Source organism: Callithrix jacchus, chromosome 4 (assembly GCF_049354715.1).
Source record: "Callithrix jacchus isolate 240 chromosome 4, calJac240_pri, whole genome shotgun sequence".
Taxonomy (NCBI): Eukaryota; Metazoa; Chordata; class Mammalia; order Primates; family Cebidae; genus Callithrix; species Callithrix jacchus.
The window spans coordinates 167,114,814-167,403,171 of record NC_133505.1 but is presented as its reverse complement, the minus strand read 5'-3'; the positions used below and the strand labels follow the sequence as shown (position 1 = coordinate 167,403,171).

The window sequence follows — 288,358 nt, the reverse complement described above, 5'->3', positions numbered from 1 at the left end:
ATCGCGGACACATTTCTTCAGTTATCTAATATGCTGTTTCCATTTCGTCTCCCACTGACTCTTCAGCTGTGATGCTATGGTCTGAATGTGTCTCTCAAAATTCATATGTTACAAACTCTTTTTTTTTTTTGAAACCGTGTCTCACTCTGCGGCCCAGGCTGCAGTGCAGCGGTGCAATGTCGATTCACTGCAGCCTCAACCTCCCGGTTTCGGGTGATCTTCCCACCTCCGCCTCCCAGGTAGCTGGGACTACAACTGTGTGCTACCACACTCGGCTAATTTTCGTATTTTTGGTAGAGACAGGGTTTCGCCATGTTGCCCAGGCTGGTTGGTCTCAAGTTCCTGAGCTCAAGGGACCCACCACTTTGGCTTCCCAAAGTACTGGAATTACAGACTGAGCCACTGCGCCTGACCCAACATGATGCAAACTTAGTGCCCCGTGCAGCAGTGTTGGGACATGGCGCCTTTTGGGAATTTAGGCCGATTAATGCTGTTTTAAAGGGAGCTTGGGGGAGTGGGTTCGGGCTCTTTCAATCTCCTGCTGTGTAAAGACACAATGTTCATCCTCTCCTACTCTCCACCTTCTGCCACGTGAGGACACTGGATCAGGGGCTTTGAAGCTTCCAGGACTGTGAGAAGATACAATTCTGTCCTGTTTGGGTTACCCAGGCTGTAATCAGGGTAATCCATAAAGGGCTGTGACACTTTTTACAGCAGTGCAAACGAGCTGAGACATATGGCGTGGCTCTGTTCCCACCCATCTACTGACTTGCATCGCCAAACTCAGTGAGCATTTTTTAGTCCTTAGCTTTCTAAAAGGACATCTTCATAGAGTGGGGCCTGGAGCTCAGACAGTGCTGGTGATTGGGGTTGAGGCTTAGACACTGTTTTAAAATTGGGAGGAGGCTCCTAACCATCCTGCCACAACCACTGATTCACCCAGAGGTCAGTGCAGTCTGCCTGGGAGAAAAATACTTAGATGTCAGCATTCTACTGACTACTGAGGTTCAGAGATATAAAATCTTGTACAAATGGGGTGGCTCTGGGCCAAGATCAATTTGTTAGATACAGCCAGGCTTCCTGAGAGAATGTTCCATTAAGGGAAAAAAGGAGGTGGGCTGGCCTTGAACAGGCAGTTCTCTCCCTTGGGGTCTCTCATGAGGTTACAGTCAGATGGTGGTACAGCCACAGAAGCGGCTCCGTACCACATGGCTGGCTGTGCCGAGCACTCAGAGGTCTCCCCCAGCACCATGATATCAGGTTGGAGAGACTACTGGTTTGAGATAGAAGGTGGTACGAATGCCAAAAGTCCATGCCAACCCTCCAGCCACAGTGCCAAAAGCACATCCTTCAGCATGCTTTATGGAAGAAGGATTGCATGTTTATGGTAATTAAATATTGTAAAACTTTTGGTTCTCAAAAATCTGTGTGTGGTTACACCCCTGACTGAGCACGATGGTGGTGGGGACGGGGTGATATCCTTTGAATCAGCAGAAGCCTAACTTTCTGCTTGCAATGACAGCCAGAGCTTATTCCCCAGGTACCATCTGCCATAAATATACAAGTCCCTTTACCTAACAAAGTCACAGTGATATTGGGGGCGTGCCACCACTGACCCCACTGGCCAGTGGGAGGAGACTAACCATGTGCTCAAAGCTGTTGGGGCAACAAAGTCCAAGGATTTAACCTGAGTTAAGATGGCAGAGGGAAGGATTTTAGGGGGAAACTTTCGGCAAGCTCTGGAAGAAGATGAATTATAGATCATGAGTAATAGAAAGCGACACACAGGAAGCTAGTAATGCTCAGGCTCAGGGCCCCTTCCTTGCGTGAGTCCCATGGCAGATTGTATTTTTCAAGATGGCAGCCACAAGACCCCAGCCACATGGACTCTTCTTACAGGGTGAGGCCCTTATGACTCCCATGGAAATGTGGGGTCTATGTGTTCTTCCCTAGAATCTGGGCAGGCTTGTGATTTTGATGTGGATAATGCTTGAGAATTTCAAGGTTAGATTGTAAAGGAGAACTAGCTTCAGCCCAATTCTCTTGGAAGCCAGCTGCCATGCTTCTAGGAAGCCCAGACACATGGAGAAGCTCTGGGTGTTTTGGCCAATAGTCCCAGATGAGGTTCCAGCAATAGCTGGGTTCACCCATGAGATGTGAGAGAGGAAGGCTTTGAGATGGTTTCAGCCCTAGCCGCCATCTGACTGTAAACTCATGAGAGATTCCAAGGAAGAGAATCCCCTGGCCAAGCCCAGCAGACCTCCAGAATTGTGAGAGACAATAAAGCAATTCTTATTTTAAGCCACTATGTTTTGGGGTGATTCATCCCATACAATATCTGACTTCAACAGGACAGCAATAAACAACTTCAACCGGCCCCGTCTGAGGCTCTCAAGGGGCCCTGGCAGTGTGTTCATTTGGTCATTTACTTTGGTTAAGTTTGTAAAAGTCAGCCATTTCGGCTGTCATTGGCTAAAATTTTGATCTCTTTCTACCCTGACTTGTTCTTCACCTCTTCGTGTTGGGTGGTAGAGTGGATGTGGGCATTTTTGGGGTCCAGCCAAAGAAGAATTGAGTTGCGTCATAGAGTTTGGGTTCCACGGGATTTATTTCTGTGGTATGGGGCCTGTTGAAGTTGTCTCTTGCTGTCCGTTCCTGTGTAAAATGGCTTTCAGAATAGTCTTACCTCCCTTGTGCTGACTTAAGTGGTGGTGTAATGTAAATATGCAAGACCATAGATTGCATCGTGATTGTGTCATATGACGTGGATTTGCATGAACCGGGATGGAGTTGGAGGCCATTATCCTTAGGAAAGTAATGCAGGATAGTCCCAGATGATAGTCCCAAATATCGCATGTTCTCACTTGTAAGTGGGAGCTATGATGACAACACAGGGACACATAGAAGGGAACAACACATACTGGGGCTTATTGGACGGTAGAGGGTGACAGAAGGGCGGGCATCAGGAAAAATAACTAATCGGTACTAGGCTTAATACCTGCGTGATGAAATAATGTACACAACAAACCCACATGACACAAGTTTACATATGTAACAAACTTTCACTTCTACCCCTGAACTTAAAATAAAAGTTAAATAATAGAAATAGAAATGTACAGAGCTAGTAAAAAGTCTAGCTCCTCCCATCTGGGAATTATTCCACATCCTACAGCTCCTACACAAAAATAGTTTGATGGAGGCTTTCCTAAGTTTGCCAAGAATCCTGAAAACTTATCTTTCATTATCAATGATGAGTTATGAATTTGAAGGAAAAATTTAAATCTATCAATAATAAAATACTAGAGGCAAAATGGATGATTCTTCTTCTTTCATAGAATATGATATTACAACGTTATTGAAGAGGCAATCAAAGAATACATGGCAAAAAGTAATGGGAAGAGTGTTATAGAGATCGGTCAGGAATTTGTTTAATTAAAATTGCTATTTTACTGAGTTTTATGTGCGTTTAGTGGTAGCAGTAGCCAGAGCAGACTTTGCTGGGAGCTTGGGCCATTGAGATCGGTATTATTAAAGTTACGTTGGCCACATTTGCTCTTACCTGCTGGCACACACAGGGTCCATCTCACTTGATTTCTCACAAGTCTTTGGTACCCATGACCACACCCACCTTTTTACAGTTTTCACTTTCCCTGGCTTCTCTGGACCCACACTGTCAACTTTCTCCTCTGGCTCACTGTGCTCAGTCATCTCTACAGAATTCTCTTCTGGGTCTCTGTGTTGCTAACAGCTTCTTTTCCTCTCTCTGGACAAGCTCATCCACCAGCTTGCTTCCGTCCCACCTACCTGTTGACAACTGCTGATTCCACATCTCCAGTTCAGACCTCTTTCCTAAGCTCTACACCAGGAATTGGCAAACTTTTTCTGTAAAGCAAAAGACAGCAAATATTTTATCAGCTTGCTTGTCATTGTACCATCTCTGTGACATCTGCTCAACTCTGCTAAGGCAGTGCAAATGTAGCCACCGACAATAGTAAAAGAATGGGTGTGTCTGCGTTCCGATAAAACTTGACTTATAAAAATAGGGGCTGCCCCATGGGCTGTAGTTTGCCAACCCCTGCTCTAGATCAGAATATCCAACTCCCTTATGGAAATTTCCACTTGGGATTTCACAACTTCCCAAACATAACATTGTCCCCAGATAAATTCATCTTCTTCACTCCTGTGTGTTCCTTCTTAATGGATGATACCACTAGTCACCAGGTGTCCAAGCCAGAAAATCAGGCAGCACCCTTGATTTCATTCCCCACATTCAGTCAGTCACAAAATCATGTCAGTTCTACTTTCTCAACATTCCCCTAATTCATTCCCTTTTCTCTTTCTCCACTGCCTTCTTTTAGTCCCTCTTGTCTCTCGCCTCCTACCTTGTGCTTCTTATAATCTCCTTCCTCACTGTGCTGCAATCAGAGGGAATCAGGCCACCCCTGGATTTTGAAAGCTTTCAAGACAGTAGTCTCTGCCTTTGGTTGAAGTGTAAACTTCTTGAAACAGAGTGAGAAGCCTGCACAATTGGACCGTTTCCCCATGTTAGCCAAATTCCTCTCATCTGCCTGCACCTCCTGCCTCTGAGACCCTGCACATATATTTCTTCTGCTTAGGGAATGTGTAGCTGGTTATCAGCAACTCTCTGAGGCCAGTATCCCATGGGCAGTAAGAAGCATTTACTGAGACAGTTGTGGATAAAGAGAGGCAGATTTATTAAAGAAAGTATGAAAATTTGTTGCAAGGGAGCAATGGGCAGGCCAGCAGGAGGGGAGCTGCCTGCCAGGAGACAAAGGCTTGCTAGGGGTTTTATAGGATGGTGCTTGTGCTGTGTGCTGAAGAGGGTTTTGTGTAGTATTGATAATGCCAAGGTTGCAGTGGGCTAACCTGCACTTTTCTATCAGCCAAGGGTCTGGTGATAGATGGGCACAGGAAGACTGTGGATTATTTGTGCAGGAGGGCTATGGTCCTGGACCCTGAAGAAAGACAGGCTTCAAGCTTATCTCCTTGGTCTCTCTGTTTTCTCTCAGTCCCACCAGCCTGACTCCTTTTGCCTAATTAGGACTTTAGAGAATTTTTCTTTTTTCTCATCTCTCTGGCTGTCTTCTAAGTCTCTACTTGGAGGATACCTCCTCTGGGAAGTGCCTCCTCAACCCTCAAGGCTGTCCCTTTGTGCACCACTATAGCAAATGGGACCTGGGCCACTTCACTTTTACAGTTCCAGGTTACAGACCTGCATTGCTCCAACCCCATGAGACCGAAGCCTCCCTGAGGGCAGCGATGGCCTCTTATTTACTCGTGATTTCCCAGCACCTAGCACAGCACTAACCACTGTGCCCACAGAAAGACCATCTGAAGGACGAGAGCTTAGAGCAAAAGTGGTTTCCACTGACATTCCTTCTCTCCTCCCCAACTTTGGATTGAGGAGCCAGGAGCTAGTCATGCTGCAGGAGGAGAGGACGAAGGAGAAGTCATTGCTCAGGGCCTCTGTTTTGCTGGTGTGTGGAGATGGTGGGTCTCCCTTGAACACCTGGAAGGCAGGAGCAAGTATGGACTCCTCCCGCCTCTGGGTTCTGGACCCACATGGGGGGTTGCTGCTCTCTGGCACCCATCAGTCCTTAACCGACTGACCTCCAGCCAGAGAGGTAGTGAGGTGGTGGAGAGGCCTCTCTGTCCCACCCACGAGTCCCGGGAGCTTACGAGAATCAGCCAAAGGCTGAGTTCTGCACCCTGAGTTAGGAACTCTGTAACTTCAGAATCTCCTTGAACTTTGAGAATTCTCTTAACTAGTATGAGAGCAGTTACATCATCCTAGGTCCTCCAAAAATAGATCTCTCCAAATATAGACACATATATATGCAAATATATACATGTATGTATATATATATATATCCAAATATATAATTTTTGTTTTGAAATTATTATAAACACAAGGAATTATAAATAGGTGCTGAGAGGTTCCCTGTACCTGTGGCCCCACCTCCCCCAGGCAATATCTTACGTAACTATAACTCATGATTAAAACCAGGAAGTTGCCATTGGCACAATGTCAGAAACTAGTCCATAGACCTTGCTCAGATTTCACCAGGTTTTTTGTGCACTCATTGGCTTCTCTGAAAAGATTTACATGTTTTCTGCATGACTGGTCTCCCCACATACTGTGAGATGAGTTTTTTTTCTGACTGAGCTTAGAGACCAGTGAATGTGTGAGATGGGAAGGATGATTCGGTGCGTCTCTGTTTTATCCACGTTGAGTCTGGACCTCAGGGCAGAAGGACCCCGGTCTCTCCTCTGGGGAGTGCTGGTGTCGCCTCAGTGCAGGCTGCTAAGTTATCCAGGACTGATAACTTAGCAGGTTATCAGTCTTCTTTTCTGCTTACATTTACCTTAAGCATGTAACACGTCTGATGAGGAGATGGCCAATGAAGATTGATTTGTTAAAAGCTGAATAGACATCTAGACTTTTTCAAGTATAGCTCATTTAAGAAAGTATCACCTCACTGAGCCTCAAATGAGCCAGGGCTCACTTAGAAAGTGTCTACTAGTGCGAAGCAAAGTGCCTCACACCTGGAATCCTAGCATTTTGGGAGGCTGAGGTGGGAGAATACCTTGAGCCCAGGAGTTCAAGATCAGCCTGGGTAACATGGTAAAATCCCATCTCTACAGAACACACACACACACACACACACCCCTGGCTGTGGTGGCATTCGCCTGTGGTCCCAGCTACTCTGGAGTCTGAGGTGGGAGGGAGAATCGCTTAAGTCTGGGAGGCGTACGACTGCAGTGAGCTATGTTTGCGCCACTGCACTATAGCCCGAGTGACAAAGCCAGCCCCTGTTTCCAATAAACAAACAAACAAACAAATAAATTAATTAATAAAAATAAAAAGAAAGGTCCCCGAGTGGGTTACATTTTAACCACTGTGCTACCTGAGATGATAGCCAGCTATCTCCTTACCAGCGTGAGGGCTGATAAGCATCTCATTGCATGGTCCCAGGGACTGATGAACGAAGGCTAACGTGAAAAAAAGCAGCTAAAGAAACAAGAGCCACCTCCAGGTTAATTACTACAAGTCTCCTCACTGATATGCCCTAATACACTAAAACAGCAGTAAAAACAATCTGCACATCGGCATCAAAGAAACAGATATACTTGCTAAGGACCCTTACCATGACAGAGGGATGATTTGTATGAGTCCTTAGTGGATTAATTAAGTTCTTGCTATTTCCATTTGGAAATGACACTGTCCTCTTGGGGCTATGCAGAGATGTTCATGGTGACGAAACGAGCTGTCCTGGAACGGCACTTCCCAGGTGGCAGACCCTGGGCTCGAGGAAGGTGGAACGTGGGTGTGGCAAGCAGCTGCAGGTGCAAATGTCAGGTCAGCAATGCATTCCAGCTTGTGTGGACGTGCGTCACCTAGGAAGTTGTGACCTCACTGCAGTTTCCGCTTCAGGTGAGACAGAAGGGCAAACTTCCTGGTGAGGTTGACCTTTCCTTGTATTTATGACTTTCTTTCTTTTTTTTTTTTTTTTTTGAGACAGAGTCTTGCTCTGTCACCCAGGCTGGAGTGCAGTGGCATGATCTTGGCTTACTGCAATCTCCATCTCCTGGGTTCAAGACCCTTCTGAGTATCTGGGATTACAGGTGTGTGCCATCATACCTGGCTAATTTTAGTGTTTTTAGTAGAGATGGGGTTTCGTCATGTTGGCCAGGCTGGGCTCGAACTCCTGACCTCAGGTGATCTGCCTGTCTCAGCCTCCCAAAGTGCTAGGATTGCAGGTGTGAGCCACCACCCCCAGCAGTGTTTATAACTTCCTTTGTACATACTTGCAAGGCAAGAAGAGACATCCATTCCTTCATAAAAGGCCTGAGTGGATCTTGATTGCAGGTCTCATGCTGGGCAGAGCTAAGGAAATTGGATTTGTCTCCAATCTCATTTGAATATTCTTATTCCTGTTATAAGTGCAGCAGCAGAATCTCCACAAATCTGGTGTGCAAAACTTTCTGGTAGCTCCTTTAGCATAGAGAGGCTGGGGAAGGGTAGAGACCGATTTGTAGTTTTTAGATGTGTAGTTGATCCTTGAGTAACACAGGTCTGAAGTGTTTTGGAGTTTTGCAACAATTTGAAAAATACTTAAACCAAGTAGCTAGAAATATCGAAAAAATTAGGAAAATGTTAATAATGTCATGAATGCATAAAATGTGTGTAGCTACCTAGTCTGTTTTATCATTTACCACCATATAATATACATGAAACTATTACACAAAGTTAAAAGTCACCAGAATGTATGCACACACTCACAGGCCATATGTGGTGCTAATCTCAGTCAAGAGAAGTGAAATAAACATAAAGATGCAGTATTAAATTGAAACTGCCTTGGCCGGGAGTGGTGGCTCGTGCCAGTAATCCCAGCACTCTGGAAGGCTGAGGCGAGTGGATCACTTGATCAGGTGTTCAAGACCAGCCTGACTAACACGGTGAAACCCTGTTATCTCTACTAAATTTACAAAAATTTGCCAGGCATGGTGGTAAGTGCCTGTAATTCCAGCTACTCCAGAGGTTGAGGCGGGAGAATTGGTTGAACGCAGGAGGCGGATGCTGCAGTGAGCTGAGATTGCGCTACTGCACTCCAGCGTAGGTGACAGAGCGCGACTGTTTCAAAAAAAAAATCGTAACTGCATAAACCTAACCGTAGTGCATATTGCATGTAATAATTTCATAGCTTCCTCCTGTTGCCATTCCAGTGAGCTCTGGTATCATGAGTATCTGCTTAAAACATTGCGTGAAACTCCTCATCCCGCCATGAGCAGCTCATCCCCAGTGAACTGCACATCACAGTAAAAAGTGCCCTCTCCCTGTTCTCATGTACTTTTCCTGCTGTTTCATGCAGTACTGTAAACCCTGAATAACACTGTGGGATCCATATGAAGTGGCACTGGTGATGCTGAAGTGCTCCCAAGAAGCAGAGAAAAGTCATGACATGACAAGAAAAAGTTGAATTGCTTGATACATACGTAATACAGGTCTGCAGCTGGGGTGGCTGCCATGTCAGACAGATGATTCATCTTGTAAACAGGCAGTGTAACTTACTGTATGAATAAATACAGAACAGTGCTGTAGATGTATTTTATCTTCCTTATGATTTTCTTACAAACATTTCCTTTTCTCTAGCTTACTTTATTGTAAGCCTATGGTATGTAATACATATAACATACAACATACGTGTTATTAACTGTTGCTGGTCAACAGCAGGCTCTTAGTAGTTAAGTTTTTGAGAGTCAGAGTCATACCTGGATTTTCTACTGTGTATGGTCAATGTCCCACGCCCCCAAGTTGTTCAAGGGTCAGCGGTAATCCTAAAAGAATCTGATACAATATTGTACACAGTAAGTGGTCAATAAATAATGAATTGAGCTAAATAAGAACACATAAATCTCAGAATATGTGCAATCTGATCATAGTTCACAGAGATCTTTCTATATATATATATAAATACATATATCTATACATATATACGTATATACATATATTTCTTTTCTCAGTTCATGCCATTCACTCAGGTGGAAAGCGCCTTATTTTGAATTAGTTGTCTTTAGAGCAAAAGACTCCTATGCCCAATCTGGAATAGCTCATTGCTTCGTGCCTACCCTGGACATGAAGGGCCGTGCCACAGCGGAAGTCTCTATGCACCCACCCTGCCTATACCTGAGCAACATATTCCTCTTTCCTTCTCTTCTACAGGCTCCAGAGTGCAGTGACACCAGCACAGAGCTCAGCTCAACGTCCCTCTGTGCTTTCACGATGCCGATGGATTATGAAGGTAGGGAAGAATGTATAGCCAGGAGGCCATGAGGAGGGGAACCAATTTATAAAGTCACATTTGTAGAATTGAGGTGGGTGGATCACGAGGTCAGGAGATCAAGACCATCCTGGCTAACACGGTGAAACCCTGTCTCTACTAAAAATACAAAAGATTAGCGGGGTGGTATGTGCCTGTAGTCCCAGCTACTCAGGAGTCTGAGGCAGCAGGATCGCTTGAACCAGGGAGGTAGAGGTTGCAGTGAGCTGAGATCATGCCACTGCACTCCAGCCTGGGTGACAGAGTGAGACTCCATCTCAACAAACAAAACAAAAAAACAAAAAAACCCCAAAACTGAAAATTCTTTAATACAAAAAAAACCTGACCCTTTTTTCTTAGCCATCAGAGAGATGATGCCATTACACTAATGGAGCCACTGGAACACTCCACGGTATCCTTGCCAGAAAATGAAAGTGAAAAGGGCCAATAAAATCTTCGTTTTCTCAAGACAAAGTGTTTTAACCTTATAGATTCTCTCTGAAGGGATCTCAAGGGTCCTCAGGGTTCTCCAGAACACACTTTGAGAACTGCAGTCTGAAATCACTGATTTTTACATGTCTGTTTTCTCCTGAGCATCTAGCATTAGAGAAAACCCTAAAAAACATTCATTGTATCCCACAAGTTTGGATAAACTGTGTTCTTTTCTTATTCAGTTCACAACTTTTCTGAATTCCTTGGTGATTTCTTCTGTGTCTCAAGAAATATTTTGAAATGCGCCTTTTCACATCCAGATCTCTGAGAAGTTTGCGAACTTTCCCTTATTTGTCCATTACTTCATTCTGTTGTGTTCAGAAAACACACCCTTTAATTCATTTAAATCTGTGGAGACTTGCTGAAAGGCCACGTGTAGGGTATACCTCGGTGAATGCTCCATGCACACTTGAAGGTGTAGTCTGCAGTTGGTACAGCATTTTGCAGGGGCGGGGGAAATAGATATTTTGTCTGATTTTTTGCATATTTGTTCTAGTCTTTTGTGTTTGGGCAAGATTTATAACCATAGTGAGAGAGAAGCGAGGAAACCTCCAACTCCACTTATTGGCTTATCTATTTCTCTGAGTTCTGTCAGTCCTTGCTTCATGTATCAGAAGGGCTTTTATTAGGATACAACATATTTAGCCTTGTTACATCGTTATGGATGAACACTTCTCACTCATGAAATGTCCTTCTGATCTTGGTCTTACTCTTGTCCTGAAATCTCCTTTGTCTAATCCTTTCCTCTGCTTCACGTGTTCCAGGAACAGCATTGCCATACTTCGGTTTTCCATCCAGTTTTTCCATTTAAAGGGCACTGATTGCAAAATAACCACATTGGGCTTTGCTTTTGAGTCAACTAAACCATCTTTGCCTTTCATGTGCAGGGTGTCATGCTGGTCCATGGAATTAACTTCAGAGGGGCTCAGTTTCAGTTGGCCAGGATGCTATGCCTTTTCTGCCTGGACCTCATCTTCTTTATTCTGTGCCCTTCCTTTCCTTCCTTCTTTAGGATAAGTGGAATATTCTAATTATTATGTATCCCTCTATGTTTTAATGCTGGGGGTGGCTCTAGGACTCACAGTATCCCTCTTGAACCTATCACATTCAACCATGCATAAATATCACCTAACATCACGAATAATATCACAAACGTACACCTGTATACTCCCATGGGTTCCCTACATTATTGATGCTACTGTTTTCTAACTTTTACCTTTCCATATGTTAAAAAATACATTGCTAGCATTTTGCTTCAAGAAGTCAATCTGTTAAAGATATTAATAAGTTAAATAAATAAAATCTTATACATTGAACTTGACATTTGTGATTTGCAGTCTTCTTTATTACATGGTATGGATTAAAGGTTTTAGCTGGTATTTTCCTTCTACCTAAATAGCATTCTTTAACACCTTTCTTTCTTTCCTTCCTTCCTTCCTTCCTTCCTTCCTTCCTTCCTTCCTTCCTTCCTTCCTTCCTTCCTTCCTTCCTTCTTTCTCTTTCTTTCTTTCTTTCTTTCTTTCTTTCTTTCTTTCTTTCTTTCTTTCTTTCTTTCTTTCTTTCTTTCTTTCTTTCTCTCTCTTTCTTTTCTTTCTTTCTTTCTTTTTTGGAGACAGAGTCTTGCTCTGCCACCCAGGCTGGAGTGCAGTGGCGCAATCTCGGCTCACCGCAGTATCTGCCTCCAGGATTCCAGTGATTCTCCTGCCTCAGCCTCCCGGGTAGCTGGAATTACAGGCATGTGCCACCACGCACAGCTAATTTTTTGTATTTTTAGTAGAGATGGGTTTTACCTGTTGACCAGGCTTGTCTCGAACTCCTGAGACCACCTCGGCCACTGTGCCAGACTTTAACACCCTTTTTTTTTTTTTTTTTGAGAAGGAGTCTCACTGTTGCTCATGCTGGAGTGCAGTGGTGTGATCTTGGCTCACTGCAGCCTCCACCTTTTGGGTTCATGTGCTTCTCCTGCCTCAACCTCCTGAGTAGCTGGGATCACAGGCATGTGCCACCACACCCAGCTAATTTTTTTGTATTTTTAGTAGAGAGGGGGTTTCTCCCTGTTGGCCGGGCTGGTCTTGAACTCCTGACCTCAGGGGATCCGCCTGCCTCAGTCTCCCAAAGTGCTAGGATTACAGGTGTGAGCCACCATGCCCAGCCCTTAACACCTTTTCTAATGGGAATCTGTCAATCAGACATGTTTTTAGATTTTTGGATTTTTGTGTGTTTCTTTTGGGGCTATACAGAATATTAATTTGTATAAATACATTTTCAAGGGATTTTTTTACTGGACATAGTGTTCTAGGTTGATCTTCTGTTTCTCTTTTGTCACTTTAAAGATGTCATTCCATGGTTTCTGACTTGCATTGTTGCTGATGAGATGGCATCAGCCTTTTTTTGTCACTGTTCCTCTACATTAAAGGATCTTTCCTTCCTCTGGCTTCTAGAAACGATGTTTTTCTTAGCTTTGAACTGGGACAATTTAACTATGATGTACCTCAGTGGAGCACAGAGTTTTGCTCTTTGGAATTCTGTATCTGAATTGTTGAGATTCGTGACTCTGTGAGTTTCTCGTTTTCTGGATATTTGGAAAGTTGTCAGCTATCTTGGCTTCAAGTATAACTTCTGCCACAATATCTCTTTCCTGTCCTTCTGTGACGTGCTTAACATGTATATGAAATGTTTGGATGTTTTCATAGATGTTGTTGAGGCTCTGTTGAATAGTTGGTTCAGTCTGTGTGTGTGTGTGTGTCTTTCCTGTGGTTTGTCTAGCTTCTACTGAATTATTTTCTAGTTCACTTTTCCTACTGTAATGTCTAAAGTGATGATAAGGCCATCCAGTGAATTCTTCATTAGAGATATGCCTTTTCTCAGTTCTTTAATTTCTACTTGGCTCTTTGATTATTTTTCTTTCTCTTGATATTCTGCAACTGTTTCTCTCATGGTCAGGTTTTCCTTAAATCCCTGAACACAGTTCCCATAGTTACATTTTAAATATTCTTGTCAATGCCATCATTTCTACCACTGCTGTGTCTGTTTGTGTTGAGTGAATTTTCTCCCAGTTATGGGTCACACTAAATACTTCTTGTGTGTCTAGTAAATCTTTCATTGAGGTCACACATTGTAGAAGAAGCCACATAACTGAGCAATTTGATTTTGTTCCTTAACTCTAAGTAGGGTTGGGTTTTCCTCTGGAAGGTAGTTCATTCACTTGGAGATCATTTGGATCCTTTTAGACTTGCCTAGAGAAAGGTTTGCTTGAGTGTTTCTAGAGTTGCCTTTATTCTAGGAATACAATGATCCAACTCCCAAAATATGGCTTTCTTTGGTTTCTACTGAATGCCCAAGATGTTCAGGGAGGTGTCTTTCCTCAGAGTGGTCAGAACTCAAACATCCCCCAGCGCTGTGTGAGCTCTGGCGTCTCCGTGGAGCTCACTGTTTCCCTGCAGTTGTTCAAACATCCCCCAGCGCTGTGTGAGCTCTGGCATCTCCGTTGAGCTCACTGTTACCCTGCAGTTGTTCAAACATCCCCCAGCGCTGTGTGAGCTCTGGCGTCTCTGTCGAGCTCACTGTTTCCCTGCAGTTGTTCAAACATCCCCCAGCGCTGTGTGAGCTCTGGCGTCTCCGTCGAGCTCACTGTTTCCCTGCAGTTGTTCTTTCTCCATAGCTTTTCTTTATCCTTTCTTTGCGGAACCTCTCCCTGTGCATACGCAGCTTTGCATTCAGCCAAAGCCTTGAGGAGACTTCTGTGCATATTCCTGGAGTTCCTTTCCTCCACAAACCCCTTCTCATTCTTAGCCAGCCTAGAACACCTCAGCTGCCGGAGGCATCCCAGACTCCAGTCTCTCGCCTCAGTTCAGTGAGACTGCCGTGGTGGGGTTGGCTCCATCTCCTTGCCCTTCAGTCTAACAAGGGTCTCCAGGAAGGAAGCTAGGCTAATGATGGGGTTGGCCTCCTTTGATTCCCTTTCTCCACTCTCTCAGGCCTATTATGTCTGTTGTCCAACCTATGAAAACACTTTTCCCATGTATTTGATCTGGGAAAAGTGTTTTTACAGGTTGGACAACACCTGTCCTTCATGGCAGAAAGGTCGGCGTGGTCAGTTCCGGGTTTCTGTCCATCTTCCTGCAAGTGTAACTCTTCAGAGTCTCTCTACTTCTGGACTCTCAGCTGCTTACCTATTTTTGTTCCTCATGCGCTGGCCGCACATAGCTCTTCAGACACCTGTGCTCAGGACCCAGTGTGTTTGCACAGGTTAGAGGAGAAAGTGATTGGAAGATCTAGATGCTGACATAGATATTCTTTGCTCGGGACCCAAGATGAGAATAGCAAACATAACCTTCACTTCAGGGTTTGGAGATTAGAATGGCAGAATTCCCGGGTTGAATGATCACGTTGGTCTTTAGTGGGAACTGTGGAATGGTATTGTTTCTAAGCATGTGGTCATGTGTTCTTCTGAGCTTTCTGTTCATGGGACCTCACCAGCCTCCTGCTTCTGTAAACTATTAGGAAAGAGAGCCAGCCCGAGATTTCTCTTCTCTCAGACCCTGTCCCCAAAGCAAGAAGCCTGAGACATTCTGCCAAACCTTCCAGGACAGAGAGAAATTTGGCCCTAAAATGTTAGCTGGAAGCATGGCTCTTCCAAGAGAAATTTAAGTGGGCTGCTGTTTCTCTTAGGGTAAAAGTAAAGTTATAACCATTTGGGTAGCCTTCTGTGGTCCTCTGATGCTGGTGTGGTGTCAGAGAGGACCAGGACTGACGTGTCGTTCCTGTGACACTGGTGGAGAATGAGCCTCGATAACTCTGTTCATCACCGTGGTAACCGTCCTGGACTCCGGGTTTTGCTCCGTCGGTGCTGAAATTCAGAGAGAAGAAATCAAGCTGAGTGATTTCTAGAACAGAGAAGCATGGGAAGAAATCTGTGACAGAAATAGGAGTCGTCTCTGAGAATGCCAACTGTGCTCTTTTCTATATTAGCAGGCAGAGGGACATGCCAACAAAAAAAACCAATCGATTCCTAGTGTTCTAGAACCTTAAGGAGTTCTTAGAGAGATTTTCTTTAAAACCCGGGCACCACAGCTCAGATGAGGTGCCTGTCAGTCGCAGTGGCTCTCATGCACATGCTCTTTTGCATAGACCTCTTCTGGGTGTTCATGAGAACAAGGCAGGAGGCCAGTGTGTCATGCATCCGGCTATACAAGCCTGCAGGTGGTGACTGGCTGTCTTGAGGGGCAGACAGATAACCTTTGCAAATTGTTCTATATCACTGCTCCTACAAGACCAAATTCCTTCAGCTTCTGCGGGATAGGTCAGAAAATGGTCCTGCCTCTAGGACTGCAGGCAACCATGCTTTGTGTCTCAAGAATGGATAGAGACCCAAATCTTATTCTCTTGGTGGAGAGACGGGGCTTTCGGCATTTTCTAGTGCTTCAGCATTTTGCACTGCAATAAAGCAGAAATCTATTAAACCCACCTCAGATACAAGTTGCATGAGAAGGAGAGGCAAGAACACCGAGAAATCACTCCCTTCAATGCCTAGTTGCACACAGCTTGCCTAAGGCTGAAGGTGTTCCAGGAGCTAGTGCATTTGCCTTCATCCACTGAAAGCTGAGCCGTCAGTAACAAGAAACAGCAGAGTGTCTTTTGCTCCACAGCTTGGGGGCGGCAGGGGCAAGAACCTTGTCAGTGGCAATGGGAGTTGACCTTTCGATTGTCTTTTGGGCTCCACTCCAGAGAAATTTAGAGCTACTGCCAATTGGCACAATCAGCCCAGAGTGCAGTGGCTGTGTTGTGGGCCCAAGCCAGAGGGCCCTGCCTGGGGAGGAGCGGGGCCTCAGGGTGCTTGCAGGGAAGATACACTGGCCTCTTTTCCATAGGGTGGCTGGGGCATGCCGGGACATGAGTAAAGCACTCAGGATCTTTTTTCTTTCCCCACTCCAAAGGTAGCAAGGGCAGTACCCCTGCAGTGGCAGATGGTCTCAGTCGCCTCTGGGAGTGCCACCCCACAGAAACACAGAGCCGCTGCCAGTGGGAAAGTTCAGCTGAGGGTAAGGTGCCTGCACTGTGCACCCAAGCCAGGAGCGTTGCCTGGTAAGAGTAGCAGGTGGGAGCTCACAGGGAGGAGAGACTGGAATCCTTTCCGTGTGACCCCTGCAGTGTGCTGGAGGTGTCAGGAAAGTGCCCAGGTCCGCTTGTTCCTTCTCCAGCTCCAGGGAAGTAAGGGCAGTACAGCAGCAGCTGCAATGGCACAGGGCTGTGGGCTGTCTCTGGGATTTCCTCCCCAGAGAAGCACAGAGCCAACACTGACTGACGTGTTCAGGCAGGGCCAGGGTGGCTGTGTTCTTTCCAGCGAGGAGGGGCAGGGACCAGTGTCTAAAACAGTGTGACCACTTTTTCATAAGGCAGCTACACTGTGCTGGAGGTCCGTGAGAATCCCGAGGCTCTCCGCTCCCTCCTGAGCCCACACGTTAATCCCAAGAATTAGAGATAAACAGTGGTAAGGAAGAAAGTATGATGGGCACAGCTAATGAAACCCAGGAAGATAAGTCAAATTCAAAGTCATATTTAAAGAGGTTTGCAGTGACACTAAAAGCAATATTGGAAGCCATTATCAAGAATACAAGAACTAGGGTGTTTGAATATTTGGAGAGCTAAATTGTTAGTATGAATTGTCTTAATACCTAGCCACCAACACAGCATAAGGTACGGTTTTTAAACTGTCATACATCCCTTTAAATCTTCATACACTTAATGGAACTTTTGCATATCTAAAAAGACATGTAATTTCCATTGAAATCCAGGCCACCTCTTATTTTAAACAATGAGACTGTTGATCCACATTTTAAAAGAAACTGTAGAAAAGGAACTGTAACTTTTGTACATTAACAAAAAAAAATTCAGAGTCTAAGGAAAATATAGACCGTGTCCCAAAAAACATGAAAAATTTAAGAGTAAAACTAAGAATTTTTTACAAAAATGTAGCTGGGCACGGTGGTGCACAACTGTAGTCCCAACTACTTGGGAAGCTGAGGCACTAGAATTGCTTGAACCCAGGAGGCGGAGGCTGCAGTGAGTTGAGATTGCGCCACTGAAGTCCAGGCTGGATGACAGAGCGAGACTCTTTCTCATAAACATAAAAAATAAAAAAGGATATTTGTTTCTATTCAGCTCACTGAGGATTACAAAGCCACATTATTTCTGTTTTGAAGGCTTCAGTCCAGAAGTTAAAGACCTGGACCGTGGCCACCCTGCAGAATCAATAAGAAGCCAAGATCATAAGGATTGCTAAGACTTCCCATCCTTTCCTTAAATAAAAATAATATTTCAAAAGTCCTATTTTCAGGGTCTATGGGTAGATGTGATTTTGTAAATCCAATCCCTTCATTTTTTTGAACAACTACAAAAAATGAAACCCAAGAGGTGAAATAATATACTCAAGTTGATATGGCTAATTAGTAATCACGTCCTGTCCCAACCCAGAATTCAATGTTACTATGCCACAATGCCTTCCTTCTGTGGTCTCATAAATTAAAGACGTAAAGGAGGAGGAGGGGGAGTGAGAGGAGCAGGAGGAGAGGAGAGGAAGGAAGAAGAAGAAGATGTCCACACCTTTCTTTTGAAATGAACTGACATGTCTCATCCTAACGATGGTGGAGTTTTCAGCCATTATCGCACATTGTTGCTCTTTACTGTGATAGTGAAATGACCTGCAGAAGAAATCAGGAAACCCAAGAAGTATTTTTCTTTATTTAAAGAAAACAAATGTTTCTTAGTAAGTGAGACACGCTAAAGATCATTGGATCTCTTGATGGACCAGGGAGCTCAGAAGTGCTGCCTGTCAGCTATTTGGGCATGGCATCGATGAAGTACTGAACCAAAGACACCCACGTGGCAGTAACTCTCGTTCTCTCACGCCCCTACCCTCCCTCCCTCATCATTTTCTCTTTCTGTTTCAACTGCTTTACTTCTTCCTCACTGGTTTTCTTAATTTTTGTTTTTGGGTTGGAAAGAAGGAATTCTGGTTGCTTTGAACCTATTCCCCAAGATGGTCCGACTCCATGACCTCCCTCAAGCTTCCGGACAGGCAGCTCTGTTCTCATCCCTGCTGTAGGAGGAGGGGCCTGAGGACTCGCAGAGGTTGCATGGCTAACCAGGGGTGCAGCTTATAGACATAGCGCTTTCAGGTCTTAGACGACAAACTTAAGGTAGGTGGTAGTGTTAACATCTGCACATCCTATACTAAGCCATGTCAAAACTGAGACACCTGGTTAGACCCGAATAAGCAGGTGAGGAGCACTGGGGAGGGGTGAGAGAGGAAACTAGACTGGGCCAGTGAAACTATTTTATTATCTCCAAAATTTATTCATTTCTAGTGGACTCACATGTTTTCTGTAATTACAAATTATGAAATTTCAGTCCTTCCAGCTGGGCGTGGTGGCTTATGCCTGTAATCCCAGCTGGGAGGCTGAGGTGGATGAATCACTTGAGGCCAGGAGTTCGATATCAGGCTGCCCAACATGTCAAAATTCTGTCTCTACTAAAAGTACAGATTTAGCCAGGGACGGTGTCTTATGCCTGTAATTCCAGCTACTCAGGAGGATGAGGCATGAGAATTGCTTGAACCTGGGAGGCAGAGGTTGTAGTGAGCTGAGATAGTGCCACTGGACTCCAGCCTGGAAAACAGCAAGACTCTGTCTCAAAAAAGAAAAAAAAAAAAATACAAAATAAAGTAAAATAAAATATCAATCCTTTCCATTCCAGTAGGTATAGCTTAAATAAATGAATATATTTTAGAATAAAACAGTATTGCTCTTTCCCCAAATGAATTTATGGTGCATTATTACATTTTCATTCTCATGAAGTAAAGCAAGAGTGGTAGAATTAAGTGGAAAGAGTCTATCTATGGTGCAGTCACATCAGTGATTGTGTCGAGATGATTAGGAGGCTCCTCCCAGGTTTAAAACAGTATCCAAGCCCCAACTGTAAATGAATCGAGGAGACTCCCCAACTCTGAGCTCCAGTCCCTGCTCTACCAAAATGTCCTTTCACAAAGATGAAGACTGAAAAATGCTCACTGAATTTATCAAAGAAGAAGTCACTACAGGGGTGGGAAGAGAAGCCACACCATCTGGCTCAGGCTGTGGTGCTGTAACAAAATGTCACAGTTTGGGTAATCTATAAAGGACAAAAATGTGTGTCTTGCAGTTCTGGCAGATGTGAGGCCCCCAGTCAAGGTGCCGGCATCCGATGGCTCCTTATTACTGTGTCCTCATGTGGCAGAGGCCATGATGAAATTCCCATGATGGGATTTATGACTCGATGAAAAGAAGAGAGACATCTCTGCGTGCGCGCATGCACACACACACACACACACACACCCCATCCCTTTCCCTCCTGGAAGAAGCAGAGGAGATGACATGTGAGGGTGCAGTGAGGAGTCAGGCCGTCTAAAAGCCAAAAAGAGAGAGATTTTACCAAACACAGCATCTGCCAACACCTTGATCTTGAACTTCCAGCCTCCAGACCTGAAAGAAATAAATGTGTATGTCTAAATTCCTCAGTGTGTGGTATTTTGTGATGACAGCCTGAGCTGACTAACACACTGGTTAGACCCAAATAAGCAGGTGAGGAGCCCTGGGGGAGGGGTGAGATAGGAAACTAGACTGGGCCAGATGACTGGAGGAGGGGAGACTGCCTTGCTCAATGTTGTGGATTTTAACCCAAAGGCCATGAGGAACCATGAAGGCAGGGTGTGCCACAAACTTGGGGAGCCCCAAGCCCCTTGGAAAAGAAAAGAATGTCATTTGTGGAGAAAAAGAGGCCCCCCCCCCGACTTTTCAAAGGTAATTTGAACTTCACAAAACATTGGTTTTCTTGTTCTTAGTGTTAGACCCAGTAAGGGAAGGTGGTTCCCTGAATTTGTAAAAGCCCTTTTCTGAATCCAAGAGTACCTAAGTCCCTTAAGAGTGGCCAGAGATGAATGAATCCACCGAGCTGACATTCTAGTTCAGTAAGTTGTAGGGACCTTGTTTTGAAAGAATCCGCAGGCAAGGGAGCAACAACCCACAACTAATCTCAAACCTGTGGCGTTCTCCAGTGCAGTCCCTTCCAGAACCTTCCCTGTCTGCGACCAGTGATGAACTATTCCATATATTGTTTACTTTCGTTTGACCTACTTTGAAAACCAAGTTCCAACATATAAATAACTGTGGGAGCTCAGGTCACTGCATTTGGTTCCTCTGGGCAGCCTTTCTACCTACCAGGCCACAGTCAGTAGTAATCACCATTGAATATGCTTGAGGCAGTTCTTCCAATATTACTTTGCATCGAAGACTGCTCGAGAACTGCTCTAAGTGGAAGGACTGATGTTGGCAACCAGGGTTCCACCAGGGGCTGCAGACAGCCCTTTACCTTCAGGTGGGAAGGTGCCACTGAGTTCAGACTCTCTGGCAATCCCTAGCAATCAACTTCTGATTAGCAGGTAAGTGGAAAGGTGGAATTAGACAAAGACATTATTACCTTAGAGGACAATTAGCCATTGGTGGCTAATCTCAGCATACCCTTTTTACAATTTTTATTTTACTACTAGCAATGATTTATTGTGGTTTTGTTGATCTGTGCCAGGCACAAACAGCACTGTGAATCACACCATGCTATGATCACTGTATTTTCTGTTATTATCATTACCATTTTACAGAGCAGAACGTTGAAACTCGCTTGCCCATAGTTCTATCAGTGGAAATTGGGAGAGCCAGGTTCTAATGCAAATATCTGGAGCTCAAGTGATTACTTTTAACCACTGCACTGCAATTTACTACTGGGAGGAAGGAATAATAATAATAATAATGGCTATACTTGATTGATTAATGGCTATACACTAGGCACTGTACTAAGCTCCTTTTAGAAGTTTTATTTATCATTGACCATGAAATCAGGGTGATTAGAATAGCCCTCACTTTAGACATTTATCCTTTCTTTGTAGTGCAAGGTTTCAAAACCCTGTCCTCTAGTTATGTTGAAATGTACAACGCACACTTATGAGCTATATCACTCTAGTGTGTAATAGAACACCAGGACTTATCCTTTCAATCTAATCGGATCTTTGTGCCCATCGATGAGCCTCTCTCCATTCTCCTCCCCACTACCCTCCCCACCCTCTGGAGACCACTATTTTACTCCCTAATTCTGTAAGATTAAGATAAAAGAAATTTATTGACAAATAATTGCATATGTTCACGGAGTACATAGAGATATTTCAATACACATAATGCATAGAGTTCAAAGAGGGGTAGTTAGCATAGCCATGAATCATCTCAAAGTTTATCACTCATTAGCGTTGGAAGCATTCGATATGCTCTTTCTAGTTACGTAAAAGCTGACAATATATTCTCGTTAGCCATATTCATCCTGCAGTGGCACAGAACGCTAGAGCATATTCGTGCTGTCGAGCTGTAATTTGTAGCCTTTAACAAATCTCTCCCTATTCCCCTTTGGCCATCCTTCCAGGACTCTACGGTCCTGTTTTACTTTTCACTTCTTTGACATAAACATTTTTAGCTGCCACATATTGTTACCGGTGGCAAATCCCATGGGTCTGCGGCAACCTCAATTCTTGCCTCCTCAGAAGAATGAATTTGACTGAAGGGCATGAGGTAGAAGGTGAGATTGAGGCAAGTTTTAAAAGCCAGAGTGAAAGTTTATCAAAAAGCTTTAGAGCAGGAGTGAAAGGAAAGAAAGCACACCTGGAATAAAGCCAAGAGGGTGGCTTGAAAGGCAAGTGTGCGCCTTGACCTTCGGACTTGGGGGTTTTGTGCATTGGCATGCTTCCAGGGTCGTGTCCCTTCTCCCCACTCGCCCAGCTCCTGAGATCTTACTAGGAAGCTGCTGTTGACCAGCTTCAGGTGTTCTCTATCTAGTGGGAGCCTGCTGTACACTGATGCCAGCTGTGACCAATTATTACTTTAGAGAGACAGTTAATAACCACCTGACCATCACCTCCTGGTTGGCAGCACTCCTGGTGTATGTTTGGGGGTGGAGGTGGGGGGAAGCCCTCTTCTGCCTGCTCATACCTTACTGGCCACCTATGGTAACATTATGAGAGAGAACACTCAGTGTTTATGTTTCTGTTCCCGGCTTACTTAACATACTGTCCTCTAGTTTCATCCATGTTGCTGTAAACAACAGAATTCCATTATTTTTTATGGCTGAATAGTATTCCATGGTGTGTATATACTACATTTTCTTCATCCATTCATGTGTGGTCAGACAACTAGGTTGATTCCTACATCTTGGCTATTGTGGATAGAGTTGCAATAAACCTGGGGCTGTAGATGACTCTTCCATATAATGATTTCCATTCCATTGGATAAACGCCCAGTAGTGAGATTGCTGGACCATGGGATACTTCTGTTTGTAGTTTTTGAAGGAACCTCCATACTGTTCTTCAGACTTACTGTAGTAGTTTAAATTCCCACCAGTTGTTTATAAAAGTTCGTTCTTGTTTCTCTGCATCCTCACCAGCATGTCATTTGTGTCTTTTTGACCATCCTAATGGGGAGACACAGTAGCTCATCGTGGCTTAGATCTGCATTTCCCTGAGGATTAGTGATGTTGAGCACATTTTCATTCATTTGTTGGACATGTGTAATGTCTTCTTTTGATCATTCAGATTATTTGCTCATGTTTTAATTGGATTTTTTTTTTTTTGCTGTTTTGTTTGATTTCCTTGTATATTCTGGACGCTAGTTCCTTCTCCAGTGAATATTTACACATAAACTAGGCACCGCGCAAGGTTCATTACACAGGTTATTTCATTGACTACTCACACCAACCCTATGAGGGAGGTGCTATTACTACCACTCTCGTCTAATAGAGTTCAGCAGAGGTTCATAGCTTCCCCAACGTCACGGAGCTAGTGTAGCGGATGGAGCCGGATTGGATGCCAGAGCCAGGCCCTCCAGCCCCACGCCTCGCTGCTGCAGGATCCCGCTCGTCTGCAGTCACGGCCACAGGCATCAGTGGTAGTGCCCAGAATAAGCATTTATGGAGCACCTACTGTATTCACAGAACTCTGATCGGTCTGAAGCAAACAAAGCCAAGAGATGGTAGAAACTGGGGAGTTCAAAGCAGAGTGCAGGGCCTGAAGTCACTTCCTGGGCCAGGTTAAAGTGAAGGAAACATTCCTATTTTGATCCCTTTCATTATTTATCGTTCATACCCATAAACACTTTTAAGGGGATTCGTTTTAGATGCAAAGTGAACAACAAATCATTTCTTCCAACATTTTCTTCTCCTGAAAAGGCTCTTTGAAAGCCCTGTTTTGCAGAGACTTGCTCCTTCTGCGTGATGGGTAAATCGTAGGACCTGGTGGATTATGCTACATGCTTAATGTGGAAAGGTTGCTTCATCCCAGACTCTGGAGTTTCCAGAGACATTGTCCTCAAACTTCTGCTTGGGCACTTCCCGCGCCTGCAGGCAACAGCTCTGACGCACTTAGGACTTAAATACAACCCACAGAAGTGCTGGCTTGGCTGGGAAAACTTTTGCTAAACAGAAGAGCAACATTTTTTTCTTTTCTTTTCTGGACTTTGCAAACAGCATTGATTCTCAGCCTTGCCTTCCAAACGTTCCAGCTGGAACATTGCTGGGCAGCGTGGACACAGACGCGAACGTCATCCAGGCCGGCAGGGGGCGGCAGACCCCACACTTCGCCGCGCGCCCCGGCCTCCCTGGGAAGGAGAGTCCAGCTGCCAATGCCTGTCGCAGGTTTGGTCCCAAGCGACTTCAGCCAGCAGACGGTTCCAGTTCTGAGGCTGCAAAATTCGGGTTGGAAGGAGTGGGGCGTAAGGCTGAGAGTGGCGCGAGCAATCCAGGGGCGCCAGGGTGGGAGCCGCAGCGGGCCCGTGGCCGCCCAGAGGACACTGATGCTTCTGGAGCGCGCGAGGGGCCCCGCGGGACCCGACCAAGGCCGCCTGCGCTCCGCAGAGGGGCGGGCACGGGGTGGGGCACGGGATGGGGCACGGGGTGGGGCGCAGGGTGGGGCATGGGGCAGGGGCGTGGACGGGGCGCGGGTGGGCGGCCCCCCTCCCGCAGGCCCAGGGTGGCAGGGCCAAGGCGGCTGGGAAAGGCAGGACGGCTCCCCTGCGCTGCCAGCTGGGCTTTTCTTCCATGTGGGTCCAGGGCGGGAGCCCGCTCCGTCCACCCGCTGGTTCCCGGGCTGAGCCCTGGTAGGTGGGTCGGAGACCCTGAGAGAATTGGAGATTGAAGGCGTTTCTGTTTCCAAGCGCAAGCACCAAGCACGTGGAGCCCCGATGCTCCAGCCCCGGGACTCTGGATTGGAAACTGGAACGGGGAGGAGAGGTTTGCAGGAGGCCGCCCTCCGCCTTCCTCTGCTCTAACACCTGCTGGATTCAGGGAGTCCTGGTACCTGTATTTTTTTTTTTACCGGAAAAAATTCTAACGGCAGAAAAGCCAATGTGATGGGTTATGCCTCCTTAACATGCCCCATTTAACTTGGTTAGCTTCCTTCCACAGACTGACCTTTTTCCTGCAATCAGTGTGATCCTGCGTCAGCTATGCAAAAGCAATTTTTGTTTACTGAATCTGGTTGAAAAGGCAAGAAGTTGCTTCTCATAGGGCACGTTCATCCCCGGTGGAAAGCGATGTGTATGCCCTGAAACACGGACAGCCACATGCCATGCTTGGTTCTTGTGTTTGTTTGTTTGTTTTTTGTTTTTGAGACGGGATCTCGCTCTGTTGCCCAGGCTGGAGTGCAGTGGCGAAATCTTGGCTCACTGCAAGCTCTGCCTCCCGGGTTCAAGCAGTTCTGCCTCAGCCTCCTGAGTAGCTAGGATTACAGCCACCTGCCACCACACCTGGCTACGTTTTGTATTGTTAGTAGAGACAGAGTTTCACCATGTTGGTCAAGGCTGGTCTTGAACTCCTGACCTCGTGATCTACCTGCCTTGGCTTCTCAAAGTTCTGGGATTACAGGCAAGAGCCACTGCGCCTGGCGGATGCTTGGTTTCGTGTAGAACTAACATGAGATGATCTTTTCACTGATTTTTGGAATTGTGGAGCATTCACTTAGGAAAATAACTACGGGTATCAGTGGCTGACCAATATGGGCATTTACTTTGACTGCACAGCAACAGTGCTCCTAGTATTTTTGAGACACGGATTTTATTTGGTGCCTCTTTACAGTATGATCAATTACCTGCTTACTTCATAAGTTATATGGAGTGGCAGAGATGCTTCCTATTTTTTCTTTAGATGTGTTTTCTCTGATTTAAAGAAGTAATAGAGGAGAAATCTTTTTGCGACGTTTAGCTTTTATCCTCCACTATTCTGAAGTTCAAGTTTCAATAATTAATATAAATACAGTTAAATTAATACTTTAAAGGTAGCCGATATGCTTAATAACTGGAAAATATTTCAATTTAAAAAAACCATTCCATCTAGTGTTTTAACCTGTATACTACATATGCATATGTTTTAGAAGTGTGTATATCTAGTCATGTGTATATGAAAAAGTTACTATGTACCGTACTGTTTATACTTTTATTGTCCACCACTAAGACTGTTGTTGACTTTTAAAAGTAGATTATATAGACCTGTGAAACAAGCAACAACAATGAAAACACTGCATTTTTTTTGTGGTTCTATAAACACAGAAGAAAAGTGGAGGTCAGGGTCCACGCTGCTGGTCAGGCATTAAATTGGCATTATCGGCAATCACTGTAGTCTCTGTGAGCGCTGATGAATCTGAATTCCCCGCTTCTCATGCCTTGGGAATTGCTTTTTTGACTAGATTACTGGTTTGAGGTTGGTGCTGTTGTCTTTCCTCGAAGAGGAGAAAATCAGTGCACAGAATTTGATTTAGGTAAGTGGACATTTAGTGCAGTCACAGCAGTGTGCCACACAAAGAAGGAGATCAACAGATGCAGCCATAAGGGTCCCTCGCTGGGCCAGTCGTCACCTACTCCCTGCCATATCTGCACTCTTTCTCTTCTCAGACCACGCAGCTCCCAGAGCTTCAGATCTCTCCATATCCTTCATTAACACCCTTTGAAAGTGGGAGAAGCCCGTGTTCTCCAGGTTGTGGCCAGGAGAGCTGAGACAGAGCCCTGGGGTCCTTTCTTACCATCCCTCGATTGGGGTGTCCTGGTTCTGTTAATTCTATAAGTAGTCATTTTTTAAAAATACTGTTCGTTTTACTCCAGTAGCTCAGCTGTCCTGTGTGAGGTCCATACCCTCAACTCTGTAGTTGATTACATAGTTTATTATTATGCCAATTTAAGAAATGTTAAATATGTAAAAAAGTACAAAGTGAACAAACACTGAAGCAACCTACCAACTTTCCCACAACCTGCAGTTAACAACTGTGAACATTCTGTCATTTTAACTTTTCCCCAGTCCCTGGAGCTTCCGGGTCTCACCCTCTCTTCTCTAACCCAGTCTCCCTCAGCCACACTCACGATGAAGTGTGTGCCCTTCCTGCCTGTTTTGGAACATTTGAAAATTCTTACAGTTTTCTAAAATAAACTTTATATATGTGCATAGTTTAAAGAGTCAGAAAGTTCTGTAAAAAAGCCTGCATTTCCTTCTCTCTTGAGCCAAACACTTTCAGCTCTTTAAACTGATCTTACTGGCATTTACCTCCAACTTTTTTTTTTTGAGACGGAGTTTCGCTCTTGTTACCCAGGCTGGAGTGCAATGGCGTGATCTCGGCTCACCGCAACCTCCGCCTCCTGGGTTCAGGCAATTCTCCTGCCTCAGCCTCCTGAGTAGCTGGGATTACAGGCACGTGCCACCATGCCCAGCTAATTTTTTGTATTTTAAGTAGAGACGGGGTTTCACCATGTTGACCAGGATGGTCTCAATCTCTTGACCTCGTGATCCACCCGCGTCGGCCTCCCAAAGTGCTGGGATTACAGGCTTGAGCCACCGCGCCCGGCCTTACCTTCAGCTTTTTGAATAACTTTCTAACCCTGGTACTTCTTTTTTATTTTTAATCATTACCTATTGATATGGCTTGGATCTGTGTCCACGTCCAAATCTCATGTCAAATTGTCATCCATAGTGTGGAGGTGGGGTCTTTGGGAGGTGACTGGCCCATAGGGTAGTCACTCATGGGTGGTTTAGCACCATCTCCTCGCGCTGTTCTCCTGATAGTGAGTTCTCAGGAGATCTGGTTGTTTAAGTGTGTGCGGCACCTCACCCACCCTTGCTTCTGTTCCCGCCATCTGAGGCTTATTCCCTGCTTTGTCTTCTGCTGTGATTGGAGTCTTCCTGAGGCCTCCCCGGAAGTAGAAGCCTATGCTTCCTGTACAGCCTGCAGAACTGTTGAGCCAATTAAACCAGTTTTCTTTAGAAATTACCCAGTGTCAGGTATTTCTTTATAGCAATGTGAGAATGGACTGACACACCTATGGCCTTCCCTCCTAGAAGATTAGGATTTAACTCTGTTAAATGCACCATCAACATCATACCGTACCCTACACACATGCCACATACACACACATCTCATATGCACACACTATGCACACACACACCACATACACAACACACCACACACAATACACACACATCTCATATGCACACACTATGCACACACACACCACATACACCACACACCACACACAATACACACATACCATACGATATACTAGACACAACACAGATGCACACACACACCATGTGGACCTTACACACCACACACACCATATGCAACAGATATGTACACATCCCATATAGATACTATACATACACACACCACGTACCCCACACACCTCATGTACCACACACCTACAACAACATACACACCATATACACCACATACCACGTACACACCACACAGTACACAACACACTGCACACACCTCACACATGCTAGACACACACCATATGCACACACACCACAAACACCATACACACTACAGATTCACATACCCAGTGGAAAGGGATGTTTATGCCCTGAAACATGGACAGCCACATATTTTTTAATACACACACATCCTTTTGCCATATGTACCTAACATAATTATGTAATTCTATTGTAATTTTGATAAATATTCAGTGTTCATATTTCTTCATGACTATGAAAATGCTATTTATAACTGAGTCATGTAGTATACTTTTATATTTCTCCCTAGAAATCATTACTTTCTTTTCTGTAAGCTTTTATGTCTGTTTTCTAATTCTGAGTTTTATAAACCCTTTCAATGTGTCCCCAAACCCATTAGGCTGTCTAGCGATTTTCTTTGAGAGAGCTCCTGGGGGCCATTGGCCCTGCCCTGGCCCGGCCTGGGTGCACAGGCGGCCTGCTGTCCAGCTGTTGTGGGATCTCCATGGACGGTCATCCAGAAGACGCCATTGCCTCTCTGATATTTGATCCCCTGTTTCTTGAGTCCCACATCTTCCTTTTTCAAAAAATTACTTCCTCATTTTGCCAGAGCAAATCTCTGTATCTGATACTAGATTTCATCTAGTATCATCTTTAGAAAGGATACATGGAAGATATTTTTTTTTTTTTTTTTTTTTTTTTTTGAGACGGAGTTTCGCTCTTGTTACCCAGGCTGGAGTGCAATGGCGCAATCTCGGCTCACCGCAACCTCCGCCCCCTGGGTTCAGGCAATTCTGCTGCCTCAGCCTCCTGAGTAGCTGGGATTACAGGCACGCACCACCATGCCCAGCTAATTTTTTGTAATTTTTAGTAGAGACGGGGTTTCACCATGTTGACCAGGATGGTCTCGATCTGTTGACCTCGTGATCCACCCGCCTCGGCCTCCCAAAGTGCTGGGATTACAGGCTTGAGCCACCGCGCCCGGCCCCTGGAAGATATTTTTTAATTGAGAAATTCTCATAAGAAAATGAACCATCTGAAAGTGAACAATTCGTTTTATGTAGTACATGGCACCACTACGTCTATCCAGTTCCAAAACATTTTCATGAGCCCAAAATACAATGCAGTACCCAGTAAGCTGTTACTTTCTGTGACCCCATCGCAGCCCTTGCTTTCAAGGTTCAGCCGTGTAGCAGGTACCAGTAGTTCGTTCCTTTTTATGGCATATAAACCACAATTTGTTTATCCCCTCACCTATTGATCGACATTTGGGTTGTTTCTACCTTGTGGCTTTTGTAATAGTGCTGCTATGAACCTTCTCATGCAAAGTATTTGGGTACTCGTTTTCAATGTTTTTGTGTGTATGCTTAAGAATAGAATGGTTAGATCCTATGGTATTTCCATGTTTAACATTTTAAGGAACTGCCAAATTGTTTTCCATAGTGGCTGGACCATGTTACATTCCCACCAGCAATGCACAGGATTCTAATTTCTCTACATCCTCACCACCACCTGTTATTCTGTATTTTTAAAATTGTAGACATCCTTATGCATATGGAGTCTTATCTCATTATGATTTCATTGGCATTTTCTGTGACTAATGATGTTAACCATCATCTCATGTGCTTGTTGGCTATTTGTACATCTTTTTTGGAAAAATGTTTATTTACATTCTTGTTTTTCTTTTTGTTGTTGAACTGTAAGAGGTTTTTTGTTTTTGTTTTTTCTCATTGCTTGTTTGCCTGAAGAATACTGTGCTGGCAGCAAGCTTCACTTTTTTTTCTAAACAAGAAGTGGGTTGAGAGATGGCAGTCTCACCCTGTCATCTAGGATGGAGTGCAGTGGGGCAGTCATACCTCATTGCAGCCTTGAACTCCTGGGTTCAAGTGATCCTCCCACTTTGAGGTTCCAAAGAGCTAGGATTCACAGGTGTGAGCTACTGCTCTCAGCCTGGAGATCTTAATATATTCTGGATACCAGCCCTTGTCTATAGGTTTCCTTCATTTATAGGTTGTTTTTCACTTTGTTGATAGTGTCCTTTGGCACATAATAGCTTTTCATTTTTTTCATTACTTTTTGATTATGTTTTCCAGTTTTACTGAGGTACACTTGACAAAAATTTTATATATTTAAGATGCACAGTGAAATGTTTTAATATAAATGTACATTGTGAAATTATTACCATAATCAAGCTAATGAAAATATTCATTACCTCACGTAATACTTTTGTGTACATAAGAACACTTAAGAGCAACTCTTTTAGCAGATTTCAAGTATGCAATACAGTATTATTAACTGTAGTCATCATTGTGTACATTAGATTTCCAGAAGCTATTTATCTTACAAAACTGTACATTTGTATTTTTTGACGGACATCTCTCTGTTTCCCCCTTCCCAAGCCCTGGCAATCACTATCCTACTCTGTAGGAGTTCAACTTTCTTAGATTCCACAGGTAAGTGAGATCACACAGTATTTTCCTTCCTGTGTCTGGCTTGTTTCACTGATAATATCCTCCAGGTTCATCCATGTCAATGCAAAGGCAGGATTTCCTTCTTTATTAAGGCTGAATAATATTCCATTGTGTGTATGTATATCTGTGTGTTACACACACACACACACACACACACACACACATTTTTAGCATCCATTTATCCTTTCATTTATTTATTTGTGTATGTTGAACTATTCTTGTATTCCTGGGACAAATTGCACTCAGTCATGATGAATGATCCTTTTAATGTGCTGTTGGATTGAGTTTTCTAGTATTTTGTTGAGGATTTTTCCACATATGTTCATTAGGGATATTGCCTGTAATTTCCTTTTCTTACACTATTCTGTGTTTGGTATCAGCATAACGCTATCCTCATAAAATGAATTCGAAAGCATTCTGTTTTGTTTAGTTTTTTGGAAGGTTTGAGGAGAATTGCTGTTAGTCCTTTTAATATCTGGTGTGATTTAGCAGGGCAGCCATTAAGTCCTGGGCTTTTTGTTGATTAAAGACTTGTTATTGTTGATTCAATCTTATACTTATTATTGCTCTGTTATTTTGTATGTCTTCCTGGGTCACTCTTGGGAGATACTTTGTTTCTAGGAATTGTAATGTCTCATCTTTCTGATTTTATTTGAGTCTTGTTTTTCTTAATCTAGTTAAAAGTTGGTCAGTTTTGTTTATCTTTTTAAGAACCAACTATTTTATTTCTTTTTTCCATCATTTTTCTAGTCTCTACTTCACTATTTCTGCTGTGATCTTTATTATTTCTTTCCTTCTACTAACTGTTGAGTTAATTGTTTTTCTTCTTTGTCTAGTTTTTTGAGGTGTAATGTTAGATTGATAATTTGAGATCTTTCTTCTTTTTTGATGTGTTTATTGCTAAAAGCTTCCCTATTAGAACCACGTTTGCTGCATAGTGTAAGTTATTGGTATCTTAGTGTGCCCATTTTCATTTGTCTTGAGTTTTAAACATTTATCTTTATTTATTTATTTATTTTCACAGTACCACGAGTTGTATTTTATTACACAGTAGCCAGAGGAAAATTATTTGCAAACAATAACTGCTGTAGAGCTATACTCTCTAGTTAAATATTTTTTCATTTCAAGAATTATTCCTTAACAAATGTAACATTTAACATTACAAAAAAGAAAACAGACATATTTACAAAGAGCAAAGGCAGTAATATTGTTTCTCTAGCTATAAATAAAAAAATTAAAATACATAAAAATAAGTTTTTTAGATTCATATAACCTTCTTCATACACTACATAAATACATTCAGTAACTCCTGAGCTGCTTACTGTGTAGCTACTACTGTGAAATAACTACATTTATCTTTTAATATCTTCTTTGACTCATTGATTGTTCAGGAGCATGTTGGTTAATTTCTGTGTATTGGTGGATTTTCCAATATTCTCCTGTCATTAATTTCTAGTTTCATACACTTATGATCTGAAAAGAATACCTGGTATGATTCCAGTCTTCTTAAATTCGTTGACTTGTTTTGTGACCTAACCTATGATCTATTGTGGGAAAGTTCTGTGTGCACTTGAGAATAATGCGTATTCTGCTGCTGTGGGACAGAATGTTCTGTGTATTCTTGTTAGGTCCATTTGACCTAAAGTGCAGTTTATGTCTCATGTTTCCATACTGGTTCTCCGGATGATCTGCCCATGGCTGCCAGTGGACTATTCAAGTCTGCTACTATGATTATATTACAGTCGAGCTCTCCTTTGAGATCTATTAATATTTTTTTAGTTGTTATATGTAGGTACTCAAATTTTGGGTATATATATTAATAAGTATTTATAATTGTTATCACAAATTGATCTCTTTATCATTATATTATAATCTTCTTTGTCTCTTTTTACAGTTTTTGACTTAAAGTCTGTTTTACCTTATGTAGATTGAGGTTCCTTTATCCAAAATTCCTGAAACCAGAAGTGTTTTCAATTTTTAATTTTTTGGAATATTCGCATTATAGTATGTTTTGGTTTTTTAGAATTTAGAATTTTTTATTTTGATTCCAAAATAAAATAAAATATTTTATTTTTTATACATTAAAAAAATTCATATTCTTTGCATTATGATATGCTTTGACTCTGTATCCCCACTTAAATCTCATCTTGAATTGTAATCCCCATAATTGCCACATGTCATGAGAGGGACCCAGCAGGAGTGACTGGATCATGGGGGCAGTTTCCCCCATGCTGTTCTCAAGATAACGAGTGAGTTCTCACGAAATTTGATGGTTATATACGTATTTGACAGTTCCTCCTTCACACACTCACACGGCCTTCTGCTGCTTTGTTAAGAAGGTGCCTGCTTCCCCTTTACCTTCCTCCATGGTTGCAAGTTTCCTGAGGCCTCCTATTTGTGCTTCCTGTTAAGCCTGTGTAACTGAGTCGATTAAACCTCGCCCTTCATAATTACCCAGTCTCCAGTGGTATTCTTTATAATAGTGTGAGAATGGACTAATACACATTGTATTACTTTTTTAGCATCCCTAAGCACCAAAATCCAAAATGCCCCAATGAGCAATTCCTTTGAACATGTCTGTATTTAAAATTTTATTAATTTTGAAGTATTTCAGATTTCAGATTTTTGGATTAGGGATATTCAGTCTGTATAACTACATCTGCTCTCTTTTGGTTTCCATTTGCATGGAATTTTTTTTCCATCCCTTTACTTTCAGTTTATTTGTGTTCTTATAGGTGAAATGAGTGTCATGTAGGCAGCATATGGTTGGATCTTATTTTTTAATTTATTCAGCCACTGTATGTCTTTTTATTGAAGAATTTAATCCATTTTCCTTCAAGATAATTATTGTTAGGTAAGGTTCTAATATTACCATTTTGTTAATTGCTTTCTGGCTGTTTTGTAGATGGACGCTTTGTTCCTTTCTTCCTCTCTTGCTGTATTTCTTTGTGATTAAGCAATTTTTTCTAGTAGGATGCTTTGATTCCTTTTTATTTTTTTGTATATCTACTTTAGGTTTTTGCTTTTGAAGGTGAAGTTCCGTGATGCTTACAAAAAAAATCTTATAGTTATATCAGGCTATTTTGTGCTGATAATAACATAACTTTGATTGCATAAAATCTCTGCACTTTTATTCCACATCTCCCTGCATTTAATTTTAATGTCACAATGTATATCTTCTGATAGAATATATCCCTTAACAAATTATTGTAGCTATTATTTTAAATAGTTTTGTCTTTTAAACTTCATGCTAAAGATATAAGAGATTCATACTTTTATACTACAGATATATGTGGCCATCATTAAAGTATTTGAATATGCTGAATTTGACTGTGTACTTACTTTAACCAGTGAGTTTTATGTTTTTGTGTTACTAGTTAGCATTGTTTTATCTTGCAGACTCTGTTTAGCATTTCTTATAAGACAGATCTGGGGTTAATGAATTTCCTTAGCTTTTGTTTGTTTGGTAAGGACTTGATATCTCCATTTCTGAAGCACAGCTTTGGTGAATGCAGTATTCTTGGTTTGTAGTTTCTTTCTTCAGCACTTTGAATATATTAGCCTACTCTTTCCTGGCCTGCGTGTGGAACCTGTTGAGAACTTTGCTGCTAGCCTTACTGAAACTCCCTTATATGGGATTTGCTTCTTTTCTCTTTCTACTTTTAGGATCTTCTCTTTGTCTTTGAGTCTGACTTTGTTTTGATGTAGTTATGTTTGAACTGAATTTAGTTAGAGACTTTTGAGCATCTTGGACCTGAATGTTGATATCTTTCCCTAGATTTAGAAAGCTTTCTGTTATTTTCAAAGTAAATTTTCTACCCATTTCTTTCCTCCTTTGTGGATATTTGCTCTTTTCATGCTGCCTTATAATTCCTATAAGCATTTTTTTTACTCCTTTGATTTTATATTCACAAATAACCTGTCTTGAAGTTCACAGATTATTTCTTCTACATGATCAGTTCTGCTTTTGATGCTGTCTATTGCATTTTTTTAACCTCATTATTTTTCCAGTTTCAGAAATTTTGTTTGACTTTAAAACCGTTTTAATCTCTCCATTACATTTCTCATTTTGGTCTTTTATTGTTTTTCTGATTTTATTGAATTCCTTGTATTTTCTTGAAGTTTAGCAAGCTTCCATCAAATAATTATTCTGATATCTTTGTCAGGCTGTTAATGTGTCTTTATTTCTATGGGGCCAGCTACTGGGATAATATTGTGTCTTTTGATGGTGTTTTATTTTCCCTCCTTGTTTTTTCATAGTATTTTGTTGTCTTACATTAATGTCTGTACATTTAAAGTAGGAACTGACTTTAATCTCAACAATCATCAGTTTCTCATTCGGTATTACTTGTGCTCCTGAGATTGTGTCTGCTGCATCTTTATGGTGGAAGCACCATTGATGGGGCTTCTGCATCTCTTCCTAGTGGCTCAGTCAGGGATGTTGTGTCATTAGCCTGAAGTGCCCACAGTGCGAGCATTTACACCATGTACACTGGCAGATACTACCTGTCAGTGCTTGATTGTCCAAAGTCAGTGTTAGGCATTTATCAGCACACCACTAGGATATAAAGAAGTGGAGAAAATAAGAGAGGGTGGCATTTCAAGATCTTTGCCTCTAAAGAACAGAAAAGTAAAGAATGGTAATGGAAGGATGAAGTAAGACTGAGAGAAGTCTGGTCAAACAGGAAAGATCTGAATGTGTTTGAAAGCTTCTCCCAAAAGACTGAAGATATGGGAGAAAGGGTTGATCACTATAGTGAGACACCCAAAGAGACAGGCCTAGATGAGTGCTGGTCCTGGGGTACACACGAGGACATTTCTTCCAGTGTAAGGTAACAGGAGGAATGGGAAGGAGAGGAGTAGGTGAGTGACAGTGTTAGTGAGCAGGCACAGAAGGAACTCCTCCAGCGCTTCTATTTCCCTGTGATGCAGGAGGGGAGGCCTTGGGTGTTGGACCCTGAGAAGGCAGTTGGTCAATCACTGTGAGATGCGTGAATAAACCCACGGCTGCCAGGTGTACAGGGGCCATAGCTCAGGATTTGAGGGAGGGAGAGAACATTTGAAATTCTGGCAAAGGAGAGCTGAGGCACTGATCTGGGATGCAGAGGTTGCTGTGACTGAGAGCTACTCCAGTGAGCAATATGGGGGCTTCACAGTGAGCAGTTCCATGGGAGAGGGCCCAGCTATGTCTTCCTGGAGAGGGTAACACCTTTCCCTTAGTCCATAGGTATCCTGACATCCATCTGTGGTAGCTTCATGATGCTTTTACCTGAAACCAAGGGTATTGCCTTGCCAGACACAGTGGATGATGTAGAAAACTTGTCAGCCATTGTCCAAAATTCAATGCACCCTAAATAAAAGCATTTTAAACCATTGAGGAAAGGAAGATATTGAGAAAATTGAATATGCATAGGGAGAAATAACAATAAATCCTCATCTTACATCATAAGCAAAAAATTCAAAGTAGACATAAAAGGTTAAGTTAATGTAAAAAACTCCACCAAAGCTAGATAAGAATATGCACTATTTTTAAAATGTGGTTGTGAAGAGGGAAGCATTTCCATGTAAAGTGCTAAGACTCAGAAGTGATCTAAAGGGAGAAACTGATGATGTGGGAAGGTGGAAATTGCTGGGATGTGCAGCAGCAGGGGATTAAGTGTGGCTTACTCTACAGAGTGAGGAGGAGTCAGTTCTGTTTAGACGGAATGGCACAGGCAGATTTTCAAGACTGATTACAAAGTGAAACGTTGCTGAACGGCATGTTATAGTATTTATAAAAAACTAAAACCAAAGGCAGTCCCTTTCTGAAGCTGGATAGGAAGACAGATGACACACAGATGAAAGACAGGCAGATAACAGGTAGATGGATGATAGACAGATAGATAGACAGACAGACAGATGGTAGATAATGGATAGATTGATGAATAGATAATAGATGATAGATAGGTAATAGAGATAAGTAGACAGAGGAAACAGAGAGAGATTGAGTTTTAGAGGCAGGTGTTTAAATAGTGTACAAGGAAAGCTAATATCCAGCCAACATATGAACATGAAGAGTTAGTTATATCAATAAAAATTCACATTACTCAAGTTCTTTCTAATTTTCTATTTGAGAATTTTCACTAAAAAGATAGAGAATATGAATGTGAGAATGTATAGTAAAAGATGTAAAATAATAAGCTATGTCCTCTGGGGACACAAATGGGCTGGGAAGAGGGGTAGGGTAGAGAGGGCCATCGCTTTCCTGTCAGAAACTTCTCTACTGTTTGATTTTTTTAAAAATTAGAATATGTAGTCTTGTGTTGTTTGTGTAATCTTTAAACATGATTTAACAGCTAACTTAAAAAAGAAAAAGCAGTCTTCGTAATGAACTGGAAAATAAGGATGTGGAACTCTAAATTTTTTGAATATTTCAAAATTACTGAGGAAAATGTTTCTTCCCTTTGATTCTACTCCATTGACTGCTGCCTGTTTACACAGTGAGAGTGATGCATTCATTCTTGACCCAATCAGAGGTCAGATTTATAAACTCACCAGGAAAAAAATGGAGGAAGAGGGAGTCCTTTGAGACCAGGGCTCTTCTGCCACTTCAGCTGCATTAAAGTTAAACAACTGGGAGAGACTGGTTTTGGTTGGTGAAGGGCAGTGGGGTGGTGCAGGATTGTCCCAATGGAGAGCAAGGAAAATCAATATCCAATTAATATCTAAACATGAGGAATTATACCAATAAATATTTAAGATACACAGATTCTAATTTTTTCTGTTTATAATTTTTTATAATGAAAAGTTGGATGGATTAATTTAATTATACCTAGTCCCCACACTTGAATAAAATCAAGTGGAAGTATGGTTTACAGTACTACAAGTTAAGCACATTGATTGTGATCCATGATTATTTACCCAAAAAAAACGACTGCATGCTAAGTTACTGAAACCTGTTAGTGGATTCCCTTCTAAAACTGCACTGCTTTTTCCTAGCATTTCTGCTGGTTTTTGTTCATGTTGGCAGCTCATTTCTGAACATATGTTAATTCAATAGAAATTCATACAGAACTGAAATGCTATAATGCGAACTAACCTCTGTCTAGGGCCTGAAAGCAAGTCGAAAAATGAGCCTGAAGTGATTTTTGTTACCTTTGAGTTGGGATTTCATCAGAAGTTAGGTGTGTGTATTTGATCAAAACCAGATATGCCATTAAATCTAACAGAAGACCGTCCTCTAACTAGTTGCATAATCTTTCATAAGGACTTTCTCCTTTCTCCTTTGTTTTTTTCAGTCCACATTCCTATAAATGTGGCAGGAATAAGAAAACTCCAGTTCCCAGCTGTCACCTTTGAGGCCCCTGCCAAAGATGGAGGGCAGGAGCTGATCCTCCTTGCAAAGCTGTACCTTGCAGAGGTGCACGTGTGCATTTCAGCTATGCTATGCCACACTATTGTAATACTGAATAAAGACTTCAATCTGTCCAAAGTATTTTTATATAATATTGGATGCTTCTGGCTGCATCATATGTAGCTGGCTTAAAAAAAGAGCCTGTCAGGTGCACAGCTCTTCCTGTTTTTCTTCTTGTGTTGGAGCAGTGGTCTCTGACTCATTAGGATAAAGAGAGATGAGAGAAGCCCCCCACCTGATTCTCCTAACAGTTCCATCAAGAATGCAGGGTTTGCAAACCAAGGATTTGGGAAATTTGCACAGAAATGTTCATCAAATCTGATCAATTAAGGGACTAAGCCCATAATTGAAAATTCTGAAGATTTCAGGGAGGATGAAAATTTGGGAATCCTGTTAATGTGGAGACTGAATCACAGGCACCTGGGCCACTGGGTGTGACATTCATGTTCTCTGCTCACCTTGGTTTCTGCACGCCTTTGCAGTGTGAACAGGTCAGTAGTCTCTCCCGTCCACCTTCTCTGTAGCATCTGGTGTTCCAGGCATGGTTTAGGCCCCGTTCCAGCAATAAGAAACAATCTGCTCTGTAATCTGAGGACTTGGCTCTGTTATTTATAAAATAACGTTGTGGTCCTGAGATTATTCAGGACATTTTTGACCCTACTTTAGCGAACACCTAGAGCCACAGATTCTCTTCTTTACTGAACAAATCCCATGGATTATGATTTCTGGGTCTTAGGATTTTAAAAGTAAAGGGATATTTTTCATGTATTTTTAAGTTCGGTTCTCATGGTGCCTGTGGTCAGAAGTTTCCACTGAGTCTTGGCTCTTCGACTTGTCGTGGAGAAAAGCTTACATTTTAATTTAAAAGAAAGGTCAATTATATCCATGCTTAACAGGATTAGCAGAAGCTTTATAAATGACTTTATGGAGACTTACAAGGGATTTGATTTTTCTTTTTTGTTATCCAGGCTTTTGAATTATGGAACTTGTATGTTCTGCTTTGTGTGGTATATTCATTTATCTTTTCAGATGCAGTCTATATTTTATGCTGAATTTTTAAAATAAAATACTTTATGTGGCCAGACAAAATTGGTACCAAAAGGAAACCTCAACAATGAAGAACAACATTTCTGCAGGGAGAACAGGTGACAATATACATGAAGTGTGTGCAAATTGTCAAACAAGCATCTTCATCCTTAGTGCACATCATAAATGAATAAGAATAATGCATTTCTCATTGAATAAACACGGCTCTTTGAGGATTGGAGTCTACATTCACCCTTGGCTCACAGTCACTTGCAGTTTTGCTCTTTTCTGTATTTCTTTGTGGCAAAATGGCTGTTGCACTGTTAAATTGTATTTTGAAAGGATATTTTTGTTTGATGACAAAATTTTAAATTGTAAAAAATGTACATTTGTCCTTTCTCTTCCTTCTAAACATGTCACTGCCACAGGTCATTCTCCTGTGACAGTGAGCGGCAGACTGGTTAAAAACCGGGCAGGAAATGAGCGATGGGAAATAAGGGGTCCACCTTCAGTATTAGCTTGCTGTCCATTCACATGCTCCTGGCACCCGTCCTAGACTCACACGTGCTCCAGAATAACATTCAGACTCTCAGCTGCTCTTGTGTTATACACTCATGGCCCAGTTCACTCCCTGATATACCCCTCTCTGCTCTGGGTCCCCTCTGGGCTCAAGTCGACAGTCAGCAACAGATTTCATTCCCAATGACAGAACCGGCTCTCAGGGCTCTCCGTACATGTTGCAGCTTTGAAAACGTTCGTCTCAGTGTTAGGAATAAAGACAGTGGAAATGTGCGTCAAGCCCTCGTTAGCCGATGAGGCAAATGCGTGGACGACTTCCAAGGAATACTCGGCTCTCCCCTCTGTGACCTCAGCCTTCTCCGTCCTTTGCCCGGCTGTTTCTTATCAAACACAGTCAACCCCCTCAGTCTGCCCATTTAAAATTGGTGGGGTGAACCAAGAACGTGAAAATGTTGAAGACAAAAGCCAAAATGTACTCAAATCAACGTTAAGTACAGAGTTTATTTTTAGCAAATGTCATAGCTATGTCATCTTATTACAGAAACCAGCAGTCAGACAATGATACAAAAAGTGCTGAGGTCTGGCGTAGCTGGTAGCTGGGGACAGTGTCTTCATTTGGTTACTGTCAGTTATTTCCAGCATGCTGAATCCCTGCCCACGTTCCAGCCTCTAGGTGAGTCGATGCTTCACTCTGTCTCCCGTCCAGTTAATTATTTCTCATCACTCCTTCAATCCAAGTAACATACCTTGAAACACGAACATAGACGCCAGGCTTATTGGGGCGTGCACAGCCAAGACCCCAAGAAGTGACTCCTTGTAAAATGTATTTGTCCTTCTCGAAGCAAACCAGAGGCCCTCCACTGTCACCCTATACAGAGGGAGAGAAAAATCCATGTGAGGGCAATGCTGCCAGCCTTTTAATAGGGGATACCACCCTTCTCTTATCCATACGTACATTTTCCCAGTAATTGAAATCAGAAAGGCACTTATGAGCATATTACTTGAGCATCTGCAGTGCTTAAGTACTTGGCAAAGTGTATTCAGCAAAACCACACCACTTAGTTTTTCCTGGGGAAAAACAAATCCCTGTGAATCCTGTGCGATCCCTTCCTATGTTGGGGTTTCCTTTAGACTGGGCTAGCCTGGGCATCCTTGTAAAGTGTGTGCAGTTGGTCTCTGTCCTGTGCCCTCTACCTCCTTCCCTGCTGGAAAAGTCACCACTTTAGTCCCTAGCCACTAGCACACCCCAGGAGGGCGAATGGCTTGAGGTAGTTACAGACCTTATAACTCCCTTGCTACCCATCTGGAACCCGAGCCCCAAGACCTCCCCTTAGATGATCTGAATATGTGTTCAGGCACAGATCTAGGGAGTTTCTGAGCAACACTTAGACTGGGGTCTTTAGTTGACAAATCCTTCTTGAATTTGCCACCTGGGGACTGAAGCCTAGGGGGCTGAGACTGAGACAGGAGGACACAAGACTAAGCTTGGTCTCTTGATCTTTTCGTACCTGGCAACTGTCAGTGCCTCCTGCCAGATGCCCAGCACAGAGCTCGGTGGATTTGACTCTTCCATTCAGAAGCTCGTAGCGATTGCACACTTTATTCTCAATCACGGGGAGCTGGGCTTCCTTGAGAACGCCAACCCCAAAGGTACCTGTGTTTAAAAAGATGAAAGAAATGGTTACCGCTCCCAAAACATGATCAGGAGGAAGTTCCAGAAGATCAGAGCGGCAGTGCTGGGCCTCCTGTCTGTCCAGGAAGCTGCGGAACACAAGGCAGCTCCCAGTGCCGTGGGACCCTCTGACCCTGCAGAGTGTAAACGTCATACACGTCTCTATGTTCCCGAGGCCTGGATTTAACAATCTGGGCTGTGTCATGGTGCTTTGGGGTTGGTTGTTTACTTTTTGCTTTTAAAATTATAAATAATAATGTTTACAATGTAGAGTCTGGAGAATGTAGTTGCTATTGTTGTATATACTATTTTTTCAGACTTTTTATATGCTTCTTTTACTTATTACATAATATTGCAAAATTTCATCTCGATTTTTTTCCCAATGTTGCATCATGAGTTTTTTTTTATAATGCTACAATCTTCATAACTAACATGTTAATGGGGAGCTACTGCTGAATGGTCATGAGGTTTCCTTTGGGGATTAGGAGAATGTTCTGGAAATACGGTGATGGTTGCACAACGTTGTGAATGTACTAAATGCCACTCAGTGGAACCTTCCAAAATGGTTAAAATAGTAAACCTCATGTTTTGTATATTTTATTGCAATAAAAAAGAATAGTCATCATTTACCAAGAATTAACCTTTACGGGCGCAAACTTATAATGTGGTGCATCTCACTTAATCCTCACAACAGTCCTATGAAACAGGGGCTTTTGTCATTCCTTTTCTACAGTTAAGGAAACTGAGGCTCAAAGACGTTGTGTAGTTGAGCTTGAGCCTGGGTCTGCAGAGTCACTGCCCAAATGCTCCCTCCTCGTGCATGTTGGCCCTACTCTTGCTTCCATGGTTCCACATCTTTGTTCATAAAGCTCACTCTTATTCCTTAATATTTTCTGAGCCTAAGTTCCCATAAATCATACAGGCATATTTCTGTCTTACAGTAACACTGCCAAATTATTCTTTAAAAGGGTGTGACAATGTACCATAATCACTAGAAAATAATCGCTTCACCTCACTTGTATGAGTGTTTAAGTTTTAAAATATTAGCTGATCTAATAGGTTGAATTGTCCCGATTCATTTTCCAATTTACACTTCTTTGACAATTAGGGAGAGTGAACATTCTCCTAGTTGTATTTCTGCCTTTGTGAAAACGTGCTTTATTTTCTTTGCCAAATCGAAAAAGAACGTCGGCAAATTTGCCAGGGGAAATGCTGTTTTTCTAGATGGACACACCTAGGGATGTCTCAGTGTTCTCACAAATCATCCAGTTTTCCAGTTTTGCAAGCCCAGTTTTCATTAGAATCTTGCAAAAATCTTTGCTTTGTGAGCTTTCATTAGAATCGAAATTCTAATGAAATCTAATGAATTGAAATCCCTCCCTCTGTATAGGGATTAGAATTAGATGGCACAGGCAAGAACTGAGGCACTCTCTATTACGTCCCCCAAAGCTTTGACTACACTTAGATCATCGTCTTGGGTTCAGAAAACTGACACTGAATCTGGAGTTTACGTGAGCAGGGTAGAAGAGGCTTGTCCCAGCGCCTTGCTCCAGAGCCCAGCTCCGCCCTACCTGCAGGAAGGAAGCTCCTCTTGACTACCAAGCATCAGGCAGTGGGTGCATCCCCTGGACTGTGTAGATGTGTGAGGGAGCACCCTTCTCAAAATATTTTGCTGAAAATTAAGTTAGGTGTCACTGCTCTGGGATCTGCTCTCTGAGCAAGGCATACATCCTGATAAGGGGAAAACCCACCATGAATTGTTGGGAAATTGATGCAGTCTGTGAGTAGGTGCTGCCTTCCAGTGGTAGATGTAGAGATGTCACCTCTGAGGGCAGGAAGCCCTGTGGATTGAAGGCCTCCCCGATGGGGCCTTGGGGAGATGGCAGCAGGGAAAGTTCAGTGGCAGGATCTGCCCACTAATTGTGGATGACAGCTGACCTGGAAAAACCCCTTGGCCTCAACACCTCCAAACTCTGCATTTGGAATATCCAAGTCAGGGAACATCTGGAAATGTGAAGGGGAGAGCAGGAGAATTTCAACCTCCTTCTGAGAAGCTGAGAACACCCATTGATCCAGTGTCATTATTGACATGTAGAAAACTGATGAACAGGCTTGAATTATGTTTTGTGACTCATCCTGATGATTGGTGGTGGGACAGAAGAAACAGTGGGCTCTGGGCTCAAGGCCCAGCTACAAACTGGTTATGTGATGTCTATTGATAATGATAGTGATGGTGGTAGTGGTGGAATGGTGGTGATGATGACGGTTGTGATGAGGGTGGTGGTAATGATAATTGTGCTGGTAGTGAAATGATGGTGACGGTTGTGGTGGGTAGTAATGATGATCATGGAATGGTGGTGATGATAGTGATAGTGATGGTAATGATTATGCTAATGGTGGTGGTAATCGTAGTGCTATTCTGTTGATAGTAGTGGTGATGGTGATGATGGTGGTGATGGTGATAGTGGAGATGATTGTGTGGTGATGATAATGGTGATGGTGGTGGAATGCTGGTGATGACAGTGATAGTGATGGTAATGATTATGCTAATGGTGGTGGTAATCGTAGTGCTATTCTGTTGATAGTAGTGGTGATGGTGATGATGGTGGTGATGATTGTGTGGTGATGATAATGGTGATGGTGGTGGAATGCTGGTGATGACAGTGATTGGTGGTGATGGTGATGGTGATGGCAGTAATGATGATGGTGGTGGAATGGTGATGACAGTGATGGTGGTGGTAGTGATAGTAATGATGATGGTGGTGGTGATGATAGTGATGATGGCGATGATGTTGAGGGTGATAATGCTGATGGTGGTGGTAATGATAATTGTGATGGTAGTGGTGATAATGTTGGTAGGGATGATGATGGTAGTTGTGGTTGCAATGTGGATGGTGATGATGATGATGTATAATCTTAATCCTCACAATGACCTTATATGTTGGTACAGATTAGAAAGCTGAGGCTAAACGAGATTAAATAACTGTCCAATGTCACATGGAAGATGGGAGAGCAAGAACTCACACCCAGATCCTTACGATTTTAGCTTCGTGCTTTCATCAGTTGAGGAATTAGAGAGGATATGTTTGCTTTCTGGCTGCCCAGCAGCCTGACACTCTACATCCTATAACTCTGTTGAGGGAACTACCCTTTGCTCCCTTCTTGATATAAGCACAGTCCTGCATCCACCTCCAGCATGGAGCAGCTGATGCAGGTTGGAGTTAATCAGTGATGGGTTTAGGGGCAGGCTGGTGACTCAAGTTTGACCTCTCAGAGCTGGAAGGCTGTTGTTGTGTAATGGGGAGAATGGCCTGCCTTATTTCTTTCCTGGCAGAGCCAGAGCTGCCACAGCCACAGCAGTCATGAGAATGTCACCTTTGTGCCCAAGAATAATGCCTACTCCATGGTTGGACAGGGCCTGGGGCCATGATGTGAGCCTGCAGAATTTTTAGCTCACTAAGAATTTCCCATTTTGCTTGATCCAACTTAAGTTGGATTTCTGTCACTTGCAAGAGAGATTCATGTTAGATACAACTCTATTTCTTCTTATTGTTAGGGTCTGCCATGATGGAGTTCTTAGCATATGCTCGCACTTGATTCACTTTCTTATTGTTTCTCCTCCAGCAGCCCTGCAGCCCACATTTCAGCTGATGAAACAATCAATGAGACTTCATGACATTTTTTTTTAAATTGACATGGAGTCTTGCTCTGTCGCCCAGGCTGGAGTGCAGTGGCACGATCTCAGCTCACTGCAACCTCTGCCTCCCGGGTTCAAGTGATTCTCCTGCTTCAGCCTCCTGAGTAATTGGCATTACAGGGGTGCACCACCACGCCTAGCTAATTTTTTGTATTTTTAGTAGAGACAGGGTCTCACCATGTTGGTCAGGCTGGTGTCGAATTCCTGACCTTGTGATCTGCCTGCTTCAGCCTCCCAAAGTGCTGGGATTATAGGTGTGAGCCACTGCACCCTGCCAGAGAGTTCATGACTTTTCTATGTCCTGATAGCCAGTAAGTGGGAGCCAGGTTTAGACAGTTCAGGTTTGTCTGTACCATCCCACACCTTCTCTGAGCCTCAGGTTTCTCATTTGTAAACTAGGAACAATAATATCTAATTCATAGAGGTTTGCAGCATTTAAACTTAAAAAAATGCAAAACACTGGGAGCAGCCTGGCCCACCTATAGGTGTTCTTCATTTGCCAAGGTTCCTTTTACTTGGCCTTAATGCTCCCAGACTCAGCAGTGCAGAAAGAGGGATCAAGAAATCATGGAGGTAAAGTTTTTAAATAGTAGGAAAAGCACAGAAAAAGGAAAGCCAACTTTGAAATCATCTAGACCATTTGTTTTTAACCTTTTTGTTAAACAAACAAAAAAACCCACCTTTTTTTCAAATGAAAGCTTATGCAAAGGCTGATGCAAAAAACACCACTTGAAAATGCTGGGTTTTTCAATGAGGGGTTAGAGCTGAGTGGTACAAAGAGGTAACATGCCTAGTCCATGTCTGCCTGTCTAGTGGCAGAGTCAGAACACATATCCAGGGCTTCAGACTCCTAATGCCCTCACCAGCACCTCTGAGAAAGTGGAGCAGGGATCTTAAGACAGTCTTAGTCTTTCAATGGCCAAAGGGGCTAGGCTGATGGATATAATTGTCAGGGCATAATGCAAAGAGAAGAAGGAATCCCTAAAATATATTACAGGTACTGATACCACATCCTGCACAAATGTTCCCTCTCTTGCTCTCAGCTGTCAATCAATGCTAAATACAATCCTAGACTTGGGGCCATGGGATGTGTCTGCCTCTCCCCCAGCTATAGGTCCCCTGTTTAACACCCTCCTACACACATTAGACATGTGGGTATTTGGGAAGAAGACTAGTTTAATTATAACTTTTGTTGTTATTGTTTTACATTATGTTAAAGCCAGTCTGGCTAATTTCACATGAAAAATAATCTAACACTCTTGAGGGCTGGGTGAAAACCTCACTTATCCGGAGCAAGAATATGAATGCTGAAATTACGGATTAAGAGACTCAAAGACATTTACTGTTTTTTTTTTTTTTTGCATGTTTTAGGTGTAAGGGAAATATATAAATAAAAAATGGATTATACCCCAAAGCTTCAACCACCAAAAATACCTTGCTAACATACCCCACTATGAAACCAAAGACAAGAAATCAGCTACAAATAAAGATCCTGCACAAGACCCTGTAGGAGGGTGTAAAAACATCCAAAGAACAAGTCTATTGGCTGTATTCAACCTATACTGCAGTTAAAGGAATATCCACACACAGAGATAAGAAAGAATCAACACAAGAACCCCAATTACTCAAATGGCCAGAGTGTCATATGTTCTCCAAACAACCCTACCAGTTTTCTAACAGGGGTTCTTAACAAGGCTGAGCTGGCTGAAATGACAGAACTGGAATTCAGACTATGGATAGGAATGAAGATCATCAAGATTCAGAAGAATGGCAAAATCCAATCCAAGGAAATTAAGGATCACAATAAAATGATATAGAAGCTGAAAGACAAAATCACTGGTATAATAAAGAACCTAATATATCTGACAGAGCTGAGAGTTGAGAAACAACCTATAAGAATTTCACAAAGCAATCCAAGTATTAATAGCAGAATAGACCAAGTTGAGGAAAGAATCTCAGAAATGGAACACTGGCTTTCTGAAATAAGACAGTTGGAAAAAATAAAAAAAAGAACAAAGTAGAATGAACAAAACCTCCAAGAAATATAGGATTATGTAAAAAGGCCAAATCTACAAATCACTGGAATCTCTGATAGGGATGGGAAGAAAGTAAACAATTTAGAAAACATTTTAGGATATTGTCCATGAAAACTTCTTCAACCTTGCTAGAGAGGCCAATAGTCAAATTTAGAAAATATAGAGAACCCCTGCAAGATTCTACACAAGAAGATCATCTCCAAGACACATAATTATCAGATTTTCTGAGATAAAAATGAAAGACAGAATCTTAAAAGCACCAAGAGAGAAAGGACAGGTCATCTACAAAGGGAACTCCATCAAGCTAACAGGATACCTCTCAGCTGAACTTCTACAAGCTAGATGAGATTGGGGCCTATATTCAATATTCTTGAAAAATGTCCAACCAATATAAATTTCATATCCAGCTAAACTAAGCTTCCTAAACAAAAGAGAAATAAGATCTTTTTCAGATAAACAAACATTGAGTGAGTTGGTTAGCACCAAACCTCCCTTACAAGAAATCTTGGAAGGAACACTAACTATAGAAAGGAAAGATGGCTACCAGCCAATACAAAAATACACTTAAATACACAAACCAGTGACAGTATAAAACCACTGCACAAGCAGGCCAGCATAACAACACAATGACAGCATCAAATTCACACATACCAATAGTAACCTTGAATGTAAATGGGCTAAATGCCCAACTTAAGAGGCACAGAGTGACAAGCTGATTAAAAAGCAAGACACAAAGGTATGCTGCCTGCAAGAGACCCATCTCACATGTAATGACACCCATAGGCTCAGAATAAAGGGACTGAGGAGAATCTACCAAGCAAATGGAAATCAGAAGAACAAAGCAGGGGTTGCAATCCTAATTTCAGACAAAGCAGACTTTAAACCAACAAAGACCAAAAAAGACACAGAAGGGCATTACATAATGGTAAAGGGTTCAATTCAACAAGGAGACCTAACTATCCTACATATATATATATGTGCCCTACACAGGAGCACCCAGCTTCATAAAGAAAGTTCTTAGAGACCTACAGAGAGACTTAGATGCCTACACAGTAATAGTGGGAGACTTCAGTATTCCACTGACAGTATTAGATCATTGAGGCACAAAATTAACAAAGATATTCAGGACCTGAGCTGAACATTGGACCAAATGGATCCGATAGACCTCTGTAGAACTCTCTTTCCCAAAACAACAGAATATACATTATTCTCATCACCACATGGCAATACTCTAAAAATCAACCACATAATTGGACATAAAACAATCTTCAGCAAATGCAAAAGAACAAACATCATGCCAAACACTCTTTCAGACCACAGCACAATGAAACAGAAGTCAAGATTAAGAAGATTACTCAAAACCATACAATTACATGGAATCAAACAATATGCTCCTGAATGACTTTTGGGTAAATAATGAAATTATGGCAGAAATCAGGAAGTTCTTTGAACCAATGAGGAGGAAGATATGGCCTACCTGAATCTCTTGGGCACAGCTAAGGTCGTGTTAAGAGAGAAATTCATAGCACTTAATGCTGACATCAAAAAGAAAGATCTCAAATTAAGAACCTAATATCACAATGGAGAGAATTAGAGAAACAAGAGCAAATCAGTCCCAGAGCTAGCAGATGGCAAGAAATAACCAAAATTAGAGCTGAACTGAAGAAAGTCAAGCCATGAAAATTCGCTGGAAAGATCAACAAATCCAGGTGTTGGTTTGAAAACAGTAATAAGATAGGTAGGGTGCTAGCTGGGATAATAAAGAAAAAAGAGAGAAGACCAAAATAAACACAATTAGAAATGACAAAGGAGATGTTAGCACTGACCCCACAAAAAATAAAAATAACTACCAGAAACTACTACAAACAGCTCTATGCACTCAAACTAGAAAACCTAGAAGAGATGAGTAAATTCCTGGACACATACACCCTCCCAAGACTGAACCAGGAAGAAATTGATTCCTTGAACAGACATGAGCTCCAAAATTGAATCAGTAATAAGTAGCCTACTAACCAACAACAAACAATCTGGGACCAGATAGATTCACAGCTGAATTCTACCAGATGTACAAAGAGGAGTTATGACCATTCCTACTGAAACTATTCAAAAAATTTGAGGAAGAGCATCTCTTTTTCCAATTCATTCTATGAGACCAGCATCATCCTGATACCAAAACCTAGCAGAGAGAGAACAATAAAAACATCAGGCCAATATCCCTGATGAACATTTATGCAAAAATCCGCAGCAAAATACGTGCGAACCAAATCCAGCAGCACATTAAAAAGCTAATTCATTATGATCAAGTAGGCTTCATCCCCAGGATGTAAGCCTGGTTCAACATATGTAAATCAATAAATGTGATTCATCACATAAATAGAACTAAAGACAAAACCCACGTGTTTATCTCAATAGATACAGAAAAGGCTTTTGATAAAATTTACCACCCTTCATGTTGAAAACTCTCAATAAACTAGGTACTGAAGGAATATATCTCAAAATAATAAGAGATATCTATGGCAGGCCCACAGCCAACATCATACTGAATGGGCAAAAGCTGGAAGAATTACCCTTGAAAACCAGCTCAAGATAAGGACACCCTGTCTCACCACTCCTATTCAATATAGTATTAAAAGCCCTGGTCAGAGCAATCAGGCAAGAGAAAGAAATAAAGGGCATCCAAACAAGAAGAGAGGAAATCAAACTATCCCTGTTTGCAGATGACATGCTTGTAATCTAGAAAACCCCATAGTCCAAGCCCAAAATCTCCTTCAGCTGATAATTTCAGCAAAGTTTCAGGATACAAAATCAATGTACAAAAATCATCAGCATCCCTATACACCAACAACAGCCAAGCTGAGAGGCAAATTAGGAACACATTCCATTCACAAAAGCCACAAAAAGAATAAAATACACAAGAATACAGCTATTCAGGGAGGTGAACGATCTCTACAATGAGAATTACAAAACACTGCTCAAAGAAATCAGTGATGACACAAATGAATGGAAAAACATCGCATGCTCATGGATTGGAAGAATTAATATCATTAAAATGGTCATACTGCCCAAAGTAATTTACAGATTCATTGCTATTCCTATCAAAATGCCAATGACATTCTTCACAGCACTATTAAAAAACTATTTTAAAGTTTATATAGAACCAAAAAGGAGCCAGAATAGCCAAGGTAATCCTAAACAAAAAGAACAAAGCTGGAGACATCACATTACCTGGCTTCAAACTACATTTCAGGGCTACAGTAACTAAAACAGCATGGTACTGGTAAGAAAAAGAGACACATAGACCAATGAAACAGAATAGAGAGCCCAGAAATAAGGCCACGCACCTATGGACATCTGATTTTTGACAAAGCTGACAAAAACAAGCAATGGGAGTAGAACTCCCTATTCAATAAATGATGCTGGGGTAACTGACTAGCCATATGCAGAAGATGGAAACTGGTCCCCTTTTCTTACACCATACACAAAAATCAACTTGAGATGGATTGAAGACCTAAATGTAAAACCCAAAAGTATAAAAATCCTGGAAGACAACCTAGGTAATATCATCCTGGATATAGGAATGGGCAAAGATTTCATAAAAATACCAAAAGCAATTTCAACAAAGGCAAAAATTGACAAATGGGATCTAATTAAACTTAAGAGCTTCTGGATGGAAAAAGAAGCTATCAAGAGAGTAAATGGAAAACCTACAGAATAGGAGAAAATATTTGCAAACTATGCACCTGAAAAAGGTCTAATATCCAGCATCTATGAGGAACTTAAACAAATTAATGAGAAGAAACATAATCCCATTAAAAAGTGAATAAGGGACACCAACAAACACTTTTTCTAAAGAAGACATATGTTCGGCCAACAAGCATATGAAAAGAAGCTCAATATCACTGATCATTAGAGAAATGCAAATCAAAACCACAATGAAAAACCATCTCATACCAGCCAGAATGGCTGTTTCTAAAAAGTCAAAAAATAACAGATGCTGGCAAGGTTGCAGAGAAATGAGAACAGTTACACACTGTTGGTGGGACTGTAAATTAGTTCAACCACTGTGGAAAGCAGTATGGTGATTCTCAAACAGCTAAAAAACTGTCCTCCCAAGCCTAAACCAGGAGGAAGCTGAAACTATGAATAGACCAATAACAAGGTCTGAAGTCGAGGCAGCAATTAAGAGCCTACCACACAAAAAAAGCCGAGGTGCAGATGGGTTCACAGCCGAATTCTACCAGACACACAAAGAGGAGCTGGTACCATTCCTTCTGAAACTCTTCCAAATAATCCAAAAAGAGGGAATCCTTCCCAATCATTTTATGAGACCAACATCATTCTGATACCAAAACCCGGCAGAGACCCAACAAGAAAAGAAAACTTCAGGCCAATATCCATGATGAACATAGATGCAAAAATCTTCAATAAAATAGTGTTAAGCTGATTGCAACAGCAAATCAAAAAACTTATCCATCATGTTCAAGTAGGATTCATCCCGGGGATGCAAGGCTGGTTCAACATACACAAGTCTATAAACGTAATTCACCACATAAACAGAACCAAAAACGAAAACCACATGATTATCTCAATTGACGCAGAGAAGGCATTCGACAAAATTCAACAGCCCTTTATGCTAAAAACCCTCAATAAACTTGGTATCGATGGAACGTATCTCAAAGTAATAAAAGCTATTTACGACAAACCAACAGCCAATATCATACTGAATGGGCAAAAACTGGAAGCATTCCCTTTGAAATCCGGCACTAGACGAGGATGCCCTCTCTCACCACTCCTATTCAATATAGTACTGGAAGTTCTAGCCAGAGCAATCAGGCAAGAAAAAGAAATAAAGTATATTCAAATAGGAAAGGTGGAAGCCAAATTGTCTCTATTTGCAGACATGATAGTATACCTAGAAGACCCCATCACCTCAGCACAAAAACTCCTGAAACTGATAAACAACTTCAGCAAAGTCTCAGGATATAAAATCAATTTATAAAAATCACAAGCATTCGTCTACACCAATAACAGACTTAAAGAAAGTCAAATCAAGAACGAACTGCCATTCACAATTGCTACAAAGAGAATGAAATACCTAGGAATGCAACTCACAAGGAACGTAAGGGACCTCTTCAAGGAAAACTACAAACCACTGCTCAAAGAAATCAGAGAGGACACAAACAGATGGAGAAACATTCCATGTTCATGGTTAGGAAGAATTAATATGGTGAAAATGGCTATACTGTCCAAAGTAATTTACAGAATCAACGCTATCCCCATCAAGCTACCATTGACTTTCTTCACAGAACTGGAAAAAACCACCATGAACTTCATATGGAACCAAAAGAGAGCCCGCATAGCCAAGCCAATTCTAAGCAAAAAGAACACAGCGGGGGGCATCACACTACCGTATTTCAAACTATACTACAAGGCTACAGTAATCAAAACAGCATGGTACTGGTACCAAAACAGAGATATAGACCAATGGAACAAAACAGAGGCATCGGAGGCAACACAACATATCTACAACCATACAATCTTGGATAAACCTGACAAAAACAAGCAATGGGGAAAGGATTCCCTGTTTAACAAATGGTGTTGGGAAAACTGGCTAGCCATGTGCAGAAAGCAGAAACTGGACCCCTTCCTGACACCTTACACTAAAATTAACTCCAGATGGATTAAAGACTTAAACATAAGACCTGGCACCATAAAAACCCTAGAAGGAAATCTAGGCAAAACCATCCAGGACATAGGAGTAGGCAAGGACTTCATGAACAAAACACCAAAAGCATTGGCAACAAAAGCCAAAATAGACAAATGGGACCTAATCAAACTCCACAGCTTCTGCACGGCAAAAGAAACAGTCACTAGAGTGAATCAGCAACCAACAGAATGGGAAAAAATTTTTGCAGTTTACCCATCTGACAAAGGGCTGATATCCAGAATTTACAAAGAACTCAAACAGATTTACAGGAAAAAAAACAAACAAGCCCATTCAAAAATGGGCAAAGGATATGAACAGACACTTTACAAAAGAAGACATATATGAGGCCAACAATCATATGAAAAAATGCTCACCATCACTGATCATTAGAGAGATGCAAATCAAAACCACATTGAGATACCATCTCACGCCAGTTAGAATGGCAATCATTAAAAAATCTGGAGACAACAGTTGCTGGAGAGGAGGTGGAGAAAAGGAACACTTTTACACTGGTGGTGGGAGTGTAAATTAGTTCAACCATTGTGGAAGACAGTGTGGCGATTCCTCAAGGCCTTAGAAATAGAAATTCCATTTGACCCAGCAATCCCATTACTGGGTATATATCCAAAGGACTATAAATAGTTCTACTATAAGGACACATGCACACGAATGTTCATTGCAGCACTGTTTACAATAGCAAAGACCTGGAATCAACCCAAATGTCCATTGATGATAGACTGGATTGGGAAAATGTGGCACATATACACCATGGAATATTATGTAGCAATCAGAAATGATGAGTTCGTGTCGTTTGTAGGGACATGGATGAATCTGGAGAACATCATTCTCAGCAAACTGGCACAAGAACAGAAAATGAAATACTGCATATTCTCACTCATAGGACGGTGATGAAAAATGAGAACACTTGGACACAGGGAGGGGAGTACTAAACACTGGGGTCTATTGGGGGGAAAAGGGGAGGGCCAGTCGTGGGGGGGAGCTGGGGAGGGATAGCCTGGGGAAAAATGACAAATGTGGGTGAAGGGGAGAAAGGAAACAAAACACACTGCCATGTGTGTACCTATGCAACTGTCTGGCACGTTCTGCACATGTACCCCAAAACCTAAAATGCAATAAAAAAAAATAATCTGTATGAAAAACTACTGTTTGCCTATACAATAAACTTGCACATGTGCCCCTGAATCTAAAATAAAAGTTAAAAAAGTATTTAAAATAAAAACGTTCTGAAAACAAAAAGAGAGAGACTCAAAGATGTAGTTTTCCTTCCTTTGATCATGTGCCTTGAAAATTGATTAAGACATAGACAGATGCCCAGACAAAAATCAGGATGCGGTGGACCACGTTCACAGACAGGAATTTGTACAACTTTCTCCAAAATGCTCATTTTGTCACATGGACTGTGGGTCAAAACCAATTTGTTATGTGGGTGATGGAATTTATCTCACCTTTGGTATCTCCCCAGCCAGTGATGAAACATTCGGTCCGGTCGGCGACCACATAATTTGGGGATGGCAGACAGGCTGGGATTACTTTGTCAGTGATGATGGCAGGACTGAAAGAAAAGCATCAGCAGCTGTTTGACTGTTTTGCTGGGAGCTGCAGCACCCACAACCAGCCATCCCTGCCTTGAGGCCCCAGAGCCCTCTGAGCTGGCACTGCCTTGGTTCACTGACCCAGAACAACCCAGAATATAGTGTTTCACCTTCACATTTGTCTGAGGTTGTCTATCAACTACACAGATACAAGGTTTCATTTGAAAGGCATCAGTTGCTTACAAGAAACTGCTGGTGGCCTTCACCATTGAAAGTAGGGATGACAAAGGCGCCCTTCTCATGTATATTCTGTGCACGACTGGAATCTCAGGCTGACTGAGTCCTTTCATATTAATTGAATAGTCTATAGATCAGCGCACAGAATGTCTGACTGAGATGCCACCAAGAGGCTGTAAAATTGCAAATGCGTTGTGTGTCCAGAGCAAGGTGCTCCATCCTGCGATCCTCCTCAGTGAACGTTACTACACCATAGTTGTAAGAATCCAGTAAAATGTTAGACATGAAAGAGGGTTGGAATAAGCCCCTTGCATGAACAAAATGGTATTGTTTTCAAAGAACATTCATATACTTCAGAGTTCCAGGGACTCTCAAACATTAGAACTCTGCTTTTAGACCTGATTCTACTTTAGTAAGTGCAAGGAGATAAAGGACTGGAAATGTGAAACGTCCTATTCTGATCAAGAATCATCATTGTCACCAACTTTGAAGCAGCCATACTTCCTGCTTCTCGCACCAGAAGTTCCAGCCTGTGGTGCAGACATCCTCACTCTACAGGTTCCCTTGTGGAGCACTAAATGCCCTGGACTCTAGGGGTGTGGGGATGTGGGTGGGAACTCTAAATCTATCAGCCTACCAGAGAACACCTCCAGAACCCAACATTTCCAAATTACTTGTTCAAGCCATCAGAACACCCCAGCTCTCTGAGGACTGTGAGGAGTGGAAACCTTGTATTTGCACATCCGCTGGGATGGTGGGAGGACACTGGGGAGCACAAGGGAGATCAGCTACTATTTATAGAGGCTGAGGAGCAAGAAATACTGGGCATTGGGTACTGGGCTTAGTACCTAGGTGACAAAATAATCTGTTTGAAAAACCACTGTTTACCTATACAATAAACTTACACATGTACCCCTGAATCTAAAATAAAAGTTAAAAAATTAATTAAAATAAAATAAAGGCCCTTCTCTCTTTCCTAGAGTGTCAGAGCATGCCAGGGTGTCACCCCTGGGTTCACAGACCCAGAGAAGCTGCCTCAGGCTGTGGCCAGGTCCAGAAGAGCAGGTCATGCCCACCTGTGTCTGCACCGACATCCTGCCTTCCAGAGTCACCAGCATGGTGAACACCCTGCCTGCCTTGTCACCTGTCCCAAACCTACCTCTCCTACAAATAGCTGTTTCTTAGCTTACTCAAGTAGCATCTGGCTCCAAACAGCACTAACTTTAAGTGACATAAGCAAATGTATCACTTTGTTAGGCTTAATGAAACAACATTGTCGGGAAAGAGAAAATCAAAGAAAACAATAATAGTAATATAATTTGCATTTGTATTTGTGATTTTTTTGACATTGTGGTCTTTTTATACATTATATATATATACACATTATATATGTATATATATATACAGTATATATATATAATGTATATATATATACAGTATATATATATATACATACACACACACACACACACATATTGCCCAGGCTAGAGTGCAGTGACATGATGATAGCTCACTGCAGCCTCAAACTCCAGGACTCAAGTGATCCTCCTGCCTCAGCCTCCCAGGTAACTGGGATTATAGCTATCCATACCAGACCCAGCTCGATGTTGTGGTTTTTCAAGTGCTTTGAAATGAATACACAATCTCACTTGATTCTCTCCATCATATTATTATGGAAGGAGAATTGTCAGCCTGGGATAACTGAATCTTTCTCTGACCATGAATGCATATGAACTGGCAAACATTAAGTGAGTTTTAGGGGTAACAGAGTACTTTATATTTCAACTCTTTTTCCACATGAGGAAACTGAGTCCTGCTGCCTTTCTCAAGAGCACAGCTAGCATGTGGCAGGGCTGGGGTTGAAGATTGTTGCTGTCTCCAAAGCCCTTGAGCCTTTCTTGTCACAGACAGCCCCTCCCCATGCCACGCAGTGGCCATGGCTCATAAAATCCGGACAAGTATCTTCACCAGCCACAGGTGAGTGAGTACCTGCTTAGCTTCAGCAAGGCAATATCTGCTGGTTTGGGCCCCGAGAACATCTTAGACACTTCTATTTCCTGAACATGAGATTCAAGATTCACTTCTCGGTGTGCACCCAGGATGACCTTGTAGGAGGAAGGCCTTGAGGACCTAGAAAAGAGGAGCGTGTCAAGAGCAAAATATGGTCCAGCCCCTGCAGGTACCGTCTGTGCCATGAACTTAGCACTATCTCCCTGACACCCTCGGCCACCCAGGATCAGTGACTTCTGAGTGGCAAGAAGTAAAATTCATGATTTGCCTGAAACAGGCAGTTAAGGAATGTTCTCAGGCTGTTTGGGCAGAGACTGATGCCTGTGGTAGGGAACGGCTCTGTCCTGCGGTGTAGTCAGGCCCACAAAATCATCTGCACTGAGTCTTTCCTCTGCACTTTCTAGAAACACTTCCCTTCTCTCTTACCCAATTGTCCTGGCAATTCTGCCTCAAGCTTGTGCACACGCATTCCCTAGTCCCTAGTGTCACTGCCAGCAAAGGAAGGGAGGAAGAGAGAGAGAGAGGAAAGGAGGGAGGGAGGAAAAGAGGGAGGGAAAAAGCATTTAAGACAAGACCTCATGTCAGTTGTCCCCTAAACATACCTCTCCAAGCAGTGGGCAGCAGTCAACACCCACTCTGGGGATATCAAGGTGCCTCCACAGAAGTGTGTTCCAAACCTAGAAAGAGGATTTTGTTCAGATTTTAGTTAAATTGATGCCTGGTTCTGCTCCATTGTACAGAAAGACACGTTCACACAAGTTTGATCATGTTCGTATTCCCAGACACCAGGATGGTAGTGACTTTGACCTGTGCTCCAGGAATGAGACTTTTCAGAAGGGCCCATCTAGGCCACTTTTTCCGATGCCTGAGGCAGGCACAGGCAAAGCATGTCCACAGGTTAGCAAAGGTAAGCGATTCCAGAATGAAGGTCTAAAGCCATGGCTTCACCACGCAGCCTGGGACTCCAACAGAAGCCACCAGCCCAACACCTTCCCCTGAGGTCTCTTTCATTTTTATGACAAGATCTGTGCAAGGTCTGAAGAATCACTCAAGGAGCTAGATGTGATCTTGAATAACAGTAACTCACGGGAGTCTTCTGATGTTTCCTGAGAAACTTTACTTTTGGGGGATGTTTCCTGGATCACTTACTTTCTAGGACTGCATAGGCAGTCAATGGCTCAAAATAATGGTGTGAGCCACTCGTAGCCAGATTGTAATGAAGAGGAGTACAGACAGGAAGTGCATGATGGCAGCATGCGGATAAGTCAGTGAGGACGTAGACCACCACACAGTTTAGGAAAGAATGAATCTGAAATATGTGAAAGGCGAAAGCTTTGTAGAGCAAGGAGTTTCTAAACGGTAACAAGAAAAATCAACAGAGACAGCACAGTGAAATGCAATGGGATCGAGTTTATCGATGGCATTTCATAAACGTACAGAAGGAAGTCTCTTTAGGGGAGAACAGCAATTGAGCACAGGCACCCCGGCATAGAAAAGAGATGAGGAAGCAAAACAGGCAGGTGGATGGGCCTGTTTCCTATGGGAGCTTCCTGAGAGATCCCCAAGAAAACTGAACTTATGAAAGGCATATTACACTGAAACCACACCCAAAATATTCAGGTTCTGTGGGATCGAACTGATCACTTTTAATTTATGGGGATCACGACCTATAATTTTTTTAGTTTGTGTATGGATGAGTAGCCTCTGCATTGAATTCAGTGATCCACAAAAGTGTTAAAAGAAAAAGAATCAGTGTCTGTGATAGACTGTAGGTAATTTTGTCCTTGCTCTCCCAATCCACAAAGTGTCACAGATCTAAAAACTTCTCTCTCTTTTCATGTGACAATGAGACAATAGATATCCACAGAAACCCTCAGAGCATTTTTAGTATTTCCCAGCAATATCGGAACGTGGTGTAAATCACTGTGCCTGCCTACAGATTTTGATGGAGCTGCCCAGATCAAGAAAAAGATTCTAATTTTGGCCATTTTCACAGTAGAGAGCCTATAAAAATATATACATATATTAATTTTTGTAGCTTTTTTCCTCCTTCAGAAAACTTAGAGGCAGGTACTGATGCCTCAGCTGTGTGCATTCTGTGTAATGTAGAAGGGTTTGCAGGGCTTACGTGGAAGGACAGTATAGATGGTTTCTGGGCCTGTTCTTACCTTGTTCGAAGACTGACTTGCCAGGGCCAGGAATGTGGGTGGGCCACACACCCCCCTACAATCCTTCCAGGACATTTCTTGGGCTCCACCTGAGGCTTCCCACAATCAAACGAAGCGGACACTGTGGCACAAGGTGGGAAAGAAATCCCATTTGAGTCAAGGTCACAATTTTGTGGTGTAATTCAAGGCAAATTCCAAGCACTGAGTTTTTGACATCTCAAAGGCCAAACTAAATAGTAAAATCGTAAGCATATTTTGGAACATTTTCTCTAAGTTTCAAAAGTGGTAGTAGACAACCCAGAACCCTTTTTTCAAGGAAATATAACCACTTTGTAATTATTTTGTTAGAGAAGTGATCAAACAAATTGGTATAGTTTGGCATTAGAATGACATTTTTTTCTGAAGGGACCTTGATTGGCACAAGTGGTGATTTGTCATTGTTATTCTGACTCCATGCAGTATGTTTAGAACATGATGTCATCCTTCCCATCACATCATCATCACCATCGCCATCTAAACCGTGTAAAGTTGACTGAAAACTGTAATTGTCATCCCTGCTGAAAGGTATGAAGGTTTCTTTCTCCATGTGAGTCTCTGTGTGTGCACGTGTGTGGGTGTGTGTATGTGATTGTATGTAATGAGGATAACTGTCCTATGTTGAAATGTTGCCTTCTCTCAGCCAGCTTCAGGACAGCTCCTCTGGGGAGCCTCCCATGACTAACCTGCTGCCGTGGGGGTGACTCACACACGTGCCTTTATTCTTCTTTTACCTCCTCCCTGCTTCTCTCTGCAGCCAGCCCACAAGGTCTCTGGAGGTAGGGACAGTGTCCCATCTTTGGTATTACCCACCAGTGCCTACATTAGTGCAAGGGCTGCAGAGGGTGCTCAAAAATACTTCTCTGTTGTCTCCAGCCCTTCAAGGTCTACCGAGGCGGGTGGATCACGAGGTCAAGAGATTGACACCATCCTGGTCAACATGGTGAAATCCTGTCTCTACTAACAATACAAAAAAATTAGCTGGGCATGGTGGCGTGTGCCTGTAATCCCAGCTACTCAGGAGGCTGAGGCAGGAGAATTGCCTGAACCCAGGAGGCAGAGGTTGCGGTGAGCCGAGATCGTGCCATTGCACTCCAGCCTGGGTAACAAGAGCAAAACTCCGTCTCAAAAAACAATAATATAAACATTAATATAGTTAATAATTATTCATATAATTATTAATAACAACTGCAAGAGGAAATTCCTTCCCAGCCAACCAGAGATTCTATGCTCTGGTGAATCTGGAACCTGGGTTTTCTAAATAACTTTCCATTTGCCATGGGCTGTTCTGAGAATCTTTGGAAGTCTTTTTTAAAAAAGAAGCATGGCATAGAATGAAATCTTCGTCTCTAGGGCTGAGCTCAATTTCTGCTAGTATGCCTTACATACAGTAGACATGCATCACTGTGCTAAGAGAGTTATGTACCCTGCTCCCGCTATTCAAAACAAAACTGAACGTGTCTATTTATTTTTACTTATTATTATTATTTCTGTGGTGGAAGTTGGTGGAAAGGAAATAGTTATTAAAATCACTCACCACCAGAGGCTCTAGCTTTCTCAAGCAGGAGTCAAACCTGAATATCCCACCAACCACATCCTTCTGCAAGAAATAGTCCTCAGCTTTTCCAAGTGTCTGATGGAAACACTTCTCACCGAGTTTGAAATTAACCTCACTTGTCTCACCTCAAGGCAAGGTGGGGAACCTCACAGTGCACTGGGAAAACTCTTGTTCCCATTTTCCCTTCTTTCTCCAATCTCTAAGGACCTGATTCTCATACATCCTCAATGTGGGTGAGGGCACCAGAATTGCACCTGGGAAGCTACTGCACTTCCCTTCCATGGGAGTCAAAGGTGCAAAAGTCCCAGGTATGCTAGTGGGTCTGAGGCAGGAGAGTCAGTCTGGGCTCGACTTCAAAGCAGCCTGTCAAGGATAGAGAGCCCCAGCAGTGAGAGGCAGTGGCATGTACCAGACAGGGCCAGAAGTGGAGAACTGGCACTGACCCCATCAAGGGACTTTGAAGTAGAGGGGCCATCAAGATGCTTCTGCAGAACAGACAAAAGCACCCACTAGAGGAAAAAGTCAGCTATCAACTCACACTGAATCCAGAGGCCACAATGCCGCATTACAATAATACTGGCCAAGTAGAATCTTTCCTATCATCCTAATCCCTCCTTCCTCCCTCTTGTTCTCTCCAGGAGTGGCCCAAATGCAAAGCTGGGCAGTGTGGCTCCCATAATCTTCATCACTGTCCTGTACCACCTCCCCATCACTGCCCTGTACTACCTCCCCAGGCAATCTCGGGATGGTGGTCTTCAGTGGACTAGGAGGCCAGGCTTCTTCCCCCAGCTCAAGGTCCCTCCACATGGCAGACCAAAGCACAAGCAGTCAAATTATGCAAAGGAAAAGTCCAGGGTGGTTTTCTGTAACTAGGACTGAAAAATTGATTGGTCACAGTGGAATGTTAAATACGGGACAATTCCAAGTAGCTTCCTTTTTTTTCAGGAATACCCATGGATTTGTTATTCCAATTGTTTAAGAAAGAATGTCAAGTCCCTTTCCCTGGATCCAAGCCTCATATTCCCAACAAAAGTCTCAGAGCAACAAGCAGTCTCGAAGCTACGTCCCTAATGCGACTTGTGAGTAGCAAACTTACGAGAAAGGCCATCTGGCCTACAGCACTGCACTACCCTTCACTGAATTCCTAGACTGGCCATCAATAGGTTTACAATGTGCATTACACGCTTAGCTGTTTCCTGCTCTTTCTATTTTCTTTCTTGCTTCTTAGCTGCGGAAGGGGAAAGCTTTTCATCTGAATGACTCTACATTTGTTTTTCATGCATCCCACGCTAGTCATGGCAGCATGCAGCGGGACCATCCTGGGGCTGACTAGATAACCTCTAGGCTTGCTCTTTGGGAATTTTACATTCCTTTTATTTATGCGTGTGCGGGGTGATGGGTGTGTTCCCTAACAAATGTGGCCAATAGTAGAGCAGGTTCAAGATGCCCGTGACGAAGAGCGGGGTCTGGTGGAGGGGCCAGCCATCTCCTCCCCAGAAGCACTGTGCTAAGAAGCCCTTTTCTTTTTTTATTGCAAATCCATATTAAGGAAGTTTCCTTACCAAAAAGAAGGCAACCTACCACACTGAGGAATATCACAGTAGTCGAATAATTTTCTTGGATTTGTTGTGTAGCACCAGGGACCACCGACATCACCATCAGGGTTACGGCAGTACTGAAAACAAGGAGGCGTGTAAGCTCCAGCTTATGTGGAGCAGGAGAGGGGGAAGGTGTTCTGAGGCTCATGAATTTCACATCTAATGTCTATCCTTAGAAGACATAAGGGAGCCCTTCCTTCTCCCTCCCTGCCTCCCTCCCTCCCTGCCTCCCTCCCTCCCTGCCTCCCTGCCTCCCTGCCTCCCTCCCTCCCTCTCTCCTTCCTTCCTTCTTTCTTTTCTTTTTGAGATGGAATCTCACTCTTGTCACCTAGGCTGGAGTGCAGTGGCAAGATCTCAGCTCACTGCAACCTCCACCTGCTGGATTCAAGAGATTCTCCTGCTTCAGCCTCCCAAGTAGCTGGGACTACAGGCATGAACCACAATGCCTGGCTAATTTTTTGTATTTTTAGTAGAGATGAGGTTTCACCATTTTGGCCAGGCTAGTCTCAAATTCCTGACCTCGGGTGATCTGCTCATCTCAGCCTCCCAAAGTGTAGGGATTACAGGCGTGAGCCACCATGACCAGTCTCCTCTTTTCTTTTCTTTTTTCTTGCTAATTTTTATTATATTTTTTGGCAAAGTTATTTTTGAATGCCCTAAAGCTGTCAGTCCTTTGCCCCTGTTCAAAAGGAGCTATGAGGCCGTACCCCTAAACAGTGAGTGATGACCCTGAGGGGTCTTTAGAGAATGAGTCTCCCTTTCAGGAGCGTGAGCCGCTGGAGGTCTTAGAGCCTCAGCACCAAAGGACAGTGGGACATCATTGATGTGCCTTGTCCCTGGAGGGCTCAGTGCACTCCTACCCGATGAAGCCTGTTTGCTGTTGATTCAGAAACGTTTATTTCCATGCACTGTGCACCCTCCACGGGGCAAGACACAGAAAGGCAGGATCATCCTTCTCTTCATGTGATGCTGTCATAGAATAAGAAATGTGTATTTGGTCTCCGCCCTTCAGTTCCTGACACAGAGCTCCTAAATCCCTTAGGGGTTCCTGAGTGATGGAAGCATCTTTTGTTTGAATGAAGCAATTCTTGGTGAGTTTCTGGATAGTCTCAGGATGTGGCTGGTTGCCAAGGGAACCAACCATGTGATTTGAGAGTTGCGACTGTTCAGCCCCACCCTCCAACCTCCAGGGAGAAAAGAGGAGCTGAAGGTGAGCCGATCACCAATGACCAATGATGTATTCAACTGTGCCTCTGTAATGAAGCCTCCATAAAAACCCAACAAGACTGCACTTGGAGAGCTTCTGGGCTGCTGAACACTTGGGGTCTGGGAGTCGGTGCACTGGAGAGGGCGTGGAAGCTCTGAGCCCCTTCCCACGTGCCTTGCCCTGTGCATCTCTTCTGTCTGGCTATTCACGGGGATCATTTGTAATGTCTTTTATAATAAATGGGTAAATAAAAGCAATGTGTTCCCCTGAGTTCTGTGAGCCACTCCAGCATATTAATGAAACCCAGCGAGGGTATGCAGAAAAACAGATTTTTATCCAGTCAGGCAGAAGTACAGGCCACAGCCCGGAACTTGGGATTGGCATCTGGAGTGGGACGGTCTTGTGGAACTGAGCCTTAAGTTGTGGGATCGGACCTTGTCTCCAGATAGAGTGTCAGGATTGGGTTACATTGTAGGACACCTGGCTGGTATCTGCTGGAGACTCACTTGGGGTGTGAGGAGAAATCCCCCCACGTCTGGTGTCAGAAGTGTTATGTTGTGTGGTGTGAGAGTGGGAGAACACAGACATTTTGCTTTTTCCTTGATCTCAGTCTTCCCTACACAGAGGCCATCTCACAGTATGCATGAGACTAGGGGAAGTCCCACCGTGCCCTGATGGCCCATCCCACGTGCCTTGCCCTGTGCCTTTTCTTTTCTAGAAAAATCGGACTTAAACATCATGAAGGGCATCTTTGATCACTGGAATCTCGCATACAAACACTAGAAACTAGAAACAGTGCCCAATAATGGAAACTTTAAAGAAATGTCGCTAAAGGGAAGAGGCCTGAGAACCCTCACACGTGTGGGTGCTTGTACTTTTCATACTAAGGCCAATTATATTCTAGCTTAGCCCCCTGAAGCCTTTCCAAAATTTTCTTCTGCCCCTCTCCCTACTAGCAAAAAAGAGCAGTCCAAAAAGATTTTCTGTAATACAGAACCAATTCTGTTTGCAAAGATTGGTGAACAAAAGGCAAAAGAGTCCAAATCAAAGTGGCTTACGTTTTTTTCCAGACCTGCCCGTGGATTTGTTTCTGGAGTGAAAATGCTGTGTTTATGGGGCTCCTGGGCAGCCCATTCTTGGCATGGAGTTCCAGTAACAGTGGTCGCCTTCTTGCCCCGGTATCCTTTCCCATTCCCAAGTATACACTCTTTAGGGGAAAAAATGGATGATTATGAACAGCTGCATAGACCCAGGATGATATGGAATCAGTGCAGTCATGTCAGGTTTCTCTAAGATGACAGAGTCAGGGGCCACATTCCTCAGAAACTGCAATGCTGAAGACTGCAATGAACACTGCCTACTTTAAGAAATTACTGGAGATGTTAGACTTACAGCAGATCTCTCAGCAGAAACCCTACAAGCCAGAAGAGAGTGGGGACCAATATTCAACATACTTAAAGAACAGAACTTTCAGCCCAGAATTTCATATCCTGCCAAACTAAGCTTCACAATTGAAGGAAAAATAAAATCTTTTATGAACAAGCAAGTACTCAGAGATTTTATTATCACCAGGCCTGCTTTACAAAAACTTCTGAAAGAAGCATTATACATAGAAAGGAACAACCAGTATGAGCCTTTCTAAAAATATACCAAAAAGTAAAGAGCATCAACATAAAGAAGAATTTACATCAACAAATGGATAAAATAGCCCGTTAATATCAAATGGCAGTAACCCTAAATTTAAATCGACTAAATCTCCCCATCAAAAGATATAGCCAAAATCTAACGGTATATCCAAAGATACACAAAGACTCAAAACAAAGGGTTGGAGAAAAATTTACCAACTAAATGGAGAGCAAAAATAAATAAATAAACAAAAAGCAGGAGTTGCAATTCTCACATTGGATAAAATAGATTTCAAAGCAACAAAGATACAGTGGTAAAAGGATCAATGCAACAATAAGAGATCTTAATACCCAGATACATAAGACCCATAATGAGATTTAGACTCAACGAGACAGAAAATTAATAAGGATATCCAGGACTTGAACTCAGACCCAGAACAAGTAAACTCAATAAATATTTATAAAGCTCTCCATTTTAAATACACAAAATATACATTGTCCACTTTAAATACACAAAATATTGATCAGCCATTATTAATACCCATTTTTAGAATGAAGCAATATTCCTGTTCTCTCTCCCTCTTTTTCTTCCTCTTTCTTCCTCTCCTTCTCTCTTTTTTTTCTAAAAAAAAAAATTTAAAAAAAAGGAATGGAAAAGAAATATGAACATGACCCCTTTTCTGTGTTGAAAATGCCACCTCAAAACATGCATACATCTATTGCAGCATCAGAATTTGGGTTCTGTATAGACAGATAATAACTAAAAAAAAAAAAAAAAAAGAAAAGAAAATGAGTCATTTGGAGGTCAAAAGCAGAAAGAAAGGCCAATACTCTGGGAGTCAGGGCATCTGGCCTAAGTCTTGTTCTTCTGCAAATCATCCTTATGAATTTTAGAAAGTTGCTTCACCTCTCTGGGCCTGAAGCTATGTCTACTTGTATGTTCTACTCCCTACCAGCCCTTGGATGAAATGGCATCTCCAGGTAGGAGGAGGTAGCAGAGCCAGTTCTTATTTAGAGCAGCCAGTTCTTTTTTAAAGCAAAAATGTCAGAGTAGTTTATAAGGCTCTAGCCAGGTTTGGGGTTTTGTTTCTGCCACTAAGGATAACACAGTACAAACAAATTCCCAGTGTACAACTTGTTCCTATCATAGTGCCCTTCTGTGCTATATATTTCTAACTTCATTCGACAACTAAAAAAAAAAAAAAAAGAAACAAGAAAAAAGAAATTACTGGAGATGCTTATTGGCTTGGAAAGAGTCATACATTTGGCAGCATGTTAGAATAGGAATTTGGACTGGGATGCTGAGATAACCCATTTTAGAACAAGGTGAGTGGTTAAGCTGAGCACCCTGGAGGGTTTGCGCCTGTCCTAAAGACATGCCCACTCACATTGTGCCAAAAGTCATACCTCTGACTCTCCGAGAGAGTGAGTGCACTGAGGCTTCCTTCCACATGGCAGACCCTGAAAAAGCATTTAATTTCCTGTGCAGCATGGAAGGCTTCTGCATCTGTGAGATTTCCCATGACTTTTCATCCCAGCGTCCAAGTATGTAGGTGTCTGGCCACAGATTTCTTACCTGGTTCGGAAGGAGTCTCTACATTTGGAACTTGGGCGACAGACGGAGGTGCCACGACACTCCCTTCTGTGTCTGAGCATTTTTTCAGGTTGCAATACTCCCACCTGACCGTGGGGTCTGTGGTAAAACACCAAGGGCTTTTATCAGCATCTGGATTCCTGCAGTAGTTCATTGTCAGGTTACTGTGAATTCCAAAACAATACAGGTCACAAGACTTGGGAGAATATTCAGGGGCACCCAGCACCCTCTTCAGCTTGTTTTAACAAAGTGTTAACAAGTGGCTTTGAAATATTACTATTATAGGTACAATAATGCTGTCACAAGCACAAATGGTCCTCAACTTTAAAGAACTGTGTACATTTCACAGACAGATTTTTTTTAAAAAAAAATCAAAAGTGGGATATGCTCCATATAAAAACTCAGATCATACGTAAATGTGTAAGTGAAAGGATCAGAATATCCTCCTTCCACCTTCTGCCAAATACGTTTCTCAGGAATAATGGGTACAGATTTTAAGTGTATATTTTCCATTTTTATGCCCATAAAATATATCTCTAACTGTCTAGCTTTCTGTATTTCTCTCTATAGGACTATATTGTAACATGTGCATTAGAACTGAAATATATTTCTCCAAGGAGGAAATGACATCCAAGATGACATCATTCCTAGGCCAGTCACCTTACTCTAAGTACTCATAGTATACCTAAAGGGCTCTACTTTTACTATGAAAAACAACCATGAAAATAGTGTTACTGTCAATACCATGTCAGGTGTGTCAAGTGGGTTCGTTTCTGCAAGAATTATCAAAGCTGCCCTGAAAAACTAGCTCCCAGGCAGGATGCCGATTCTCTAGGATGGGTTCATGGGCGGGACCGCCTCTTGTGCTTGCAGTCCATCCTCTGCTTGCTGCAGCCACTCCGGGACTGAGGGACTGGGGGATAAGATGAAAGAATAGTGGGACTCGAGGCATGAAGAGAGCCGGCTGGATGCACTATGGGATCTGAAAAGGTTGGGCAGCTACAGAGGAGCCAGAAAACAGTGGAGTAAGAGGCAAAGCAGGTGAGGACCCTGGGCTGGGGGCATCTTGGAGAATGCACTTCCCCTCATGGCTCCTCCAAAGAGTGTTGCTCCAACCTCTCAGAATCCTCACATTTATGACCCGTGGCTGCCTGTGAAAACAGGAAATGTATTACGGACCACAGGAATGCAACACTGCCTCTCTAGAGACTCTACATATGTGACCTAGTCTCGAGCCCAGACGCCCCTTTTGAGGAAGCTCATTGTCCAAGCAGCTGGATGTATTAAAAGGCTGAGTATTTGAAACAAACTTCCAGTCTTTTCAGTCGAGGTATACGTTCACATAGAGTGAAATGCACAAATCTTAAATGTCGTTTGGTGAATTTTGATGCTCACCCATACTTGTGTAACCCACACTCCCATATGATACAGAACACTTCCACTACTCTAGAAACTGCTCTTTCAATTCCTGCTACCCTCTTCCCTCTACCAGAGGGAAACACTATTGATTTCCTTCACCAAAAGTTAGTTTTGCCTCTCCTCAAACCTGATGTAAATGAAGTCATGCAGAATATACACTTTTGTGTCTGCCTTGTTTCTTTGATATAATATTTTTGAGTTTCATCCATCCTATTTGAGAGGGTCAGTTGCTTCTTCATTTCAATTGCTTAATACTATTCCATTATACGAATAGATCACAAATTATCAATATGTTTTCTCACTGATTGACATTGTAGTTGTTTAAAGTTTGGGGTTATAATAACTAGAGCTACTGTGAATATTCTTGTAGATTTCTTTGTGGACTTCTGTTTTCATTTCCATGGGGTAAATATTCAGGAATAGAATTGCAGTTTTGTGGGGTAGACACATATTTATTTAACTTGATGAAAAACCAGCAGACTGATTTCCAAAGTGGTTGTACCATTTTGTACTTTAAGCAGCATATGAGAGAACTGCACATCCTCGTTCCACATCAGTGACACCACTTATTGTTGTGTCTTCTTAATGATACCCAAGTCCATTTAGTGTTGGTGACATCTTGTGATGGTTATAATTCTTATTTCTTTAATGGCTAAGATGTTGAGCATTTTTTCAGGTGCTTGTTGTCCCTCTGTCCATCGTTCCCCGAGAAATTCCCTATTCAGTTCTGTTGCCCATTTTATTTAGGTTGTCCTCTGATTAGTGAGGGGGAGAAATGTTTATACTGTAGATATAAGCTGTTTGTCAGATATATGGATTGACAGTATTTTTCTTCTAGTCTGTTACTCACCTATTGATTTCTTAACAATGACTTTTGAGGAACATAATTTTCATTTTATGAAATCCCAAATTCTAATTTATTTTCTTTTAGAGCTAGTGTTTTCTGGGTCCTGCCTGAAAAAATTTTTGCCTTTCTCAAGTTTGTGAAATATTATATATTTTCCTGGAATTGTTATATTTCAGCTTAAGTTTTAGCTCTTACATTTAGATCTAGGAGCTGTTGCACATTCATTTGGGATGGAAAGTAGAAGCCAAAATTTGTTTTTATTTTTGTTTTTTAGATGGGTATCCAATTGTTTCACAATTATTTTGGAAAAAATGTTTTTCCCTATTGAATTACCTTGTCACCTACATAGAAACTAAATTGACCACATATATGTGGATCTGTTGCTGGACCATCCATTTCTATACCTGTATACATTTTTTTCCAATACCACATATCTTGATTACTATACCTTTATAAGTCTTTACCTCTAAGTAAGTTAAGTCCTCCAACTTTTTTCTTCTCTTTAAATATTGTCCTGGTGATTCTAGCATATACATTTTGTCACATTTTTCAAAGAAAGACTGCTGGAATTCTACTTGGGTATGGGCTGAATCCCAAGATCAGTTTAGTAGAAATGATACTGACTCTTAAAATATAAGCATGATATACATTTATTTAGATCTTTTATTTTCTTCCTTCACAAAGGTTTTTAGTATGCAGTATATATTCTTGTGCATATTGGGTTAAATGTATCACTAAATATTTTATGGTTTGCATACCATTGTCAGTGATATTGCTCTGACATTTTTATTTTCCAATCGATCATTGCTAGTGTATAGAAATACAACTACTTTTCATATATTGACCATATATGGTATATACTTAAATGTTCTTCAATCTTGCAAAATTTAATTATTAGTCTTTAGGACTCTCTGCATCCATTAATTAAGCTCTCTGTGAATACAGGCAGTTTTACATCTCTGTTTATAAACTTTAGGCTCTTTCTTCCTTTTCTTCCTTTTTTCTCTCTTTTTGTTTTTACTTTCAGGTCTTATGGCAATGGCTGTGACCAATGTAGTAAAATGTTGACTAGATGTACTGAGAGCAAACATATTTTTCTTATTTCCAATTTTAGAGAGAAAACATTAATCTTTCAGTATTAAGTTGATGTTATCTGGAGGTCTTTTGTAGATGTCCTTGATCAAGTTTAAAGAAGTTCCAGAGTATTCATAGTTTTCTGAGACATTTTATCATGGATGAATGTTTAATTTTGTCACATTTTCTTCTGCATCTATTGACATAATCACATGATTTATCACTTTTATTCTGTTAACATATTGGATTATATGAATTGTTTTGTAAATGTTAAGCCAACCTTGCATTCTTGAAGAGAAGCTTCAGTTGTTTGGGATGGTCATCATTTTAATGATTAAAATGTTGTTACATCTTTTTATGTTTGTGTTCACAACACATAATGTGCTACAGTTTCTCACAATATCCTTGTCTATTTTCTACAGCCGGGTGTTTTTTTTTTTCCTCACAAATTGAGTTGACAAGTGTTCCCTTCTCCTCTATTTTCTGTAACAGATCATGAAGAATTAGATTTATTTTTTAAATAATAAAATTCTAACTGATGCCAACGGGGCTTAGAGTTTTCTCTGTGAGAAGTTTATTGATTTATTAATATATTAACATATTAAAGATTAGATACACATGTTGTCTTTAGAGATATCAGATTGGTTAGAAATTCAGTTTATTCAGTGTCCAATTTGCTTATTTTTTTTCCTAAGGAATTAGTCCTTATTATCTAGGTTATTGAATTTGTTGACATAAGTTGCTCTTGATATTTGTTTATTAGCTTCAATCTGTAAAGGATCCTATAGCAATGACTCCTCCCCTCTTTTACTCCTGATGTTGATGGTTGTGCTCCCCCCTTTGTCATCAGTTTAGGCAGAGCTTTATCAATCATGTGGATCTTTCAAAAGAACCAACTTTCTGTTTCACTGATTTACTCAATTGTTTATCTCTATTCTTACACACTGGATTTCACTGATTTTCATTCTTTCTTTCCTTCCATTTACCCTGGGTCTTATTTGCTTCTCCTTTTCTAGATTTTTAAGTTATCTTAGATCAACAGTTCTCGAAGTTTTTGGTCTTAGAACCCCTTTAACTCTGAAAAATTATTGGGGATCCTAAAAATCTTTCATTTTGTAATCTATGCTATGAATATTTATTGCATCCCAAACTGAGAATGTTTTTAAACATAAGAGACAATCACACATTTTATTAGCCACCAGAGAGATGGTGTGATCAAGCATTACGTAGCCTCTGGGAAACTCCACTGTATGCTTGTCAGAACATAAAAGTGGAATGGCAAATAAAATCTTTTTTTAAATTAAAAATGTTTTAACCTCATAGGCTATCTCTGAGGGGATCTCAAGAGACCTCAGGTTTCTCCAGACCATATTTTGAGAAATATTGTCTTAAGTCATTGATTTTTAAATGTTTCTGTTTTCTGCTAAAAGCATTAAAAATTATAAAACCCTAAAAACATTTGCTGCATCATGCAAGGTCTGATCTATTGTATTTTTACTATTATTCAGTTCATAACTTTGCTAAAAATTTTGGTGACTTATGAAGTATTTGGAAAATGTTTCATTTTTAGATATTTGATAACGTTTCATTTTCAGATATTTGATAACTTCCCCAATGTTTTGTTATTTATATCTCATTTAATTCTGTTTTGCTCAGAAAACAGATTCTGTATCATTTTAATTCTTTTAAATCTATTGAGACTTGCTGTAGGGCCACACATGTGGTGTGGTGAATGCTCCATACATACTTGAATGTGTATTCTGCAGTTTGGCATAGTGTTAAATAGGTTGACACTTTCCTTTAAAATGTATATATTTCTAAATTTTTGCGTATTTTTTCTATTGTATTTTGTTTGCGAAGATGTATAACCATTCAGAGAGAGATATTAGGATATCTCCAACTCTAATTTTGGTCTTATCTGTTTGTCTCTTTAGTTCTGTCAGTTTTGGCTTCATATACCAGAAGGGCTCTTATGAGGGTGCAACCCATTTAGCATTGTTAAGTCTTGATGAATAAACCCTTTTTACTTAAGAAATAACGTTTTCATTTTGATATATTTCTTGTAGATTGCTTTAGGATTCACATTACCACTTCAGCTTTCTTCTGATCCTTGTTTTCATGGTATATCATTTTCCACACTTGATTTTTGAACTAGCTCTTTACAGTTAAAGAGCATGTATGGTAAAAAAACAAAACAAAACATAATTGGACTTTGAGTTTTATTCAGCTTAACAATCTCTGCCTTTTATTTACAATGTTTAATCCTTTTACATTTAATATACTTAGGAGTGGTTCCGTTTAAGTCTACCATAATGCTATGTATTTTCTCTCTTTGCCATATCGTCTTCATTTTTTTCTTCCTTTCTTTCCTTCTTTTGGATAAATGGAATATCCCTATTATTATCTATTCCTCTAAGTTTAAATTTTTTCAGTTTCTCTAGGATTTACAATAACCCTCTTTAACTTACCACCTTCAACCATGTGTTTATATTATATAACTTCATGGATAATGTCAGAAACTTACAGCAGTATACTTCCATTTATCTCCTACATTATTTATGTGACTGTTTTCACATTTTTACTTTTACATATGTTAAATTAACAATACATTGCTATCATTTTTCTTCAAGTAGTCAATTATTATCTTTTTATTTTTTTTTGATATGGAGTCTTGCTCTGTTGCCCAGGCTAGACTGCAATGACACCGTCTTGGCTCACTGTAACCTCTGCTTCCTGGGTTCAAGTGATTCTCCTGCTTCAGTCTCCTGGTAGCTGGGATTACAGGTGCATGCCATCGCCACCATGCCTGGCTAATTTTTGTATTTTTAGTAGAGACGGGGTTTCACCATGTTGGGCAGGCTAGTTTTGAACTCCTGACCTCGTGATCCACCCACCTCGGCCTCCCATCAATTATCTTTTAAAGAAATTATATCATTAAATATAAGTCTTTTACATGTGCCATTTCCAGAGTTCTTCATTACTTAGTATAAAGTTCCCATCTGACACTATTTTTCTTCTACCAAAATAGATTTCTAGTACATCTTTTATTAGAAGCCTAATAATAAAATATTCTCTTAGTATTTTGTTTATTTTGTGTGTGTGTGGGGCAGAATATGTATTTATATAACTTTCATTTTCAAGGGATATTTTTGCTGAATATGACAGTCTATGTTAATTTAAAAAATTTAAAAAATCACTTTAAAGGTGTTATTTCATGGTTTCTGAACAGCATAATTTCTAACGAGAAGGTGTCTCAGTCATTTTTGCCACTGTTCTTATGTGTGAACATGTATTTTCTTCTTCTGGCTTCTAATACGATTTTTCTTGTTGCTTCAAGTATTTTTTCTGTGCCAATATCTCTTTCCTTTCTTGTGACTTGCTTTACACATATATGAAATCTTTTGATATCTTCATAGATGTTCTTGAGGCTCTGTTTCTTTATTTTCTCAGTCTTTGTATGTGTGTGCTGCACTTTGTATCACTTCTATGGAATTGTTTTCTAGTTGATTTTTTCTTCTGTAATGTCTAACCTGATGGTAAGGTTATCCAGTACATTTTTTATTAAACATATACATTTTTTTAGTTATTTAATTTCCATTTGGCTATTTTATAATCTTCTCTCTTGATATTATCCATTTGTTTCTTTCATTTTCATGTTTTCTTTAAATCCTTGAACACAATTATGATAAGTATATTTCAAATATTCTTGCCAGTTTAATCATTCTTGGGTCCATTTGTATTGAGTGCTTTTTATCCTGGTTATGGATCACACTAAATGGTTTTTGTATGTCTAGTAAAGTGATAAATTTAGGTCACACATTGTGGATGCCACATAACTGAGCAACTTGATTTTGTTGTTTACCTTTAAAGAGGGTTGAATTTTCCTCTGGCAGGCAGTTAATTTACTTGGAGGTCATGTTGATTTTTTTAGACTTGCTTTTCAGTTTTACTATGCTGTTTCTGGAGTGGCCTTTATTATAGGAATACATTAATCCTACTCCCAAAGTATGGCTTTATGTGGCGACTACTGAATGCCTGAGATGTTCAGCGAGGTCTTTCCTCTGGCTGGTCAGAGCTCAAATATCCCCCAGTGCTAGGTGAGCTCTGGCATCTCCATTGAGCTCACTGTTCCCCTGCAGTTGTTCATTCCCCAGTAGCTGTTCTTTATCCTACTTTTTCTCTGGGAACGCTCCCTGTGCATATGCAGCTTTCTATTTAGCCAGACTTGAGGACTTTCTATGCACATTCCTGGAGCTCCCTTCCTCCACAAATCCTTTCACATTACTGCCTAGCCTAGAAAATCTCTGCTGTTTTAGCAATCCCAAACTCCAATCTCTTTCCTCGGTTCAGCAAGACAGCTGTGGTCAGTTGGGCTCCATCTCCTTGTTCTTCAACCCAAGAAGGGTCTCCGGGAACAAAGCCAGGGTAATTATGGAGTTGATCTCATTTGATTCCCTTTCTAAATTATCTCAGTGATCTATTCTCCAATATGTGAAAACTTTTTTTCCCATATATTGTATACTCATTTATGGAAGAAAGGCTGTCCTTGTCAGACCTGGTTTTTCGTTCATCTAATGACCCTTTTCGCTTTTCAGCATGTGTGTATTTCCTGACTCTCATTTGCCTTCCTGCTTTTGTTCTTCATGTTTCAGCAACCCATATCCTTTCAGACCACTGGTGCTCAGGACCCACTGTATTTATACAGGTCAGAATATATATATTTATGATATATATTCTAATATATACATGTGTATATTTATATATACACACAACACATATAAAGTATATATACTTTACTTGTGACCCAAGACAAAAATAGCAAATTCAACCTTCATTTCAGGGGCTGGAAGTTAAAATGATATCTTTCTATGGTAGAAAGATTGCACTGATGTTTAGGATGTTGTGGAATGGTACTGTTTCTGAGCATTTGCTCATATGTACTCCTGCACTTTCAATTAATATGACATCACCATTTCCATATATCCTCCTGCTTCCATAAAACTACACAGGAAAAATAGCCAGCTTAAAATTTCTCTTCTCACAGACCCTTTCTTCAAAAGCAAGATTCTTGAGACATTTTTCTACACATTTTGGGGCTAAGAGAAATTTGGCCCTAGGAAGTTAGCTTGAAGCATGGCTCTTTTAGCAGAAATTTTGGTTGGCTGATGCCCCTCTTACACTAAAAAGCAAAGACATACGCATTTGGGTAGTTTTCTGGGGTCTTCTGATGCCGGTGCGGTGTCATAGATGACCAAGATTGACACTTCTTTCCTGTGACAGTGGTGGAGGATGTGCCTCGGTAATTCTGCCCATCACCATGGTAGCAATCCTGGACCACAGGTGTTAGCTCAGGTGGCGCTGAAATTAAAATAAAAGAAATCAAGCTGAACGATTACTGGAAAAAAGAAACATGAAGCAATTTATGGCAAAAACAGTACAGTATCCTCTGAGAATTATGACTGTTTTCTATGTTAGCAGACAGATGAACATGAAAAACAACACATTGAGAACATTAATAAGTTCTTAGTAGTATTTTATTTAAAACTGGTGGGGGCTGGGGGAAGAAAAGATAGAGTACTTACAATCGGAAATTGCATATATGTGCAAGCTCTTTTTTATGGATCTCTACTGAGTGCTCATGAGAACATGGGGGCAGATGAGAGGAAGATGCATTCGGCAGTGCAGGCTGCAGGTGGTGATTGGCTGTCAGTCGGGGGCAGACATGAAACCTTTGCACATTTCCCTAAATCCTTCCTCAAACAAAACCAAAGGCCAAAGCTTCTGAGTGATAGGGCAAGTGATGCTCCAGAAGCTTTGTCGTTGCCTGCAGTCCCAGAAGATTTCTAGGTCTGCAGGCAAAGATCCACTGCTTCTGAGTGGTAGAGGCAAAAATCATATTCCCTTGGAGACGTTACAGGGAACTATCTTGTGCCCCACATCCTGCATTGCAATAAAGCGGAAGTCTACTATTCTTTCTCTCCAAACCCACCACAGGTACAAGTCCCATCAGAAGGAGATGCAGGAACACTGAAAAATCACTACTTTCAAAGCTTAGCTGTGCAGAACTGGCCTAAGGGGGAGGTAGACCAGGGAGATGAGTATTCTCTTACGCTCAACAAAAAGTGAGCATTCAGTAACAAGAAACAGCGAGTATCAATGGTGTTAGATTATGTGTATGAGGATATCGCCTCTGTACTGCAGGCATGCAGTGACTGTTGAAACCTGAGAATGAACACTGAGAAACGCTGAGAAACCTGTTCAGCACCCCTGGTCCCACTCTAAGCAAAAGACAGCAGCAGGGCATCACTGGAGGAATTTAAATCTGTAGCGCACTAAGGGTAAAACTAACAATCCCAAATCCCAAATTCAGTTAAACTAATAACTACATTGACCCAATTATCCACAACATATATTCGCAAGAGAAGGGTGTCTGTTTCAAAGTATAAATAATATTTACTGTAACCTCTACTGTTCTTCCGTTTATAATGTCCAATGTTTGATTAAAGAATTACAAGACACACCAAAAACCCAAGGGGAAAAAAAAGCCGCTGTTGACTAATAAAGCAATCCAGAGAGCCAGACTCAGAGAAGATGCATCTGGAAACGATCAGATTGGGATTGTGTGATACCTAAGTTAATATGTTAAAAGGATCTTGTGGTAAAGGTGGATAATATGCATGAATAGGTGAAGAATTTCAGCAAAGAGATGGAACTATAGAAAAGAGTAAAATAAAAATGCTAAAAAATTCATAATATCAGAGACCCTTCTTGGGTTGAAGAATTCTCTCAATGGGCTGAGGAGACGGCTAGACACAACTGATGAAATAATCCAGAAACTTAGAAATGGGTTACTAGAACTTATCCAATCCAACACACAAAGAAAGAAAAGAGTTACTGAAAAAAAAAAGAACAAGCTTACAAGAATTATGAAAAAACATGAATGTTCTAACATGTGGGTACTTAAGGAAAATACAGAGAGGGAAACCTGAAAACAAACAAACATTTGAACAGATAAAAGCTATGAATTTTACAAGGACAATGAAAATCAACAATCTAGGCTGGGCACAATTGCTCACACTTTGGGAGGCTGAGGCAATGGATCGTCTGAGGTCAGAAGTTCGAGATCAGCCTGGTCAACATGGCGAAACACTATCTCTACCAAAAATACAAAAATTAGCTGGGCCTGGTGGCACACCCTTGTGGTCCCAGCTACTTGGGAGACTGAAGCAGGAGAATCCCTTGAACCTGGGAGGCAGAGGTTGCAGTGAGCTGAGATTGTACCACTGCACTCCAGCCTGGATAACAGAGCAAGAGGCTGACTCAAAAAAAAAAAAAAAAAAAAAAATCAACAATCTACAAATCCAGGAGCTCAGAATACCTCAAATAGATGAAACACAAAAAATTAATAGTAAACACATCATAGTCAAACTGTTGAAAAACAAAGATGAGAAAATCTTAAAGGCAATCAAGAGAAAAATGACCTATTGAAAACACAGGAACAAAAATCAGAATTCTAGTCAGAAACTGATTGAAACAGAAGATGATTGAACATCATCATTAAAGTGCTGATGGAATGAAACTCTCCTTCCAGTATCTTTATTCAGCAAAATCACTGTTAAAAACTGAAGCCAAAATACTTTTTCAGACACTCAAAATCTGAAAGACTTCAGCAGCAGCAGACCCGTGCTGCAAAAAATGCTAAAGGCTGTTTTTCACAGAAAGAATCTGACACCAGATGGAAATGGAGATCCACCCCAAAAGACGAGGAGCACCAGAAGTAGTGAAATAAAGAGAGAAGGAAAATATTTAAAACAGTTTTATGTAAAATCACTTTAAAACACGACTGACTATTCAGGGGAAAAGTAGTGTCAATGTGTTGTGAGATCTATGGCATGGTAGACGTAAGCTTCTCTTACAAGGAGTAATAGTATAGCATTTTGGGAGGGCAGAAGCAGAAGTGAAATGATGTAAGGTTTTTATACGTCAAGTAGAATTAGATCACTTGAAGGTGAAATGTGAAAAGTAAAAAATGTATATTCTAAACGTTGTGGAAAATACTAAAACCATTAAAAATTAATTGAATAAGTAAGTAGTGGAGCTAATCTAAATGAAGGCAGAAAAAGATGAAAAAAGAAACAAAGTTTAAATGTGACAAAGAGAAATAACTAACTTGATGGTAGATGTAAATTCAACCCTATTAACAATTGCGCTAATGCAAATGGTCTGAACATCTCAATTTAAAAGCTGAGAAAAACATAGATCATACAAATACTAGTGAAAAATAGAGCGGTGAGACTGTATTTCTATCACCACAAATAGACTTCAGAACTTGCGAAGAAGGAATATTCCCAGAGATTAGAAGAAACATTACATAATGATAAAGGGATCCTTTCACCAAGAAGATACAACAATCTAAATATATCTGTGCCTAACGACAGAGCTTCAAAATACACAAAACAGAGTTACGATCTAAAAGTGAAATAGACTAATCTACAGTTAAAGTTGGACACATCACCATTCTTCCTCAGAAGTCAATAAGGGAGGAGACCGACAATCAGTAAGCATACCGAAGAGCACCACCAACCAACCTCACCTCAATGACCTTGAGGAACACCCCACCCAACAACTGCAGAAGACACATTCTTTTCAAGAGCACAGAAACATTCACCAAAATGATTATATCCTGAACCATAAAACAAACCTCAGCAAATCTAAAATAACTGAAATCATACAGGGCATACTCTGACCACAACAACATTAAACTGACAAAGATACTGTCTCTTGTGATGATGCCACTGGTGTACAAAAAGAAGGAGAGCACTTGGGCCCTCAGTAAGCTCCTGTACCCTTGCTTACCTGAGGCATCCAGCTGTTCTGTAGACACTGGGGAGGACTCACAGGACGGTATGTTACAGTACTCCCACCGCTCTTGGCTGTTCGTTGTATAGCACCATGGGGCCTTTTCTCCATCGGGGTTGCGGCAGTAGTTTTCATCCAAATTTCTGAAAAAGAGTGATTTTGAGTTTAGCTTTCCAAAAAGAAAAAAAGTCTGGGGAACCACACTTTGAGAACAACTGTTACAGGAAAAACGTGCTAAAGTTCATCTCTTTCACTTATGATTAGACCAGTTTTTCTTCCAGGATACTTTACCCTGGCTTCCTACAGTAACTAAAACTAAGGCAAAGTCAAGGGGATTTCATATTCCCCATAGCAGCAGAATGAGACTCGAGGGGCTTACTTGCAGGGAAAGTTTTCTGGTGTCTTGTTGTGCTTGTGAGGGGTCTGTGCACTCCAGCGCTGACAGGTATGTCCCGACACAGTAACAGCCACATTCCCACGATAGTTTTCACCTGTTCCCTTCAGACATTGGTAGGTAGGACCAGACAATGGTGGAGGTGTTGCTTGAATGGAAAAAATAAATTACAATGAATAATTTTAAAATAGAGAATGCACAGATGGATGTTAAGGGGGATGGCTGCAGGGGGCTCTGGTCTATCTTGCCTTCTGCTCAGCTGCTTTTGGAATTTGGCACTTGAAAATTGTTTCATGTTTTCAGAAGAAATCAACTTAGTAGCATGTATGCCTGTGAGACCTTTCATAAGAACTCTTCCAGGGAAAGACCCTTGGGTAGATGCTTCTTTCTATGTTCTCTTTGCTCAGTTCATCATACCTGGTAAGTATCAATATATGTTACCTCCCACCCCAAATGTTCACACATGCCAATGGTCCACTCTCTTTCCTGAAGAATAAATCATTCACTGAGTAGACCTAAGTGGATGACACCCAACATTCCATAAAGTCAAACCACAGGGAAAGAGTCCAAGGGAAGAAGTCAAAAAACATCTCCAATGAAAAGTGTGGGCACCCAGAAATCAAGACGTTCTTGAGGAAAAAAAGAAGATGACAAAAAGAGAAACTGAAAAAAAGAGAGAAATTGATATCCATAAAAAGGGAGAATGCCTGAGGAACTTCCACTCCCGAAGAACATGTGTCAGAGGAAAGGAGGGGAGGCCAACCCTCACTGAATCCTTTGAGACTTTTCACGCCTGTCTTTGTCTTAGTGTGTAATCCTTTCTTTCAAATTCTCAGAGAGGAAAATAGGATAAAACTGTTGTCTCCACATCATTGTTACCAGGTCTGCCATTTCATCTTCTCCTCCTGAACTCTTTCCCACCCCCACCCTCTCACCCTCTGCTCCCCAAGCTGGAAAAGCTGGGCATCCGCAGATCTGAACATGGTAAACAAAGACACTCTTTATTTACAAAGCAACTATTAGAAAGAACTCTGGTTGAAAATGAAATCCATTTGCCAGAGAGCATGGGTCTGATTTCCCTAGAGCATGGAGAAAAGTAGAATAGGACAAACAATACCCAAAGCCCACATTTCACTGAACTCCTAAGGGCAAAAGTTTCTGTTGAAAAGAAAGAAAAACATAACAAATGGACGCTCTGATCAATTACCTACAGTAATTAATAACCATAACTGTTTTAAACTAGCAATAAAATAAAGACAAATAACATCCCCTAAGACTTGTAGGTCACTTTTTCAGGGGCTGCACTCAGGCACTGACACATGTTTTCTTTTGAGTTCAAGAAGAGGGCAAGTCAGAATCCTGGAATCTGGGTGTGCTTCGTACTCACTGCAGCGGGGGATGTCGCAGAGTTCCCAGCGTTTGTTGGGGTTGGTGGTGAAACACCAAGGCCGGGGCTCCCCATCGGGGTTACGACAGTAATTTTTCTTCAAGTTCTTGCTTGGAAATCTGAATGGACAAGAAAGATTTCAGTAGCACTGAACATTTACGTTCATGGATGAGACTCTTTTTCAAGTGAGTAAACATGGAGCACCTGCTGTGTGCTAGGCACTGTCGGGCATGGAGGAGGTAATTGGATGAAGGCTGTATTCAGAGATGGCAACTAGGAAACAAGGTTGGCTCAGTATTCCAAGGACTTTCTTTTCTTGCTTTGTTTTTAGGGTCCCACTTATTGCCCAGGCTTGTCTTGAACTCCTTGAACTCACTCAAGCAATCCTCTTGCTTCAGCCCCTCATGTAACTAGGGCTTACAGGCTTGTGCCACCACACCCAGCTGCCAGGCACTGTTTTTCTGACATTTTAAATGTGTAAAAATCACTCAACAGAATCAGTACCTTATCATTTTGGCCATCTGGAAAAATTGATATAAGCCAATTCCAGTTATTCAACCACAAATAATAGCAATCTTTAAAATGCAAAGCACTTCTGCCTAAAGTACTCATCTAGTACCCAATGGAGCCAAGAACTGGGCATCTTCATAGCTTAAAGGAACAGTCCTTCTGGTCTACCAGGCTCTGCTCCCACCAGCCTTGAAGCTTAGAGAAACATGGAAGAGAAGCTGTACTCCTACAAGGGACTCACCATGCAGTATGTGCTGGATCCTTCCTCAGTGGGCCCCAGTGGCTAGGGCTGTTGGATGCACTCCGCATCTGGTGGCCCTCTGCATTTATTCATTCCCCTCTCTGAGACTGTAAATGTTTACCAGGATGGAAAGAAGAGCCAGCAGTGGCTTAAGCAATCCTCTTCTCCTTCCGGTTTCTTGGAAGTGACTTTACTCAGCTTTGGACCCTTAGGCCTTTACTGTATTTCCACTTTGAAGAAAAATGGAAGCTGCTGTGTTTTAAGCTAGCTGTTCTGAATGGGAAGGGAAAGTGGAATCTGTGTCCCAGCCTCACTTCTGCATTCTTTTTTTTTTTTTTTTTTTTTTTTTGAGATGGAGTTTCGCTCTTGTTACCCAGGCTGGAGTGCAATGGCGCGATCTCGGCTCACTGCAACCTCTGCCTCCTGGGTTCAGGCAATTCTCCTGCCTCAGCCTCCCGAGTAGCTGGGATTACAGGCGCGCGCCACCATGCCCGGCTAATTTTTTGTATTTTTAGTAGAGATGGGGTTTCACCATGTTGACCAGGATGGTCTCGATCTCTTAACCTCGTGATCCACCCGCCTCGGCCTCCCAAAGTGCTGGGATTACAGGCGTGAGCCACCGCGCCCGGCCACTCCTGCATTCTTAAAAGCCCTGGTATGGTCCTGTAGTCATCACAGAATGAAGAGGAAGACCAGAAGTGCCTATAGAATCGGAGGTGTTTTCCAGCACAATTAATGTGAAAAAGAATGCTACAAAACCTTATTCTAACTCCAAATGGAATAAATATTTAAATGTAAGCCCTAACACCATAAAAACCCTAGAACAAAACCTAGGCAATACCATTCAGGACATAGGAATAGGCAAGGACTTCATGACTAAAACACCAAAAGCAATGGCAACAAAAGCCAAAATAGACAAATGGAATCTAATTAAACTTAAGAACTTCCTCACAGCGAAAGAAACAATCATTAGAGTGAACTGGCAACCAACAGAATTGGAAAAAATTTTTGCAATCTACCCATCTGACAAAGCGTTAATATCCAGAATATACAAAAACTAAAATGAATTTACAAGAAAACAAAACCTATTCGAAAGTGGGCAAAGGATATGAACAGACATTTTTCAAAAGAAGATATTTATGAGGCCAACGAACCTGAAAAAATGCTCATCATCACTGGTCATTAGATAAATGCAAATCAAAACCACATTGAGACACCATCTCATGACAGTTAGAATGGTGATAACTGATATTGTGAAAATGGCCAGACTGTCCAAAGTAGTTTATAGACTCAATGCTATCCCTATCAAGCTACCTATGACCCTCTTCACAGAACTGGAAAAAACCACCTTAAACTTCATATGGATTCAAAAGAGAGCCAGCATAACCAAGTCAATTCTAAGCCAAAAGACCAAGACTGGAGGCATCACGCTACCTGACTTCAAACTATACTACAAGCCTGCAGTAATCAAAACAGCATGGTATTGGTACCAAAATAGAGATATAGACCAATGGAACAGAAAAGAGGCCTTGGAGGCAATGCCACTAAACTACAGCCATCTGATCTTTGACAAATCTGACAAAAACAAGCAATGGGGAAAGGATTCTCTGTTTAATAAATGGTGTTGGCAAAACTGGCTAGCTAGCTATGTGCAGAAAGCAGAAACTGGACCCCTTCCTGACACCTTACACTAAACTTAACTCTAGATGGATTAAAGACTTAAACATAAGACCTAACACCATAAAAACTCTAGAAGAAAACCTAGGCAATACCATTCAGGACATAGGAATAGGCAAGGACTTCACGACTAAAACACCAAAAGCATTGGCAACAAAAGCCAAAATAGACAAATGGGATCTAATTAAACTCCAGAGCTTCTGTACAGCAAAAGAAACAATCATTAGAGTGAACTGGTAACCAATAGAATGGGAAAGAATTTTTGCAATCTACCCATCTGACAAAGGGCTAATATCCAGGATCTATGAAGAACTGAAACAGATTTACAACAAGAAAAAAACAAACAAACCCATTCAAAAATGGGTTTCAAAAGAAGACATTTACACAGCCAACAAACATGAAAAAAATGCTCATCATCACTTGTCATTAGAGAAGTGCAAATCAAAACCACATTGAGATACCATCTCATGCCAGTTAGAATGGTGATCATTAAAAAATCTGGAGACAACAGATGCTGGAGAGGATGTGGAGAAATAGGAACACTTTTACACTGTTGGTGGGAGGGTAAATTAGTTCAACCATTGTGGAAGATAGTGTGGCAATTCCTCAAAGACTTAGAAATAGAAATTCCATCTGACCCAGCAATCCCATTACTGAGTATATATCCAAAGGATTAGAAATCATTCTATTATAAAGACACATGCACACGAATGTTCATTGCGGCACTGTTTACAATAGCAAAGACCTGGAACCAACTATCAACGATAGACTGGGCAAGGAAAATGTGGCACATATACACCATGGAATACTATGCATCTATAAAAAATGATGAGTTTGTGTCCTTTGTAGGGACGTGGATGAATCTGGAAACCATCATTCTCAGCAAACTGACATAAGAACAGAAAATCAAACACCACATGTTCTCTCTCATACAGGGGTATTGAACAATGAGAACATATGGACACAGGAAGGGGAGCATCACACACTGGGGTCTGTTAAGGGGGAATAAGAGAGGGACAGTGGCGGGTAGGGAGGTTGGGGAGGGATAACATGGGGAGAAATGCCAGATATAGGTGACGGGGGGATGGAGGCAACAAACTACATTGCCATGTATGTATCTATGCAACAATCCTGCATGTTCTTCACATGTTCCCCAGAACCTAAAGTGCGGTTTTATATATATATATATATATATATATGTATATGTGCAGTATTATATATATATATGTATAAAGTGTAATTATATATATGTGTGTAAAAAAATCTGGAACCATCATGACTTTCTAGAGCAAGAACCTTATTCTCATTTTATATTCATGATCCCCTTAGAGAATCTGATGGAAGTTATGAATCCTCATTCCAGAAAAATGTACTGATGTAAATACACATAAAACATCAGGGATTCACAAATCCATGATGTTTGCTCATAGGTCAAAAGTTAGGAGGCTTGAATCTCATTGGTACAAAGGGAAAGGAAAGAGAGTGAAGTGAAAAGAAAACTATTTGGAAAATACACCAGCAATGTGTGTGTGTATTTCTCAAGACAGATGTTAATGTATTCACACCCACATTAGTGTTTGAATGTGTAGGCCCATCAGCTGAGGATCTGGTTATTAAGCAAATCGGATTCAGAGGGTGTGACATTTTGTATTTCTAACAAACTCTCAGAAAACATCTCTGCTGCTGGCCCACGGACCACGTTTTGAGCAGAAAGAATGCGTATTCACTTGCAATATTGTGGGAGGACGTTAGCTTTGAAATTAAAAACATCTTGAGGAATGCTAAAATATCTAAATAACAGCAAATGTCCGATAGAGCTGCAGAGCCTTAAACATGGAGTGTTTTTTTCCAGTGAGACTTACTTGGAGGGAATGTATCCATGGGCATGTGGGGTCTGAGAGTCCCAGGCCTGGCATTCCAGTCCAGACATGGTCTTGGAAATTTTTCCATCATAATTTTCTCCACTGCAATGCATACATTCATCTGGACAGGTTGGGAAGGAAGGACAGAGAAGAAGAAAAAAACTGAAATGGACGAAGCAAAACAGAGAGTTAAAACCAGAATCCCTCTCCCTTAAGTGCAACTTGGCCCCATTCAGCTGTAATTCACAACAGGCACTTGGCCATAAAATTGGCAATAAGGACTCAGGATTTTCTAACACAATCCAAATGTCATTTTCCTTTTAAATGGTAACATTCACAAATTTTAGTCAATATCCAGTCAATTATTTTAGTCATGACCAAATTCAGAATTTCCCTGATGCCATGTCCTTAAATCAGGATGTGCAGGCCGGCAGGGAGGCAGGGGTGCATCTATTCTCGGAAGTCTGTAAGTTCTCCCTTAGGACTTTTCAATATTCGCCATCTTCATTACAATAATGATCTTTAAAACTTTGTGTGAAATTATTCTGATCATTCCACTGACTGCACCGTCTCAGGGTTTTAGTCTTGAGTTTTCGTCTGTGCTCATGGTCTCATGGAGAACAATATTCACCTGAAGTGACAGCACTTCCCTTTTTATATAGTCGAGAAGCATGACGGGCTCTCTTTTTTGCAAAATTATTCACAAACTTAAACTTTGATTCAGAATTATTGAAGTCACACGGTAATGCAGAGTAATATGTGACTTACATTCTTTTGGGGTACTAAGGAAAACGGGCAGACTAAATATAAAAGTGGGGCATTGGTGGCACTTAAGGGCAAATACGTATAACATGGTATACGAATAAAGGATCCCCATGATTCTAATAGGTGGACGTGAAGGGAGAACTGAATGATCACGCAGTACCATATCCACACTGTCACACGAGTCTCACCTTTATTCATTCCCTTTTGCACCAACAAATGTAGCCAGAAATACAAAATGATGACAGTTTTTTCAGTACAATGTTTTTTTATTTTTTAGCATTGACCTTTGAGGTGCACTATTAAATTGGTCAGTCCATTAAAACAATGATTTGCTGATTTAAAAATTGCTTTCTTGCTTAGCTTCAGCGAAACAGCAAAGTCTACATTAAATGTATATTGTTTATTTGATTTTTATTGATTTTGTTGTTTTATTTTAACTACTTAATTGCAAATCTGTCTTGGGTTTTACACTGTGTAAAAGTTTACTCATAAGAAATTTGTATTTAGAGTTTAGATGTAGTTTTATGTCTACACATGTTGATGTAATATTTTAATAAAATAATTCAGGTCAGCTGGGTGCAGTGGTTCATGCCTTTGATGCCAGCACTTTGGGAGGCCAAAGTGGGCAAATCACCTGAGGTCAGGAGTTTGAGACCAGCCTGACCAACATGGAGAAACCCCGTCTCTACTAAAAGTACAAAATTAGCTGGGAGTGGTGGTGCATGCCTGTAACCCTAGCTATTCAGGAGGCTGAGGCAGGAGAATCACTTGAACCCATAAGGCAGAGGTTGCAGTAAGCCGAGATCATGCCATTGCACTCCAGCCTGGGCAACAAGAGCAAAACTTCATCTCAAAAACAAACAAACAAAAAATTTAGGTCAATTCTGTGGGTCTGAGCAAAGTTTTGCTCCTTTCTGAGAGGCGAATACATTACTCAATTATTAGTAATCTCCCTGTAGGAAGGGGCTTTACACAAATTATTTTATAGGTGAAGGGCAGAAATGAAAGCGCTTTCTAGAGCCCCTCCTGACCTTCACACTCGGGAATGTCGCAGTAGTCGTATCTCTGTTCTGAATCAGTGGTGTAGCACCAGGGCCCCTTCTCATCGTTGTCTGGGTTCCTGCAGTAGTTCTCCTCCAGTCCCTCTGAGGGGTGTGTATCAGGTGAGTATCTGGAGAGGATGGGAAAGAAGCACTTAGACTATATTCTAAAAATCAGTATGCTACCAGCAAGGCAGCAGGAGATGCTCTCGTTTCCCATCAGAGATTGAAGTTGTCATGCGAATGCATTTCAGCAGGGTGCTGCAGCATTTGTGTGGCCAGATTTTTAATTTCTCTATTGATTGGCTGCTTCTGGCACAGAAGGTAATATTACCATTGCTGCTATATTGACAGCCGAGTCTTAGACGGAGAGCCAAAGTATTTTTATTCACAGTCAAGAGAAATATAAAGGCCTCAAAAGCCTGCCAAGGTCCTAATTCATTCCAGACACCTTCTTCTGTCAGTTACCGTTTCTCTGTAAAAATCCCTGTAGTTAATAACATTCTGTCCATGTGAACTATGTGCCAGGAATTCAACTAAAATCTTTCTATGCATTTTCTTTTTTAGTCCCAATAAAAAACCCCTGCGAGGAAAGTGTTATTATCCTATTTTACAGATGAGAAGACTGAGTGGCAACATAAAACGAAACAAAACTCGCTTAAGTGTGAATAACTACTAAGAAGCAGATCAGGAATTCCAAGTTGATTTGACTGATTCCAAAGTCCTCTTTTTTTCTGAAATGCAGCCTGAATTAATGGGGGCGGAGGAGGGAGTTAAGCTCCTTTTCAATTCTAGAGATGAGTTGCTGTATAGAGACAACCATTTAGATGAAAATCACAAGACTTAAAGTCTAGAAAGGCAGGTTTTATTTCTGGTTCTTCTGTGAACCTGTTTGGGGTAATCCCCACCCTCTCAGGACCTCAGTTCCCTCATAAAGATGAACCTAGACCACCTGTAAAAATGGCCCAGTGTGTCTCCATGGCACCTGACTGTCTCTGAGTTCGCCATTTGGTTGAATCAGTTTTCATTATCTCACAGGGAATATTCAATCTGCTCATTTCACAGGGATGTAGCCAAGTCAATTTGTTGAGTGTTGGGGGAATGGATAAAGGTGAGCACTGTTTGATGAGCATCACTACTGAGAACTTAATGCCATCTAACACCAAACTGGGAAAAGTACAAAAAAGACACTAAAATAAATAACAGGCAAGTTGCGAGATTTGGGTTTCATGTATCTCCATTTTCATTTTTGTATTTTATTTACTTTTTTGCTCCACAATTTGAGTCGAACATGTGATAAGAGCTCTAATTTGGTATGTCCCAAACATAGTTATCTTTGTGTTTTTCTCAGATTTGGCCTCAAATTCATGGTTTCATTGATTTTTTTTTTTTAACTAGACATGTTTCTATGTTCTAGGTCTTCAAGATACCTCCATACCCAAGAAAAAATAGAAAGCAACCATATTCTACTATGGTGCTATAAATAATTGAACATTAACATCAAAAAGGTTCTGTTTATGCACATATTCTGGTTTGAATGAAAAATAATGAAATCGTCCTACATACAGTTGGCCTTCTGTATCCATGGGTTCCACATCCACAAATTCAACCAACTGTGGATGGAAACGACTTGAAAAAGATGATAGAGAATAACAATATGAAAATAAAACATAATACAAATAAAAATATGGTATAACAATGATTACGTAGCATTTACATTATATGAGAGAATGTATGTAGGTTATATGCAAACACTATACCATTTTATGTGTGGGACTTGGGAAGCATGGATTTTGGTAGCCACGGGGTCCTGGCACCAGTCCCCCACAGACACAGCAGGACAACTGTACAATAGGTGAACACAAAGATGAAAGGGAAAGTCTTACTTAGGTTTGTGGGGAAAAGTAGAACTCCATTTTTGACAGGTGACGCCGTTTTTTGTTTTGGACGTTGTCCCTCTGTAGTTCCTTCCATTCCCAGTCTTGCACTCTGAAAGATACACTGAAGGGAAAGCCACACAGTGGTCAAAGTCTTTCACACCAAGAAACCACAGAAGGTCTGCACAGCACAGTCACATTGAGAGAAAGACCTTGTGCACCAGACCCCGCTTCTGCTTTCTAAAAGATCATCTTTTGCATCTGAAAGAGGGCTGCAATAAACTGAGCCATTCTGTACTTTGCTTCATGTATTCAAATGCTACTTATGAGCCCTCTGTGTATCAAGCCCCACCAGGGTGCTGGGGGGCCCATGGGGCACAGTGCAGCCAGAGGCTTGGCTGCCATGCAGCTCACATTCTAGTGGAATCAGGCAGTGGGGTCACAGGAAATCTTCAAGGAAGCACAGTATGGAGTGAGATCACTTCATAATGGTACACGTTACAGAGAAAACACATAGCATGATGAGACAGAGTGAGAGAATGGGGAAAGGGATTTTTGGATGGGGAGACAACAGGCTTTTCAAAGGCTGAAAGAGATCTAACCCACTTCTATTTCTTCAGGCTCCCAGTGATACGCAAAAGTGCCAAACAGGGCTATAAAACCATGGTTTACTGTAAATGTTGGCAGTAAAAGTTCTCAACCAGCCTCCACTCAACCAAAAGGGCCCTCTACTGCCTTTAAAACAGTCTGATGCTCACCTGGGTCCACATGCAGCTGCAGGTGCTTTGCTGGTGTGTCCCCCCCACCCAGCGTCTGTTCCCCCCATGTGGGTTGTGTGTTTACCACGAGTCATTTCTTTGCATTTTCCAGCTTTCTTACAGTTATATTTAATTAAAGATGATCGAAACTGAGAAATGAATGTGGAAAGAAACAAAGCTCTTTTTTGTTTTGTTTTTAACTAAATTGAATGTTTTTAAGGAGTTGAAACATGAATCATTTAAAAAATTGCTATCAAATCCATGGAGGGCAATCCACTCATATAGTTGACTATAAAGTTTGAGGAGGAAATCATAAGAATCTAAAGGTATTGCACATTCAGCTTGATTAGTAAATGTCGAGATACGGTCCATTTCAAAGATAAGGAAAGTGATAATTGTAGACGTTGCACTAAAGCATAGTTTATGCAGGAAATGCACTAGAGACCTCCTACTGGTGACCCCATATTCAAAGAAAAAAAAGCCTCTGTTTACATAAAAAGGTGTCATGTACGCTTGTGTTTTCAATGAAAATATAAAATGTTTGCGGTATACTAATCATTTATGTTTACCCACTTTAGTCCTTTTTGAATTCATTGATCAATCACATGGGAAAGTAGTCCTAACATACCTACAGGAAACGAATGCTTTTAACCCAATACTATGCATTATGATTGCAAGTACGTCTTCTTTGGGAGCCCAGTACTATGTACTATGATTAAAGGTACGTCGTCATTGGGACATAGTATTACAGTAGACATAAGACACACATCAAAAGTGTAAACTCAAAGTGCTTTGTGAAAGGGAGGTCTAGAGGTCAGGGAAGATTTGCAAAGGAGGCGGTGATTGAGCTGAGACCTAGGAGATAAGAAGGAGCTGGCACAGCAGGACAAAGTTGAAGACGTCCCAGGCAGGAGGGCATGTGCTTGGAGTGGTGAAGGAACAGAGGTAAGGCCAGTGTAGAAAAGTTGAGCAAGCCAAGCAAACAGCAGCCCGGGGTTACTTACATAATTCTGGGCCCTAGCACATTTGGGAAGTATTTGGGTCTTATTTTAAGGGCACTAGGAAGGGCTTCAAGCAGGGAAGGTACATTTCTTACAGATCATGTGTACAGCTACAAGTAGCCCCAACCAGTGGTGACAGGGTCTTGGACCGGGTGATGGCAGTGTGGCTGGTGGTAAGTGGTGGAAGTAAATGTGATCTAACACTGACTATTCCCAGCAAAACCCTGGCAGGTAAGTTAGAGTGGGTCAATATCCCACAGCAAAGAAACAAAGACCAAAAAATGGCTGACTTTTGACTTTTCTCTTCTCTTCTGTTTGTATGTACCCACCAGAGTTTATATAACCTTTTGCTCCCTTCTGTCACCTTGAAAACAAGCCGACTAAGCTTTCAAACTTCAGACTTCAAACTCAGCCTAACAGTCATTCCCATGTTTCCCCTGGTTAACAATTTACAAATGACATATCTAAATGTTAGCATTTTGTAGAGAGAATCCAGGCTGTTTTTTTTTTAAATCTGGTACAAGTAGGTGATCCTATATAGTTTACCCTTTGCTTACTACTTGCAAGAACTAGTAACTTCAACAGATAAAGTTTAGATTTAATCTGTACTTTAATCTCAAGAATTAGAGAGGAGCAGTGGTAAGGAAGAAAGTACAATGCATACAGCTAATGAAACCCACGAAGAGTCAACGCACAGAAATAATTCCGACCCAAATAAATACTGTTTAAATTGCTACTTAGAGTTTTGCAGTGATACCAGACACAACATTGAAAATCATCCTGAAGAATACAAGAACTATGGTGTTTCCAGTCTGCTTTAACACCTGGGATGCAGAATATTTTGGGAGCTATATTGCTATTATTAACAGTCTTAATACCTAGCCACCGACATAGCAAAGGAAACAGTTTTTAAAGTGTCATACATATCCTTTCGAATCTTCATACCCTTAATGAAACATTTGCACATCTAAAAAGACATGCAATTTCCATTGAAATCCTGTCTGTGTCTTATTCTAAACAATGGGACTATTGACCCACGTTTTGAAAGAAACTATAGAAAAGGAGCTGTAACTTTTGCACAGTTTTAGAAGACAACATTTCAGAAACCTGAGGAAAGTATAGATTATGTCCCCCAAAATGTGAAAAATTTAAGAATGAAAATAAGATTTTTGTCCCGATCCAAATGTTTCTGAGGATTAAAACACCTCAGTATTTCTATTTTACAAGGCTTTGTCCAGAAGCTAGGGCCCAACAACCATGGTCACCCTGTAGAATAAGAAGCCAAGATCAAAAGGAATGCGTAGACTTCCCATCTCCTCGTTAAATATAAAATATTATTTTAAACATCTTACTTTCAGGGTCATAGAGGTAGATGTGATGTTGCAAATCCAATCCTTTCATTTTTTTGACCAACAAAAAAAATTAAACCCACGAGGTGAAATAATATACTCAAGCTGACATGCTTAGTCAGCAATCAAATCCTGTCCTAACTCAGAATTCAATTCCACTACACCATAGTGCCTTCCTCCTCTGGTCTCATAAAGTAAAGATAGAATAGAGAAGGAGGAAGAGTGGGAGGATGGGGAGGATGGGAGGAGGAGGAAGAAGAAAATGTACTTGCTTTTCTTTTCAAATAAAACGACATCTCTCAGCCTAATGATTGTGGAAGACTTGCTGTTTTCAGCCATTATCACACATTGTTGCTCTTTACTGTGATATTGAAATGACCTGCAGAAGAAATCAGGAAATCAAATAAGTATTTTTCTTTATTTAAAGAAAGGAAATGTTTATCAATAAGTGAGACATGCTAAAGATCATTGCATCTCTTGATGGACCAGGGAGCTCAGAAGTGCTGCCTGTCAGCTATTTGGGCATGGCATCGATGAAGTGCTGAACCAAAGACACCCACGTGGCAGTAACTCTCGTTCTCTCACGCCCCTGTCATCTTTCCCTCATTTTCTCTTTCTTTCTATTTCAACTGCTTTACTTCTTCTTCACTGGTTTTCTTAATTGTCTTTGGGTTGGAAAGAAGCTACTCTGTTTGCCTTGAACCCGTTGTCCAAGATGGTCTGCCTCCATGACCTCTCGACTCTGATCACTTCCCATGAACCTCTGCTCCACCTTTCACCTGGCCCCTGATCCCTCCCTTCCCCATCCACGTGGTCCTGCTGTGGGTGCTCAGTTTGGCATCCAGAGCTATCGTCCCAGGCCCATCACCTACGTGAAGCCTTTGCTTTAGCCAACTTGATCTCTTAATGGTCCCCATCAAGGGGGTTCAGGGCTGCATCTTCCCCCTCCTGCCTGGTGCTTGTCAAGAGCTCTCTCAACTCCAAACCCAGCTCAGTCCCCACCTCCCACCTCCTGCCTGAGCCTTCTCTAGCTGCCTCAACCTTAGGGACTGTTCTTTCCTCTGGATCTGAGTGGATCATGCATTGATTATGCCACTTCGCAGTAACTCACTTGAGCTGTCTTTTTTTCAAACATTATATCCAGTTTCCTCGACTACACCTTAAATACTAAAGGGCGGGCACTGGGTTCTTGTAGCTGTAAGTCATTGCTCGGATCTATCTGGGACATGATCCTCAACAAACATTTACTGATCATGATGTTAAAAATCAGAGCTCAGAACAATAGCTGCTAATGTTTATGTCGGTGTAAAAACAAATAACTTCCTTTTAGGGTATTTTTCTAGCAGAGATTCCAGTAAACCTTAACGAGAAGCCATTAGTACGGCTTCAGATACTGTGAGCAAATATAGTTCCAAATGCTGATTCCATAAATTTCTCCCTTCTCTTAAATTGTTAATAAATTTGTGAGTAAATGACTTGCCATCCAAATGACAGATTTCTGGGTAGGTGCAACAACAATGGAAATACCTGCAGGTGAATTCTCTCTCTTCCTCACATTTTGCCGCACATTCCTTTACGCTTCCTGCCTCCAGCTTTTTCTTAGTGAAACTGAACAGCGAAGCCCCCTGGGTGTTCACATAGTCCTCCAGAGGCTCTCCTTGACCTAGAGGTGGGAGGCCCAAGTGGAACAAATGGTCAGTTAATCAACGCCAATGTCTAATTGCCATGACTTCCTTTTAGTCTCTTCGGTTAGCATTAACTGAATAAAACTTGCTGTTTCCTGGAAGTAGAATGGGCAGCTGTGAGTCCAGATGTTTAGTTAAGAACACATAGTCTGACATGTGGACATAAAGATGGCAACAAAAGGCACTGGGGACTCCCAGAGAAGGGAAAGAGGGAGGGAGGCAAGGGCTGGAAAAATACCTGTTTAGTATTTAGCTCACTACCTGGCTGATGGAGTCATTTGTACCCCAAAGCTCAGTGTCACACAATTTAGTCATGTAACAAACCTGCACATGTATCCCTGACTCTACGAGTTGAAATTATAAAACAAAGAAAAACCGGTTCATTAGCAGATTGTAAGATATTAAAAGATTAACTAGATCGATAAACAGGTTAGAACTATGGAACCATTACTGAGTTACCATATTAACAGGTATAGACCCTTAAATAAAAACAAATTTTATGTTTGCTGTTGATTGGCATGTCGTGAGAGAAAAGTAAGGCACCATCAGTGGCAACGGTGCCATGAAGATTGATGTTGATTTGTTCATCCCTGGGTAGAAGTGGAATGTGGAGGCCATTGTTTGATTTCTTACAATACGTGCTTTGGTTTAACACTGTCGCTTTAACCTCCTTGAGATACAAAAGTTTTGGTGCATAGATGACGCTGGAAATAAATAAGAACTGAACTAAATTATATTGCCACCTCGGGCAAAAACTGGATGAAACACTGGAGGGTAGGAAGCTCCCTACTATGAAGGCCATTTCTATACTGGGCTTACTACAGTGACACACCACTCCTAACTGGGGAGAAATCAGTTTTTCCAAGGTGCTGACAGGCATCTGGATTTCAGAGGGAATTGTGAAAAAGCAGAACCTGGGACAATTACTGGTCTTGATGTTTCTTTGAGATCAGATCTGAGGCAAGGAATCTGTCTCAAAGCTGCCTTCTGCCTGGAGGCGGCAGAGGGTGGCCAAGCGGGGCTCAGCTGTGCTCCCACCGCAAGGCTACAGAATGTCCCCTGTCCCGAGGCTCCTAAGAACACCTAGCCAAGCTTCAGCAGCTATCTTCTAAGCCTGGAGATGCTAGCTCCATCCTTGGCACAGAATGCCAGTGATTTTCACAGGGTGAGGGGCCAGAAGAGGCTTACAAAATGAAGATAGCCAAGATCCATGAAATTAGACAACAGGACAACCTTGACCACTTTCAGGGGTGTGGTGGGGGCTGCAGGCAGAGGGAGTGGGTTAAAAGGTGACTAGGGGAGTGGCAGGAGACAATCCTCGCTCTGAAGGCAGGGAGCCCTCTGGGGAACATGGAGTCAGGGGAGGTTCTGAAAGATGACACAGAGCAGAGTGCATTACTTTGCATGCTGATAACAAGTATAGAGTAGGAAGGCAGATGAACAGATTCTCATTCTCAGAAAGGCCTGTCCTGACCTCCTGAGAGTACACAGAGCACAAGGGGCAGGACAGGGAGGGGAATGCACTCTCTTCCAAAGTCCCCAGCCAAAGTTCACCTGCTTCCCATCTCTGCAACTTTGTCCTTCCTCAATGTAAGACACTCCAGGCTGGAAAAATGGATTATTGACCAGGAGTTGGCTAAAAGCACTTGCAAGATGTATCAAAAGATCACAGAGAAATAGATACTTTAGGTCCATATCTATGTCTTCACCCTGCATCTTCTGTCAGCTTGAACTCTCATTTCCAAGAAGAGCTGTGTTTTGGTAAATTCTATTCAGAGTGTGACTTCAAAACACAAAACAAATCCACAAAGTGTGCCCTACAGTGAGTTAAGTTAAACTTTCTGAAGAGTTTTTTTGAAGTATAGCACAGCAGACTACAACTGATATTCAACAAGAGAAAACTTCCATTTATTCCCCCTTCAATTAAGTTACCTCTGAGTGTCATCTTATTATGCTTCATAGTGGGTCACTGCTGAGATCCCCTCCCCAGCTCAAGTTCTTAGTAAATATCCCAAAAATGAATCAAATTTTTTCTTTTAATTTTGAAATGTTTTCCCCCATTTAAAAAATCTTATTCACTTCTAGGACTCATATGGCAAAAGGATTTGATAGGGCTTATTTGGTGGCAAGAAAACATGAAACAAATCTTTCAGTGGAAAAATACATTTAAATTATAGGCAAAATGTAGATGTATATTGCTACCGATGCAAATGTATTTCATTAGCAGCGTGAGAATGTCTTCCTCACTGTGATATGGGAAGTGCATGCATATTTGCATGTGTAAGAAAAAAGACTTAGTAATTTGTGAAATGGAAGATGTTTCCCTGCTTCTCACTGAGTACGGCTGTAAAAGAAAGTTTTTCCTCGCCCCGAGCATTGCAGCACACCAGAAAGATGACACATCCACAGACAGCCTTCCTTTCCAAAGAGCGTATGAGAGAATGTGCCCCCAGGTTGGGTAAAACACATGTTAATCCTGTGGCAGAGAATTTTGATCTTTCAGTGTACACCTTTGGGTGTAGCCCACTGAATAAGTTCACAGAGATCTCTGTCCCAGTTTCCAGGGGCTGAAGTAGACTATTCATACCGCCAACACACAGCTCTTTCCCACAAAAATTTCATTGTTTAATTTTCTCCTGCTCTATGTTTTCTTCGATAGTTCCTTGAATGGCTTCCACTAAATGCAAATGTATTTGAATTTGTAAAATTTCATCTGGTAATTTATAGATTGAATTTCAAGTATGTATTCATTATTGATATGAAGAACTGTTAGCGAAACTTATGATTCCATTTTTATAAAATTTCCAAAATGGCAAAGATTTAAACACAGAAGGTAGATTAGTGGCTGCCAGAAGCGGCAGATTGGGGGTAACAGCTAAGGAGAGTGGTATCTTGCAGGTATGACAAGATTTTAAAATTTATTCTGATAGTGGCTGCACAACTCCCAATATATTAAAATCCATTGGATTGTGTGCCTGAATGGGTGAATTCTCTACGTTAATTATATCTCGATAAAGCTGTTTTTTTTTTTTTTAAGTAAAAGAACTACTAGGACATGTTTAGAATATCTTTTCAAAGGCTTAAACAAAGCTGAAAAGTGAGAAGAGCCCTAGATTTCTTCTGGGAAATGTGGCTTAAATCCTTGATGCAGGAGTTTGGTCACTGAGCAAATAACATGATTCTCCTAAGTCTGTATTTCCTTGTCTATAAAATGGGGACGAATATACAACCCTACCTATACCACAAGCTAAAGAAGCTAGTAATTGTAAAGGACACACACTCACACTCACATTGACACACAGGTATGTAAGGATGTATGTGTACAAACGTGGGGGCTACTCACAAGCACTAAGTGTTTGTTGAATCACTATATGCATATGTGATCTGGCAAATGGATGCATGTGATTTCTCCCAGGATAAGAGGTGAATGTATACCTATGGAAAGGCTTACTCAGGCCACAACAGAGAGAGAAATGCTGAATCCTGCCCCCCCCCCAACCATGAGCTGGGGAGGGTACAGAATATGTTCTAAGAGATGTTTTGTTGTTTTAACTTGCAAGTGAGGGGAGCATGACATTTTAACAGAGATGATATAAATTAATCAAACCGAGAACCAGGCAAAGAGCTGAGCCATCTCTTGGATGGTTAGCTACATTGGCTCTTTTTCAATTAGACTGGCCACTATGTGGGTGCACTCATTTAGATTTGAAAAATCACCCATTATTTTATCTGCCCATTCATTCCAGCACCCTGAAAATCTTCACAGCACAATTAAACTTACTTCTTGAAGAGCTCCTCAATCTTATACAAGATTTTGAACTTGGAATTTCATGAACAGAAAATTAAATTAGGCGAATTGCACATGAAGCCATGGCATATGTATTTTTACTACATTGTGGGAGAAAAAACAATTCTTATATTAAAAAAAAGTTGTCTTACCTGATTTCAGAAATAAAAGAAGTAGAAGAATCACTTCCTTATGTCCCATTTTGGGACTGGCCAGCAGTGCCCAGAACGTGTGTCCCAATCCCAGGATGTTGTTGACTTACATGAGAGTAAACGCATCCACAAACCAGAGTCACATTAAGTTAATTATTCTCTCAGAGGCCCTCGCCCCTGGCTCAGCAGGGGTCAAACATTACCTTGTGTAAAGGGTCCTTACAAAATGTTCGAGAGTGGAATCTGCAATAGACGCTGGGAGGTGGTGAAAACCGTCTCCGCCCTCGGCTGCTCCACACTGCCTTCATGTCCCTTACTCCTCCCCTCACCCCTCATCCTTCATTTCTCCCGATTATTCTCTTTTCCTTCCCTCTTCTTTCATTCCCTTTCTTTCGGATAAAACAAAATCATAATAGTATCTCATACGTGCTGGTACCTTCCATGACCAGACCCTCTGCCAAGCACTGCGCATCCATAGTCTCCCTCAAGCTTCCAACAGGCGGTGCTGTTCTCGTCCCTGCTGTACCGGGAGGGGGTTGAGGTCTTCCCGAGGTTGTGTGGCTAACCAGGGGTGGATACACACAGCCCATTCAGGTCTTAGATGGCAAACTTGAGCTAAGTTTCACATCAGCATCTCCACATCCTACACCAAACTGTGTCAACATTACAACATAGGTGAAAACATTCTATTATCTTCCAAATTTCTTTATTCCCAGTAAACTCATGTGTCTTCTGTAATGATAAATATTTACAACATAAATAAATATTTCCCCAAAGTGAATGTATGGCACATTATTATATTCTCATTCTCATGAAATAAAGCAAGAATGGTAGCATTAAGTGGAAAGAGTCTATCTCAATTTTAATTGTTGAATCTGTAGTTTTCCCTGGCTTGAGGAAGAGCAACTAGGTAGTATACATGCTTTAAAACTTCTATTTGTTCAAAGATATTTAGGAATAATACAATTGACCTCTCTATATTAGATGTGAAATAAGGACCAGAAAGTATCATTCTTCTTTCCAGGCAGTGAAATTACTTCATTGAGTGGCAAAAGATAGAGGTGGGAGCCCAACAGTCTTGGGTGGAACATCCTGTGGAATTCCCTGGGATTGAGGAACCATGCAGAACCCTCAGGAAGAAGCCATCCAGGACAATGAGAGGGTGGCCCCATGTGAGGGACGGGGGGGATCTAATTGCATTTCCTGATTTCCTATTTTAGCTTCACTCTCTTCTCTCCTCATTTCTTACACTCCGTTTATCCTCTCTGTTTCACCTCATGTCCCAGTTCATTAAAAGGGAAAGAAGACGGAGGCAAGTTGAGAAACCAGCAGTGGGGAGACTTCATAGACATACATTTTGTATTTTCTTTTTCTTTTTTTGTTATACTTTAAGTTCTGGGGTACATGTGCAGATCTCACAGGATTGTTACATAAGTATACACATGCCATGATGGTTTGCTGCCTCCATCTCCCCGTCCCCTACATTAGGTATTTCTCCTAATGTTATCCCTCCCCAACCTCCCCAATCCCTGCTATCACTCCCCTAGCTCCCAACCCCCCAACAGACCCCTGTGTATGATGTTCCCCTCCCTGTGTCCATGTTTCCTCATTGTTCAACACCCACTTATGAATGAGAACATGCAGTGTTTGGTTTTCTGTTCTTGTGTCAGTTTGCAGAGAATTATGGTTTCCAGCTCCATCCATGTCTCTGCAAAGGATATGAACCTTTTTATGGCTGCATAGTATTCCATGGTGCATATGTGCCACATTTTCTTTATCCAGTCTATCCTCGATGGACATTTGGGTTGGTTCCAAGTCTTTGCTATTGTAAACAGTGTGGCAATGAACATATGTGTGCATGTGTCTTTATAACAGAATGATTTATAATCCTTTGGGTATATATCCAGTAATAGGATTGCTGGGTCAAATGGTGTTTCTATTTCTAGATCCTTGAGGGATCACCACACTGTCTTCCACAATAGCTGCACTAATTTACACTCCCACCAACAGTGTAAAAATGTTCCTTTTTCTCCAAATCCTCTCCAGCATCTGTTGTCTCCAGATTTCTTAATGATCACCATTCTAACTGGTGTGAGATGATATCTCAATGTGGTTTTGATTTGCATTTCTCCAATAACCAGTGACGATGAGCATTTTTAATATGTTTGTTGGCTGCATAAATGTCTTCTTTTGAAAGTGCCTATTCATATCCTTCACCCAATTTTTGATGGGTTTGTTTTCTTCTTGTAAATTTGTTTTAGTTCTTTGTAGATTCTGGATATTAGCCCTTTGTCAGTTGGGTAGCTTGCAAAAATTTTTTCCCATTCTGTTGGTTTCCAGTTCACTCTAATGACTGTTTCTTTTGCTGTGCAGAAGCTCTTAAGTTTCATTAGATCCCATTTGTCTATTTTGGCTTTTGTTGTCATTGCTTTTGGTGTTTTAGTCATGAAGTTCTTGCCTATGCCTATGTCCTGAATGGTATTGCCTAGGTTTTCTTCTAGGGTTTTGATAGTGTTAGGTCTTATGTTTAAATCTTTAATCCATTTGGAGTTAATTTTTGTATAAGGGATAAGGAATGGGTCCAGTTTCAGCTTTCTGCACATGGCTAGCCAGTTTTCCAAACAACATTTGTTAAACAGGGAATCCTTTCCCCATTGCTTGTTTTTGTCAGGTTTGTCAAAGATCAGATGGTTGTAGGTGTGTGGCATTACTTCCGAGGCCTCTGTTCTGTTCCATTGGTCTATATCTCTATTTTGGTCCCAGTACCATGCTGTTTTGATTACTGTAGCCTTGTAGTATAGTTTTAAGTCAGGTAGTCTGATGCCTCCAGCTTTGTTCTTTTTGCTTAGGATTGTTTGGAAGGCTCTTTTTTGGTTCCATATGAAGTTTATGGTGGTTTTTTCCAAGTTCTGTGAAGAAGGTCATTGGTAGCTTGATGGTGATAGCATTGAATCTATAAATTACTTTGGGCAGTATGGCGATTTTTATGATATTGATTCTTCCTAACCATGAATATGGAATGTTTTCCCATCTGTTTGTGTCCTCTCTTATTTCCTTGTGGTTTGTAGTTCTCCTTGAAGAGGTCCTTTACATCCTTTGTTAGTTGTATTCCTAGGTATTTTATTCTCTTTGTAGCAATTGTGAATGGGAATTCACTCATGATTTGGCTCTCTGTTTGTCTGTTATTGGTGTATAGGAATGCACGTGATTTCTGCACATTGATTTTGTATCCTGAGACTGCTAAAATTGCTTATCAGTTTAAGGAGATTTTGGGCTGAGATGATGGGGTCTTCTGAATATACAACCATGTTGTCTGCAAATAGAGACAATTTGACTTCCTCCTTTCCTATTTGAATACCCTTTATTTCTTTTTCTTGCCTGATTGCTCTGGCTTGAACTTCCAATACTATATTGAATAGGATTAGTGAGAGAGGGCATCCTTGTCTAGTGCCAGATTTCAAAGGGAATGCTTCCAGTTTTTGCCCATTCAGTATGATATTGACTGTGGGTTTGTCCTAAATAGCTTTTATTATTTTGAGATACGTTGCTTCAATACCTAGTTAATTGAGAATTTTTAGCATAAAGGGCTGTTGAATTTTGTCAAAGGCCTCTGCATCTGTTGAGATAATCATGTGATTTTTGTCTTTGGTTCTGTTTAGTGGTGAATTACGTTTATAGACTTGCGTAGTTGAACCAGCCTTGCATCCCTGGGATGAAGCCTAGTTGATCGTGATGGATAAGCTTTTTGATGTGCTGTTGCATTTGGTTTGCCAGTATTTTATTGAAGATTTTTTCATCTATGTTCATCATGGATATTGGCCTGAAATTGTCTTTTTTAGTTGTGTCTCTGCCAAGTTTTGGTATAAGGATGATGTTGGTCTCATAACATGAGTTAGGGAGTATTCTTAATTTAATGTGAAATGTCTCTTAGGGGGTTCATGTTAGTGTGCTTGAGAAAGTACTTTGGGAATAAAATAAAACAGACTCTGGCTGTGCATGGTGGCTCATGCCTGTAATCCCAGCATTTTCGGAGGCCGAGGCAGGCGGATCACCTGAGGTTGGGAGTTTGAGACCAGCCTGGCCAAAATGGAGAAACCCTGTCTCTACTAAAAATGCAAAATTAGCCAGGTGTGATGATGCATGCCTGTAATCCCAGCTGCTCGGGAGGCTGAGGCAGGGGAATCGCTTGAACCTGGGAAGTGGAAGTTGTGGTGACCGGAAATGGCACCATTGCACTCCGGCCTGGGAAACAAGAGCAAAACTACGTCTGAAACACACACACACACACACACACACACACACACACACACACACTCTCTCTCTCTCTCTTGCTCTCGCTCTCTGTCCCCCCTAATATGCAATGCTTCTAGCATGTATTTATTTCCAGTTAAACTATTATTTTAACTCTTCCTCCTGGATAAGGCACCTCAGGAATGATGCTTTCAGAAATTCTATATCCACATAATTTTTTTTTCCTGTTTTGGTTTTGACTTGGGTGGTGTTGGTATAGCTTTTGGCTACCTTTCCCCTGGTAACTGTTGGATGCACTTAGTTCTACAAATGTGACTTTATAAATTAGTTCCCCTCCTCATGACCTCCTGGCTCTACATTCTTCCCTACCTTCATAATCCGTCAGCATCGTGAAAGCACAGAGGGACGTTGAGCAGAGCTCTGTGCTGGTGTCACTGCACTCTGGAGCCTGTAGGAGAGCAGCAAAGAGGAATGCGTTGCTCAGGTATAGACAGGGTGGGTGCATAGAGACCCGCTGTGGCACGGCCCTTCATGTCCAGGGTGGGCATGAAGCAATGGACTAAGCCAGATTGCGCATGGGAATCCACACAGCATTCTTAGAGGGATTTTTGCTCTATATACAACTTATTCAAAATAAGGCCCTTTCTAGCTGAAAGAAGGGCATGAACTGAGAAAAGGGATATGTACAGAGAGATCTCTGTGTACCAGGATCAGGTTGCACATATTCTGAGATTTATGTGTTCTTATTTAGCTCAATTCATTATTTATTGACCACTTACTGTGTACAATATTGTATTAGATTCTTTTAGGATTACGGTTGACCCTTGAGCAACTTGGGGGCTTTGCACACTAACCATACACAGTAGAACTTCCAGGTATAACTCTGACTCCCCTAGACTTAACTACTAAGAGCCTGCTGTTGACCAGCAACAGTTAATAACATGTATTTTGTATGTTATAGGTATTACATCCTGTATTGTTACAATAAAGTAAGCTAGAGAAAAGGGAACATTTGTAAGAAAATCGTAAGAAAGAAAATACATCTATAGTGCTGTCCTGTATTTATCCACACAGTAAGTTACACTGCCTGTTTACAGGACGAATCATCTGTCTGACATGGAAGCAACCCCGGCTGGACCTCAGTCTCTGTTACATATCAAGCAATTCAACGTCTTCTTGTCATGTCATGACTTTTCTCTGCTTCTTGGGAGCACTTCAGCATCACCAGTGCCACTTCATATGGATCCCACAGTGTTATTCAGGGTTCACAGTACTGCATGAAACAGCAGGAAAAGTACATGAGAACAGGGAGAGGGCAATTTCTACTGTGATGTGCATTTCACCGGGGATGAGCTGCTCACGCTGGGATGATGAGGAGCATCACAGAACTTTTTAAAGGGATACTCGCAACACCTGAGCTCATTGCAACAGAACAAGAGAAGGTACAAAATTATTACAGGGTGTGGTGTGCGCTGTGGTTAAGTTCATGCAGTTACAATCTGATACTGCATCTTTGTGTTTGTGTATACTTCTCTCAACTGAGAATAGTACCACATATGGTCTGTGAGTGTGTATATAAGTTTTAATAAATTTTCACTTTTGCAATACTTTGTGTATATTTTATGGTAGTAAATGATAAAAAATTAGGTGTCTACATATATTTTATGCATTCACGATATACTTACCTTTTTCTATTTTTTAAATATTTTTAGCTACATGGTTTATCGTTGAGTTTTTTTCAAATTGTTGCAAAACTCCAGAACATTTTCTAATACATTTATTGAAAAAAATCTGTGTGTAACAGGTCAGACCTGTATCGTTCAAGGATCAACTACATATCTTAAAAGTACAAATCAGTCTCTAACCTTCCCCAGCCTCTCTATGCTAAAGGAACTACAGGAAACTTTTGTATACAAGATTTGTGGAGATTCTGCCGCTGTACGTGTGGCAGGCATAAGAATATTCAAATGAGGTGAGAGACAACTTAGCTCTGCCCAGCACGAGACCTGCAATCAAGGTTCACTCAGGCCTTTTATGAAGGAATGGATGTCTCTTCCAGCATCAACACAGTAAATGCCTTGCAAGTATGTAGAAAGGAAGTCATAAGCACCAGGAAACATCCACCTCACCAGGCGGTGAAGTAGAGTTCACCTTTCATCTTACCTGAAGTGGGAACAGCAGCCAAGTCACAGCTTCCTAGGTGACGCACGTCCACACAAGCTAGAATGCATTGCTGGCCTGATATTTGCACCTGCAGCTCCTGGCCACACCCAGGTTCCACCTTCCTCTAGCCCAGGCCCTGCCACCTGGGAAGTGCCATTCATTTCGTCACCATGAACATCTCTGCATAGCCCCAAGAGGACAGTGTCATTTCCAAATGGAAATAGCAAGAACTTAATTAATCCACTAAGGACTCATACAAATCATCCCTCTGTCTTGGTAAGCGTCCTTAGCAAGTATATCTGTTTCTTTGATGCCAATGTGCAGATTGTTTTTACTGCTGTTTTAGTGTATTAGGGCATATCAGTGAGGAGACTTGTAGTAATTGACCTGGGGTGGCTCTTGTTTCTTTAGCTGCCGTTTTTCACATGTTAGCCTTCGTTCATCAGTCCCTGGGACCATGCAATGAGATGCTTATCAGCCCTCACACTGGTAAAGAGATGGCCGGCTATCATCTCAGTTAGCACAGTGGTTAAAAGGTTAAAATGTAATCCACTAGGGGACATTTTCTGTTTTTAAAATTTATTTTTTGGAAACAGGGGCTGGCTCTGTCACCCAGGTTGGAGTTTGGTGGCACAAACACAGCTCACTGTAGACTCAACCACCCAGATTCAAGTGATCCTCCCACTCCAGACTCTAGAGTAGGCGGACCACAGATGCACAGGTGCATGCCACCATGCCCAGCTGTTTTTTTTTGTATTTTTTGTAGAGATAGAGTTTTGCCATGTTACCCAGGCTGGTCTTGACCTCCTGGGTTCATAGGATCCTCTTATCACAGTCTCCATTAAGTGCTGGGATTACAAATGTGAGGCACTTTGCCTGGCACTAGGGGACACTTTCTAAGTGAGCCCTGACTCACTTGGGCCTCAGTGAGGTGTTTTCTTAATTGTGTTGCACTTGAGAAAGTCTAGATTCTTTCATCTTTGAAAAAATTTATTTTCATTGGCCATCTCCTCATAAGATATGTTACATGCTTAAGATAAATATAAGCAGAAAAGAAGACAGTCAGTCCTGGATAACTTAGCAGCCTGCACTGAGGCGGCACCAGCACTCCCCAGAGGAGAGACCGGGGTCCTTCTGCCCTGAGGTCCAGACTCACCATGGATAAAACAGAGATGCACTGAATCACCCTTCCCATCTCACACATTCACTGGTCTCTAAGCTTATTCAGAAAAAAACTCATCTCACAGTATGTCGGGGAGACCAGTCATGCAGAAAACATGTAAATCTTTTCAGAAAAGCAAATGAGTGCACAAAAAACAGGGTGAAACCTGAGCAAGGTCTATGGACTAGTTTCTGATATTGTACCAATGGCAACTTCCTGGTTGTAATCATGAACTATAGTCATGTAAAATATTGCCTGGGGGAGGTGGGACCACAGGCACAAGGATCTCTCAATACTGTATTTATAACTCCTTGTGTTTATAACTATTTCAAAACAAAAATTACATGTATATATTTATATATATATGTATACATGTGTATATTTGCAATATCTATGTGCCTATACTTGGATACGTGTGCCTATTTTAGGAGGACTTAAGATGATGTAACTGCTCTCATACTAGTTAAGAGAATTCTCAAAGTTCAAGGAGATTCTGAAGTTACAGAGTTCCTAACTCAGGGTGCAGAACTCAGCCTCTGGCTGATTCTCGTGAGCTCCCGGGACTCGTGGGTGAGACAGAAAGGCCTCTCCACCACCTCACTACCTCTCTGGCTGGAGGTCAGTCGGTTAAGGACTGATGGGTGCCAGAGAGCAGCAACCCCCCATGTGAGTCCAGAACCCAGAGGCGGGAGGAGTCCATGCTTGCTCCTGCCTTCCAGGTGTTCAAGGGAGACCCACCATCTCCACACACCAGCAAAACAGAGGCCCTGAGCAATGACTTCTCCTTCGTCCTCTCCTCCTGCAGCATGACTAGCTCCTGGCTCCTCAATGCAAAGTTGGGGAGGAGAGAAGGAATGTCAGTGGAAACCACTTTTGCTCTAAGCTCTCGTCCTTCAGATGGTCTTTCTGTGGGCACAGTGGTTATGCTGTGCTAGGTGCTGGGAAATCACGAGTAAATAAGAGGCCATCGCTGCCCTCAGGGAGGCTTCGGTCTCATGGGGTTGGAGCAATGCAGGTCTGTAACCTGGAATTGTAAAAGTGAAGTGGCCCAGGTCCCATTTACTATAGTGGTGCACAAAGGGACAGCCTTGAGGGTTGAGGAGGCACTTCCCAGAGGAGGTGACCTTCAAGTTGAGACTTATAAGACAGCCAGAGCGATGAGAAAAGAGAAGAATTTGGTGAAGTCCTAATTAGGCAAAAGGAGTCAGGCTGGCAGCACTGGGAAACGAAAAGAGAAAGCAGGTAAGCTTGAAGCCTGTCTTTCTTCAGGGTCCAGGACCATAGCCCTCGGGCGCAAATAATCCACAATCTTCCTGTGCCCATCTATCATCAAACCCTCGGCTGATAAAAAAAAAAAATGCAGGTTAGCCCACTGCAACCTTGGTGTTAGCAATACTACACAAAACCCTCTTCAGCACACAGCACAAGCACCATCCTATAAAACCCCCAGCAAGCCTTTGTCTCCTGGCAGGCAGCTCCTCTCCCGCTGGCCTGCCCATTGCTCCCTTGCAACATATTTTCATACTTTCTACAACTGTCTATTTATCTACAATTGTCCTGGTAAATTCTTCTTTTTTTTTTTAAATTTTTTATTGGATTTTAGGTTTTGGGGTACATGAGCAGAGCATGCAAGACAGTTGCGTAGGTACACACATGGCAATGTGCTTTGCTTTTCTTCTCCCCTTCACCCACGTTTGGCATTTCTCCCCAGGCCATCCCTCCCCACATCCCCCTCCGACTTGCCCTCCCCTTTTCCCCCCAATAGACCCCAGTGTTTAGTACTCCCCTTTCTGTGTCCATGTGTTCTCATTTTTCATCACCCACCTATGAGTGAGAATATGCAGTGTTTCATTTTCTGTTCTTGTGTCAGTTTGCTGAGGATGATGTTCTCCAGATTCATCCATGTCCCTACAAATGACACAAACTCATCATTTCTGATTGCTGCATAATATTCCATGGTGTATATGTGCCACATTTTTCCAATCCAGTCTATTATCGATGGGCATTTGGGTTGGTTCCAGGTCTTTGCTATTGTAAACAGTGCTGCAATGAACATTCGTGTGCATGTGTCCTTATAGTAGAACGATTTATAGTCTTTTGGATATATACCCAGTAATGGAATTGCTGGGTCAAATGGAATTTCTATTTCTAAGGCCTTGAGGAATCGCCACACTGTCTTCCACAATGGTTGAACTAATTTACACTCCCACCAACAGTGTAAAAGTGTTCCTTTTTCTCCACATCCTCTCCAGCATCTGTTGTCTCCAGATTTTTTAATGATCGCCATTCTAACTGGCGTGAGATGGTATCTCAATGTGGTTTTGATTTGCATCTCTCTGATGACCAGTGACGATGAGCATTTTTTCATATGATTGTTGGCCTCATATATATCTTCTTTCGTAAAGTATCTGTTCATATCCTTTGCCCACTTTTGAATGGGCTTGTTTGTTTTTGGTAAATTCTTCTTACTGCCCATGTGATCTGGCTTCAGATAGTTGCTGATTACCCACTACCCCTTCTCTAGGCAGAAGAAATATATGTGCAGAGTCCCAGAGGCAGGAGGTGCAGGCAGATGAGAGGATTTGGCTAACATGGGGAAATGATTCAATTGTGCAGGCTTCTCACTCTGTTTCAAGAAGTTTAGATTTCAATTAAAGAAAGGTAGGGACTACTGTTACTGAAAGTTTTCAAAATCCAAGGGCGGCCTGATTCCCTCTGACTGCAGCACAGTGAGGAGGTCCAAAAAAACACAGCATAGGAGGTGAGAGATGAGAGGGTCTGAAAGAAGACAGCGGAGAAAGAGAAAAGGGAATGGATTAGGCAGAGTTTGAGAAAGTAGAATTGACATGATTTTGTGACTGATTGAATGTGGGGAATGAAATCAAGGGTGCTGCCTGATTTTTTGGCCTGGACACCTGGTGGCTAGTGGTATCATTCATTAAGAAGGAACACAGGAGCAAATAAGATGAATTTAACTGAGGACAATGTTCTGTTTAGGAACTTGAGAAAACCCAAGTGGAAATTTCCAGAAGGCAGTTGGATATTCTGATCTAGAACAGGGCTTGGCAAACTATAGCCCATGAAGAGTGGACAGAATGCCGAAAATGGTCCTTCCCAGGATGGGCCTAGAAAGAGAGAGTCTGAGGGGAGAGAATTAATAAGCACCAAGTCTCCAGGGCAGGAGAGAAATACTGAGAAGGCCATGCAGTGTCCAGGGGAAGATGAACCTCCTGGGCCTCTATGTCAGCTTTTCCCGGGGCTCTGTGAGGGTGACGGCTCTTGCTGGCACTTGTTCCAGGCACCCTCAGTCCTGCCATTGGGTCATCTGGTCAGATACCTCAGGCCCTGGGGACCTTCACCCCCTGGGACAGTGTGCTTCCAATGATTCCCTTGGCACAGCAGGCATGGACAAGATGGTGGTCCATTCCTCCGGGGACAATTTCTTACAAAATGTCCCTTCAGACCACACTGGTAAGAAGTTCTGCCAGACTGGCAGCTAACCCAAGATATTCCCTCATTGAGCCCCTGGGGTCTGCTTGCCCAAAAGCCATGACAAAGGCCTCAGCCTTTCTCTGATCTTTCCTGTTCCTTTCAGCCTGTTCCTTCCAGTCTCTATTATAAAACACCAAGGTTGCCTGGTTCAGTAACGATTCTAGACTCTGTTCTGGCCCCAAGGCCGGTTTCTGGAGCTTCCTGATATCTGCTGCTGACTGAGTAATAAACTTGTCCTTTAGTATTAACTGACTCTCTATGGAGTCTGGTGATGGGGTATAGTTTCTTAAGGCATCCCGCAATTGCTCAAGGAAAGCTGTTGGGTTTTCTTCCCCTCCCTTTGGGGGTTAGGTTTTCCACTCTGCAGAGGAAATTTGGAAAATGTGGCCATGCTGTTTGGCAGAGAAAAATCAGCTGCCTCCTCCTTAAAGACTGTGTGCTAAATTGGTCCCAATTTTCCAGTATACACTTTAATGGGGACTTGAGCTTGGAAAGATTGGCACCTATCTGAAATCGAACACAAGGAATGCCAGCATGCCTGGTTAAAGAAATTATAGCCGTTTCAACCTAAGGCCTCCCTTAGGTAAAACGGGTACTGAAATGAAATGTCTTTCAGTAAGTACCCCAAAAGTTTGTGTGCCCAAGACATGTGATCCATCTTATCAGAGGGCCTCCCATGTACTGGATTCCAATCACGACCGACCAGCGTCATGGCACCACTCACTGCCTGCATGACTTCCAGTGACTACCACAGAGGCATGGAACGAAAGGGGCTGTTGGGTTGAGTAGTCACGTACCAACAAGCCCCAATGAGGCCAGCGAGGCTCAGGAGATGGGTACTAATATTTCCCAGCAAACGTCCAACTTACACAAGCCAGATTATAAAACTGCCCCAGAAGGGTAAACTTCTAGGGAGGGGCTATTAGAGCACAGAGTTCAAAGAAGGCAGGCTGGGCACGGCTAAGGCTGGAACGATACCCCCAGGACCCGGGCCTCCTCTCCCCTAACCCATCTTCCATCGTAGGAAAATGCTCTTAAGGTTGTGAGATCTGCCATTGACTATTTGGAACTGGTTTAACTAAGATCTTCTAGAGGGAAACGTCCTGCCATAGAGAGAACCAATCCTAAGCAAGACAAATTATACACCAAATACAAAGTCCCACAGCCTTCAGCTTCGGAATTTCCCCAAATCAAGACTGACTCCATCAGGCATGTGAAACAAGTGTTCTTAAAGAGACTGGACAGAATGGGGCCGGTTTTACTCGCGATTTTGAAGTCTTCTTCTCCGGCTGTACTCCTCTTCTGGCTGTACCCTTTTTCTGGTGTACCCCTCTCCTGCCCTCAATTTGTGGAGAAAAGGAGGACCCCCTCCCCCCACTGGCTTTTCAAAGATCACTTGGCCTTCACAAAAGAATAGGTCCCCTGGTTCTTAGTCTCAGAGTTCAGTAGGGGAAGGTGGTTCCCTGAATTTGTAAAAGCCCTCTTCTGAATCCGACAGTACCTGAGTCCCTTAAGAGTGGCCAGAGAAGAAAGAATCCACCAAGTTGCCATTCCAGTTCAGTAAGTTATAGATACATGGTTTTGACATAATGTGTTGGTAAGGGAGCACCAACCCATAACTAACCTCAAACCCGTGCGGTCCCTTAGCCCAGTTATTTCCAAAACCCTTCCCTGTCTGGCCAGCAGTGATGGATTACTGCAAACTTTGCTTAATTTCATTTGACCTACATTGAAAACCAAGTTCCAATATATAAATAACGATGAGTGCTAAGGTCCCCTGCATTTGGTCCCTCTGGGCAGTCTTTCTACCTACCAGGCCACAGTCAATAGTAATCACCATTGAACATGCTTGAGGCAATTCTTCCAATATTACCTTGCATCGAAGACTGCTCGAGAACTGCTCTAAGTGGAAGGACTGATATTGGCAACCAGGGTTCCACCAGGGGCTGCAGACAGCCCTTGCCCTTCAGGTGGGAAGGTGCCACTGAGTTCAGACACTCTGGCAATCCCTAGCAATCAACTTCTGATAAGCAAATAGGTGGAAAGTTAAAATTAGACAAAGACGTTATTACCTTAGAGGACAATTCAGCATTGGTGGCTAATCGAAACATACCCTTTCTACAATTTTTATTTTACTACAAGCTAGGATTTATTGTAGCCTTTTCTGTCTGTGCCAGGCACAAACAGCACTATGAATTGCCTACACCGTGCTACAATCGCTGGATTTTTCTCTATTATTATTACCATTTTATAGATCAGGACATTGAAACTCATGCACCCAAAGTTATGCCAATGGAATTGATAGAGCTAGGTTCTAACCAAAATATCTGGTCTTAAGTGATTACTTTTTTTGTTTGTTTGTTTTTGTTTTTCTATTTTTTGAGATGGAGTCCCACTCTGTCACCCAGGCTGGAGTGCAATGGTGCAATCTTGGCTCACTGCAACCTCCAACTCCCGGGTTTAAGCAATTCTCTTGCCTCAGTGTCCTGAGTAGCTGGGATTACAGGTGCCTACCACCACGCCCAGCTAATTTTTTTGTATTTTTAGTAGAGATGGGGTTTCTCCATGTTGGCCAGCCTGTTCTCGAACTCCTGACCTCAGGTGATCCGCTTGCCTCTGCCTCCCAAAGTGCTGGGATTACAGGGGTGAGCCACTGCGCCAGGCCAAGTGATTACTTTTAACCACCGCTCTGCAATTTACTACTGGGCGTAGGAATAATAATAATATCTTGATTGATGTTATTTGATTGATTAACGCCTACATAAAGTGTCTAGGCACCATACTAAGCTCTTTTTTAAATGTTTCATTTCATTTATAATTGACACATAGCAATTATACATATTTATGGGGTATAGTGTGATGTTTCAATGCATGGAGATGTTGTATAATGATCAATTAGGGTAACTGGCATATCTGTAACCTGAAACATTTATCCTTTCTTTGTGGTGAGAAGATTCAAAATCTCTTGTTATTTTGAAATATGGATTACATTATTATAGCCAGAGTCCCGCTAGTGTGTGTAACAGAACACCAGAACTTACTGTTTCTAACTGGAACTTCGAGCCTAGTGACCAGTGTCTCTCCATTCTCTCCTCCCCAACGACCCTTTTCTGCCTCTGATAACCATTATTCTACTTTCTAATTCTATGAGAACAAGTTTTCAAAAAAAATGTAATCAACAAATAATAATTGTACATATTCATGGTGTACATAAAGATATTTCAGTACCTATAATGTATAGTGATCAAATTATTAGCATATCCATCATCTCAAATCTTTATAATTGATTATATATTTGTGTTGGGAACACAACTATTCCCTATATTATTGTTGACATCCCACCGTGGTATAAAACACTAGAACGTATTCTTCCTATCAAGCTGTAATTGTGTACCGTTTCACAACTCTCTCCCTACCCGTCCCTGCCGTGGGCCCTTCTCAGCCTCTGGTATCTTCTGTCCTACTTTTTACTTCCTGAGATGAACTTCTTTTAGCTGCCACATACGAGTGAGAACATTCAGTGTTAACCTTTCTGTTCCTGGCTTATTTAACATAATATCCTCTAACTCTATCCACGTTACTGTGAAGGACGGGATTTCATTATTTTTTATGGCTGAATAGTACTCCACGGTATGTGTCTACCACATTTTTAAAATCCGTTCATGTGTGGTCAGACAACTAGTTTGATTCCATACTTGGCTATTGTGGATAGAGCTGCAATAAACCTCAGGGTGCAGATGACTCTTTGATATAATGATTTCCATTCTGTTGGATAAGTGTCCAGTAGTGAGATTGCTGGATCATAGGGTACTTCTATTTGTAGTTTTTTGAGGACCCTCCATACTGTTCTTCAGAGCGATTGCACTACTTTAAATTCCTACTAACTGTATAAAAGTTTCCTTTTTTTCTGCAACCTCACCAGCATGTTATTGTTTTCTCTTTTTAATACTAGCCATCCTAAGGGGGGTGAGATCATAGCTCATTGTGGTCTAGATTTGCATTTCCCTAAGGATTAGTGATGTTGAGCACATTTTCATTCATTTGTTGGACATTCGTATGTCTTCCTTGGAGAAATGTCTACTCAGGTCATTTGCCTATATATAAATTGGGTTGGTTTTTTGCTGTTGAGATGTTTGAGTTCATTGTATATTCTGGATACTAGTCCCCTGTCCGATGAGTGGTTTACACAACACTAGGCACCACACTGGGTTCTTTACACAGGGAATTCCATTTACTCCTCACTCCAACCCTATGATGGACGTGCTGTTACTACCACTCTCATCTCACCAACAGAGAGTTCAGAAGTTATGAACTTCCCCCAAAGTCACGGAGCCAGTGTAGCAGATGGAGCCGGGTTGGATGCCAGAGCCAGGCCCTCCAGCCCCACGCCTCACTGCTGCAGGATCCCGCTTATCTGCAGTCACGGCCACAGGCATCACTGTTAGTACCCAGAATAAGCATTTATCGAGCACCTACTGTATTCACAGAACTCTGATAAGGCTGAGGCAAACAAAGCCAAGGAATGGTAGAAACTGGGGGTTCAAAGCAGAGTGCAGGGCCTGAAGTCACTTCCTGGGCCAGGTTAAAGTGAAGGAAACATTCCTATTTTGATCCCTTTCATTGTTTATCATTCATACCCATAAACACCTTTAAGGGGATCAGTTTAGATGCAAAGTCAAAAACAAATAGGCATCGAATCAGCTCTTCCAACATTTTCTTATCCTGAAAAGAGTTCTTTGAAAGCCCTGTTTTGCTGAGACTCAGTCCTTTTGCATGATGGGTAAATCGGAGGAGACCTCTACCAGGTCTTATGTTACATATTTAACGTGGAAAGGCTGTTTCTCCCAAGAGCCTCGAGTTTTCAGAGACACTGTCCTCAAGCTTCCCCCCTTGTACAATACCCGCCTGCAGGCAACAGCTCCGATGCACGTAAGACTTAAATACAACCCACAGAAGTGCTGGCTGGGCTAGAAAAACCCGTTCCTAAACAGGAGAGCAATATTTTCTTTTTCTTTTCTGGAATTCGTAAACAGTATTTGTTCTCAGTCTTGCCTTTGAAACGTTCCAGCTGGCAACTTTGCTGGGCAGCTTGGAAGTAGAAGCAAACGCCAGCCAGGCCAGCAGGGGGCAGCAGACCCCACACTTTGCCCCTGCTGCCGGTGGGTGGGAGTGTCCAGCACCCAAAACCTGTCACGGGCTTTTACCCCAAGCGACTTCGGCCAGCAGATGGTACATGTCCCGAGGCTGCAAATTACGAGGTGGTAGCAGTGGGGGACGAGGCCGAGAGTGGGCAGAGCAATCCAGGGGCGCCAGGGTGGGAGTCGCAGCGGGCCGTGGTCGCCCGGAGGACTCTGATGCTTCTGGAGCCCGGGCAAGAGGCCCCGGGACCGGACCAAGGCCCCCTGCGGGGACGCAGCCGTGCGGCCCCCCTCCCGCAGTCCCAGGATGGCCGGGACAAGGCCGCCGGGAAAGGCAGGACGCTCGCCCCTGCGTTGCCAGCTGGGCTTTTCTCCTTCCTCGCCCGGCCCGCGTTCCAGGGCGCGACCCCGCCCCATCCACCCGCTGGCTCCGGGTCTGAGCCCAGGTAGGTGGGTCAGAGCCCCCGGAAGAAGTGGGAGTTGAAGGCATTTCTGTTTCCAAGCGCAAGCCCGGGCAGCCCGGATGCTCCAGCCCCTGGACTCTGGACTGGAAACTGGCAGGGGTAGGAGAGGTTTGCAGGAGGCCGCCCTCCGCCTTCCTCTGTTCTAACGCCTGCTGGATTCAGGGAGTCCTGGTACTTTTATTTTTTACCTGAAAAAAATAATAACAGCAGAAAAGCCGACGTGATGGGTTACGCCTCCTTAACGTGCCCCGTTTGACGTTCCAAGCTCCTTCCACAGACTGACCTTCTTTTGTGCCATCAGTGTGATCCTGTGTCAGCTATGCAAAGCACTGTTTACTGAATCTGGTGGAAAAGGTAGGAAGTAGCGTCCCGTGGGGCACATTGATCCGGGTGGAAAGGGATGTGTATGCCCTGAAACACGGACAGCCACATGCCATGCTTGGTTTTGTGTAGAACCAACATGACATGATCTTTTCACTGATTTTCAGAATTCTGGAGAATTCACTTAGGAAAATAAGCATGAGTATCAGTGGATGACTAATGTGGGCATTTACCTGAACCGATATCTCGGAAGCAGCGCTCCTGATAGATTGACACACAGATTTTAATACCACGGAAGTGGCGCTCCTGATAGATTGAGACACAGATTTTAATACCACGGAAGCAGCGCTCCTGATAGATTGAGACACAGATTTTAATACCACGGAAGCGGCGCTCCTGATAGATTGAGACACAGATTTTATGTGGTTCCTTTTCACCATATGATCATCAGCTGCTTACTTCATAAATTGCAGTGGGGGAGGAAGGTACTTCCTATTTTCTCTTTAAATTTCTTGTCCCTTATTTAAAGAAGCAACAGGCCGGGTGCAGTGACTCACTTCTGTAATCCCAGCACTTTGGTAGGCCGAGGTGGGCAGATTGCCTGAGGTTAGGAGTTCGAGACCAGCCTGGCCAACATGGTGAAACCCGGTCTCTACTAAAAAAAAAAAAAAAAAATACAAAAATTAGCCGGTTATGGTGGCATGTGTCTGTAATCCCAGCTACTCGGGTGGCTGAGGCAGGAGGATTGCTTGAACTCAGGAGGTGGAGGTTGCAGTGAGCAGAGATGGCACCATTGCACTCCAGCCTGGGCCACAAGAGTGAGACTTCCTCTAAAAAAAAGAGAAAAGTCCTGAAGTATTTGGCTAAATACAAAGCTGTGTATTCACAGGGAGAGATTCCACAAACAAAGGAGGAACAACTGGAGGGGAACAGTGAGCTCGATGTAGACGCCAGAGCTCACATAGAACTTTCAGACTCTTTTCAGACTCAGTATATATTTTATGCTGAGTTTTTAAAATGAAATAGTTTATGTGGATGGGTACAAAAGGTACCAAAGGGAAACCTTAACAATGAGGAAGAATCTTTCTATAAAGAGAACAGGTGACAATATACACGAAGTGTGTGCTAAGTGTAAGGAGCAGCTTCATCCCTAGCGCACATCAGAAATGAATAAGAATAATCTATTTGTCAATGAAATAAACATGGCTCTTTGAGGATTGGAGACTACATTCACCCTTTGCTCAGTCACTTGCAGTTTTGCTCTTCTCTGCATTTCTTTGCTGTTAGATGACTGCTGTGTTGTTGAATTGTATTTTGAGTGGATACTTTTGTTTGGTAATAATGAAAATTTTAAATTATAAAAAAAGTATATTTATCCTGTCTCTTCCTTCTAAACACGTGTCACAATAAAACATCATTCCCATGTGACCATGTGTGCCGCAGACTGTTTCAAAACCAGGCAGCCAATTAGCAATGAACACCAGGTGGTCCACCTTCAATATTAGCTGCTTGTTCATTTACATGCTCCTGGCACCAGCCCTAGACTCACATGTGCCCCAGAATAACATTCAGACTCTCAGTGGGTCTTGTGTTACACGCTCATGGTCTGGTTCACTCCCTGATATACACCTCTCTGCTCCCTGTCTCCTGGGCTGGGCTCAAGTCAAGCAGTCAGTGACAGGGTTCATTCCCAGTAAGAGAACTGGTTCACATGCCTCACTGGACATGTTGCAGCTTTGAAAACGTTCATCCCAGTGTTAGCACTTTCATTTGGTATCAAGTATTTCTCTGGCTTCTTAAACCATGGTAACGTTCACTGAGGAGGAAGTGGAGGATCCCAGGATGGAGCACCTTGCTCTGGGCACACAACACGTTTATAGTTTTACAGTCTTGGTGGCATCTCAGTCAGAGATTCTGCACACTGATCTATAGCCTATTCAATTTATGTGAAAGGACTTACTCAGCATGAGATTCCAGTCATGCACAGAATATACATGAGAAGTGCTTTGTCATCCCTACTTTCGAAGGTGAAGGCCACCAGCAGTTTCTTGTAAGCAACCGATGCCTTTCAAATGAAGCCTTGTATCTGTGTAGTCCATAGGCAGATGTGAGAGTGAAATGCTGTGTTCTCTGTTGCTCTGGGTCAGTGAAGCAAGGCAGTGCCAGCTCAGAGGGCTCTGGAGACTCAAGGCAGGCATGGCTGGTTGTGGGTGTTAAAATTGCCAGCAGAGCATCAAACAACAGCTGATGCTTTTCTTCAGTCCTGCCATCATCACTGACAAAGTAATCCCAGCCTGTCTGCCATCCCCAAATTATGTGGTTGCCGACTGGACTGAATGTTACACATCACTGCCTGGGGAGAAACCCAAGGTGAGATAAATTCCGTTGCCCACATAACAAATTGGTTTTGACCCATAGTCCATGTGACAAAATGAGCATTTTGAAGAAAGCTGTACAAATTCCTGCCTGTCAATGTGGTCCACCGTTCTCCCGGTTTTGTCTGGGCACCTGTCTATGTCTGCATAATGAGTCTTCAAGGCACGTGGTCAAGGGGAAGAAGACAGTTTCTTTGAGTCTCTCTCTCTTTTTTTTTCAGAACATTTTTTATTCTATTTTAATTAATTTTAACTTTTATTTTAAGCTCAGGGGTACATGTGCAGGCTTCTTTTTCTTCCATAAGTGTCATGGGGGTTGGTTCTACAGATTATTCTGTCACTTAGGTACTAAACCTAGTACCCAATACTTAGTATTTCCGGCTCCTCTCCTTCCTCCCACTCTTCTCCCTCAAGTAGGTGCCAGTGTCTGTTGCTCCCTTTTTGTGTCCATGTGCTCTCATCATTTAGCTCCCACTTGTAAGTGTGAACATGTGGTATTTCTGTTCCTATGTTAGTTTTCTAAGAATAATGGCCTCCAGATCCATTCATGTTCCTGTAGGAGACATTATCTCATTCTTTTTTATGGCCACATAATATTTCATAGTATATATGTACCACATTTTTTTTTATCCAATGTGTCACTAATGGGCATATAGGTGATTCCAAGCCTTTGCTATTATAAATGGTGCTGCAATGAACATTCACATTCATGTGTCTTTATGATAGAATGACTTATATTCCTCTGGGTATATACCTGATAATAGGATTGTTGGGTTGAATGTTAGGTCTGTTTTTGGCTCTTTGAGGAATCACTGGACTGCTTTCTACAATGGTTGAACTAATTTACAGTCCCGCCTACAGTGTGTAAGTGTTTCCTTTTCTCTACAACCTTTCCAGCATCTGTTATTTTTTGACTTTTTGTAATAGCCATTCTGGTTGGTGTGAGATGGTTTCTCATTGTGGTTTTGATTTGCATTTCTCTATCAGTGATATTGAGCATTTTTTCATATGCTTGTTGGCCACTTGTATGTATTCTGTATAAAAAGATTTGTTCATGTCTCTCGTCCACTTTTTAATGGGGTTGTTTTGTTTCTTATACATTCGTTTAAGTTTCTTGTTTTCAGATGCATAGCTTGCAAATATTTTCTCCTACTCTGTAGGCTGTCTGTTTACTCTGTTGATAGTTTTTTTTCCTGTGTAGAAGCTCTTAAGTTTAATTCCATCCCATTTTGTCAATTTTTGCCTTCGTTGAGATTGCTTTTGGCATCTTTGTCGTGAAATCCTTGCCAATTCCTATATCCAGAATGGCATTGCCTAGGTTGTCTTCAAGAGTTTTTAAAGTCTTGGGTTTTACATTTAAGTGTTTAATCCATCTTGAGTTGATTTTTGTTTATGATGTAAGGAAAGGGGTCCAGTTTCAATCTTCTACATATGGCTAGCCAAAATTAGCCCAACACCATTTTTGAATAGGCAATCATTTCCCCATTGTTTGATTTTTGTCATCTTTGTCAAAGATCAGATGGTTATAGGTGTGGTCTTATTTTTGAGCTTTCTATTCTGTTCCACTGGTCTATGTGTCTGTTCATTATTTATTTTACCAATACCATGCTGTTTGGTTACTGTAAACTTGAAGTGTAATTCGGAGCCAGGTAACATGATGTCTTTAGCTTTGTTCTTTTTGTTTAGGATTACCTTGGTTATTCTGGATCCTTTTTGGTTTCATGTAAATTTTAAAATAGTTTTGTTCTGGTTCCATGAAGAATGTCATTGGTAATTTGATAGGAATAGCATCCAATCTGTAAATTAGTTTGTGAAGTATGGCCATTTTAATAATATTTCATTTTTCCAATCCATGAGCGTGAGATGTTTTTTCCATTTGCTTGTGTCATCTCTGATTTCTTTGAGCAGTATTTTGTGATTCTCATTGTAGAGATCTATCACCACCCTGGTTGGCTATATTCTTTGTTGTTTTATGCTTTTTGTGGCAATAGCAAATGGGATTGTGTTCCTGATTTGGCTCTCGGCTTGGCTGATGTTGGTGTATAGGGATGCTAGTGCTATTTGTACTTTGATTTTGTATCCTGAAACTTTGCTGAAGTTGATTATCAGAGAAGGAGCTTTTGGGCTGAGACTATGGGGTTTTCTAGATACAGAATCATGTCATCTGCAAACAGGGATAGTTTGACTTCCTCTCTTTCTATATAGATGCTCTTTGTTTCTTTTCCTTGCTTGATTGCTCTGGCAATCAAGGATTTTAATACTATGTTGAATAGGAGTGGTGAGAGAGGGCATCCTTATCTTGGGCTGGTTTTCAAGGGTAATTCTTCCAGCTTTTGCCCATACAGTATGGTGTTGGCTGTGGGTTTGTCATGGATGACTCTTATTATTTTGAGATATATTTCTTTAATACCTAGTTTATGGAGAGTTTTCAACATGAAGGATGGTAAATTGCAGCACTGTTTATAATAGCAAAGACCTGGAACCAACCCAAATGCCCATTGATGATAGACTGTACAGGGAAAATGTGGCACATATACACCATGGAATATTATACAGCAAACAAAAAAAATGAGTTCGTGTCCGTTGTAGGGACATGGATGAACCTGGAGAACATCCTTCTCAGCAAACTGACATGACAACAGAAAATGAAATACCACATGTTCTCACTCATAGGCGGGTGTTGAACAATGAGAATGCATGGACACAGGGAGGGGAGCACTACACACTGGGGTCTGTTGGGGGGAATAGGGGAGGAACAACGGGGGGTGGGGAGTTGGGGAGAGATAGCATGGGGAGAAATGCCAGATATAGGTGAAGGGGAGGAAGGCAGCAAATCACACTGCCACGTGTGTACCTATGCAACTATCTTGCATGTTCTTCACATGTACCCCAAAACCTAAAATGCAATTAAAAAATTTTATCAAAAGCCCTTTCTGCATTTATTGAGATAATCATGTGGGTTTTGTCTTTAGTTCTATTTTGTGATGTATCACATTTATTGATTTACGTATGTTGAACCAAGCTTGCATCCCAGGGATGAAGTCTATTTGATCTTGATGAATTAGCTTTTTTATGTGCTGCTGGATTAGGTTTGCAAGTATTTTGTTGAGGATTTTTGCATCAATGTTCATCAAGGATATTGGCCTGAAGTTTTTATTGTTTCTCTGACAGGTTTTGGTATCAGGATGACGCTGGCCTCATAGGATGAAATGGGAAGGATTTCCTCCTCCTCATTTTTTCTGAAGTTTCAGTAGGAATGGTAGTAGCTCTTTGCACATCTGGTGGAATTTAGCTGTGAATCTATCTGGTCATGGCTTTTTGTTGCTTAGTAGGCTATTACTGATTCAAGTTTGGAGCTTATGATCGGTCTGTTCAAGGAACCAATTACTTCCTGATTCAGTCTTGGGAGGGTATATGTGTCCAGGAATTTATCCATCTCTTCTAGGTTTTCTAGTTTGTGTGCATAGAACTGTCTGTTTATTTTTGTGAGGTCAGTGGTAACATTCCCTTTGTCATTTGTAATTGTGTTAATTTGTGTCCTTTCTCTCTTTTCTTTTTTATTAGCCTAGCTAGCAGCCTATCTATCTTATAAATGTTTTCAAAAACCAACTCTTGGATTTGTTGATCTTTTTGAATGTGTTTTCATGTCTTGACTTTCTTCAGTTCAGCTCCGACTTTGGTTTTCCTTGCCTTTTGATGATAGCTTGGGGGTTGATTTACTCTTATTTCTCTAATTCTTCCAGTTTTGATGTTAGGTTCTTTGTGATCTTTCTTTTTGACGTGAGCATTTAATGCTCTTAACATTTAACTTAACACTACCTTAGCCATGTCCCAGAGATTCCAATATGGTGTTTCTTAATTCTCGTTAGCTTCAAAGAACATCTTGATTTCTGCCTTAATTTTATTATTTACTCTAAAGTAATTCAAGACTATATTGTTTAATTCCCATGTAATTGTATAGTTTTGAGTATTTTTCTTAGTCTTGACTTGTATGTTTATTGAGCTGTGGTCTGAGGGTGCTTTTGGTATAATTTTCATTCTTTGCATTAGCTGAGGATTGTTTTATGTCCAATTATGTGGTTGACTTTTAGAGAATGTGCCATGTGACGATGAGAATAATGTATATTCTGCTGTTTTGGGGGTAGAGAGTTCTGTGGAGGTCTATCACATCCATTTGGTCCAATGTCGAATTCAGGTCCTGAATATCTTTGTTAATTTTGTGCCTCAATGATCTGTCTAATACTTCAGTGGCCTACCGAAGTCTCCCACTATTATTGTATGGGTGTCTAAGTCTCTTTGTTGGTCTCTTAAGAACTTCCTTTATTAAGCTGGATGCTTCTGTGTTAGATGCATATATATTTAGGATAGTGAGGTCTTCCTGTTGAATTGAACTCTTTACCATTATGTAATGCCATTCTTTGTCTGTGTGGGTCTTTGCTGGTTTAAAATCTGTTTTGTCTGAAACTAGGATTGCAACTCCTGCTTTTTTCTGATTTCCTTTTGCCTGGTAGATTCTCCTCCATCTCTTTATTTTGAGTCTTTGGATGTCATTACATGTGACATGGGTCTCTTGAAGACAGCATATCATTGGGTCTTGCTTTTTGAACGAGCTTGCCACTCTGTGCCTCTTAAGTTGAGCATGTAGCCCATTTACATTCAAGGCTAGTATTAGTATGTGTGAATTTGATGCTCTCTCATTATGCTGTTATGCTGGCTTCTTTGTATGGTGGCTTTACAGTGTCACTGGTTTGTGAATTTAAATGTATTTTTGTATTGGTTAGCTATCTTTCCTTTTTTTTATTTATTGCATTTTAGGTTTTGGGGTACATATGAAGAACATGCAAGATTGTTGCATAGGTACACACGTGGCAGTGTGATTTGCTGCCTTCCTCCCCTTCACCTATATCTGGCATTTCTCCCCATGCTATCTCTCCCCAACTCCCCACCCCCTGCTGTCCCTCCCCAACCCCCACCAATAGACCCCAGTGTGTAGTTCTCCCTTCCCTGTGTCCCTGTGTTTTCATTGTTCAACACCCACCTATGAGTGAGAACATGTGGTGTTTCATTTTCTGTTCTTGTGTCAGTTTGCTGAGAATGATGGTCTTCAGGTTCATCCGTGTACCTACAAAGGACACAAACTCATCGTTTTTGATGGCTGCATAATATTCCATGGTGTATATGTGCCACATTTTCCCATCGATGGGCATTTGGTTGGTTCCAGGTCTTTGCTATTGTAAACAGTGCTGCAGTGAACATTTGTGTGCATATGTCCTTATAGTAGAACGATTTATAATCCTTTGGATATATAACCAGTAATGGGATTGCTGGGCCAAATGGAATTTCTATTTCTAGGTCCTTGAGAAATCGCCACACTGTCTTCCACAATGGTTGGACTAATTTACACTCCCACCACCAGTGTAAAAGTGTTCCTATTTCTCCACATCCTCTCCAGCATCTGTTGTCTCCAGATTTTTTAATGATCACCACTCACTATCTTTCCTTTCTATAGTTAGTACTCTTTTCATGATCTCTTGTAAGGCAGATCTGGTGGTAACAAACTCCCTCAACATTTGTTTATCTAACAGGGATCTTATTTCTTTATTGCTCGGGAAGCTTAATTTGGTTGGATATGAAATTCTTGGTTGAATATATATATATTTTAAAAAATGTTGAATATAGGCCCCCAATCTCTTTTGACTTTAGGGGTTCAGCTGAAAGATATGCTGTTAGGTTGATAGTTTTCCCCTTGTAGATGACCTGTCCTTTCTCTCTAGCTGCTTTTACCATTCTGTCTTTCATTTTGAGCTTGGAAAATCTGATGATTATGTGTCTTGGGGATGATCTTGTGTAGTATCTTGCAGGGATTCTCTGTATTTTCTGAATTTGACTATTGGCCTCTCTAGCAAGATTGGGGAAGTTTTCAAGGATGATATCCTAAATTATTAGCTTTTTGCCCATCCCTTTCAAAGATGCCAGTGATTTGTAGCTTTGGCCTTTTTACATAATCCCATAATTCTTGGAGGTTTTGTTCATTTCTTTTTATTCTTTTTTCTTCATTTTTGTTGACTGTCTTATTTCAGAGGACTAGTCTTCCATTTCTGAGATCCTCTTCTCAGCTTGGTCTATTCTGCTATTAATACTTGGACTGCATTGTGAAATTCTTATAGTTTGTTTCTCAGCTTTCAGCTCTGTCAGATCCACTAGGTTTTTGGTTTGTTCATTTTTTTGTACCAGAGATTTTGTCTTTCAGCTTCTATAGTATTTTATTGTGATCCCTGATTTTCTTATATTGGATTTTGCCATTGTGCTAAATCCTGATGCTCTTCATTTCTATCCATAGTCTGAATTATATTTCTGCCATTTCCGTTAGCATGGTCTTGTTAAGAACCCTTGCTGGAGAACTGGTGCAGTTGTTTGGAGGACATGTGACCTTCTGGCCATTTGAGTTATTGGAGTTTCTGTGTTGGTTCTTTCTCATGTCTCTGTGTGGGTGTTCCTTTAACTACACTGTAGATTCAATGCAGCCAATAGACTTCTTCTTTGGAGGTTTGCACGGGGCCAAGGCCTTGTATGGGGTCTTTATTTGTAGCTGACTTCTTGTTTATGGTTTCATAGTGGGTCATGTTAGCAAAGTATTTTTGGTGTTGAAATTTTGGGGTGTGATCCATTTTATATTAATGATTGTGTACTTCCCTTACACCAAAAACAAACAAAACACCAGTAAAGGTCTTTGAGTCTTAATCCATACTTAGCATCCATATTGCTTCCCCTGGTAAGTGGAGTTTTCACCTAGCCCTTAAGTTAAGGGTGTTAGATTATTTTTCATGTGAAATTAGCCAGACTGGGTTTCCAAAAACGGTGTAAAACAATAACAACTAAAGTTATAATTAAATTAGTTTTCTTCCCAAATAAGCACAGTCTACTGTGTGTGGGAGGGTGTTAGGCAGGGGACCTGCAGCTAAGGGAGAGGCAGACAGGCCCCATGGCCCCAAATCTAGGATGGCATTTGATATTAGTTGATGGGTGAGAGCAAGAGAGGGAACATTTGTGCAGGATGTGGTATCATCAGCACCTGTACTACATTTTAGGGATTCCTTCTTTTTGCAGTATGGCCTGACAATAATTATATCCATCGGAATTACCCCCTTGGCTGTTGGAACACTGAGACTGTCTTGGGATCTCTGCCTGACTTTATCAGAGGTGCTGGTGAGAGCACAAGGAGTCTGGAGCCCTAGGAAAGCGTTCTGACTCTGCCACTAGCCAGACAGACCTGGAGTAGGCACATTACCTCTTTATGCCACTTGGCTCCAACCCCTCATTTGTAAATTTAGGAGTTGTTTTCCACATCAGCATTTTACACAAGCATTCATTTGAAGAAAGTTTTTTTTGTTTGTTTTGGTTTAACAAAAACGTTAAAAACCACTAGTCTAGATAATTGCAAAGTCTCCTTTCCCTTTTCTGTGCTTTTCTTACTATTTTAAAAACCTAACCTCCTTGGTTTATTGATCCTTTCTGTGCACCTGAGTCTGGGAGCACTGAGGCCAACCAAAAGGAAACTTGATAAATGAGGAACACCTTTGGGTGTGCCAGGCTGCTCCCAGTGTTTTGCATTTTTAAAAATTTAAATGCTGCAAACCTCTGAGAGTCAGATATTATTGTTCCTATTTTAAATATGAGGAGAGACTCAGAGAAGGTGCAGGATGGCACAGACGGACTTGAGTTGGAACCCTGGCTCCTACTTACTGCTGTCAGGACTTAGAAAAGTCATGAACTCTTATTGATTGTTCCCTCAGCTGCTGTGGGCTGCAGGGCTGTTGGGGGAGAAATGATAAGCAAGTGCATCAAGTGTTGTGTGCATGCTAAGCACCCCATCATGGCAGCTCCTGCTAATAAGGAATAGGGTTGTATCTAACATGACTCTTTCTTGAAAGTGACATAAAATCCAGCTCAAGTTGGATTAAGCAAAAAAGGAAATTCTTAGAGTGCTGAAAAGTCTTCAGGCTCACATGATGGCTCCAGGCCCCAGGCCCTCTACAACCATGGAGTAGGCATCATTCTTGGGCACAAAGGTGACATTCTCATGGTGGCAGATGCTGTGACAACTCTCAGTCTGCCAGGAAAGGCTAAGGAAGGCTACTCTTCCCCATTAGGTTAACATTAAAACAGTCAGCCATGTCTGAGAGTTTGAACTTGGGTCATAGGCCTGTACCTGAACCCATCACTGATTGGCTCCAACCTGCATCATCTATTCCATGCTAGAGGTGGAGGCAGGAGCCCACTCATACCCAGAAGGGGCAAAAGGTAGATCCCTCAACAGGATTATGGGATGTAGGGTGATAGGCTACTGGGCATCCAGAAAGCAAACAGATCCTCTACAATACTTCAACTGATGAAGGCACAGAGGTAAAATCATAAGGATCTGGATGTGAGTTCTGGTTCTACCATCTTCCATGTGATGTTTGACAGTTATTTAATCTCTTTTAGCCTCAGATTTCTCAACTGTACTAACATATAAGTTTATTGTGATGAGCATCATTCATCATCACCATCCACATTGCCACTGCCACTCCTATGATTATCTTCATCAACATCATCACCACCACTACTATAACTCTTATCATCACCCTCAATGTCATCACCGTCATCACTGTTATCACCACCACCATCAACATGACTACACTACCATCACAATTACCGTCATTCCATCAACATCACCACTGTCATCATCACCATCATCACCAGCATTCCATCACCATCACCATTATCACCACCACCACCATCACCATCACCGCCACTACCATCATGATAGTCATTATCTTACCACTACCGTTACCATCACCATCACCATTATCATCACCACCATCATCACCATCACTGCCACTACCATCATGATAGTCATTATCTTACCACTACCATTACCATCACCATCACCATCACCACCACCATCACCATCACCGCCACTACCATCATGATAGTCATTATCTTACCACTACCGTTACTATCACCATCACCATTATCACCACCACCACCATCACCATCACTGCCACTACCATCATGATAGTCATTATCTTACCACTACCATTACCATCACCATCACCATCACCACCACCACCACCACCATCACCATCACCGCCACTACCATCATGATAGTCATTATCTTACCACTACCGTTACCACCACCATCATCACCATCACCGCCACTACCATCATGATAGTCATTATCTTACCACTACCATTACCATCACCATCACCATCACCATCACCGCCACTACCATCATGATAGTCATTATCTTACCACTACCATTACCATTACCATCACCATCACCATTATCACCACCGCCACCATCACCGCCACTACCATCTTGATAGTCATTATCTTACCACTACCGTTACCATCACCATCACCATTATCACCACCGCCACCATCACCGCCACTACCATCTTGATAGTCATTATCTTACCACTACCGTTACCATCACCATCACCATCACCACCACCACCACCACCATCATGACTACCTATCACTACCATCATCATCATTCCACCATCATCACAATGATCATTACCACTACCACCACCACCACTATCATCATCAGTAGACATCACATAACCAGTTTGTAGCTGGGCCTTGACCCCAGAGCACACTTGCTGTTTTTTCTGTCCCATACCTATCCACACATTTCTAACCACCGTTCTCCACTGGGCTCCCACCTCCCCTGATCTCACCTGCATGTCCATGGAGAAAATGATTCCCAGAGTTCTAACTAGACCAAGAGGTGCCGCAAAATATAACTCAGGCCTGTTCATCAATTTTCTTTCCTTCCTTCCTTCGTTCCTTCCTTCTTCCTTCCTTCCTTCCTTCCTTCCTTCCTTCCTTCCTTCCTTCCTTCCTTCCTTCCTTCCTTATTTCCTCTCTCTCCCTCCCTCCCTCCCTCCCCCCCTCTCTATATATAATTGTACTTTAGATTCTGGGGTACATGAGCAGATCATGCAGGATTGTGGCATGGGTACATACATGGCAATGTGGTTTGCCACCTCCATCCCCTCATCACCTACATCTGGCATTTCTCCCCATGTTATCCTTCCCCAACCTCCCTACCCCTGCTGTCCCTCCCCTAGTCCCTCTCAACAGAACCCAGTGTGTGCTGCTCCCCTCCCTATGTCCATGTGTTTTCGTTGTTCAACACCTGCCTATGAGTGAGAACTTGCTGTGTTTGATTTTCTATTCTTGTGTCAGTTTGCTGAGAATGATGGTTTCCAGATTCATCCATGTCCTAAAGAGGACACAAACTCATGTTTTTATGGCTGCATAGTATTCCATGGTGTATATGTGCCACATTTTCCCAGTCCAGTCTATCATCAATGAGCATTTGGGTTGGTTCTAGGTCTTTGCTATTGTAAACAGTGTCACAATGAACATATATGTGCATGTGTCTTTATAATAGAATGATTTATAATCCTTTGGGTATATACCCAGTAGTGGGATTGCTGGGTCAAATGGAATTTCTATTTCTAGGTCCTTGAGAAATTGCCATGCTGTCTTCCACAATGGTTGAACTAATTTACCCTCCCACTAACAGTGTAAAAGTGTTCCTATTTCTCCACATCCTCTCCAGCATCTGTTGTCTCCAGATTTTTTAATGATCACCATCCAAACTGGCATGAGATGGTATCTCAATGTGGTTTTGATTTGCATTTCTTTAATGACCAGTGATGATGAGCATTTTTTCATATGTTTGTTGGCACGATATATGTCTTCTTTTGAAAAGTGTCTGCTGATGTCCTTCACCCACTTTTGAATGGGGTTGTTTGTCTTTTTCTTGTAAATCTGTTTTAGTTCTTTGTAGATTCTGGATATTAGCTCTTTGTTAGATGGGCAGATTGCAAAAAATTTTTCCCATTCTGTTGGTTGCTCGTTTACTCTAATGATTGTTCCTTTTGCTGTACAGAAACTCTGGAGTTTAATTAGATCCCATTTGTCTATTTTGGCTTTTGTTGTCAATGCTTTGGTATTTTAGTCATGAAGTTCTTGCCTATGCCTATGACCTGAATGGTTTTGCCTAGGTTTCCTTCTAGGGCTTTTATGGTGTTAGGTCTTATGTTTAAATCTTTAATCCATCTGGAGTTAATTTTAGTATAGGGTGTCAGGAAGGGGTCCAGTTTCTGTTTTCTGCACATTGCTAGCCAGTTATCCCAAGACCATTTATTAAACAGGGAATCCTTTCCCCGTTGCTTGTTTTTGTCAGGTTTGTCAAAGATCAGATGGTTGTAGATGTGTGGTGTTGTTTCTGGGGCCTCTGTTCTGTTCCATTGGTCTATATCTCTGTTTTGGTACCAGTACCATGCTGTTTTGATTACTGTAGCCTTGTTGTATAGTTTGATGTTGGGGTCTAGCACGTCTGCTGGGGGACTACCGACCTGCAGGAGTCCCCAAGACCGCCAACGTAGATGTCTCGTTCAACCTGAGGGAGAGAGTGCACGGAAGTGAAAGAAAATAGAAAAGCAGAGTCTGGAGGGCTGGCTTAGGCTATGACCAAGCAGCAATTTTATTTTTGTAATACGTTTCATTATATACTTTTCTGAAGTCAAAGTTGTTTACACCAGATCAACGTACTTAAGTTACAGTAAGCAAGTTATGCCCAGTAAGTAAGTTAAGCCCAGTAAGTAGATTACGCCCAGTAAGTAGGTTACTTCCAGTAAGTAGGTTACGCCCAATAGGTCAAGGTAAGCAAGTTACAGTCACACCCTGTAAGCTATGGTAAGTTACAGTTACACCCAGTAAGTTATGGTAAGTAAGTTACCAAGTGTAAATACTTAAGTTAATATTTTACAATGAAGGTAACAAGGGTCCAAAATGAACACAATCAAGCAATAAACCATAAGAAGCCGAAAGTGGACACATTGACTCCCAAGTCCTCATATTCATAAAGTAATGTCTGTTAATTATTTAGAATAACATAGTCCCTCTCTTGGTTCCTGCTTTTCCTCAGCTCGACTCCCCCAACCAGGGATCTGTGTCTGGGCTCAAGCTCACCGTATGGTGGGGCCCATTTCCCAGGGGCCTCACACGGGAGCGATCCCCACAGATTCAGTTTGAAGTCCGGTAGTGTGATGCCTCCCGCTTCATTGTATTGATGGTCTTTACCATTTGGTACATTTTTGGAGTGGCTGGTACTGGTTGATCCTTTCTATGTTTAGTGCTTCTTTTAGGAGCTCCTGTAAGGCAGGCCTGGTGGTGACAAAATCTCTCAGCAATTTCTTGTTCATGAAGGATTTTATTTCTCCTTGGCTTATGAAGCTTAGTTTGGCTGGGTATAAAATTCTAGGTTGGAAGTTATTTTCTTTAAAGATGTTGAAGATTAGATCCCACTCTCTTCTGGCTTGTAGTGTTTCTGCAGAGAGATCCACTGTGAGTCTGATGGGCTTCCCTTTGTTGGTAACCTGGCCTTTCTCTCTGGCTGCCCTTAGCATTTTTTCCCTTCATTTCAACCCTGGTGAATCTGATGATTATGCGCCTTGGGATTGCTCTTCTTGAGGAATATCTTTGTGGTGTTCTTGGTATTTTCTGGACTTGAATGTTGGCCTGACTTGCTAGGTTGGGGAAGTTGTCTTGGATAATGTCCTGAAGAATGCTTTCTAGCTTGGATTCATTCTCTCTGTCACATCCAGTTCTACCAACATCATCACAATTGCAATCACCACCATCAACACTATCTCCAATACCACCATCACTGTAGACCACCACAATCACAATCACCATTATCATCACAGCCATCACCATCACCACCACCATCATTGCTACCCACTGCCATCACCATCATTATTACCATCACCATCTTCATCACCACCATCTTCACCACCACCATCATCACCAGCACTATCACAATCACCATTGGTTTAATCATCACCACCATGCCACCATCATCACCATAATCATAAATAAACATTACATAACCGGTGCGTTGCTGGGCCTTGACCCTAGAGCCCACTTACTGTTTCCTCTCTCCAACCCCATCCACACATTCTAACCAACATCCTGCACTGGGCTCCTTGTCTTTTCTGGTCTCACCCACATGTCCACTGAGAAAATGATTCTCAGAACACTAACTAGACCAGGAGGAGTCACACAACACCACTCAGGCCTGTTTATCAATGCCCATTTTCAATATGTTAATAGTGACATCGGATCAATGGGTGTTCTGTTTCTCAGAGGGAGGTCGTAATTCTCCATCTCTCCCCATCATGTTTCCAGACCTTCCTGGACTTGGATATTCCAAATGCAGAGTAGGTGTTGAGGCCAAGGAGCTCTTCCATGTAAGCCTCATTTGCAATCACTGGGCTGATCCTGCAGCCCTCTACTCAGGGACCCATTAAGGAGGGCTTCAGTCCTCAGATCATCCGTGGACCTCCTGCCTTCAGAGGTGCCATCTCTATATTGGCCACTGGATGGCAGCACATACTCACAGACCACATCAATTTCCCTGCAATGCCTGATGGGTTTTTCTCCCTTCTCAGGATGTTTGCCTTGCTCAGAAAGCAGATTCGACAGCAGTGGCACCTAACTTAATTTTCAGCAAAATATTTTGAGAAGGGTGCCCCCTCACACATCTATGCAGTCCGGGTCATGCATACCATGCCCAGTGCTTGGTAGTCAGGAGGAGCTTCCTCCACGCAACTCTGCCCTGCTAGGGCCCAGCTGGGCTCTGGAGCAAGGTGCTGGGATGAGTACCTCCCACGCTGCTCTTGTAAACTCCAGATTCAGTGTCAGTTTTCTGAACCAAGGCAATGATTAAAGTGTAGTCAAAGGCTTTGGGGAAAGAAGGAGAGAGTGCCTCAGTTCTTGCCTGTGCCATGCTCGCAAGGCAGAGTTCTGCAAAATTCTAATGACAGCGGGGCTTGCGAAATTGGAAAACTGGATTATTTGTGAGAGCACAGAGACATCCCTGGGTGTGTCCATCTGGAAAAAATAGCATTTCCTCTGGCAATTTAGCAGACATTCTGTTTCAATTTGACAAAGGAAATAAAGCAGTTTTTCCACAAAAGAAGAAATACGGGTACGAGAATTGTCCCTAGTTGTAGTTTCTCTTCCTAATTCTCAAGGAAGCATAAATCAGAAGATGAATCAGGACAATTTTCACCTAGTAGGTCAGCTAATATTTAAAAAATTGAATATACACAAGGGCGAGGTGAAGGATTTGTTTTCTAGTACCTTTTACACTGTCACACCGTGTTCGAGAATCATCTGGCAGTGTTACTGTGGGATAGAAATACGTCTATATCATTATGGAAACTTGGACTTCAGAAAACAATAAGGAATAAGAGTGAACTTTATGAAAAAAGATGTGAAATGTTGGAAGCAAGAGTGGGGCCAACACGCACGAGGAGGAAGTATTTGGGCAGTGACTCCGCAGACCCAGGCTCAAAGTGAATCACACAACCTCCTTACGCCTCAGTTTCCTTAACTGTAGAACAGGAATGATACGAGTGCCTGCTTCACAGGACTGTTGTGAGGATTAAGTGAGATACACCACATTAAGAGCTTGTGCCTGGAAAGGTTAATTCTTGATAAATGATGACTATTCTTTTCATTTGCAATAACATTACACAACATAAGAGTCACTGTTTTAACTGTTTTGAAGGGCACCACTGAGTGGCATTCAGTATATTCACAATGGTGTGCATATGTTACCGTATTTCCAGAACATTTTCCTCATCCCAAAAGGAAATCTCATGATCATTAAGCAGTAGCTCCACATTAGAATATTAATTATGAAGATTGTAGCATTATTTTAAAAACTCATGATATACATTGATTTAAAAAATCAGTATATGAAACTGTCCATTATGATGTAAGTAGTAAAGAAATGTAGTAAAAATATGAAAAAAAGTGTATAAAATGAATAGAAATTGCAATTCTCAGACTCTTTACATCGTGAAAGTCATTTGCATAGTTTTAAGAAAAACAAAAAGTACACAAACAACAACCAACCTCAAAGCACCATGACACAGCCCAGATTGTTAAATCCAGGCCTCGGGAACATAGAGACGTGTATGACGTTTACACTCTCCAGGGTCAGAGGGTCCCGCGGCACTGGGAGCTGCCTTGTGTTCCGCAGCTTCCTGGACAGACAGGAGGCCCAGCACTGCCGCTCTGATCTTCTGGAACTTCCTCCTGATCATGTTTTGGGAGCGGTAACCATTTCTTTCATCTTTTTAAACACAGGTACCTTTGGGGTTGGCGTTCTCAAGGAAGCCCAGCTCCCCGTGATTGAGAATAAAGTGTGCAATCGCTACGAGCTTCTGAATGGAAGAGTCAAATCCACCGAGCTCTGTGCTGGGCATCTGGCAGGAGGCACTGACAGTTGCCAGGTACGAAAAGATCAAGAGACCAAGCTTAGTCTTGTGTCCTCCTGTCTCAGTCTCAGCCCCCTAGGCTTCAGTCCCCAGGTGGCAAATTCAAGAAGGATTTGTCAACTAAAGACCCCAGTCTAAGTGTTGCTCAGAAACTCCCTAGATCTGTGCCTGAACACATATTCAGATCATCTAAGGGGAGGTCTTGGGGCTCGGGTTCCAGATGGGTAGCAAGGGAGTTATAAGGTCTGTAACTACCTCAAGCCATTCGCCCTCCTGGGGTGTGCTAGTGGCTAGGGACTAAAGTGGTGACTTTTCCAGCAGGGAAGGAGGTAGAGGGCACAGGACAGAGACCAACTGCACACACTTTACAAGGATGCCCAGGCTAGCCCAGTCTAAAGGAAACCCCAACACAGGAAGGGATCGCACAGGATTCACAGGGATTTGTTTTTCCCCAGGAAAAACTAAGTGGTGTGGTTTTGCTGAATACACTTTGCCAAGTACTTAAGCACTGCAGATGCTCAAGTAATATGCTCATAAGTGCCTTTCTGATTTCAATTACTGGGAAAATGTACGTATGGATAAGAGAAGGGTGGTATCCCCTATTAAAAGGCTGGCAGCATTGCCCTCACATGGATTTTTCTCTCCCTCTGTATAGGGTGACAGTGGAGGGCCTCTGGTTTGCTTCGAGAAGGACAAATACATTTTACAAGGAGTCACTTCTTGGGGTCTTGGCTGTGCACGCCCCAATAAGCCTGGCGTCTATGTTCGTGTTTCAAGGTATGTTACTTGGATTGAAGGAGTGATGAGAAATAATTAACTGGACGGGAGACAGAGTGAAGCATCGACTCACCTAGAGGCTGGAACGTGGGCAGGGATTCAGCGTGCTGGAAATAACTGACAGTAACCAAATGAAGACACTGTCCCCAGCTACCAGCTACGCCAGACCTCAGCACTTTTTGTATCATTGTCTGACTGCTGGTTTCTGTAATAAGATGACATAGCTATGACATTTGCTAAAAATAAACTCTGTACTTAACGTTGATTTGAGTACATTTTGGCTTTTGTCTTCAACATTTTCACGTTCTTGGTTCACCCCACCAATTTTAAATGGGCAGACTGAGGGGGGTTGACTGTGTTTGATAAGAAACAGCCGCGCAAAGGACGGAGAAGGCTGAGGTCACAGAGGGGAGAGCCGAGTATTCCTTGGAAGTCGTCCACGCATTTGCCTCATCAGCTAACGAGGGCTTGACACACATTTCCACTGTCTTTATTCCTGACACAGAGACGAACGTTTTCAAAGCTGCAACATGTACAGAGAGCCCTGAGAGCCGGTTCTGTTATTGGGAATGAAATCTGTTGCTGACTGTCGACTTGAGCCCAGAGGGGACCCAGAGCAGAGAGGGGTATATCAGGGAGTGAACTGGGCCATGAGCGTGTAACACAAGAGCAGCTGAGAGTCTGAATGTTATTCTGGAGCACATGTGAGTCTAGGACGGGTGCCAGGAGCATGTGAATGGACAGCAAGCTAATACTGAAGGTGGACCCCTTATTTTCCATCACTAATTTCCTGCCCAATTTTTAACCAGTCTGCCGCTCACTGTCACAGGAGAATGACCTGTGGCAGTGACATGTTTAGAAGGAAGAGAAAGGACAAATGTACATTTTTTACAATTTAAAATTTTAATTGTTGCCAAACAAACATATCCACTCAAAATACAATTTAACAACGCAGCAGTCATCTTACAGCAAAGAAATGCAGAGAAGAGCAAAACTGCAAGTGACTGAGCCAAGGGTGAATGTAGTCTCCAATCCTCAGAGAGCCGTGTTTATTTCAGTGACAAACAGATCATTTGTATTCAATTCTGATGTGCTTTAAGGGTTAAGATCCTCATTTTACAATTAGCGCACGTGCATACACTGTGACCTGTTCTCCTTACAGAAGTGTTCTTCCTCATGGTCAGTGTTTCCCTTTGGTACCAATTTTGCCTGTTCACGTAAAGTATTTCGTTTTTAAAACTCAGCATAAAAGATTGCATCTGAAAAGATAATGAGTATACAGTACAAAGCAGAACACACAAGTCCCACATTTCAAAGCCTCGATAACAAAAAAGAAAAATCAAATCCTTTACTAGTCTCCATAAAGTCATTTATAAACTTCTGCTGATCCTGTTAAGCATGGATATAACTGACTTTTTCTTTTAAATTGAAACATAAGCTTTTCTCCAAGACATGTCAGAGTGCCAAGACTGAATGGGAACTGTCCATGTTTTTCACTTCTGACCACACAGGCTCCAGCAGAGCTGAACTCACAAAGGTAGGAAAAATATCCCTTCACTGTTAAAATCCTACAACCCAGAAATCATAATCCATGGGATTTGTTTAGTAAAGAAGGGAATCTGTGGCTCTAGGTGTCCACTAAAGAAGGGCCAAAAATGTCCCAGATCATCTCAGAACCATAGCATTATTTTATAATTAACAGAGTCAAGTCCCCAGACTGTACAGCAAATTGGTTCTTATTGCTGCAAAGGGGCCTAAACCATGCCTGGGCCTCCGGATGCTACAGAGGAGGTGGACGGGAGAGACTCCTAACCTGTTCACATTGCGAAGGTGTACGGGACCCAAGGTGAGCAGAGAACATGAATGCTCATGCCCCGTGGCCCAAGTGCCTGTGATTCAGCCTCCTTAACAGGATTCTCAAATCTTCATCCTCCATGCAGTCTTCAGAATGGTCAGTTAGGGGCTTAATACCTTGACTGATCGGATTTGATGAGCACATTTCTTTACAACTTTCTCAAATCCTTGGTTGGCACATCCCACATTCTTGATGGAGTTGTCGTGAGAATCGGGTCGGGGGGAGGGGCTTCTCCTGTCTCTCTTTAGCCTAAAGGGTCAGACCACAGAGAACACAAGGAAAAAATCCAGGAAGGGCTGTGCACCTGACAGGTTGTTAAGCTGGCTACATATTATGTGTTCCCAGAAAATTCAACAGCATTACAAATTCTAATTCATCCAACTTTATATAAAAATACTCTGGATAGTTTGTAGTCTTTATACAGTATTACAACAGCGCAGCATAATGTAGCTGAAATGCACACGTGCACTTCTGCAAGGCACAGCTTTGCAAGGAGGATCAGCTCCTGGATAGTTCCGTCCTTCCGTCTTTGGCAGGGACCTTAAAGGTGAGAGTTGGAAACGGGGGTTTTCTTATTCCTGCCACATTTATAGGAATGTGGACTGAAAAAAAAAGGAGAAATTATTTATGAAAGACTATGCAACTAGTTAGAAGAGGGTCTTCTGTTATTATTTAACGGTATAGCTGGTTTTGATCAGACACTCATGCATAACATGTCATGAAAACCCAACTCTAAGGTAACAACACAATCTGTCTTCAGGCTCATTTTTTATCTGCATTTAGACCCTAGGCAGGGGTTAGTTAGCATTATAGCATTTAAGTTCTTTATGAATTGCTACTGAATTAACATATGTTTGGAAATGAGCTGTTAACATGAACAAAACCCAGCAGAAATGATACAATAATTCATTGTGATTTTAGAAGAGAAATACTAACGGGTTTTAGTAATTTAGCACTAAGTGATTTTTGTAGAGTAAATAATCATGGATCACAACTAATGCGCTTAATTTGTAACACTGTAAACCATACTTCTGCTAGTTTTTTTCATATGTGGAGACTAGGTATAATTAATTAATGCAGCACACTTTCCATTATGAAAAATTATAAACAGGAAAAATTAGAAAGAATCTGTGTAACTTAAATTTTTGCTGGTATAATTCTTCATGCTTATGTGTTAGTTGGATATTGATTTTCCTTACACACCGTTTAGACAACACACCCTCCACCCACATGCCCCAAGCCAAAAAAAAAGTCTCTTCCAGCTGTTTATTTCTAATGTGACTGAAGTGGTAGAAGAGTCTTGGCTTTAAAGGGTTTCCTTTTCTCCCATTATTTCCTGATGAGTTTGCAAAACTGACCCCTGATTGGTTTGGGGATCAAGAATGAATGCATCACTCTCACTGTGTAAATAGACAGCAGTCAGTGGAATAGAATCAAAGGGAAGAGAGCTGTTCCTTAGTATTTTTGATATAGCAAAAATATTTAGAGCTCCATAACCGTAATTCCTAGGTCATTATTAATATTGCTTTTTTAGTTTTTAAATTAGTTGCTAAATCATTTTTTAAAACTACACAAACAACACAAGACTGTGTGTTCTAAGTTTTCTAAAAAATGAAACAGTACAGAAGTCTCTGGCAAGAAAGTGATGGCCCTCCCTTCCCTACCCCTCTTCTAAGCACATTTGTGTCCACAGAGAACTATTATTATTATTTTACATCTTTTACTGTACATTCTCATATTCATAGTCTCTATATTTTTTAAAAATTTCAAACAAAATTAGAAGGAATACGTGTAATGTGAATTTTTCTTGATATAAGTCCTTGTGTTAATATATTGGCTAGGTATTAGCTTTCCCTATACACTATTTAAACACCACCCCCTTCCAAAACTCAATCTCTTTCTCTTTTCTGTATCTTCCTACTAATGTGTATTATCTATCTATAATCTATTATCTATTTGTCTATCCACCTATCTATCCAGACATTATCTATCATCTATTATTTATCAGTTGTCTATCTACTACCACTTATCTATGATTATCAACTATTATATCTGTCTATCTACTATCATCCATCTACCTATTCTCTATCATCTGCCTATCTATCATCTATGTACCACCTGTCTTCCCATCCAGCTACAGAGTGGCGTTGCCTTTGGTTTTATTTTTTTATAAATACTATAACATGTTGTTCAGTGAAGTTTCACCTTGTAATCAGTCTTGAGAAGCTGCTTACGCCATTCCGTCTAGTCAGACCTGACCCCTCCTCACTCTGTAGAGTAAGCCACCCTGTTAATCCCCTGCCACTGCATGTCCCCTTGATTTCCACTTTTCCACATCATCAGTTCCTTCCTTTAGACTTCTGACTCTTACAACCCTACATGGAAGTGCTTCTCTCTTCACGACCACGTTTAAAAAATAATGTGTATTCTTATATAGCTTTGGAGGTTTTTTTTTTACATGAACCTTTTGTATCTACTTTGAATTTTTTGCTTATGAGATGAGGATATATTCTTATTTTTTCCCTATGGATATTCAATTTTCTCTACATCATTTATTCCCCAGCGGTTTGAAATGTTGCTTTAATTTAGGGAGCATGAATTTTGGACAGTACCTGCCAAGTTTTTCTACATCATCCACTGTCTCTGGCAGGGCAATACCCTTGGTTTCAGGCAAAAGCATCACAAGGCCACCACAGATGGATGCCAGGATACCTATGGAATAGGGGAAACATGTTACCACCCCAGGAAGACACAGTTGGGCCCTCTCCCATGGGCCTGCTCACTCTAAAGCTGCCATGTTGCTCACTGGAGTAGCTCTCAGCCACAGCAACCTCTGCATCCCAGGTGCCCCGACTTTACCACAATTTGAAATATTCTCTTCCTTCCTCAAACTCTGAGCAGCACCAAGGCCCCTGTATACACATCTCACAGTAATTGACTGAGTGCCTTCTCACGGTCCAACACCCAAGGCCTCCCCTCCTGCATTATAGGGAAACAGACGTGCTGCAGGGAAGGCCCCTCTGTGCCTGCTCACTGACGCTACACTTACCTGCTCCTCTCCCTCCCACTCCTCCTGTCACCTTACAATGGAAGACTTGTCCTGGTGTCTACCCCAGGACCAGCCTTCACCTAGGCCTGTCTCTTTGGGTTCCTCACTGGGTAGGTATCAACCCTTTCTCCAGTATCTTCAACCTATTGGAAGAAGCTTTCAAATACATTCAGATCTTTTCTGTTTGACTTCTCTCGATCTCACATCATACTTCCATTACCATCCTTTCTTTTTCTGCTCTTTAGAGCCAAGTTCTTGAAAAGCCACCCTCTCCTATTTTCTCCACTTCTTTGTATCCTAGTGGTGTGCTGGTAAATGCCTAACAACCTGCTTTGGGCAACCAAGCTCTGATTGGCAGCATCTGCCAATGTGTACAGTGTAAATGCTCCCACTGTGGGCCCTTGGGGTTACTGACACAACATCCCTGACTGACCACTAGGAAGAGATGCAGGAGCCCCATGAATGGTGCTTCCACCATAAAGATGCAGCAGACACAACCTCGGGAGCACAGGTAATACTGAAGATGTAGTAGATGAATTAGGAGCCAACGAGAGTTCCTAATAAATACTCAATTTATTTATTACCCCTGTTTCTCATATATTTAATATTCTTTGCTTTTTAATGATATCTGTGCTTGGCAACTGGCTTACAAAATTCTTGAAAGTGTAGCTGATTTGCCTCTGTGTCTCCACCCAAATCTCATCTGGAATTGTAATTCCCATGTGTTGAGGGCGGGACCTAGTGGAAGGTGATCAGATCATGGGGGAGGTTCCCCCATGCTGTTCTCATGATAGTGAGTGAGTTCTCATGAGCTCTGATGGTTTTATAAGTGGTAATTTCCCCCGCTCTTCTCTCACTCGCTGCCATGTGGGACATACCTGCTTCCCCTTCTGCCATGATTGTAAGTTTCCTGAGGCCTCCCCAGCCATATGGAACTGGAGTCAATTAAACCTCTTTGCTTTATAAATTACCCAGTCTCAGGCAGTTATTTATAGCAGTGGCAAACAGACTAATAATGGCAGCAGTCAGCCCTGGTGAGTGGGAAGTGCTAGCACCAGCACAGCACCATGCTCCAGGTCCTGCCTCTGCCTGCCGTCCCCTGGACTCAGCCTATATCCTCCCTGGCTCTGCTCCAGCCAGGTTCTGTCTGCCTCTCACTGGCCACCAGATCCACATGCACTACTTTCAATCCTTAGGGTGGGCCTGGTCTCATGCCCTCCTGTCTCGGGTTTCTCGCCTGGTTTTCACTTCCTTGGTCACCTCCTCTCCTGCCTAGGTCTGTCCCTTTTGCCACCCCTCAGGTCTCTGTCCTAGGCCTCTGTTTTCCTCTTGCTCTGTCCTGATTTTCTGGGGGACTTGGGCCACTCCCTCAGCTTTAACCATTCTCTACTGCCAGGTGGCTTCCAGCTCTTCATCCCGAGACCATACATCCCTCCTGAGTTCAGCAGTGTTGAGCCTCCTGGTTTCTATTTCCACTTGAACTCTTCCAGATGCCTCAAACGGTGCACAGCCAACACAAAGTCCCATCACCCTGCAGAGCCCCAGTCTTGCTGCTCCAGTGCCTGTGCCACTGATGTCTCCCCAGGCGCCTGGGCTTTCCAGCTCACCCTGCCCTCTCCCTGTGCCCATCAGTGGCCCCATCTTGCTGAACTGGCTTCTAAGATGTTTATTCAATGTGTCCACCCTCTCCATTCCCATTGCCACTCCCTTATTAGAAGAAGTCACTATGATCTCCTCTAGATGACATTCTTGAATTGTCACCCCCAGTGACAAAATATCTGCCATTAGAGGGACGATGCTGGGGTCCTTCCAACCCACTTGCATATCTGTGTTTCTATGATGCAAGCCAGTTCTGTTCACCCCAGGGTGAAACTATCCAGTTGCTTTCCACTGCTATGTGGATAAAGAGCAAAGCCTTGGGCATGTCTGTGAGGCCCTTCCAGATCTGGCCCCTACCCTTCCCTGGCGCCGCCTCCCTTCAGGCCCAGCTCACACCTGCACTCCATCCTCTAGTGCCAGGTGCTTAAGATGTGGCATCTTCTTGCCCTGAACTTTCCACTGCCTGGAGCACAGCCAGCCCCTCTCAGCCTAGACATTGCTTCCTTCCTCCCTGGCCTGCTTCCCTCCACTCAGTGGTCAAGGGTCCCTGTGACTTATTCTCATAGCAGCCTCTGCTTTCAGGGTCTCAACAGTTGTCACTGAGTTTTTAGAAATTCAGCTGTCTCCCCTTGCAGTCTCAGGCCCTGCCTGCCTGCCAGCCACTGGGCCATGGGCTACAGTCCTGAAGTTCGTGTGCCATGTCTCTGGATTACTCTGTCTGCTGGAAAGTGGGACTTTCTGCTTTTTCATGCTGACCACAGAATTAATGCTCAGCTTGATGACCAAATCCCATACAGCAATTTGAGGTGATCCTCTATTGGGGTCATGGTGTCAAGTGGTAGAAACTCTCTGTCCCTCACACTCTCAAAGGACTTTTGCATGAATTAGAAGGTCAGTCCTCATGGGCTGAGTATTTTCATTCAAATTTCAGCTGCTGAACAATAAATGAAAAACATTCTCTACCAGGAATAAGGAAGCAGAGGTGGAGAAAGTTTTGGGAGAGAAAGGGGCCAACCTGTATCCTTTACTGCTGAGGAGGGGGTAGGGAGTGTGTGGAACCCAGGTGGGACAGTTGGAGCGGCTCTGGAAGAGTGGGCACTGAATTCCTCAAGGTCCCTCCTAGACTGTGAGTCTGTCCCCTCACACGTCCTAGGGAAGCTGGAGGTGGGAGGAGGGGTGCACTCCAGGGACCTGGAAGAAGTGATGGAATGTGTGCCAGGGATTCTGCGTCCCCTGCTCCCTCAGCATGGCATTTTTAGCATCAGAGCAAATGAAGATATGATGTCAAGAGACAGAGAACACCAGAAATACAATTAGTCATTAGGCTTATTTTTGTTATTTTCATTGTTTAATTATTTTAGAGCTAGGGTCTCACCCTGTCGCCCAGGCTGGAGTGCAATGGCACAATCAGCTCGCTGCGGCCTTGGTCCTCCTGCCTCAGCATCATGAGTAGCTGGGACTACAGGCACCTGTGGATCACCATGCCTAGCTAAGTTTTTAGTTTTTGTCGAGACAGAGTCTTGCTATGTTGCCCAAGCTGGTCTTGAGCTCCTGGGCCCATCCAATCCTCCCACCTTGGTCTTACAGGCATGAGCCACTGCACCTCGCCCTCAGTTTTAAATATGTTGAAGATTTAGTTTAGCCCCCTGAAAATTATTGGTTCTGTTCTCTAACACCATAAGAGTTTCAATAGCATTGAACTCAGAACCCAAAGAAGGAACGCTAATTGAACATTATTTATCACCACCATTTAATATAAAGTATATTAAAACCATTGATTATAGTTGAATTGTCTCCTCAGAACTGAATATAGATGAAATAAATGTCATAACTATCAATGGAATCGTTATTATAATAAAACACAATGAATATCATTATCAAAACTAATAATTATTGTAAGTTTCTATTAATACAAAGAAGGCAGATGAAAGCTCTTAAGAATGGCAAGTGAGTTCTTACCAAAGATGATCAGAGGTAGTTCTAGCCACACAGCTGCCAGCCGAAAGAGCAGAAACGGGGCTATGATTCCCCCAAAATCACACAGACCCGAACAAAGCGAAACTCCAAAGTTTCTGTTGAATGAAAAGTAAGTTTAAATGAAAACTATGTCAATAAACGACCTCAAGATAATCAACATATTCAGACATACTAAATGACAAAGAAAGTGTGATACTTTTCATTTTCTAACTTTGAAAACGACTACTCTAGTGAATGCTAAGCAAAACATTTCCATTCTATTCTGCGCGTTTCACTAGTGACGAATTCTCCAGCGTGGGTGGAGGCTGTTACCTATCAGCAACCCACTGCCCTGCCTGCTCTGGGTCACTTCGGGCCACTTTTGTTTCCTCGCGTGAGGGCGGAGTGTGCCCAGGGAATACTTCCCCAGCAGAGGAGGTCGATTCGCACTAATCCGTGCACACTGTCTTATTTCATCCTTCATAGCCAGCTGCTCACCACTGCAACGCACATAATGCCGTCAAAAGAGAGGCCACGGCCTTGTGGCAGGTGGCGCTGATGGATGCAGATTTAATCCACAGTCTCAGCAAGGGCACCTAGAGGTCTTCTGATTCCAAGTCCAATGCCCTTACCAAAACCGTTATAGTGTGTGTGAAGATATTCATATGAGAAATACTTCTCTCACAAAATGCAGCAGGCAGTAATGCAGCAAGCGGTGATAACTCAAAGAATGTCTTCTTTACTGACCAGATTCAGTGCAGACTAATAGATCCCTGAGCTAAGGAAACGATTTCACAGTTTTCAACTAAATCAACTTAAAACACTGGTCTACAGAGTTACTTAGGAGAAACTATAACATATTTGTTAGAATTACCGTAATGTTGTTGGGTACAATTCTGAATTTACCAAATAAACAATTTCAAAGGCCATGGTTATCCCTAGTCTTCCCAGGGTAGCCACTGTGGTCCTCAACCATGGTATCCCTGCAAACACAGAAAGTTTGGAAGGGAGGAGTTAGGGGTCTGAGTTCATCAACATTCTACAGAACCACGAAAGGTATTTGCTTAGTGACTTCCAGCCTGAAGCCTTTGCCAATTTTAAGCACAAATGAGAGAACCTTCTATTAGTGTAGCCAAACTTCAGCAATGACGAAACTAGATGGCGCTAGACGCCTCTCTGAGGAGGTTGGATTACAGGAAGAACAATTCAAGAATGGTGTGATGAGCATTGGAGCACTACATTGGAACGCTGTCTCGGGAAATGCCATCCTAGAGAGCTGGAGCACACTGGCACTGGTCTAGGAGGTAGTTTCCAGTCGTACCTTTGAGCCCCCACATTCCCACAGCCGGTGCCCAGCTGTCCTCGCTGTGCATACCTTGCAGTGATGACACACGGAATAGCCATTCCCAGCACACCAGGAGAGCTCCTCATGAGCTGACCTTGGTTTCTAGAGTGGAGCAGGCTTTGAGGACTGGGATCTTTGGAAGGGGACATCCGTTCTGTGTGTTACCACAAGGCAAATGTCACTGATTGTCTTCCTCATCCTCCATTGTACTACTCTCAAGAAACCATCCACAAGGAGCCACATTCGTCAATGCTAATTGGCTCATCCATTTTAAAATGAACTGTTTTAGGACTGCTCTGGTTGTAGGAAGATATTTTCCTTTCTTCCCTAGTAACTAGTGGGAAATGCCAAACATTCTCTATCAAATATTTTCTTTCTTTTGTGTTTTAAGGGCAGAGGAGTTCACCATTTTTACTCTAGAAAGTCACTGCTGTAGCTTTCCTAGGAGTTGTGCAATTGATGTCATCCTTTCCTAGAGGATTTGGTATTGAGGACATATGCCTGCATGAACATGATCGTACCCGCTCTCCAAAGCAAAATGAAGCATGTCTAGTGTTCGTGTACCTTTCCTTTTGCCTTTGTACCCACATGTATGCTCATTTAGCACTAAATCATCCTCCCATCTTTTATGAGAATTATTGAACCTTCCTGAATATATAATTTTTTAGTAGAAAGATAGTCATAAATGAAGAGGATGAAAGAAGAGAATCAAGCTCAGTAGACTTTTTTCTGTGTGTTCTCTCTAGAGAATAGCCGAATTAAAAAAAAAAAAAAAAAGCTAAAACTCATTAAATAAAATAATTGCCCAGGAGGGCAAGTGGAAGGAAAAGATGGTTCGAGAATCCAAACCATTTCTGGGAGTCTGGAGTTTACTCATTTTGACTGCAAACTGGCCGAAGACATCCTGGTGCACTTGATGTTTTTCCCAAATGACCTGTAGCTGTCACTCTAATGGTTACATCAGGCAGCGGGGAAGCCAGAGCTGTGCTGATGTGCTGGACCCCTGTCTGCTCTGGCACAGAAGGGTTGTCAACATGTGTAATTTAGGTTTTGCTTCTTTAAGAAGGCCAAGAAAAGCGGTGTGAGGGGGGACTAGGAAATGCATTCCACCCCATCTTTCAATGAGTACTGGGAGTGGAAAGTGGGAGCAGAGGCTCAGATTCCCTGGGTCCCAGCCTGATGAGACCATCTCCTGCCGCTTCTCAGCTACAGTGAAGGCCACCTGCTACTCAGGAAGCAGCTTCACTATCCAGGTTGGGTTCTTCCATTGTAGGTTCCTTTTCACTAAATCAGGATTGCTCTGAAATTGAGTCCCACTGACAAATTCAAGGGCAGTTCGGGTTTATAACTGAGGCAAGGTCTGTTTGATGGAATAATCCAAACAAAAACCCAGAAACCAAATTAAAACGCACACATATGCACTCCTACCATGATAAACATATTGGGTAACTTGGAAAAATCACCAGTCAATTCAGTTAAACAGTCAGAAAATGCCAAGTTGCCCCACTTGTGGAGACGAGGCCTGTCCTGCATGTTGACCTTAATCTCAAAGACTCTCAACTGTTTTCCAAGCAGTAGAGTCCAGTATCAAACTATACTGGGATAGAGAGTTTGTCAAAATGTGGAACCAAAGGGAAGTTTCGTTTTTTTTTTTTTTTTTTGAGACGGAGTTTCGCTCTTGTTACCCAGGCTGGAGTGCAATGGCGCGATCTCGGCTCACCGCAACCTCCGCCTCCTGGGTTCAGGCAATTCTCCTGCCTCAGCCTCCTGAGTAGCTGGGATTACAGGCACGCGCCACCGTGCCCAGCTAATTTTTTGTATTTTTAGTAGAGACGGGGTTTCACCATGTTGACCAGGATGGTCTCGATCTGTGGACCTCATGATCCAACCGCCTCGGCCTCCCAAAGTGCTGGGATTACAGGCTTGAGCCACCGCGCCCGGCCCAAAGGGAAGTTTCTAAGGCATTGCATGGTTCATTAACTGAAGAGTGAAAAGAAAGCTGTTAGGAAGTATGAATGATTATAGATGCACACAAATATTTTTGATTCCAGTAACAAGCTGAATTCATTTTTAGGTGATCATAGATGTCTCTTGGTAGCAATGACAAAAACCACAAGGCAGTTTAAAAATGAGCACTAAAACTAAAATTGTCGTCCACAGAGTTATATGAGAACAAGGAAAATGTTTTCTTCTGAATGTGGATTTGGTCAAGGTACTAGATGATTGGGAATAATACCTCAATTACTGAAGAAAAGATGAAGACATGTCTCTGAATGGACCATCTACTCTGAATTCTGAAATAAAGTTTAGTGAGAAATCCTAGTAGAAATGTCTAAATTAAGGTATGTAAACTTACTTTGCACTTAAATAAAAGTAGAAGACAAGTTTTCCAGTTGAAGAAGACGACTTATCCAAACTGCCAGTCTTGTGGCCATCTTAAATAAACCCAAATTAAAGATGGCAGATGGGTTTGGATAAAGAAAGGTCTTTATTTTCCAGACAATAATGAGCATTCAGTCTGAGATGAGGATACAGCCAGAAATATTATTTCTTTTTATTCATTCTTTAGACCATGAAAAGTTGGGTCGAGTGAAAGGAAAGCTGATTAGTATTTGCTGTGGGACAATTTTAAAGCTGGTTTCTCCAAAAGCTCATCTGTATTCTCCCCAGGGGCTGGCGACCTACCGCCGATGTCAGGAATGGCTGAGCAGAAAAGCCTTTCTTATCCTAATTAACCAGTCCCTGGAATTGAGTCCAATGTGTCTTTAAATTGGAAGGACTCAAGGGAGGATCCTCTGTTAACATTTGGAACTCAGTTTAGGGATTTGAAATTTATTCCTGTAAGTCAGTCATGATTGACATATGACTGTAAAAATGGCCAAGTCTGCAGAAGTTAAAAATAAAATGTCTAGAATAAGAGCAATTAGCTTTCAGTCTTGCTGGGAACAATTCTAAAGCTTCAATCAGGAAATTATAAAATACAACTGGTTAGACAAAGGAGAAAAGTCTATTCTTGGTGTTACCTTTTCCAGCGTATGAAAGTATGCTCTACAGAATAGCTTTATGATTATCCGCCTACTTACTTCAATCTTGATTTGGACACACAGTCTTGAATGCTTTCTGGGGTCATCCCGAATGCAACAGACATTAAAGTCATCCCAATCAGTCTAGGACCAGAGAAAATCTTCTAGAATGAAGTGTACATACCTCATGAAGTGGGGGGTCACACTTAATTCAAGCATCTTTCTCTCTGCATTTCTAATTTCACATGCAATGAATATTTCATTCCTAGTCCACATATGGTGAGAACAGAAGACCTCGTCTTAGGGAGCTAGAGTTTTGTGTTATATCCAAAGTACCAAAGTAAAATAGAACAGTAACATCTCCAATGTTTGCAATTTTTCACTCTTCTTAAATTATACAATTCTGAGGGCAGGAATTCCATCTATCTTCTTCAGCTCTCCATCCCCCTCCGAGTTCAGTGGCTGGTAATTAATCGATACTGAATAGACACGTATTAAAAGATAGCTATTGTACAGATTCTCCAACTCTTAGAATATGTTAACTTCATGTAGTGGGTTGAACAGTGTCTCCCAAATTTTGTGTCTACCGGGAACCTCCAGGCTACTACATTTGGAAATATGGTCTTAGCAGATGTGATTAGTTAAGGTGACACAGGCGGAGAAGAGAATGTCCTGTTAATATGGAGGCAGAGATTGAAGTGACCCCAAAGAGCTTTGGGGATTGCCAGAGAGAGGCATGAACAGACCCTCTCCCAGAACCCCTGGATGTAAGCACCCCTGGATGTCTTGATTCCAGACTCCCAGCCTCCACACCCCTGAAAGCATAAATGTCTGTTGTTTCAAGACTCTGAGTTTGTGGTAGTTATTACAGCAGCCCTGGGAAGCGAATGCACTCAAGGAAAACAAGAAAGCGGTTGCTATTTATCAGCAAACATTCCAAGATGTCAGGGGACTTGTACATTGTGTGTGTGTGTGTGTGTGTGTGTGTGTGCACGTGTGTGTGTGGATGTGCGTGCATGTGTATGTGCATGTTCCGAATATTGGCACTCCTGTAATTTTATTCAAACAGAGTCTACCTGTGGTTTTAAGAATTCATAAACCTTCATTTAATTAATAAACTCATCTGTAAATGTCTGACTGTTCTGACTCACACTATATTATCCATTTCTTGGCTAGTCCTCAGAGGATTCTCAAAGAGAGACAGCCTTTCCTGTGCAGACACAAAGGATGCCCAGAGCATCCAGTTTTCTCTGTACTACCCAATTTACCCCTCCTGGAACAGGGAAATGATGAACTTGCTCTGCTTCACACATTCCCCCAGGATGTGAAGCCCTCCTCTTCCCAGCCCCTGGTGTGCTCTAGGGTGGGATCTTCTGGGTGCTGCTCACCACACATCTGGAGTCCTGCACCCTCTGCTTCCTTCTGGCCTGCACCCCATCCACCAGGCATGGAGCTCTGAAAAAATTAACTCTGCAACATATCTAAAATGAAATCACCCTTCTCATCTAGGTCTGACTGCCCCCCATTGTAACTACTGCTCTCAGCATCTCCCCCTGCCCATAGCCATCTCTAAACTGCTACAGTTATGCTGAGCTCACTCCTCCTCTGGAAGCTCACAGGAAGACCCGCAGGGCTGGTCATGCTGGTGACAGACCATCTCTCAGCCTCCTTGCCTGGATCCAATCACAGCAACACCCCTCAGTTCCTGAATGCACAAAGGTGTTTCATACTTCTGGAAGCTGTTCTCTCGTTTGGAAATATCCGTCCTCTCCTGTCCCAGTATCTGGCACATTTGATTCTTCAGGCGTGCTAAGTTCCCACTGCTGGGAAGCTTTTCTCAAATCCCTTTGTGGATTCATCACTTCTCCCCAACCTATTTTTTTATATTTCTAAATCTTGTAAATAATTCATGACAATGAGAATCGTGACAGTCTTAAAGTATACGTATCCCTTACTAGATTGTGAACCACTCGAAGTTAAGAACTGTGGTTTTCTCGATGTGTAACCTCAGCATTTATCATGGTGCCAGCAGCATGGCACAGGCGCAGGAAATAACATCAGAGATATTACAAAAGTAAGTCACATAAAGGTGATTAGTAGAAACCACATCACTATGGGCTAGATTGGGCACAATGTCTATTTCATTCATAAATCATCTTAATTGAGAAAAGAGAATCATCTACAGAACTCAGCTCTTATCTTCAAAGATTTTACACTGATTAAGCAGAATGGAGTGACATCATGAAAGCTTGCCTGGTACCAAGACTGTGATTTGATTGTACATTTCCTGAAAACATGTGGCTCCCTATACTTGATTGTGGATTTAATGTGTTTTCAAGTTCATTGGCTGCCAAACAGATGTGGGGTAAGATTACCTTCTGGTAAGAACGCAGTGACAAGGCATGCCACCCCTGCCACTATATTGCTTGCTGCGAAGGGGAGGCGTCGTCCAAGGCGCTCAATGGTTAATAAGATCAAGAGAGCTCCTGGCAGTTCCACCACTCCCGAGATGAAAAAGTCTATGTAGAGGTTGCCTCCTATAATTCCCAGGCGCATCACAAGTCCTTGATACACCACTGCGCTTGTGAACCTGTAGTAACATAGAAAGACACCGAAGAATAAGTAAGAGAGCTTCGAGCTGATCTGAAGGAAGGGATGTGTTGTAAATTTAACACAAGTTTTAAAATCCATCACAAGTCAAACTTACCAAGCAAACATGAGAATAAGTGTGCATTTCCTCATTTGGGGAGTTCTCACCAGATCTAAAAAGGATGGATTACTAACTTCCTCATCTGTAACAGTGATCTGTATAAGAAAAGCAGATTTCAGTAGCAATAGACAGCAAAAAACACCTGCATAGTATAGACTTGTCATTAACCAGAATCAAATGGTCTTAATGAAGTGACTAGGGGCTTTCATAACATCTCAAAACCCGAGAATTGAAATGCTTGTACTCTGGCATTTTGAACATGTCAAATTCACAGATAGGATTGCTGCACTGAGAATCTGTTCTTAGGATAATTGCAGTACTTTATGCTAAACTGCTCTGTGTGTTCTAAAGTAAAATACACCTGCACATTAATTAAATGGGGGAAAATGAGAGTCAGGGTGGGTAAAGCCCGTGGGATCCAACCAACTAAGGGTTTGTTTATAAACTCCTCAAATCTGACTTTCACAAACAAAATGATGTTAAGTTTAAGAGCAGGCACCAAAGGTATTATTTTGCTTTTGTCCATTTATTGTAATCTAGCATCTTTTCTATCCAGAAAAATTCAGCTCATCTCTAATTAGCTGTCCAAGTAGTTGGTCTTTTCAGTTCAATTCAAGAAATACTGCTACTGGCCAACTACGTACAAGACACTCTTGTGTTTGTACTACCAAGACACATTCGTCTTCTACATTTTAACATCTCTTACTTGGAGGGTGTCCTACAACTGAGCTGATAAGAAAGCAATGTGCCCCAGTTTAAACAACATGGTTTCTCTTACTTTGTGTACATAAAATGCCTATGTGTCTTCAAATCAATAGTGTCTAGAGTCAACAAAACAATGGTTTCCATGACAACCCGTGGAAGACTGCTGATTGATTCCATCAGCATTCTTCCCTTCCCTCTTTTGAGAATACATAGAATTTTAGTTGGGCCTATGGCAGCCTAGTGAGAGTCATTTTTTTCTAGCCTCTTTTTCAACTAGGAGTGGCACTGTGACTAAGACCTCAGCAATAAGGTGGTTGCAGGTGTCATGTGTGTAAGTTATAGGTCTTGGCATTTAAAAAGAAAATAGTTTGCTGGAAGAAGATGCTGGCGAGCTTCGGTCATGAGAGGTCATGGTAGAAATGCAAGATAAATGGAAGTCAGGCCCTGGAGGGCCTCATGGAGCAGAGCTGCCTGCTAGAGCTGGGCTGCTCACCTCTGGGGGGATTTGCTAAAGAGAAAAACACTTTTCAGGGCCTTTGTTTCATTAGCAGGTTGACCTGGATCTTAACTAATACAATCCCAGTGCTTTGGCAGGCTGAGGAGGCTGAGGGATTGTATTATAATCCCATGCTTATAATCCCAGTGCTTTGGCAGGCTGAGGAGGGTGGATCATGAAGTCAGGAGTTCGAGACCAGCCTGGCCAACATGGTGAAACCCTGTCTCTATTAAAAATACAAAAAGTTAGTTAGGCATGGTGACAGATGCCCGTAATCCCAGCTACTTGGGAGGCTGAGGCAGGAGAATCACTTGAACCCAGGAGGCAGAGGTTGCAGTGAGCTGAGACGGTGCCATAGCACCCCAGCCTGGGCAACAGAGCAAGACTCCGTCTCAAAATAAATAAATAAATGAATAAAAATTTAAAAAAGAAAAGAAGAAGATGACCCGTGAGCTAACCTAAATTTGAAAACCCCAATGAGGGATTTTTCTGTGTCTACCTTAACCTTTGCTGTTCCCAAAACAAGACAGGAATATCAAAAGTGATAGATAAGAAGTCAACCTATTACACAAATATATTACTATATAGTTTGTTGCCAAAATGTTTTCTACAATTTATTTCTATGTGTTAACACATTAAAATGGCTAGTGTCTATGCAGTGTGTGAACTAGATTCTGGACTAAGCACTTTACATGGATTATTTTATTTAAGTCTCAACATCAAAGCTCTATAAAGTTAGTACTTTTGTTAATCCCATTTTATAAATAAGGAAAACGAGGCTTAGGACTTTAAGGAGTGAATAGCAGGGAGCTAAACCAGCCAGGATTTGAAACCAGGCAGTTGATTGGTGAGCCTGTGCTCCACATGCTTCTAATTCCCACGTGGCACTACTGAATATGTAGAAAGCTTTTCATTCTAGAAACATTCTTGATAGTTGATGGTCATAGCTTTATATTTTTAAAGAAAGACACTGCACTTGACCTAAAACTGAGTCTTTAATTAAAACATTGTTTTACGAAAAAGATTTGACTACATAATTTAGATTTTAAAGATCTTTAAATCTGGGATTAAAACCACCCATCCTGCGAGGACAGTGTTCCCGCATGGAAGTATCACCACCGGATTGTTCCCACGAGTCTCTCCTTTTACTGAGCGTTTTTCCATAATTTAGACTTGGGGCTGCCCAGCAGTGTTAGTCTCAGACTCTTCTTTCTCCAGGGATTCCCTGACAAGATCCCTCGTCTACATATCAACACCACTGTCCACTCGGCACACACAGGTGACAACACTTTTTTCTTTGCCTTTCAAAAGAAATATTCACAGCAATTTATCATTGGCTGTCTTTTATTTCCTCTTCAGTCTTCTGCTGAGAGCTATGACTTCTAACCCCTAGCTACAAGTCTGAACAAATTCACTTTCAGGTTCCAATTCCAACATCCCAGAGTTGAAGGGAAACTATACATCACATATTTCAAGATCTCTTGTCAGTCCAGGTAGATAGTTTGACTTTTTCATTAAAAATTTTTTTTTTCAGATAGGGTCTCTCTCTGTCACCTAGGCTGGAGTATAGTGGTGTAATCACGACTCACTGCAGCCTCAACCTCCCTGGCTCAAACAATCCTCCCACCTCAGCCTCCTGAGTAGCTGGGACCACAGGTGCATGCCATTGCACCTGGCTAATTATATTATTATTATTATTAGTAGTAGTAGTAGCAGTAGTAGAGACAGGGTCTTGCTGTATTGTCCAGGCTGGTCTTGAACTTCTGGGCTTGAACAATCCTCCTAACTCAGCCTCCCAAAATGTTGGGATTACAGGCGTTAGCCATCATGCTCAGCCTAATTTGACATTTAAACACATTTGTAGATTTTTCAGTTGTTCATGATTCGTCACTGTTTTTAGGTAATAAAATAAAGGAGCATCTCTGGCTTTCATGTTAGCTCTGTAGATATTGCCTTTCTCTGACAGATCTCCAGTTACTCAGTGACCACAGAATTATGACATGTTAGATTTTGACAAGAAAATAAAAATCTTACGTATTAACCTAGAGGTTGGCAAACTTTTTCTGCGAAGGGCCATATATGAAATGCTTTTTGTTTTGTGAGCTCTAAGACCTCTGTTGGAACTACCTAACTTTAACATTGTAGTGTGAAAGCAGTCATAGACAATACATAAATGAGTTCTAACAAACTTTATTTACAAAAACAGGTTACCCACATATCTGATCTGCAAGCTGTAGCTTGCTGACCCCTGAATGAGAGGCTTAGTGCTGGAGGAACTTATACAGATACTACTATCATCCCATTACAGAGATGAAGTTGAGGTGGAGGACAGCTACGTACCTATCCCAAGAAGGACATACAGTCAGTAAGAAAATGAACCGGGAGGTTGATACCAAAGTCTGTATTTTTAACCATTATGCTGTAATGTGTCTGCAGTATGTAGAATATAATATTTATTGTTTACAAGTATGCTGTATCATTTTATTCTCTTTAAAATTTAAGCATACATTATTTTTGTAACAACAAAAAAAAGTTCACTTTTAGTCATGGACTTAAATTAGACACAGTGTACCTAATGATTCCTTTCTCTTTCACTACACTCCCCAAACCATCAATTCATATGTTTATGGGAGCTGATCCTGCTTCCAGTTGTATGGGGAGGCCTGATTAGCTTAGGGTAATCCTATCCTTCTTGTCACTGACTGGACACATGACCCAATTTGAACCAATGAGAAATGGGTGTGCAACCCAATTTAGGCCAATGAGAAATGGACTTCTGGGAAAGTCCTTCATTGCTCTTAAGTCAGAAGTTCCTGAAGAAATCTTTTCTTCCTTCCTTCAAGGAATGAATGAGGAAATTATGGGCTCAAATACATCTTAGCAGTCATCTTATACAGATGGACAACAAGTCTTAAGATTAAGCTGTCCTGTCAGCAGAGTGGAAAGAGGGGCAAAAAACCATGGTTTAATAAGATTGTTGAGACCCTGGTTTAGCCAACCCTGAATGCTGCTCTCATTAGAATTCTAGGCACATGAGCCAGTGAACGTCCTTATACTGTCTGAACCTATTTAAGTCGGTTTTCTGTTACTTGTTGCCAAAAGCAGAATTATCTGAAAAATCCAATCCAGAACAATGCTTTTGCTTTAATAACTGAATATTTTAGGCAAAATATTTTTTAGTGAATAGTCAAAATAATTGCTTCTATACTCCAATCCACTCCATGAAAATACTTGGTATTAGTCTTAATTTCAAACTTTTAGGAGTTTAAACAGTAAACTTGTGGTCTGCTTCTCCAGACCACAAGTTTACTGCCTCATATATATCCTCTACCCCCACACAAAAAAAATACCAGGTGCTGAAAACAAATGAAGGGAGTCGGGACCAAGAAACCAATCTTCCCTTCCCAGTGAATGAAAGGATTAAGAGTACTTCCAAGCAAGTATGCATTTTGCTACATTTAAGGACAAATCCAGCTGCTCTTTGATTTACTAACATCTCCACAGTGACGCAGATGTTCTGAAGGATAATTCACTTTCTAGGCATCCAACAATCTTGAGATTCTTACAACCGTATCTTAGATGGAATTCATCCAGGAAAATCTTGGCGGCTGCCACTATTATTCTTTTGCAATAACTTTTAGCTCTATAGCGGCGGCTGATTTTCTGTTGTGAGAGGGTTACTAAATTTTGCCTGTCTGAGTCAGACACAAAGAAAACAAAATGCTATACCAGGTTATTACATATTTTTTTTAAAAAATTACTTTATTATCTCATATACCATTTACATGCACTTTATGATATTTACATATAATTTATGTACAATACACTTCAGCAATTCTAAGTGCATACTTTGAAGACAGTCAACAAATATATAGTCTTATAACTACCACCACAATTGTGGTATAGACCCTTTCCATGATCCCCAAAAGTTTCCTTGTGTCTCAGTGAAGTCACTCCCCTCCCCCAACCGTGGGGCCTGAAAACCCGGATCTGCTTTCTGTCATGACAGTTTTGCTTTTTCTAGAATTTAATAGAAACAGAATCAACAGTATCTCATTTGGTGTGCCATTTTGTCTTACCCTTTGCGCCATCTAAACGGGGAATGCTGGTTTTGATTTGAAGCAAAGGGAGAAAAAGGTGATGTTCTGGGTATCACCGACTGTTCGGAGGCTTGCTCCCGCGTAATGACGCTCTGCTCATAGGAAAAGGCATTGCTTGAGGTTAAACTGCAGAGGTCAGTTTCCTTGTATTTATTTATTGAGCTGAATTGCTATTTGCCCTATCCATCTCTATGATTATCTTTTAATTCCGTCAAGTTTTTCATCAACAGTGATGTACTCCATATTAAAAGAACACTTTATTCGTCCTTCTTTGATTAATTCAGCTCTCTTTGCAATTCTTTTGCAACATTTTTGAAACATTTCTTCAAGTTGACATCTTAATTTAAATTGCCAAAGAAGAGAAAGGCATTCTAAATAATCATCTGTTATAAATATGATGTTCAGAGCTCCCTACATGGAGTACTGGTCTCAGGTCAAAAAAAAAGACAGGGTCAGGCCAGACATGGTATTCTACTCAGAAGATATTTTTACTGGCATATTATTTAAACTCTGTGCCTTAGTTTTCTCATCAGTAGCAGGGATATAATAATATTCATGTATTACTTGAATATTATTATTCAATATTATTCATTTATCAAATCACACCTTATTAGTGTTTTAAAAATTTATTTAAATAATCTATATAGATACATAGATATGTGTACGTATACACAGATACATACACGTGTATATGTATATACACATGCGCGCGCACACACACACACACACACACCCGGCACACGATATGTCATTTTTAGTAACAGAAGCTGTCAACATTAATATTATATTTTATAACATTTGAGAGTTACTTTGCTTCCAAGTGGTGATTCACCCGGTACCTTCTCCTTTAGTAATTAGTAACTAATGCTGTAACCCATAAAGGGAGATACTTTTAAAGGTGCTCGGAAAAAGAGAATGGTTGCTCTGCCTTTTTCTTTTTTAAGAAATTGATTTTTTAAAGTTGAATTTTCTTAAGTATACGAGACGTATTTAATATTAATCTGGCACTGTGGATCTACCATGCTTAAGGCAGGGGAATTTTCATAAACGTGCACAACAGCAAATACCATGCATGGAGCCTTGCAACTCAAAGTGTGACCCACAAGTCAGCAGCATCGGTCTCTCCTGGGAACCTGCTGAGCAAGCCCTGCTCCAGATCTAGAGAGAATCTGCATTTTAACCACTTCCCAGGAGACTAGCGTGAGAAGCACTAAGAGTCAAGGAACAACAATCCCACCTCTTGGGCTCATTGTTTACCTCCGCCTGGAGCTCGGGGGGAAGAAATGGAGTCCTCCTGGGCGTTGGAGGGAGAAATACACTTGCCACAGAGTCTACCATGGGCAGGGGGAAGGGGACAGGGTTAGTGGCTGCCTGTCTAGCCTTGCAGTTTCATCTGGTTGTTCTTAATAGGAGAGTTCTTCGTCAGTTGCCATATTTCACAAAGCAAGATGACAACCGATGAGAAAGAAAACTTATCTTCTCTTGAGTGTAATACTGTGATTTATTCAGTGAATGTGTCATGACTAGTTCCCTAAAGGTTCTGCTCTCTAGAAACTTTTCATTTCTAAGAAGTCTGTGTGATTAAAATATTATTTGAGGTCTTTTGGCTCATCGACTGGGGGGACCAGAAACCACCTTCAAAAGTTAAAGTACCCATTGGTCTTACAGGCAAGCATCAGGAATCAGAGGGCCTGGCAAGGCTGGGAGGAAGCTCAGCGGTGACAGCTGAGGTGCCCGTGTCCTTTCATCCTGCTTCCCAGTGGATGATGAGCTCATTAGGTGAGCTCCAGTCCAGAATGGCCAGGAGGAAGTATCTCACATTACAGAGGCACAGCCAGCTTCTGGGTGGAAATAGCATGATCTGGTACCCATAAAAGAGAATTTGCCAAACTACCTGTAGTACTGGGTAATTTTTGGAAACCTCCTTATTCTTTAAAACAAGATTAGATAAAATATTTACCATCCAAGAGCTCATATGATGGAGAAATATTTGTATTAAAATTATCATGAATGTCTGATGTTTATTAAAGTCGTTAAAAATAAATCCCAGTCCTCTGGACCAGTGCTGTCCAGTGAAAATATAATGTGAGCCACACAAGTAAGTTTACATTTTCTAGTGGCCACATTAAAAAACATAAACAGAAACAGGGGAAATTAATTTAATAATACATTTCATTTAATCCAATGTATCCAAAACATTATCATTTCCAGGCATAACTAATATGAAATTGCTCATGAGGGATTTTATATTCTTTGCTTCCTATTAAATCTTTGAAATGCATCATACAGTTTACTTGACAGCACATCTCAGTTCAGATTTGCCCCATCTCCACTGTTCAACTGCACATGTGGTTAGTAGCTACCGTGCTACACCCAGCGAGTCTGGTCACCTGCAGCCCAGGTGGCTCTTTCATTGAGGCACTCAGTGGAGAAGATATTTTATTCCATTGTTCTGAGTTGGCCTGAAAGAATGCCCCAGTACCCCACCTCCTAGATGATTGGGCATGCTGCCCAGAACAGCAAATGGGCCTCTATCTATGCAGTCCCAGGAGGGACCCAGAGGGCAGCCTCAGTATCGGCAAAGGTTAACGGATTGCAGTTGTGGGTTACATGTTGGAACATTTCTTCATTTCTTAAAAGCAAAGCTGAGAGGGTTTTATTTTTATTTCTTGTTTTTGTGTGTGGAGCGGGGAGGGGAGCCTGTTGAAGTAAGAGGAGAAAGGGAAAAAGAAGAGAATGTACTCTCAGTTCTAAAACTCTAATGCTAACGACTCAGAAATTAAGAGAATACACATCAAAACTTGCGTGGACTGAATCCAACCTGTCATCGAAAACTCCAGCCGCACCCAGGCCAGCAGTCATCATGGAAACAGAACTACATAACACGTTCTTGAAATGCTCAGTGCCTGAAACTATGGTAAGCATGTATGGACACAAATTTTAAGTTCCATGAAGAGGCAAATTGAGTGTCTATAAAACACTGGTCAGCCAAAGTTGTTTTGAAAGGAGAAAAAAAGCAAGTTTGAGTGAATTCAAGCAAATCCTCTGTTCATTACAAATAAAAATCCAAACCATACACTCCTGCCCGGAACAATTTTTATCATCACTTCTCAGTCTTCTGAATGCTTTGGGAATTATTTCAATGGGAAATAATTCAATGGTCTTTAACATCATAATCAAAAATGTATGAGCTCATCAGACCACCTGTCTGCTCGCCAGTTGATGGAACTGTTCCAGTCATTAGGTGTGAGCAGGATTCCAGGGTCACTGCAACCTTGTCCCACTAGATTCCCAGTAGGTGTCTCCTGCGGGGCCTGGGTACATAAAACCCTCCCGCCACTGTCCTGAGTTGGTAGTGCTTTCTGCACAGGTCAGGGACAGCCAGGGTGACATCAGCCCCAGTCACCCAGTGCTCAGAGCAAGGGTGACTGGGGCAAGTCCCGGGCTACATTCTCAAAGAGCCAGTAGCTAGGGCTGGATGCCACCTATGTTCCTCCAGCTCTTTGCTCAGGAAAATGGAGATCTCCCTCATTTTCTCCATGTTTCCTGCATGTTCTCTTGGCAAGCCGAAAGTGGAATCTCTGTGTTGCCCTCAACCTTCCCCATCAGCTTGGGCCAAAAGTGTCTCTTCCAATGCTGCATGCTCAGGGCGCTTTGTCTACATCCTGGCTCTGACCTGGTCCCTGCCTCTGGGAGAGTCCTGGCTGCCCTTCGATTTCTTCTGTCTTGCATGTGCTCCAGTGAAGGTACACTGAATCTTCCCATAACTAGAGATGTGCAACTTAAAGCACCCAGGGGTATGGCAAAATTAGGAAACTGGAGCATACCAAATCTAGATGTGGACGAAAGGGGCACACAGGTCCCAATAATGGGGTAGACACAGAAAGCAAGCTGGTGTTATTGATGGTACGAAGCTTGCCTGCACACCAGGACCCAGGGAATCTGCTTCTAGGCCTTGAACTCCACGGAGAACCTTACAACAGTCAGAAGGGGACATGTATGAAAACACCGATTACAATTATTGAAGGTAACCCAGGCTCATAATTAGGAAGATGGAGATCAGAGACACAGCAAGTGTGCACTAAAGAAAATCACATAGTAGTTGGAAGCAATGCAGTCACACATAAGCAAGTTGAGTAGACACTTAAAACACATGGTCGAGTGAAAAAGTAAGAAATACAAGATCTGGAGTGACACAGTGTCATTTATATCACCTGAATATATGCACAGCATGCTCCACTTCATAAGGACACATTAATAGCAAAAGCATAAATCAGACACATTAGAGTGGGAACCTACCAAGGAAAGAGTGGGGATAGATGAGACAGAGAACAAGAAAATCAAGGACCTAGAAATAGAAATTCCATTTGACCTGGCAATCCCATTACTGGGTATACACCCAAAGGATCATAAATCATTCTGTCATAAGGACTCACACACATATGTTCATAGTGGCACTATTTATGATAGCAAAGACCTGGAACCAACCCAAATGCCTATCGATGATAGGCTGTACAAAGAAAATGTGGCACATATACACCATGGAATACTATGCAGCCATAAGAAATGATGAGTTTGTGCCCTTCGTAGGGACATGGATGAATCTGGAAACCATCATTCTCAGCAAACTGACACGAGAACAGAAAACCAAATGTTCTCATTCATAGGCAGGTGTTGAACAATAAGAGCACATGGACACAGGGAGGGGAGCATCACACACTGGGGTCTGTTTGGTGGGGCTAAGGGAGGGACAGCAAGGGTGGCAGGGTGGGGAGGTCGGGGTGGAATAACATGGGAAGAAATGCCAGATGTCGGTGATGGGGGGATGGAGGCAGCAAACCACATTGCCATGTGTGTACCTATGCAACAATCCTGCATGATCTGCACATGTACCCCAGAACCTAAAGTACAATAAAAAAAAAGAAAGAAAATCAAGCAGGATGTGAGCAGTGTTGCACAGCCCAACGATGCCTAAGCCATGCACAGAGCCCTAAGTAACTCAACACTCCCCCAAAAAACCAAGAACCAAAACCACATAGTCTAAGTGACAAAGAGTCACTTAGATGTCATCTTGGAATTTCTTCCATTTTCAGTGCTTCCAATTTTGTCAAATATCCAAATTTTGCCTTCCTTATGTAGCTCAGTAAGCCCTTGGTTTCATTTGAGAATGCTTAGAAATATTCCAGAGAAATTCAGATGTAGCTGAAGAGTTTGAAGATCAGTTTAGATGCACTTTGAAATAAATCTCACAATCATTTAATGAGTTTTGGAACTTGTGGGTTGCTTTTCTGGTTTTTGATTTGCAGAATATTTTCTGCATATGGTAACTCATTGTTCACTGGTACATCCCTTGTGCTGTTTAAGGCAGAACATTAAGAGATAGATGAGATTCTTTTACATACCAGCCATAAGCCAGTAGCATATGCCATCTCTGGAACTGCAATCCTGACTGTTGTTGACAGCCAAGCATGCTATGTCTCATGGCTGGTCTCTGGGCCATGGTAATTAATATGCATATCTGTTATATTGTGTTCACTATTTATTCTACCTTTGAACTGCGGCTTGATTTATCATATTCTAAGAAATATACAGACTAGTTTCCATAATTAATAGCTGTACTTACCCTACCTAGATTTCCATGTGAATGTCTATGTGTACATCAATCAAAATTAAAATTAAAATACACTGTGGTGATTTCCAGACATTCCACAAAAGACTCAATCTGTTCTTCCACTTCACGTTTACTTCTGTTGTGCGTATCTATATGACGAAAGTAAGTATAGTTAAATAAAAACCTATTATTAGTAGGGAGAGATAGAAAACAGCTCAAAAAGAGAAAAAGGGAAAAAGAAAAGCAACTATAAAGAATTAGAGAAAATAGAAGACATCTTGAATGCATCTGGGGAGACACTGTTGAAAGTGAACATTACACCGAGATTACATAAAGCAGATGCCTTGAATACAGCACCCAGTAACTATCTGCAAAATAAATGAAGAGAAATGACTGCTACATTGTGTGTATCAATACACTTTCATTTCTGGGACAATCGCATGTCAGTTACATTAAAATAGTTTTTCTAAACATGATGACCAAATAAGAATTCTGTGATTCTGCTTTTAATCTGAGAAATTTTTCACTGCAATAATTAATACTCGTTGAAATTTTGAGGCTCGCTATTTCTAGACAACAAGGTGCACCAAGTCGTTTACACAATTGCAGAAAGAACGGCCATGGCAGCAAGCCAACATGAAGTTGATACTATATTTCACTCAGTTGACAAAAATCTGTCCTTTGCTAACTTTAGAGCATCCTGTATCAATGCAGTGTATAAACTGTCATGAACTGCAGAGGGAATACCTGAAATGTCTTTAGAAAAATATGTCTGGGTCAGGTATCAAAGAGAACTGTGTAAGCCTGGCTGAACACACATACTAATCGAAATGTGTGTAAATGTTCAATCTCTATTTCACTCTGAGCCATAAAAATAATTGTGCTGAGTATTCCATAAGCCTTACTCAGTCTTCCTCAAGTTCTAAACGGTTTGTAATGTGTTGACTGCAATGTAAGCAGGAAAAGACCAAGATTCACCTCTGAGAGACAGTGAGGCAACTGGGTACCATGGTACTCAACCCATCCTGCTCACCTTTGAGAGACAGTAGGCAGTTAGGAGCCATAGCACTCAATCCACCCAATGTAACATGTAGAATTTGCCCCTAAAGTCACTGGAAGATAAAATATAATGAACTTGGCCAGGCGCGGTGGCTCAACCCTGTAATCCCAGTGCTTTGGGAGGCCAAGGTGGGTAAATCACAAGGTCAGGAGTTCAAGACAAGCCTGGCCAAGATAGTGAAACCTCATCTCCACTAAAAATAAAAAAAATGAGCTGGGTGTGGTGGCATGTGCCTGTAGTCCCAGCTACTCAGGAGGCAGAGGCAGGAGAATCGCTTGAACCTGGGAGGTGGAGGTTGCAGTGAGCCAGGGTCGCACCACTGCACTCCAGCCTGGGCGACAGAGGGAGACTCCAACTCAAAAAAAAAAAAAAAAAAAATATATATATATATATATTTATATATATACACATACACACACACATATATATATACACACCCATATATATAGGATGAACGGAAGTGTATTTTACTGAGTGAAAGAAATGAAGGGATCTTAGAAGTTGTTGCCATGAAGTCTAGGTTTGTCAAGACTCTCAGCAACAGGTGGAGACACCTTATTTGTGCTTTACGATGACTCATTCTTTTTGAGTATGAGGATGTCCGATTAATGTAAAAAAAAAATTAAAAATTGAGGGCCAGGCGTGGTGGCTCAGGCCTGTAATCCCAGCACTTTGGGAGGCTGAGGCAGGTGGATCACGAGGTCAAGAGATCAAGAGCATCCTGGTCAAGAAGGTGAAACCCCGTCTCTACTAAAAATGCAAAAAATTAGCTGGGCACGGTGGCGCGTGCCTGTAATCCCAGCTACTCAGGAGGCTGAGGCAGGAGAATTGCCTGAACCCAGGAGGTGGAGGTTGTGGTGAGCCGAGATCGCGCCATTGCACTCCAGCCTGGGTAAGAAGAGCGAAACTCTGTCTCAAAAAAAAAAAAAAATTGCCCACATGACAGGAATTGTGCTCTTCATTTTAGTTCTTTGAGACCACATAATGACATAAATTTCCTATGATTTAACAGCACCTTTCAATTTATTGCTGATTATTAAGTATGACTGTATTTAATTTTATCTGAAAAAAGTACATTTTTTAATCTAAGATGTATTAATTCATTCAACAGACAAGGCTTGATACTAATGGTCTGTGGACCTTTGCAATAACTCCATAATCTTCAGGATCTGTGGCCTACTGGGATGGAATCTTTTAACAGCGGCCGGGAGACAGGAATGTGTTAACAAGAACATCACAATCCACTTGTCCAGGGTTCCCTCTCTGCTCACCCTCTATGTTCATCACTAAAGAAGGTGACACAGTTTTGCTGTTACACAGAAGATTCCTGTAGCAGAAAAACATCCTTAGTTCCGGCCATTTTCCCTAATATCATCTAAGTTCTTCTGCAAAGGATAAAAAGACTTCGCCACCCGTTAACACCTCCTTTATTCAGGCACCTTACAAAGACTATCTCAATCGTTTGCCTTTCTGTATATGAAATTCTATTTCCTTCTCTCAAATAGCACCAAATTCGGGGAAAGAAGAAAACAGCAGGTCCATGTTATTTTTCCCAAACCAAGCAATCTAGCCACCTGGATTAGCACTGTATGGGCCTCATGCTGTTTGTACGAGTGCGTGGATCCCACCATCATTTTTTGTTTTTTTTTGCCATAAAACAATTTATAAAGTCAAACTACACACTATAAACATGCTTTAAAACGTAGCAGGAGGAGATGTAAAGACTCAAAGAAGTACAAAGAAGTAACAATGGCTATCAGAACACACTGAAGAATCCACACTACTCCCCCCTTTACCTAGAAAAGGAAGCTTCTAGGCTACCTCCTCCTCAGCATGAAGCCTCCACATGAAGTGTTGCCATGCCAACACAACCCAGGTGTTCATCCACCAATCTATGAGACAGATCTTAATTTTAATTCTTCTAGGGAAGGGAGGATTGATTCCATGAAAACCCAGCCCCTGATACCTTTTTTTTACCATCTTCCTGGATGAGACCTCAAGAGATTGAATGTCAATGTGTTTTCTTGCTTCTTCACTGTTTAGTACAATTTCCTCCAGTTGCATCTACATGAAAGGGGCACAACTGTGTACAGCAACATTTGATCCAGCACTGTGGAATTTAAATGAGTTTCATCTCTCCTTGAGCCACATGTCTCTTCTTAGGATGATTTCATGAAGAGAGACAATTTTCCTGGTGGGTCAAAGGTCTAGCAACACAGCTCTGGGTTTTGAGTAACTCGGAGACTCCTGCCGGGCTGCTGGCCATGAAGGGCTCTGGAAGTTGTACTCATCATTGTCTCCAGGAAGGAGCTGCTCACAAAGAGGATTTTCTCACTTACCCGCAGTTGAGAAGCACAGTAATTTGCATTGCGGAAACTGGCTTTGCTGAAAACACAAGAATGGGCCAACTGGCAAAGGAGCACAACACTTGAAGCAGCCGAGCCTCTTCCCTCACCCTGGTAAAGTGGGAGGATTCCAGAGGGGCATCAGAAGGCCCGTCTCCGGCAGATGCTTGAAATGTAAAAAGGACAGGCAAACTCACTCCTCTTTTCTATTAGAGAGGGTCCCAGAACTAAAATAATCTAATTAGGTGCCTACACAACTCCCAGAAGAGAGAACAACGAGTATTAACGGAATAAAACAAGCCTGGGTGGCTGATGAGTTTTGCCTTGTGCTTTACTTTCGTCTGTAATACTGCCGGGGCTCAGGTAGGCGGGAAAGAAGCAAATGCTTCTCTGCCTACTGAGGGGTGCTGGAGTAGAAATGAGAAGACTCTTGTTCTAAAGCGCAAAGGGAAGCCCAGCCTTTGAGAAGGCAAAGAGGGAAGCCCACGGAACCCTGGATTCATAACTAGTCACGAACCACTGAACAGCTGCCAATGTCACTTTGCAAAGCTTGGAACTCCCGTGACATAAGCCACATGGACCCGCCTGTGCAGTTTGCCAGGATCCCAGTAGCAGTGAGAGCAGAGTAAGTGAGAAAGGCAAGGGCTTCGGCTCTCCGCCTAACTAAGCAACAGGACTTGTTCCTCCCCATGGAGAGGCCAGTTAGGGGAAACGGGGCCTCTGTCTCCCGTGGGCTGGCCCTGCTGTCTGTGGCCTGGGGACTTGTCTGGGAAATGGGTTGGCAGGAACCATCTCTAGGAAGAGCAGGTCCAGCCTTCAAGAGAGCACCAGCATCTCACTTTAAGGTCATGGATGTGTGGGGACAGGATGGAACCCTGCCTTCTGAGGATGAAGCAGGCAGGAATGAAGCAGGGCCAGAACCCCAGTCAAATGGGCAAGGAATCAGCACTAACTGAAGAACAGGGGAAGACACAAGGCTCTGAGGAGGAAGGGGTAGGGGAAGAAAGAGGAAGCCTGGCAGGCAACTGGACAGGCTCAGCAGACCTGCCCCCTATCCCGGAAATGGCTGGCAAGCAGACCCCAGGTCCATCCTCCAGCCAGGTGGGGAATCCCTTATTCCTAGGCATTCAGGTCCATGGGTGGGCAGGGAGGTCTTGTGACACCTGCAAGGGTAGATGTTTGGAATCTTCCTCTGAGCATAACTGGGGAGGTGAGGACTGACCCAGTCATGGAGGGACCAACTCCACCCAGTTTGCCTGAGACATTTTTTGGTGTTAGCTCTGAAACTCCCAACTCCCTAGCCCTGGGCTAAGAAGGCCAGTTGGCCACCCTGCTGGACACTGCCTGAGTCCCCCTGTTGTCCTGCATTCTGTAAATATAGTCACTCTTTAGTAATATGTCCTCAGATACCAGAATTGATTGAGGAAGTTCATGGGACCATAATGCAGAATGCTTTCCTTTCCCAGTTCTGAGAAATAGTTCTCAAGGCTAAACTTGTACAGCAGAGATAGTGAAGATTTTGATAAAGGTATAACCCAATTATTTATCTCCCCAGAGGGAATCTGAAAGATGAGTTTGGGTGAGTAGAGGGAAAGGCCCTGGTTCACCATGGTTCCTTGTGCAAATGCTGCTCTCTGATAAGGCATCTTAGAAGTCTGCCTAGCCTGCCCCAAGGCTGCAATCTCATTCTTTAAGACATCTCTAAACTGAATTTCCAATTCAATTAAAACTCCCGGATGCCCTGAATATCCTCCCCTCAATATCTGTCCAGGTTGAATGACAGTCTACTGACCTGGACGATGCCAGGCTGAGTTTCCTTTTGTGAAAGGAAATGAGTGCTGGGCATCACGCTTGAGAAAGGAAGTTGGGGCTCTCCGTATGCCATGGGTGTAACTGGTAACTGGCACAGTCTTTATGTCTAACTCATTGTGGCATGAATAGTTCTCGCATTTTATGCCATACAGTCTTGTTTTCAAAAAGTTAAAGACATGGAAAGTAAAGAAATCCATTTAAATACACACCACTTTTAGAACTCAGGCTATTTTTAAAAATAGGAAGTATCATCAAATTAATTATTGGCTACAAAGTTCCAGTCTGTGTTGAGTATATCCAGTATCCTGGCATATTTTTATGTATTCAAACATACTCTACATTAAAGCTAGTACCATTTTTGAGTCATTTTAAAGATGAGGGCTTTGCTGGGAGAATTGGCACCATTCATTCTGTCAAGTGAGAGGAGGTAGATTTAGCCTTGACAGGAGAAAGCACCAGATGGGTCCCCGGTGACTTCCTTTCCAATAACCTTTACTGTTTTTGAGACTCCCACCTTTCTCATTCCAACACTGGACTGCCCTAGAGACTCCTCAGGTACTCCCTGTGCCTCAACTATGTTCTCTGGATCTTTTGAAATTAATTCTACAAAGAGAGATTCCAAATCTAAACTAAATACAACAATTAACAAAAACAGCACCGTAATTGAACTGAAATACCACCACCCCTGATGGGCCCCATGGGAGTTGGAATCATGGTGCGGTTCCTCTTTTGGAAGAACAAAAATTATGTTATAAAAATCCCCCTTTGAGTGGAAATGTCAGAAACAGATATTCCCAAAGCTGGAAAGTCCCTTTCTGTAGCAATATTGGTGTTTGTGTGACTGCTCATTAAATTATAGAAAAGACAGTAGCTATTAAGATCTAGAAATCTCCTTGACAAATAAGGTAATAAAAAAACAGCAGGACACTTTCTAATGAGGCTTTAATCTTTTCTATTTTGGAAATATTTCAAAAGGGGTATCATTTATATTGATGATGGGCCCAAAGGAATCCCTTTGGAATCAGAAAGCTCAAATTCCATTCCTGATGTCACCTAAACATACCACCATGGGAACTGCCCTGAGCCTGTTTATGTATGAACATGTCTTGATATAACATCTGGTGTTTAATTTTAAAAGCAGTAGGTTCACTATAAACAATACATAAGGGTATCCAAAAAATAAGGAAACTACAATCAAACCTTAACGGGTTATTGAGCTAGTTAAAATATCACTAGGATAAAATATCACTAACAAATATGGGCATATTCAGTTCTGTAGTGTCAGAGGCTCTTCGTTAACTAGAATTGTAATCTACTATTCTCCATGAGCATATCCCATACAAAGACGAGAGGTATGGGGAGCTGCGGGGGGCGGGGGGCGAAGAGGGATCTTTAGGATAAAGGCCTTTGAGATCATGGGAGACAAAAGGAAACGAAAGTGCTGCCACAGTTTCTCCCTGTGTAGCTGCATAATTCAGGTCAGTGCAGTGACAGTGGCAGCTCACTCAGTGTTGACACAGTCTGTTATTGTATTAGTCAGGGTTCTCCAGAGGAGCAGAACTAATAGGGTCTATAGATATATGAAGAGGAGTTCATTAGGAGAATTGGCTCACATGATCACAAGGTGACGTTCCACGATAGGTTGTCTGTAAGCTGAGGAGGTAGGAAGCCAGCAGTGGCTCAGTCTGAGTCCAAAAGCCTCAAAAGTAGGAAAACCAAGAGTGCCACCTTCAGTCTGTGGCCAAAGGCTTGAGAGCCTCTGGCAAACCATTGGTGTAAGTCCCAGAAGAACCTGGAGTCTGATGCCCAAGGACAGGAAGCATCCAGCATGGGAGAAAGAGGAAAGCCAGAAGACTCAGCAAGACAGCCTATCCCACCTTCTTCTACCTGCTTTGTTCTAGCCACATTGACTAGCCAACTGGATGGGGCTCACCCATGTTGAAGGTGAGGCTTTCTCTCCTAGTTCGCTGGCTCAAATGTTAATCTCTTCTGGCAACACCCTCATAGACACGCCCAGAAACAATACTTTCCCAGCTATCTAGGCATCCTTCAATCCAATCAAGTTGACACTTAACCATCATAGCCATTGATAAATAATGCTGCGTAACAGCCATGGATCTTAGCAGCATAGAATAGTAAGCATTCATTTAGCTCCTGTGTTTGTGGGTTGGGTGGGGCCTGCTAGTGTAGGTTCAAGGAAACTTTGCTAGATCAGCTCCATTCTGAATGTCTCTCAGCCTCCTTTGGGGCCTACTGGTGAGCCTGGGAATATTCTCTTCATGGTGATGGCTGAAGTACAGAGATAAAGCGTAACGACACAAGCACATTTCAAGCTTCTGTTGCATCACATTTAGCAACCTGCCATTGGCCAAAGCAAGTCACATGGTCAACACCAACATCAAAGGGCACTACCATAAGGCCAAAGCAATTTCACGGCCATGCCCAATATCTATGGACCCGGGAAGTATTTTCATCCCTTGGAAATGACAATAACCTATCTAATCTACCACAATCAGATGCCTTCTGCTTCACCCAAAAAAATATGTTGAATCCTACTCGGGCAATGAACTGGTAATATGACAAATGGCATCAGTTAGCTTTGGCTAGAAGATCAGACACCCCCAAATCTCTGTGGTACATGTAGACACAGTGAGCAGTAGTTTACTGGGGAAATAGCTTTTTCGTTGGCAGCAACTGTAGGTCAGCTACTGCAACTCTGCTCCAGGCTGCAGATCTCCTTCTGATACCCACCCTGGAGGAACAGCACCGATTTGGGATCTGCCGTTCTTGTGGCAGACAAAAGGAGAAAGAGGGCTGTCAGGAATTCATGATGCCACTCAAAGGTTCTGCCCTGAATTAATATTCTGCCACTTCTGCTCCTTGGGGCCAATCAAGTCAGGTGGCCAAGCCTGACACAGGATGGGGAAGTGTATTGCCCACAGAGAGATACTGCTGTTAGTCATGTGGCAATGGGTGGGAATGGGCTGTAAAATCCTCTTACAGAAAGGGAGTGAATAGTTGAGAGGATTAATACAATCTGTCACAGATAATAGCAGTTCATGCTTACTTAGAAACAATCCCAGCTCTCCATTACTTACCAATAGACCCAGTCTACTACCACTGGAAGTGTGGGTACTCTCAAGTACTTGCTGATTCTTTTTTATTTTGACAAGCCCTCCTATTCAGCACCTGGGGCAATGACCATATCCTCAGAGGAGCATTGCTTCTCAGTCCATCGTTCACACATGCACACAGGACTATTACTTGTCTATCATATGAGAGTGGAAAGTTGAATTGAGTGGCTAGTGACCTGGTGTAAACAGGGCACTACAAGTAACGTGGAGGAATAATGCCAAACTGTTACCAAAGAAGAATTTCACATTTACTGAACCATACAAGGACTTTCTTAGGAGCAAAATAGGGGGCGTGGCCAGGGCAGAAAGCGGTTCTCTTCCTTGACATGTTCCCTAGGGTCAGTGGATAATTGCGGATGCTCCTGAAGACATTGTGAGACACTGTCACACTGTAGTTGTGCTTGGGCTGTCATTATTGTAGACTTACCAATAATTTTTTTAAGTAAGCCTTAAAAATTATTGTATGCAAATGCTGAAAGACTGAGAACCCCAGAGTAGGTGTCTAAGCTAGTCCTCCTTTTGCATTAGGTAACTACCTACTGCTTAAAATTCTACCCATTCACTGATTTTCTTTAATCTCTACCTAACCTTTTAGGACCTCCAGCCACCTGGCTGTTTTGCATTTTTTTAAATTTTTTATTTTTGGAGTTTTCCTTTCAGTGAATAACAGTTACAGTGTTTGTATGTTCAGAGAGCTTGGACCCTGCTCACCTGGATTTCTCCCTGCTAGAGCTAGCTCTCTCTTTGACAGAGCCAGAGGCCAGCCAGGAACCTTGGCAAATGGAAGCCCAGGAACCAGTGAGATAGAGTCAGGTTTTGCTTACCCATGAAATGAGTAACATCCATGTGAACTGTAACTGAGGTGATTTACAGGGTAAAGAATCCTCAGAAGGCACCTGGCTGAATGTCGGATCAGATCTATCATACTGATTGCCTCATATTTTCCCTTCACTTACTAATGCTCTTGTGATTGGTGTAATCTTAGTTTGTAGTGAATTTGGCTTATCTATAATATAGAACATCCTTGGGTAGAGTTAAGCTAGGTCCTTAGGTTCTCCTAAAAATACCTGGACCTCTTGTGTCAGCCGTGGAACAGCCTGAGGTAGGCAGGAGGTTCTTTCAACAAGAGGACAGTGCTGACTTCCCAGGTCTCCTAGGGCTGCTTTGAATCCAACCAGATTCTTTCAAATCCATTCTAACCTTCTCTGCACCCTATAATGGGCACCCTCACCCAGTGAGGCGGGAATTGGAGAGGCTGTGAAGGATGAAGTCATTTACGCAATGATAACTTCTTCTAAAAGTCAGACGTTACTGAAGAGAGGTTCTGTGAAAAGTAGAGAGTGCTGGGCCCTTCAGCCTTGGGCCTGAACATCCTGGAGACTGTATCCAGAGAGAGGGATGTGGGCTAATGTGAAAGCAGCTGTGTAAATATACGGTTTCAAGGTGATCCTAGCATAGACATGGACAGTATGTATTTGAATCACCAAAATATGAGTAATTTATATAGGTCATACCTGTCATTGTACAAAACCTGTAATGGAACCTGCTCTGATTGTGGGGTTGGAGTTCAAGTCCAGTGCCTACCCTGCTGGCCAGTGCTTGTGGGGTCATAAGGATCTTTGAGATGAAAAACTATGATGTGGTCCATAATGTGGCTGAATTCTGCTCTTAGCAAGTTGTTTTAAACTCAAATGTTAAATCCTTCTCTTGAAGATAACACTTTGCTTTTCTGCGTATGCTGTACAATTAAAAAGGCTAACGATGGGTAGGTTCAGTTTGAAGACGTTTGTTTCAAAAACCAAAGTTCCCTTGGAGAAACAGGTGATTCCACATGTGAGACTAGAACTTACAAGATGAGAATGGAAAATCTCATCATGCTAAAGAGCAAAGAAGTATTCAGAAGCTACTAGAGGGTGGCAGACTCAGGATAAGCTGCATCTGCCCAAAGATGCAGCAATTTGAGCATCCAAAAGGATACTCACTAAAATAACTGCTAACATGGTTTGGCTGTGTCCACAACCAAATCTCTCATCTTGAATTGCAGTTCCCATAATCCCCATGCATCATGGGAAGAACCTGGTGAGCGGTAATTGAGTCATGGAGTCAGTGACCCTCATGTTGTTCTCATGATAGTGAGTGAGTTTCCATGAGATCTGATGGTTTTGTAAGAGGCTTTTCCCCTTTGCTTGGCACCTCTCCTGCCTGCCGCCACATGAAGAAAGACGTGTTTGCTTCCCCTTCTGCCATGATTGTAAGTTTCCTGAGGTCTCCCCAGCCCTGCAGAACTGTGAGTCAATTAAACCTCTTTCCTTTTTAAATTACCCAGTCTCGGGCAGTTTTTATAGCAGTGGACTAATACAACTGTAAAGGGCTGAAACATATACATTGTGTTTAAGTAAAAACATCCAACTCATTAATCACTTTGAGAAGATGTAGGGAGCTAATTTATTATTTTGAAGAAAATATGATGCGTATGTCTTACCATTCCTATAGGAACTATATCTCAAGATCACCAAGAGTTGATGGGAGAAATTAGTCTTTATATAAGTACTCCAGCAATAAATGAAGAAGTAATGATAAGATGAGAATATTGTCCTCAGGAAACCTCTGATGAGTTAGTAAATCCAGGCAGTGATTATCAGTGGCAAGTAATGTTCCAAAAGAAGAGACAAGCGACAACCAGATATCATTCAACGTAATGTACTAAGCCACTTATGAAGTAGTCTTGTCAGAAATTAAACCAGAACTTGATTAAGCTCTAGATCTAACTATCAATTGACAAGAAATATAAAAGACAGAGAAACATGTTAAAAGATCCTACAGATATAATAAACAAAATTTAGACTGGAAACTCTGCAGGAGAAAAACCCCAGGATGTTTTTTACTCCCAAAGTTGGAAGGAAAAGAAAAAGATCAGGAGCCTATGGATTAAATAAACCCTAGAGATCACAACTCACAATCTATAACTTCAGGAGGAGTGCAATAACCAAAGATGCTGTGAAACATTGTAGGACTATCAGGGAAGTGGAACACTGACTTGGTATTAAGGAATTGTGGCTCTTTTTCTTAGGAAAATGAGATTGATATTAGTGTGTATATATATATACATATATATATATATATTTTTTTGAGATGGAGTTTCGCTCTTGTTACCCAGGCTGGAGTGCAATGGCGCGATCTCAGCTCACCACAACCTCAGCCTCCTGAGTAGCTGGGATTACAGGCACACGCCACCATGCCCAGCTAATTTTTTGTATTTTTAGTAGAGATGGGGTTTCACCCTGTTGACCAGGATGGTCTTGATCTCTTGACCTCGTGATCCACCCACCTCGGCCTCCTGAAGTGCTGGGATTACAGGTGTGAGCCACCACGCCCGGCCAGTTTTTATTTATATTTTATGTATCACTGCCGCATCTTTGCTCCCATAATAGGGATCAGTCCCCACAGTTGGATCAAAGGTGCAATTACTTGTACTGAATTTTAAGAGCCACAGGAATAGTCCTTGCTACTCATTCAGCAGTGTCCTGAAGATAGTGCACACAGAGTTCCAGAGATGTTTATGTGTTCCTACTTTAGAGGAAACTCTTACAAGATGAAATGCTATGATGACTGGATTGATTCCCATTTAGTGGATGGGGGAACTAGGTGGAGTGTAGAAAAATTAAGATCGGCCAGGAGTTGGTAACTGTTGGAGCTCAGGGATGTGTATAGAGATTTATTAAACTATTTTTTTTTGTATTTTTGAATATGGTTGGAAATTTTCATATTAAAATTAAAATGATTTGGAAGCCACTGGATCCCACAGTTCGTGATTTCTCACAAGCACAGCCATGTGAAACATTGAACTACTTACCTGTTGTCATGAGCTCCACAGTGGTCATGAATAAAGCTGGGTCGGGGGTCTGTGGGAGCAACACTAAACTGGACACTCAAGGGATGTGTAAAAGCGGAATCGTGCTCGTCTCTCAGTGACACTATCACACATGATGTGCCTGCTCAATCCAACATTATACTTCACAAGCTACCAGCACGCAGCTATTTTTTTCTATATTCCTTTTATATCTCTTTCTAGGTTTTTTCTATATTCTTACTTTTCTGTATTCCTTTCTAGATGCCTATTTTTCTAGACTACTTTCTATATTCCTATTTTTCTATATTCCTTTCTTTATTCCTATTTACTTTCTATAATCTTATTTTTCTATTTTCCCTTCTATATTCCTTTCTTTCCTCTATTCTATATTCCTAAATGTATTTCTATATTTAGACCTTTAAATTAAGATCTAAACCTTGGTTTCGATTGTATACGTGCTTACCTTGGAGCTATGTGTGCAATAGCTTCAGGATACTGCTGAGTGAAGAGCAGAGATTATTCACTGGATGATTCAAATTGAATACAAATGATCAGATCTTTGACTCAGCTATGAGGACTATAGTCAATGGATGAATGCAAGCTGGGAAAACAGGGGTATATTATTTTTCCCAAAAAGGAACACACAGCTCAAATGCGCTCGCTCAAAGAGTGACAAGGATGGACTAATCATAGTGGTTTAAAAAGATCATGCTTTATCTTTACTACACATTTTATGATCTGTAAACCTCAAGGTATATCATTAACCTACTTGCACCAGTAACAACTGTTCAGCTGAAACCTTTGGAAAAGAACCTACTGCTTGCCACTTAATATAAGAGAGAGGAAGAAGGCAGAAATCCAAATATTCATGGCCAAGCTTCAGGGGCTGGGAGGGGACAATACGACCCCCAAAAACCCAGTTCTTATCACAAGGTTCCTGTGAAATCAAACTGAATGCCATGAAGAAAACAATGTTGATGACCTAGGCTTAAATCAAGGTTTATATATTCCAAAAATGCTTCTCTAACATTCCTTGTATAACAACCTTTCTGTTATTCTGTAATCACTTAGTCCTTGCAGCTGAAACATCGTCATATTTTTATTTATATGCTATTCTCTAATTATTTAGGGGTTGCTTTAAATGCATGTTATATCCTCAAGTGCCTATCAAATATTCCAAAAAAATTTTAAAAATAGCTTTTAAGTTTTATACCATTTCTTTCTTTTCTTTCTTTCTTTTTTTAATCTTTTTTTGAGACAAGATCTTGCTCTGTCTCCCAGGCGGGACGGCAATGGTATGATCCTGGCTCACTGCAGTCTCAAACTCCTGGGCTCCAGTGATCCTCCTGCTTCAGCCTTTCGAGTGTTTGAGACAACAGGCGCATGCCACCAGGCCAGCTAGTTTTTAAAATTTTCTATTTGTGGAGATGGGGTCTTGCTATGTTGCCTAGGCTGGTCTTGAATTCTGGGCTCAAGCAATCCTCCCACCTCAGCCTCCCAAAGAACTGGGATTGTAGGCGTGAGTCATTGCACCCTGCCCTTCCCCATTTCCTAGCACACTTATGCAGAGGCACCCAAAAAACCTTCTTTCGGACGAAGGAAGGAAAGGAGGACCAAAAGAGAAAAGGAAGAAAGACCAGCATACGGGGGGTTAAAGGCTGAAATATTACATTACTGTTCAAGCTCTGGTTTGAATAAATAGTATTTTTTCAAGGTCAAATTTAAAACAAAACTTTAGATTAAAAGTCAAAAAAAGTTTTACCATTTGTGCAATTGAGATGAATCATCCAATATTATGGGGCTTACAGTAACTAAAGTATGATAATTCAAGTAACTTGGTGCAATTATTAAAATAGGTACTGAATTGATCAATTAACCTTACCTATAATGCTAATAGAACTTCATAATCATTTCTTCTTTAATATGATATGATTTTTCGCAAGATTTTTTTTTCAGTTAAGTCAAACTGAAAATGATTTCCCAGATGTTTGGTTGTGTGTGTGTGTCTGTGTGTGTGTGTGCCTATGCATATTATGTATATAAATTTAAGAAGCAACATTAAGTACATAAGTGTCAACAAAATCAATTCATGTACTTTAACAAAGTTTGTTACTCATCTAAATGAAATTACCTCTGAGTAATTTGGTGAGAGGTATTTCCCATTGCACTTAGCAATGCGTCTCAGGATCTGTAATGCTTTATCTCCATTCTTCCGAGTAATCAGCCAACGGGGAGACTCGGGGACTGCCCTGGCAAAGAAGGAGGCTGTTGTGAGTTATGCCTAGGAATTTCAAAATCTAAAAGCTATCGCTTTGAGTTTTTCTATCAAAATGGATCCTGCAATTAGATACAAATTTAGGAGACAATGAGAGTTGCTACTAGGTCCCTGAAATTGCTACGAGGTCCCTGAAACACAGATTATTCTTGCAAGGTTATAATGGATGAAAAAAAATGATAGCTTGATAAGTGGATCATTGCTCATCAAAATAATTAATATGACATTGCTCGTGCAAAACCAGGCTATCCTATGATATATTGATTCCATATATGAAAGGAATTGAGATTTAGTGAATATTAGGAAAAGCTTAGGAACCTGATTTATGTAAACTGATTTGCCTATATACTAAAATTAAATTAGATGTATCATTAAAATATGTTCATTCCAATAAAAATCAAATGCTGGTCAGGCACAGTGGCTCACGCCTATAATCCCAGCACTTTGGGAGGCCAAGGTGGGTGGATCATTTGAGGTCAGGAGTTTGAGACCAACTTGGCCAACATGGTGAGACCCTGTCTCTATTAAAAATACAAAAATTAACTGGGTGTGGTGGTGCATGCCTATAATCCCAGCTACTTGGCACGGCTGAGGTGGGAGAATCACTTGAATCCAAGAGGTGGAGGTTGTAGTGAGCTGAGATCATGCCACTGCACTCCAGCCTGGGCAACAGAGTAAGACCCTGTCTCAAAAAAAAAAAAAAAAATTCAAATGCTTACCTGTAGCTTTTTGATAATGTAATGTTTTGGTGCTCTTAACGGTTCCTTATTCCTCAGAGAATTTCTGAATAATATTAAATTTGCTTAATGGAACATACAAAGAAGCAAGTAGATTTCATTGCATTTAATTTGCATGTTGAAATACTGGCAGATATGGTTTGTTGCCTTACAGTTTTTAGGAAGCTATTTATTACAAAACAAGACATAATGCAGTACCCTACTTAGAATTTAGTGTTCTGAAATTTTATTAATTCAGTTTTCTTGATAATTGATAAAATCATCAACAAATACTCTCTTTAAATCCTCAAATTCTCTAAAGGTTCTCAAAGCACATGGTCATTTTGGAGATGTTGGAGAACCTCCTTGATTGCTTTTATTCTCATGTTGGCTTGGAGTCTACTTCCTGTGGAATCAGTATAAATATGATGATAATCAAACCACATTACCAGTAATAAAGGAGGAAGAGAAAGTTGGGCAGCGTGATGGCTAACTGGATCCCTTGCCAACTGGGGATGAAGTAGGCAATTCCAGGGAGAATTATGATTCCAAGGGTAAAGAATATTTGAATCACGATTCCCACAATCCTCCTTTGTTTCGAACCTACTATTTCTGTCACTGAAGGAAAACAAACATAAGAGGTCACAGAAGCACAAGATCAGCTCTAAGACAAACAAATGCAGAGATGTCACACCCATCATATCCACCAGCATTGTTAAAACACACTAGCCATCAGGTACGAAGGCTTCCACACTTGCAGAAAGGATGGAGATGTCCTTCCTGACACTAAATGCTTTCCTTCCACTCTCGCCTCTGCCACTTATCACAGGCACCTGCGACATTCCTCTTATGCACCCAGCCCAGCACTGCTCTAGGTATAGTAGGGGAAAACAAAGAATATATGTGTCAGTTTTAGGAATGCTTCAGTGATGATTATTTTAAAAGGCGATTGTAATTATCAAAACATAAATATAGTAAGCTGGCTATATTTCATCCCTGTATCTCTAAAGATGTGCACATTCTAGTCTCCTTAGAAGATTCATTATGAATATTAGACTCTACAGATACTTTTCATTATCACAAGACAGCTTCTATTAAAAGATAATTCTCTCCACAGCATTGTACTTTTCATTGACATGATATTGCTGTAAAAATCACATGGGAAATTGTATTGCTGAAATCTTTTCCTTTCCTGCCCCTTCCCACTCATTGGTTTCTTCTATTATGATTATGCTGGGATAAACTACTTTATTGCTGCCCTCAGATCACAACCTTGAAGATTCACCTAGGCTGAGTCTTCTTAAAAACGCCTTGCATTGGAAGGTTATTCTTTCTGCTCCAGACAGGGATGACCAATCACTCTAATAATCTTCTCTCCTTCTCCCGCTCACAGACAGATCTTCAAAGGGTCTCCAGAATGAACACTGCTTGGCGATTGTGTAGCAGTGACAAAAGAGAGTGGAAGTGAAAAGATCTGCAGCAAAAGTCTAAGAGGCGAATTCACAGTTTCCTGGGCAGAAATCCACCAGGACGCTTAAATTAGGTGGCTAGTCCCGAGCTCCAAGTGGAACCAAAGGAGTAGCCAGGACTTTCCCCAGGGATATGAGAAAAAAGTAAAGTGAAGCTTTCCTTTCTTCCGTCCGCAGAAGGTCAAGCTTTCTGGCTGTAGAAGACAGCCAAGGGTCACGAACGAACTTCTCATTTTTAGAACACATTTCTCCCATGGTGAAAAGTTCCCCACTTGTTCAGAAAGAGGAGAGTTGGGAACAAAGGAAAGTAATCTCCAACTGTACCACCGAACGCAGTGCAGAGGAAACGCCTTTAAAATGCCTCAAGGAGCTACTGAGATTTTACAAAAACTAGTTTCTAATAAAGCAAAGCTGGAAACCACATGATAACAGTATAGAAGTATTTAAAAGTAGTTCACCTGAGTGTTTTATAATATTCCATATTTGGTTCCCAAAGTAAGGTGGTATTTTAGTTTCTACAGCACTCAGAACTCTACCTCTGAGCTCTCCTATCTGCAGAAATAATTACTGTAGCTGCCGTGAAACCTCCTTTGTTAAAGGACCGACATATAAGGAAGAGGAAGATTGATTAGCACTTGTTGGCCATCTGGCCCTAGTTTCCAAACAGAGAAGAAGATAGTGTAACAATGTCTTACCAATCACGTAGCAAGTTATCCATGTTCCCTTTCCGAACACACCTTGCAGGAAACGGAAGATCACAAATACTGGGAAGTTTGGTGCAAAGGCCACCACAACCCCAGTGACGCCAACGCCAAGGCAGGATATCAGGTAAATGACAGTCCTGCCGTACCTTTTTGAGAAAGACAGAAAAAGAGCTCTCCTTAAACATTTTCTTCAACACAATGGGAAAATATAACATAAAATATTATATTATATTAATATTTAGTAGAGACAGGGTCTCTCTATGTTGCCCAGGCTGGAATTAGAAAACTTAAGCACAGAACGCATCCTTTGTGTTGCCGTTTCTGATGCCATTGCACGATGACTCTCCTTACAACTATTGTTTCACAGAGAGTCTCCCTGGTGGTACAGATGTGACACTTTCTAGGGTTTTTTATGGGTCAAGTCAAAGGAGAGAGAGGCAGAAAGAAGGAGCAATGGTGTATTATGGCCTCAAGACCTTGCCTTGAATCTAAGCTCAACCCTCTATCACTCATAAGACCTTGGGTTAACGCCTAAGGTCTTCAAAACTAAGGTTTTGATTCTTAGTTTTTGTTTTTTTCCCCTTTTCTGGAGGGAGGTTGTAGAGAGGATCAAATGAGACATTAATGTGAAAGTGTTTTATAAACTACAAAGTTTACAGCCAATGTCAGTTGTTCTTATATTTTGTATTTTATCTTCAACATTGGCATGAATATTATTAAATAGCTTAGGAAAGAAACACGGTACCATGCATAACATTCTAAGAGTCTGGAGCTAACTGGGTCAGCATAGACGTGTCAAATTATTGGCTGGTAAATGTTTCCTATCAATGACCATTAACAGATTTGATTCTGTGACATTTTTTTCATAAAAAATTTCTGTAAAAGATGTACATAGAGCATCTTGCCCAAGTCAGCAGAGAGGAGATGGAAGTAGCCTTAGTTATCTAGAGTGAACTCTGTGTCCTCTGCCCCTACACATGCACAGCATTCTCCTTGTTAACACTCCCCACTGGAGTGGTACATTTGCTGCAACTGATGAACCCACATGGACACATTATAATCAGCCAAAGTCCACAGGTTACATGTGGGTTCACTCTTGATGTTGTGAATTCTGTGTTTTGACATGTGTATAATGACATGTATCCACAATTAAAGTATCTAATGGAACAGTTTCTCTGCTCTAAAAATTCTCCCTACCCCCTAGCAACCACTGATCTTGTTTTTACTGTCTCCATAGTTTTGTTTTTTCCAAAATGTCATATAGTTAAAATCGTTTAGCATGAGGCCTTTCCAGATCAGCTTTTTCATTTAGTAATATGTACTTAAGCTTCCTCTATGTCTTTTCATGGCTTGATAGCTCATTTCTTTTCAGTATGAAATAATATTGTATGGTCTGGATGTATCACAATTTGTCCATTCACCTACTGATGGGAAACTTGGTTGCTTCCAAGTTTTGAGAATTATTAAGAAAGCTGCTATAAACATGTATGTGTAGGTTTTTGTGTGAATATGAGTTTTCAGGTTTTGTGGGTACAATTGCTGAATTGTATAGTAAAAGTTTGTTTTATTTTGTAAGAATTATAAAAATGTGTAAGAATTCTGTCATCTACTCTCACTGTTCCATTTTGCATTTCCATCAGCAATGAATGAGAATTCCTGTTGTTCCACATCCTAGCCAGCATTTGGTGTTGGCAGTGTTCTGGATTTTGGCCATTCTAATAAGTATGTAGTGGTATCTCGTTGTTTTAATGAGCATTTCCCTGATGATACATGATGTAGAGCATCATTTCATATGCTTATTATCAACTGTATACTCTCTTTGGTGAAGTCTGTTAAGGTCTTTGGCCCATTTTTCAGTTGGATTGTTTGCTTTCTTATTGTTGAGTTTTAAGAGTTCTTTATATATTTTGGATCACAGTCCTTTATCAAATATTTGCCTTCTGTGAACATTTTCTTCCAACCTGTGGCTTGTCATTTCATTTGTTCTCTTGATAATGTCTTTCACAGCACACAGAAAATTTTAATTGCAATGACTACCAGATTATCAGTTCTTTTTGTCATGGATCATGCTTTTGGTGTTGTATCTAAAAAGTCATCCTCAAACCCAAGATCATCTAGATTTTTTCCTATCCCATCTTCTAGGGGTTTTATAGTCATTTAGGACTGTGATCCATTTTTAAAGGGTATAAGGTCTGTGTCTAGGTTCTTTTTTTTCTTTTTTGCATGTGGTTGTCCAGTTGTTCCAGTACCATTTGTTCACTGCTTTGTCAAAGATCAGTTGACTCTATTTAGGTGGGTCTATTTCTAGGCCCTCTATTTTATTCCATTGAACTACTGGTATACGTCTGTTCTCTCACAAATACCACACTGTTGTGATCACTATCGCTTTACAGTAAGTCTTGACATCAGGTAGTGTCAGCCCTCTGGCTTTCTCTGGTTCTTCTCCTTCAATACTGTGTTGGCTACTCTGGGTCTTTTATCACCGCATATGAATTTTAGAATTAGTTGGTCAATGTCCACAAAATAACTCTGTAGGATTTTGATTAGTATTGCATTGAATATATAGATCAAATTGGGAAGAACTGACATCTTGACAATATTGAGTCTTCCTTTCCATGAAAGTTGAATATCTCTCCATGTATTTAATCTTTGATTTCTTTCATTAGATTTTGCACGTTTCCTCACATAAATCTTGTACCTATGTTGTTAGATTTATATCTAAGTATTGTGTATTCTTGTGGTGCTGATATAAATGGCATTCTGTGTTTAAATTCAAATCTTACTTGTTCATTGTTGGCACACAGGAAAGCAGTTGACCTTGGTGTATTAGCCTTGCACCCTGCAATCTTACTACACTCATTAGCTTCGGGAGTTTTTGTTGTTAATTATTTTGATTTTCTACATAGACAATCATGCCATCTGTGAACAAAGACAGTTTTATTTCTTCCTTCCCAATCAGTATACCTGTTACTTCCTTTACTTTTCTTATTTATTGCAATAATGAGGACTTCCAGTATGACATTGAAAGGAAGTTATTAGAGGTGACATATTTGTCTTGTTTCTGATCTTAGTTAGAAAGAGTGTATACAGTTCATCATCATTAAGTATGATATTAACTGTAGGTTTTTCATAGACATTCCTTACCAACTTGAGAAAGTTCCCCTATATTTCTAGTTTACTGAGAGTTTTTGTCATGTATAGATGTTGGATTTTGACAAATACTTTTTCTGCATCTATTGATATGATCATGTCGTTTTTTTCTTCCTTAGTTTGCTGATGTGAAGAATTATTGACATTAATTGACTTTAGAATGTTGAACCAATCTTACATACTTGGGATACTACACACGTGGTATGCTACAGCATCTGGTATGCTATATATAAAATCTTATACATCTGTAGCATACCACGTGTGTAGTATCCCTAGTATGTGACTAGTCTTATATACTTGGGATACTACACACTTGGTATGCTACAGATGTATAAAATTATACGTCTGGTTGTGATGTATGATTTTTTAATATATATTGTTGAATTTTACTTGTCAATTTTTGTTGAGGATTTTTGCATTTATGTTCATGAGATATATTGGTCTGTAGTTTTCTTTTCTTGTAATGTCTTTGTCCGATTTAGGTATTAATGTAATGCTGGTCTCAGAATAAGTTAGAAAGCAATCCCTCTAATTCTATCTTTGGAAAGATATTATAGGGAATTGGTAGAGATTCTTTTTTAAACATTTGGCAAAATTCACCTGTGAACCCATCTGGGCCCAGTGCTTCCTGTTTTGGAAAGTAATTAACTATTGATTCAATTTATTTAGTAGATATAGCCCTATTCAGATTGTCTATATGATCTTGGGTGAGTTCTGGCAGATCGTACTCTTTCAAGGAATTGGTCCATTACAAGTAGGTTATCAAATTTGTGAGCACAGTGTTCATAGAATTTATTATTCTTTTAATGTCCACGGGATCTGTTATAATGTCCCCCCTTTTATTTCTAATATTAGTAATTTGTGTCTGCAACCTCTCTCTTCTCTTTCTTTTTTCTCAGTCTGACTGGAGGCTTATTTATTTATTTATTTATTTATTTATTTATTTATTGATATTTTCAAATAACCAGCTTTTGGTTTTATTTTCTCCATTGATTTCCTGCTTTTAATTTTATTGATTTCTGCTCCAATTTGTATTTTTTTTCCTTCTACTTGCCTTGGGTTTAATTTGTGCTTCTTTGGTTTCCTAAGGTGAAAGCTCAGACTATTGATTTTATATATTTCTTTTCTAATGTATGTATTCAACTCTATAAATTTTCCTTTAAACATTGTTTTTGTTGCATTCCAAAAGTCTCGAGTGTTTTAATTTTCATTTTGTTTAAGATACTTTTTAATTTATCTTGAGATTTCTTCTTTGACCTATGTGTTACTGAAGATGTGTTGTTTTATCCCAAAGTATTTGGGGATTTTCCGTCTATCCTTCTGTTACGAATTTCTAGTTTGATTCCACTATGATCTGAGAGCAGACATTGTATAATTTTTATGTCTTTAAATTTGCTGATATGTGTTTTTATGGCCCAGAATATGATCTAATTTGAATATTGCATGTGACTATTTCATGTGAACTTGAAAAAAATGTTAATTCTGTTGTTGTTAGATACAGTTGTCTAAAGACAAAAATTATATACCGTTGATTGATGGTGGTGTTGAGTTCAATTATGTCTTTATAGGTTTTCTACCTGTTGAATCAGACTATTTCCAACAAAGGGATGTTGAGCTCTCCAATGAAACAGTGGATTAATCTATTTTTTCTTTCAGTTTTGCCACAGTTTTTGCTTCTTATAATTTTGTACTCTGCTACTAGGCACATACACATTAAGGATTATTGGCTTCTTGGAGAATTGACCCCTTTATCATTACATGATACCCCTTTTTATTCCTGATAACTTTCCTTCCTCTGAAGTCTGCTCTGCTGATAATAATATAGCTACTTTTGCTTTTTTTTAAATTACTGCTAGCATGGTATATTTTTCTCCATTCATTTACTATTAATGTGTATGTGTCTTTATATTTAAAGTGTATTTCTTGTAGACAACATCTATTTGGGTCTTGTTTGTTGATCTACTGTGACAATCTCTTTTAGTTGGTGCACTTACACTATTTTACATTTAAAGTGATTATTGATATGGTTGGATTAATGTCCACCATATTTGCTATGATTTTCTGTTTGTTTCCCTTATTCTTATGTTTGTATTCCACAATTTTTCCTGGCTTTCGTGGTGGTTTAATTGAACAGTAGTTTATAGGATTCCACTTTTTCTTCATTGTTAGCAAATCAGTCATGCTTTTTAAAAACATCTTTTTTTTTTAGTAGTTGCTTTAGAGTTTACAATATACATTTACAACTAATTCAAATCCACTTTCAAATAATGCTGTATCACTTCATGAGAGCATGAGTACCTTATAACAAAAAATACTCTCTAAATATGCTTATGTATGCTAACGTAGGTAAGCACGCACAATCAAACACATTGTTGCTGTTATTATTTTGAATAAACTATTGTCTGTTATATCTACTGAGAATAGGAAAAATAAAAATTTTTATTTTTCTTATTGATCTAACAGATAATAGTTTATTCACCTATTCCTCTCCAATGCCTTTCCCTTATGTAGATCTGAGTTTCTAACCTGATCATTTTCATTCTCTCTAAATAATTTCTTTTAATATTTATTGCAAGGGATAAAATTCCCTTAATTTTTGTTGGTCTAACAAAGCCTTTATTTCTCCTTCACTTTTAAATGGTAACTTATCAGAGCATAGAATTCTAGATTGGAATTTTTTTCCTCAAGACCTTGAGTATTTATTCCATTTTCTTCTTGTTTACATTTTTTTCTGAAAAGAAGTAGGATGTAATTTTCACCAGTGCTCTTTTTCTATAGAAAGAGGTGTTCCCGCTCTTCTTTAAGAATTTTTCCTTTATCTTTGACTGTCTGAAGTTTGACTATGATATAACTAGGCATACTTTTTTGATGTTATTCTACCTGATTTTCTTTGCATTTCCTTGATTCGTGGTCTCTGACATTAATTTAAAAATAATTCTCAGTCATTATTGTTTCAAATATTTTTTCTATTTCTCTCTCTCTTTCTCCTCCTTTTGGTATTCCCATTACACAAATGTTATATGTTTTGGAATTGGCCCACAGTTACTGAGTATTCTGCTCTGCTTTTTCAGGTTTGTTGGTTTGTTTAGTTTGCAGGTTTCTATTGGGATATCTTCAAGGCCTGAGACTCTTTCCTCAGCTATTTCCAGTCTCCTAATAAGCCCAGTAACAACCTTTTTCATTTTGGTTACAGTGTTTTGATCTCTGGCATTTAATTTTGTTTCTTTTTTTTAGAATTTTCATCTGTCTGCTTACATGGGCCATCTGTTCTTGCATGTTGCTTTATCCATCAGACTTCTTGGATTAGTCATTTTACATTCCTAGCTGGATCATTTCAACATCCCTGCCATATCTGAATTTAGTTCTAATGCTTGCTCTGTCCCTTCAACAGTGTGTTGGGTGTGTGTGTGTGTGTGTGTGCACATGCGCACATGTGTGTGTTTTGGCTTTTAGTGTGCCTTGTAATTTTTTTCTTGATAGGTGGACATGGTGTACTGGGTAAAAGGAACTGCTATAAATAGACCATAATGTGGTATTGAGGTGTTGGGGGAGGTAAAACAGTCTGTGGTTCTATGAGTAGCCCTCAGTCTTTAGTGAACTTATGCCTCTGAACAGTGTACTTCACAAGTGCTTCTCTATCCCTCTCCTCTTAACTAGGAGAGGATGGGTAGACGGGGCTGGAGCTGGATATTTTCCTTCCTCCAAGTGCAAAGTGCTTTTCTTTCTCCACTTGGAAGACTAGAAGGGGCTGGAGTTGGTATTTCCCTTCCCCCAGATCAATGAGGTGCTCAGAAAACCCTAGAAGATTAGGTTCTGGTTAAACATTTCTCCTGAGGGCAGAAGTTGTTAAAAACAATGTTATGGCATATTTCAGAATTGTTCCTTTTCCCCTCTGGCTGCCAGAGCATGAGGGATTTTCTTCGATATTCACTTTGAGAACCTTGTATAGCTTCAGGTGGCAATAAATAAATAAATCACAAAAGCTTGGGATCTCTTTTGAGTGAGTCCCTCTAGAATTTGTAATCCTCCAGCTCACCCACACTGATCCTCAGGAATTCATCGATTACCGTTCATATGTATCTACCTTGGCTCTCTCAAGGAGGTTTCAGCACCTGTGTTATGATTCTCTGTATTCTCCTGTCTGTCTTTCTATCTGGGGCAGGGCCTGGGTGTGGTGAGGGGCAGCAGGGCTCAAGGCAGCAGTTTGCCCTGTGATCTCACTTCTCTTATGAATCTAAGAATTATTGATTTTTCAGTTTGTTCAGCATTTTACTTGTTGTCAAGGCTGAGTGGCAAATTCTCCTTCTCTGCTGAACAGTCCAATCTAGATTTTTAAATTCACTTTCTGCCCTTCCTACACTGTACTCTCATAGACAAATGGCATATTAAGTTATTTCTTGTTCTTCCTTCACAGATATAAATCATGGATATGGAGGAAGAGAAGAAGCGACATGCTGGAGGCAGAGTTATTCATGGCTCCTCTTTCTCCCAGGTCTGGCTCCTCCCCTCCAATGCAGCATGTCCTATATGAGAACAGATGCTCAGTCACTTAGAAGAATACAGGTAGGGGAAAGTCTCCAACTTTAATAAAGTTAATTTAGTTTGGAGATAGTTTTATTGATAGAGTAAGAGAAAAAAAGCACAGATGAAGCAAAACTTAATATTTAAATTAGAAAGAATAAAAACAAAGCAAAATATTTAAACTGCACAGTTCCAAATTGTAGCCAGAAAAAAAGAAGAAATGGGGGGCAATTAAGAAAGGAAAGATGAAGCTTGAAAGCGCTAGAAGTAGAACAAAAGAAAAGGACATCGATAAAAAGAAGAAAAAGGGGAAAGGGCATCACACATAAAAGGATCCAGCAGAAACTCACATGCAAAGGATAGCTGTGGAGAGGGTGAGAGAGAAACATGAAAGAGAAAGAAAAAATGACAGAAAATGAAACCCAAGGCTCTACCCATTTTGAAGCACTGGTCTGACTAAACTTAGATCTTCAAATGGCTACAGAATCTGGGGCCTTTGGTTGTTCTGTTAGCTAGGTAATTGCTGTTTGCAGTTCTCTGAAAGGCACCCTTAGTACCACCCACTGAATGGCACAGTCACAGGGTGTTGGGGCTGGGCTGGATTAACCAGTACAATATTAGGTCAGATATGGCCATGAGTCAGAGATGGATTAACCAGAACAATATTAGGCCAGATATGGCCATGAGTCAGCGATGGATTAACCAGAACAATATTAGGCCAGATATGGCCATGCGTCAGCGATTCCCAGTCTATACTCCTATTACCTCTGCTAAGGGAAATAGGGAGGAGTATTAAATTACTGCAAGTATTTTCATAGTTAGAATTGGGATAAAAACAGAATGAAACATGAATACAATAACTAGCACCAGTGATATTAAGGAAGAAGAATATTTAAATAGAAAGCATGACTGTCTTGAATATATACACTTACCATGCCTGTCATTGGGCAGCTGTATTTATGAATACAAAATAATAGAGAAAAACTCCTTTCATGGTTTTTAGAAAAATATTTTTTTCACAGAGTTTTAAATTTGTAGAATAAAATACTAGGATTTTTTTTTTTTAAAAATTAGGTGAAACAAATTTGGAATGGGCCAATCTTCTGATTAAATCAATCAAACCACAACCAGTAAATTGTTACTGAAGTGCATCAAGTTGATTGATTCTATATTTTCCAGCACGACAATGTGTCACCCCAATCATGCTGTTGCTTTGGAGGTCTGTGTTTTCCTTCTGATACTCTCAGACCTACTGGGAGCAGCTTCAGGCCTTTGTGCAGCTCAAGGAAGAAGGAGATGAAGTTTGAGAAGAAAACAATCAGTCAAACCAGACAAGTGTGAATGTCATGAATGGCGGAATCAAGAATTGTTTCCAAATTTGGCAAAAATATTGTTTTAAGAGTTAATTTAAGCATTTTTCTCCCCCATAGGGATGCATGGTATTACAGTGATGTAAAATGGCTGTCACATTGGTACCTACCTGTCCGCTGCATAGCCTAAGGTGAACGCTCCAGTCAGGAAGCCGAGGTTCAGGATGGCTTGGGTGAGGTCCAGCATCCACGCATTGACACAGACGAGGTCAAACTGAGAAAACAAAGAAAACACACATGGAGACATGCGGGCACGTTGATCTTCAAAACACCTTATCTTTTGTATAGATCAATGGTCTGTAAAACGTTTTCACTGATATACTCCTTACATAAACTTTGAAAATGTATCACATGCACATGTTTACATTAGTACATAAATGTTCTTTGCCAGTTTAAATAACTGCAAAGGATGTAATTTTCATTATACTATAAATACTGACATTTAAAAATAACATTGTTATAACATCATTCTTTTAAGTGTATTAAATAGAGCGAGGGTTCCCAACCCCCACGTCATGGACTAGTACCAGTTCGTGGCCTGTTAGGAACGGGGCCTCACAGAATGAGGTGAGCAGCAGCAGGCCACGAGTATTACTGCCTGAAATCTGCCTCCTGTCAACTCAGCAGCGGCCTTAGATTCCCATAGGAGCATGAAAGCTATTGGGAGCTGGGCGTGGAATCTCGGTTGTGCACTCCTCATGAGAATCTAACTAATGCCTGATGATCTGAGGTAGAATAGTTTCATCCTGAAACTATCTCCCCCAACTCCCCCTACTCCCTCCATCCGTGGAATAATTGTCTTCCATGAAACTGGTCCCTGGTGCCAAAAAAGCAGGGATGACTGCAAGAGAATGTGAATATTATAGCAATTGGACACCTGCCATCAGGTGCCCATAACAGTCTGAAATTTGACATCAATCTTTTTTCTCTTTGAACTCTTATATTCATGTCCACAGACTTTTATTCTAATTTATTTTGTGGAGAAAATATTTTATAGGTTTTGTCACCACACTTCTGTGTACAGTGAGTTACATATATAAATGGACATTTAATTTTTTAAAATTTCCTGTGGCAATAAGTCTCTAAATATTGGACTTTTTTCTGATTGGGTTATAATTACAATTATCATTAGATCATAACTAGTGAAAAACATAAGATGTAATACATTTTAAGACATAATTATCACACAGAAGTAAAATTTTGTTGGAAATGTACATCTCCATGGCCAGAAAAATGTTAAGAGAGTCTAAGTTTTTTCAGTTAGGTCATAAAATCAGTGGATATATTATTTATTACTAGGATGAGTTAGGGCTCAATATTAATTATGTTTCTGTTTTTCATTTTTCTAAATTTATGAGCCAAGAAGATTTGTCTGTAGAAATAAATCAGTGAAAATGGAGGGAGTTTTGCTACAGGGATGTTACTCAATTCTGTTACCTCCTCCTCAGCTGTATGCCAAGATCTATCGGCAAATTACTTTTGCTTTTCTATTAGGCAGAGTAACAGGAATGTCACTCGATTCTTCAACCCCCTTCTCGACTATGTGCCAAGCTTCACACAGTGATCTATCAGCAGATTATTTTTACTTTTCTGTTAGCCAGCGTGTGATGTAAGTTCTCCTTCAGTTCTGCTCTAAGAAAAAATAAATGGAAGCCACTAGACTTACAAAAAGTGGTTTAATTAAGTAATTAGTCATTTACATTTACTTACTTATAATTAGTCTTACCTTAAGAAAGTTAATTACTTTCTTAATTACTTTCACTTAATATGTGAAATTGGCCCATTGTTTGGTGCCCTGTGTATTTTAAAACTTCAAGTCAATGCCTCACAGTAAGATGAGAGAAAGGCACAATTAATTTTGCAAAGTGGGAAAAGTACAATTTTAGATAGGAACCTGCATCCTTAAAGTGGACATATTCTTAGATAAATTTGTTTTGGGAAAGAGGACAAATGTGAGTTGGGATCTGAAACCTGACTCCCTTGAAAGTATCCAGGCCCACGATTCCTGTGATCATCTTTGAAAATCTCCAAGTGGTATGCTTACCCCAGTTCCATGCTGCAGTCTAACCACTGCATTAGACTCTAGCATGAAGAGAAAATTCATGGAGTTGGAATACAAATTGGGAGGAGTCTCATGAATACATATTCATAAGCAAGCTATCATATTTGCTTAAAAGTCCAACGTCTTGCCTTGGTTTTACAGCGAATGCCCTGTCACCTAACATAGTTGGGAACAAACTGGAGGCAGCAGTAGCTGGCCTCTCACAGAGCTGCTGAGATGACCAGTTGAGATGAAAGAAGTAAAGACATTTACAGATACGCATAATAGTTGTAATGATGGTCATTTTAAAGAACTTTTATCATCAATTTTGGTTTTTTGAGGTACAAAAATTTTATTTTAAGGAAACAAGTTGATTATTTGTCTGAAATAATTTCTCATTGGAAATAAGCAGGTAAAAAAATGCACCTAAAATAAAAGTGCATAAAATTTCATAAATCAAACAGACCATCTAACTACCAGAAAAAATGCAACATTTTGCTTTGGAAAAGTATCAACCAGTATCAAATATAAAATCCCAAACAGTAGAATTTGCTTCATCCATCTGTACTTCAAACAGCTAGGTTAGCTAGCAGAGGGAAACGGGTCCTTTTGTAGATGAAATAGCAAGGTCTATCAAGAGCTTACCTTTTAATAAATTTGTTCAGCCACTTTTGAGCTACGTGAATTAAAATGCCCCCAAAATATTATTTAAACCCATTGAATGTTCTTTAATATAAAACTGATTCTCTTCTTGACTGTTCCATAAATGTAATAGTCAAACAGGATTTTTCTCATATTCTATATGTAAATAAGAATCAATTTAAAAGAAATACCTCAGTGGTTAAAGTGCAGTGATAACACAACATTTTCTAAAGTTCTGTGATAGGCATCTGGGCCAGATACTGTCTGCCCTTCTGTGTTTTCTTCTGCACCTCAGGGCACTACATTTCTCAGATTCCTTTGCTGGTAGGGCTCTGCGTAGGCTGCAGGAGTAGGGAGCTAGTGCAAGATCAGAAAGCAGGAGGGAGGTAGTGGACATTCTGCTTCTGGCTGTGGCAGCAGCTCCAGCTCCAATCCTGACAGTGGTGGCTGTGGGAGTCAGCCAGTGGCCCATGTGCTTGGTCACTTGGGGGCAAACGAATACTGCCCTATAGGTGCCAGCTTTGTAATGGCTGCCCAGCAGGGCAAGTACTGACCACCAAGACACTGCAGGAACCGTCCTTCCTGATCCCTGTCCTCTCCTTCTTCTTCAGCTCTTCCAAAACAGCTCAAATCCTAACCCTTTAATTAAATCCTCTTTGGTTAAAATACCTAGGCTGGTTTCTGTTTCCATGACTGGGATCTTGCCATCTTTTGAAAGTAGAAAATAAAGCAACAAATCACGTATCTCTAAAGAAACGCACACACATCCACACACGCTTGTGTTTTCTGTACAGGAAAAATTGCAGGCCCAAAGATTGAACGGTGTGGTGCTGGCTCTTGCTCATAGAGTCAGGGGACAGACCTCTGCCTCTAGGTGCTGGCACATCCTAATCAGTTCTCAGCTTGCTGCCTGCCTGCTGATGCAACCTCTCTGGGCCTGTGATATGTCTTTTGTGTTTAAAGAGAGTTTAGCGGGGACCAAAGCCAATGAACTTCACAGGCTAAGTCCTTTTTCCTGATATAAAGTACTAAAAGCTTGTTGTAGTTCCCAGGGAGACCTAAAACCGACCTCTTGTCAATGGGAGATCATTGTGGGTCACCAATGAGTTGCTTAAGCCCGAATCAAAGACGCACCTTTACATCCTTCTCCTAAGGCAATCTATGTAGAACGACTGAAGTATCTCCTATTTTTTTTCAGTGTCCACATGCAAAAACATTAAGCAATTTTAAATGTTCATAAATCTGTGTGTACTCATTCTGTTACTTATTAATCTTCCAAGCCACTTTTACACAGAGAGCAATGCCTTTTGGCATGAACAGAAAGTCTGATAAGACGCAAACTGTTCGTGTAAGGTAAGGATTACATTGCTTCATCATTTTGCAGAGAGCCCGAGTAACTGTAGCCAAATGAGAAACTTTTGAAGGGTTTCCAAGTGAGGGTTTCCTTTGCTTTTCTTGGTTGTTAAAATCCAAATAGACATTATGTTCATTAGAATTGTAATGATGAAATGCTGGGGCAAGTATTTATTAGATACATGCTAAAGTTGTAATTTCCAAATTATCTTTTAGACAAGAGCAACAAAACATCTCCTGTTTACAAAGGTCAAAGCTAAGAAGTAAGGTAGAAAATAATGCAAGTATTCAAAAGGCTGAGAAACGCAGGAGAGGGGCTGTATTTGCTCCTTGGACCATAGGGAATGGACCCAGGTGGCCATCAGCTAGAGTTTTCTATTGGGATCTAGGTTAGCCCTCTTGAACAAACTCTCACTTGAGAGAGTCTAAGATTAGACGATATCACAGTATTTTACTGTAGTTACAGCACTCGTTCACGGTGTGCATTTTTCTAGGAGAAAGACAATCTCTGAAGTCAAATGACAATATCTATGTGCTTCTGTTTTAATTTTCTAGGGATGAGTTGTCAATAGAAACTTTCCTAATCAGCCCTTAGCTTGAAATCAAAAGTCGTTAAACTCTTCATCAGTGTGTGTGTTTTCTTTTTAAAGTCGCTGACACTGTCAGGTGTGGTGTGCTCCTGGCTACATTTTGCATTGGTCAAAACAATGACATGTAGACTCCATGGGCAACTTCCATTTTTAATCAACCACACGACAATGTAACAGAGCCTCATAATGGCTAAAAATTATAGTAATCATAAAGAATAATTTGGTTTGGGCTTCCACGAGGAAAAAGGATGTCATATTAATTCAGGTCATCATGAAAAAATTTTAACATGATCTGATGGCATTATTTGAGCACGTTCATTTAATATCAGAAAGCTAACACTTTTTATACTGCAGGTGTAAAAGGTAATTATCAGGTATTGTGGAGATTGCTCCAATTTGGTTTGGTTGGTATTATGCTGACAAGGCTGGGAGGAACACCAGTGATGTGCACACCTTGTTTCTGCCCCTGGGAGGAACTTATTGTACAGTTTTGGAGCCAAGGTCAATTTATGTGAAACAAATGTAGAACAGCTGAGATCTAAACAGAATGGGATCAACTCAATGTAAGGGAACTTTAGAGGAAGAAATGGCCCATGGAGGCAAGAGCAGCTGGAGACGTGAAGAAGGTGGGACCACAACAGGTCTCACGATGAGCTGTATTTAGACAAAAATCAAAGGGAAAAGGACACTGAAGACAAGGTGAGGAGCAGGCCCAGGCACAGAGACAGAAACGTGGATGCCAACAAGGTTCTCCCTGGCATGTGTCTGGGAAGTACAGCATTTGAAGCTGGGCAGCCGCATGTCCCCATCCCACCTTTGATGGGGAAGGGAGTGCAGGTCGATGGCCAAGACAGGAAACCAGGTTAGAGAGAGCGTGTGTACCCTTAGGACAGGTAGGATGAAGCTCAAACAGATTGAGGAAGAGTCCGGAAGGCTGCAAGTAGAAAGGCCCCGGGACAGAACATGATTCCCAGGAGCCAAGATCATGTCCAAGAGAGTGAACCCGAAGAGTCTGCAATGATTGCCCGGAATGGGGTGACTTAGTTTAATGCAGGGAGGCATCCTTATAAAATACAGGCTATTAGATCCTCATTTGACATTGAAGCTGTTCTCCAAGCTTCATAACTACCGGGTTTTACTATAGGTTAAGCAGCTAATCTTCGAAGTATAATGGAGCAATGTCTTCTAAATGCATCGCTTTTTGTCTAAACTTGTGAAACTGGGAGACATGAAGGTAGTAAGTCTGTTTGAATAATAATTCCTGTCATTTATTAACTTATGCCCTTGGTGACTCATCCTCAGGTTGTCCAAGATGCATGTGATACATCAGCCCCTCTCTGTCGAGGCTGTTTTATTTCTTTGTAGTGGAGGTTTCCAGTCACACATCTTAAAATGTTCACAATTTCTCTAAGTAACTGAGACTGTCTAGAGAGGAGAAGGAGATGAAAGTTTTTAAACATGTGCAGGGTCCACTTGGCAGAGATGAGCCCTAGTTCTGGAGCCAGACAGCCTGGATATCTTGACTTGGCTGCTCCTAGCTCTGTGTCCCCTGGTGATTTTCTAATATTGTTGACTTGTATCTTTATCTATAAGATGAGAGGAAGAGCTGGAATGATGACATCATTGATATTATATACATAAAGCACTTAGCCAGTGCCCGAGACATAGTAACTGTCCAATAAATGTTACCAGTTACATTATAACCAGTGATATAATACTGATGATAATAAATAATATTATATAGAATTACTTGGGGTAAATGAAAGAATGGCTGAGTCCAACTCCAGTCCAATTAAATAGGATCTAGTCTAATATGCAGCTGACATAGAGGTTATCAACTATTTACTTGCTGGGAGATAGTTAATTTCAGCATATTTTATTGTATTAGTGTCCCCCCAACCCCGTAAATATTATATCTGCCTGAAACTTCAGAATTTGACCTTTGGGAATAGGATCTTTGCAGATGTAATGAGTTAAAATGAAATCAGGCTGCATCAGAGTTGGCCCTAGTTCAGTGACACTTATCCTTTGAAGAAGAGAAAACAGAGACATATCCACCTACCAGAAAATAGCCATATGAAGCCAGAGACAGAGATTGGAGTGATGCATCTACCAGTCAAAGAGTGCCAAGGACTGGTAGCAGTACTGGAGCCAGGAGAGGCACAGAGCAGACCCTCTCCTAGAGTCAAAGAGAGAACATGGTCCTGTGCACATCTTGACCTTGGATTTCTGGCCTCCAGAAATAGGAGCAAATGAATTTCTATTGTTTGAAACCACCCAATTTCTGGTATATTGTTTCATCAGCCCTAGGAAACTAATACTCTTATCATTTGCGCATAAAACAAAGCATTATTAAAACAACAAAGACGATGACTCTCTCCTCTGCGTCCTCACTCCTTGGAATTCAGGGATGAGCTTTGGTGCTGGGTCCTGGTCCACACAACTGCATTTCCCTGGTGACTCACTCATCTCATTCCCCAGTTGCAGCCCCCTGGAGAGAATGCACGTCTTTCTCCCCCATTCCTCAGGTGTCAGCCTGGACCCACAAGATACTGGCTTCCCAAGCAGACAGGACCGGACAGCCTAGAGGTAATGGGAGCTGCTGTCTCTCAGAACAGTCTCTGACCAGTAGAAGACGAGACACAAGAGAATAGGGATCCCAACATCTTGATGGCTTCTCTGAGACACAGGTGTTCCACTAGGCTTTGCAGAGCTCCCTGGGGAATGAGGACAGCACATTGGCTGTGGAGCTGTGGCTGGCTTGGGGTTTCTCTCTCTGAATTGCTTTCCCTCCTTCCTATATCTCTTCCTTTCTCCCCTCTTCTTCCCTGGGATGGCATCCCATAATCAAGAATTAATAGTAAGATTTTGCCCCAGGCTCCAACTTTTAAAAAATATATATATTTTTTTACTTAATCACCTCTTAATACTATCACACCCAGGCTCCAATTTTTAAGGCACTCAGGCTTGACAAGTGGACCACAGCTATCTGAATAGGGCTATTCTATTTTCAAGTCATGCCCCCCATCATGCTACCTGACTTCAAACTAAACTACAAGACTACAGTAATCAAAACAGCATCGTACTGGTACCAAAACAGAGACATAGACCAATGGAACAGAACAGAGGCCTTGGAGGCAATGCCATGCATCTACAACCATCTGATATTTGACAAACCTGACAAAAACAAGCAATGGGGAAAGGATTCCCTGTTTAATAAATGATGTTGGGATAACTGGCTAGCCATGTGCAGAAAACAGAAACTGGACCACTTCTTGACACCTTACACTAAAATTAACTCCAGATGGATTAAAGACCTAAGCATAAGACTTAACACCATGAAAACCCTAGAAGGAAACCTAGGCAAAACCATTCAGGACATAGGCATAGGCAAGGACTTTGTGACCAAAACACCAAAAGCATTGGCAACAAAAGCCAAAATAGACAAATGGGATCTAATTAAACTCCAGAGCTTCTGTACAGCAAAAGAAACAATCATTAGAGTAAAGTGGCAACCCACAGAATGGGAAAGAATTTTTGCAATCTACCCATCTGACAAAGGACTAATATCCAGAATCTACAAAGAGCTAAAGCAGATTTACAAGAAAAAAACAAAACAAACCCATTCAAAAGTGGGTGAAGGACATGAACAGACACTTTTCAAAAGAAGACATATATGAAGCCAACAAACATGTGAAAAAATGCTCATCATCACTGGTCATTAGAGAAATGCAAATCAAAACCACATTGAGATACCATCTCATGCCAGTTAGAATGGTGATCATTAAAAAATCTGGAGACAACAGATGCTGGAGAGGATGTGGAGAAAAAGGAACACTTTTACACTGTTGGTGGGAGTGTAAATTAGTTCAACCATTGTGGAAGACAGTGTGGCGATTCCTCAAGGACCTAGAAACAGAAATTCCATTTGACCTAGCAATCCATTACTAGGTATATAACCAAAGGATTATAAAGCATTCTATTATAAAGACACAGGCACACATATGTTCATTGAGGCACTGTTTACAATAGCAAAGACCTGGAACCAACCCAAATGTCCATCAATGATAGACTGGATAAGGAAAATGTGGCACATATACACCACGGAATACTATGCAGTGATAAAAAATGATGAATTTGTGTCCTTTGTAGGGACGTGGATGAATCTGGAAACTATCATTGTCAGCAAACTGACTCAAGAACAGAAAATCAACCACCACATGTTCTCACTCATAGATGAGTGTTGAACAATGAGAACACATGGACACAGGGAGGGGGGCATCACACACTGGGGTCTGTAGGGGGGACTTGGGGAAGGACAGTAGGCAGTAAGGAGGTTAGGAAGGGATAACATGGGGAGAAATGCCAGATATAGGTGATGGGGGGATGGAGGCAGCAAACCACATTGCCATGTATATACCTACGCAATAATCCTGCACGATCTGCACATGTACCCCAGAACCTAAAGTAAAATTATATATATACATATACATATATATATGAGATATAAAAAATTAGTTTTATTTTTGTGGGTACATAAAAAAAAATTCATGCCTCCACATTTTGGAGGAGTCTGTTTAAAAAAGTGTAGTTTATCCAACCATGGCATGTTTATACCAATGTAACAAACCTGCACATTCTGCACATGCACTCCAGAACTTCAAGTATAATGAAAAAAAGAAGAACAATAGATTTAACAACGCGAATTAAAAATGATCACTATAGAAAAAGTATACATTATAAGTGGTGATTAATCAGTCCTAAAGTAATCAAAGGCACACATACTTGGCACTCATAGTGACTGTTTTTCATGAACTAAATATCTTGAGTCACCACATTGATTTAATGCAATTCCATCCCAAAGGAGGGACCACACAGAGTCCCACCCAGGGCCAGCTTCACTGTACAGACTCTGCCCCATCCCTGCTGGAGCCAGTGTTGAACAGGTTCCACACGGTCGCCAAGGCTGTCAGCCCGACCAGCAGGTCCTGCCGCCCAGATGGGTTTTCTTGCTCTCAGCCCTGCAGCCACACACCTGGCATTACCAGAGTTTCCCTTCCACAAAGAGAGAATAGTGCTAAGCCAGGGCATGAGTTAAGAGGTGAAACTGCAGCCTTGCTCCGAACATCTGGGTATAATATCATTAACACTGGGAGTACAAATGGTCAAGAAGGGACCAACCTCTGGCCTGCTCTACCCTTGGGTTACGGAGGAGAGATGTGTCACAGAGTCATGTGGACAGCCCACGGCTGCACATCAGGCCACCCTGACTGCTTGGTTGCCTGAAACCCCTTACTTCCTCCGGTGGCCGTGGCAGGACTGAATTTTGGGGAAATCACCCTCATCACTGTGAGCAAGAGCAGAGCCCTGTCAGTCAAGGCACTCTGCCCCTTATCACTGTGGCCTCCCACATGGCCACATTGGGTTATACCAAGGACTGGCTGAAGGGAATTCAGGTTTTTCTGCTTGGCTCTCTGTAGTCTCTTTGTAAATTTTTGTTTATTGATTGGTTCAGTCAGTTGGATAGTCCAAGGAACTGGCACATGATTGATATAAAAACAAGATAAACAAATGGCTCAGGATTGAGGGCCAATTCTATGGAAGAATCAGGTCACACAATATTTTAATCAAGTGAGATTACCAGCCTTTCATGTGAGACATTTCATCATGTCGTCTAATCATGAGTATTCTGGAAAGATGCATAAATTGGATGCTCTAGCCAGTGACTAGCTAATATATTCCTTTTTTGGGAGCCCAAGAGGAGAGTCCGCCCCTTGGCTTCTTTCCTTGGTTTAGGGGTAACTGCCTTGTAGCTCCAGTTGGCTGAATTCTTGCGTTTTTCTAACACAGGTCTCATACCTGCCCAAGCAGGCTGTGACTTAGCAGCTGATGCACAATGCAGCTTTGGGGTAATCCTTCTCTGTTCCTTTGCTCTCTAATAAGAAACCACAATCAGGTAACATCTCTATTTTCATCCTACTTATTTTTTTTGCAGATAATTGCTGTTAGCTCTTAAGCTGATTCCTGTAAGTTTATTTCTAAGAAAATAAAAATGAATAAGGTGGTGTATAGGACAGTCCTGAAAGGGAAAAATGGCTAAATTCAGAAGCACATTATAGAGAGGCAACTCAGGGGACTGGACTCACAATAAGAAGCATTTCTATGAGCATTTTACAGAAGTATTTTTTTTACTATAAAATAATTAAAATAGAGATTGAGAAATATACAGCAACTTAGTAAATCATCATTTTCAAAAAGAGGGCTCATGACTTAACACAGTGGTTCTCAAAGTCTGGTCCCTGTGCCAGCAGCAACACGTCACCTGGGAGCTGATAAGAAGTGCAAGTTCTTGGGGTCCACCTCAGACCCACTGAGTCAGAAATTCTAGGGGTGGGTCCCAGAAATCTGTGTTTGAATCCACTTCTTCCAGTGGATTCTGATGCACACTTAAGTTTGAGAATTACAACATAACATATTATTTCTATTTGTTTTGTTTTGTTTTTCAAATGCAACACTCTGACATGTATTGCTGGTTACCCTCTAGGAAGCCAAGGAATATTGCTGCGGGCATGAGCGTTGTAGACAAACTTAGTGTATCTGTTTCCTATTGCTATATAACAAATTTCCACCAACTTAGTGGCTTAGAATAACACACATTCATGATCGCACAGTGCTGTAGGTCAGAAGTCCGGGTGGGCTCGGCTGTTCTCCCTGCCCCACGCAAGGTGTCAGGGGCAGGCTGAACTCCATCTGCAGGCTCTGGGGAGGAATCTGCCTCCCAGCTCATCCACACCATTCACAGAATCCCAGTCCTTGTGGTTGTGGGACTGATACCCCCGTTTTCTTGCTGGTTGGAGCCTGGGAGTATAGAAACAAGGTCACGCCCACAATAAAAGGAATGAGAATTCACTTCCAGATTATAATCCAGGCAATAGACATTATCTCCAGGACAAAGATGAGATGCACGTGCTATTCTGGGAAGATACTAGGAGAACTATTCACTGAGCACATTTCTGGATTTTTGTTTTGTTTTGTTTACTAGTATTTACCTTGGAAAATACTGACAGCATTTCTGAAGGTATGAGATCCAAAGTCGGATGAGGCTGGCAAACAGCCGAAGTCTAGGGCGGCATTTCCCAAGGGGACGCCTGTACACACTGCTCCCGTGAGGCCTCCAAAAACGTGAGTGGAGATCATCATACATTAGTAAAATGTCTAGGATAGCCCTTCTGAATGGAGACATTCCAATACATTGGCATTTTAAGGTTCTGACAAGTCCTGTAGCAAAGAAATCTTTTTGCCTAAGCTGAGATTGTGTCTACATGTATTTCCTCAGGAGCCCCTCTGGCTGTGGGGCATTGGGAATACTGCTCATGAGAGTGACGGTTATAACTATAAAGTCAGAAGCAGGCTTGGGGAGAGAAGCTGGGGGCAGACTCCTGCTCACTTACAGGCAGTGAGAGGATTTTGTCTTTGGCCTCCTTCCCTCAGTTCAATGCCACTCCCTTACCACTCTTTCTTCCTTAATTTTCTCTGCCAACCTGCAACCTACAGAAAGCAAAGTAAAGCTGGGCCTGTTTATGCATCTCCCCAGGTTTTCATGGCTCCACATGCCCCTGGCCTTGGCAACTTGCTGTGTGGGAGCCCAGGCAGTTGCCACCCAAGCTTGTGTCCTGACCTGGCAGCCGTCTGGCCTCCCCAGAGGCATGGCTGCCTGGGTGCCACATGCAGGAGGCACAGCAGCTCCAGTGCCAGGTTGTACCCATCCCTGCTCCTGGAGCCACAACTCCCAGTCACTGATGTGATCACAAGGGTAAACAACTGATACCATATCCAGTAAATTACATGAGCTATTTAACTCAGAGGTCTGGCTGCCTGGTGGCTGCATGACCACGAGGCAGCCAGGCAGCCTGGGAAGTGTGCAGTGTGACCATCAGAATGAGAAACAGGAAGGAGACAGGAGGTCCAGTCCAGATGCATTTCTCTCTCCCTCCTCTCAACAGTCTCCAGTCCCATGAGAGGCTCCAAAGCGACAGCAACAACAACACCACACCTTGGGGTGAGTGCTGTGCATGCCTGCCGACCTCTGCCCTTCTTGGAGAGCAGGTGCCTTGGCTCTGCCAGCCCTTGGAAGACCTCTGTGCTGGTGGGTGGCAGCAGCTCCTCTGTGCATGGGATCTGGAGGGCTCTGAGGGTACCCCCGTGCATCCATGTTCCTGCCCATTCTGCCCCACTCCCCTCCCCTCACTCTTCCAGCTGGGTCTATACCTCCCCTCCCCACAGCAACCTAGCAGAAGCTTTGCTTCTCCACGTGTTTTCTGGGAAATCTGGGCTATGAAAAGCTATAGGCAAACTTTATAAGATATTCTCAGAATAAGGACAAAAGACATAAAGGTAATCTCACTCAAAGAGATACCCTAAAACCAAGCACTGCACTTGAAGGATGCAATTGGCGATAAAGCCAGGAATACCCTGCAGTGCCACAACCTTTCCTTTTTTAATATTCCTTTCAATTTCTCTTTCCCTCACCTAACCAGGGAGGGAAAAGGGCAGCCTTCTGAAAACAGAAGACAGGCTGGAAAACAGAGAGCAGGCTGCACAGGCAGAGAGTAAGGGGCTGGAGGCGAAAGCAGAAGTCCAAAGGCAGCAAGACTCCCAGAAGCTCCTTCATGTGCACAGGTGCATGGGCCATGCCCTGCTCTGCAGAAGATGCAGGTGGAAAAAGCCGCACCATTGACAGTCCACGTTCATCTCCAGGGGCCTGGGTTCAAAGAGTTAAGAAACATTGCTATGCACATGAACAAAATAAGACATAAATATATCTTGGCTTGGCCAGGTGCGGTGGCTCACGCCTGTAATTCCAGCACTTTGGGAGGCCGAGGCGGGTGGATCACGAGGTCAACAGATAGAGACCATCCTGGTCAACATGGTGAAACCCCGTCTCTACTAAAAATACAAAAAATTAGCTGGGCATGGTGGCGCGTGCCTGTAATCCCAGCTACTCAGGAGGCTGAGGCAGGAGAATTGCCTGAACCCAGGAGGCGGAGGTTGTGGTGAGCCGAGATCGCGCCATTGCACTCCGGCCTGGGTAACGAGAGCGAAACTCCGTCTCAAAAAAAAAAAAAAAAAAGAAATATATCTTGGCTTCTAATTCCTAAAGGTCACTGAGTCACAGATTTATGAGTTTCTCTCTGTCCCCATTCCAGTTGAAAGGATGCAACCAATACATTAACACAAATTCCAAGCCACAGATAGAAACTAGGGATGGGTCCTGCCCACAGACCCAATGCCTGGGGAAGTTTTGACAGAGAGCAGAGCAGGCAGGAGCCACATCATCTGTACCAGGCAGGGGAGCCTGCAAGGGAGGTGACCAAGAATTCATGACTCCTTCTCTCTGTTCCCCTTCACTAACAGCTCCTGCACTGCCCGGAAGGCAGAGGAAGGCTGCAGGGAGAATTCTGGGGTCCAGTTGTGCAGAAGCCCATGGGCCCAGCTGCCCGTAGTATTCTTGCAGAAACCTGGCCCTGGCACAGGTGTGTGTTGGGGGCTGGAGGCCATGGGACAGACAATACAGAGGTCAGTTGCTGAGCACCTGGAGGGAGGGCTTACCTCCTTCCCCTGCTGTCTTGTTCAGCCCTGTCAAACCCTCATGAGAAAGACTGGTCAGAGCTCCTGAACCCATGGGTATCTCCCGCTGAGCCCCACCAACCAGAAAAATTATGGTAAGTGGGAATTGAAAGGACTGAACATGGCACTGTGTCTCCCATGACAGACCTCAATGCATCTGCCACACCAAACAAACTCTGACTACCTACAGATATGAGGAGAAGACACCGGCCAGGCAGGGCAGGGTTCAGCACGATTCTTCAGAAGAGCAGAACTGGAGGAAATGATTCCATGCACAACAATACGCAGGAAACAAGAAGTCACTAGAAACCTGAATTCGTGCTTTCGGTGAGACACAAGAGTCTGTTGCATTGATAAAATGAGAGCAATTAATCGTGAAAAAGAAGTATTCTGCAAAAAGGACTCACTGGAGATGAAAATTATAATTGCTGAACTTAAGAACACTTGGAGACAGGGAGCTGCATACCGGTGGCTGGAGGAGAGTGAGCAGGACCCGGAGTGCCGGTTCAATAAGTGCACCAGGAGCCTGAGAACTCCAGCCATGGAGGAGGAGCCTGCGAGACAACAAGAGGAGCCCAGAGAAAGCCAGCTGTGCAGAGGCTGCTTTCCCTGCATGGGAAAGAGGGGAGCAGAGACATGATGAGGCACACAGAGAAAGTCCACCATGTGGAGATGACTTTCCCCAGGTGGGAGAGAGGGGAGCGGAGACACGGTGAGGCCTGCAGAGAAATTCTGATGGTGGAAGGAAGGTGGGAGTTGAGCAGCAGATCGTGGAGGGAGCACTTAGACCCCCTTCCCACCCAACGTCCCAGACCTCAGAGGCTGCCTAGGGAAGCCAGAGATCTGGGTATCTGGCTGCTCCTCTTAGAGCACGATTCTCTTGTGTTCAGCCCCACTAGCACCTCTGGCTTTGAAGCATCTGTCTTTCCTGGGTTCTAACATGCCCCTCCCTGAAAGCTCCTGTCTCCCACCTTCCTCACCCTTAGTGTGAGATTCGTTTCTGTGCTGAGCTAAGTCAATTATTGTCTATATTTATTGATATGAATAGATATCCACATCATGAGTAAAAATTAAAATCAGATTATAAAACTGGGCATATGATTCCATTGGTATAAAATACTCTGAATTTATGCATGTACAATCATCCTCAGCGGATGACCATAATCTGGGGATTCGTTCTAGGACCATCCTCAGATACCAAAATCCACAGATGCTCAAGTCCCTGATATAAAATGATGTAGTGTTTGGGCTGGGTGTGGTGGCTCACACCTGTAATCCCAGCACTTTGGGAGGCTGTGGTGGGCAGATCACCCGAGGTCAGGAATTTGAGACCAGCCTGGCCAACATGGCAAAAACCCATCTCTACTAAAAATATAAAAATTAGCTGATCGTGGTGGTGCATGCCTGTAGTTCCAGCTACTCAGGAGGCTGAGGCAGGAGAATTGCTTGAACCCAGAGGTTGTTGTGAGCTGAGATGGTACCACTGCACTCTAGCCTGGGTGGCAGAGCAAGACCCCATCCCCCTTCCCCCCAAAATGATGTAGTATTTGCATATAACGTATGCATATCGTTCCATACACTTTAAATTATCTCTAGGTCATTTATAATACCGAATAAAACGTAAATGCTATGTAAATTGTTGTTACATTGTATTGGTTTTTATTCATATTATTTTTATTATTGTTATTTCTATTGTTTTTCAAAAAACATGTTCAACCCATGGATGCAGACCCTGTGGATAAGTAGGGTGGACTGGACACTAAAATGTCAGAAGAGGGCACCTATTAAACTGATCTAAAGTTCTGAGTGCTTGGATAATTGGTGATTTTCTTTTCATATTTGTGTTTTGTCAATTTCTTTTTGTACTGAGTGTGTTTCATTTATTTTATTTTATTATTATTATTATTTTTTGAGATGGAGTTTTGCTCTTGTTACCCAGGCTGGAGTGCAACGGCGCGATCTCGGCTCACCACAACCGCCGCCTCCTGAGTTCAGGCAATTCTCCTGCCTCAGCCTCCCGAGTAGCTAGGACTACAGACAGGTGCAACCACGCCCAGCTAATTTTTATATTTTAGTAGAGACAGGGTTTCACTATGTTGGCCTGCAGGGTCTCAATCTCTTGACCTCGTGATCTGCCTGCCTTGGCCTCCCAAAGTGCTGAGATTACAGTCGTGAGCCACTGCACCCTGCCTGAGTGTGTTTTATTTTTATGTAGTTTCAGAAAAAATATAGAACTATATTCACTTTGGAAAAACAAGAAATTCTGTATGTAGAATGTGAAGTCAAACATTAAGAGAGTGGGGAAGGAATTTTCACTGAGGGAAATAAAGTGAAGTGATCATAGCAAGAGGAAAGCGGAGAAGGGTCCCCCAGGGTCAGATGCAACATCTATCTGAGGCTGCTTTGGGGTGCAGCAGAGTGGAGTGCTCTTCCTGACAATTATATTTGAAGTTGTTGTTAGTGGGAATTGGAGTGACTGGGAGTGGGGTGGGGAGACTGCCTTTAAAAGTCTTTCAAGTGATATTTAGTTTCACTTGAAACATAGGAAATAATTTAAAATGTGAAAACACTGAGGTTAACCAAGAACCTCTCTCTAGGTACACTTAATTCTATAATGTCTACGGCAAGTTTGCTCGTTCCACTGGCAAATTCAGTTGTGGTAAATGAGTGTTCCTTGCATAGTGCAGCCCTAATTCACTGCCATTCCGTCACAACTGGAATCCTAATGCCCAGGCAGAGCTTGGATTTTGTGTGCTGGACTCCTTGATAGTGTTCTTTGTGGGTTTTTTTTTTCTTTCTCTTCTTAAGATTGGGCCATTAAAAAAATCTATTGTCAAGTTCACTTATTCTTGCTTCTGCTACTTCCAATCTGCTATTGAGATGTTTAGCAAATTTGTTATTTCAACTGTACTTTTTCAGCTCTGGAATTTCCATTTTTTAATAATGTAATTTCTCTTTTAAGATTCCCTGTCTACTCATTCATTAAGACAATTTTTCCTTCAATTCTTTTAACACCCTTTGGTTGAACATTTACAATAGGCGCTTTGAAGTCTTTGACTGCTAAATTCAACATGGAGGCCTATTCAGAGTCAGCTTTGGTTGACTGATCTTTTCCATCCCCTCTCCAACTCCTCCCCCAGCCCCTGGCATTATCACATTCCTGGTTTCCTTGCGTGTCTTACTAGTTTGAGATATTAAAGGACAGGGCCTAAAGCTAGCAGATAATAGCCCTTCAGCCTTTCTGAGTCCTGTGTGCTCTCCTGGTGATCACTGGCTTTTTGTTCTGGTAAGAAGTTAGCTGACCTGGACTCAGACTATAAACTCTGCTCTTCTGTGATATGCAGCAACTGATAACTCCCCTACATTTTTCAGCTTCTGCAGTTGCTTTGTTTCAGGCTGGTCTCCTGAAGACTCAAACATTTGAGTCTCTCCTATGTTTGCATAAGTTGGTGGTCAGCCAAATATTTGGAAAGAGTTTATATGCAGATTTTGGGGTTCATCCTGTCTGTAGTTCTCCCATTTCTGGGGAAACTCGCCCTCCTAATTTCCAGCTGGTGTGCCAGTTTTGGTCACTGTTCTTTTACATCTTTAGCCAGCAGGGCCTCAGCTTTCTAATACCCAACCTGCACATGGATTCAGGAAATGTACTCAGTTAATAAGTGAATAAATAAATCTGCGTTTTTGCTTCTTTTTCTAAGACAAGTAATACTGGATGAAATTGGGAATCGGCATGCTTTGGCTCTTGTAATATAATATAATACCTATGAGATAATATCTCCTGTTTTCACGTTTAAAAATTACATGAAATGTGCTTTCAGACTATAAAATACTTCTAAAATAAATGATTTATTTTATAAAGAAGACTAAATAATTTCTACCAGTATACATATGTCCTTCGGAATTTTCAACTTAAAATTTTTTCTCCATTCCACTGGACTCACTGGAAATATAACTGAATGCAGTGTTATTCTCATCACACGTGATGCCGGAATCTCAGAAGCAGGATAGTTCTAGTACTCTCTTTGATCCCAACCCAACACATCACCCTAAGTAGATTTTTGATTCTGCTTTACACTGGTAGAAAATGATGGCTGAAAATAGACATCATAATAATGTCTTTGCTAATAAAAGGCCTCTATTATTCCTCTTCATAGTTGTAAAATAAATAATTTATGAAAATAAAATCAATGAGTTTATATCAAACCACTTCTTTCTTAGGCCCAATTAAGTTTGTCTCAATTTACGTGTTAAACCTTGAAGATATTGTAGTATAACTTCTAACTATTAGCTTATATTCATCCACCTTCCCTTTAGCACAGTGTTCATTAGAGTTGTGCACGGTGTCCAACTCATACTTTTGCCAGTATTCTCAGTTCCAGAGACCATGGTCCGCCTTGAATACTGGAGAGGAATCAGCATCTGTTGTACCTTACTCCATGATATCAGCCATAATGCCTAATATTCGAAGTTCAAGTTTCAGAATGCATGCTTCCAAAAACGTGTCTACTGGTATGCTTTTAAAAAATGTGACATCAATGTACAGATACAAGACCTTCAGGCAACTGTCTTTATGAGATACTACTAAAGTGATAACCCACTATAGAATAGGGACAGCTCCTACACGTGGTGTTAGGGAGGAATGCCTCTTTTTGTTTTTTTGTTTTTTTTGCCTTGGAAATGAGATTATTCTTCCTTTGATTAAAACCTTCAGTAGCTCCCCATTTTTAGAGAATAAAGTTTGGACTTTTTGTATTTATTCCAAGGCCTTTCTCATTGTGTCTTGTACGTTTTTCAAATCTTACCACCTTCTTGGCTGCACTGGTATATTCACCAATATCTGAATTACGTTTACCTTTCTGTGCTTCCAGCTGTTCTCTATCAGAGCTACACAGATGTCTAGTTCAGTTAGCTCTAGAAGGTGAGCACCTCAATTATGACCACATATCTTGAATTTTCTGGGAGAGTCCCAATGCCATTGTATTCTTTATCTCTAAAATGAACTTGGTGCTTCTCAGACTACGTGTACCTGTTTTTTGGTTCAGAAATTATGATTTACTATGTTATAATTCTATATCATCAAATTAAAAAGTTGATAAAAATAAATCCTTTTTTAAAAGATTATTGCCCGTAACTTATTTTTTTATTTAAATAAGATAGTGACTCTATAGAAATTAGAAGAAAACAGAAATCATCATTGTTTGCTTGCATTTCCACTCTGATATTTATATTCTTCTAGACTTTTGTCTATGCATTTATACATTGTATATGTTTTATAATGTTCTATTGGTATTTTAGATAAGTTGCATGTGATTTGTGAGTTTGTGAATCTTTTATATTATCATCTTAAATGGTTGCATTTAGTACATTGCATATATGATCATAATTCTCAAACCAATCCTTTATTTTGGAAAAGAGCTTATGTGCCTTTATTTTTTTACCATTGTTACAGAAACACACTGAAAACCTGTTTTCAAAAAACGGATACTAAACCCATAAGAATTTTAAAATATAGTCAAGTCATACCAAGAAAAATAAATGCATTGGGCATAAAAATTAAATTATAATTTCATTAAAATTATTCCAGTTGTTTTATAAACCTCACATTCCAACTTATTCTAAAACAAGTTTTAAAAATACTGTGTAACATCATTTCATAATTTATGTAGATTACAGATTCTTTTGTAAACTGCCTACACAGACCTTCTAAATTAATACACTTGAGTATATTCTATAAATACCCATTATTTCCTCCATGAAGTTTGTAGCCTCAGTATTTCAAAAATATGATAAAGATCTGTCAAGATAAGCCTGAATTTAATTACAGTGATTACAACTTCTTCATGTCATTGATGTTGTATCCCTTATATGACAGTAATCCTCTGAAAAAATTAGGGGTTGTAAAAACTTTAGAAGAATGTGATAAGACATAAAAATGACCCAACATTTTTGAAAGAAGGCTGTTCAAACTTAATGATGGGAGAAACAAAATCTGATGATATGTTCAGCATATATATTTCAGATGTATTGATCTTCATAAGACTTGTGAGCACAGATAAGAAACGAAAGACAAATCAGAACAACATGGCAAGTACAGAGCATGAGTCATAGCTCCTTGCTTTCTTATGATTCTAACTGCAATAATCCATGGTGGCTGGTTTGTATTTGGAATTACACAACAATGAACCAAAAATGGGCCAAGTATTTAATAATAATAAGTACTAAAAAGCAAAACTACACACACACACACACACACACACACACACACAGGATAATAATAATAATGTAGAGTTCTGCTGGCTTTTGTGGTTCTTTGGTTTGGAATAAAGGAAGGTACTAAATTAACCCATCAGGAAGAAAGAGACTTTGGGACTTTATTGGTACAAAAAGTAGTTCTATCACATTTAGTTGACATTTTGAAAGAGTGCAAGAGGGTGTTTTTTTGCTACTAGAAATTTTCCCCAAATACAGAGAAAGTGATATTGGGCAGCTTTGTGCATTCTAAGACCCCATGTAAGGAGCAGGAGCAGTGCCACAGCCATCACGATGCAGAGAGGATGTCAAGGGAAAGCAAAACAGACAGAGGAAAAGCATTGAAAAGTACATTTTTTTAAAACCTCGGAATGAGTTTCACTATCCTTTTTGAGGAAAGGAAAAATATGGAGAACTCCCTCTCCTCGCCTTGATGTGAGGGCATGATGCTGAGCTCTGTGTGATTGTGGGAGCTGCTTCCAGGACTTCTAAATTCTAATCTCTTTTGGAAATCTGCCACCTTAAGATGTCAAGGATTGCCTGATCTACAGATGGTCCTCAACTTAGGATGGTTTGACTTGGCGATTTTCGACTTGATGGTGTGAAAATGATATATGCTTAGTAGAAATGTACTGTTTTTTGAATTTTGATCTTTTCCCAGGCTAGCCGTATATGCTAGGCAGTAGCAGTGAGCCACAGCTCCCAGTTAGTGACGTCATCACAAGGTAAACAACTGATACTATATCCAATAAATTATATTTATTATAAGATAGGCTTTGAGTTAGATTATTTTGCCCTACTGAGGCTAGTTTAAGTATTCTGAGCACATTTAAGGTAGGCTAGGCGAAGCTATGATTTCTGGTAGATTAGATGTATTAAATGCATTTTTTAACTTATGATATTTTCAACTTAACAATGGATATATCTGGATGTCATCCCATCCTAAGTCGAGGAGCCTCTGTATATTACTGTCCACCAGACATTCGTTCCATGAAGAGAAATTCTAGGGTGGAGGATGAGAGCCAACATATCTGATTAGATTTTAATTTCTGTCTTTCAACATTATGGTAGCCCTTTTTCTCCACTTGGAAAGCACAGTTGCCAAAGATTTTCAAAATCTCATCAGAACATGCAGTAACACACACACCTTTTAAAGCTTGCCAAAGCCTACATTTTCCAATAACACCCTCTTATGACATCGACAGCCGACCTGAAGAAACACCAGCACCAGTGCCATATGAAAATTGACCTTTCCAGAATATGACAACTAGGTACAGAATTTAAATAGTTAGTATTTTCCCAGTTTAATGTATGTCTTTTAAAAACTTCTAAAAATCATTGTCATTTATATAAATATCAGAAAGCTATATTCTAATTCTACTACCATATTTCTGAGCTCAACACATCATTCTAGAATCTTCACAGCCTCAGTTCTGTTCACACATCAAATTAGAGAACACAAATCAAACAGTCTTGAAGGCTGGGGCTTTCCTGTTCTGATATATTCTGATTTTGTGAATGTTGAAGAGTGTTAAATAGAAACACGAGGTTGCTGGTATCACTGAGATTATTACCATTAGATGAGGAGACAAACAAACATAAAACGAGAAGATTTACAGGAAAAACAGAACACTAAAGAAACCAATTTTAAAAAGTAAAAGCTATTGTTAGAATGACTGAACAAGTTTCCACAAAGTTAAAAACAGTGAACCGATTCAAACAAACGAAAATCTTTGAGCCAAACCTAAGTCTTCTTAGCAGCCTCTGCAGAAGGCCCCTCCTCCTCTTCTGTCCTGCATCCACTTTGACTTTGCGCTTTGTTCCTTTGGTGGATTAAGAGCAAGAGCAAGTGATTTGGGCAACAGTAAGTACAGTGATTTGGTGTTTGAGAGCAAGAGTAAGTGAGACTTGACAACAAAATTATTTTCGTAACATTTCCAATTGATTGGAATCAGGAAAGGAGACTTGAGAGAGCTGAGGAGATCTTAGGAGGGTTTGGCCAGGTTTTATGGGTAAAGAGCTACAAGGAAGTCCACTCCAGTCGTAGGACAATAGGATTATTGACTGAAGTCAACCTGGAGATGAAAGATTTGCAAACATTTCCTTGTTTCCTTTCCTTTTCTCTCTCTCTCTCTCTTTCTCTCTTTGATGGCATCTCACTCTGTTGGCTGGAGTGTGGTGACATGATCTCAGCTCACTGCAACCTCCACCTTCCGGGTTCAAGCAATTCTCCTGCCTCAGCCTCCTGAGTAGCTGGGACTACAAGTGTGTACCACCATGTCCAGCTAATTTTTGCATTTTTAGTAGAGATGCGGTTTCACTATGTTGCCCAGGCTGGTCTCAAACTCCTGATCTCAAGTGATCCACTTGCCTTGGCCTCCCAGAGTGCTGGAGTTACAGGTGTGAGCCACCACGCCTGGCCACATTTCCCTGCTTCAACTGGGGAGATTATAATTATTTGACCAAACATGCAGACCAAACTTTCTAATCAAGCTCTGAAGAGCTACACCCATGGAAAGATCTTGTTTCTAGTCTCCCTGCCTACACACCAACAGCATCTTTCCCCAATTCCCTAAAATACCCAAAGCTGTCCTTGCCAGGTGTTGGGTGTGATGGAGTGAGGAACTGGCCTGTTCCATGACTGGGATGCATGTTGATGCTCCCAGCTCCAGGGCAAAATCAACTTGTCACCCAGGATTGCCATTCTGATTTGTTGTGTGGCCTGAGGTCACATTACTAATAGTTGTGCAAAGTCCCAAACTGATATTTGCTTCTTAATACATTTTATAAGTAATTGTTTTTATTTGGTTACTTGGTTTTATTAAAACAAAAATATATACACAGAGACTTCAGGATGACCCACCTTTAAGGCCTTGCAGAACTAAAAGGAGGTGCACCTTTGGGTTGGCTCCCTGAGCCAGTAACATACAGCCTATAACAACTGAAGATTGTTTTTCTACACATCCAGGTGTTCAGGTGAATAAATACACAGGTTGATGCCTAATCACAAGTAGCATGGCATGTTTCAACTCTAAAATCTGGTGGCTAACATTTACTTTTAAAAAAAAATTGTATTTTCATTTAAGTTCTGGAATACATGTACAGAATGTGCGAGTTTGTTACATAGGTGTATGTGTGTCCTGGGGGTTTGCTGCACCTGTCAACCCATAATCTAGGCTTTAAGCCCTGGATGCATTAGCTATTTGTGCTGATGTTTTCCCTCCCCTCACCTCTCTCCACCCTCCCCAGGCCCTGGTGTGTTGCTCCCCTCTTTGTGTCTATGTGTTCTCATTGCTCAACTTCCACTTATGAGTGAGAACATGTGATGTTTGGTTTTCTGTTCCTGTGTTAGTCTGCTAAGGGTGATGGTTTCCAGCTTCACGCATGTCCCTGCAAAGGACATGACCTCATTCCTTTTTATGGCTGCATAGTACTCCGTGGTTTATATGTAGCACATTTTCTTCATCTAGTCTATCACTGATGGGCATTTGGGTTGGTTTCATGTCTTTGCTATTGTAAAATTCACTTTTTTTGACACTTCACATTACATCTCTGTGGGTCAGGCTTTAGATTAGTTGCTTTACATCTCATTAAGTCCTCCCAAAAACACTGTGAGGTAGACACAATTATTATCCTCATTCTACAGGTGAGAAACCCAAGGCTTAGAGGATTTGGGAAGCTAGTCAGAGGTTCCAAGCTAGTCAATAGATGGAAAACTAAACTCAGACCTCTGACTCTTGGGTCCATACCTCTCAACCCCTGAGAACAGCCATGAACAAAGAAATGCAATTTTTTTTCAAACTGCTGGAATATGCATTCTTGATTTAAGCAGGCTCAAGAGATTATTCTTAAAACAATTGTACTTAGGTAAATGTACAGTGTAGGAAATATGCAAGACTTGTCCTTAAGAATGAAAAAAACACTTGTCACTGTTCTTTCAATAAATAAGATTTTATTAAACTATTTCATTTCTTAAGTGAGCTATTTTTGTCATATTTTTGCCAGTTGAATATTGCCCCACACTTGCTCTGCATAAGCACTTTCTGCAACTGGTATAAGGCAAAAAACAAAAAAATGTTGGAATCTTACCATTCTGGTTTTTCTTTCCCTCTAAACACCACTCTGACAGTTTATATTCCTTGGAACCCATTGCTTAGGGGTGGGGGTGGGGTGGGAAATGTGTAAGCTTTTGACTACAAGAGTTATGCATCTTGGTCTTAAAATTATGTTTGCTTTGCAAAGAAGAGAAGGTTCTGGAATAGGGTGTCTCCTTGGCAGTTTATATCTTTATCTTGGCTCGGACTTAGGCCAGACAACAAGCAAGCTACTCACTACTAATACTGCATCTATTATGTGAAAGCCTATGGGGCATTTCAGAAAGGCAGGGGTCCTGGTTGTGTGCATGGAGGCAAAACCTCACTTTCCAAAAGGCTGATTCCTTCCATTTCTTTCAGGACATAGAGGAGCAAAGGCATCAAGTTTCCACATCTGGCTTGCTAAATTTCTGGAAAGACATGCTGTCACCAAGGTTTTGGGTGAGCATGTGATCATTCCTCCCTCCCCAAGTTCACTTTCCCCCTTGGGGAGGCAGTGGATGTCAGCCTTCTACGCGAGCCAGACAGCACAGTCTGCATGTGCTCTTGCTCTGCCTCTGTGGAGTGCACCTGAGCAGCAGGGATGCCCCAGCCTCTGGCACTGCAGTTGCCTTACAAGTTGAAGGTGGAGATAAGACACACACTCTTTTAAAAACATCATGCTAAGTCTGGAGCTTGGCACCCTTTCCTGGAGAGACCTGAACATCTCCCCTCCCACTGCCACGTCTTTCTTTTTTCTTTCTTGTGGCCCTTCTCAATCCAGGTCTGCTCTAACTGGAAAGCCAGGTCCCCACAGATGAGCCCTGTGATGCTGGGGAGGTGGGAGTCACAGGAAATGCCCCTCGTCACCAAGGCCAGGAGCCTCTCCACAAACACACTGGGTGATTTTGGGAAAGCAGGGACAACATCTGTCTCACAAGACATTGTCACCTTTAAAGTATTCCAGATCAGTATTTTCCACAACCTGAGTGAGGTGTGAGCATACTAAGCACAGTGAAAAGACAGTTAATTCATTTATTTATTCATTCATTCAAAAGACTTTCACAGGTGGCAAGATGGCCAAATAGGAACAGCCTGGTCTGCATCTCCCAGCAAGATCAACACAAAAGGTGGGTGATTTCTGCATTTCCAGGTGAGGTACTTGGCTCATCTCATTGGGACTGGATAGACAGTGGGTGCAGCCCACAGAGGGTGAGCTGAAGCATGGTGGGGGTGTCACCTCACCCTGGAAGCACAAGGGGTTGGGGAACTCCCTCCTCTAGCCAGGAAAAGCCTTGAAGGACTGTCCTATAACAGTGCATTCTGGCCCAGATACTATGATTTTCCCATGGTCTTCACAAAGCGCAGACCAAAAGATTCCCTTGGGTGCCCTGGGTGCATCAGGGCCCTGGGTTTCAAGCACAAAACTAGGCAGCCATTTGGGCAGACACCGAGCTAACTGTAGGAGTTGGTTTTTTTTTTTTTTTCATACCCCAGTGGTGCCTGGAATGCCAGTGAGACAGAACTGTTCAATCCCTGGAAAGGGGGCTGAAGCCAGGGAGCCAAGTGACCTAGCTCAGCAGATTCCACCCCGACAGGGCCTGGCAAGCTAAGATCCACTGGCATGAAATTCTTGCTGCCACCACAGCTGTCTGAAGTCAAACTGGGATGCTGGAGCTTGGTGGGGGTAGGGGCATCCACCATTACTGAGGCTTAGTAGGCAGTTTTCCCCTCACAGTGTAAACAAAGCTGCTGGGAAGTTCTAACTGGGCAGAGCCCACTGCAGCTCAACAAAGCTGCTGTAGCTGCACTGCCTCTCTAAAATCCTCCTCTCTTGGCAGGGCATCTCTGAAAGAAAAGCAGCAGCACCAGTCAGGGGCTTATAGAGAGAACTCCCATTTCCCTGGGACAGAGCACCTGGGGGAAGGAGTGACTGTGGGGTCAATCCTTCAGCATATTTAAATATTTCTGCCCACTGGCTCTGAAAAGAGCAGTGGATCTCCCAGCACAGCATTCTGCTAAGGGACAGACTACCTCTTCAAGTGGGTCCCTGACCCCTGTGCCTCCTGATTGGGAGACACCTCCCAGCAGGGATCAACTGACACCTCATACAGGAGAGCTCTGGCTGGCATCTGGGGTGCCCCTCTGGGATAAAGCTTTCAGAGGAAGAAATAGGCAGCAATTTTGCTATTTTGCAGTCTCCATTGGTGATACACAGGCTAACAGTTTCTGGAGTAGACCTCCAGCAAACTCCAGCAGACCTGCAGCAGAGGGGACTGCTAGAAAGAAAACTAACAAACTGAGAGCAATAGCATCAAAATCAATGAAAAGGACAACCACACAGAAATCTTATCCAAAGGTCACCAGCATCAAAAACCAGCTTCAAAGACGAATCCATGAAAATGAGGAAAAACCAGCACAAAAACTCTGAGAATTCCACAAACCAGAGTGTCTCTTCTCTGAAGGATCATAACTCCTCACCAGCAAAGGAACAAAACTGGATGGAGAATGAGTTTGATAAATTGACAGAAGTAGGTTTCAGAAGGTGGGTAATAACAAACTTCTCTGAGCTAACAGCATGTTCTAACCCAATGCAAGGAAGCTAAGACCCTTGAAAAAGGTGAGATGAATTGCTAGCTAGAATAACCAGTTTGAAGAAGAGCATAAATGACCTGATGGAGCTGAAAGACACAGCCCAAGAACTTCATAAAGCACACACAAGTATCAATAGCCAAATCAATCAAACAGAAGAAAAGATATCAAAGACTGAAGATCAACTTAATGAAATAAAGTGTGAAGACAAGATTAGAGAAAAAAGAATAAAAAGAAACAAACAAAGCCTCCAAGAAATATGCAACTGTGTGAAAAGACCAAACCTACATTTGATTGGTGTACCTCAAAGTGACAGGGAGAATGGAACCAAGTTGGAAAACACTCTTCAAGGTATTATCCAGGAGAACTTCCCCAACCTAGAAAGACAGGCCAACATTCAAATTTAGGAAATACAGAGAATATCACAAAGATACTCCTCAAAAACGCCAACCCCAAGACACATAATCATCAGATTCACCAAGGTTAAAAGGAAGGAAGAAGTGTTAAGGGAAGCCAGAGAGAAAGGTCAGGTTACCCACAAAGGGAAGCCCATCAGACTAACAGCAGATCTCTCTGAAGAAACCCCACAAGCCAGAAGAGAGTGGGGGCCAATATTCAATATTATTAAAGAAAAGAATTTTCAACCCAGAATTTCATATCCAGCCAAACTAAGCTTCATGAGTGAAGGAGAAATAAAATCCTTTACAGACAAGCAAATGCTGAGAGATTTTGTCACCACTAGGCCTGCCTTACAAGAGCTCCTGAAGGAATCACTAAATAGGGAAAGGAAAAACCAGTACCAGTCACTGCAAAAAATGTATCAAATTGTACAAACCATTGACATTATGAAGAAACTGCATCAACTAATGGGCAAAATAACTAGCTAGCATCATAATGACAGGATCAAATTCACACATAACAATATTAACCTTAAATGTAAATGGGGTAGATGCCTCAATTAAAAGACACAGAGTGGCAAATTGAATAAAGGGTCAAGACCCATCGGTGTGCTGTATTCAGGAGACCCATCTCATGTGCAAAGACAGACATAGACTCAAAATAAAGAGATGAAGGAATATTTACTAAGCAAGTGGAAAGAAAAAAAGCAGCAGTTGCAATCCTACTCTCTGATAAAATAGACTTTAAACCAACAAAGATCAAAAAAGACAAAGACGGGCATTACATAATGGTAAAGTGATTAATGCAACAAGAAGAGCTAACTGTCCTAAATATGCATGCACCCAATACAGGAGCACCCAGATTCATACAGCAAGTTCTTAGAGACCTACAAAGAGACTTAGACTCTCACACAATAATAGTAGGGGATTTCAACACCCCACTCTCAATATAAGACAGATCAATGAGACAGAAAATTAACAAGGATATTCAGGACTTAAACTCAGCTCTGAACCAAGTGTACCTAATAGACATCTACAGAACTCTTCACCCCAAATCCACAGAATATACATTCTTCTCAGAACCACATTACACATATTTGAAAACTGATCACATAATTAAAAGTAAAGCACTCCTCAGCAAATGCAAAAGAATGAAAACCATAGCAGTTTCTCAGACTACAGTGCCATCAAATTAGAACTCAGGATTAAGAAACTGACTCAAAACGACACAACCACATGGAAACTGAAGAACCTGCTCCTGAATGAATACTGGGTAAATAACAAAATTAAGGCAGAGAGAAATAAGTTCTTTGAAACCAGTGAGAACACATACACAATGTTCAGACTATCTGGGATGCAGCTAAAGCAGTGTTTAGAGGGAAATTTATAGCACTAAATGTCCACAGGAGAAAGTGTGAAACATCTAAAATTGACACCCTAACATCACAATTAAAAGAACTAGAGAAGCAAGATCAGACCAACTCAAAAGCTAGCAGAAGGCAAGACAAATAACTAAGATCAGAGCAGAAGTGAAGGAGATAGAGATACAAAAAAACCCTTCAAAAAAATCAATTAATCCAGGAGGTGGTTTTTTGAAAAGATTAGCAAAATAGATACACTGCTAGCCAGACTAATAAAGAAGAAAAGAGAGAAGAATCAAATAGATACAATAAAAAATAACAAAGGGTATAATCACCACTGATCCCACAGAAATACAAACTACCATGGGAGAATACTATAAACACCTCTATGCAAATAAACTAGAAAATCTAGAAGAAATGGATAAATTCCTGGACACATACACCCTTACAAGACTAAACCAGGAAGATGTCAAATCCCTGAATAGACCAATAACAACTTCTGAAATTGAGGCAGTAATTAATAGCCTCCCAACCAAAAAAAAAAGCCCAGGACCAGATGGTTTCACAGCCAAATTCTACCAGAGGTACAAAAAGGAGCTGGTACCATTCCTTCTAAAACTATTCCAAACAAAACTCCTCCCTAACTCATTTTATGAGGCACATATCATCCTGATACCAAAACCTGGCAGAAAATTTCAGACCAATATCCCTGACGAACATCGATGCAAAAATCCTCAATAAAATACTGGCAAACTGTATCCAGCAGCACATCAAAAAGCTTATCCACCACGATCAAGCTGGCTTCATCCCTGGGATGCAAGGCTGTTTCAACATACTCAAATCAGTAAACATAATCCATCATATAAACAGAACCAGTGACAAAAACCACATGATTATCTCAATAGATACAAAAAAGGCCTTGGATAAATTTGAATACCACCTCATGCTAAAAATTCTCAATAAACTAGGTATCGATGGAACATATCTCAAAATAATAAGAACTATTTATGACAAACCTACAGTCAATATCATACTGAATGGGCAAAAGCTGGAAGCATTCCCTTTGAAAACTAGCATAAAACAAGGATGCCCTCTCTTACCACTCCTATTCAACATAGTATTGGAAGTTTTGACCAGGGCAATCAGGCAAGAGAATGAAATAAAGTATATTTAGATAGGAAGAGAGGAAGTCAAATTGTCTCTGTTTGCAGATGACATGATTGTATAGTTAGAAAACCTCATTGTCTCAGCCCAAAATCTTAAACTGATCAGCAACTACAGCAAAGTCTTAGGATACAAAATCAATATGCAAAATCACAAGCATTTCTGTACACCAACAACAGAAGAACAGAGAGCTAAATCATGAGTCAACTCCCCTTCACAATTACTACAAAGAGAATAAAATACCTAGGAATACAACTCACAAGGGATATGAAAAACTCCTTCAAGGAGAACTACAAACCACTGCTCAAAGAAATAAGAGGGGACACAAACAAATGGAAAACATTCCATGCTCATGGATAGAAAGACTTAATATCATAAAAATGACCATGCTGCCCAAAGCAATTTATAGATTTAATGCTATCCCCATCAAGCTACCAGTGACTTTCTTCACAGAATTAGAAAAAAACTACTTTAAATTTTATATCGAACCAAAAGAGAGCCCGTATAGCCAAGAAAATCCTAATCAAAAAGAACAAAGCTGGAGGCATCATATTACCTCACTTCAAACTATACTACAAGGCTATGGTAACAAAAACAGTATGGTACTGGCACCAAAACAGATATATAGACTAATGGAACAGAACAGAGGCCTCAGAAATAATACCACACATTTACAACCATGTGATCTTTGACAAACCTGACAAAAACAAGCAATGGGGAAAGGATTCCCTATTTAATAAATGGTGTTGGGAAAACTGGCTAGCCATATGCAGAAAATCAAAACTGGTCCCCTCCCTTACAACTTATACAAAAATTAACTCAAGATGGATTAAAGGCTTAAATGTAAGACCTAAAACCATAAAAACCCTAGAAGAAAACCTAAGCAATACCATTCAGGACATAGGCATGGGAAAAGACTCCATGACTAAAACATCAAAAGCAATGGCAACAAAAGCCAAAATTGACAGATGGGATCTAATTAAACTAAAGAGCTTCTGCACAGCAAAAGAAACTATCATCAGAGTGAACAAGCAACCTACAGAATGGGAGAAAATTTTGCCTTCTATCCATCTGACAGAGGGCTAATATCCAGAATTGACAAAGAACTTAAACAAATTTAAATTAAAAAAAAACTCCATCAAAACGTGGGCAAATAATATTAACAGATACTTCTCAAAAGAAAACATTTATGCAGCCCACAAACATGAAAAAGAAGCTTATCATCACTGGTCATTAGAGAAATGCAAATCAAAACCACAATGAGATACCATCTCATGCCAGTCAGAATGGCAATCATTAAAACGTCAAGAAGTAACAGCTGGTGGAGAGGATGTGGAGAAATATGAATGCTTTTACATTGTTGGTGAGTGTAAACTAGTTCAACCATTGTGGAAGACAGTGTGGCATGTAGCATGCTAACATAAGATTCCTCAAGGATCTAGTACCAAAAATAGCATTTGACTCAGCAATCCCATTACTGGGTGTATACTCAAAGGATTGTAAATCATTCTATTATAAAGATAAATGCACATGTATGTTTATTGCAGCACTGTTCACAATAGCAAAGACTTGGAACCAACCCAAATGCCCATCACTGATACACTGGATGAAGAAAATGTGGCACATATAACCACAGAATATTATGCAGCCATAAAAAGGATAAGTTCATGTCCTTTGCAGGGACATGGATGAAGCTGGAAACTATCATTCTCAGCAAACTAGCACAGAAACAGAAAAGCAAACACACCATGTTCTTACTCATAAGTGGGAGTTGAACAATGATAACACATGGAGGGGAACAGCACAAACTGATGATCCGCCCACCATGTCAGGGGATGGGCGGATAGGAGGGACAGCATTGGGAGAAATATCTAATGTAGATGATGGGTTGATGGGTGCAGCATACTACCGTGGCATGTGTATAACTATGTAACAAACCTGCATGTTCTGCACATGTACCCCAGAACTTAAAGTGTAATAATTAAAAAAAAAAAAAAGACTTTCACAACCTGCTCCTGGGTGGGAGGCATGTTCTTGTGCACTGAGGGCTACAGAGACCGGGCTTCAGTTTGCTAGAAGCTTCCAGGTGAGCCCCAGTAATGTGATACTTGAAATAGAATACAAAGGAGGATGCGTGTAAGCCCATGAGAGAAACATAGAATGCGATAAAAGCACAGAAGAGGGAGACTAAGTAAAGTGGAAGGTCTGTGTCAGGAAAGGCTTTCTAGGCATATTTAAGCCAGGCCTTGAAGAAGTGATTGTATTTGGACACAAAAAAATGAGGCAGAAGTGAAGGGTGCAAGTCATTAAAGAAATGAGAAGAAGCCTTGGACAGGATTATAGCATCAGAAAATCCGACTTAAAGACTTAATGATAAGGGAACACCCTAATAGCTCTGCCCAGTTTACAAAGCATTTTGGTATCTATTATTTTATTTGATTTATACAAAATAGGAACTTATATCTCAAGACTCTTATCAGATTTTACTTTTAGGAAGACTGGACTGAAGGAATGAATGTGAAAATAGTTGAAGCACTGCAAAATCCTACATGAGTTCAGATCCTACTATTTGTTACTAATGATTACAAAGTATTAGAGTAGAGAGTATAATTAAATCCATCATACATATAGCTTTATTAATGCCACATTCCCCTAGCCCAGCTTGAATAATAATAACATAAGAGCATTAATAATGCCTGATTCTAACACTGGATTTTATGAATCTCTGTGATTACCTTTTAGAAAGATGGGGATGCAATAAAGAGACATTCATGTGGGTACCCACATATGCAGGGCAAGTGCCCACACATGTTTGGACTGGAGACAAACCACAAAAGTGGATGTCCCTGAGAATGGAGACTGGGACTTCTGGCCTATCCAAAGGCGACATGACTAGAACTCCCCCAAACACGCTCTTTCAGAACTTTGCCCCACCCCCATCAGAAGTGGCATCTAATTCCCTTTTCCTAGAATCCAGGAAGGCTTTGTAACTCTTCTGGAACTGAGAGCATACAGCAGAAATGAGGCAGTGTGACTTCCAAGGCTAGGTCATGCAAAGCAATGCAGCTTCTGCCTTGTGAGCTATTATAGAACATACCTTTGGGGCTCTGAGCCATTCTGTGAGAAGTCTGAGGCTGCCATAGTAGGAGGAAGCCCAAGCTGCACAGAGGGGTCATGTGCAGTTGTTGCAGCTAACTGAAGGCCCAGCTGACTGCAGTACTGACTCCCAGATCAGTGAATGAAGACACCCTGATGGGTCCTGCCCTGGCCATCATGTCATCCCAGCTTCTAAGCCTTCCTATTTGAAGCTTCACTTTGTGGAGCAGAAACAAACACTCCCTATTGTGTGTGTTCTGGATTCCTAACTGTCATAATCTGTAAGTATTTAAAAAATTGTTTTTTTAAGTCACTAAGTTTTTGGATAATTTGTCACACAACAATAGTAAGTAGATATTCAACTTGATCTATGATGACTTATTTCTTTGCAAAAAAAATCTAAAAAATATATGACAAAATGCTAACATTTGTTCATTTGAGTTTGTTATATTTTCTTTGAAAGCTTTCTTCCTTTTCATTGAAAAGTTTATATAACCTATACAATACATGAGATACAGATGGTTGAAACTTCCAGTAAATTTCTAAGTGCTAATGTTAAAAAATAATTCTAAAAGACTCACAAGTAAAGATACTTACATTTTACTTTGTATATTTAAGGATTAAAAATGGAGATGAAAATACAGAACTATAAAGTGACTGACAAAGGTCATAAGAAGACACCACTGGAATTGTTAGAGTAATGGTTCTACACAGTAGCAAATTCTGATGTTGTTTTTCATGACTTATAAATGAGCTAAACATTTCCATAATAGTTTGGAAAGTGTTAGCATGCTACAGCAGATTTGCCTGATATCCATTTTGGAATAACCATGGAATTTTGGCCTGATTATTGAAAAAAAACCAAATAGTCATCCAGGGATAATTTATCAATACACTATGTTCAGGTTTTGAAATTTGGGTTGTTTACAGATGGAGCATTGCTGAAAAAATAAAGAACAATGGCAAAATGCAATCATTGATCTGAAAACCTCCTGAAAGCATCTACTGTTCAAGTAGGTACTTGGAAATTATGGCACTGGAGATAATGAAATACACGATAGTTGACCTAAAATTACTTCAACATTTCACTAAATAGAATGCTTTCTACAGACCAGCTCCAGATGTCAGATTCATGGCTCCTGGGAGTATGCGTGAATCAGAAGCCTGAAGCACAGCCAGTCGTGTCCATCTGTTAAATGTGTTTGGCTTCATCAGAGCTTGGACAGAGTATGCAAGCAGTGAAAGAAGAGATGTACCGGGGAGCACAAAATGAGCAGAACAGTGAAATATGAACCGGTGACTATGGCAGCTACCTGCGCCAGCCACAGGGGTCCCTACAGAGTAGGAATCCTATTCCTGCCTTTTGCACAGCTGACGCTTTGGTGTGATACACAAGGTCAAGAGTGAGGAGGTGAGTGAACGGCAACCTCGAGGTCATCAGAGACTCCGGGAAGCACAGATTCTGCAGTGTGGTGGGGATGATGGAGACCACACTGGGTCGAGGAGTGAGTGGAAGGTGAGAATGTAGGGTTGATAAATGTGCCTGCAACAGGGAATTACAGGTACTCAGCTGAAGAGCAACACAGGCATAAAGGACACTGCTCTGAAGTGCAGGTGCACTTGAGCAGGTTTAAGTGTGGGGGATGAGCAAAGAATGCCAGTGAAGGAGAGACTGAAGACAGAGGCAGTAAGGGTGTGGTGGGCAGGTAGAAGTCAGAAGCCAGGAGGAGTAAGACCAGGGCACAGGTGGAAAAATAAGCTTTCAACAGGGGGCAGCATTATAGCTCTTCTGTGGGGTTAGAAGGAAGCGATGGGAGCAGATAAGAAGTTGATTGCCCTAGTGAAGGGCATTGAAGCAGCGTATTATTCCAAGTTTTCTGTTTTCTCAGGGAAGTGGAGAGTGAGGGGTTTGCTAAGAGTGGGTAGGGAGCGATAGGTTGGGAGTTGGCAGAGAACAGAGACTGGAGAATCAGAGTGGACACCAGGACACTCAGCACGACTCTCAGGCAACACCAGGACACTGGGAACTAGAGAGGACAGAGCAGCATGTGCTGGGAATGGTGTCTCCAGGAGTGCTCTCAGCCCAGGCAGGGCAGCGGGAAGAGCAGTGGGACCACTGGAAGATGTGGGCTGAAGAACTGGACCAAAGATCTAGGCTGGATGAAGGAGGAAGTGGAGGGAGACTCAACAGAGAGGGTGCAGGGACATTATGGGTGAAGGTAGCTGAGTGGCATGAGGCTGGCACCAACTCAGAGGTATAGGGGAGGGGCCTGGGCCTCTTGTTCATGGCAGTGTCCCAGCACCCATAGCAGTGCCCCATCATCTATGATATGCCTGGATGCCCTGACCACTCTATACTACCTCTTGAATGAGCAAATCAGTGCATCTCAGGCATGGCCCAAGGCAGGGCTTCCAGGTGACAGGAACACCACTGAAGACAGCAGCACAAAACACTGGGCAGCAGCATGACTGGCAGGGCAGAGGAGGGTTCAGTTACATTCAAAACCTGCACATGGAAGAGCTATCAATGCCTGATGGGGGTATGTGCCGTTTTTATAGGACGTACCTTCCAGTGGTGTGCAAGTAGCAATAGAGGGGGAAGCGCTTCAGTGAAGGCAACCACATGATGTGGTTTGGCTGTGTCCACTCCAATCTTATCTTGAATTCTAGTTCCCATATCTCCATGTGTCATGGGGGTAACCTGGCGGGAGCTAATTGAATCATGGGGGCAGTTACCCCCATGCTGCTTTTCTCATGATAGTGAGTTCTTACAAGATCTGATGGTTTTATAAGGGGCTTTTACTCCTTTTGCTCAACACTTCTACTGTCTGTTGCCATGTAAAGAAGGACATGTTTGCTTCCCCTTCCACCATGATTGTAAGTTTGCTGAGACCTCCCCAGCACTATAGAACTGTGAATCAATTAAACCTCTTTCCTTTATATATTACCCAGTATTCAGTATGTCTTCATTAGCTGCATAAAAATGGACTAACACAGTAAATTTGTACTGCAGAAGATGGGGCTGCTGCCATAAGGATACCCAACTTTGGAAGTAGGTAACAGGCAGAAGCTGGAACAGTTTGGAGGTCTCAGAAGAAGACAGGAAGATGTAGGAAAGTTTGGAACTTCCTAGAGACTTGTTGAATGACTTTGACCAAAATGCTGATAGTGATACAGACAATGAAATCCAGGCTGAGCCTGAGGTGGTCTCAGATGGAGATGAGGAACTTGCTGGAAACTGGAGTAAAGGTAACTCTTGCTATGCAAAGAGACTGGCAGCATTTTGCCCGTGCCCTAGACATCTATGGAATTTTGAACTTGAGAGAGACGATTTAGAGTATCTGTTGGAAAAAATTTCTAAGCAGCAAAGTGTTCAAGAGGAAGCAGAGCATAACAGTTCAGAAATTTGCAGGTTAGTAATGGGAAAGAAAAGAAAAACCCATTTTCTGGGTAGAAATTGAAGCACTGCAGAAATTCGCATAAGTAATGGGTCAAATGCTAGTCACCAAGACATTGGGGAAAATGCCTCCAGAGCCTGTCAGAGACCTTCATGGCACCCCCTCCCATCACAGGTCTGGAGGCCTAAGAGGGAAAATTGGTTTCCTGGGTGGGAGCCTCGTGCTATGTGCAACCTTGGGACTTCGTGCACTGCATCCCAGTCACTCCAGCTGTGGCTAAAAGGGGCCAAGGTACAGCTCAGGCCATGGCTTTAGAGAGGACAAGCCCCAAGTCTTAGCAGCTTCCACATGGTGTTGGTCCTGTGGGTGTGCAGAGGACGAGAACTGGGGTTCGAGAACCTCTACCTAGATTTGAGAGGATGTATGGAAATATATGGATATCCAGGCAGAGGTGTATTGTGGGGCACAGCCCTCATGGACAACCTCTGCTAGGGCAATGTAAGGGGAATGGGGGTCAGAGCCCCTCTACAGAATCCTTATTGGGGTACTTCCTAGTGGAGCTGTGATAAGAGGGCCACTGTTCTCCATACCCCAGAATGGTAGATCCACTGACAACTTGCACCATGTGCCTAGAAAGGCCACAGACACTCAAGGCCAGTCATGAAGGCAGCTGGGAGGGGAGCTGTATCCTGCACAAACACAGGGGCAGAGCTGTCTAAGGCTGAGGGAGCCCACCTTTTGCATCAGTATGACCTGGATGTGAGACATGGAGACAAAGGAGATCATTTTGGAGCTTTAAGGTTTAATGATTGCCCTATTGGATTTCAGACTTGTGTGGGGCTTGTAGCCCCTTTGTTTTGGCCAATTTTTCCCATGTGTAATGGCTGTATTTATCTAATGCCTTACCCCCATTGTATCTAGGAAGTAACTAACTTACTTTTGGTTTTGCGCACTCATAGGTGGAAGGGACTTGCCTTGTCTCAGATGAGACTTTGGACTTGGACTTTTGAGTTAAGGCTGGAGTAAGTTAAGAATTTGGGGGACTGTTGGGAAGGCATGATTGTGTTTTGAAATGGGAGGACCTGAGATTTGGGAGGGGACAGGGGTGAAATTATATGGTTTGCCTGTGTCCTCACCCAAATTCCATCCTGAATGATAGTTTCCATAGTCCCCACGTGTTGTTGGCGGGGGCTACCTGGTGGGAGGTAATTGACTCATGGGGGTGGTTACCCCATGATGCTGTTCTCATGATAGCGAGTGAGTTCTCATGGAATCTCGTGGTTTTATAGGAGGCATTTCCCCCTTTTGCTCAGCACTTCTCCTTGCTGTCACCATATGAAGAAGGAAGGGTTTGCCTCCCCTTCTGCCATGATTGTAAGTTTCCTGAGGCCTCCCAACCATTCAGAACTGTGAGTCAGTTAAACCTCTTTCCTTTATAAATTACCCAGTCTTGGGTATGTCTTTATTAGCAGCATGAGAACGAACTAATACACCACATCCATGAGTAGTAGCTGAATTTTAAAGAATTGAACTTCCGATGACTTTCTTTGAAAAGAGTCACATTTTTCATTCAAATGTAAGGTTAGCCATCATCTTCACAATGAAAGAATCACTAGCTAGTGCAAGCCTCCATCCAGACCAGTGACTCTCAAAGTGTGGTCCCCAGACCTGCGACAAGAGCAACATCTGGGAAGTGCAAAGGTTAGAAATGCACATTTTCAGGCCCTACCCCGGACCCACTGGAGCAGAAACTCCCGTGAGGCCCAGCAGTCTCCTTCCACAAGCCCTCCAGGTGATTCTGAGATCCGCTAAGATCTGAGAGCCCTCAAGTCAGGTGGATTGGGACGGGACAGTGGTTTAGGGTGAGGCAGACCTTGCAGGGGAACCAGTTTCCATGATGTCTTAGTTCGGGTGAGTTACAAAACTGATTTCAGCCTCAATTCTATCCTTTGAAATAGAGGAAAATAATGACTTGCCTCATGAGGCTATTTCTGACGCTAAAGACAGTTTAACATTTAAACACCTGAAATCTAGTTATTACGTCTTGTGAGTGGAAATTTTCAGTAATCAAAATAACCCCAAAGAGTACATTATCTCACACAGATTTTAAAAACTTAATCATTCATGAATCAAGTAAGTATATTATTTTCTATAGTAAAAATATTATATTGATACAAAACAATATAAACTCGATACGGTAAAACATAATGTGTACACTGTAACAGAGCATAGCTATTAAAAGCTGTAAATCAGATGAAAACCTAAATGAAGCCATTGCCTTTTCAATAATTCATATAGAGGAAGGTAATTGTGGGTTTCATATGCCATTTCAGCCTGATTTATCTTCTGATCCTGCTCTAAGTGATGGAGTCCTCTTGTTACAACAGTTTCCAAACTGGGGAGTCCTCTCTGGTGCCAGAGGTTTGATTCTTCTCTGAACAGCCTCTTTTCTGAGAGTCTTTTCCTTCACATGGGCAACGGAGTAACAATTTTCCTTAAGAGATCAATAGGTTCTTTTACTAACTGTAGGTTTTGACGACCTCCCTCTATTGTGCCTTACTGAGAAAGAATTTGGTACCTGTCCCTTTACTGAAAACCGGATCTGATTTGTTGACTTTAATTTCTGCATCCTTGACTTGTTCCTCAGAAATCCCTTCACACTGCAGTTGCCAGCGCGGCACCGATCTAGCCATCTGTGTCAGATGGGGTGCCACTGTGAAGGCTGCTTCACACCTCCTGGCTCTGCAGTTGGCAAAACAATATCTTAATTAGTTAAGAAGAAAGTGTAAACAGCAGTAACTAAACGCTCTCACCTTTATGGCCTCTGCAGCCAGCCTCTACCTTCCAACAACCCATCTACCACAAGGACTATACAAATACAGTTAAAGTCATGTAGTTTGCACAAATGTAGATACCAGCCTTCTTCCTTAATATGCCACCGTGTTATTATTTTATAAGCATGGTGTCCTCATCCGTGCAGTAACTATATCACATGGCTACACCACATTTATTTAACCCTAGCCCCCCTATATTACATATGCAAGTAATTCACAGCTTTTCATTATTATACATTTTGTGAATCATCTTCCAGCTTGTGGATCACTTAGGGTGACCAATAGTCCCAGATTCTCTGGTACTCTCCTGGTTTCGACACTGAAAGTTCCATGTCCCAGGAAACCCCCTCACTCCCATGCAAGTGTGCACAGCTGGTCAGCCTAGGAGATAAGCAGATGCCAGAAGAAGAAAGTGGGGCCAGAACACTGAAGAGTCATCAAGGAAACCCCCCCAGACAAAGGTGGCTTTGCAGGCAGCCCCTGTGCTGGGGGCAGGGACGTGTCCACTTAAGGTTTATGGGGCTGCCCCTTCAGGGGGACATAAGATGTTGGCAGGAGATGCAAGACATGCAAGTGCTTGGAAACAGAGAAGCAGCATCTGCAGAGTGTGGCCTGGGAGGATTAGGGACAGGGTCTGTGCTCTGTCCTATGGGGAGTGGGCAAGGATAGTGGCAGCTTACCAGACTCAGCCCAGGCCACAGGAAAGCCCCATATCCTCCCCATCCAGTGTTCAGAGCCGGCTGCAAGTGAACCTAAGCTGGGCACACATCTGACAGGGGTGACAACCGGAGCCTGAGGCTTCTCTGGGGAGGGCCCTGATCTTGTGAGCAGGCCCCCTGGACCTGGGAGAAGCTCTAGTCCCCAGAGAGGAGGCACGGGCCCTGAGTCAGAGCTTCCTGCCTCACAGGTGTGCCAGTCACATGGAACAAATGTGGCCTTTGCGATGGGATCTTCCTAGACAAGGTGGCACGACAAAAGCGAGTAGAGGCCGGGCAGGGATGGGCTGCGACCTCTGCTCCCACCTCCAGGTCGTTTCCCTCACCTGGAACTCCCACCTGCCCTTCCAGCCCCTGCTCATTTCAGCTCTTTTGGACACATCGCCCTTACAGCCTCTTCTCGGACCTTCCGCCAGGCTTAGGCCAAGACCCTCTCTTTCCACCCCTCGGCCACACTGTGCGTGTCAGGGTGCGATGCCCCTCATCTGGTCTGCCTGATACAGCTGCCTGCGCCTCTGGGAGCCCAGCCCAGCCTCAGCCCTTGGCGGGCTCTGGGGCTGCCTGCGCTCAGTTGGAGACATTTTCGTCCATCCAAAGGACACCCTGGCAGGAGTGAAGGATCCGTGGGTCCCTGGATGGGACGTCCTCGTGCCCAATCCTGGCTCCCTGGCCCCGGCCCAGCCCTCTCGGAGCTCTGAGGGTGCCACTGCTGGCAACACCTTGGGCTCAGGCCACTTGCTCTCACTGCTCCTGGGCACAGGTTTCTGCGCTGATGCCACCTGGGTCCTCTCCAGCTCTGAAGCGTGGGTGAGCCCACAATGCCAGAAGGGTCATGCCAGGGACCAAAGGCCTGTGCGCACATTCTTCCTCCTCTCCCGCTCCCCACTCTCTGGCCCCCCCCCACCCACTGGGGCCTGACCTCAGTTCCCTCCCCACGGCTGCCCCCTCAGAGAGCCTAAAGCACAAAGTAGCTCCCATGCCCTCACCTCAGCCTCTGTTTCCCTGGAAACTCACATGGAGACACTACCGTACAAAAAGACAATGTGGAGGGGTGAAGGATCACCTGAAGTCAGGTGATCCACCCGCCTTGACCTCCCAAGTGCTGGGACTACAGCCACTGCACCCAGCTGCTTGTATGTATCTCTTATACTTCGAAAAAGGAAAGTGGTAAGAGGCCAAAGCGTTTGGATTCAGACAGGCCTATAACTGTGCCTACCCATAAAACTACCAGAGCAGAGTCCTACAGAGGGTTTTGGACATGTCTGCTGCCTTCTCTTCCTAACCAGAAAGCTGATGTGCTCCTTGAAGACAGAAGCAATCCCTGAAATTCTGAACCTGAGCACACATAGAAGCTACAAAATCCTACAAAATGGATTACAAGAAAATCTGGGGAATGCAACTACTAAGTTTAGTGATTGAATTATGGGATTAAACACCAGGCTTTTCAGTTGAAAACTTCGAGGCATCTTCCATGTGACGTGTTCTGGGTATGCAGCCTCCCTGGGTGACCCCTGAAATCTGTGCATTGTCCATCCCTGTTTTGCAGCCAGGTGACACCCACAGGTAAACAGCTCCTGGGAAGGCTTGGGTCAGCTGTCCCAAGGGGTTCAGGGCGTCTGAAGTATTCGCACACTTAACGATGTGTCTGGTCTGCAAGGTGCAAGTTTATGCCACAGATTACTTTAAATGATGTTTCATTGTATTCTCAAGTTACCACAGAAGCTGATCTACTGTTAGTAAGGGAAAGCTCTGCAGACACACACATTTCTTCATGTGCTTAGTGGCCTTTTAGAGGTTTCTTCTCGTGAAAACTCTCTATATCCTTCGTTGATTCCTCTGCAAGACTGGCTATCTTTTCCTTGTTGATTTACAGAAGTTTCTTTCCTATTCTAGAGATGTCAGTTAATTACTTGCTGTTTAAGACATTGCAATTGATTTTCCAAGTCTTCCATTCTGCAACTCCAGATTCTGGACAAGTTACCTAATCTCTCTGCGCCTTCCTTTCCTCCCCTACAAAATATCTACAAAAATGTCATATGAACTCACCCATTTTTATGGCTGCATTGTATCCATGGTGTATTTATGCCACATTTTCTTTAATGAGTCTATCATTGATGGGCATTTGAGTTGGTTCCAAGTCTATGCTATTGTGAACTGCAGTAGTGCTGCAATAAACATACGCTCATGTCCTTTGAAGGGACATGAATAAAGCTGGAAACCATCATTCTCAGCAAACTGACACAAGAACAGAAAACCAAACACCATATGTTTTCACTCATAAGTGGGTGTTGAACAGTGAGAGCGCACGGACATAGGGAAGGGAACATCACACACTGGAGCATGTAAGGGGGTAGGGGGCTAGGGGAGGGATAGCAGGGGGTGGGGGATAGAAGAGGGATAGCAATAGGAGAAATACCTAATGTAGATGAAGGGGTGATGGATGCAGCAAACCACCATGGCACGTGTATACCTATGTAACAAACCTGCACATTCTGCACATGTACTCCAGAATTTCAAGTATAATAAAAAAAATTTCAGGAAATAAACATTCACCTGCCCCTGCAAAACAAATGGCACATGCCTCATGAGGTGGGTGGGGATTAAGTGAGTTTAACACATGTCAAACGCCTACAGCAGTGTTGAGCATCCATTGAACATGATTGAAGCCTTCGGTGTACATTGTACAACTCCCGTAACAACCCTAATTATGGCTCTACTCAGTATCATTGTCGTCATTCAATTAACTTTGCTGATGGTGTGTGTCATGAGACAGAAATCTGATGTAATCTAGATAATCAGCTTTTGGCTTATAGTTTTCTTTAAAAAATCTTTTCCTGACCTCGTCACGTTTCTCTGTGTGTTCCTTTGTTAACATCACCTTTTCCTTTGACATTTAATTCTTCAGTCCACCTGTGTATGTGGGGATAGGTGGATTGATTATTCTCCATAACTGATGGGTCATTACTTTTCCCAACACCAGTTAGCCAACAATCCATCCTCTCCCATGGAGTTATGGGGCCGTCCTTACGGTATATGATGTTACCCTGGACGGAGTAGGTCTCTAAGTGTTCTCTTCTGTCCATTGGTCCACTTGTCTGTTCTTGTTCCAATACCATGCTGTTCTAATTACTTTGGCTTGGAATTTCAATTTAATTTCTGGTAGAGGAATCCCTCTTCTTACTCCCTATGTCTTCTTTTAGAATAATTTACCTGCTTCTAGGCCGTTGTTCTTCCATATAAATGTTAGAATAACTCCCTTTGCCTCTTCTTTAACTGATGAAACATAGGAACATGGATTCCCTGCTCCATGATCACCCTATATTTTGTCACCAAGCCAATGACAGGCTAAGGTAAAAAGACTACATTTTGGGAGAAAAGTTAATAAATTAAATACAAGTCATATATCAGAATTAACTTAAATGCGTTTGGAAAGGGAAGCAGAGCGTGGACCTTGCTGAGACTGCTTTAGGAAAGGTGGTTTTGAATGTGCTTTCTCGGATAATGTTTTCTGGGTCAGGACAATACTTCGATTTGACTAATGCTGGACTTTGAAGCTCTTTTAGTAAAGTTGTTTGTTTATGTTCTTAAGGAAAAGAGGTTTAATAAAGAGAGACTTGGAGAACGAAAAGGCAGATCAATTTAGAGTAACTCAAATAATTTGTAGCTTATATGTATTTCTTTTTAAGATGGAGTCTTGCTCTTGTTGCCCAGACTGGAGTGCAAGGTGCAATTTCAACTCACTACAACCTTGCCTCAAGTGAATCTTTGGCTCAGCCTCTGAGTAACTGGGATTACAGGCACCCAGCACCACACCCAGCTAATTTTTGTATTTTTAGTAGAGATGGGGTTTCACCATGTTGTCCAGGCTGGTCTCGAACTCCTGACCTTGTGAGCCACCTTCCTTGGCCGCCCAAAGGGCTGAGATTGCAGGCGCTAGCCACCATGCCAGGACACTTGTCTGGATCTTTTATACTTCGGCAGATTGTATGGTTTTAAAAAAAAAAGTCATTTAAGTGAAATGTCTACAAATGTTTAGTAAGAAAAAATAAGTGTATAGCATGTGATTAAATTAGAATTGAATATTATTATAAAAAGAATACTATGATTATAAATACTTATGATATATGTGTTTACTATTCTTCTAATAGTTGTAATAAGATAGTGAGTTAAAGGTCATAGTGTACCAATGTGGAGTCATAATTAGTCTTTCTTGGACTCTGTTTACAAATATTATTACAGTTCTTTACAGAAAATCTTCACATATAAAAAAATCACCATTCAAACATAGACTATCTGTTCAAATGGAGAGTATGTAGAATATAGGTGAACAGCTTCCATTGTGAATGCTTCTCGAACAAAGTTGAGTCTCAACCCTATCACCAGTTTTCTGTTGCTTTTGTCTCCCGGTATTGTGATGGATCAAATCTACAGGGCTAGATTGAATTACAGCTCTCTATTGCTTCATAAAATAGCCCGTTTGATGTAGACCATAAATTAAACTGCAGGGTCTCCTTGTGGCCAAAAAAATCCAGACCCTAAGATGTCTTTTCCGATATTTCCTTTTTTGCTGAACATCATGAGCTGTCTTTCCCTAATTTTAAATTTAGTATGATCAGTTATTAAGCGTACTATGTTTTCTGGTAATTAAGGAAGAAATAAGTTTCTAAGCAGGAAATGAGTATTGATAACTGTCAGGTTAATGGAGTGTATTATAACATGGCTTTTTGCCCCCATTGGATATGAAACTACTTTCATGAATTAAATGTTAGTGTCCATTCAATGTTACGAGAATTGGAATGCTTAATATATAAAGCACTTTAGCCCAAATTTACCTCAACCCTAACCTGAAGCTCAACATTCATGATTACTGCTCCACCGTAACTGCTGTGTCTTCATTTCATAGATTTGGATGTGGGTGGAGGGAGAATTTTCTTTGAGATCAGATTCTCATAGCAACACAAGCACACTGTGAGCTGATATCTTGATTGCCTATAGAGTCTTTGCAAAACTGCCCCCCAAACAACCTCAGGCAAATTTATCTTATTGACTCAACTAGAATACAGGCATGAGCCAGATGGCTGCCTTTCTGACCACAGTACCTTTGGGACACCTTCTGTCCATATTTATTGAAGGATTTCCAGTGCTCATGAGAAAACAGGATGGAGCTCAAGCCCCGCAGCCCCACAGCTGAGTCTTCAGACCCCACTGAGCTCTGGTCTAGCCCGGCCTGGGATTTCCCTGGTTCTAGGAAAGTCCAGGGCTCTGTCCCAGCATCCCTGTGATCAGACTGCAATCAGAAAGCAGTGTGGGGTTCTGAGCGAGTCTACACCCAGCAAGCCCAGACCAGACCAGGCAAGGTGAGGACTTGGGCACCACCGTTAGTGACAAAGAGCAGGAAGGAGGGAACTGGCATATGTCCAGGGCCTTCCACATGCTCAGCCGTTCCTGCATGTTTCTCATCTATCCACAGAGCCACCTTAATGGGGGGATTGTTCACTCTGTGTCACAACTGAATCCATGGGGCTTGAGAAATCTTGCCAAATCAGGGAGCTCCAACCCCGAGCCTGGGCCATTATCTAGTTTTCATTACTAACTTCCAGTTTGTACCAGCTCCAGAGAGTGGACCCTGGCCACATCCTCAGTATTGGAATCTTGGTGCCCTCCCTAAAGTACACTTCCCTCAGCCCTAGGGGCTTGCCCTCTGCCCAGATGTCCAGGCCCAGCTGCCTCTCCAAATTAACTTCCTCAGTATCTGTCGTCAGCATCTATGACATATCTCAGACAACAGGACAAGCACATTGAATGCCTTATTTACGTAAGTCTCCCCACTCAAACCAGGAAGATCCCAGGACTGGGCTAGTCCAGAGCTCAGAAATCCTCAAATTCAGCCATTTTCTCTCATCCACACAACTGGGAAGTCTATGTTCTTAGCCACCTGTTTGCCTTTGCAATACACTACACTAAACCAGTTCAGATCTAAAATTTAATCGTTTTTTTTCCACAAAAATTTACAATAAATTGTTATTATCTAATGATCTCTGAAGTTAATAAATAGAAAAACAATTTTGTTTGTTTCTGTAATAATTTGACTTAGTTGGATTTAAAATAAAAATTATTCTGTGTATGCTCTATATCGATATAGACTGAATAGGCAATTAGAGCAATTTTACAAGGATGCTAGGGGCTGACAAAAGGTGTGATACATTTGTCACACAATTTCCCACTAACTGCCACACAGGAAGATCAAGAACCTCTGTGGCAAAGGTTTCTGGAACACTTTCTTACACTCTAGTAACTTGGACATTTATTTATTTGATTTTTTTCTAAGTTGTGGCCAAATTAATTTGAATTCTTTTCAATCTAATTTTCTCCTCTACCCCGGACAGTTCATGCTTTTAACTATCAAGGTGACTTCTCTGAGTATTTGCTTGAAAACACTCATTTGTGAACAATTAAAGGGCCTTCACTTCTCAACAGAGGTTTGTAGCACATTGCTTTTTAAAACATCATCAATATTAAATGTGCTGTTTTCACCACATCCGCTTAATCCCCACAAATGTGCTACAAGCAGTTTTCAGCATAGGAGCTCCTGGCACCTTGTCCCTTCTGTTTCTGTCTCAGAAGCATCAGCTTACAGTGTCCCTCCCCACTGTCCTGGAAACACACGTTGTCTTTCATTTTGTGCTGTCGGTCGCCCAAAGCTTCCCGTTGGCAGAATTACCATGAAATCAGAGCCATCCTGTGCATACGCTGGGCAGAGGCAGCGACTGGGAAAGGCTTCTGAGACGCTCTTGCGTGATGGGCCCAGTGGTCTCTGTTAACATGGAAAGCCAGAGACTTGCATCACTTGGTCATCTCCACTGCTGCTGCCCGAGAGCAATCCCAGAGAGAGGTCACCTGCCTCCCAGGACTGCGTTTGAAAGCGGAGTAAGTGCCTTTGTTTCTGAGGTCCAGGCTTGAGCCCTCCCTTGCTCCATCCAGTGGCTTCCACTATGCTCACAGCCAAGGACAGTCCCCTCCTTGAACTCTACCGGGCACTCGGATGGAGAGCAGACGTTAGGGAAGGTGGAGTGGATGTGATGGATGCCTGCCCCAGAATTTTTTAAGTCACATTCATTTATTCACCTTCTTCTAAGCCCCTGAACTTCATCCCTCACTAATTTTCTCTATTATCACGAAGATGTATTATCTTGAACAAAGTTGAGTCTCAACCCTATGAAAAATTTCTGTTGCTTTTATCTCCTGGCATTGTGATGTATCAAATCTACAGGGCTAGATTGAATTACAGCTCTCTATTGCTTCATCAAATAGCCTGTGTGATTAATTAAGTTGCAGGATCTCCTTATTACACAAGTACCAGCCACAGAGTTATTTTGTTTTATTACTGACACAAAGAAAAGTCAGAGCATGATAACCCTTAAAAAGCTGTCGCTGATCTCACCCAGATAGAGCAGTATTAGTCATCATTTGACAAGCTCAACAGTCATTTATCATTTTAAAAAGCTGCACCAAAGACCATTAAAAGTTTGCTTTTTCCTCACGGAATATAAATAAATGTCCTTTCTTGGTTATGGCTTAGAGGGGGGGGAAACTGAGGCAGAAAGCTTTTATTTTATTAACTTTTTATTACAGGTTTTATTCCAGCTGAGGTTGGAAAAGCTTGATTTTGTTTGGGAAGTGAGGTGGTGTTTGCTCCCCATTCCGCAGCGGTGAAGGGGGCAGCTCTGCTCCCTGGGAGCTGCCCAGCCCAGGCCCCTCACTGCTCCTGGCTGCACTGGGCCCCGCGCCTGTGCCCAGCTGCCCTGGAGCGGGCTCGGCTGATGACACAGACTGCTGTGCTGTGCCAGGACAACTGAGAAAGGCCTCCTTTGCACAATGGACGTCAGCACATTAAAATTATGGCCCCAAAGAGCCAGCAGATCTGTTCCTTCCTGTTCCTTTCATGTTCCAGGTCACATCTCCTACATTAGGATTCTGCGGACACAGACCCCAGGAGCAGATAGGAGTCGAGTGAAGCAGAGACCTGCTTTCCCCTGCTCCAGAGGTCTCTGGGCAGCCATGCCCACCTATGATTGATCAGCTGGTGGCTGATCACACCTCGTGGATGCAAGGAGGAGGATCACACAAGGAATTATGTTAGGGGTCAGCAGGAAGCAACATGTTGGGAGAGGGCCTGTGTTAATCTCTGAAAGCCAATTCTAGGGTTGGCCCAGCCATGGTCATAAAAGCATTACATGTACCACACAATCCCTTTCTCATTCACTCATTAATTTGATCACAAATATTTGCCAAACACTGGGTTAGGCTAGGAGGACAGAGTGCTCACCCTCCAGCCCCCCAGAGTCTGATGAGGCAGTGCACACAAGATGAGCAGAGGGCAGCTAGACAGAGAAAAGAAGCCAAGCCCAGCCCCGAGTAGGGGTCATGCTGGGGAAGGTGTTTCTGGCACAGGTAACTCTAAGCTGTGTGTAAAGGTACAAAATGGAGCAGCCTCATGAAGAAAGAAGACAGGTGTTTGAGGAAAGGAAAGGAAACAGCACACGCAAGAGCCCAAGGCAAGGACAGCTGTGGTACATGTCCCGGGGTCACCGCCTGGAGAGTGGGAGCCCAGCGTGCCCAGAGAGGGCAGAGACATGGGGTGGAGGCATGGAGACCTTGTGTACCAGACCCAGGGGAGGATGCTGTCAGAGGCGCCAGCCTCTATACCATTTTATCAGGTGCCCGCAGCCTTTGACCTTTGCCCTACCAGGAAACACACTTAAGTGCTGTATGAGTCAGAGCAGCCTAACAGTAAGAGCTGTAAAAAGCAATCTCCCAAGCCTCAGTTGTGTAACACAATAAAGCTTATTTCTTATTTGCAATCCCATATTCCTGTGCAGATGAATTGGTGGGGAGGGGAGGTATGGGGCTCCTGCCCTCCTTGCAGGCTTCCAAGAACCCATATCCTTCCATGTAAGACCTCTGCCATCCTTTAGGGATTGCGGGAGAAACGTGGCTTAGGCTCCAGGTCTAGCGGTTCCAATAACCTTCCCAACATTGTTGACCAGGACTCAGGCATATGGCCCCTCTAGCTGGAAGGGAAGCTGGGAAATATGACCTACCTGTGGTGTCCAGTGGGAAGTATTGATATTCTCAGCCTCTAGAGTAAATTAGTGTCCCAGATATTTTATTTTATTTCTTAGAGACAAGGTCTACCTCCGTCACCCAGGCTGGAGTAGAGTGGCACAATTCAACCTCCTGGGTTCAACCTCCCAAGTAAATAAGACTACAGACATGCACCACCACACTCAGTTAATTTTTTAAAAATTTTAAAATATTTTTTAATAGATGGGGTCTCACTATGTTGCCTAGACTTGCCTCAAACTCCTGAGGCATGAACCACCACAGTTAGACTTTCTTGGCATGAACCAGCCAAGAGTTAGACTTTCTATATTTAAGGCAAAATTATCAGTGATTTATTATGCTTAACTAGAGATCAGCAAGCTTACAGCTCCAGGGTCAAATCTGGCCCATTGCCCGTTTCTTCCCTCCCTCTTGACTCCCACCTGGCTTAAGAGTCTTTATGTGTTCACAGGAACTAACCATCCTGAGCGCCACCTATGACCAGGCACAATGGCAGGCACTTTGCATGCATATGTCAAGCCAATTGCTAATGTAGGCATTCTTGCACCCATTCTAGTGCTGAGGAAACTGAGGTTCAGGCAGATGCTCAGTTGACTTGCCCTTCAATTTAATAAATGGAGGGGCTGGGATTTAGGACAAGATTTATATGACACCAAAGGACATGTATATTCTTTCCACTCTACTAAGATGCCAATGCCAAAAAAAACTCATAGGTCCAAAAGTACAGATGTCTCTGCCACATCTGTTGGAGTCCCCTACCTTTGCCCAAAGCTCCTTTCTGAGGTTAGCCAAGATTCCCAGAAGGTGTGGTTCAGCTGTGGGCTTCCCTCCACCCCAATTAATTCTAGGATTTTATTATCAGTTGCCCATCCCTGGAGAGCTCAAAGCTTCTGAAAATAAACGACAGCATTTCACCTGATAAGACTCGGGATACTGAGGCTAAAGGGATGATGTTTCCAACCCAGAGTCTGCAGGGTGTGCTTGGTGGAACTGGCACTTCTCTCCCAGTCATTATATTCTCATCACACTCCTCATTAAGAAACACCCAGCTCGTCTCCTTGTGTGGTCCATGGACCACCTGCAAGGGCCCTAGGGCCCTAGATGTTTGTGAAGAAGGAAAATTCCTGAACTCCAACCCTCATCTTTTGATTCCAAACCCTTTGTGTGTGACCCACGAATGCGCACCAGCCACTGCTCCTGAGGTCACAAAGTACATGGCTGCAGAGAGCATAATGAAGGCGAGGGGTGTGAGAATGGAACATCTCTTCCCTCATATTTTCCTCTTGGACCCTCCTTGTCTTCTGAGGCTGAGGTCAAGGTCAATGTACTTTCTGTCCCGGTTCACTCCTCTGCCCCTTCACCATACCCACTGCCACTGTCCTCACATTATCTCTGCATTTTTCCCTGCCAGGCTTCGGGCTGCTTGGAGAAAGACTCATGTATCTTTGTATCCCCAGCCTGGCCCAGTGCCTAGAATATAATGAATGCTTAACAAACTTCAGCTGAACTGATGTTGATTATCCAAAATATCAGCTGGCAGAGAGGAGCAGGAGATATTCTTGCATATTCTCTAATGAAGCTCCTTATTGTAAATATTTTGCTTGTTCTGAGGGCCAGAAAGCATTGCTGCATGGATCCGTTTGGCCATCCTGCTGTCTACACCAAGAATCAGACACCCAGCGGGTTGACTGTTCACTCATTAGAGTCCTGCTTTCACTCCATTAAAAATAAACTATTAAAACACTTTTGTCATCAGCAGAAAGGACTAGTTTCTTTGAGGGACAAGAGTCAACATAAAATACAACTTTTGTTGAATTGTTGATGTTTCAGAAAGTATGGGAAAGACATACTCTTCTAATAAAAACAAGCAATGGATTCAGCTTTTGTAGATTCAGCCAGGTAATCTGGAAGGGAAAAAGTGATTCCAAGTCAAAATGATCTAGAAAGGAAAGCCAAGTATGATTCAGTCTATTTTAAAAGATATTCTGAAGTCTTGCTCCAAGTGACAGCCTAGTGAGAAGCTCCTTTTTGTTCATCCATGGCATATTAGCAAGCATTGAAAAATCCTAACACCAATCTTGAAGACACTCCCTGGGCAGTGAATTGAAATATTTGAGGCAGGGGCTCAGACTTGCTTCTCTGCATTACATCGTATTTTATTCTGCCCAGTATCTGACAACCAGATAAAGCTGAGATTCAGACATTAGAAAAGTCTCCACCAAGGAAGTTCAATGTAAGTGATACATCCACTGCCTTGTCTTGAGTGGGAGACACAAATGGGGAGCAGGCCATAAAGGGCTGTGCCCTTGGCATTGATTTCCGACTTAGCACCTCAGAGCTATCTCAAGTTGTAAGATGCAACTTGAATGCATCTTACATACATACAAGTGTATGAGACTTAAATTACCGTTTTGCAACTTTCACATCAGGAGGCTAGAGAACAATTCACACCAAATGAAAGCACAGCCTTCCCCTCTGCCAGTCTTCCTGACGCTATAAAATGAAACAGAGCAGCCCATTGGAGGACCATGATAGTAACGAAATAAGAACAAAGTTTCAACAAGGTTTCTGCAGGTTGTAAAGTGTGAAAGATCTGAGTACCATGTTTAATTGACTTGTTTGTAGGATTTTGAGTACTTCATGGAGGAAAGTGGGCTGACTTACAATGGAGGCCCCTGGATTTGAATCCAATATGGCTACAGAAATGGTGTGGGACCCTGGAAGGTCCTCTGGTCTGTCTTCTATAAAGCCAGGACAATGATACCTCTCCCACCATGGTACAAGGATCAAGTATAATAGCCATATAGAGGCATTCCAGAGTCTGGTCATCCCACCCACTTTATAAACTCTCCCAATTCACCCCTTTGCATGACATATATCTTAGGCTTCAAGCTTATAAAAATACACTGGATACATAACGTTAGCTGAAGATGGAACTACAGTTCCTTTCATCAGGAAGAATTTGAAAGAAAAAAAATTAGTTGAACCAAAGACAGCAAAATATTTGCTATGAGGAATTCAGAGAGAGACTGACTTGTTCTGAATAGACGAGGGTTTTCCTCTTAAGAATCCAAACATACAAAACAAACCAAAAGAAGCACAAAATTATTTGGGATTTAAGAAAGAATCTCTCCCATAGATTTCAAAAACTTGTTTGGGGCTTTAAGGAGTGCATTCTTAATACCATTCTACTTTCTAGAAGGTTTTTTATCATTGTTCTGGACATACCAAACAGTAACCGGGTGGCGACACTGATGGCATTGGGAGCATTATTATATGTAAAATCCAATGCCTGATTTTACAGCTGAGAAAACCAAGCCCAGAGAGGGCAAGTAACTCACCCAAGTCATACAGCCAGCTGGAAACCAAGCCACCCCCTGACCCTCCACCATTCCACACCACACTTTAGGAGCCATGATCTTCATAAAATCACCTTGATGTCACCCCAGAATGCTAGTAACCCTGCACCCCTGGACGTTTCCAAAGTATCTGCCAGGGCGTTAAATTACAGATTTTTATGTCTGTCTTCTTTGATGTCCGTGGATCACGCTCACTCACGCAAACCTCACTTAAGCACGTTTCGAGGTTCATTTTCTTCTTCATCTTTAAATATCCTCAAAAAGCAGCTGTCTGCCCTCCTTGTGGGTCTTCCAGTTCACTTGGGAAGTAAGAACTAGGCAGGGCTGCTGAGTGGAGTGGAAGGAGCCACCTAACAGATGTAAATCTAGGGAAACACAGAGATAATGCCCTCTGTCACCCAAGTCCATGCCCTGCCCTTTCAGCTGTGAAATCCCTTACAGGACCACCACGGATTAGAAAGCAGTCCCCAGCCTTACATGGATTAAGTAGAAATTAAAGATCCCAAACACACATATAGTATTATCTGGTTGGCCTGCCAGGGGGTTTTATCCTGAGATCACTCAGCATAGAGCCACCCAGTGTGCTAGCACATCCGCACATGGTGTTACAGAAAAACCCCAAACACACATACACATTGCCTGGCTGTCCTGCCGGGGGTATCCCTGAAGCACTTAGCATAGAGCCATCCACTGGGCTAACACACCAGCACATGGTGTTCTAGAAAGATCCCAAACACACACACACATTGCCTGGCTGTCCTGCTGGGGATTTTATCCCTGGAGCCGTTAGCATAGAGCCACCCACTGTGCGAACACACCAGCACATGGTGTTATAGAAAACGGCAACCACGGCAATCCCAGCTGCAGCGAGATGAGCTCAGCAGGCGAACGGTACCAGCAACAGAAAGGGCACTCTTGCCTCCTAATCCGGTGTTTCCCCACAATCCAACAAGGTGACTTTAAAAAGTTTATGACAAAAAATAAAGACAAACCTTTTTTGTCCTAATGTACCTGATCACATTCAATCTTTTTTTTTTTTCAAGATTAACTTAAGCTGTGATTGTAGACAAAGCTCAATCAAACTGTTCATCCTTGCAACCCATGCTCAACCGAGGCCGTTTCTGAGTTCTGATTATTACAAAGTGACTCTGCACTATTTCTGGACCTCACAGAGAGGCAATCTTCCATTTCAGCAAGGAGGCAGAATCAGATTCCTGAGGCCAAGGGTGAGGGAAGCTCCCCTAACTCCCAAATGCACAGTGTGCCCAAAATACGGGGATTGCCTCCGCCCACCCCGCCTGCAGCAGCACCACCCTCCCCCAACCTGTAAATGGGTTAGGGATTGCGTTGGAAGGCTGTGGCCCTTCTGCTATGTTCCTGTAATTTATTCGCAGGAAAAAACCTAAAATTTATCCAATACTTCAGTTTTCCCAGCTTCTCTCAGATCTTGCTCTTTGCCGCAAAGCAATTTTCTCAAAACCATGGCCGGGGAGAGCCTTGACCTTTGTCCCCCTTGCATTTCGGGCAACCATCTGGGCAACTGGAAAAAATTGCTGCTGCCTTCCAGCGTTGGTTCCCTCTTTCCTTTGACCCCTGGAGACCACAAGCGAATCTAATCCGGACCTGCCGACGTCGCTCGCCCCAGAGACTGAAGTTCCCTATCGCGCGCCAACCCGTAATTTGCAATGACCGCGCCGGCACATGTCAAAGATAATGAACGCAGTGCTGGATCTTAACTCCTGAGCAGGAGTGCGCCAGGCGTTTACGAGTTGGCTTCGAGGAAAGTTTTTGTTCACACCCGAAACCAAAGCATGTGGTGCATTAACTCACGGGCTCAGGCAAATAACGAAAGGATTTTCCCAGCATTTACGGCACGGCACTTCCAAGGGTGCGCTGAATCCCGTCTGTCCCCAGAGGTAGCCTCCCGGTCCCCCTCTTCTCCCCTGGAGGGAGCGTCTCACGCGCGGTGTGTCCGCCGTGGAGCCAGCATCGTCCTCTCCCGCCGGCTTACAAAGGGCCGGGGCTCCCTTACCTCGCTGACGATGGTGGAGTGGGTCTGGGCGTAGCGCCAGCCGCCACTGCACGGGACCAGGGGCGCTGAACCGTTGGGGAAGGCGGCGAGCGGGTCCGCGCAGCTGAGCGCCCCGGTGGCGGTGGCGCTGTCGTTGGCCGCCTCCAGGAGGTAGCGCTGGCAGCGGCCGCGGCGCTCCGAGGGCTCGGGGCCGCGGGAGGCGGGCGCCGTGCGGTTCCACTCCTCCTCCGGGCTCCAGCCGCAGCGCTCCGCCAGCGCCGCAGCACTTGGCCCGCGGCACCAGTAGTGGTTGGGCTGGGTGCCCAGGAAGACCACGCCGACGAAGAGGAAGGCGAAGGTGACGCCGGTCAGGCACAGCAGCAGGAACACGCGCCGCTGGAAGCGCCCGAACTCGCCCGCCCGCTGCAGCGCCTCGTCGAAGGAGAGCATGGTGCTCTCGCCGCCCGCCGCCCTCAGCCCGCGCCTCCGAGTGACCCGCGAGCCCAGCCAGCCGCCTCTCTTTACTCCGCCGCCTCCCCCGCGCCACCCGCCTCACTCGCCCTGGCGCGGTGCCAGCCGCCGCAGCTCCTCCTGCCCCCCGCGGCCCCCGCCTCCCTTCCCCGGGCGCCCGCCGCAGCCCCGGGCCACAGGTCGCAGGAGGGACGGCCTCGGGACCGGCGCAGCGGGTGGGAGTGGGCGCGCGGTGGGGCCCGGAGCGGGGAGGTCTGGCTGTGGGCCAGGGGCGCCAGGGACCCGGCCTGGGACCGCGAATGACGGGCGCAGCCTCGGGCCTGGCGCAGAGCTCCTTTTGGTCCCTGCCAGCTGCCTGCTCTGCAGTCCTCGCCGGGTCGGGCTCCAGAAGAAGAACGTTCCAGGGTCACCCGACCACTCCCGGGACTTCTGGGACTCGATCACGCAGCGGTCCCGAGTGCAGCCCGGGGACTTAGGACGCGTGCGCCCAGGGTCCCGTGCCTGTACCCAGGAGAGCCTCCTCCAACCCTTGGCCCTAGCTCGTGCAGAGGCCTCATGCGCCCATGTGGGGCAGGGTAGGGGAGCTGGTTCCCAGCACAGCGCTGGCCATCGCTCTCAACCCGTTGAGAGCCGCAACCGGGACTTGATCAACCAACTGTCCCCAGACGGCAGCCGGGCAGCCCACACTGGCAAAGGGGCTAGCTCAGCGTCCAGAAGGTTCGGGATGAGAAGGGATCGCCCCAAGGCCAGGCCCGATGCAGACTCCTACGCCAGGGCCTTCCCACCTACCCTCGGCCTGAACGCCGGGGAAGGGTGTTGGTGGTCGGTTTGAATCCTGGCTTTTCCACTTATTTATTGCCCCCGATGATTCGGTAGAGCCAGATCAGAACTTCCTGCCCAGGCTGCCCAGGCTGCCCTGTCTGCTGAGTGAGCGCCAGGACGCCTTCCTCTGGCTGGGTCGTGGTCCCCCACGCCCCCACGTTATCCGCCCGCATTCTGCCTTTAGCTCGCTTTTTTCCAAGACCCCTGGAGGCTGACAGAGCGAGTGCAGACTTGTGATTCCTCCTCTGGAACAAGGAGTCAGAAGCCAAGCTGCTTGGATTGAAACCGGCCTCAGGCTCTCACCATAGTTTCAACTGCCCGCTGGACCCCAGACTCAGTCTGCCGCCCTCCAAGCCAGCTCCCCTTTCCTGCCCTGCCTCTCAATGCAACCATGTCCTGGGCCCAGGCTTAGAACAGCGGGATGGCAGGGACACCCCTCACTCCTCAGGCCTGTACTTTTAGGCCACCTTGGCTTTGGCACCCCTTTTGCCAATGTTGAGGCCCAGAAAACAATACCACAAAATAAAGGCCTCGGAAGCAGTCTGCGTGTGATCTTCTGCCCTGCTGTCTTGGTCCCATTCTCCCCCAGGCTAGCCATCCAAGCCAAAACCTTTTTCCCCAAAGCCAGTCATAAAACATGAATATCACTGGGATTTTCCCTCACTTGTCTGTGTAAAAACTGGCCATAAAGAAATCACCTGTTCTACCTTGTTGATTGTAGTCCTAAGATCTCCCACTCCACAGAAGGTCCTGACCTTTAGAAAGGGTGAGAAAAAATGCTGCTCAGAGAGGCCAAGAAGAAAGGAAACACATCTGCCTCTCTGAGTTTCCCTACTCAATATTAGCATTATATCACACCCTTTTGGTCCAATCCTATTTCGACAGGGCTATCCATATTTTTGTTGAACCTAAGCATTAAAGTAGATAATTTCCCCTGTATCTTTGGGCCTTCATTCTGAAGGCCCCCATGTACACCTTAAATAAATCAGTAACCCTTTTCTCCTAATGATCTGCCACTTGTCAGTGAATTTTCAGGGAACTTTCACCAGTCAACAACCCACCCCAACCACTGCACACACAAGCACATTCCTCCTTTCCTGCTTTGTCTCCAAAGCACTTACTGTATCTAACGCAGGTATATTTTTATTCACTTATCATATATTTATGCTTATTCATTTTATTTATTTATCTGATCTGCGTCCCTCCATTACAACCCAAGTTTCACGAGGGCAGAGTTTTGTCTGTTTTCTTCTATTGCTACCTCCTGGAACAGAGTTTGGTGTATTATAGGTCCTTAGTAAATATCTGTGAAATAAACAGATGCTTCTTGACTCCCCCATCAGACACACACATGCACACACACACACACACACACACACACACTCAGGTGTCCCCTCCTCCCAGCTAGATGATTGCCTAGGGCTCCCCTCAGGGTTCCGCCCTTACAGCACCTGTCCTCTGGTCCAGCCGGCACTCAGGATCGTCTTCCCACAGTGCAGCTTCAGGGTTCCACCTTCAGCAGCTTGCCTTGTTTTCTAAAATTCTCCTTTCTCACTCTCCCTTTCTAAGTTCTAACCTGCATTTCCCCCCAAATTGTTCCCTCATGAACAGCCAAACACAACTACTTGCTACTCTTCAAATTCTTCTTGAAAATTTAAAAATGTATGCCTGTACACACAAGGTTTCCTTTTCCTGGAATTTCATCCTCCTATTCCTCCCTGCCCACCACCAGCAAGGCCTGGTTCAAATGTCAACAGCCCCTCTTCAAAGTCTTCCCCAACCACCGCCACGGGCTTCCTCCCTTGGCAATGTAGTCCTCATAAGTGCTCCTAACGTATCTAAGAAAATGTTCATGGAACTTCACTATTTTTTTGTACTGTGCTTGTCAGGGTATTTTAATTTTAATTACTTTTTTTTAAAAAAAGAAATCATCTCAGCCTATGGACAGATAGATCCAGTATAGCTGCTAACTTCATGGAGGACCTGGGAGCCAGACCCACTGGGTTCAAATACCCCTCTCCTCCTTATAGCTGAGTGATATCGGGCAAGCTATTTAGCCTCTTCTGTAAAATTGAGTAATAATGGAACCTTCTCATTTTTAATGAAAATCACTTCAAACAGGCCTTGAAACGTAAGTGCTAGGTAAGAGTCAGCTAATTACAAAGTGTGACAAAAATATCACCCACCCCCAGAATTAGCAAAAGTCATCTTGAGTTTGCTTCGGATATATTGTTATAAAGTCCTGATGTGTCACAGACACGGCTGAAGTCTCCTTTCTATTCCTTCAGATCCTACCCTCTGTGTCCTCCCTTCCCCCCTGGGGAAGCCATTAGGTCTTTTCTTTGGGACATGGGGCTCAGAGTTACCGGCAGGGACTCCCAGGGTCCCAGCTCTCAGAAGGTGGTTGGAAGTGGGATGGGGAAGGAGGGTGATTGGCTTTAGGTGAGCACAACATCTTGGCTCTGGAGGTCAGGAGTAGGACCTGAGTGGGCACCCTCAAGACCCCAGGCCTCTCTTGTCCAGATGCAATTCCCAGGAAGCTATTATTCTTACCTCTTTGAAGTCTGTAACATACTGGTATTGCCAACAAACAGTAGATCATATATGAGTGCTTTGAAAATTTTGCATAAATGGTGCCATACTCTACATAGTTTTCTGTCCCTCCTTTATTTCTACTCCACAATATGTTTTTGAGACCGGCTAGCCTTGATACATAGAGATCTAGCTCGTTTATTCTAACCGCTTGTATTATTCTATCAGATGGCCATCCTATGACTTTTCCATTTCCCTACTGGGGGTCATTTAGCTCATTTTTAATTTTTCACAATTACAACTAGTGCTGCAGTGAACATATTGTGCATATTTCTTTACGCATTTATGCAAGAATTGGTCAAAGATAAATGCCTGGAAGTAGACTCGATGAACGATAACTGTGCATGTTTGAGCTTCACTGGATGTTGCTGTGTATGGCTGGCCTCAGCTGACACCCCACCAGCAGCACGAGATGGTCCACATCCACACCAACCTGATCTTGTTAGCCTCAACCATGTTAGCAGGTACTATGTGTGAAAAAATGCAGGCCCATTGTTCTGATTTATGTGTTTCTGAACTAATCAGGGACATGACTAACACATTTACATATTTATTCATCATTCAGGTTTCGTCTTCTGTGAGTTGCTTCTTAACATCTGCTTGTGTTTTGTTATTTATGGTGTTTTTTTCTTATTAGATTTTTGGGAGATTATTTGCATATTTGTGTGTTCTGTTCCTCTGCCAGCTGTATATATACAATCTTCTCAGTATGGGGGTGGTCTTTTAATTTTTAGTGTCTTGGATGCTACATAAATTTTAAATTCTAATGTAGTAAAACTGATCATTCTCCTTCATAGCTGCTGCTTTCTTAGACTTGTTATGAAAATCCTGCTCTAGTCTGGATCTTAAGTACTTTCTTCTATATATTCTTATTAAATCATATTTTTCAAATTGAAGTTTAGTGTCTCTGGAGTTGTTTTTGTGCAGAGAATGGTGGGATCTAACTTTACTTATTTTTTCTGGATGGACAACCACTCACCCAGATGCCACTTAATGAACTTCTCCTTGACTTAAACTATTACCTGTCTCTTGAATTAGGTTCCTGCCCCAGTTTCAATCTATTTCTGAGCCTTCATTCTGTTCTACTGCTCTATTTGCCCACCTCTAGACTAACATTTCACTGTTCATTCCAGTCTTAATATCTAGAAAGAAGAATCCCACCTTTCCTCTCCCCTCACCTTGCTCCTCTTCAAAATTTCCTTGACTATTCTTGGACTCTTTTTCTTCCATACAAATTTTACATTTTACCAAGTTTCACAAAAACCAATTAAAATCTTAGTTTAAAATCATGTATGCACTTTATTTCTCCCATGGCATGGTAGGCATTCTGAGAGAAAAACCAAATCACACTCATTTTCGTATCTTTGAAACGTCCATATCTGTACTATATCTGCACCATCCAAAATGTTTTGCCCATTTAAATGTACATTTATTAAAATTAAATAAAATGAATAATTCTGTTCCTTATGAGCCTTATTCCAAGTGCTCAATAGCCACAGGTGCAGGGACTGACACATTGGATTGCATGGAGAGAGAGAACATTTCCGTCGCCACCAGACATTCTGGTGCACAGAGCTAATCAGCACATAGTAATCAATAAATGTTGGTTAAATAGGAATAATCAGAATCAATTGTCCCACAGCCATTGGCTTTGTGAAAACACACTGACATTAACTTTTCTTAAAAAGGTAATCATTTTAATTTGCTCATCTGAAATTTTATAGTTGGTAGTTTTCTTGCATTTAGAAATGAATGTACCAATACCAGAATATTCAGCACATACTGAGCTACCAAACAAAGTCATCATGACATTTATGCAGTTTGGGAAGAGCAAAGCACTAAGAAGACAGTTTGGGAATGCTATAATAAATGCTGGTTTCGAGACATTTTTTCCTAAGATTCATGGGAGGGAAATTTGGCAGGTGAACTGGTACATGTGCTCAGATCTACAGAAAAAAAGTATTTACTTTTTAACAAGTGGATAAGAATTTCTGAAATTCTCTCCTTCTTTCCTTATTTGGCATGGAGTTGCTATTTTTTTTTACCTTAGCATGTGAATGTAATAAAAACTACAGAGCACTGTCATTATTCTATGGCCTCTAATAGAACCTAATGTTGGTTTAAATTGACCAACAATTATTATTATCTGTCACTTGCCAGTGGATCACAATTTGGACTTTGTTAGAGGAAAGTCTCCATTTTTAGGGAAACTATTAACAGATCTTTTGAAATACATTCTTTTTCTATACTTAAAGGGTCTAGGATCTTAGACTTAAAGTCACCTTTGGAGAAAGGGGTGGTCAAGAAGAAAATGCTAAAAGGACTAAATATTCCAGAGCTGAATTACAACAAGAGAACTGCAGAGTTTATATATTTTGAATTACCACAAGAGAATTCTAGAGTTCATATCTTTTGAATTACAACTAGAGAATTTTAGAGTTTGTATCTTTTCATCAGGCCCATTTGGGACAGGGGTGGGAAATAGGCTTTTGCTCATGGCCCACCACTCTCACTTGGCAGGAGCACAGTGTTGAGGTTGACTTTGATACTGAGTGGAAAACAGGCTCCAGTTGGTTAGGGATGTCCAACACAGGGAGAGGAAGGGGAGATGCAGAATCAGTGTGAAAAGGTGGTCATCCTTCCACTGATCAGTGCAGCTGGGAAGTGACATGTGACCGCAGTATTTCCCATCAACTCTTAGGGCAGGCATCCTGTCCCTTAATCCACATCATACAGAGTCTCATCTAATGTACGGCATGTTTTCCCCACAGAGCTACTGAAATTCTCTTAGAGTATTCCATTTACATACAAATGTGTGCATTCTAGAGTAACCCTGGAGGTTTGGAACATGTAATTATTTGTAATTTGGAAGAAACACAAATTTGACTTGCATTTGCTTCAAGATAGGTGGATGGCAGCCAGTCACTCCACCAGTGAGTGAGCCTCACCAGTCCCCAAGAGCAGCATCTCTACACAGCTGTGCTTGGTGTTCCTTCAGTCATCAAGGAGGTAAGCTGAAAAGAAAAATGTGTATTCTTTGTGAAAAATAAGCTGTAAGAGAAAACAGCTTGCCTGTGCTGTGGTAACATTGATTACTTTGGGGATTTGTGAAGGACTCAGTGAAGAAGCCGCTGTGCTGTTATTTAAAGCCCCACTAAAATATTACTTAGAAGTTTCTGCCATTGGGCATTGTTAGGAGGGAAATGGTCTTTTAGTGAGGTGCCTTTGATGGTTTGGTAATGGTTCCTCTGAGAGGAGCATTCGAGAGAAATCTACAGTTTTGGAATCTCAATGCCGTTGTACCAAAATTGCATGCAGTCTTCAAATGGGAGAAGGCCATTTCAGGAGAGTGGCAGGTATCAATTAAAACTTGATATTAACCTCTCGACAAATGAAACCTAAAAACTGAAGAATAACCCATTCATTGAAAATTGTTACAGAGGCATATTTTTTTGGAGTGACGCTCATAACACATGTTCTATAAAAGAAACTGGTCGCAAAGACCACATTCATGTCAGTGCCTCTCAGCCATCTGTGAAGGAGACATGCCTGTCTTACTGCTTGTCTGTTTCCAATCTATTGCAGACAAACGTGGTCGCCCTGGGCATGAACCATGTGCAGCTCACAACACAAATATCCTGAAGTGAACTCACAACACTGGAGATGTAAACTACCTCTTGTTTACAGATGTCCAACCACAGGCATAGGTGTATCGTGATGTCAGATTGGTATAAACATTTCTAAATGTCTGCTCCCAATTTCTGGACTTATCTGATTGCAGATAGGGAGCAATTCACAGACCAGCCCTAGTAGTTCATTTATTCTCATTCCATATTTTATAAAATAATATATATATGCTCTCCATAGAAATTCTTCATTGTATCCTGAGTACAAGTAGATACTGTAACAACACAAGTACTCAACAAGTATCTGGGGAATGAATGACATTTCTAGAGTCTATATATGCATAGAAGGTGGTCTGACAAGAGGTACTCGGGAGCATTCACAGTAGGTGTCCTCCAATAAATAATAGCAGGGCGACTTTAGTATCTAGAGGGAGTGCTGCAGGGAGCAAGGGCAATTGAGAGGTTATTTACAAGGGCAGTGTTGTGTCTGGGTCCATGGCACCAACGCTGGCTGTCTATGGCTGAGGTACAGGAATGCCACAGCGGCCTCCCAGGACCCACCTAGGACGTGCTCTCGGCAGTGGCTGCTGCTGCCTTGCCTCTCCCCTGTTCACCTTCTGACCATGGTTCTCCAGTTTCCTGTTGACTCTGTGAGCTACAACATTTTCCCCTAGTACTTCTCTTCTTTTTTAGCCAGTGTTGGGGCTAGGGACTGAATTGTGTCCTCCAAAATTCATACGTTGAAGCCCAAATACCCAATGTGATGGCATTTATAGGTGCAGCTTTTGGGAGACGATTAGTTCAGATGAGGTCATGAGGGTGGGGCCTTCATGATGGGATTAGTGTTCTTATAAGAAGAGACACTGGAGAGTTTATTCTCTCTCTCTCTTTGCCGTGTGAGCACACAGAGCATGTGAGTGATCTAGAGCACAGTGTCGAGGCTGACTTTGAGGCTGAGTGGGAAACAGGCCCCAGGTGGTTAGGAGTGTCCACCACAGGGAGTGGAAAGGAGAGAGGCAGAATGAGTGTGAAAAGGTTGTCGTCCTTCCACTGATCAATGCAGCCTGGGAAGCGCCACATGGCCACAACACTCCCCGTCAACCTCCACAACACTTAGGGCAGGCACCCCGCCCCTTAAGTCACATCATAAAGTGTCCCATCTAATGAGTGGCATTTTTTCCCACAGAGCTACTGAAGTTCCCTTAGAATATTCCATTTATATACCGATGTGGTTTCTAACAGTTTGATAACCTGGGTTTGGGGGGCCCTCTACGTTTATTTGTGTTGTAGAAATCTTAAAATGGAATATGAAGCCTCATCTCTATACGCAGAGGATCACTATCACCATAGTAAAGACTGGAAGCTTTTGTTGCAAAAATAAAGACTGATACACTTCAGAGCTCAGTTTTACAGGCTGGTCTGAGAGTTGAAGCTGCTTTCCTAGCATTGTTTCTGTAGGGAAATGCCTCTGTGTTCCAGAGAATCAATTCACAATCCAAATAATGTTGCATGTGAGTGTATTAGAGTCACTGTCAAAACAAAGTTGCATGTGTGGGTGTATTAGAGTCGGAAGAAACTGTTTTTCTCCTGATGTGACCAGTCTTCATCTTCCAGACTCAGAGCCTGTCCAATGCTAAGCCCATAGTGCTGTGATCAGCAGCCATTGGATTTGACACAATAAATCCTAAGACTGAAATTCCTAACACAGTTAAAGTAAGCAGGTTCACTTATAAGACTGTGAAAGTTTGATGGAAACACTTTCTAAAAAGTATTGATGGGATTCTTAAAAATTTCTTTAATTAAAATTGCCATTCTACTTGTAGATTACTTTTGCAATTAGTTTTTGCTTGTATTTTTTAATTATAAATGAATTTTTCTGAGTCAAAGCATGATTTCTCATTCTGGTATAAACCAGTAAATTATTTCCTCCTCGAAATACAATAAAATTAAGATCATTAGACCATTTCCTAGTTGTAAAATGCAGTGGATTCGAGTTCTTTTCCTTAAACACAATGCCAAAATGTATAACTATGGCCACGCCGATTATTTTTCTTGCAGATTGTACAAAACCTGTACAAACTAAGGCAGGTTTTCTGAGGTAGTTGGTAGAACCGGCAGATGAACTCTACAACATTGTTTCTTTTCTTTTTTTGAGTTAGAATCTCACTTTGTCACCCAGGCTGGAATGCAATGGCTCAATCCCGGCTCCCTGCAGCCCATCTCAACTTCCCAAGTCGCTGGGACCACTGGCAAATACCACCACACCCAGCTACATTTTGTATCTTTTGTAGAGATGAGGTTTTGTCATGCTGCTCAGACTGGTCTCAAACTCCTGGGCTCAAGCAATCCTGCCGTCTGAGACTCCCAAAACGCTGGGATTACAGGTGTGAACCACTGTGCCCAGCCTAAAAGATTGAGTTTTGTACGATTTTAAAGCTATGTCTTAAGAATGAAAAGGTGAAATTCATCTGAAACCTTTAAAAGTAAAAGTTTTTATAATGAGTCTCAAAGAAATAGAAGGGGAACAGGAATATCAATGGGGAATTCGATGCGAATGATAAGAGAACATACAAATATTTCTGTAACTGCCTTGTATTCTCTTTGTATGTAGTTAGTTGTCTAGATAATTTTACAATTAATATTGAGTAACCGCAATGGGAAGACTGTATCTGAGATGCCACTGGAAATACTCAGAAAAAAGCCCAGAGCATGGCAGAAGAGAGTTCACGGATAAGAAACTAGCATAACCAGCAAGTCACCAAATTATACTTTTGTTTTCATATGAAGATATCTTAGTGCTCCCTGGAATCCACAGTCCAAATTCTGGGCTCAGATTTACTGTGAGATAAAGGGGACAGGGGACTTGTTTGCTTTTCCTAAAGATGAATGAGAGCGCTCTGGTTTGTGCATTTCCGGTTCTCTGCAATTCAGAGCCCGCTGAGGCCGAGAGTGCTTATCCCACCTCTTGTGAGAAAGCCCCGTCGCTTTCCTCAGTTCAGCCTGGTCGGTGCTCAGGTTCCAGCTATATCCAAGCACAGTAACGTGTTCTCCTCGGGGGTCTTCTCAGAAACCAGGGGCTCTTCGCTTAAGCTAACCTCCAAAGGCAGGCCGGCTCCCCGGCTCCCTCCACATCGTCCAACTCGCACTCTTCCCAGGCTATACTTCATTCCCACGGGTTAGGCCCTCCTTAGACTCTGCGGAATGACCTCTATGCCAGAGGCCCTGCCCTGTGCTGGACATACTGTGGCCCTGTAATCCTCAGAACCACACTGCCAGCCTTTCCGAAGTATAGACACTGAGGCTTGGGCAGGTTGGCATCAGTTGTTCAAATGTCACACGGGTTCAGGTGGCTCCCTCCTGGTGTCCCACAGCCTGCCTTTCCTGCTGCTCTGGGCCACCTGCGGACCTCCTGGTCTCCTGGACACTGACAATGCCTTTACATTTTCTTTCCAACTTTCCCCATGACGTTTATGTTCAAACAAGGCATTTTTTCTTTTCACTTAAGTTCAAGTTAAAAAAGATTTTTTTGGCATTCTACAACAATCTCTATACAATACTTTTGACATGAAGATATCTTGGGATTTTTTTTAACTGAAAGAAGTTTTAGGAGCCATGTAATCTACGTTCCTTGTTTTACAATAAAGTAATTAAGGACCAAAGAGATTAAATGACTCAACTAAAGCGACTTTGCCCAGTTTTTAGCAACAGTGGAAACAGGATCCAGGCCCATCCACTGTGATAAACACACTGCCTCAGATTCATTTTTTAAATCCTTCATTTCACAGATCTTCTTTTGATTAGAGGATATTCTACACATTTTTAACGATTTGCTTTACTTATATTGAAATTAATTTGTATGAATGTAAAGCCTACCAAGTTTTCATTCAAATAACATTGTCAGTAAAGTTTTTCTCCAGTGAAGAATGGAAGCTTTTGTTGCAAAAATAAAGATTTTTAGCCTTTGTAACACTTGAAAAATAAAATGATGTAATAATTTCAGAGCATTGTATTTGATTGGGGGGAAAAGGGGAACAAATCAAATCCAAATAAACTCTCTGCCTGAGATCATAGCATCGTACCACTGTCGGCTTCTTGGTTCTGACAAGGCACTCTGGTTCTGTAAGACATGGTCATTGAGGAAGCTATCTGAAGGGTAGAGAGCCCTCTGTACTGCTTTGGCAACTTCTTGTGAGTCTTGAACTTCAGAACAAAAAGTCATCTTGTTTTGTTTTTTAAGTGATGATATATAGCTAGGACCACCAGCCCTGAGCAACTTTGTAGAAATGATTGTGTCCTGGAGCTCTTCCTTCAACAGACCCAGCAGCCCCAGAATCACAGATCCAGCCCCGCCTCCCAGGTCTGCTCTATCCTCAGCCTCACAGTTGCTCAGGGGCTCTTGGAACACCCCAGAGCTGAGAGGGCTAAATAGACTTTCACAGGCTGGCCTGAGAGTCGAGGCTTCCTTCCTAGTGTTGACTTTATAGGGAAATGCTTCTGTGTTCCAGAGAACCAATTGACAAGTGTACTCTTGAAGTCCAACTCATCTGTAGGTTAGGGGTGGTCTGTGACCTGCTGTGACTGTGACCTTGGGTATAGCACAGAGGACAAGTGAAATGGAAGCCACAGCTATGGGTTTCTTCTGCTTTGAAATAAGCATCCATCTAAAGATGAATGGGCAAAGAAACAAGTTTTGCACATATGGTAACCAAGCATGTTTCCCCAAGCCAAAGTCTTATAAGAAGGCCATTACTGAAAAAACGGATATTTGTGTTTCTTCTACTTTTTTACTGTTTTAGTTACTGGTGTTAATTAGTGATCTTAATGCAAAAGATTTGTTATCTTTGCTTAATAAATACAACAATAAGCATGGTGCGTAGGACTTGTGTGTGCGCATCTCACAACACACCTAAACGTACCTCCAAACAGTTTGTATATACTAACTTGCCCCCTGGGGCATAACTGTCCGTGCTCACAAATGCAACCCCTTCAACATTTCCGTGTGACTCTCGGCAGTGATAGTTCTTTATTCCTGCAGGAAGCCCTGTCCTTGCAGTGATCTCACACTCAAATATCTCTGGGAGTTCCTGGAACTGATTTTTTTGAGAAGGTGTTTAGCTCTTGTTACCCAGGCTGGAGTGCAATGGCGCGATCTCGGCTCACCGCAACCTCCGCCTCCTGGGTTCAGGCAATTCTCCTGCCTCAGCCTCCTGAGTAGCTGGGATTACAGGCGCGCACCACCATGCCCAGCTAATTTTTGTATTTTTAGTAGAGACGGGGTTTCACCTTGTTGACCAGGATGGTCTCAGAACTGCTTTTTCTAATTCCCCAGATACCATTTTGACAGATTTCTGCACTTCTTGTATCTTTCTAGGAATCTCTAGGACAAGGATGGGTGGAGGTGTCTCATGTGCACTGTGGATTTGCATTTTACTCATGGGCAGGTTCTTAAGACAAGAAGAAAATAGCATATGGTTAAAATCACATTTAAATGTCTTTTCAGTATCCAAAATGAGAACAGATCATGGGTTCTCTGGTCAGGGTTTTGATGAAGCCATTGGCTTGAGCACAGGAGTCATCTTGTTGGAAGTAAACAACTCATTTGGTGACATGTACACGTGGGAGGCTTGGGAATGCCAGGAATAGCAGATTCACGCCTCTCAGTATACTCACTAAAGGCTTCCATTCTCTGGATAGGACTGAAAGGAAATTGGAGGAACTTCCCCTCCGGCCCACCCCACAGGCTCCCACTGCTCCCAGCTCCAGTTTATCCCTCAGATTGACATGTTTGAACCTCAAGTACAGTCAGAGTTCAAGTTCTCTCCCAAAGGTCTCCAGACTCCAATCAAATCAGGGGATATACATGGGCATCCACATTGGTGTCCCTAAATATTTTGTGTCCAAAGCCCACAGGCAAAGTATGGTGGTCACCTATTTAATCAGCCACTACACACTTGAATCTTCATTCCAGACTAGCGAACACTTTCTGTCGCATACTAACGCTGACCCACTGGGGTCTCCATAACCCATCCCCCAATCATGTGACCCCTCCCAAAATAAACCCTCTTCATCAGTCAGTATTTTCATCACCACCCGAGCCCATTCCCACTTCATACGTGTGCTTAACCTTCTCTTCAATCTGAGATGCTCTGTTATCACTGTTTCCTACTCACACCACATCTAATATCTGTGACTCCCTTTATACCCATATCATATCTACTCCCACACCCTGTGGATCAACACAGCGAGCGATTGCAGCAAGGTGGTCAGGTGGCCCACTGCTGGAAGCTGCTCTGGAACTCCACCTCTGCCATTCATTTGCTATGCCTCAGACACATTGCTCGCCCTCTTTGCATTTCATTTCCTCTTTGGTAAAATGGGGATAAATAAGAGTATCAACCCTGTAGAACTGTAGGAAGAAATAAAAGAAATACTGTAAGTGGATTGCTCAGCATAGTGTCAGACAAAAAGAAGGATTTGATCAATGTTAACTGGTTTTCAGAATTCTTGCCATTTCAGAATTGCACTTAATCTCACTTCCCTCATCCCTCTTCCCTAAACTCTGCTTGTTTCTCTTAACTCCTAAATATTCATGCTCACATCAAACCACTTAACATTCAATAACATACCCTTAGCAGGAAATCCCCCACTGCCTTTTTTTTTTTCTTCTTTTTTGAGATAGGGTCTCACGCTGTTGCCCAGGCTGGAGGTTCACAGCAACTTCCACCTTCCAGGCTCAAGCAATCTTCCCAAGTAGTTACAACCATAGGTGTATGTTCCCACAGCGAGCTAATTGCTTTAGTTTTGTAGAGATGGGTTTTGCCATGTTCCCCAGGCTGATCTCAAACTCCTGGGCTGAATTAAGTGATCCACTCACCTTGGCCTCCTAAAGTGCCGGGATTACAGGCATGAACCCCCACACCTAACCAGTACTCTTTTAAACTTGTGTTAAAGACGTTATTATTGTGTCCTTAATCTTATTGAACACAGGGACTGTATTATGTATTTCTCTTGTATGAAAAAAGTCCAGTGAAGTGCAGGACATATCACTAGACATTCTACAAACAACTCCTTGGTTCTCTGAATCATTTTGGGGAAAACCCAGAAACTCATTTGATTATGAGTTTAGAATATGCATATTTTCTGCACTTCTTTTTTTAAAAACGGTTTGCTCTAATAATACTTCCCCCACAACCTAATGGACAAAATAAATCACGTCTTCTGTGGTTTCCAAACACCATTATTTTTTGTTCATCCAAGAGCAGGAAAGCCATGATCTCACATTATGAAAATGGACTCAGATGCCTGACGCGGTTGCTAATTATTGCTCCACTGACGTTTTCGGATGTGCGTCTGAGCAGCCTGAGCAGTCAGGAGCTGTTGATGCCAACACAACAACTTTACAAAGGAAACTTGCCAGGAAGAGAGTTGATTTATGCCTCATTGCCCTTGTAGATATCATATAGATGCAACCTAAAAGATCCTCAGTTTTTGCTGTTGGCTGACTTTTGTTCAATGGGGGTGCATTTTTATACCTCAGATACAGTGGTGGACAAACTGATTTTTAAAATCTTTCCACTTGGATATTTTATGACTGTGAAATCTCTATTAGAGGATTTGAAATTTTTTTTACAAATGTGATGTCTGAACTGCTGGCATAATGTTCACTTACGAGTTGCCCTAGGAATGACTTTTCAGATGGCTGAAAGTATGGTGGGTACATAGCATGAATTAATTAAAATACTTAGAAAACGGGTTTGGAAAAATGGTGAATATTGAACTTTTAAATATTAGCTTTTTTTTTTTTTTAATTTTTTATTGGATTATAGGTTTTGGGGTACATGAGCAGAGCATGCAAGACAGTTGCGTAGGTACACACATGGCAGTGTGCTTTGCTTTTCTTCTCCCCTTCACCCACATTTGGCATTTCTCCCCAGGCTATCCCTCCCCACCTCCCCCTCCCACTGGCCCTCTCCTTTTCCCCCCAATAGACCCCACTGTTTAGTACTCCCCTTTCTGTGTCCATGTGTTCTCATTTTTCATCACCCACCTATGAGTGAGAATATGCGGTGTTTCATTTTCTGTTCTTGTGTCAGTTTGCTGAGGATGATGTTTTCCAGATTCATCCATGTCCCTACAAACGACACGAACTCATCATTTCTGATTGCTGCATAATATTCCATGGTGTATATGTGCCACATTTTTCCAATCCAGTCTATTATCAATGGGCATTTGGGTTGATTCCAGGTCTTTGCTATTGTAAACAGTGCTGCAATGAACATTCGTGTACATGTGTCCTTATAGTAGAACGATTTATAGTCTTTTGGATATATACCCAGTAATGGGATTGCTGGGTCAAATGGAATTTCTATTTCTAAGGCCTTGAGGAATCGCCACACTGTCTTCCACAATGGTTGAACTAATTTACACTCCCACCAACAGTTAATATTAGCTTTATAGTAGGATTTGAGATTCCTGTTATCCTTTCAGGAAAGGCAACATTAATGAATATGAAAGGAAGATGATTTAATTATGCTAGCTCACCTGCTGAAATCAACTAGATGGATGGATTTTTTGGACAATGAAGTATCTTTACACTTAACTTTTAAATAAGAAGTATATTTTTTATTCTAGGATGCCTGTATGAACGCACTCTAGATTTCTGACTCTGAAAACTCAAATTTCAGTAAGAAGCTCAGTTTGGTTGCCCAAGGCCTCCCAAACTTGTTTGAAATGGAACCCTTTCCAGCCTCCTCTACTCCTTCCTCACTCTCTCTCAATCTCTACTTTGGAAACATATTTTACTGTTGGATCATTTAATTTGAAACATTTAATTAAAATAATACATGCACGTGAAAACTAAATGATTTACGCATCCAGGGCATGTTGGAGAATAATTGAATTTGTCTTTCCTTAAGGTGCCTGGAGTGAAGTCCCAAAAGGCAGCAAGACCCAACTTTAACTTACATTTCAATTAAGGAATCAAAATAATAACATTTGTACATCTTACTTCATTCGTTCTACAACAGTTAAGGTGGAACGAAACATTTTCTACCAAAAAAATGCAACTCATAACATAAAGGGAATCTCTTAGATAAGCATAGATGTTCTTAATTGAGAAAAAATAATCAGCTTATAAAACACATCATAAGTTCAAAGCATATTGCATATTGGGAAAGCAGAAATATGTTGAAAACTCACAGCCATTTCGTTTTCGGAAGACCGCCCCTAGTGACTGCCCAGGAATCCAGCGGGCTGTGTTAACTGGAGTCATCCCACCATGTTAGCAAATTGAAAGCCCATCACAGCACAGTGGTCATGAACTTCAGGAGATACTAAAATTTCATGATGTGGCTTGAAGAAAAACGGGTTCCATTTTAAACAGGTTTGAGAGTTCTTGGGCAACCAAACTAAGCTTTTTACTGTAAAACTTCTTCCCAAGAAGGGAAGGGATATGCGCTGTTTACAAAACTTATTGAGACCCTGGTATCCTGCTCTCACAGAACATCTTGAAAGACTAGTGGTTGCTGGGGTCAAACCGTGGGAAACCCAGGCAGCAGACCCTTTCATGGTGGATGTCCTATGGGCAAGAAGAGGAACAATATGATTTGGGGGCTTTCTGGCTAGTAAAGGATCTGAATCTAAAAAGTGGGGTGAGGAATCAGTACCATCAAACTGCATTTATCCCGATCTTCTTCATTTCATTCACTCATTTACGCGTTCATTTGTTCATTCTTTAGCTTCTACTATTGAACCATGTACGAGAGGTACAGAGGTTAATAAGATACTATCCTGGCCCCGAAAGAATGTGCTCTCAGCCGGGTGCAGTGGCTCATGCCTGTAATCCCAGCACTTTGGGAAGCTGAGGCAGGCAGATCATGAGGTCAGGAGTTCAAGACCAGCCTGGCCAATATGGTGAAACCCCGTCTCTATTAAAAGCACAAAAATTAGCTGGGTGTGGCGGTTCCCAGCTACTCGGGAGGCTGAGGCAGGAAAATCGCTTGAACCTGGGAGGTGGAGGTTGTGGTGAGCCGAGATCGTGCTACTGCACTTTCGCCTGGGCTACAGAGCAAGACTCCGTATAAAAAACAACAACAACCAAAAGAATGTGCTTTCGGGCCGGGCGCGGTGGCTCAAGCCTGTAATCCCAGCACTTTGGGAGGCTGAGGCGGGTGGATCACGAGGTTAAGAGATCGAGACCATCCTGGTCAACATCGTGAAACCCCGTCTCTACTAAAAATACAAAAAATTAGCTGGGCATGGTGGCGCGTGCCTGTAATCCCAGCTACTCAGGAGGCTGAGGCAGGAGAATTGCCTGAACCCAGGAGGCAGAGGTTGCGGTGAGCTGAGATCGCACCATTGCACTCCAGCCTGGGTAACAAGAGTGAAACTCCGTCTCAAAAAAAAAAAAAAAAAAAAAAAATGTGCTTTCTAGGATACAAGGTACAGAGAGATATATGAGGTCAGATCAGAGCACTAGTGCTGTCCCCAGACAAAGGAAAGGTGGTCATCAGTTCAGTCTGAGAATCAGAAAAGACTCAGCCCTGGAGCTGGGTCTGAGCCATGAGGAGAAGAAGCCACTCCAGGCTGAGGATGATGAATGCAAGCAGGTAAAGACAGGAAAGCCACATCACGTTTGGAAGGCTACAGACCTTCTCCTACAGCTGGAATCCCGACGCAGAAGAGTTCTCTGAAAGACTAGGTTATTTAATTGTGGAGAGATCTTAAGCAATGAGGATATAGACAAGGTAGACATTCAGGAAATTCTCAGTTCCCTGGAGAGTCAGTGAGGAACATCTGCCTCGGTGTGACAGTGGGGTGTTAAGAGGCAGCAGGCCAGCGCTCTGTGTGGGGAGGGGGAAGATGGATTCTAGGGTGGTCCACAGGCATCCAACTTGGCCACCGGAGGATGGTTGGTGAATCCAGGCAGTAGAATAAGAAGAGCAAGAGACTGGGAGGAAAAGCAGGCAAGCCAGTCTTAGACATGTTGAACTTCAAGTGTCCAAGGGACACCCAGAGAAAGCCATTGGGTTGGCAAGAAATTGGTTATATGTGAGAGCCACCTGAACATGAGATGGACACCTGAACATGGGACAGTCACCTGGACACAAGACAGCCACCTGGACAGTAGATGAGAGTTTTGGAAATTGTCTGTATCTTTAATTTTCCTTTTTCATAAGAATTTAAACCTGGTCTCTACTCGAAGGAAAAGAGAAGGAATGAAGAAAAGAACTAAAAAGAAAGAAAAGAAGAAGGAAGAAAGTACATCTTCCTACAACCACATGTCTCCTTCAGCACCACCCACCCCTTCTCAGTTGAGGTTCCTTCTCCCCTTCCCCCCACTCCCCCGCCACGGCCACTTAGCCTGTTCTCACCATGCCACTGTCTTGACACGAGTGCTCCAGACCTCCTTTTGACTAAGTCATTACTTGACTCCCTGGCAGCCTTTCATGCTATTGAACGCTACCTCCTTAGAGAACCACTCTGCCGGCCACTTTCTTCCCTTGGCTTCTGTGGGGCCCCAAAGCCCACTCCTCAGACATCTTAGTAGATTCTCTTTCCTTCTGTCCACTCCTCTCACATGGGCATTCCACAGGGTTCTGTCCAAATTGCTCTCCTTCAAACTCTGCCTGGGCAATCTCTACTACCCCTCAGCTCCAGTTGTCATGAATAGCAGAGTAGGCCTAGCTGCAGTGGCCAATGGACCCCCAACTATAAGGTGACTCATCATACCTGATCTACTTACAGAATTAAGCTAATGGACCTTTAATTTTGCTAAAACAAGGAACAATTTAGAGTCTTCTTCCCAGTCATGCCCTCAAAATCAGGATTCTTTCTCACTTTTAGTCCTTCCAGCCTTTCTTCCGTCTTTCTCCTACCTCATTTTCATAGGCAGAATTTTATTTTTTTATTTTTTTAATTTTTATTTTTTTTGAGACGGGGTTTCGCTCTTGTTACCCAGGCTGGAGTGCAATGGCGCGATCTCGGCTCACCGCAACCTCTGCCTCCTGGGTTCAGGCAATTCTCCTGCCTCAGCCTCCTGAGTAGCTGGGATTACAGGCACGCGCCACCGTGCCCAGCTAATTTTTTGTATTTTTAGTAGAGACGGGGTTTCACCATGTTGACCAGGATGGTCTCGATCTCTCGACCTCGTGATCCACCCGCCTCGGCCTCCCAAAGTGCTGGGATTACAGGCTTGAGCCACCGCGCCCGACCAGGCAGAGTTTTATTTTAGCTTTACCTCCTCAGCTCTTACCTCTTCTGGTGGAATGGTGGAATATTCACTAGACTATCCCCGGCATTTTTTCACACTTCATCTCATTTAATCTTTATGCACATTTTTCACAGGGTAAACCAGGGCTCAGGGAGGGTAAAGCCACACAAATCCGTAATTCAAATACAAGTCCATCAGATTCTAAAGCTGGTGTTTTTTGCATCTCGTCATTCTGCTTTCTTCTTTTTCGGAGAGACTGAAGTTCAGACAAACAAACCATCAGTAAGAGGTAGAGTTGGGATTTAAACCCAGGTTTTCTATCCAAAAACTAGAGCTCTGAGTCCTTTCTGTATTTATCTGTTCCAGGTCTTTATCAGCATTAGTGATTAATTTCCCAGGTTCCTGACTCTACATTTGCAAATTAATTTCCATCTGCCCAAGCGGAACTTCCCTGAGGAATGCGGAGGAGATCACAGCAGCTGTCATCCACTCTTCCCTGTCTCCCAAGTCGTGTAGAAAAGGCCTCCTTGGTGGAGGGTGCAGTGAGCCAAGATCATGCCACTGCCCTTCAGCCTAAGTGACAAGAGTGAGACTCTGCCTCAAAAAACAAAAAAAAAAAAACAAAAAAAAGAAGGAAAAGAACAAAAGACCTCCTTATTGCTCTTGTGGGCTTTTGATGGTAAACAGTGAATGCCTGAATTCTTGAACAAACTTGGTCAAGAATATAAAAGGTAGGATTTTTATCCCCCAAATTGTTGAATGGTAGATAGTGCCTTGCATTTCGGAGCACAGCCTTCTCCAGTACCTAGTGAAAGGGTTCATTTTTTTTTTTTTTTGTCTTTGACAGACATGGCTACATATCCCCTACATAATCAAAATTGCCTTCCAAAACCCATCTTTGAAACAAATTTTAAATAGAGAGAGGTAGAGAGAGAGTGTGTGAGGGAGAGTGAAAGAGAGAGAGGGAGGAAACTGTGTGGAAGTGGATAAAAATGACTTCTCCCTTCTCTACCCTTTATCTAATAAAAAAAAATTTAAACTCCAAAATTACCCCAGCATTTTCTGGCTGCCTCACAATTCCATGAATGCTGGCAACACGCCATGCCACTTGCTGCAGATACTAATGGTAGGGATAGCTTTTCAGATGAAATCAGGACCAGTTAGACATCATCAGCCCGTCTACTGTTGGACAAAAAGCATCCTGGATGATTTACGTCAATCTTTAAATCCTGCCATCTTCCCATGCTTCACAGATGTGTGACCCAAGCCAGGCTTGGCATGGACGCTCCCTGGTGTGCCAAAGGTGGCTTATGAAATGTGGGCCCTCAGGATAAGCACAAGCAGGGGCCCTGTGACACCGGAGACCTTCTGGGAACTCTGCAGCCCATTACAAGTTGTCCTCTCTGGGAACTGGTACCTGATACCCGGGATGAGGAAAGAAGGCCGGAGGGCCCCATTCCGTGGCTGTCCAGACTCCTCTACTCCTTCTTAACTCTCCCTTAGACTCTACTTTGGAAACATATTTTACGATTGGATTATTTTATTTTGAAACATTTAATTAAAATGATACATGCATGTGAAAACTAAATGATATAAAACTATGGAAAACAACAGCCCATCATGCAACCTATCACCCTAAATAATAGAGACTCTCTAAAGGAAAGAGGCTTCCTCAGGAACACGGCATTGCAGTGGGAATATGTGTGCCACAGCAAACTACATGCATATTCAGGGAGCTAAAGGAAGACAGAGGTTTTTAAAGGAAAAATGAGGAGGATGACACTCTTGTTTTGAAATGATTATCCCTGGCTACAAGGATCAATCACAAGGGCAATGCCTGTCCAAGTTTGGACAGGCGGCTGCTGAGCAGATGTTCCTGCAGAAGTGTTTTCTGTGTGGGTTGTGATGGCCTTTGTGCAGGGTTCTGGTTTCTGCAGGATCTTTTCTGAGAGGTTTTTTTTTTTTTTTTTTTTTTTTACCAGGTGTACAAGTGTAAGAACCTTCTCTTCAGAGCCTTCCCAGCTCTGTCTGCCAGGATGTTTTGTTTTGTTTGACACAAGTGACTCCATTTTGATTCTGACAACTTTCACAAACCCTTCCCCTTCCCCAGCACCACTTCCCAGAGCTGACCATCTTTTAATAATTCCAGTTTTCACTCCTCTTGAAAGTTACTGCCGTAATGTGGAATAATAAGCCTAGCCTTCCCTTTCTTGTTCAGTAACCCTTGAGAGTATCTAGCGATTCCTTTCTGTGAAACATAAGCAATTTTTCCCTACAGCCCTCCAGATATTTAATGGCTATAGATAACTTTGAGTTATGTGTTTAAATAAAGTCATTAAATCTTGATTTCTTGTCCTAGGAACCTTGGGCAGTGTCTCCTGACTCAACCATGTGCAAGAAGAATACCAGCTCTCCTCCATCTCTGATCTTCTAAAGCTTTTTAATGCCTCCCCCAATTTCAGAAGTTGTAAGACTTCCCATGGGGATGAAGAAGTGGGCGATTCCTGAGTGGTAGAAGGAAACTCACTGAACTTCAGGCAATTCTGTCATCGGCCAGGACCACTGGTGGGGCAGCTGGCATTGGAAAATGAGGCTTCTCAGAATGTAATTTCATTTCTTCAGCGACTCAGTTCAAACTTCAATTATTTCAGTGTTCACTCTTGTGTTAGTCAGCTTTGAGGCAGAGTCACAAATACAAACATCAGAGAGCTTTTTGCCGTCTCCTGAACAGGACTGAGCGACAGGGAAGAATGAGGAGTGTAGTTTAAAACGGAAAGAAGACCCAATTCCTGGCTCAAACCAACAGACCTCTATTATCTCATAGCTCTGCAGGACGGAAGTCCAAGATCAAGGTGCCAACAGGGCCATGCTCCCTTCTGAGGCTCTAGGGGAGGGTCTGTTGTCAGCCTCTTCCATCTCCTGGAGGCTGCAGGAGTTCCTGGGCTTGTGGCTGCGCCGCCCCCGTCTCTGCCTCCATCCCCCCATGGCCTTCTCCTCTTCTCCCGTGTTTCTCTCCTCTGTGCTGCTCAGACACTTGGCATTGGATTTATGGTCCACCCGCATAATTCAGGATAAGCTCGTGTTGAGATCCTTAACTTAATTGCATCTTCAAAGACCCATTTTCCAAATAAAATCACGTTCAGAGCTCCCAAGGGTGAGGGTGTAGACACACCTTCAAGGGAGTGGCACAGTTCAGCCTAGTACATTGTCCCTGGAAAAATGTCTTTTGTTATAAAAATAAAGGTAGAATCCTTGTTTCCCCTCTGTCCACTTAAAACAGGGCAAAGAAGGAAGCCTTCCCATGGCAAACATCTGGACTCTTTTGCCCAAACCAGGGCTCAATTCGGGTGTTGTTCTTGATGTTCTGTGTTTAAAATTTTTTTGAGGGTGAGGCTTGGTGGTAGGCTGCAGGCGGGAGGGACTGGCCTCATGGAACTACTTTATATGATTCAGTTCCTGGGGATTTGGGGAGGCAGGAAGGGGAGGACAATTTAAAAGAAGCCTCTAAATGCCACCCTGACACACAGTTCCTTTGAGGCATGTGCCTATTTGTGTGTGTGTGTGTGTGTGTGTTTTTCCCTTAAGGGAGGATGGTTGCAGTCCATCTCATTGGGACCTCTTGAAATAACTCCACACAACTGCTTTTGATAATAGGGTCTAGACTGAATGTTCCAGGGCGCTCCAGCCTTTAGGAGGAAATGACTGGAAATGTCCCTGGAAAAATGTCTTTTTTTTTTGCAGGTATTTTTGCAGGTCTGCACAGGTTATGAGGGCTTTCAGCTCTTACCTGCTGAATCAGCTCTCAGTCTGCCTTCCACCACCCCACAGACCTCCCCACTGTGGCAGGGCCTCCCTGCACCCTCCAAAGTGAGCCTGACCTGTGGTCCTGCCTTGGGGTCCTGAGTATCCCCATCTCCCCTGCAGCTGGTATGTCTCTGAGCAGGTGACTGCCTCCACCATTCTCCTGTCCTGCCCTGTGCTGCCTGGAGCTGTCAGGGCATCAGAGCCCTGGTCCTGGGGCTCTGGTGGATGGCAGACAAGCTGGCCTCCAGGTGGCTCTCCATTGTCTTGCCACCTGGCCATAAAGCTTCTGCTCCACATCTCAGAGTCTTACAGAGAGTTCCTTCAGTTTCTGATTTGTCCCCTTTCCTCCAGGCACTCCAAATCTCAGGTCTGGCAGGACAGATGCCATTCCAGTTCCAGCATCGCCCACTACTCCTGGCTTCTTTTGTAGGCACTAAAATACTTCATTTCCCAAAATTCTCTTCCTTTTTTTTTTTTTTTTTGAGAGGAAGTCTTGCCCTGTCGCCCAGGCTAGAGTACAGTGGTGCGATCTCAACTCACTACAACCTCTGCTTCCTGGGTTCAAGTGATTCTTCTGCCTCAGCCTCCTGAGTAGCTGGGGTTACAGGTGCATGCCACCACACCCAGCTAATTTTTTGTATCTTTAGTAGAGATGGGATTTCACCATGTTGACCAGGCTCATCTCAAACTCCTGACCTTATGATCCACCCTCCTCTGCCCTCCACAGTTCTGGGATTACTGGCATGAGCCACTGCACCCAGCCCAAAATTCTCCTCTTTAGCCAAAAACTAAAGTCCCATAAACCCAGAAACATAAACCCAGTCTGGGGTCTGCCAGGACATCTGGCTGCATCGGGAGGAGGGTGGGAACATGAGTGCCGTGCAGCCTGTGAGTACAGCTCCCCCCTCAGGACAGAGTTGAGTACCCAGAATGACGCCCCCAGCCTTTCTCCCCCCTAAAGAAAAAAAGCCTAAACTCGTATACTCCTTCCTTTCCAGCCCCACGAAGCTTAGTAAATTATTTTCTCCCCACATCCTTTCCAGTTCCACATGAGTCTGCCTTCCTCATTTCTCACTGGGAATACAATTCCCAAAATAGCCTGAGAAAACTCCTTTCTGTGGCATTGCCAGCCCCTGTGGGAGGGGCTCCGTCATGAACTCCATGACTGGAGAGTCCTGGCGCCATGTGGCGAAGCTACCAGAAGCAGGGTGATCTTGACCTTCAGTTCGGGATGTCAGTAACTTTCTTGTGCTGTAACAAGCTGTTACTGTGCACAGAGAGGCCTCCTGCCCACTGAGATGCTCCAAGGGCACACTGGAACACTTGACCTAAAGTTTTGCTTTCGTTCTCATTTACCAGTGGCTCCTGCGATCCGTTTTGATGACTGTGTGGTTATAGAAGACAATAACACAGAAGTATTCATTTTTCGGTAATTTCAGCCTTGCTAGGTCATGATCTGGATGAGCCAAGCAACGTCTACAAGTTTTGTTCTGACACTAGAAACCTTGATCGAGGGAGACATGTCACCAAAATGAAATACTGACAGCATTCTGTGCCCCAAACCCTTCCTGGATGTGAATACATAGCTGATCATAGATATCAGGAATTCTTCCTGTTGAATAGTCACCAAAGACAAATTCCCCTTGCTACATGCTGTGACCAAATCTTGCCTAGGGGCCTAGGAAGAAAGTATGTCCTCTTTTCTCACTTCGTAATAAGCAAATCAACAGAACAGTGTGTGGGGCTTCTGTAAAATATAGCTTCACAGTTCAGACACTGTCTTGTTTATGGGAGACTTGGGATCAACCAAATAATGGATTCTTTTCTTTTCTTTTTTCACATGGAGTCTTGCTCTGTCACCCAGGCTGGAGTGCAGTGGCATGATCTTGGCTCCCTGCAACCTCCACCTCCTGGGTTCAAGCAATTCTGCCTGCCTCAGCCTCTCCAGTAGCTGGGACTACAGGCATACACCACCACGCCGGGCTAATTTTTGTGTTTTTCATAGAGATGAGGTTTTACCATGTTGGCCAGGTTGGTCTCGAACTCCTGAACTCAAGTGATCCACTACCCTCGGCCTCCCAAAGAGCTTGGATTACACGTGTGAGCCACCACACTTGGCCTGAATTCTTAATAAGTCTCTGTTTGGTGGAGGGAGTCCAGTAAAATATCTATGTCTGGAATCCTGTATTCAAAGAATCTTTAATAATCTGAAAAGCTCCAAGCTACTTGGGAGGCCAAGTCAGGAGAATCGCTTGAACCCGATAGGCAGAGGTTGCAGTGAGCCAAGATCACGCCACTGCACTCTAGCCTGGCGACAGAGCGAGACTCCATCTCAAAATAATAATAATAACCATAATGTGAAAAGCTCGTGATATTCCTGTTTGTTTTAAAAGGATCAGTATGTGGGCCAGGTGCGGTGGCTCACGCCTGTAATCCCAGCACTTTGGGAGGCCGAGGCAGGTGGATCACGAGGTCAAGAGATCGAGACCATCCTGGTCAACATGGTAAAACCCCGTCTCTACTAATAATACAAAAAATTAGCTGGGCATGGTGGCGCATGCCTGTAATCCCAGCTACCTACTCAGGAGGCTGAGGCAGAATTGCCTGAACCCAGGAGGCAGAGGTTGCGGTGAGCCAAGATCGCGCCATTGCACTCCAGCCTGGGTTACAAGAGTGAAACTCTGTCTCAAAAAAAAAAAGAAGAAAAGAAAAGAAAAGAAAAGGATCAGTATGCTAAACCGTAGCCACAGTTTAATCTCCAAAATATCTCCTGCTTGATCTAGAAAATTTTTTACTTGGAAACAAAGGTGTTGATTCCATAATCTCGCAGCTTAAATGTAAGTTCTGAGAATCTGCTAAGCTCCTCGGTTGCTAAGCTGGTCGCTCTCGGCCTTTGAAAGTCGTGTCCTTTTCTGAGCACACCACATTGATACGGGATGAAATGCGAAAGCTCTGGGTGGCGGAAAGTGGAAGGAAGAGCTGGAGGGAAGGGATTGTCTCAAGGAAGGAGGCTGGTGACTCTGAAAAATCAGCTGGGCTTAGTCAAAAGCGCTGTGGGCCCCGGCTGGAAACTGGGAGGGGACTGAAGCCTTAGCAATGGGGAAATGCACAAAATCAGACTGCTGTGACCTCAGACAATTTCACCTTCTTCTCAACAGAACACAGTCTGTTTTGCTTGCACTCTTTCATCACTCCTTCACTTCATTGTATTTAAAGTTAATGGGCTAAATGTTCCTGTTCACTCAGATCGAATCAAAAACCGGAACTGAGGGTCTTAGCATCTGCTAAACAAGGTGGCGCCTGAGTCTGAGAATGAAATATGCCCCGTGGAGAAAACATTCAGTAAGTATAAACTTACATCCTTTTAAGAGTTTTAAAAAATAATTGTTTTCATTCCTTGAGGAACTAAGGTTACATATTCAGGATGAATATGATTTGTAATTGGAAATTAGGTTTTATGTCTTTTTCTGCCATCTTTAAATGTAAGTTAAGGTGGCAAAAAAAAAAGACGTGGCTTTTTCTTGACTAAAAATATTTATTCAGTTATATTTGAAAATAGCCGTAGCATCCAGTGTCTTCACAGAAGAGAGTAAACCAAATTTTTTATTTAGTTATCAGACAATGAATACTTTTTAAGGGACTAATTAATATGCATGATAATTGAAACAAGGAGAAAAAATTCAGCGCACGGTTACCCATGACCTTCAAAGAGCCTTCAGACCTTTGGACCAGTCAGAAATCGGACAGTTATCACACAAACAAATGACAGCGTTCTGAAGAAAGAATCGAACAGCCCTAAGGATATATCACCTACAGGTCAGGGAGAGGGGAGGCAGCAAGGCCAGCCACGAAGGTGTTCTCAGGCCAAGCTGGTTCTTCCCAGGCTTTGGCCCCACCGTCCACACCTGCTCCACGCTGGCCAAAGGCAAGGGTGCTGCCTAGAGGAGAAGCAGGGCTGGCCAGCCAGGGCCTACTCCTCCGGAAAAGCATTAGTCATTCTTTGCTTTGGCCTAAAGGCCTGTCTGGGACAGCACTTTGGAAATCCAGGACTGGATTCTCTACATTATTCGCTGTTCTCTGTACCCACCCTGGACTCATGGGCAGCTCACCATGGGGTGTCTTAATTCTGGATTCTGGGGAAGCCCTTCCTCTGTGTCTTCTTCTCTCTACCCCTCAGATCTTTTAATAGCCTCATTCTCTGCTCTCTCCTTCTCACTGCCCTCCCCAAGGTGTCACATCTTTTTCTGTGTGGTCTTCAGCCAGGGGGACACTTGTTCATTTTGCATTCAGCTCTGGGGAACGGGGAGCTTCAGTCCTTCAGGCTGGAGAGAAGAAGATGGGTTTTGCACTGGGAGAGGGAAACTGATCCCTGACCTGGTGAGGACAGCAGCGCTTGGCTAACACATCGCCTGTGCCGCACTGGGTAGAACAACTGTCAGCCTCTGCTCACACTTTGATCTTGGACTTTAGGTCTCCTGAATCGTGAGAGGACATTTTTCTGCTACCGAAGGCCCCAAGTCTGTAGTGCTTGGTTACTGCAGCCCTAGGAAACCAGTGCAGCCATGCCGAGGTTAGAGTGCCTTTGAGACGCACTGATGGAGATGTCAAAGAGGCAGTGAGATAATATTTGGTCTAGAGCTCTAGGGAGAAGGCAGAGCTGACTGTGTACATTTGAGTCGTTTACTTACGTGTTAGTCAAAGCCAAGGACAAGGCTAACATAGGAGGGAGAGAGTAGGAAGTGCAAAGAGAAGGCGCCGCGCTCTGAGGAGCCTCATATTAATGGCTGGGATGAGGAGAAGGAGCCTCACAGGAAACGTAGATGTGACCACAGAGGCAGGAGGAGACCAGGGCGCCATGCCTGAGAAGCCAGAATAAGCGAGTGCTTCCTGAAGTCCGTGATGGAGAGGGTTTCACGGTACTGAAAGGCCGAGCGAGCTAAGGTCTGGGAAACGTCACTTCAATTTGGTGACATGGATGCCATCCTTGTTCGTAGCTACTGATAGAGTCACTGGGAAAGATGCACAACTGAAGTGTAGTGAGGTCTTGTATTTTAAGGTGAAAGAGGTAGGAACATGTTTAAATGTTAATAGAAAAGATCCAGTTCAAACAAAGAGATGAAACATACACGAACCTCCTCTGTGAAGGAGGGTAGACTCGTCTGCACCTGAGAGGGCTGGGCGCAGGGCATGGAGTCCACGGCACAAGAAAAGAACTAAGGCCTGAGTGGTCTTGCTTTGTGCTCTTGGCTCACAATTTTATGGAAATATTTTTAAAAATCTCTCTCCTCTCCTTGGCCTACCACTTTCTTTATCAAAATGTAGGACTCGCCTTCAGTTTCCAGGTGCACCATTCACTGAGACAGACCCTTTGGAGCTAGGACGTATTCCTGCAAAGCAACCCCTCCAAGCACTGGGACAGCTGTCCTTTTGTTTGCAATAAATCTAGAATGTGCTGTGCACTTTGGGAAGGGCTGGGTGAGCTTAAAACTTGTGCCACACACTGATTACCCCTCAGAGGAGCCAAAAGGCTGGCAAGGGACATGAGTAGTGTACATGAAGAACCATTATATGAGGGAGCGAGTGTTCAGGTCTGTGAGACGAATCCATTCACGGTCCTGTAAGAAAAACAAATGAACGCTGAGGAACTGTTCCAGATTGAAGGAGACCAAAGGGACACGGTCGCCAAGGGCAGCCCGTGCTCCTGGACTGATTCTGGTTTGGGGACCACAGCTATAAAGGACATACTGGGACAATTGATGAAATTGGTATATAGACTTTGGGTTAAATAATAGTATTGTACCAATGTTACATTTTCTAATTTTGATGAGTGCACTGTGGTTATGAAAGAAAATGTCCTTAGTCTTAAGACACACACACACAGAAATACTTAAGGGAAAGGAGGGAATGTTTTCAATTTACTCTCACGTTTCATAAAATGTGTGTGTGTGTATGTGTGTTTGTGTGTGGATGTGTGTGTGTATGTGTGTGTGTATGTGTGTTTGTGTGCATGTGTGTGTATGTGTGTTTGTGTGTGGATGTGTGTGTGTAAATACAAGCATACATGTGCACAGAGGGAGAAAAAATAAGGCAAGATGTGAGTAGCCTGTGTATCTGAGAAATGGTACACAGAAATCGTTTTTATTACTCAGGCAACTTTTCTATGAATGTGAAATGATGTCGAGAAAAAAAGATGCAAAAATTATTCTAGGTGTTGGGTAGAAGAAGTCTGGTTTCTAACTTGGGGACTGTATTAGACTGTTCTCACACTGCTATAAAAAAGTACCTGAGATGAGGTAATTCATAGAGAAAAGAGATTTAATTGGCTCACAGTTCCACAGGCTCTACAGGAAGCATAGCGGCTTCTACTTCCGGGGAGGCCTCAGGAAGGCAGAGGAGGAATCAGCATTGCAGTTGGCTGGTGCTACACACTTTTAGACAACCAGATCTCACAAGAACTCACTATCAAGAGAACAGCACCAAGGGGGAAATCTGTTCCCCAAGATCTAATCACCTGCCACCAGGCCCCACTTCCAATATTGGGGATCACAATTCGACATGAAATTTGGGCAAGGACATAAAGCCAAACTATATCAGGATCTTGGAGAAATGGTAACATTTTACCTGATTACATTTGATTTCTCTGAGAAGAAATTAGAAGAGGCCTGAGCAAAATTATGGAAGGGGGCAGTTACAGGGAGAATTTGAAGAATTGAGCATGTTTTAATTTAGGACTAGACAAATAGAGCTGGAAAAGAGACCAGCAATAGCCCAAGAAGGGCTTTGGATGCTAGGCTGAGTGGTCTAGGATTTCTTTTGGAGGCTGCAGGAGTCTGAAAGCATAGCACAGGTGAGATGGAAGAGGGCAGAGGTGAGGGACCAGGGCAACAGACAATGTGAAAGCCCCCAGCTGAGGGGTGGCTGTGAGCACAGAGGATAGCTTTGGGCAAAGTTAAGAAGTTCTTATTGGCAGGACAGACAAGCTCCCAGTATCTCTAGCCAGACCAGAATCCTCCTCTGGAATTCTGTCCCTCTTCTCACGGGCTATTTTGGTTATGTATGCCTTCCTCTATTTTTCTTGACTAATGTAACCAAAGGCTTGCCAATTTTTATTGTATTCTTAAGAGAGTTGTTTTAGCTTGGCTGATCTTCTCTATTAGGTATTTGTTTTATATTTAATTAACATCAATGTCTTTAAGTTCTTTGGAGAATTACAATTTTACCTGAGTTTATCAGTAGCTCCTAACTGATGAAAACTAAGATTCATAGTGAGTTCTAACAATGGGAGTAAACAATTACATTTCCCAGCCTCCTTTGCAGGATGTGTGGCCATGTGACCAAGTTCCGGCCAAGGAGATGTTAGCAGGATTGCATGGGACTTCGGAAGTCTCCTTCAAAAAGAATTTATGTCCACGTCCCGCTTTTTCTTCTTGCCACCTGGAACGCAGACGTGGGGGCGCATCTGTGCTGATACATAAGACTCAGCAATGATGTGTATAAAATGATGGCCACAGGCCTCATCCAGCCACTACCTTGCTTTGCATGGGCCATGAGCTAAGAGTGCTGTTTGCAGATGAACGTTTGCTATCAGCTTGATGACAGGGAGCTGTAACTCTGAGCACCAATTTAGCAAATGCTAGCCCCTTAAAAAAGAATCCTGTTCTCATGAGTATAGTGACTGGGGGGGCTGCAGGAAGGGAAGCACTGTGTCCATTTGTATCCAGAAGAAGAGCTGGTTTTTAAACGGTTGACAGGGTCCATTGTGGTCAACTCACCCCCAAGTGACCAAGGCCTCCCAGAGGGACGGACCCTGTAGGGGCACAGCATTCATCTTTGTTGCTGGCAGGTTGTATTTGGCAGTAGCAGCAGCTTGATCTACCCTGCCACTTGGGAGCCCAGGCTCTTGCACCCACGCCTCCATTCCTGACTCACCTGGCCTCCCCAGGTATCCACTGGGCTCGCCTGGTGGTGGCCAGTTACTGGTCAGCTTGTATCAACTGGCCTAGTCATTTTATTTCCTTATTTGTTCAATTTCTCTTCCAAGGTGGAAGCTTACGATGCAAGACATGGAATACTCATCCTTCCCCTGTGTCCATATACACACCACTGCCTCAGGCCTCCAAGTTCCCAGCCTTCCAATCTTTCTCTTTTCAGATCAGTGGCCCATCAGCCAAGTGATTCTCCATTGCTCATGTGTGTTTGACCCTGTGCAACAGTGTGACATGGAGGCTCAGCTGCCAGCTCATGAAATTGTACCTTCTGGCTCAGCTCATACTCATACTCAATACCAAATGCATCCATTCCATAATAGAGTGGGCCCACCTGATCTTGTGACTTGGTGGTTCTGACAGAATCCACTCATCTGGGCAATTGTTGCCACATTGGCACTGGACCTCACAGTCAGGTGCTCCATCTCCAGGGCTCAGCAGCACAATAGAAATGGTTTTCCAAAAGGCATAGAGTTCTCCCTTGCAGAAGGCATGACTAAGCCCCAGAAACCTAAGGGTCTTCATTGTGATTCTCCCACAGGCATGTGTTTGAAACTGTACCTGACACCTTTTCCCACCACTAACACCTCCCATGACCATAGGATCTGCCAGATTGTATGGCCCAAGTGGCAGGGCTGCTTACATCCCACACTTTTCTGCTCTGGGCCCCACTCGAAGCTCAAAGTCTCTGATGCCTCCCACTGTATGGACTGACATTGTGCTGCTTTTTTCCATGGTGGGAGATGTAAAGATACAATACTTTGTCCTATTCTTTGGATGGGATATTCCAACATAGCCTTGGCCACTGAATCCCTGAAAATTTTACCAAGATGGCAGGCCCCTGAATGTTCATGGAGGTTATCTCACACTCCATGGAACGCGTGTGCCTCACCAAGGCTTCCAATTTTGGATTTCTTGTCATCCGGCCCCATTCTCATGATACCACTGTTAAAATGAATCAACGGCCAGGACATTCAAACAAACCAGATCTCTTCGGACTATATTGTGACAGAGGGTAGGTGGAACAAAGAACTAACAGGCCTGGGACACACTGCAAATTTACACTGTTAACCATTTCAGTTAAAATCTACACTGTTAACTATTTCATGTGAATGCAAATGCTTTCTCATCCTCTTTTCTGCAAAGGATGCAAAAAAAAAAAAACTATATTCACCAAATCAACAGCCACACACCATGCCCCTAAGGCTACGCTGACCTCTTTTAAATATACCACATTCTGCAGGGTGAGGGCAAGGCTTGCTACTACTTGCTTGAGTTGGTGGCAGTCTACACTCATCCTCCAGGGGTCACCTGGGTTTTGCAGAACCCAGCCTGGTGAATTAAAGATATGATGAGAACCACCGTACTGCACTTTTTAGATCTTTACGGAGGGGACTAATTTCCACCATCCCCCTCTGGGGATACAATATTGATTTTTATGTACTATCTCTGCTGAGGCAAGAGGTGAGGGGAGACCATGTCAAAAGCTTTCCCTTGGGCTCCTACCCAATAGGCCAAGGACCTGATGTGAGGTTATGCCAACTACCAAATATAAAATGTCCACGTAGAGAGAAGGGAAATGGCCATTGCACCCACTGGGATCCTAACCTTGGCCAGGACTCAATTTATTACTCACCCCCAAGATGCTTAATCTCTGACTTGGGGTATGTGATAATGTATTGTGTTTCTAGATGTCCATGTCAACTTCGGCCCAGTGTCCAACAATCCTTGACGTGTTTGGGATTCTCCTTTCCACAGTGCACAATTACTCAGGTAACTGGCCGTAAATCCCTTTGCAGAAAGACTGGGGTAATTATTATTGTGTAGGCTTGCTGTGATGTTGCAGAATTCTTCCTGTTGGGGACCCAGATACTTTTTTAAAAGATGAATGTCATTTCTGGTAAAAAGAAAAAAAGTGTTCAAGGAATCATGACACTTTACTAGGGCAATCGCTGTTAACCTCCTGATCATCTACCTTGATTTTTTTGGATGATACAGATTGAGTAGTAACCTTGTTGGCAGCTCATTTATTTCGCCCCCTAAAAATGCCATAAACTATTAGGAGTCTTAACTCTCAAGCAATCAGGACCCCTGACTGTCCCTACAACTTTGCCATTTACTGTGGTAACTACGTGCACCGATGCATTGTGGTCTGGAGATGGTGTCTCTTGAAGCTTTCCCATGAAACAGGCATTTGGTGGGTTTCCCAGTTTTATAGTCTATCTCTTCCAACATGCTCACTTCTCTGAGCCTTTTAATCCTTTTTCCCACTGGCAGCCATGGTAATTCTGGAATTTCTACCCCACTTGGCATGGACCATTACTGTTTCTAGGCTGCTGGGAGTCATCCCAGTAATGAGTTCATACTATGTTCTGAGGTCCTTGCCAGCATGTTAAATCTTGTAGCTGGAAAGGGGATCTCAAATCAATAAACTCTCCAGCTTCCACCCTCATGTTTTGGTCTCTTTTTCAAAAGAGCACCCTCAGGAAGGAAAAAGAAAAGTTGGCATTATAGAAACAGAGAGTAGAACAGTAGTTACCAGAGACTAGGGAAGGTACGGGAGAGGGGTTGGTAGACAGGCACACCATTACAATTAGGAGGAATAAATTTTGGAGTTCTATTGCACAGTAGAGTGACGATGGTTAATGGTAAAACACTACGTTACAAAATCACTAAAAGAGAGTTTTGAAGTTTCTCACCACAGGAAAATGATAAATACCCAAGGCAATGGATATACTAACTGCCATGATTGGATCTTTATACAACATAGATATATACCAAAACATCAAAGTGTACCTTATAAGTATGTACAATTACAATGTTCAATTTAAAAAGTTAAAAAAAAAGCACCATCAGAATCCAGTCCTATGGTTTGAGTCTTCTTCCAGCTCCTTCCTATCAATGCTGACTTAAGTGTTGCAGTTTATTTGGGATATAATCCCTTTCCTCCCTGATCAGGGTCAGTGCAACCCTGGCTAGGTCATGCTCAAACTTCACCTTAGCTATCAGACTAGTGATAGACAGGTAGGTGGGTTGATCCCAAGGGGGCTACACGTTGTCCTACAGGGTAGAGGCCTCTGCATTGTTCACAGGTAAGGGAAAATTAACCCACCTCAATAGACTCTTCAGATTCAGAGGAATTTGCACATTCAAGATTTAAGAAGAGCTTGAAGTCTGTGAAAATGCTGGAGCAAGAAAACCCAAAAGTCCACCCAACCATAAAAGCAATAGAAAAATACTGGCAAAAAACTTTCAAAATCAATTGTTCAGAACTCAAGAAGTGAACTAAAAACTTCCAATAATGAAGGGATGCTTGTTTAAAAAGTTGAATCTCAGTAAGAAAATCAAACACTATGGCCTTTTTATTTACTCCATTCCATCTACCATGCCCCAGCTGTGATAGCCTTGATCGTCCCATTCTATATCCCTACTGCCATAGAGAGCAGAACAAACTTCATTCGCCAAGAACTGTAACTGCTTTGACCTGTTTGGTGGATCCCTTACAAGGTTTGCCTTCATGTCACCTATCCTGAACTCACTCGGTGCTACCTGGGAGCATCTGTCACACAACATTTGCAGGCAAATGTAAGTTACAACTCAGTAAGTGCTAATAAATGAGCTCAGAAAAGTTGCAGGATACAAGATCAACATTCACGTATCAGTTGTATTTCTGTACAGTAGCGATGAAAAAGTCAAAGATAAAGTTCAGAAAACAATCCAATGCATAATAGCAACAAAAAGAATGTTGGGGAATAAATTTGACCAAGGAAGTGCAAGTGTTGTACACTGAAGACTACAAAACATTACTGAAAAATAATAAAGACCTGAATAAATGGAAAGATGTATCATCTCGTGGATTAGAAAACGTAATATTACAAAGATGGCAAAACATGCCAAATTGATCTACAGATTCCATGCAATCCCTTTCAAAATTCCAGTGACTTTTTTTCAGAAATGGACAAATTGATTCTAAAATAAGCAGGTGACCCCAAATAGCCGAGAACAAAATTGGAGGATTCACACTTTACAGTTTCAAAACTTACTACAAATTTATAGTATTCAAAACAACGTGATATTGTCATATGGATAAATGTGTAGAACAATGGAGTAGCATTGAAAGTCCAGAAATAAATGTATATGTCTATGGTCAATTGATTTTTGTCAAGGGTTCCAAGACCATTCAAAGATGGAAAGAATAATCTTTTCAACAAGTGATGCTGCATAACTACATGCAAAAGAATAAATTTGGATCCCTACTTCACGCTGCATAGAAAAACCAGTGCAAAATGGGTCAAAGACCCAAATGTTAGAGCTGATATTATAAACTCTTAGAAGAAAACATAGGTGTAAGTTTTAGTGATCTGACACAGACTACAATGTGGATGAACCTATAAAACATGATGCTAAGTGACAGAAGCCAGACACAAAATGCCACATTTTGTATAATTTCATTTCTATAGAATAATCCATAATAGATAAATCTGTAGAGACAGAAAGTAAATTAGTAAATTTTCAGAGCATGGGAAAAGGAGGGAATTGGGAGGTTCATAATTTTTGGGGGGTATGATGGAAATATTCTGGAATTAGATAATAGTTATGGTTGCAAATTTTGTATATACTAAAAACCAGTAAATTGAATAATTTTACATTTTTATAATGGTCAATTTTATCTGTGTTAAACAATAAATTAAAAAAAAAATATTTGGAGGAACACTGACCCAACCGTCCTCACTCCATGTGTCCCAAATTGAGCTCCCTGACTTTGGTATTACAGACCTGCCTTGATTGGGCGTTTAGCATTCTTTGGAGCTTGGCCACTCTGACAATTGAGTCTGAGCTTTTATCCTCAGCTCTGTCTTTTCCTGCACTGCAGATGAGAAAGTCTCTGTATGCTACCGAGGTTTCCACTTGCTTGTTAATCAATCCCAAGTCTTTGTTATACTCTTCTCTGAAATGCCTGGTGTATCATGTCATCCATATTTTAGCACATCTCTTCCCTTTACTTCTCTGTTTCCCACTAGAGAAGTAAAGCCATTAGACTACTGTCTTATACTAGGATTTATCTCCATCTGCCATCCATTACCTCCATCTACTGACTCCACCCACCACCAGTGATGGGGTCCTCATTGCCAGCTGAACAAGTGAGTATGCCAGCTCCAAAACCTTATTTTATCACCTGCTTTCTTAGCACATTCCTGCTACTGTTACAGATTGAGTTCTCTGGGAAAGTCTCTGAGAAAGAATTTTGCATGATAAGTGCATGTTCAAGTGTGCCCTTGAGATTAATGTCTGAGGGAGTGAGGAGGGAGAAAGAAGGAGAATGGGGCAGAGAGAGAAGTTGAGCTGTAACAGAGGCCCAGCAGTAACCCCTGAAGACCCACAGAAACCTCTGGAGCTACAGTAGTGTTTTTCAGAGTTGTCCTGAGTTGGGCCAAAATGGCCAGACATTATATTTTTTGATTGGTCTGTCATTTAATGTGGGCTGCCCAAAAAAGGGATGGGCAAGATAGCTTTCTGAAGCTAACATAGTTACTGAAGGTTCTGACAGCAGAAGACATCAGCCAACAACAGTCCCTGCTGCTAGGTCAACAAGTCTTCCTTAGAAGGGATCTAGAAGGACGACCCAGTGTTATCAGTTCCTTCACTGGATTTTTAGATGCATGTCTTTCATTATTCTTCTAGTTGTTCCTATCGGGATTACAATGTAAATTCTTATCACAGTCTACTTAAAGTTAATGTTGTGCCACTTCTCATAAACTATAAGGATCTTGTAGTAATATAGTTCCACTTATTACCATCCTTAGTTCTATTATTATTATATTTTTGTTATATTTATCATATCTAAATACATTCTAAATCCCCATTATAGTGTTATGTACTTTTAAAAGATAAATTTTTAAGTTCTTTTAAAAAATTAAGAGAAGAAAAAATCTGTGCCACATATTTACTATTTCTGGTGCTCCTTGTTTTTTCCTGTACCTCTATGATTACATTTGGAGTCAATTTTTTCAGCCTGAAGAATTTTTTTTTTTTTTTTTTTTTTTTGCTGCTTCTTATAATGTGAATCTGCTGGTAAAGAATTCTATTTTTATTCACCTGAAACGACCTTTATTTCATCATCAATTTTGAAGGAAATTTTTGCTAGATATAGAATTCCAGGTTGAAGATTGTTTTTATTTCTTCGAACCTTAAAGATTTTTTTTCAAAGTATTCTCCCTCCATTAATTCTGATGCAAATCATTCTAATGTGAGTCATTATTCATGTTGTTGCTTCCCTGTAGTTAATGTGGGTTTCTCATTGTCATTAGTTTTATTTTTTCTGTTTCAAAGATTTTCTCTTTATCTTCAATTTTGTTTTATTTATTTATTTACTTACTTATTATATTATAAGTTCTGGGGCACATGTGCAGATGGTGCAGGTTTGTTACATAGGTATACATGTGCCACGGTAGTGGTTTGCTGCATCCATCACCCTGTCATCTACATTAGGTATTTCTCCTAATTCTATCCCCCCCCAAAACCCCCACCCCCTGATCTTCCTCCCCTAGCCCCTCAACCCCCAGGCCCCAGTGTGTGATGTTCCCCCCGCCTTGTGTCTGTGTGTTCTCATTATTCAACACCCACTCATGAGTGAGAACATGCAGTGTTTGGTTTTCTGGTCTTGCATCAGTTTGTTGAGAATGATGGTTTCCAGTTTCATCCATGTCTCTGCAAAGGACATGAACTCATTTTTTTTATAGCTGCATAGTATTTCATGGTGTATATGTACCACATTTTCTTTATCCAGTCTATCATTGATGGGCATTTGGGTTTGTTCCAAGTCTTTGCTATTGTGAACATTGCTGTAATAAACATACTTGTGCATGTGTCTTTATAATAGAATGATTTATAATCCTTTGGTATATGCCCAGTAATGGGATTGCTGGGTATTTCTATGTCTAGATCCTTGAGGAATTGCCACACTGTCTTCCACAATGGTTGAATTAATTTACGCTCCCACCAGCAATGTAAAAGCATCCCTATTTCTCCACATCCTCTTCAGCAGTTGTTGTCTCCTGATTTTTTTAATGATTGCCATTCTAACTAGTGTAAGGTGGTATCTCAATGTGATTTTGATTTGCATTTCACTAATGACCAGTGATACAAAAATTAACTCTAGTTGGATTAAGGATTTAAATATGAGGCATAACACCATAAAAACTCTAGAAGAAAACCCAATGCCATCCAGGACATAGGCATGGGCAAGGACTTCATGACTAAAACACCAAAAGCAATGGCAAAAAAATAGGCAAGTGGGATCTAATTAAACTTACAAGCTTCTTCACAGAAAAAAAAAACTATCAATAGAGTGAACCAGCAACCAATAAAATGGGAAAAAAATTTTGCAATCTACCCATCAGACAAAGGGCTAATATCCAGATTCTATGAAGAATTTAAGCAAATTTCAAGAATAAAACAAACAACCCCATCGAAAAGTGGGCAAAGGATATGAACAGACACTTTTCAAAAGAAGATATTTATGCAGCCAACAAACATGAAAAAAAGCTAATCTTCAATTTTCAACAGCTTGCCTATGACAAGGTGTGAGTTTCTTTTCTTTATTTTTCTTGGGTTTACTGAGTTACTTGGATCTGTAAGTTTAAATTTGGGAAAATTTAAGTCACATATTCAAGAAAATTTTTTCTTCCCTATATTCTCCTTTTTCTCTTTCTGGAATTCCAGTTACATGTATATAGACTAATTCGTCTTGCCTCACAAGTCAATCTCTTTTCAATCGATTTTCTCTTTATTTTTCAGAATTGACAATGTTAATGTGTCAACCTGTAAGTTCCCTGATAATTTATTTTGTCGAACATAATCTATTATTAAGCCCAGCCAATTAATTTTCCTTTCCTATTGGTTATTTTAATTTTTAGTTTTAAAACTTCTGTTTGCTTCTTTTTTATGGTTTCCATTGCTCTGCTGAAATCCTATACCTATTTTTGTATTATAAGCATTTCCCCTTTAATTCCTTGAATATATTTGTAATGACTATTTTAAAGTCCTTGCCTTCTTCTAATTACTATATTTAGGTTATTTCAGGGTCACTTTCTATTGGTTTTCCCCCGATTATGGATCACAGTTTCCTGCTCATTACCTGTCCATCAATGTATGACCTAATGATTGATATCGTGAATACTACATTGTTAAGGGTTCAGATTTTGATGTCTCTCTCTGGAAACCATATAATTTTGTGCTGAGAGTTAATTTACAAGTACATAGATTTAGTTCTTTTGAGGCCTATTTTTAAACTGTTAAGCTGAGTCTGGAGTAGTCCTTACTCTAAGTAGAGTAGCTTTACTTCTAAGGTGTGGCCTTTCTGCTACATTAGCTGAAAGCCCAGCATATTCAGTGAGGTCACCCTACTCTGGCTGAGTGGAACTCTTTTCTCTTAGTACTATATCACCTTCATCATCTCTGTTAAGTGCATAGCTTAATGGAACTCCTACTCAGGCAGGCCTCATAGAACCTCGTTCTGTTCAGAAGTGAGTATTTCTCAGCCAAAGATTCCATGATCTATGAAGATTTTTATAGGCCTATGCCAGTAGATCCCAATGCTGGACCAGCCCCACAGACCTCATCCCCTGTGGACCTAAGTTACAAACCACCCCCTACAGCCCCAGGATCTAGGCTTGCCCTCATGAACCTATCCTCCAGGTCAGTACCCATACGCCCACCCTCCAGGCTCTCCAAATGGACTAATACACCAGGCACAGCCCAGTGGATCAAGCCCCAGGACCATCCCAGTGCCCAGAAAACCCCTACAGACTAAAGTGTAAGGTTAGTCCTGACACTCGTGCCAGGTTAGTCCTTGTGGACCCAGGCTTCAGGCTATTCTCTGCAGATATAGACTCCAGGACTTCCCTTCTGGACCCAGGCTCCAGGCCCACCACATGGACCCAGTCAACTGGTCCCCTCCAGTGGATCCAGGATTTAGACCCACCACATGGACCCAGGTACCAGGTCAGCCTGCCTGAAGATTCCAGCAGCAAAGCTTCTTACAAACTATACCAGGGAGCCCTGCCTATGACATACTCACTTCACTTATAACAACATACCTAGACTGCAAATAAAGGGATGGAAAAATTATTTCATTAAATGGAAACCAAAAGAGACAGAGAAAATTGTATAGATTGAGTATCCCTAATCCAAAAATCTGAAGTCTCAAATACGCCAAAATTAAAATTTTTCTAGTGCTGATATAATGTTCAAAGGAAATGCTCACTGGAGCATTTTGGATTTTGATTTTTAGATTAGGAATGCTAAAACAGTAAATATATAATGCAAATATTACAAAATCAAAAAAATTTTAAATTCAAAAACCTGGTTCCAATCATTTTGGATAAAGGAAACTCAATCTGTATCACATAAAATAAACTTTAAGTCAAAGTTTATTTTGACTATACAAAGAGACAAAGAATATAATATCATTATAATACAATGCTGAAGAGATTGATTCATTAAGAAAATATAACAAATATACAAATATATCTACCCAAGGCTGGAATACCTATATATAGCAACTAAAGCAAATATTAATAGATCTATAAGGAGAGATAGAGTGTAATACAATGAGAATAGAGGACTTTAAGATTTGTCCCACTTTCAGCAATGGACAAATCATACAGACAGAGAATTGATAAGGAAACATCAGATTTAAACTATACTTTAAGCCAAATGGAACTAATAGACAGAAACAGAATATTTCATTCAACAGCTGCATATGTTTCTCAAGTGCACATGGAACATTCTCCAAGATAGATTACATGTTAGGCCACAAAACAAGTCTTAGCAAATTGAAGAAGATTTAAATTATATCAAGTATTTTTTTCAGATCATAAGTATATAAAACTAGACAACAATAACAGGAGGAACACTGGAAAATTCAAAAATACATGGAAATTAAACAACATGGTTAATGGGTCAAAAATACATTAAAAGGGAGATGTAAAAAACAACTTGAGAAAAATGAAAATGGACATACCAACATATCAGTAACCTATGGTGTGCAGCAAAAGCAGTTCTAAACATATCAGTAACCTATGGTGTGCAGCAAAAGCGGTTCTAAACATATCAGTAACCTATGGTGTGCAGCAAAAGCAGTTCTAAACATATCAGTAACCTATGGTGTGCAGCAAAAGCAGTTCTAAGAGGGAAGTTTATAGCAATAAACATATTAAAAGAGAAGAAAGAGGGCCCAGATCAGTGGCTCATGTCTACAATTCCAGCACTTTGTGAAGTCAAAGTGGGAGAACTGCTTGAGCTCAAGAGGAATTTGAAACTAGCCTGGATGACATAGTGAAACCTTGTTTCCACAAACAAAATTAAAATTTGGCCAGGTGTGGTGACTTACCTGTAGTCTCAGTTACTTGGGAGGCTGAAGTGGGAGGAGCACTTGATCCCAGGAGGTCAAGGCTGCAGTGAGCCATGATCACACCATTGCAGCCCAGGAGGTCAAGGCTGCGGTAAGCCATGATCATACCATTGCTCTCCAACCTGGATGACAGAACAAGACCCTGTCTCAAAACAGTGAAACATAGATAGCCAGGCACAGTGGCTCACACTTGTAATCCCAGCACTTTGGAAGGCTGAGGAAGGCAGATCACCTGAGGTAAGGAGTTTGAGACCAGTCTGGCCAACATGGTAAAACTCCATCTCTACTAAAAATACAAAAATTAACCAGGTGTGGTGGCAGGCACCTGTAATCCCAGGCTGACACAGGAGAATCACTTGAACCTAAGAGACAGGGTTGCTGTGAGCTGAGATCGCACCACTGCACTTCCAGCCTGTGTGACAAAGCAAGACTCCATCTCAAAAAACAAAGAAACAAAGACAGTGAAAAATAAAAATAAATCTTTTATTTAAAAAGAAAATCTCAAATAAACAAGCTAATATTATGCTTCAAAAAACTAGAAAAAGAAAAAACAAACTAACCAAAAAGTTAGTAGAAGAAAGGAACTAATCAAGATCACAGCAGAAATCGAAGAAAGTTTTAGCCAAAGCAAGGAGGTAAGTAAAAGAAATAAAAAGCATCCAAATTGGAAAGGAAGAAGTTAAATTGTCCCTACAGATGACATGCTCTTGTAGATAGAAAACTCTAAAAACACCACACACAAAAAAAAGGTTTTTGCTAATAAACAAATTCAGTGAAATTACAGGATAGAAAAATCAACATGAATTACATACAAAAATCAGTATCTACAACATGCAAAAATCAGTATGTATTGTATCCACAATATGTTTTGTATACACAACATACAAAAATCAGTATCCTTTCCATACACTAACAAAAATCTACCAAAAAATAGATCAAGACAACAATCTCATTTTAAAATGCTACCAAATAATTGGACTAAATTTAACCAAGGAGGTAAAAGACCTGTACACTGAAAACTATAAAACATTGATTAAAGAAATTGAAGAAAACACAAATAAATGGAAAGATATCTCATGTTTATGGATTGGAATAATTAATATTAATATCAATTTATGAATAAATAAAGTTTGTCACCTTTATTGTATTGAGGTACATTTATACCTAATTTGTTAAGAATTTTGATCCTGAAAGGTAAATGTTTATACCACCCAAAGCCATCAGCAGACTCAATACAATCCCTATCAAAATTCCAGTAACATTTTTCACAGAAATAGGAAAAAAAAATCCTAAAATCCATATGGAAAGCAACAGACCCCAAATAACCAAAGTAATCTTGAGGAGAAAAAAGTCAGAAACATTATACGACCTGACTTCAAAATTTACTGTAAAACTATAATAATTAAGACAGTATTATACTGGCATAAAAACAGACAATGACCAGAGGCACAGTATAGCAAGCCTAGAAATAAACCCATGCAGTTAGTCAGGTGATTTTTTACAATGATGCCAAGCATATACAGTTTCTTCAATAAATGATATTGGGAACACTGGATATCCACATGCAGAAGAATGAAATTAAATCCTTATCTGATATCATCATATCAAAAATCAAAATCAAAATGGATTAAATACCTAAATGTAAGCTGTAAAACTACTAGAAGAAAATATAAGAGAAAAACTTACTGACATTGGCATAAGCAATAATTTTTTTTATGTGACCCAAAAGTACAGGAAAAAATGCAAAAAGAGAGAAACAGATTGCATAAAAGAAGGAATACAAATTACCAACAGATATATGAAAAATGCTCTACATCACTAATCATCAGAAAAATGCAAATTAAAATTACAATGAGACCTCAACTCATACCTGTGTTGTTAGATGGCTAATACCAAAAGGGTGAAAGATAACAAGTGTTGGCAAGGATGTAAAAAAAAAGGGAGGGGGGTTGGCAAGGATGTTAATAAAAGGGAACCCTTGCACACTGTTGGTGGGAATATAAATTTTACACCAGTGAGGGAGACAATCCACAATGGCCGAATAGGAACAGCTCTGGAGTACAGTTCCCAGTGAGAATGCAGAGGGTGAGTGATCACTGCATTTCCAAACAAATTTTTACTGCCCACAGACCAGGAGATTCCCAGGCAAAAAAGCACCAAGAGTCTCTAGCATGGCTGTTTCAGCCAGCGCAGTGGGTCTCCCCACAAAAACACACAAATCTGGGCACTGTTTCAACTGGCACCTGGAATGCCTAGGAGACAGAGTCACCCATTCAACTGAATAAAAGGGGGCTGAAACAAGGAGCCAGGTGATCTGGCTTGGTGGGTCCCACCCCCAAAAAGACCAGCAATCCAAAATGCTCTGGATTGAGAGTTTCACAGCAGTCTGCCATTACCAAGGCAATCCGCCATTGCAGAGACAATCTGCTGTTACTGAGGCAGTTCTATCTACAACTCTATAAACAAAACCACAAGGAAGTTCACACAACAGCTGGGCAGAACCCACAGCAGCTCAGCAATGCCTCTGCTGGCAGACTGTGACTAGGCTACCTCCTCGCTGGGCAGGGCATCTCTGAACAAAGGCAGCAGCATGTCAGGAACTTATAAATAAAGCCACAACTTCCCAGGACAGAGCCCCTGGGGAAAAAAGGTGGTTATGAGTTCCGCTGCAGCAGACTTAAATGTACCTGACCCAGCAGCTCTGAACGGAACAATAGTGCTCACAGCTCAGCACTTGAGCTCCTATAAGGGACAGAGCTCCTATAAGCTCCTCAAGCAGCTCCCCAACCCCTGTATATCCAAAGAGACAACTCTTTGGATATACAGGCATCAGGTATAAAGGAGAGCTCAGGCTGACATCTGGTGGATACCCTTCTGGGACAAAGATAACAGAAGAAGAAACTGACAGCAACCCTTACTGTTCTACAGCCACTGCTTGTGATCCCCAGGAAAGCAGGGTCTGGAATGGACCTCCAGCAGTCCTATAACAGAGGGACCTGACTATTAGAAAGAAAACTAAAAAACAAAGAAATAACTTCATCATCAACAAAAAGGGCATCCATTCAGAGACCCCATCCGAAAGTTACCAAGTACAAAGACCACAGGTAAATAAATCCACAAAGATGGGAGGAAACCAGTGCAAAAAGTATGAAAACACCCAAAACAAGAACGCGTCTCCTCCTCCAAGGGATCATAACTCCTCATCAGCAAGGGAACAAGGCTGGATGGAGAATGAGTCTGATGAATTGACAGAAACAGGCTTCAGAAAGTGGGTAATAACAAACTTCTCTGAGCTAAAAGAACATGTTCTAACCCAATGCAAAGAAACTAAGAACCTTGAAAAAAGGTTTGATGAAATGCTAATGAGAATAAACAGCATAGAGAAGAAAATAAATAAATTGGTGGAGCTGAAAAAAACAACACTAGAAATTTGTGAAGCATAAACGAGTTTCAATAGCCAAATTGAAAGGAAGTAAGGATATCAGAGACTGAAGATCAACTCAATGAAATAAAATGAGAAGGCAATATTAGAGAAAAAAGAGTAAAATGATATGAATGAAACCTCCAAGAAATATGGGATTATGAGAAAAGACCTAATCTACATTTGATAGGTGTTCCTGAATATGATGGAGAGAATGAATCCAAGCTGGAAAACACTCTTCAGGATATTATCCAGGAGAACATCCCCAAACTAGCAAGGCAGGCCAATATTCAAGTCCAGGAAATACAGAGAATACCACAAAGATATTCCTCAAGAAGAGCAACCCCAAGGCACATAATCATCAGATTCACCAGGGTTGAAATGAAGGAAAAAATGCTAACACTAGCCAGAGAGAAAGGTCAGGTTACCCACAAAGGGAAGTCCATCAGACTCACCGTGGATCTTTCCACAGAAACCCTACAAATCAGAAGAGAGTGGGGGCCAAAATTCAACATCCTTAAAGAAAAGAATGTCCAACCTCGAATTATATACCCAGCCAAACTAAGCTTCATAAGCAAAGGAGAAATAAAATCCTTTACGAACAAGCAATTGCTCAGAGATTTTGTCACCACCAGGCCTGCCTTAGAAGAACTCCTGAAAGAGGCACTAAACATAGAAAGGAACAATTAGCACCAACCACTCCAAAAATGTACCAAATGGTAAAGAGCATCAACATAATGAAGAAACTGGGTCAACCAACAGGGAAAACAACCAGCTAGCATCAAAATGGCAGGATCCAATTCCCACATAACAATATTAACCTTAAATGTAAATTGGCTAAATACCCCAATCAAAAGACACAGACTGGCAAATTGGATAAAAGTCAAAACCCATCAGTGTGCTATATTCAGGAAACCTATCTCACATGCAAGGATACACATAGGCTCAAAATAAAGTGATGGAGGAAGATTTACCAAGCAAATGGAGAGCAAAAACAATCAGGAGTTGCAATCCTAGTCTCTAATAAAAAAGACTAAACCAACAAAGATCAAAAGAGTCAAAGAAGGACATTACAGAATGGTAAAAGGATCAATGCAACAAGAAGACTTAATGGTCCTAAATATATGGGCACCCAATACAGAAGCACCCAGATACATAAAGCAAGTTTTTAATGACCTACAGACTTAGACTTCCACACAATAATAGTGGGAAACTTTAACCCTCCACTGTCAATATTAGGCAGATTAATGAGACAGAAAACTAACAAGGATATTCAGGACTTGAACTCTGATCTGGACCAAACAAACCTAATAGACATTTACAGAACTCTCCACCCAAAATCCACAGAATACACATTCTTCTCTGTACCACATCACACTTACTCTAAAATTTACCACATAATTGGAAGTAAATCACTCCTCAGCAAATGCAGAAGAATGGAAATCATAACAAACAGTCTCTCAGACCATAGTGCAATCAAATTAGAACTCAGGATTAAGAAACTAACTCAGAACTACACAACTTCATGGAAACTGAACAACTGGCTCTCGCATGTTGACTGGATAAACAATGAAGTGAAGGCAGAAATAAAGATGTTCTTCGAAACCAACAAGAACCAAGACACAATGTACCAGAATCTCTGAGACACATTTAAAGCAGTGTCTAGAGTAAAATTTATAGCAATAAATGCCCACATGAGAAGCAAGGAAAGATCTAAAATTGATACCCTATCATCAAAAGTGAAAGAACTAGAGGAGCAAGATCAAGAAAACTCAAAAGCTAGCAGAAGACAAGAAATAACTAAGATCACAGCAGAACTGAAAGAGTTAGGGACACAAAAATCCCTTTAAAAAAATCAATAAATCCAGGAGCTCGTTTTTTGAAAAGATCAACAAAATAGACAGACCGCTAGTCAGATTAATAAAAAAGAAAAGAGAGAACAATCAAATAGATGCAATAAAAAAAATAAAGGGGATATCACCAATGATTCCACAGAAATACAAGCTACCATCAGAGATTACTACAAACAACTCTATCCACATAAAACAGTAAACCAGGAAGAAATTGATAAATTTCTAGACACTTGCACCCTCCCAAACCTAAACCAGGAAGAAGTCCAAACCCTGAATATACCAATAACAAGGGCTGAAGTTGAGGCAGCAACTAATAGCCTACCAAACAAAAAAAGCCCAGGTCCAGATGGGTTCACGGCAGAATTCTACCAGACATACAAAGAGAAGCTGGTAACACTCCTTCTGAAACTATTCCAAACAATACAAAAAAAGGGAATCCTTCCCATACCATTTTATGAGACCAACACCATCCTGATACCAAAACTCGGCAGGGACTCAACAAAAAAAGAAAACTTCAGGCCAATATCCGGAATAAGCATAGATGCGAAAATCTTCAATAAAATACTGACAAACCAATTGCAACAGCACATCAAAAAGCTTATCCATCACGATGAAGTAGGTTTCATCCAAGGGATGCAAGGTTGGTTCAACATATGTAGGTCTATAAATGTAATTCACCACATAAAGAGAACCAAAGACAAAAACCACATGATTATCTCAACAGATGAAGAGAAGGCCTTTGACAAAATTCAACAGCCCTTTATGCTAAAAACTCTTGATAAACTAGGTATCAACAGAACATATCTCAAAATAATAAAAGCTATTTACAACAAACCCACAGCCAATATTATACTGAATGGACAAAAACTGGGAGCACTCCCTTTGAAATCTGGTGCTAATAGTATTGGAATTTCTGGCTAGAGTGATCAGGCAAGAAAAAGTAATAAAGGGTATTCAATTAGGAAAGGAGGAAGTCAAATTGTCTCTATTTGCAGATGACATGATTGCATATTTAGAAGACCCCATTATCTCAACCCAAAATCTCCTGAAACTGATAAGAAACTTTAGCAAAGTCCCAGGATACAAAATCAATGTGCAGAAATCACAAGCATTCATATACACCAATAACAGACTAAAGAGAGCCAAATCAAGAACGAACTCCCATTCACAATTGCTACAAAGAGAGTAAAATATCTAGGAATACAACAAAGATGTAAAGG

The 288,358-nt window shown here is 42.0% G+C and overlaps 3 protein-coding genes and 2 long non-coding RNA genes across 7 annotated transcripts in view; 3 read left to right on the top strand and 2 right to left on the bottom strand.

Annotated features, from left to right (window-relative positions):
* Positions 1–11,590, top strand: part of LOC108591401 (uncharacterized) — an 11,839-nt gene extending 249 nt beyond the window's left edge. Inside the window, exons 2-3 of the long non-coding RNA XR_001911297.4 lie at positions 9,746–9,824; positions 10,203–11,590. This is a non-coding gene — a long non-coding RNA (uncharacterized LOC108591401). The remainder of the gene's footprint in view (positions 1–9,745; positions 9,825–10,202) is intronic.
* Positions 11,591–24,029: 12,439 nt separating this feature from the next.
* LOC144582236 (uncharacterized) lies at positions 24,030–48,826 on the top strand. The gene is made up of 2 exons (XR_013534661.1): positions 24,030–24,092; positions 46,319–48,826. It is a non-coding gene; the product is annotated as an uncharacterized LOC144582236 (long non-coding RNA).
* On the bottom strand, positions 40,062–97,068 carry PLG (plasminogen). 3 transcript variants are annotated; one of them, XM_017971529.4, is made up of 19 exons: positions 96,961–97,068; positions 92,864–92,999; positions 91,609–91,715; positions 88,238–88,352; positions 86,343–86,482; positions 84,547–84,667; positions 80,257–80,375; positions 78,855–79,017; positions 78,473–78,618; positions 74,815–74,974; positions 66,259–66,440; positions 64,116–64,264; positions 61,834–61,927; positions 58,659–58,779; positions 57,093–57,167; positions 56,470–56,610; positions 54,157–54,263; positions 41,087–41,232; positions 40,062–40,446 (listed from the first exon to the last, which is right to left on the bottom strand). In XM_017971529.4, exons 1-19 carry the CDS (start codon positions 97,007–97,009, stop codon positions 40,285–40,287), a joined length of 2,433 nt encoding a protein of 810 aa, XP_017827018.2. In that variant the 5' UTR covers positions 97,010–97,068; the 3' UTR covers positions 40,062–40,284. The 3 variants fall into 3 exon arrangements, with proteins under 3 accessions (XP_017827018.2, XP_078226549.1, XP_078226548.1); XM_078370423.1 differs by lacking the exons at positions 41,087–41,232; positions 54,157–54,263 and having other exon boundaries at positions 96,961–97,063; XM_078370422.1 differs by lacking the exons at positions 40,062–40,446; positions 41,087–41,232; positions 54,157–54,263; ... (3 more) ...; positions 61,834–61,927; positions 64,116–64,264 and adding an exon at positions 66,052–66,143.
* Positions 97,069–113,222: 16,154 nt separating this feature from the next.
* On the top strand, positions 113,223–132,722 carry LOC118153171 (plasminogen). Its single transcript, XM_054254596.2, has 3 exons — positions 113,223–113,612; positions 131,550–131,695; positions 132,336–132,722. Exons 1-3 carry the CDS (start codon positions 113,474–113,476, stop codon positions 132,495–132,497), a joined length of 447 nt encoding a protein of 148 aa, XP_054110571.2. The 5' UTR covers positions 113,223–113,473; the 3' UTR covers positions 132,498–132,722.
* A 619-nt stretch (positions 132,723–133,341) lies between these two features.
* Positions 133,342–240,436, bottom strand: SLC22A3 (solute carrier family 22 member 3). The gene is made up of 11 exons (XM_035297109.3): positions 239,961–240,436; positions 185,423–185,526; positions 176,263–176,417; positions 174,548–174,716; positions 173,239–173,356; positions 147,992–148,089; positions 147,660–147,874; positions 141,791–141,899; positions 140,920–141,032; positions 136,925–137,024; positions 133,342–134,914 (listed from the first exon to the last, which is right to left on the bottom strand). Exons 1-11 carry the CDS (start codon positions 240,387–240,389, stop codon positions 134,854–134,856), a joined length of 1,671 nt encoding a protein of 556 aa, XP_035153000.1. The 5' UTR covers positions 240,390–240,436; the 3' UTR covers positions 133,342–134,853.
* Positions 240,437–288,358: the final 47,922 nt, after the last annotated feature.

Coding starts and splice junctions, on each gene's coding strand:
- PLG (XM_017971529.4), bottom strand. CDS start 97,009: ATGGGACATAAGGAAGTGATTCTTCTACTTCTTTTATTTCTGAAATCA. Junction 93,000..96,960: donor TCTTTTATTTCTGAAATCAG/GTAAGACAACTT, acceptor TCCCACCTCTAG/GTCAAGGAGAGCCTCTGGAG. Junction 41,233..54,156: donor TGGCTGGGGAGATACCAAAG/GTGAGATAAATT, acceptor TTTTAAACACAG/GTACCTTTGGGGTTGGCGTT.
- LOC118153171 (XM_054254596.2), top strand. CDS start 113,474: ATGGCCGGGACAAGGCCGCCGGGAAAGGCAGGACGCTCGCCCCTGCGT. Junction 113,613..131,549: donor GGCTCCGGGTCTGAGCCCAG/GTAGGTGGGTCA, acceptor TTTTAAACACAG/GTACCTTTGGGGTTGGCGTT. Junction 131,696..132,335: donor GAGGCACTGACAGTTGCCAG/GTACGAAAAGAT, acceptor CCCTCTGTATAG/GGTGACAGTGGAGGGCCTCT.
- SLC22A3 (XM_035297109.3), bottom strand. CDS start 240,389: ATGCTCTCCTTCGACGAGGCGCTGCAGCGGGCGGGCGAGTTCGGGCGC. Junction 141,033..141,790: donor TTGTACCCAACAACATTACG/GTAATTCTAACA, acceptor TTCATTCAACAG/AAACTTTGGAGTTTCGCTTT. Junction 137,025..140,919: donor ACTACCTCTGATCATCTTTG/GTAAGAACTCAC, acceptor CCTATTCCATAG/GTATCCTGGCATCCATCTGT.